This window comes from Antechinus flavipes, chromosome 3 (genome assembly GCF_016432865.1).
Source record: "Antechinus flavipes isolate AdamAnt ecotype Samford, QLD, Australia chromosome 3, AdamAnt_v2, whole genome shotgun sequence".
Classification (NCBI taxonomy): domain Eukaryota; kingdom Metazoa; phylum Chordata; class Mammalia; order Dasyuromorphia; family Dasyuridae; genus Antechinus; species Antechinus flavipes.
The window spans coordinates 5,689,274-5,977,631 of record NC_067400.1 but is presented as its reverse complement, the minus strand read 5'-3'; the positions used below and the strand labels follow the sequence as shown (position 1 = coordinate 5,977,631).

Genomic DNA, 288,358 nt, shown 5'->3' with positions numbered 1-288,358 from the left:
ATGGCAGGGCCATGACCGGTGTCGAGTCCCCCACAATGAGGCGGACTAAGGCGGATGTCAGCCCTGATGCCTTTTAAATCTCTATTCACCCTTGGGCTTGTCCCACTTACTCTAGCTTGCTCTTGTCCAAGCAGGTCTGGGTTCCCAGTGAGAAGCCATGTCACCTGGTGGTAATAGCCAGCTTCAGTCATGGTCCTATAGGTAGGTCTGCTAGGGAGAAAAATGCCCCCCTCCTCTCACAGCTCCAACTCTTGACCCCTCCCCACCACTACCTCTCCAGTTTACACAACTGGCCAATCACGATGTAACACATCACACTGGGCAGGTATAGATATTACCCAGCAAGTGTTCTATTTGCCCAAATATCTTCCCACAATAATATCATTTATAGATTTAAAATTCATAATTTATTTCATGATAATAATTGTCACGGGGTAGTTAGTGACACATTTGGTAGAGAGCTGAGCCTAGAGTAAGGAAGACTCAAAAAATTCGGTGTCTAACACTTAGCTGTGGGACCTTCGGTGAGTCACTTCCCCTGTTTACCTCCGTTTCCTCACCTGTAAATGAGCTGGAGAAAGAAATGGCCAAACCCTCCGGTGTCTCTGCTCAGAGAGCCCAAGGGGATCATGGGGAGTTAGACGGGACAACCACTGAGCGACAATGATGAAAACTGGCATGCATTAACGTGATGCATAAACACCAAATATAGCACAATTCATGCGCAAACCTCGGTCACGCCTTCCACTGGTGCCCTCAGTCACACCTTCCACCAGTGCCCTCTGTCACTCGGTCCCGCCTTCCGCCGGTGCCCTCAGTCACATCTTCCGCCAGTGCCCTCGGTCCCGCCTCCCGCCGGTGCCCTCGGTCACTCGGTCACGACTCCCGCCAGTGCCCTCGGTCACATCTTCCACCAGTGCCCTCGGTCACTCGGTCCTGCCTCCCACTGGTGCCCTCGGTCCCTCGGTCACTCGGTCCCGCCTCCCACTGGTGCCTCGGTCACTTGGTCACATCTTCCACCAGTGCCCTCGGTCCCTCGGTCACTCGGTCCCTCGGTCACTCGGTCCCGCCTCCCGCCAGTGCCCTCGGTCACTCGGTCCCGCCTCCCGCCGGTGCCCTCGGTGTCCGATGGGAAGACAGGGCGCACACACCGGGCAGCTTTCTCAGGCAAAGATCCAAGTTTGGGGAAGTCCCACCTCTGGGGGGCAGCTCTCTCCGCTGCTGCTTGTCTGCTCTTCCCATCGCGCGTCCCCTGGACATCTTCCATTCTCCAGCACGTGTTCACAAGCCTTTCTCAACTTAATTATCACCTGGAAAAGGCACTGGGAAAGTGAGCATTGGCGGCGAATAGCAGTCTCCTGTAAGCCACCGAACACAGCCGTCAGTCCCCCAGTCAGCAAACATTAAGCCCCTACTGCATGCAGACTTCGGCTGGCTCTCTCCGGACTGACTAGGTAATTAAGCACCAGGACATTTCATTATTTCAGAAAGAATATGACACAAAGCAGAAAGCTTTTTCATTGTCACAATGGCAGCGCGCATTTAAGTTTGGCAAAACGCTTTCCCATTTGAGCCTCCCAAGAGCCTGCAGATGAGAAGGGGGCGGGGCTTAGGTGCCTGGGGCAGGGATGCACAACCCTCACCTGGCTAATTCTCAAGCCACAGGTACTGGCAGAGAGGGGCACATTGAGAGTGCTTTGCCTCTCTTCACCACGAGGGGGCATCAAAGAACACTACTTGTCAGACCATCAATCACTCCGTTTGAGACTGTCAGCTGATGGCTCTTTGGGGACCGTTGCTTCAGGATATTCTTTCTATACTTCGCTGTATCTTTAATCTTCATCCCAGATTCTTCTTACCCAGCTTCCTGCCTGTTTCTGGCAGGGGCCAGAGCTAGGGCGCCCTTGGAGATCCATTTTTCTTTTGAAAGCACAGTCCTCAGTTCCCTATATAATTGATAATCTTTTAGAAATCTTACCTCCATCCCAAATGTTTCTCTTTATGTGTCTCTCTCTTTCTATTGGTCTCTCTCACCACCTGTTTCTTTCTCTGTCTGTCTGACGCTCTTAGGTCGGTGACGTAGGAGTCACCATATGGTGACAAAGATGTTTGCTCTCAAACAGGATGGTATGATTTCCAGTCTTGCCTCAGACCCTCGCTGTGTGACACGCTCTGCCTCAGTTTACTCATTTGTCAAATTGTGGGGAAATCATAGCAGTACCTGCTAGAATCAGGAAGATACGATTTCAACTTTTATCTCAGACCCTCGCTGTGTGACACGCTCTGCCTCAGTTTACTCATTTGTCAAATGGTGGGGTAATCATAGCAGTACCTGCTAGAATCAAGAAGATATGATTTCCAGTCTTGCCTCACACACTAGTTGTGTGACCCTTTCTGCCTCGATTTACTCATTTGTCAAATGGTGGGGGGGTAATCACAGCAGTACCTGCTAGAATCAGGAAGATACGATTTCCACTTTTGCCTCAGACACTCTGTGTGACCCTCCCTGCTTTAGTTTACTCATTTGTCAGACGGCGGGGGGTAATAATAGCAGTATCTCCTAGAGTTTTTGAAAAGCTAAAATGAGATATTGGTAAAGTATTTTACAAACCTTAAAACACTATATAAATGCTGGTTCTAATTATTATTGTTTTAGAACAACACCAACTCCAACTCTAAAGTCTTCCCCCTGATCTTCCGACCCATTGTTTGATCCTTGATTTATTTCTCTTCAATCATGTTTTTCAAATAAAAAAAAAAGATTTTCCTCTTATTGTTTCCTTTAAATCATTAAGCTGCCTACATGCTATGAAGCATCATTCTATATCGCTGACAAGATTATTTGAAGACTTATTTGTGATCCACAATTTATGTACTTCCCAAAGCTGCTCAAATCCCCCCCTTTTTTAATCAAGCCATGATTCTCATTTTTGTTCCACTCCTTTCAGTTATTAAAATGTTTATCTAAAACATGAAAGTGGGTTACATCATTTAATAGGGGCTCTACCACTTTTTCTTTAATAAAAAAAAATACACGTCTCTAGAAGAAGTAGCAGTATTTTAAAGGAGTGGTATATTACTTTGCTCTGAGTGTGTTTCCTTTTGGGGGCAGAGTTTTGCCATGTCCAGTCTGGAGTGTAGAGAGGCAGCAGATTTCAGCGTAGAAAATGGTCACGCAAAGAGAAGGAAGCCGTGGAGCGCTGAGATCTTGGACACATGCGGGGCTCGCACTTAGCCTTAATAAGATCAAAGAACATCCTCCCTTGGAGACGGAAGATACGAATAAGTAAAGCTGTGGAAGATGGGCTCAAATTCATACATTTCCTGGCTATGTAACCTACAAAGTCACTTAAACTTTATCCGCCTCAGTTTCTATTTAATGAAGATAATAATAACACCTGCCTCCCAGGGCTGCTGTGAAGATTATTGAGATAATACTTAGAAAGTTCTTAGCATAGAGCCTGATATATAGTCAGCAGCATATAAATGCTAGTTCTTGTAACTTTCGGAGCAAGGACATGTATATTCAGGTTTTAATACATTGTTAGAATTATGAAGAGATCTGGAGAAGGCTGGATGTCTTGGGAACAGAGATGCCAGTTGGGAGTAGGGAGACCAAGCTAGAAAAGTCCATGGGAATAACCTGAGAACGTGATGGTATTTCCATCACTTGAGTATCGTCTTCCAGTCCAATATGGCATCTCCAACGTGGAACGAATGACAATCCCTTGATTGGTTAAAATCAATTTTGCCTTTTATTTTAAAGTCAACTATTCCATTTTTGACGAATGTACCAGAGAAAACAGCAAAAATATGATTTTTGATAATTATAACATTTAAAAACTCACCAAATTTGATTATGGTTAATAATAACTAATATTTTTAAACTATTATTTATATGTTACTTACTATGTGTCAGTCATTGGGCTGAGCACTTTATAAATATTATCTCATATTATATTCACAAGGACTCTGGGAGGTTGGGATTATTGTTATTATACAGATTTTTAAAGTTGAGGAAACTGAGGCAAATGGAGGTAAAGCGACCCAGCTAGAAAGTGTCTGAGACTGACTTTAAATGCAGGTCTGACTCCAGACTCAGTGCTCTGTCCATTGTGCCTCCTTGTGGTCCCAAATTATGCTCCTTACTTGTTCCGGCACGGTAGCCTGAGCGATACATAATTTGAATTAAATATCCAGGACTTACATAAGGTAAGAAGAGTCTTGGGCTTAGAGTGAGGAACCTTTGGATTCAAATCTTGCTTTTGACATTTACTATCTATGAGACTACAAGTAAATTCTTGAGCATCCGATGTCTCCCTAAGACTTATTATGTTTTAAATAACAAAGGAGCATCAGTCGGTACTGTGTACTCCATCCACCGGACCATACTTCCCTCATATACTGATTGGACGCCCTGGAACATGTAACAGCTCTGTTCTCCCTCCTTCAATTTGTCACATTTTCCAATAGAAAATAAAAGTGGCTCGTCTCATTTTCTTCTTTCTCCCTATTTATGTTGCGTTGTTTATTTTCACGTCGTTATTTTTTTTTTACAGATTTGGGCCCAGAGAGGAGCTACGCTTATTCCATAAGGAAGGCCTACTCACATGCCGGGGTCTCGATGGCTAAGTCCTACGTCCCCACTCGAACAGAGACTGCTAAAATGTATGCTGTGGATACAAGAGTGTGACTCTTCCTTCCCTCTGTGAGACTGCGCCCACCCACGACTCAAAACCCAGTCAATTTAATCAGCTCAATAAAGAGCCATCCAGTGAAGTGAAATTATTGTTCCATTTATGTGGTCAACTGAAAGGAATGATAAGGTCATTGGAAAGTTCGACCTAAAAGCCTTAAGTAATCCCTCTTATCTTTTCTTTTTTTTTAAATTCCATCCATTTCCTTTTTTCCCTTACATTTTCACTCCCTTTTTCATTAAAAAAAGAAGGAAAATCCACTTTAGCTTTCAGACCAAGTAGCCCTTAACTCTGACATGTTCTTGGAATTTGTCCATCGGCATGAGAGACGATGGTTTAGTGACATTAAACAGAACATCTTTTGAGGGAAGAAAGCAAAATAACCTCCCCCAAAAGAGCGGAGATTAAGATCTTAGCGACTAATGGGCTGCCTTCTTGCTCTTTTGCTCTTAGTTCCTGTTGGAGTCTCGGTTCTGTGAATCATACAATAACTATGAAAAGAGATAAATCAGGGCAGCAAATGCATGTCCACAGCTGTCCCCTTGCAGAGGAAAAGTGGGCAGCTGCATGAAGCTGCCATTGGTGGAAAAGTGAAGATGAGACACGTTCCCATCCACATGCTAGATGGGTGTTTGTGTTAGAAAAGGGCACGGCTCCCACTGATTTTAGGAATAATAGGCAGAGAAATAGGGTGTATTTATGCCCCTGCAGCTGTCTGAGAGAGTGCTAAGGACTTGAACCGAAGCATCCTGAGTAAGACACAGAGTTCAATCAACCTGGGGTTGTGCTAACCTGGCCCACTTTTCCTCGGGAGGAATGGCTGCTTGGATGGTCCTTCAACTGCAAGTCCCCGGGGGCTAGCAGAAATGAAATTGGCTGTTTCTGCTCTCTCAAAATGCACAACTATTCAGAGAAAAGTTCTATGTCTATGCAAAATATGCTGTTTTGGTAAAGTGCATGAAAGCTTAAAGTAATCAGATATTGTGGACTTGGTTGTATGCATATTGATGATAAAATCATGATGGATTTCCTCAGGAGGAATTGTGGCCGAATAGCAGCCAGAGGAACGGACGCTATGTCTAAAATAAACAAACCACACACGACATCTCTGTTTTCCCTTATGCTTTGCCATTCATGCAGTTTTGGGGATGTAAGGGGAGCACGCAGGTGGTACCTTGTGGGAGAGCCGTAAGTATAGGAGCTAGGAGGGACCTGAATGATCCGTGTCTACTCTCCCCCGCAGACTGGGTAGATGGGACCTATGGTCTCAGAAGAGGTTTGGGGATGTAAGGGGAGCACACAGGTGATACCTTGAGGGAGAGTTGTAAGTATAGGAACTAGGAGAGACCTGAATGATCCGTGTCTACTCTCCCACCCAGACTGAGTAGATGGGATCCTACGGTCTCAGAAGAGGTTTGAGGATGTAAGGGGAGCACGCAGGTGGTACCTTGAGGGAGAGTTGTAAGTATAGGAACTAGGAGAGACCTGAATGATCCATGTCTACTCTCCCCCCCAGACTGGGTAGATGGGACCTACGGTCTCAGAAGAGGTTTGGGGATATAAGGGGAGCTCGTAGGTGGTACCTTGAGGGACAACCATAAGTATGGGAGCTAGGAGGGACCTGAATGATCCATGTCTACTCTCCCCCCCAGACTGGGTAGATGGGACCCTATGGTCTCAGAAGAGGTTTGGGGATGTAAGGGGAGCTCGTAGGTGGTACTTTGAGGGAGAACCATAAGTATAGGAATTGGAGGGACCTGAATGATCCGTGTCTACTCTCCCCCCCAGACTGGGTAGATGGGACCTATGGTCTCAGAAGAGGTTTGGGGATGTAAGGGGAGCACGCAGGTGGTACCTTGAAGGAGAGTTGTAAGTATAGGAACTAGGAGAGACCTGAATGATCCATGTCTACTCTCCCCCCCAGACTGGGTAGATGGGATCCTGCAGTCTCAGAAGAGGTTTGGGGATGTAAGGGGAGCTCGTAGGTGGTACTTTGAGGGAGAACCATAAGTATAGGAATTGGAGGGACCTGGATGATCCGTGTCTACTCTCCCACCCAGACTGGGTAGATGGGACTCTATGGTCTCAAAAGCTGAAGTGAGAAGACCTAAGTCACGTAGTGGATGTGTAATAGAGCTAGAACAGGGTTAGCCTCCTCTGCCATCTACCTCCAAATAACTAACCTCAACAGAGGCTCTGGAAAACTAGAAATAAAAAGTCAAAATTGAATGTCAAGCAAATTAGAGTCCCAAGAAGTGCTTGAAGTGCAAGATGCAAGAGAACCTTTTGTAGGAAAGATCAAAGTGACCCTTTTGTATTACATATGAAAGGAGGACAGACTTCCAGGGGAACATGAGCAGCTTTTTTCTTGTCCTTTCTTAAAAGCCTCTTTTGTGTGTGTGTGTGGATGAGTGTGCCGGAGAGTGATGATGACTGCTGAAGAGGACAAATGATCTAGGGCATTTTCTCACTAAAAATGATTTTTAATAAACAACGTATTTTCTGATAGTTTTGCTTGCTGATTTTCTAGGTGAAATTGTTTTTCTCAAGCATCACATCTTAGTGGAGCCCAATGTGGGTGTGGGGCTGTGTCCATGCTACATGTAAGATGTACAAAACTGGGGAGGGGAAGGGGAACGTTTCCCTTTTATTCATCTACTCCACAGCCAATAAGAAGGCACGTTGCATTCTTACAATGCAAACCTCTGAGTGATGAATGGTATAGGAGCAATCATGGGTCTCCTAAGTGTTTTGTGAGGTTTGAGAACTCTGCATTGACTCCCCCAGTTCTTTGGCTTTGGTAGAATGGATCTTCTTAGGGGCTGAGTCACTCTCACCTTTCCTTAAGCATGGCTCAAGCTCTCAGGTCAGAGACTCTATTTCCTCCACCTAGGATGGTAAAGGAAGAGACCAAAAGGGAGCAGAGAGAGTCATCCTTTAAGACACACCCCACCCCCCCAATGACTCATGCTTTTTTCCTGAAAAGAGAGTTCTTCATCCTCAGATAAGAATTCAGGAAAAATTAAGAGGTTCAGGTGTTTGTTTTTTTTTTTTTTTAAAGCAGCCAGTTCTGTTTTGGCAGCCGTTTGTATAAAAGACTGCTCTTGATTGGTGGTAAGCCAATCCAGAATGTCCACACATGTTCTAGTTCTCCTGTCTTCCAGAAGAAGTTCCCCTCAGTGTATCCCATTTTAGCGACCCCATTTTAGGTGATTCAGACATGCATCAAATCCCCATTACCCTTGGATTATGATGATCACTTTGGAATTATCTGGTACACTTCCCAGAGTTCTTTTATGGTCTTATACAGTTCAGTGATTGGAAACAAAAAATAGGAAAACAGCCGATTCCAAGAGAACAGATCATTGTGTTTACTGATGTCTTTGTATCCAATTGAGTTATTCCAGATTCAGATTCTCTCTAATAGATAAAATAGAGATTTTTGCAACCCAAGGATTCCTCCTTTGGTATGTCAGTGGTTATCTCCTTTAGCCTTTCCTCATCTTCTGACTTTCCTGGAGTCTCTTTGGAACATAGTTTTCCCTTGGTGCCAGAAATGGATCCTCTAATCCAAGCTCTCCTCAGACTCAGAAAATCACAAGACTTTCCATAAAAAGAACTTTATCTGGTAGGGGGCATCTCACACACCTTGATAATGCAGTGGGAGTTTGGGTTACCTTACTGAGCATCTGGTCTCACTGATGTGGGTGCTCGCTCTAAAAAGACAGATCTAACCCACTCACATGTTCTTGTCCTCTGAGATTCTTCCTCATTTTCTTCTGACTAGTATTGATCAGTCATTCCGGTGTTTTCTGACTCTTCACGAACCCATTTGGGGTTTTCTTTGCAAACATATTGGAGTAGTTTGCCATTTGCTTCTCCAGCTCGTTTTATAAATGAGGACCAGAGGAAAACAAGATTAAGTGACTCGCCCGGTCATATAGCTAGTAAGTGTCTGAAGCTAAATTTGAACTTAGCAAGATGAGTCTTCCTGATTCCGAGTCACTCTTCTAGCCACCGCACCACCTCATTTAGTGCTTTAAAGTTCATATAGCATTTAGTGTATGTAGCCCACAGATCAGAAGCTCCAAAGACTGAGAGTGACTGGGTTTGACCTAAAATTAATCTTCTTTAGCCTTAGTTTCTATCAGGATTAGCCTAGTCCCTCACACAGATCTTGAGTATAGCTGATGTCTAGGACATCTTATACATCTCAGTGGTTTTGTTCCTTTGAACATCTCAGTGGTTTTGTTCCTTTGAGCACAAGGCCGAGTAGACACTCTGGTCATGGTCGTTTCTGTCTTCAGGATGTATCAGAATTTCTGTTGTCTCTAGAAGGTCCTTTCTAAGACATTGATTGCAAAAAGGGAAAGATATATGATGATGACTTGAGGAGATGGTAGGAGCAAGTGAAAGGGTTGTGATCTGTTGGTTTGCTTGTTTTTAGGATGGGGAAGAAAGGTTTATTTATGAGCAGAAGAGTAAGTTTATAATGGCAATACTTTGTCTCAACAATCGACCGCATAAAAAGAATTAGAGGAATAATTGTTTTCTTTAGTAACCTTCCAAAGCAAGTTTCCCTTTGAAAAATCTACTCTGCTACTCTAGTGAAACCCTCCTTCAGTTCAAGACCACATAGCTGTCTGTTTTTGTCTTCTTCTCTTTGACTTCAAAGACTGGGAATATAGAGTGGGAGCATCATCTTCAATCATCACCCTGCAGATCTCAGCTTTTCCACTGGAGCAGCTGCACACTCTGCTACAAGAAATCACGTAAGATCCCAGACAATTCCTAAAGAAAGATTTGGGATAGAAAATGTCATCCTCATCCAAAGAGAGAAATATGGAGAATGAATGTCGATTGAAACATACTGTTTTCACTTTTGTTGTTGTTTGTTTGCTTTTTCTTTTTCATGATTTCCCCCTTTTGTTTTATTTTTCTTTCACAACATAACATGGAAATATGCTTAAAACGATTGTACATGTCTAACCTATCTCAAATTGCTTGCTGTCTTGGGGAGAGATGAAATAAGAGAAGGAAGAAGAAAAACATTGGAACTCAAAATCTTGCAAAAATGAGTTGAAAAGTGTTTTACATGTCATTGGAAAAATAATGCTATTCAGAAATTTTTAAAAAGCCACATAAGATCACAGTTAATAATCTACTAGTTGATTTTGTGTGAGTCACTAAATTTTTTGGTGCTTAATTTTTTCATTTGGAAAAAAAGTTCATATTACAACAAAGAAACCATTCTTTCCTATTCTACATTAATATGTAATATGGCAAATAATGGAACATGGAAAAGAAGCACAAACCTTTTTTTAAAGATTGAAAATGCTATTTTTGCTATTAAACTTCTCTATATATGTGTGTATGTGTACACACACACACACACATATACACTCATCTAGTTTTTGGGTCAGTTACGATAAAATCACAGAAGGTCTGATTGTAGTTGGTTTTCAATTAAGTCTTTAGGTTTTAGTAAAGTCATAGAAGATGAGACTGTTCCTTTATAAGTAAAAATGTTACTATTCTAATTATTTTTAGGAGAAGAATTCCTATTTCTAAGCTCTCCCCCAAAGGGAAAAGACACATTTTCTTTCTCTTAAAATATCAAGGGAAATGAAGTACCCCTCTCCAAAGAGAGACCCCTCTGATTTGGTTCTGTCTTTTCAAGAATCCAGTACCCTGTCTCTCTAGCTCGAATTAGTTCTAGGTTTTAGGGAAATTGGTTTGACTCCAACATAGTGGCTTCTGGGAAGCCAGCCCTGTAAAACCACAGGCTGCTGCGGATTGTCAGCAACCATTTCCAGAGTTTATTTCCCTTCTCCTAGTCCTCGAGCTCTTTCCAAAATCTGCTAAAAAGGATGTCTGTGGTCTGCTTTCAGGGCTGCAGCCAGTAAATTTTCCCTCTGACTAAATTTGTCAAAAGACTAGCTCAATTGATCCTCCAAGGGAATTAAAGGGAAAGCAGGGAAGTCTTGGCCCTTATTGTCATATTTTCATCGTGAGATAATCCATCGCTGCTCTTGTCAGGCGTCATTGTCACCAAAGGCAACAGGCAAGGACAATCCTGGTGGATATTCGTCCACGCTATTTGAGTCAGATGATACACAGTCAGACCATCTAATATTTAGGGCTGAGGGTTGTGGGACAGAGGGCTGACCGCAAAGTGGCTTGTAGGCTGGAAATTAAGATGCATTCGTCGATGGCATAGATATGTCGTACCACGCACTTTGAACATTTTCAATATTTTTGTTTACATTCAACTTTTTAATCCAGCTGAAATTTGAGTTTGTATATGCACTGGGGGTGATTTAAGAAATAGGAGACAGGAGGCAGTGAAGAAAATTAAAACCAAACTAAATCATGGGCCTAGGGTCGGAGGGTTCTGCTTTAATTCTTACACCTGCTTCATTTCTCTAAACCTCAGTTTCTCCCTCTGGAAAATGGTGTGGCTTAGGCTGAGCTCCTTTATTGCTGATATCTGCCTTTATTATGATATTTCTCATCCCCTGCTCCATTCCTGATACAATCTAGAGTCTTCCTATTCTTCACTCAATAATGAATGATCCTTATTCTCTCACATGTCCCAAAGATTGCTTAATGGTCCAAATAATATCCATGTTGTTTGAGATCCTTAACTGAAGGATGCATCAGGCGGTGACAAGTCTGGAGAACAATGCATTCGCTTTTCTAATCAATAGCTATTAGCTGAATAACCAGAGAGGGAAAGGCACTGGGTGGCCCCTTTTCAATCCTTCATTGTGTTTCATTATCTTGTGTTATGAAAGATCATTAATTTGGATACATCAATTAAAAAAAATAGAACTATGATTACATAGAGGAATAAACTACTTTTTCATTCAAAATCTGCTCTGTCATTTATAGTCATCGAGTTTCCCAGGAGTTGAATAGACCCTTGTGGGACTGGAACCCAGGTCATATATTTGTAAATGAGAGGTGATGTGACAGAGTAGTCAGAGAACAAGTTTTAAGTTAGGAAATATAGCTATGGATGGATGTGTATGTGTCAATGTATATATTTACAGAGTGAAGAGCAATGATCCATATTCCTCTTTTGGTCTGTACTCAAAGGCTATGTGACTCGGTGGGACCAGCAGGCAGGCCTTCAAGTCCTTAAGAAGAGACATTCCCAAGGGCAGGGAGGGGAAATGGATTGGGATCGGAGATGGAGAGAAAGCGAAGTGCAGAGAGAGATGGAGGCAGCTGTCTGGCAGCCAACTTCCCTCCTGCACCCGCTCCCTCAGAAATGCCTCCCCTGGTCCATCCAGCGACCACAGACCTTTGTCTCCTGTGCCCCCCCCAGCAAGATGAAGGCGAATCCCACGTGAACCAGGTGTCTAATGGCTGCCATGGAAACAAAAGGCACAATGACGACCGGGAATTTTCTTGGACTTTCTCTGAGGATTTTGTTTAACTAGAAATTATCATTTTACCAATTGAGGAAGATATCATGGAGTGTCAGCGCCAGAAGACACCATAGTGACAACCGGATCCAACCTTTCGGTGCTTTGAGGAGAAAGCTAAAAGCTGTAAAAGAAAAAATAACGAGTAAACTGTCTTCATTAGTTATGCAAAGTACAATGATTACCTGTTGTGCTCACCAGCTGCGTGACTGTGGGCAAGTCCCATAATCTCCCTGAACCTCACCTCCCTCATCCCCCAAAATGGATATAATTAGACTTGCCGTAGCTACTTCAAAGATGCTCCTCTGAGACTAAAATGAGATGATGCATGTAAAGGAAACTTTGGGGTGTCTCATAAACACTGGCTATTAATCCGATGTCTTCTTTTATATCCTCACACTGAAGAGCACTGGCGAACTCCCCCCTCCCTGGGTGACTGTTATTTTAGGCTCTGACCATATGCAGTTACATTTCAGGGGTGTCATTTAACGGATGTTATTTTCGAATCCCCAGCAAAGTCAGCCGTGTAAAACGCAGGCTTATGGGATGTGTTATCCAAGATTTATCCTCCAAGGTTCCTTTAACTCCGGCATCCAGGGATCTTCTTAAAGTACTTTCAGATCGCAGCAGCCCCCAACATGATGACACTCCCCTTCTTTCTATACATACAAAAATGGAGGTCAATCTTCGTTTCCCCCCCAAAAAAATCATCATTTATGGGTGAACCTTTTGGTGATGACCCTCACTCAGTCAAAACAATACTCTGAAGTCCATACAATGACCCTGTGGGTCCCTGACTGTCCCAATCCCTGAGTCAAATCCTTTTGGGAGCTCTCTATTGTCTTAAGAATAAAATACAAAATCTTCAGTCTGGTAGTTAAGCCTTCCGCCATATTCCTCACCCACATTTATGATCTTATTCTATCCATCTTATTCATGCCCTGGCCAGAGTCATCCAGTTGCCCATATAGCGTCCAGCTCCCTCTGTCGGAGGTACTTCATTTCTCGGAATCCCTCTCTTCCTTCTGGCACCGCTCAGGCCTTCGCTCGGTGGGAAGCTCTCTACATGTACTTTTTATTTATCTCTAAAATACTTTTATGTTATGAGTTTAGGAGCTTTCAGTTTTGTCCTTGAATCCAGAGTCCTGCCATAATGTTGGACACATAATAGGGGATTCATGGAGAGTTGATGAATCCCCAAACCATTTGCCATGGCTCCAGAAAGGCTCAGAGTCAACGATGAATCTAGGAGGCGGTGAGCCCTCGCTCTGTCCCATAGGCAATGTCTAAGGGGAGAGAGAGCTATCAGGATCAAATGTGAATCAGTGAATAATTTGGGAAATCTTGATTCAGAAGAGAAAGCTTATCTTCAATTTTCAGTCAAATCTATTCTCTTATTTTTTCTGTGATAGCTTTTCTTGGTCTACACATATTGCTCCTGATAGTCTCTGCTGTTGCCTTTAAGCCAATAAATAATCATCATGGGGCAGTTTTTTCTCTTCCTCTGAAAATAACTTTCTGATTCAGTTTAGAGTTAACACTAAAAGGTCATCTACAAGATGATGGAATTAGCTCGAGAGGAGTGGGGCCCAGAGAGATGGGTTAATTTTCTCAGAGTCACAGGGTGGTAAGTTGCAGAACTGAGACTGCAGAAAGTCTGGATCTTCTGATTCTTTTTTTTTTCCTGAGGCAATTGGAGTTAAGTGACTTGCTCAGGGTCACACAGCTAGGAAGTTTTAAGTGTCTCAGGCCAGATTTGAATTCAGGTCCTCCTGACTTCAGGACTGGTGCTCTATCCACTGCACCACTTAGCTGCCCCTTCTGATTCTTTTGAAAAAAAAATTCCTAACAATCTTTTGTGAATCACAACGCAAACCCCAAACAATTCATATTTCTGACGAAAGTCTTCATTGAGATCTCTTGAATCTAGCATTAAAAAAAGTAAGTGAACTGGATTCTAGCTAGAAAATGCTTGACCGATTTTGCCCATTGCCCAGGTCAACCACAGAATCCATGAGAAGAAAAAAAAAACAAATAAAGAAATGAGTAAAAGAATATATGTATACATATCTACATGCATATAAAATACAGAAATTAAAAGAAGAGATATTGTTGTTGATTTGAAACAGATCAGTCTCAATCATGGCAAAAGTCATCAAAATACCCATTTCCCCTAGGCACAGACTCAGCTGGTATCAGGGTTTCAACAGTAAGAAAATGTGATTTCCGTGCTATTGAGGCAGCTGCCTTTCACAGAGTTTGCCGGCCAAACCCCTGCTGTGTTCCACCACACACTTTCCAAGTCACTTAGCCCATAGGGCACCCAGCAAAGAATCTATTACTTTCAGCGTCACCCAGCCCTTGCCTTTGTCTCCCTTTCTACATCTATGCTATGGGCAAGTGCACGACCTCCAGATGCAGACCTTGAATATTAAGCAGTAACCGCCTCCGAGCATCCCGACATAAACCCACGGGGCAGTGATGCAGCGGTGTCTGTTCCATTCAGCGTATGGAAAAAAATGAAGCTGGCCAGCTCCAGGAAATGAAAGCCAGAGGGTATTTTTCCAATGGTCAGAAATGAAGGTAGAGACATTTTTAGGAAACAAACAGGATGATTGACGGGTGCTGATGAAGCAGGGGGGCGTGGAGAATGTCACTCCTTTGGGGTCTCCCTTCTTCAGCTGCTTTCTAGTGATAATAAACTGGGGATTTTTGGAAATGCTGCTCCTGTGTGTGTGTTTCAGGCTGACCAGGAGAAACTCATTTCCTAAACACCCACCCACTGCACTGGGCAAGAACGGCTCCTTTGCATTGCCACTCTGGACTGTTTGGACTTCCTTCGTTGCCCAAAGACCCCACTGAGGATTGAAGCTTGGGGATAAATTGAGCTTAACTTTGGAATGGAAAAAGAAGGCCATTGCCTAGGATTTTCCCCATAAAGTCATTGATTTACAAAGCCAAAGGGAGCAATGTGTGAAAGGCTGCTGCTGAAAAGCTCCGCTTTTGTGTGTTTCTCCCTTTATAGCCGACTCTTCCCCCCAGAGGCTCTTGCCTTAGCTTGTACCCATCCAGAGAGCGGCTCTCCGGGCAAACCATTGTCCTTGTCTCCTTTTTCCCGTGGCCTCCTGCGAGGGCCCACATTTCAAGTAAAATGTCATGTGCGGGGTGAATTTTATTTCGGGGAATTCCACTTACTGAGCCGTGCTCAGGGCGATTTCCATTTCATGGAAGGAGCTGAATATTAAAATTGTCCTTTCTCAGATGTTCTGATCCTGACAGAAAACATTAGGCTGGAGGACAGAAGACCTGAAAAGAATTCGGTACGTGAGGAAAACTAATGCAGAAATAGCAAGAAAAGCTTCATTTGGTGGGCCTGGAAGAGAATGGCCGTGAGGGCAATGGGATTAGTGACAATCATCCCTGACACAGATACAGCACTATCCACTTTCCCAGGGTTGCCATGCATTATGGATGAGTAAATCAAGCTCACTGAGTTTAACTGACTTGCCTATGGTCCCACAGCTAGTAAGTTTGGGGGAAGGGTGATAATTGGAGCCCAAGTTGCTTCTGACTCCAAGCTCAGCACAGAAAGGCAGCTCTAACACTGACTCCTCACACCAGTGAGTAGGAGGCTGATTCAAATCTTCCAAATCTAAGAGAGTCGATTCCCTTGGTGACTCAGGCTGCTGCTGATAAGGAGGAGGAGGATATTGATAATAATAACTCCCATCTCTAGCACTTCCCTCACAACACCCTTGTGGACCGGAGAATAGAAGAAGCATCTTCCCCATCCCTTTCCTGATCAGGGCTCTGGGTCTAAGAGAATAGAAGTATCTTCCCCATCCCTTTCCTGAGCAGGACTCTGGGTCTAAGGGAGAGAATAGAAGCATCTTCCCCATCCCTTTCCTGATCAGGGCTGTGGGTCTAAGAGAATAGAAGTATCTTCCCCATCCCTTTCCTGATCAGGACTCTGGGTCTGACAGAGAATAGAAGTATCTTCCCCATCCCTTTCCTGATCAGGACTCTGGGTCTAAGATGTGAACTGATGAATCGACATTCCACCTTGGACTTCCATGATTTTATTCAGACCATCCCCCATGTCGGACATACTCTATCTCTTCCCTCCCCCTTGTCAAAGGCCCCAGCTCTCTTCGGGGCTGAGATCCAGTGCTGGCTCCTGGATTTTAGAGTTGGAAAGGACTGAAGAGCTTAGAGAATCCTTAATTTTGTAGATAGGGAAACCGAAGCTCAGAGAGTTAACTTGCTGCCTCTGGTTGCACAGCTGGCATCTGGGATGGGTTTTGGACCCAAGCCTTCCCATCAAGCCCAGAACTTGGTCCACTACAGCATGCTGCTTTTTGTGATTCCCCAAAGTTCTTAGTTTTTATCCCACCCCAACTTGGACCAAGTCATTCTGCATTAGCACTTCACAATATCCTGAATCTTCTGGGGTGTGAACACATATCAGCCTAGGAGAAAGTGGGCTCCTTGAGGTTTCACTTTTGCAATTGTATCCCTAGGATCTAGCCGCATAGGAGGCACTTTCCATCAATGGCTGTTGATTAATTGATTCTGGATTCCTCCCTTGTTGGAATCAATCACCTTTGAGGATTCTAGGGGCTCTCAATCAATGAGCTGCTGATTTTATCCTAATATAAACTGGCCCAGAGCTAGAGAACTGTTAGAAATCTGGTCCTCCTTGGATCCATGGATGCATGTATTTCAATCTGGCCAATTTCTGAGTCCCGAATCTGCTCTATGATCCTCCTCGCCCTCTGCTGGGTATTTATAGCAATAGCTACCTTTTACATGGAGATGACAGAAAGAGAAAGTCAGGGGTCCGGAGGGTTAGCTGGAGGGGGTCCGGATGGCACATCCTTTAACAAATCCTCCCATTTTCAATTGGGGAGGACTGAGACTTAGTGATTTGCCCAAGATGGCCCAACAAGCGCAATGCAAACCAACAAGACAAATTCAGATCTTAGGACTCCTAATTAAAAGGATTCTCTCTAATGTTTTCAGCTCCCTTACAAAGTTGGGGAACTTCCCAGGACTTGGAACATCAGAGACCTATTGATGAAATTAAGGCTGAAAGAGAGAAGGGAAAAAAGTCAGTTCGAGAAATGAAAATTAACCAAAAGGCAAATACAGTCAAACATGATCTGAGCTTCCCAAAGATTTAATTAAGCGATCCAGGGGGATAATTTTGGGACTTGGTTATAGCCTATCTTCCAAGGGCTTAAGACATCCGCAATGCTAAACCCCTAATGTTTCATCTTTCTGTCTGAGGAGAAGAACATTTCTTTTCTCACAGAGACAGAATGGAGCAAAATTTTTAGTCAAGGAGAGCTGACCCCCCACGCTCACCCCAGGTTGTTTTCCAAGGAAGGATCTCTAGAGAAACCTTAGCAGGGAGAAAAAAGGGAGGGAGAGAAACCCTCTTTCTGAGCCTGCTTTCATGGAAGTCTCCAAACAGGACACAAACAAATCGTGTCCTCTCGGTTCCCGTCGCCACTGACAGCCAATGTTCACTGGTCAATAATTCCTCTGGTCCCAGATGTGCCTGTAGGAAGGAACTCTTCTCAGGCTGTTCTGGCTCTCAGATAAATTGTCTCTTGCTTAATAAATGGACTCCATTTGCTCAAAGCCCAAAGAAGAGAAACCAACACTCTTTTCTGAGTTTCTTATATGAAGAAACTTTATTATTGATAGGCTCCAATTTATAAAAATAACAATGCTTCATGTTTGTTTGGGTTTGCTTTTCAGACAACTATACTGTCATGGGACAAGTCTGTCCATTCTCTGAACTAAGAGTCACCCCTTCTGCCCTGCTTCCCATTCTTGATTCCAGCTTGCTTTGCCAAACTTATTATACAATTACTCTCTTGGATCCAGCTAAATTAGCATTTTCCCCATTTTTCCCCATAAATAACACGTCCATCTCTCTTGAACAGGCAGTTTCTCCTACCTCTTTACCTGAACTTCTTGAAATCTGAGATTTCCTTCAAAGCTCAGTTCAAAGGGTACTAGATGCCCTTTCATTTTGTCTCTACTAATCTATGCATATGATCTTTCCCCTGATAGAACTAAGGGCAACACTAGTCTTGCTTTGGGATTAGCACATTGCTGGGAACTGATTCTTTTTTTCTTTATCATCCTTTGGGTCATGTAGAATCACTTTGAAAATAAAATAGTTGTCCATGATCTCATCCCTTCTTGAAGTCTGTTCTAAAAAGTCAGAAAAATGGAAGATGGGTCTTTCAATGGGCAGGTGATGGGGGGGGGGGAGATAATGACTTTTGGTCTTTATAGAAGAAACTATAGATTACAATCTGCTTGTCTTCTGGGAATCTTCATACGAAGGTGGGGGGCCCAAAGGGACAGGATGTGATACAGGGTACAGCTCAGGGTGTGGAGAATGGAGGTCAACGCTTGCTGTTGGACCTGTGACCGCTTCTCTTCCTGGAAGAGCAAGGATAGAGAGGAATGACCTTTCTAATCATCATAGACTATAATTGCATTATCTACCCATTGAAATCTACATTTTTGGACTAATGGAGGAATAAGAGTTGAGCACAAAAATATTAAACACACACACACACACAAACTCTACCCTTAGCTGGATAACTTAGTTCCCGGAATTTCACTTTCTCAATTTGAATGAATGAAATTGTGGGTGATTGGAATTCAGGAAACAATTACAATTGAGCATCCCAAACTAGAGATCGCACCACCTTTGACATCTACAACATCCCGGCTTGATGAGAAGCCAAGGTACTTCTGCAAATGACTCCATTATGGGAGACAGAGGTTCAATCTAAGATAGGTGACCTTGGGTTCTTTTCCTTGGTCTTTTCTTAATTTGTTATTCAATCGTTAATTATAATGGAAAGGATTGATGAGTTTCAAGCCCTTTCTGATTTTAAAAATGTAACCCAAAGGCTAAGTTGAATTCTATTTTGAATCTATTGAGTTTCAGAATCAAGTTCAACTATATTGGGAGGTAAGAGGCAAAATGAGATCAAGATCTCATTATCATTGTTTTCAATTAGTATTCTTTTCTCCCAATTAGATGGTAAGAAAGAAATTATTTTTGGAAAAATGCACTGGAAATGATGCAACCAAAGAAGTTTCGCCTACTTCAAAGTAGTTCCTTCGGGAGGCTCGACTCTTATTTCCATGATGGTAATATTTTATAAACTTTTGCTTTGTTCTGAAACCAGCAGTTATATAACGTTTTAATGTTTACAAAGTACTTTGGCTTTGTTATTCTGAAGTTGAAAAATCACCAAAAATAAGCCTCTCCATAAATAACTAATAGATAGATAGATAAATGACAGGAAAATCAACAAGCATCTATTAAGCACATACTATGCCCCAGATACTATGCTAAGAAAAATGAAGTTGTCTATTAATGGGACTTGCTCTCAAGAACCCCCTTTCTTCTTTTTTTGAAAGATACCTTTTGCAGATCAAAGAATGGGGAAATGATGTGACTTACTCTCTTACCCTGTCAGAAAGAACCCCAAATCCCGTTCGTATACAATAATCCGAAGTCAGAGTCTATTGTTAATTCATCATCCTCTGCCCAATCTAGTTAACATCTTTAAAGATATTCACAATAACTTTTGAGACAACCTTGATGGGAACTTAGCTTTCTTAGTCTTATTACCCTAGGTTAAAATAGCTCTGTCATAATTGCATGAAAAAAGGAAGTTTGCTTTCCCAGACTATCTCCATTGACACATCTTTAGACAGGGTTGGAATCGGGGTTGCCAAGTGCATTTCAGCCAGCTCCCTCCTGGTTTCTTGCCTTTGTGCTGGAGAAACTTCCAAGGCTACATTTCCCCTCTAAAAAGTCTGGTTATGATGAAGACCTTTGCTAAGTTCTCTTCAGGACTAAGCCCACTATGAGGTATTCTCTTTCTCTCCCTCATGGTGCCTTCCCTTTAACAGTACTTGATCCTTATTCTAGGTACCTCTGGTTAGTCTAACCTGTGAGTCAATGGTTTTCTCCCACCTCATGGAGTTCTTCCTTTCTCCTGATTAACTGTGAACTCCCAGGGAGACTTGTGTTTTTCCTTCCTACTGCTAAGTTCTCCCAGCTTTATTTCATGTTTACCATTTTACCTCTTATTTTTGCCTGTAAACTCTTCTCCTAAATAAACCTTCCTTTTGGCAAAACATTGTGAATTTATGACATATTTATTTTGAACTAGGTATTGATTGCTACCTCAACCTCAAAACCTGTGACACTAGTTTTATCTATTGGGTCCAATGACTGACATATAGTGAGCATTTTAAGAATATTTTCCAACTATTATGGACAACTTGCCTTAATTCCACATTTAATAAATTCAACATGTTAGTTTCAAAGCTGTCCTGCATGTCCACTTCCCTCTGAGTTTCTTTTTCTTCTTGCCATATGCCTTTTTTGGGGACATCGTTGTCATTCACATTCTTTTCCTTTAAGGGCATAAAATGTGTTCAGGGAAGACTAGTTCCTCTGGTGTGAGACCTGCTGAGCCCTTTTCCAGGATCCTTTCCCACCTTTCATTTTTCAGAGGAAACAGAGAAGGAAACTGACTTGCCTAAGACCCCATAGGTCAAAAGTTACAGAGTTGGGATTTGAACCTGTGTCCTCAGAGTCTGGATCTGGGAATGTTGCCACGACTGTCTCATTTCTGGCTAATACCGAGAGCCAAGATGGACATCATTCTTTGGCCCTGCACTTCTGTTAATAATTTACTTTGAACTTCTGCTGAAGTTCCTTTGTTGTCCTTCCAAATGGCCCCGGGTATGTTCAATAGAGAGTCAATGCTGACCAAATTAGTCATCTGGGTAGGAGCAGTTGGTTCAAACTGCCTGGAGCTTTTTGTCTTCATCCATTACTATTGATGATATTCCCCGGAAAATCAGACTAGGATAATTGTTCTCTGTTGTGGACATACTTTATTGTTCTCTTCTTCACATGACTTTAGTGTCTATACTTAAATTTACAAGGAAAGCAAAGTAACAAAAAAAAAAAAACCCAGAAATAAGAATTGCAGCTTGCATATTAATTCTGTTCTCACTGAAGCCACTGGTACCTTTGTCCACCTGTTTCAAAAGTCTTCCAATGAAGCACTTGATTTTTCTTGCAAAGTGCAATGTGGGAGAGGGTCTGTGAAGAAGGATCTTCTTCTGGGGATCCCATCCCCAGAATCCAACTTAGGTTTTCCCATTTCTTACTTTTGGCTTATATGGATTTTGTTTAGAGCGGTTCCCTCCTCCTCCTCCTCCTCCTCCTCCTCCTCCTCCTCCTCCTCCTCCTCCTCCTCCTCCTCTTCCTTCTTCTTCTTCTTCTTTTTTTGTATTACTCAAATCTTCAGATAAGGAATAAATGAGGGTACTTCCCTACTTCATCTTAATTAGATTACAACACCTTCTCTTAAAGTTTCTCTTAAAAACTTTGACTGACCAAGTGTTGAATATTGATATTCCCACTGGCACGTTTGAAAAAAAAATAGAGCAAGTCTTCATGACTGGGGATGGCTCAAAAAGAATCAGTTGGTTAGGAGGCACACTATGGTAGGTAGTAGGGAGTGAGTCCTTGAGGAGTGGAGCTGATCCAAAGAACTCTAGACCAGTCTTTAGTAAGTGGTTATTTAGGCTTTGCTTGAAGACCTCTTAGGAGGGAAATGGGTCTCTTCCTTCCCAGGCAGCAGTTCTACTGTTGGTTTATTCTGACTTCCTGATCTCAAGCCCAACTCTAACTTTTTGCAGCAGATCTCCGACCTCCTCCCATCCTTCCTCCAGATGACTCCTCTTCACCCCCAGTTTTTTCCTCTCCAGGTCTAGCATCTATTTCTTTCAGTTATGAACTTGAGACTATCCCAATTCTTATTTTTCTCTTTGGAAAGTTTTGTAATTCAGCTTTCATCCTTAGTTCAATTAATTCTACCTCAGATATTTCTCGTATACCTTGATTTCCATTCCCATTGAAATTAATTTGTTTCTAAAGGAAATTCTAAAGGAATTTGTAAATTGTAATTTAGCATGGCTCCTAGAACATCCCAAGAGCCCTCAGCTAGTTTTTGTCTTTGAAATCAGGGTATTGGATGACATAATTAGCAAGTTCTAAATTTATGGCCCATCGGCCGATGATCTATAACCCTTATCACCTTTAGAATCTGCCCTTTCAAATTGGTTCTTTGAAAAACCTCCTGAACAGTCTTCCTGATGTGTGGACCTGCTCCCATGACTACCTAACTCCAACATTCTCTGACCCCTGAATGACTATGGAAGAAATTATATTCTACTGATCCTGAGATCTGGGGACCTATCCCATCGGACTCTGGTTTTCCTACGTAATTCCCCATTTTCATCCTGACCCAGTGGAATACTGGCTGCTCCATCATCCCGGCCTTTCCCACCTTTTGATCTTTAACCCCTACCTTCTCCCCTCTGCCTGGAAGGAACCTTTCCCTTCTCCATTTTCACCTGCTGAACCCCTTTCCTCCATTCAAAGTCCAGCTCAGCCCCGATCGTCCACCTTAGCCCCACGTCCTGTCATCTCACATTCTCACAAGGCTTGATCTAGATTTTCCTGATGTCGTTACCCTGTTCTTCCCCGTGTTAGCTATTCCCTTGCAGGATCCTCAGCACCTTGAGAGGACAAAAGCAGCCCCTATTCATCTTTGTCCCTCTGGTGCTTTACACCGTGTTTTTATCAGAGCAGGCAGTTAATTATCTTTAGTGAAATGAATTGGAATGCCATGCCAGACCTCTCATTACTGGTTGGTTTCCAGAACATTAAGCATTTTAAAATGGTGCCTAAATTGATTTTTGTGTGGTCTTTGGTAAATAGATCTGGTGGGAAAGACTGAAAGGGTGTTGGACTGGGAATCCAGGAGACCCTGACTGAGAATCCTCTCAGTCATTACTTTAGTACCAGGATACTAAGGGGAGAGTCATAAATAAATTGTTTTACTTTGCAGAGTCTTAGTTTCCTCGTCTTGTGAAGGATGAAACTCAATCATCTTTCAAGGGCAAGATGCAATGAAAAGTAGTCAATGATGGGGGAATTTTAGACTTTCTTATCTCCGAGTATCTCTCCTTCTGATAATTCTTTAGGCTCAATGTCTTGTTCTATATGCTCATGGGAAATGACCTTACTTCTCCCAATGCCCCACCGGTAAGCAAATAAAAAAGAAAAAACCTGAAATGAAGTCGACGTCATTGACTGAAAACACAGCCACAGTGCGTCCAGGGGAACAAAGATGGGACCTTTTCAGCCAATACCGGAGGCAGATCAGGACGGAGCAGCAGATGATGATGATCAGAAGGAGCAGCATGAGGCACCTGAAGCCAAAGAAAGCACAGGAGGGTATGAGGGAGAGAGCAGCTGAGACTCTACGAAAAATCTGTTAAAAATGACATTCCTCCAGTTCCCCTCATCATCAAAGGCTTCTAAAACTGACCAGAGAGTGTCCTTACCAGATGTACCAGTCACTGAGGAGTTGGTCATCATGGCTCTCACACCTGTTAAAGCAAGGACAGAGGTCAGACTCTGAGACTGGCAGCAGCATCTAGGACCAAACACCCAGCGGTGCCATCCCTGGGCTTTAGAGCTGCAAGGTGCTTAGGAGCCAAATACCTTAACTCCATATTTTACAAATAAGCAACTGAGGCACAGAGTGGTGAAAAACCTTGCCAGGTCACCTGGACAATAAGTGGCAGAGCCAGAGTTTCCAGAGATCCTGGATGGAAGAAGAGTTGGGAAGTCCTCCAATGCCATCTAGTTGACCTTCCTCATTCTACAAATGAAGAGCCGGGGTACTCCATCAGGGAGGTGACCACTTTTTGTCCAAGGAGACATAGGGCAAGTGGGAAAAGCAGGATTGGAGCCAGCTGCTCTAACTTCCCACTCACTCCTCTTTCTGTCACTGGCTTTCTTCACAAGATATTTATTAAATGTGCCCATGTCCACCAGCCTTAGACCTTCTGCTCCCCTAACAGTAACTGCTTCCAATTACATACTCAGAAATGGAAAATTCTTGTGCTCAAGGAGCTTATATTCAAAATAAGGAGACAGTAGAAATATCTAGTTATATATAGAAGAAATCCAAGACACCTGAAAGGTTGCTGGGGCGGAGGTGGGGAGGAAGAGGAAAAGGGGAGAGAGAAATCAGAACCGGTTTCCTTTAGAAAATGATGTTTGAAATAAGTCTTGAAGAAACCCAAGGATTCAAAGAAGTAGAGATGAGGAAGGATAGTTATTCAAGTGGAAGGAATAACCAGGGCAAATCCTTGGAAAAGAGAGATTAAGTGCTATTCAGAGCAGAAGAATAAATAAGCCAGTTTGGCTGAATCAAAGAGTCTAGGAAGGGCAGTAATGGGCAAGAAAACTGAAAAAAAGCAAGAAGAAAGCCGATTGTGAAATGTTATAAATGCCAGATGGAGGAGATGATATTTGATTGTGCAGGTGAGTGGGACTTGCTGAAACAACAATAATTTTTTAAAGTGCTTTTATGTGATATAACTTGAAAATTGGGGTGGGGAATCACTTCAGCTATTGGATAAAAGATGAATTGAGTGGGCAGATCCAAAGTGAGGTAGATGACCAGATGACATGCAATAAAACAGTCATGATGCGATGAGAGTTTCATGATGGTGGTGGTTGAATCTAGAGAAGAAGAATTAAGAGACACGTCGCAGAGATAGAAGTGACAGGATTTGGCAATTGGTTCAGGTACTGAATACTTAGGCCTGCTTTGGAAATGATCAGTGATCTCTCTTGTGGTTTATACTTGAAGGAACCGCTATGTAGGTCTGCTCAAAAACTTAGTTGGCCTGTTAATCTATAATTAAAGTTACAATCCTTTGAGTCTTAAAGGATTTCTTTATTTTTTTTATACTTTAATTATTTAGTATTTTATTTTTCCCCAGTTAAATACAAAAACAATTAAAACTTCGAGTTTCAGATTTCCTTCTGTCCCCCCTACCCTACCACCCCGAGAAGGCAAGAAATATAATAGAGATTAAACATGTGTAGTAATGAAAACTGTTTCCATAATAATCAACTTGTGAAAGAAACCAGACAAAAGAATAAGAAAAAAGCAGGAAAAAAGCATGCTTCAATTTTTATTCAAACACTTTCTCTGAGTATGGTTAGCATTTCTCATCTTAAGTCCTTCAGAGATGTCCTAGAATGTTATATTGCTGAGATGAGTTGTCATTCATATCTTATCATCTTTTAATATTGCTATGACTTTCTATCCAGTACTTTCCATTTCATATCAACTTATAGAAATCTTTTCAGGTTTCTCTGAAAACATCCTGCTCATCATTTCTTATAGCACACTTAGCATTTCATCATAACCATATATCACAATTTCTTCAGCCATTCCTCAATTGATGGAAATCCCCTTCATTTCCAATTATTTGCCCATAGAAAAGATGTTATGAATATTTTATGCATATAAATCCTTTTCTTTTTTGTTTTTATTCTCTTGTGGAATACAGACCTAATAGCGCTAATACTAAATCAAAGGATATGTATGATTTTATCATCTTCGGGGCATAGTTCCAAATTGCTTTACAGAATGGTTGAATCAGTTCCCAACCCCGCCAAGAATGCATTAATGCCTCATTTTTTCCCTTCACACCCCCTCTAATATTTTTCATTATCTTTTTTGTCCTATCACCTAATCTAAGTATAAAGTAGTACCTCTAAATTGTTTTAATTTGCATTTCTCCAATCAATAGTGAATTAGAACATTTTTCATATGAACATGCTAGCTTTGATTACTTCATATTTTCTGATCATGTATCAATTGGGGAATAGCTTTTATTTTTCATAAATTTGATTTGGTTCTCTACATGTTTAAAAAATGAGACCTTTATCAAAGAAACTTTCTTCATAATCATCATTGCTAGCTCTATTACCCACCCCTCCATTTATTTTCTCTCCTTTTACCCTTTCTCCTCAAAAGTATTTTCCTTCTGTTTATCCCTTTCCCAATCTACCCTCCTTTCTATCAGCCCCAACTCCATTTTTCTTAACCTTTTCCTCTCCTATTTTCATGTAAGGTAAGATAGATTTCTACACCCAATTAAGTGTGTATGTTATTTCCCCCTTTCAACCATTACTCACACCAACTTACCTGCCAACTCTTCCTCTCCCCTGTAAAAACATCTTCTTGCCTTTTTTATGTGAAATAATTTATCCCGTTCTATCTTTCCCTTTCTCTTTTTCCCAGTGCATTCCTTGTTTACCCCTAGTTTTTATTTGTTTATCTGTTTTAGATACTATCCCTTCACATTCAACTCATTCCTCTGCACTCTATTTACATATACTCCTTTTAGCTGACCTAATAATAAGAAAGTTCTTATGAATTACAAGTATCATCTTCCCATGTAAAGTTTAACCTTATTTAGTCTCTTATAATTTCCCTTTCCTGTTTACTATTTTAGGCTTCTCTTGAGTCTTGTATTTGAAAGTCAAATTTTTTTATTCAGATCTGTTCTATTCATTAAAAATACTTGACATTTTTCTATTTTATTAAATATCCATTTTCCCCTGAAGCATTATACTCAGTTTTGATGAGTAGGTGATTTTTGTTTATAATTCTAGCTCCTTTGCCCTCTAGAATATCATATTCCAAGCCCTCAAATCCTTTAATGTAGAAGCTGCTAAATCTTGTGTTATCCTGGCTGTGGCTCCAAAATACTTGAATTTTTTTTTTGTTTGTTTTGTTTTGTTTTGTTTTTTTCAGTATTTTCTCCTTGATCTGAGATTTATCTTCCTGGGAGTTTTCATTTTGGAATCTCTTTAGGAGGATATCAGTGGATTCTTTCAATTTCTATTTTATTCTCTGGATCTATAATATCAGGGCAATTTTTTTTGACAATTTCTTGAAATATGATGTTAGCTTCTTTATTTTTTAAATTTAATCATGACTTTTAGATCATCCAATAATTTTAAAATTATCTCTCCTGGATCTTTTTTCCAGGTCAGTAGTTTTCCAATGAGATATTTAATATTGTCTTTTTTTTCCCATTCTTTGGTTTTCTTTCACAAAATCCTTGGCTTCAATTTGCTCAATTCTAATTTTTAAATTATTATTTTCTTCTGTGAGCTTTTGTACATCCCTTTTCTTTTAACCAATTCTACTTTTTTAAGAAGAATTAAATTAAATTTAAAAAGTACCTTTAAAGCATTTTTTTCTTTTTCAATAAATTTTTTGTGCTTCTCTTTTCATTTGGGCAATTGTGCTTTTTAAAGCATTCTTCTCTTCATTGATTAGGATCATACTCAATACTCAATCATACTCAATGACAGAAATAAGATTTAAATTCAGGTTTTCTTAAGTCTGCTTCCAGTTTTCTATTCATTATTCATGCTTTGAAAGATGCTTACATGAGAGATAGTAAAGAAATGGGAAAAAGCAAGTTTTGCCAGAGAGAGACAGAGAAATTCTTATACATATATATGTATGTATGTATGTATGTATACACTTACAGAGACAGAGAGAGAGAGAGAGAGAGAGAGACAGAGAGAGAGAGAGAGAGAGACAGAGAGAGAGAGAGAGATTTTGCAAATTATAGCCCCAGTGAGCTTGACTGATTCCTGGAATTTTTTCCAGATGCATTATTAAAGGCATTGATGGTTAATGAGCATCTAGATACAGATCTAGTGCCAAGAAGAATATTTGCCTTTAATGTGGAATTTTTTGCACATTGCTTCATTTGAATCTCCCTATGACCCTGGGGAGGCAAGCGATACTATAATTCTTACAATTTACAGTGAGAAAACTGAGATTGGGAGGCATCAAATGGTTTCCCCAAGGCAACATAGTGAGTTTCTAAAGTAGGATTTAAATCCAGGTCTTCCCTACCTTCTAAGTTCCCAAGCATGCTGTCCACTAAAACACAAGTGCCTTGTCATAAACCTCACAAACAACGTGCTCCCAGAAGGACTTCCTTTTCTGTTTTGACAGAGCAAATTAAAATGTAGACATTTATTCAGCTTTTTGTCTTACATTCTATTTTTCCTGGTTACTTTTGTGGCCAAAAAGTCACAAAGACTGAGAATTATAAGGCTAGATAGTGGAACATTTAGATAGATTTGAGTGAATGATTGAATTCACAGAGTCATCTCTAATTGTTAAAATGGAATGAAGTCTATAGCAGAATGCAATACAGACCTATACTTTTATTAGCAATGACATAGATGGGATTTGCTAAATTCACAGATGATATAAATTGGGGTGGGAAGGGCAGCTCTCACACCGGATGACACGTTCAATAGTTATCAAAATTTTGTCAAATTGGAAATGGACTGAACCTAACAACAACAATGTCCTTTTATAAGATTCAATGAAAAATCTGACATTTAGGTTCCAAAAAATCAAGATCCCTGGTACAAGACAAAAAGCAAGGAAATCTGTCCAGGCTAGAGTTTGGAAAATTGATGGGAATTTTAGTGGACTGAAAACTGAACACGAATCAGGGAAATTAATATTCTTAGAGGTTTAAGGGGAACCTTGTGTCCCGGTGATAGCCATATTCTGCTGTGCCACGGTAAGGATAAGTTGAGAGTATTGCTTTCAGTTCTGTTTGTGGCACCTTAATAAGCTGAGAATATCCAGAGGAGGTTGCTTTTGGGTGGGAAAAGGTCTTAAGGGGATGCCATATTAGCAATGATCGAAAGAACTGAAGATGTTTGGTCTAGAGAAGAAAATAATCGAAATAATCTATACTGTGCTGAGTCTGGGAGATAAAGTCTTATAACAACAAATTCCTTCCTCCGTGGACATCTTCAAGCATCTGAGGGACTGAGATTTGGAGGTGGTTCAGAGGGAAGAGAAGAAGCTTTTATTTAGCCTCTACCATGTGAATGACTATGCTAAGTGCCTTACAAATGTCATCTCATTTAATTGAGAGCTTAAGCTACATCTGTCCTTTCACCCCACCCACCCCCAAAAGCGAATCTGGGAGCAACAGGCAGGAATTGCAAGGATCTTGATTCAGGCTGGATTTCAGAAAGCGGCTTTAATGAACAGAGCTGCCCATGAGGCTTTCTGATTGTGGCAAGGACTTTTCTCTCTAAGGGCTCCCTATTCAGGTCATCGGCCACCTGTTGGGGCTAGGGCAGTTAATGGAACGCGGATCAGGTTCCGGTTGGACAAGGCTTTCTCTGAGCCTGCCGACTCTAAGATTTTTGGCTACTATGATTTTTTTTAGCTTCTACTACTAAATACAAATGATGCTAGAAGACCTGGTGTCTTAAACCCTCATCAGCTCATTCCAGTTATCCATTAACCCCAGGAGAATATTGGAAGTGACAGATACTAAGGGTGGGGGTGGGAAGAAAATAGAAAAAGGGAGGAGGGCATTAAGGCTACAGGAGAAAAAAAAATCCTGTTTCACTAGTTTCCTCAAGGCAGGTTTTTGGTTTTCCCTTGGTTTTCCTGTCCACCTTGTTGACCAAATATGACTATGAATATAAATATGACTCACTCACACTTTACGTGGATAAAACAGACCAGTGAGCCGATCAAATCAGGCAAAATATTCAGAACTTTATTTTTCTTTGTCTATCACTAATCTGTCCTAGGAGATATAAGCTTTGGTGAGGTTCCATGCCAGGAGGAAGGGATTTGTTATCATATGGCTTTGTCTCCCAGACTCCTAGCACAGTGATCTGTAGAAAGTAGGTAAACACTAATGTGTGGATGTGATTACCCACAATTTCATCCCACATCCAGGGATATGGGCCTGGCTGCTTTGTGACACTCTGGGCTTAGACGAGCTACAGCGTCTTTATTTCATTTCCCAACTCATATAGGGCTAGAATAATGTGCTCCAGCCCTTCTTTCTCTTTCTAAACTGTGATTAAAATAACACTCAGTAGATTTCATCTTCAGGGGATTCAGAAATGTCAAATGATTCACTGGTCTCCCTAAAGAGGAGGTAAGTCATTTTTTTATTACAGTACTCATGTAAAATGACTTCTAGCATTTGGAGAATCTCTTCCACTTTCAGCTTTTATCCCAACTGTACCTCAAGAGTCAGTCAATCTAGTGCTTACGGAGCATCTCCAAAGTTGATGACTCTATTGCCCATTGGAAAGAGAACCAGTTTTGGAAAGTTTTGGTCTGAGTTCAAATCTCACCTCTGCTTCTAACTAGTTATGTGCTATGGCAACGCTCACCTGGTCCCACTGAGCCTCAGTTTTCTCATCTGTAAGAGAAAGGCACTGGGCTTGGTGACCTCGACTGTCAAAAAGAGTCTAAGTGATAAAATTGAATCCGAAAACCGTCCCCTCCTATTGCCCGCGGGGTCCTCGGCTGGACAAGGTGGGCAAAGCTGCCTTATTAACTCCCCATGCTGACAACTTTCATTTACTTCCTCCTTAATGGAGACTTCCCTGTCTTGGCCCCATTCCCCTCTGAGCTGATTTGTCTTAATCTATTAAAGTCTCAAATGTTTTAAAGGACTATTTTTCAGGAGTTCATGAATATATTTTAAAAGTTGAATAATTATATCACAATAAAATTGGTTTCCTTTGTAATCCCATGCATTTTTATTCACTTTAAACAAAATCCCAGCATTCAGAGAGGGGCTCCATAGGTTTCACCGGATTGCAAGAGGGGTCCAGGATACAAAACCTGGACCAGACCACGTGGAGAGCTGCCCTTGGAAACCCCTCCTAATCTAAACTGGACATGGCTACCGATCAGTGGTTTTCCATCCCTCGGCTCGTGTTTACTGTGGGGCCTTCTCTTTCGTCCTCCAGGTTCCCTCTTTATTTTGGCTTCTAATCGCCCTGGTTTCAGCTTTCTCGGAGAGGCGGCCTGGCCCAGTGCCTCCCTGTTATGGGGCGGCGCAGGGCTGGACAAGCTGCGGCAAGTTTCCATGAAACTAGGAGAGCCGCACTTGATAAACTGCTCAGTTGTTCATTGCCCAGCCCAGCTTAGGCACCCAACTCCCCAATTGGGACCAGGTTTTAAGGCTGAATGCACTGCTGGTTTAAAAAAAAGAAGGAAGCAATCAGGTCACTATTAAACTAGAGAAGACTCCCCACCACCACCATGTCCACGAAGTAAGCAGGTAATCAAAGCCAGAAATCGGCTCGTTTGAAGAGAGTTGCTCCTGTGCTTTGATTTCGACTTCCCTCTATGGGTGTCAGGGATTTCTGCCTTTTACACAATGTCCTTGGGACTTGACTCAAACTCCTGTCATCATGAATAGACACGCAAAATCTATTTGCTCCTCTTTTACTCACATTAGTTTGCCCTCCCCCCAAAAAAGATCCTATTTGTAGTCTTAAATCATTAATTAGGCTTTTCCCCCACGGTTCTATTATTAGATTTTGAGTTATCCAGGATTTCTCCGAATCTCCAACAATGCCTTTGATCCTTTGACATTTTGAATACCAAACGAAAGCCCCCTTGCTATTTACTTACGTTTCATTTTCTTTACAGGTCGGGTCTGGACTCATGGCCTGAAACAGAGATTTATAACAATAAACACTGAGCATCTTATCAGCCTAATCCTCTTCATCCAAATGGTACCTGGAGACAAATATGGGCTTATTGAGCTTCCTTTGTTTTTTAATTAAAAGCTCTGGAGGAGAAGAGCACTTTTGAAAGAAAAGGGAAAATCTAGTGAAGAAAGAACATTTTCTGCTTATTTTTTTTCTTATACTGAATAAGGAAGGGATATCTATTTCCCACTCAATCCCAATTTCCCCCTTTTCCCCAAGTACAGTCTGGGGACTGGTCTGAAAGTCTTTCTTGTTCTGGGTCAATTTTGCCTTTAGACATGAGTTGGAAATCCAGGGACTGGGCTGTCTATGGGGATGAGGTTGAGGGGGGGCATGTAACTATTCTCCATCTGTTTTACAGGGTGATATTCCAGAGGAATTATTTGTTATTTAGTTCTATCTGCCTCAGTTTCCTCAAAAGTTAAATGCAGGGGCAGCTGGCCCCAAAGTCAGGAGGAATTGAGTTTAAATCTGACCTCAGACACTTAATCCTTCTTAGCCGTGTGACTCTGGGCAAGTCACTAAAATATATGCAGATAATAATATCCACTTAACAGCATTGTTGTGAGGATCAAATAATAGAATGATTATAAAGCTCTTGGCACGGTGGGGGCCACATAGTTGACCTAGATTTAGAATTGGAACAGGCTTTAGGAAGCCTTCAGTCTAAGGCCATCCTCTTATGGAGGAGTCTCCTGAGACTTTGGGAGGAGGCTCATACAGGTATCCGGCAACTGACTAACCCAGGACGAGTCCTGACTGCGAGTTTTAGGGAGCTCTTCCCACTTTTCTCTGCATCGTGTCCAGAAGCTTGGCCAAACGGCATCTTCCCCAACAAGCAGGAAGCATTGGGTTCAAGCTCCCCCAGACTATGAAAACCCGGCCTCCGGGGAATTCCCATGGCCACATTAAGTCTGTGCAGCCTGCCTTCCTTCCGCTAGGTCCTCTCCACCCTTTTCATCAGAAGTCCTGGAGAGGTGAAGGAAATGAAATAAAATGGAATAAAATCACACCCGAGTTTCCGAGTCTAATTTAGGTGGGATGGCATCCAGTTTTGTAGGAGTCCCCTAGGGCAGGCAGAATCCCAAAGTCACAGGGAGCCTCGGTGACCCAGTGCTTTGCCTAATATTGCAAAAAGCTTGTTTGGGGTCCGGAGAGAGGGAGGCACTTTTTCTCCAATCCCATCCCAGTCATCATTCCACGTGTGACTGCCTTGGATAATGGGACTGTTCTCTGAGTCACGGCCATTATTATACCTCCACCACCTGGATTTGACATTTCTGTGGCAATTGTCAGTAGCCCTTCTGGCTCTACCAGTTTCCTTCTCTGTTGCCCAACTTGCTGAGCCATCATTCTTTTGGGGGAGTCTTTTCTTGACCTGAGGTTCTACTAGAGAAAGGTCCCCAGGGACAGCTAAGTCATGGAATCCACGAGTGTCATAACTAAAGCGGAGACCTCGGGGAGCCGTCTTCAGTTTCCTGGGTCAGTGGAAGTTGCCCCGCACACAGCCCCCAAGGGGGTCCCTCTCTGGCCCGATGGGCCCCCTCTGCATCTCGGATTTACTCTGTCTACAACGTAACACAACACAGAGCCGTGGAAGTACAGATGGAGAACGGAACGAGCCATCGGAGGCCACGGTAATGAACCATTTATAAGCAGGGAAAATGAGTTACCTTCTATTTTGTTCACCCATTGCAAGGCAGTTTGCATACTAATCGAGGTGAAAATGAACCTGCAAATGGTGTCTATGGGGGCTTATTTATGGGCCGAACTAATCACTGGGGAGCAGGCGGAACCGGAGGAACCCCAAGTCTCGTGGCTCTGCTCCCCCTGGTACGTGTTGCAGAGAGGGGCAGGGCATGTCGCTATATTATCGATGGGCCTCTGGCCGTCCGTCCAGAAAACAGCAAACCTCGGGGTCCTTCTCAGGCTCAGGGAGGGTGAGCCTGGTGGGCAACTGGCCCTGAGCCCATTGATCTGGGGTTTGGTTCAGATACTTAGGTCCGGAGGCTCAGACATTTAGCAAGATGATTCCTTCCCTTCTCTCCTCTTCCTTTCATTCTCTCTCCCTCTTTCCTTCCTTATTCTCTCCCCCTCTTTTTCCCTCTCTCCCTCTCTGTCTCTATCTCTCTCTTTGTCTCTGTTTCTCTCTCTGCTTCTCTCTGACTCTGTCTCTCTTTCTATCTCTCACTCTCTCTATCTCTCTCTTTGTCTCTGTTTCTGCTTCTCTCTGACTCTGTCTCTCTTTCTATCTCTCACTCTCTCTGTCTCTGTCTCTCTCTTTGTCTCTGTCTCGCTTTGATTCTGTCTCTCTTTCTATCTCTCACCCTCTCTGTCTCTCTGCCTGTCTCTGTCTCTCTCTGTTTCTCACTGTCTCTCTTTGTGTCTCTCTCTGTCTTTGTCTCTCTTTGTTTCTGTCTGTTTCTCTCTGTTTCTCTGTCTGACTGTATTGCTGTGTGTGTCTTTGTGTTTCTCTCTGCCTGTCTCTCTCTTGCTGTTTCTCACTGTGTCTCTCTTTCTGTCTCTCTGTGTGTCTCTGTTTCTCTCTGTTTCTTTCTGTCTTTTTGTGTGTCTCTTTCTCTTTGAATGTCTCTGTCTCTCTCTGTTTCTCACTGTGTCTCTCTGTCTCTGTCTCTTTTTGTGTGTCTCTGTCTGTTTCTCTCTGTTTCAGTCTGTCTGTCTGTCCCTTTGTGTGTGTCTCTCTTTGTGTTGCTCTCTGTCTGTCTCTTTTTGTGTGTCTCTTTGTGTTTCTCTCTGTCTCTCTCTCTGTTTCTCACTGTGTCTGTCTCTGTCTCTCTGTTTCTCACTGTGTCTCTCTGTCTCTGTCTCTCTGTGTTTCTCTATCTCAGTCTCTGTCTCTCTTTCCTTTTATATCCCTGGAGCCTGACACACAGGGGCTTGGTGAGCTCGCTGACTGCTTGAGGGGTAGGTGACGGGCCCCAGAGCAAGAAGAAAGCCCTCTCTACTCCACGTGTGGCCGGGATGGCATCCGTGTTTCCGAGCTCCACTTTTAGAGCTACAAGGCTCCTGGGAGGGCCGCAATCCAATTCTCTCGTTTTCCAAATGAGGAAACTGAGGCACACGTGACAAAGGTTATTTTTCCCCCTCAGCCTCTGCTGCCATCCACCCAGGCTTGGACTCCTAGGTCTCTTCTAGCTCTGAGTCTGTGAATTTCCAGACCATGACTCTTTTAAGTGCAAATCAAGAGAAGAGCCACATCAAGCCAGCGCTGGGAGGGAATCCAGAAGCCATTTCATATCCCTCCCTCCTGATTTACAGAACAGGAAACCGAGGTCCAGAGAACCTAAGGGAATTTCTTGGAATCCCACAGACAGGAGAAGTGGGATTTGAACCCAGGCCCCTTCTCTTTCTCCTTCCCCATCCTATTTGCGTTACACTCTAGATTTAAGAGTCTTATCCTGTAAATACATTGAATTTTTAAAAAAGTGTCCCAGCATTTAATCAGAGAATGTAATCTTGCTTCTAAAGGAGCAGACTTAATGAAAAGAAGAGGAGGGACGGAGCCGTAATGTGCATCTAATAGAAACATATTTCACGTTTCGTTCCCATCCCGGCGAAAGGAAAAATGCCCAACTAATTTGCCACTTTCTTTCCCCCAATTGTTGCCAATGAAGTTACTGAGGGGATAAACAAGTTCCGCGGGGCCTGAGCCTGTTCCCAGAGACTTTACCTGGCAGAGCATCGTGCCCGCGACTCCAGTCCTTGAGAGCAGCGAGGTGAAACTCGGCCCCGTGGGCGGCCACGTCTTGGTCCAGGAAGGTCCCGGGCGGGCGGGCTGCATGGTGGTCGGCCGTGTCTTTCCGGGCTTCAGAACTCAGCCGGTGCCCTCGGGATCGCGCTCCGTGCAGGGCATGTGTTAATGATCTCCGCTTGTGACTGGCAAGTCGGAAGGTTGGGGAAGGAATGCCGGCCGCCCGCACACACTCCAGTGGGCACCGGAGCCCAAGGAATGTTCGGAGAAAGGTCAGGCCCTTGGCCAAGTGGACGCGGGCCTGTGCCGCAGGGGACTGTGGGTGGTGGCCTGAAAGGTGGCCCGGGATCTGGACCCTAGCCCTTTTGGCGGTGGAGCTGCCCGCTCTTCAGTGCCATTTGTGCTTGATGTCCCTCTGTCTGAAGCCTTCCCAGCCCCCCCAGTCTGCCTTGGCTGGGCAGGAGCCTTGCAGTCAGGAGGGTTCCCCTAGCCACCCTGGACACAGCCCTCTCCCAGCCCCACGCTCTCCCCACAAAATAAGGCTCGCGGTCCGCATCCGGTACTTCTGCCAGAGGAGATGATGCTCCAGGTCCTCGCCATCCTTCCCTCCTTGCATCGCCTTCCCCAGGGCCCAGCAACCTCTGGCCTAACCTCTGGTTCCTGCGCCAAAGGGGGAGCAAAGATGGGGAGCAGGAACGACCATTCCCTCAGCCGGACAAGCGCGTTGTATTTGGGCGAGGAACCACCTTCCTCCAAAGCAGGGTCACGTGAGGGGGTTTCTGCTCCCACTCTCCCTCCTAACAAGCCACGGAGGCCCACGAAGCTCAAGTTTAACGCGAGCCACTGGGTGAGCTCTGAGGTCTCTCCCTGAGCTGAGCTTCTAGGATCTAGGTGACGAGTCACAAGCAACTCTTTGGAATAGAGAGAACTGTTTTTTATTAAAGCTTTTTATTTTCAAAACATCTGCATGTACTTTTTCAGCACCGACCCCTGCAAAACCTCGGGTTCCAATGACGTTACTGCCCGTGTGGCCATGCTTTAAGGAAGGGGGTTCCTCTCCCAGATACAGCCGAGGAAGGCCGGGTTGGGCGCACGTCACGGACGGCTGACGTGGATCCTCATCGATCCCGGCTGCAGGCCTTCTCTTCCTGGCAGGGCCTCGTGTGATTGCCAGTCCAGGTGTTCAAGGTCACAGAACCCTCGTCTAGCCTTCAGATGATGTCACAGATGACCTCCTCGGGGGAATCTGGGATTTTGATTTCTCCTGCAATCATGACCACTGTCGATGGCTAGGGCCGCCAATCTGTGCGCTGCAGACAGACAGCTGGAAATAGATGGGTAAGCTAAACAAACTGATGAATTCAACCTTGGTCAACCTCACTGGCACACAGAGACAGAGCTGCAGCTGGAGCCAGTCAGGCAGTGGAACATGATGGGAAGGCAAGTCTTCAAGGGAGTCTTCCATTTCCCTTCCCTTTCTTCCCTCTCTCTTTCATACCTCCCTGGGAGGGACTTCCTAGAATCCACCTGGACATCCTGAAGACTCATATTGCTCGTATGAGATGGAAGTCACCAACCCTTTCCTTCTGGAGAGATGGAGGATCATTGAGCCTCACTGTCTGTCTTTCATTTACAGCCTTAGGAAGTCTGGGTCTCTCCATGCGCGCTCCCACCAGACATTCTATTGTGTGTTATCTCCCTCACTGATATGTGGGAGGAACGGTCTCATTTTTTTTCTATTAAGTGTCTACTCCACTGAGACTGTGGTAAGCATTTAATAAAAGACTTCTCATTCATCCATTCATTTAAGGAGGATATAGTGAGCAGATCAACAGAGTACGGAGATTTCACTGACTCTAAGACCCTTCAGAGAGATCCACATCTGGGAATGGAACAAAAATGAAGATTAAAAGCCCAAAGTTTCCTAGGGAACTCACTTACCATGTCAGCTAAAGGATGAAAATTGAAAAATCTACATTAGAAATCAAAAGAGGCCTTTCCAGGGAAGGATACTGATGATAAGAATAATAATATTTTAATACTAATGAGTATATAGTGCCTTAAGATCAACACAATACTTCACAAATATTATTTCATTTTATTTTCATAATAGAGATTAAATAGGGACTATTATTATTTCAATACTACGAATCAGGTGATCGAGGCAGACGATGGTTATGTTACTTGGCCCAAGATCACACAGCTGGTAAATGTCTAAAACTGGATTCAAACCTAGTTCTTGATTCCCTATCCCTGCATCCCCTGTCTAGTGAAGAGGACAGAGGAAATGTAAGAAAATAAGTGTCTTCCATAGAGCACAGCTATTAAAACAGAAAATAATTGGGAGATTCAGGAAAATTAGATTCATTGGATCAGTTTGAGTTCTGGTTTTCTGCCCTTTTTCTAAACCTGTGGTGTCAATCTTTTCCTTTCAACTCCTTGGAACAGCCTTGCACTATCACCTTAGAGAGCTTGGGTTAGGAACTAATGAGAATCATGTGATTGTAAAATGGCAGATTCCTTTCATCTTTGATTTGGAGCTCTGAAATCCTTGGAAATTGAATGCTAGAGAGAAAGCATGTGACATTGAGATTTGAATTTTAAAACTGGATGGATATTCATAAAATCTCAGAATCAGAAGGAAACTCTCCCCTGATCTGTCTACCAAGGGATCCTCCAGTTTGGATTTGAAGACATCCAGTGAAGAAACCTGTCCAGACACAGCCTTTTCCACATCCAGATTGTAGCTGGATGAGACTGGGTAAGTCCTTCAGCATCCCCAAACCTTACTTTTCCCATCTAGAAAATGAGACATTTAAGGGATCAAATGAGATATTGTTTGTAAACTTGGCACACACCAATGCATTTCCTGAATGTCAGGTGATACTATTGTTGTTAGGTACAAGAAATGAACCACTATGCCATATGTCATCTGACCAGGGCAGAAAACAAGATTCTTATCTGCTCTCCTTCTCCCACCTTAACTTGAATTCAAACTTCTCTTAATCCAGCCATAAATGATGTTGTTCTTTTTTGTTTGTCTGGGTTGATTTTGACCATCCCATCATATAGTTTAATTGTGTTAAATTTTCAGCTCACTAAAATACGTAGACGTCCCTCCCCTCCACCCCGACTATACTTTGTTTTGCTCCATTTGATTTTTGTGATTATGATTTTGATACCAAAATCCACAGGGTAGAAGGCTCTTTCAGGAGGAGGCTATTTAGATAGGGAAAATTTTCCAAAAAATTAAGAATTTTATACAAAATGTCTGACATTACAGGCAGGTAGCTCATTTCTGACAAGTTGTTGAAAAGGAAGTTTTCTCATATCTCTTCTTCAGGATGAATCGAGGTCATTCTAGTTTAGAAGCATTCAGTTTTGTTAGTTTCTTTATTATAATTCTTTTCACTTATACTATTTTAAGCACTGTTTTTATAATTGTATGGCTCTGCTTCACCTTGCATCAATCTTTCAGGGCTTTTCTATATTTATCATGATCATTGTTTCTTACAGTAATATTTCACTATGTTCATGTATTACATTTTGTTTAATTATTCTCCACTTTGGGGACATGATTTTGCTGCCAGGTTTTTTTTTTTTTTTGTAACACCTCCACCCCCTCAAAAAAAAAGTGTTGTGATAAATAATATCTTGCTGTTTTTGTAGTCTTTTTAAATCTTTCACTGAATTTTCCAGTGTATAAGCTTAACACCTGCATTTTGGGTTCAAAAGTTTGGGACATTTTAGTCAATTTGTTTCATAAGCCCAATTTTCTTTCCAGAATGTTTGAACCAATGAATAGTTCCTTCTCAAATAAGGAAGTGGTTTTGTGGGGATTATCTGTTCTCTTTGAACTCACACTGTTGTTTTCTGATCACCAGATTAGACACTGGGTTCTCATGGTACCCATCCTAATAGCATAATTCTCCCTGTTCAATTTGTACCTTGCTACTTGACCTTCTCCTTGTCTGTCACTCTCTGTTTTCCTGGGCTTTGCCCATATTCATCTTGCCCTCTTTTTCTGGTATGCCTACTTTCTATGGCTTTGTTTATCATTTGGCTTCTGAATTATAACCATATTTTGGTGTTCTTGGGTATATCCAATTTTTCTGGTCCCAGATCCAACAGCAAAATGGAAACTTGGTCACTAAGGCAATTAGTGGACTCGGGATCTTCTGTTTTTCTTTCTATTTCTCTCATACTGATGAAAATCACCCCAGAAAGAACATGGCTTGGAGAATTCCTGGCCATAAAGATAATTGTAAAGTTCATTATGGACTGGGAGCTCCCTAGTATTGCCGTTTTGGTGATAGCACCAGAAGCAAGAAAGACATCTCCTTTTCATCTATACTGCTTCACATTGTCCCCAAGGATCCCCCTCATGTTAGGTTAGAGATTTTGTGGGTACGATAGTTTTATGTGCCTCAAGCTAGCAGATATTTGCATTTTGTCTTTTGATCAAAAAAAAAAAAAACACAACCAAACTTAACCAACAAAACTTGACATTGCTTTGTTCGACATTCATTACTAGATTGTACCAGCAACCCTGGAACCATGTCTGCAATGGCCCATTAAGTCTGACTCTTTGCGGATTTAACACAAATTTAACACGCTGAGAAGTGCTTGGACATAACTTAAGGTTAAATATTGACCATGAATGCCATCATTTCTGTAATGATTGACGAACTAGGTTACACTGAGATGGGCTGAGGGGATTTCTACCAGAGTGCCCCCAAACTGAATTCAAATGTTTGGCGTTGGTGGTTTTGTTTTAAACAAAAGTGGTAACTTGGGCTGCCTTTTATTTAATGAGCAAAAATTGTGTGATTAATCTGTCTGTGAAAGACTTAGTTAAACTCATCAAGCAGTTATGTGAAAATTACTATCATCACCAGGGAAACGATAATCACTGAAAAATGTACCCAGTGCTCAAATTTTGAGAGACATCTAAAGAAGAATGAACAATACAAAAAATTGGGATACAAAAGGGGAAAAGGGGGAGGGCCAGACAAAGGGCTATGGAAAAATGGAGGGTTTTACCTGGTGATCAGCTTCAAGGGGAGGTAGTGATTCAAAGTTGGGCCTTAAAGGAAGCGAGACAACTTTACCAAATGGAGAATGAAAGAAAGCCTTTTTTTTTTTTAACCTTCTAGCCCATGAGAGTAATGAGGACTGAGGAATGAGAGATGGCAGGGTAAGAATTTGTTTATTTATTTTTAGGTGGGATTTTTTTTAAAGCTTTTTATTTTCAAATCATATGTATAGATAATTTTTCAACATTAATCTTTGTAAAACCTTGTGTTCCATTTTCCTTCCCTTTCCCCTAAATGGCAAGTCATCCGATATATGTTAAAATGGTAAAAATATATGTTAAATTCAATATATGCATACATATTTATACAATTATATTGCTGCACAAGAACAATCAAATCAAAAAGGGAAAAAAAAAATGAAAAAGAAAACAAAATACAAGAAAACCACAAGAAAAAGAGTGAAAATGCTATGGTGTGATTCACACTCAGATCCCACGGTCCTCTCTCTAGTTGTAGATGGCTCTCTTTATTTGAACAACTGGAACTGGCCTGAATCATCTCGTTGTTGAAAAGAGCCACATCCATCAGAATTAATCATCGTCTAATCTTATTGTTGCCATGTACCATGATCTCCTGGTTCTGCTCATTTCACTCAGCCTCAGTTCATGAGGCTCTCCAGGACTTCTCTGAAATCATCTTGCTGATCATTTCTTACAGAACAATAATCAGGATAAGAATTTGACGTAAAATATTTCCTTCATTTGGCTGAAATATTGACTATATGAAGGGGTTAATAAAAGATAAGGCTGCAGGTCACTTTGAGCAGATCATGCAAGTCTTTATATGTTGGGGTCAGACATTTATGCTATATTTAGTAAGCAGTCAAGAGCTAATGAAAGTTTTGAATTAGGTGGCAGAAGATGATAACAGTACATTAGGGAATTGATTTGATAAGTGATGTGGAGATGAATTGGGAAGAGGAGAGAATGCAAGCACAAAGATATTACATTACTTTAGATAAAAAGAAGTAAGTTTTGTATTTGAAGTTTTAAAAACACAATTCAGTGGAAGGTTTGAAAATTGGCCCAGAGATCCAAGAACTCCACTTTCATATAAATAAACTAGGTCAAACCTTAGGATATCTCACAGTCAACCAATCAATAAATAAGCATTTATTAAATACTTATTATGTGCCAGGCTCTGTGCTAAGCTTTGGGGATATAAAGAAAGACAGAAACAGATCATTTCTCCTAGGCTTATTATGTTCCCACCCAGAGTTTATTTTGGGAAGAGAACCAAAATGCTTGTATTTGGATTTTCAGAAATATGAATAACAAGAACTCCAGCTATAGCAAAAACACTCAAGTTAATAAATAAATACAAAATTGAAATGGGACAGCCTCTATTTTACTTCACAGACAAAGCGATAGTGTGAAAGATTCATAGACTCTGCAAAAAGAGATATAGAATGCATATAAAGCACCCACAGTAGCCCAAGATTGATGGAGCACACCTTAAAAGAGAGTTCATTTAGGAACTGCTATCAGAGAAACATTCCAGCATGCTGGTGAAAGCAAACATTCTTTGGAACTGCTGGATATTTGACCTTCATATCATTGGATTTGTACTTACTCATTCATGATTTAAAAAGCAGATATATGGGCAAAGAAGGTAGAAAAGTATGTTTTCCATTTTATTCCTTTAATCTTGGTTGCATTAGTTTTGTTTGTACAAAAGCATTTTCATTTAATATAATCAGAATGATTTTTTTTTGCATTTTTGTAATATTCTCTATCTCTTGTTTAATCATGATTTTCCCCCTTCCTGTAGGTCTGAAAGGTAGACTATTGCTTGCTCTTCTAATTTGCTTATAGTGTCACTTTTTATATCTAACTCATGTACCTTTTTGAATTTATCTTGCGATATAGTGTGAAATATTGGTTTACACTTACTTTGTGACCTATTGTTTTTCAGTTTTTCAAGCAGGTTTGTCACATAGTGAATTCTTATTCTCAAAACTGGGATTTTTATCAAACACTAAGTATTTTTTCATTGACATCTGTGTCTTGTAAAACAAGTCTATTCCATTGATTCACCAATCTATTTCTTAGCACAGATCATTTTGATTATTACTGCTGCTTTTATAATATAGTTTGAGATCAGGTATTGCTAGACCACCTTCCTTTGCATTTTTTTCATTAATTCTCTTGAAATCCTTTATCTATTGTTCTTCCAAATGAACTTTGTTGTTATTTTTTTTCTAGATCTGAGAGATAGTTTTTTTGGTAGTGTGATTGTGAATTTTGTAATTTTCTAAGTCTTCTGCTATAGGACCATGTGTGTGATCCCCTTAGTTCTCTAATAGATAAATTACTCAGTCATTATCCTTTTTTAGGATTGTATCACTAGACTCTCGGATTTAGTGGGGTTTTTTTTTTTTTTTGAAGCAATCTTCATAGTTTGTGCTATGCAAAAAAATTTCCCTTCTTCATTATTCTGTTTATTATTTCTGGTAAAAACCATCCTTACCTTCATCTACATGTGAGAGTACAGTTGATTGATATTTACTCATTCAAGTCATTCTACTCCTTTTAAAGTAAGTCACAAAATGTTCAATCATTCTCATTCGTGTAATCTAAACTGAGTGAAAAGTATCTATCTGAAAGCTGTTTGATGAAGTGAAATTAAACAAGAGAAATAGGTTCCATCCGTTTGAGGGGCATCATCGTGGATTTTGGGAAAAAGACATAAGAGGTATAGCATCAGGGAATTTCTGGAAGAGGTCATCTAGGACGTAGAACCTCCTAGCAAATGCCTGAAGAAGACTCTAAAAAGGCAGAGGAAGATCTCATCTTTGATCTTGAATTAGGTCTTCTTTATCCCTTTGGTTGAAGGAGGACGTTGAGAGCTTCAAAGACTTTGGAACATCAGTTGGAGTTTCTATCTTCCAATCGGTCACCTAGAAGCATTTTTGGATCAACTGTTGGCAATGTCTACATTTTGAGTGGAAGGTAAGTCCACAAAGGGGCCATGTAAATAAGCTCCACTCCACCATGTCCAAGGTGAATTTCTTGAGCAGTCCATGAATGGAATAAAAAGTGCTAGCAAATAGGAGCTGTGACTTTTGTCACATTTACTCTCTAAGCTTAATTTACCTTTTCCTTAGAGACTCTATATGTACTTGATAGAGGGTGTGTCATATACTATTTACTCACACATACATGTATTCATATATGCACACATATGTACATACATACATATCTGTGCATTCATATACCAAATGTTTTTATTGCTTTACTTGGTAAATATCCCATTCTAAAAATTGCTTAAGTAGGATCAACTAAAATGGAGAGGAAGCACACCAGCGGGGGCTCGAACTGATGACATCAGAGAATCACCAGTTGCTTAGGGATATAGCTAGAAACACGAAGGAGGGGAGGCTGTATATTTCATCTATCACCCAGGACTTGTTTGTCCTGGAGCGGGAGGTGGGACAAAGAACTTTCGGGCTAATGTTGACATTTTTTGAACATAGTAATAATTGACTAACTCCAAAATCAATGGGGGCCTATCAAAACCCAGAGAAGAATATAGCCATGAGTGGGTCTAAATTAACTTTTAATTTTGTATTCTCTGTTCTTAACATTATATCCTGTACACAGTGAGTACAGTTATTGTTTATTGGATTAAATTGAATCAAATTCCCAGCTGAATCTAACCCCAAACCTTCATTGTCTGGCAATTTAATTCAAGAGGTATTTGTTAAGGATCTACTATACTTAAGACATCTTGGAAAGCAGTGAAGACATGGAAATCAAAACAAGACCAATTTTGAGCTTGAAGAGCTTGTTTTTTTGTTTTTCAGCTAAATGTCAGGAACGTGCAAATGAATATATAAATATGATTTGTATCAGAATTGATCCAATAGAGTGGATCTTCCCCTTCCTTTTGGATTGGAGAGCTCTAATATTGTGGCAAAGCAAGAAAGGCTTCTTGTAGGAGGCAGCTTTGGATCTCAGTTGTAGTAAGAGCAAGAGATTCCCTGTAGGAGAAGGGAGAATGGAAAGTGTTCAAGGTGTGGGATCAGCGTGTGATGAGCCATGAACTATCTATCACTCATAGGGGAATGATATGGATGCTGATTGTGCTGCAGCATGGTACCTAAGAAGTCCACTAAGGTCACTATGGGCACTGTGGTGAGCCGAGAACTATCTATCACTCATAGGGGAATGATATGGCTGCTGATTGTGGATGGCACCTAAGAAGTCCACTAAGGTCACTATGGGCACTGTGGTGAGCCGAGAACTATCTATCACTCAAAGGGGAATGATAGGGATGCTGATTGTGCTGCAGCATGGTACCTAAGAAGTCCACTAAGGTCACTATGGGCACTGTGGTGAGCCGAGAACTATCTATCACTCATAGGGGAATGATATGGCTGCTGATTGTGGATGGCACCTAAGAAGTCCACTAAGGTCACTGTGGGTACTGTGGTGAGCCGAGAACTATCTATCACTCATAGGGGAATGATATGGCTGCTGATTGTGGATGGCACCTAAGAAGTCCACTAAGGTCACTATGGGCACTGTGGTGAGCCGAGAACTATCTATCACTCAAAGGGGAATGATAGGGATGCTGATTGTGCTGCAGCATGGTACCTAAGAAGTCCACTAAGGTCACTATGGGCACTGTGGTGAGCGAGAACTATCTATCACTCATAGGGGAATGATATGGCTGCTGATTGTGGATGGCACCTAAGAAGTCCACTAAGGTCACTGTGGGTACTGTGGTGAGCCAAGAACTATCTATCACTCAAAGGGGAATGATAGGGATGCTGATTGTGGATGGCACCTAAGAAGTCAACTAAGGTCAACTGGACTCATATTTTGAAGGACTTTAAATGCCAAAGTGATTCCCATTTTTGACAACAGTTTATAGTTGGCCACGAAATCTCATTGAATATGACATGTTAAGTCTATGGTTTTCCTTTTCACTTTGCTTCCAGAGTCTCATGTTGGAAAAAGTCTCTCCCCTCAATCCGGGAACAGTTGATAGAGATTGACAGCAGAAGCATGTGACAGAATATTCCCCATTCAATTGGAGTGTAGAATTCATGGACCATGTTCTTGATCCAGTGCCTTGTATAGAAGGGAGAGGATTTTTTGGCACAATAATCAGATAATGCAGTTTTATAGTCAGATAAAGGATATTGCCTGGGCAGTCTTAGCCTTAGGAATTGATTTATTGGTAACACTGAGTCTGACAGTTACAAAATTCACGAGTTCCCAATGTGAAGAATTCTGGGATCAGGTCTTTCTGAGTAGCACTGTTTTTTAGAAAAAGAAAGGAACCTCTCACATGATCTCCAAAGTTAAGGGGAACCAGTGACTTAGAGAAGCAAAGCATCTGGAGGCTGACACTCTCTGCTTTGTAACACTGTATTCTGGGGTCTTTGCAAGTCCACTGGGAAGAAATTGTCTGGTCGTTCCATGTTTTCCCTCTTGGGGAAGCTGTAAACCCCATGGGGGTCCCGTAGATTTTGTCAAGGAAGACCGAGTAAAACTTGTGGGATTGTATTGAGTTACCGGGATGTCGAAGGGATGTCCCAGTGGCAATCCCCAAGCCGAGTTCCTTATGAAGAAAAGTAATTTATCTCTTGTCATTGCTTTTCTATGGGGTTTGGTGAGTCCTACACATCTACCAAATTTTCTATAGGCTGCAATAAAGACAGCACTAATTGGAGATGACCATTCTCTTTAATTTTTGTATGAAGCTGAGATAAAAGCTGCTTTCATTAATTCCTGAAATAGTTAATTACCTACTATGTATTGGGCAATGGGAAGGCTTGGGAGATCAAAAAAGAAAGTTCAAAAAGGTCTTGATTGCAGGGGGCTTCTCATTGATATAGCTTACCTATAAATGGAGATAATTCAGTAACACAATAAAAAAATGAGGACATAACCCCTTACTCACCCCCTTTTCTCTTTATCTCCTCTGTGACTGCTGATGGTTCCAGGGTAAGGTCTCTTGAACCATAATAGCTATAGAATCATTGTTCACTATGTCTTTCTGGTATACAAATTGAGGACGGGGAAGAAGAGTCCTGCATGATTTGCTCCCATTCTCCCTCTAGTGTAGCCTTGGCTGGAGAAAATGTCATATGACAAGCTGCTTTGTGTTTCAAATTGCTCTTGCACGTTCCTAATCGCAAGTTTGTCCCAAGACTATGCAAGCAGACCCATATTTTAAGAGGATCCTGAAGGGCTGCCAGCCTTTGACGATCCACAAGTGCCAAATAGACAAATTATTCATTATCCTCGGCAGCCTTTGCCAGCTGCTCCACTGCTAAGAGGTGTTTGGGAACTGGATCTGAGGGGAGATGGACCATGGTACACCTGAGGGACAAGGTGCCCTCTGCAGAGGCTCCAGCCCACAGGGCTCTGGGCAGGAGCCTTTTCTCTCCATAATGTGGAGCGGAGCGTGGGCTGTGATAGGGTGACACTAAGTGGTGGAACAGAGAAAGGCTTATTCATTGGAAATCAAGGGAAGAAGAAGAGAGTTTGCAAACAGCAGCAGCCTGGGTAACTCCAGGCCATAATGGGGGCAGAGGAAGAGCTCCCCACGTACTCTAATTGGGACTTTTGGAGGGGGGTCATTCTTTGGGAGGCCCCATTCTCCCATTGGGGTGACAAGCTTCCCAAGGTGTGGAGCCCATACAGCTTCGTCTCGTTGCCTCAGTAGGCTCATGAAAGAATAATGTTAGCAGATGGCAATTGGATCCCAACTGCTCCATGTAAAAATTAGGGGGGGACATACTCCAAGTTTTGGGGTCTATATCGGGAAGAGTGGCCCCATGCCAATACCATGCACTATTTTCAGAGTCTCTAGGGCTTGTGAACCTGTGGAGTTTGGAAGCCTACAGCTCCTCTGAGCCCACTGGGCCCAAAGCTGTGGCAAACCTCTCTAACTGTGGCCTCCATGGAGACTGCTCCTCTGATAGATATTATCTCCAGCTCAGCAGAGCTCTAGCTTGAGAGGCTGTTTGGAGCTATTCACATGTAACAGGGGCTAGAACTTTCTTCCCTCTTCCTCTCCCTCCCTCCTTCCTTCTTTTCTTCCTTCCTTCCTCTCCTCCCTCCTCCCCTCCCTCCCTCCTTCTTCCCTCTTTCCCTCCCTCCCTGCCTCCCTCTCTCTTTCCTTCTTTCCTTCCCTCCCTCCCTCTTTCCTTCCCTCCCTCCCTCTTTCCTTCCCTCCTTTCCTCCCTCCCTTCCTCCTTCCCTCCTTCCCTCCTTCCCTCCTTCCTTCCTTCCTTCTTTCCTTCCTTCCTTCCTTCCTTCCTTCCTTCCTTCCTTCCTTCCTTCCTTCCTTCCTTCCTTCCTTCCTTCCTTCCTTCCTTCCTTCCTTCCCTCCCTCTCTCTTATTTGTTTGAGATTGAGTCTTTTTATTTTACCCACTCTTGAAATGCAGCATTGTTCACACATCTCATCTCACTGATGATCAGCATGGAAGCTTTGACTTACAACTAGGTGGTGCCATAATGAATAGAGTACTGAAATTATAATTCCTGAATTCAAATCAGGACTCAGACACTAAATGAGTGACCCTGGATAGGTCAGTTAAATCTGTTTGTTTTGTTTCCTTATCTGTAAAATGAACTGGAGGGGGAAATGACCAGTCATTTTGGTATCTTTGCAAAACAAAAATAAAAACAGAACAACAACAAAAAAAACCAAATTGGGTAAGTCAGACCCTGCTGAAATGACTGAATGATAAATGTGTGTGTATGTGTATATACATACATGTAAATTCATGTATATATTATATATATTTACATGTATATATATATACATGTAAATATATATATAATATATACATGAATTTAAAGATTTGAGAGAGAGAGGTATATATAAAACCTTTAACTTCATTACATCTCCGAGCTCCTGAGCTCAAATGATTCACCAGCCTCAGCCTTCCCAATCCAAAAATTATAAGCTTGTACCAGCATTTTTTTTTCTCTTCAGGCCTTTAGGAAAAAAAAATCTCCTTTTTCATATACTGCCCTATTCCAACAAGGATGGCAAGTCCACTCCAATGCTTATACGTACTACTTTTGGGACTCTTTCCTTGAAGATCAATGAAAACTAATGTGTTTTTTTTTTTCTGATTGTATTTAGTATTACAACAGAAGTTGAAAAACTTCCCTCCTGGAATTTTTCATCTGACTTTAAGAATCATCTTGAATTCCATATGAGAGGATGAACATGGAATTAGCTCTGGAGATGAGACAATCTCTCGTCTCTCTATTTAAAATAAATATTCAAATACAATTATTTTAAAATATGAAATGTTTGAGAGGAAGAAATATCTTTGTACCATGTATCTTTAATAAAAGTCTGAAATCCAAGGTGTACATGGAACAGAAATAAATAGAGAAGACTAGAAGCCATTTCCTCATGGTCTAAGTATGATGCGACAGTTCTCAAAAGAAGAATTGCAAATCATCTGCAAGCACAAGAAATATTTTCCCCAATCATTCATTACAAAAAAAGCATAAACCAAATAAACCCAAGGTTTCACCTTCCACTGGCTAACCAGCAAAGATGTTAAAAGAAGGGCATAGTCAATGTTGCAGAAAATCCAGGAAAACAAGCCCAAGGATGCTCAGCTGCCCAAGCTGTGAACCAATTCTGTAGGTCTGAAAAATAACTGAGAGCTCTGTGAACAGAATTCCCACACTAAGGTTTCCATCCTCGAGATATCAAAAGAAGGGAAGGAGATCCCACATTTCACATCATCATTTTGTTTGAAATTGGAGATTATGAAAACATCAGTAACTGCCAGTCTACATGCTGACTTTTGCTCCTTTGTAAACAGTGGATAATAATAATTGACACTCCCATTGAAAATGTCATTGAGCTCTCAGTGTGATATTCTATTGGAGATCATGTGTTTAGCCTTACACAATTGAAGGGAAAAGGAAGATGAACTTGGGCAGTCTCTAACCAGACAAACAGAAGGGAGAAAGAGAACAGAAATTGCCTTTCCTTTAATGTTCCATTGAAGAGACAGTTCTCCTTGATCGATCTAGCTTCTTTGAGGAATCTTCTCTTCCTTGTGGGAGCAGGATCTGGTACAATTGCAACATGGGGATAACACAGTGATCTCTGGCTACAGTGCATTATATTGAGAGGTCTGTAAGAAAGAGCCAAGGAAATGTGTCCATTACCAGAAGATCCCCAGGTCTTGGGACAGCATATGTGACAACAGAAGGGCTCAATTCTAGACATATGCTTACCAAGAGATTGTTATCCTGAACATATGTTTAGTTAAATTACATTTTTGTCCTATCACTATTTTTATGACTCCAGACCCCATCTAAATTTTCATATTCCCCATCTTACTTTTCTTTTTTGGGGGGAAGGGTGGGAATATGCTTTTAAAAGTTATCTTCTGGAATAGGTTTATATATAGTCGCACTGGTCAGATCTCCTATGTGTGCTCCTTTTGATGATTATTGTAACATTTTTAGGTTTGCATTCAAAATCGCTTATTCCTCTTGAGCCAACTTTTTTTTGCCGCGTATCAGGTCACAGGGTTGTGCCCATATACATTTAGCTAAAAGGAAGTGTTCAACAAGAGCACATGAAAGCTATTTGAACAAATGTGCCATCCTGCTGCATCCGCTGGCTCTGCCATCCTCCTCTCCTGACTCACCACCAGTTCTACTCTCCTAGGTTCCATCTGAGGGACATTGATCCAGGAAAGAGACATGTGGACTTCGTGGCTTTACAAGCCTCTGTAGCTACATGTAAAATGCAGGGAATTGGGGGATACACCCAGACAAGACAATGTCAGTTAGCCATCCCCCGGTGGCGTCAGTACAAAATGTCCTGAGCTTGTTACCAGGAGCTAGCCCATCAGCATTGTTATGAAGACCCCATTGGGTTTACATTAAAAAAAAAAAATCATGATTTTATTTCCCACAGCCAACCCTGTATTCATTGCCCAATCTCAAATTATTACCATTAAGGTATTTAAAGCTAATTAAATACCTCTCCCTGACTCTCTGAGTCGCAACACTAAAACATTTCCCATAAACACAAGTCTCCTTGATAGAAGAAAGATGTTTGGGGAACAAGTGCAGTGGAAAGAATATTGAACATTGCAGGAAAATGTTAAGTTACTTCACACAAGGACATCTCCAAATGAGCTTCACTGGAAGGAGAATCTCCTTCTTGAAGCTAAATCTCAACAATCCACACAGATGGAAGATGTGAGAACCTCGGAATCAGGAGGAATCCAAGCAGCCATTTGGTTTGGCCCTCCCTGGATGGAACCATCCCCTAGATCAGCCTTGAGAAGTTATTGATCAGGCAGCCTTTGCTCCAAGTGTAGCCAGGACACAATGGAGACTACCTGAGGTCAGAGAAACCCAAATTTGGCTCCAGCTTCAGATGTATTGGCAAGATTTAAACTCTGTCTGATCCAGTTACTTTCTACTTAAAATGAGGATAATGAGAGAACTCACCATCTGGGTTGCAATGAGGATAAAATCAAGTAATATTTATAAAGTGTTTTAGCAACAGTAAAATGGTATCTATTATTCTAAAAAGGCAATTCTCTTCCTTCCAAGGCATCCCAGGCAACATTTTGGACATCTGTTATGTTTTGGAGATGGTGGCTTCCCATCAGACCTAAATTTGCCTTTTAGAGCCTTCCACCCAACATCCCTCTTGATTATCCAAGGCTAGAAAACATTTTTGAATGTGGAAAACTTTCAGATGTTTAGAGAATGATCAGGTTCCCCTTGATTTTTTTTCTTCTCCAAGCCAAACGTCTCTATTTCTTTCAAAAAAAATCTTAATATAGTTGGATTTTAAAAACTGATTCCGACTCTCTTAATTTACCAACATCCTTTTTAAAGGGCGCCATTTACAATTGATCATAGCATTCCCAATGGAGTCCAAGAAAGAGGCAGCACAGTGGGATTATCACTTCTTCAGTACTGAACACTACAACTTTCTTAATATAATCTCACTAGACTTGATTTACTATTATATCACAATTTCCAATTAATCAGTTAACAAATATTTATCATGCCTTTATTATGTGGCAAGCGGTGAGCTAAATGCTAAGGATACAAAAAGAGGGGAGAGATCAACTCTGTTCTCTTTAACATTTACTCATTTTGAGTTTTTGTGGTCCATTAAACTCCAAATTTCAGAAAAAAATGTCATTTAGTTACACTTTGGGTACTCTGTATGTGTGAAATGATTTGTTGGATTCAAATGTAAGACTTTATATTGGTCCCTATTAAATTTCATCTTATTAGATTTGACCCAATGTTCTTTCATGAAATCTATATTGCAGGGAGAATCTGTCCTCTATCATACCAATGATTCCTAGAATTTGGGAATTCTGTATTCTATATCTTTATATAATCACATATACAGCTCAAGACGAGCATATACTTCTGGAGCACTAGCCCTGTACCAATTGGCCTCCAACTATCAGTGATAACCCTTTCAGCTTTATCATTCCTGTTGTTTCAAATTCATTTGATGGAGTGATCATCTCATCCATATTCTCCCATTTCATCCATAAAAATAATATTCCTTGGAGTTCCCCATCTAGTAATCTCATCAGAAAAAGAATGTAGACATTGCTCTGACATGACCTGATCTTATAGAAGCTAATCAAGTTTTTTTAGTGATCACTGATTCCTGTTCTAAGTAGTAATTAACCAGCCTTTTTGGTATATATTTAGCATTTTTTTTTTTCTGGAATCATAGCTTGTATACACCGCTCTTCATTCTTTTGAAAACAGGAACATTTATATTTCCTTAATCCTTTGATATCTCCCTTCCATGAGATTTTAAAATATTACTCAATGATTCTTTAGTCACACCTACCAGTCCTTCCATATTCTCTTTTTCTTCTTGTTCTTGTTGTTGTTGATGTTGTTGTTTTTCATTTCGATGGTCCAGATGACTCAAACTCCCCAAAACCACCTACTTTGTGCTGCTGTCTTACCTATACTGATTTTCAATTTCTTATTAACATTTATTTTGTTCTATCTTTATAGTATTTAAAAATAGGATCAAAATAAAAGTCGAATATTTCTTCATTGTCTTTGTCAATCATTATCATAACTCCAATGATACTCTCAGGTATCCCCTCTTTAACCATCTTCCTCATGTTAATAATATCTTCCTTCCTTCCTTCCTTCCTTCCTTCCTTCCTTCCTTCCTTCCTTCCTTCCTTCCTTCCTTTTTTCCTTCCTTCCTTCCTTCCTTCCTGCTTTCCTTCCTGCTTTCCTTCCTGCTTCCTTCCTGCCTTCCTTCCTTTCTCCAGCTTTCTCTCCATTTATTTATTAATTCATTGATTGATTGCTTTAAGGTCCTACTTATGCTTTCTCACCAAACTCAGGTTATTTTGAGTGTTAATGTTGCTGACATGATTGCCATGTTAGAATACAGGATCATGTGGAATTATTTAAATGGGGATTTATATTTATGTTCCATTTCTTACCATTTTTTCAGGATTATTAAACTGTAGGATTATATATTTAGAGCTAAAAAGGGTCTTAGGAGATAATATATTCAATCTCTTCATTTTGCATATTAGGAAACAGAACAGAGAAGAAGATGCCCAGGACTTTTTTTTTTTTTCCCTGCACTTTAGTATCCTATCCACTAACAATGTAAGTTGGTTGGTGAATTCTTTGTGTACTAAGGTTAACCTCACCAGACACTTTCCATTTTACTCTATCGAGGATTTTTTTTTTCTATTTTTGTCTTTGGACTTTCTTGGAAACTACTCATCTTTCCTGCTTTGGCTTCTTCTCTAGATTTAGTTTTTAGCAAGCTACTAATTCTTTCTCTGAAGATTTTGAAATCTACTCCCTTGATATCTAGAGTTCAACTCCAAAGTCACTGGATTTCCTCTTTTGGGGAAGATCACTTCCCTTCAAAATCCCCATCATTTCAGGGAGTTAGGGGTACAGTGTTCAGAGTTGGGTTTGAAGTCAGAATTGAAATCCTGCCTTTTACCCTTCTTTGTTGTGTCAAATTTAACTTGTCAAATCCGCCTGTGTCTCAATTTCGTCATCCATAAAATAGAGATATTAGCACTTCACTTGAAGGGTTGTTTTGAGAATCAAATAATGTAAAGCAAGTAAAATGCTTTGCAAATCTCAAAGTAATATCTAAATGTGAAGTTATTATTATTACCATTATAAATCATTTCTACAAAAGTAATATTTTTTTCTTGTTCATTAGATATAGAGTTCTCTAAGCAGCTTTCTCTACTGGGGATGATGAAATGAACATTTAAGGTGGATGTAAACTTGTAAGTAGCTCAGTTCAGAATAAAGGATAAGAACTGCAGCATATCTGGATGCCCAACATTGACCCTGTCTGTATACCAAGGCAGGCCTCTGTTCTCTGGATGCCCTGGACAGCTTTCCAATACTTCTCACGAAGCTGATCTGAAACAGTATTTCCTTAGATCGATGAAAAGTGTAATAGTATCAGCAATGATGTATTCTTATTTATAGAAAATTGTTTATATTAGAAAACACTCTTAGGATTTTCCTATGGGAAAGGTGATGCAATTTTTATTCCTTCCACTCTACAAATGAGTAAACTGAGTCTCATCCTTACAAGATAACTTGAACAGAATCTTTCATCTAGATAGTTAGAGACAGGCTTTGGGAATACAAGCTCAGTGCTTTATATGCTGCTGCTCTCTTTGCCAAAGAGAAAGGAAAAAAGGGAGGAGGAAAGCCAAGAAAAAAAGATGTCGTATCTTGCTTTAAATTAGGATTATACTCATCAGCTTTCTGCTCTATAGTTTGTTTTCTGGTCCTCTCTTTCCCTCCAAAGCCTCAATTGAACCCATTAAATTGCATAAATGATTGCATTACCATTTCTTAGATTGATTCCTGTTAGTATCTTTTGGAACTTTGCTACAATTAATTTCTATAATAATAAATAGTCTGTGACCATACAGGTGGTTAGGAGCAGTGACAACACACAGCATATAAGGAATTTCAAAGAGGAAATCAAGTAAAGTATATTATCAAAAAAGGAGATGGGATGATCATATAATAAAAATGAAGGATGACAGGTGAACAGTCCTATGGCTCACTGTCATCCTCAAAATGTCAAGAATAAACGAAGGGGAGTGGAGCAACAAGGTGGTGCAGTGGATAGGGCACCAGCCCCCAAAGTCAGGAGGACTTGAGTTCAAATCTGATCTCAGAACACTTAACACTTCCTAGCTGTGTGACCCTGGGCAGGCCACAACCCCAAATGCCTCAGGAAAAAAAAAATGAAAAAGGCCCCCGATATGTTCAGTGGATACCCTAAAGCAATTTATAGGAGGACAAAAATCACATAGGGAAGAGGAGTGGCCTAATGGCCTGTCCCTGTGAAGGGAATAACCCAATTCCGGAGAAAGAAAAGATTCTTTTGAGTATTTGGATAACAGGATGCTCAGGGTGCTCCTCTCATCACGTGTAACTTCCATCCAGTCTAAAAGGTGAGCCGATGAAGGTGAGGATGCGCTTGCCTCGGGAGGGGCTGCCTGAGATCTCACCAGAGTCTTCATCTCATACATCAGAACCATCTGATGAGTTATATTCAAACTCTGGGGATTGAGGGCTTTAACTACAAGCTTGCAATTTTTGCTTTTTAAAGTGCCTCTCCATTAAAGTACCTGAAGAGTAATTTTAAAGTGACACTTTAGTCTTTCCAGCAATTATCCCGTGCCACAATGGACTATTTGGAACTGTGCCCAAATGTCTTAACCACCAAATAGCTAGGAAAGAAGAGCAAAAATCATCATTTCTGCATTCTAGTCTTTCTGTCTCACTTCCTGCAGGACGTTGAAGGACAAAGGGGGAGCGACTTGGGGGGAAAAAAAAAAGGAGAAAGAAAAGGAAGGAGCTGTGTTTTCTTGTCAGCCTTTGAGTTACTGATATGGTCCTGCACGTCATATGGAAGGACCGGACTACCAAATGAGATGATTATATCCGGCACTTTGTGAGAAACATTATCAAGTGGATTTTCTCAGTAAAATAATTTAGCAATGAATGTGGAAATATATGAAGCCTTAAGGCCCATTATCAGCTAATTCATGCACACTATCAGAAATTTCACATTGGTGTGGGATAAAGGAAGGACTAGAGCATGATAAATTCCAAAAAGGCTTGTTAAAAACCTCAGGAATCTCATGACTGGGAGGAATTTAGCCGGCTCTCTTTGTCGTAGTTTTTCAATGATTTTTGTTACTGAGTTTCTCATCAATTTATTTGGAATTGCGGCTTCCCGTCTCCCTGCCACTTTGTTCTCCCTGGCCCATGGATCACTTTAGTTGTTTCTGTGAAAACTCTGAGCTACAGTAACATTACCTCATATTTATTTAATCGGATTTTAAGATCCTTTAATGGTTTTCTAATGCATCTCCTGTATTTTACAGATTAGTCAACTGAGCCCCGAGGTTTGGGGTTTAGGAGCCATGGTTTGAAATGGAATAGCAATATCTCGGACTTGTCATGGAGTACATTTCACAAAACTGATAAGAAAGTATTTTCTTGGATTCTTGCAAATTGAATTAAAAAGACTTTGGAACTAAAACCGGGGTGGGAGTTGGGGGGGGGGCGGGGACCTACCTCTCTCTGAATGTACACTCACATTTACCAAGCTAGAGACATCCTAGCAAGAAACTACAATCTAAGATAATTTCAGAGAGAGGCAAGACACAAAAGTTAGGAAAGAATCCAGTCGAAAAATCTTCTTGACGATCATACACAAAATCGCAAAGAATGAAGATCGAAGAAGATATCCTACAGATTCCAATGTGAGTGGCCAGATCGGACCAGCCGCTTTTTATCAATGAGACTTGTTGGGATAAGATTCATGGTTGGATTTTGATTAGGGCTAGAAGAAAACAAGATGAGTAAAAGACAATAGGGATGGGGTAGCATTATATGTTAGGAAGGTTTATTCACCTAAAGAAATCAAGGAAACAGATGGCAGAAGTATGGCAGAGTATATTTGAGTGAAAATCCATGGAGGAGAAAAACAGAAGCAATTTTGTATTCAGACCATCCTATGTGTTAGAAAGACTATAGATGTCAAGTTTGAAAAATAAATCACAAGCTAGCACAGAGGCATGATTGCTTAAAAATAGATTTTTATCATTATTTTTTATTTCTATACTAGCAACTTTTCCTATTATATTCCTACCTTCCCCTAACATGAACCATTCCTTATTAAGATAGGCTTTTGTTTGTTTTTTTTAAGAGGATGAAGAAAAAGCTACCAAAAAACTTGGAAATACATCGAAAATGTCCAAACATATACCATTTTCCATACCTGTGCACCCTGTTTCTACAAAAGGGCAGGGGAAGGCAACTTTCCTCATGTTTTCTTGGAGGTCAAGCTTGGTCTTTATAATTTCGTAATGTCCCATTTTAATTATTGTTTAATTATGGCTTCTTTTTATACTGCCATAGTTTTTGGGCTTCATTTTTTCTGGTACAGCTTGCTTCACTTTGCATTAGTCACATAAGCATCTCTGTAATATTTAGCTTTCTGATAGCACAATAACATTCTATGACATATATATTACATATTATGTATTATATGTATATATTACAAATTATATGTTACATGGGTACATAATATATGTGTATTACATATACACACACACACACATCATGGGTGTGTGTGTGTGTGTGTGTGTGTGTGCAACTCCTGTCCCAAAGTCCATTGGAGGAGATTCTCTCCTCATCAATGGAGATCAGTGACCTGGCCTAAATTAGGAGTGGATCAAGCTGGAAAAAAGCCAGAGAGCTCCCAGCTTCCCCATTCCCTTTGGGGACTCATCCAGCTTCAAGTCTTCTTTGAGTATGGAATTATTTCTGGCTCTTCTGGCTTCTAGCTTCCAGCTTCGAGAGAGAACATAGAAGAGGAGAACTTTGATTGTGGTTGCTGAAGAAAAGACTCTGGTTTTCCCAGAGTCTTCCTTGTGTCCTCATCCAGCTAGCTCCCTTAGAAATCTCCGAGATTTCCCCTTGGGTGAGATCAAAGACATTATCTCTTGGTGGGACTGAATCATGTCATTCCCCTTATGGGAGAGCTCCTTAGTCTGTCTTGGCTGTTAGATATTCTCCTGCACGCTCCCTCTCTGATCCTGTTTTGTTATGAATTGGATACGTGGGTTTCTTTGCTATTCACTAGGTGTGTTCGTTGGGGAACTGGCATTAGATGAGAAAGGAGTCAAACCTTGGCTATAGAACTCGGGCTCCTCCCTTGGATGGAACCTGATCCTATCCCCTAGACTAATAATAATGCCCAAGGGAAATGATGGATATAATTCTACCCTTGTATCCCCTCTCTCTGAAGAGAGCAGAGTGTGTCTGACTCCAATTTCCTGTTTCCCTTCTTAGTAGGAAAGAAAATTTCCCTGGAAAAGGATGAAACGGCAAAAAAAAAAAAAAAAAAAAAAGATTTACATCTATATTCTACTCTTCTTTGAGCCAGATAAAAGGACAGCCTTCACCATATGGGGGCCCCTCCCTATATGTGCAGCTCACTTTCACTCCATATGTTATATACATTCCATTGCATAGAATCTACAGATAAAATTAGATCTATGGTATTATGTAGCATATATGTTAGCATATGTAAATATATACATGCATATAAACTATAGATAATATAGATGGTAATATAGAAAATGTTATTTATTTCATATATTCTTATAGTTAGAAGATATATGTGATTATTAATATAATATATATAATGTCCATTTATCTGTTTAACCATCATTTATTCAGCCATCCTCCAAACCACGGGCATGTACTTTTGTTTCTAGTTCTTGGAATGATTCAATAGTGATGAGGGATGTCAGGTACTCAGACATTTCCTGCAGTTCTCTTATCATCCAAAAGGGAAGCAACTACTAACGACTTGTCTTGCCTTAAAAATGATTTCATCCTTCAAACGGAAGAGGAGTGAACAAGGCAAAATTTCATCCGAGGTCTCATTCTCACAACCTGGGAAGAATTTGCTGCAAGGGATGAAATGGCAGGAAGCTTGGTGATCAAGGGATCAATCTGTCTCAGAGTTTGTGATGGAGAGGGAAATTGCTATCTTTCCTAAATGAGGGGAAGACTCCATGGGGGGAAAAGTAGTCTAGCAGGGGTATAAAGCTCTCAAGGTTGAAATACTGAAGAAGTAAAGGAAAAGAATTGAATTAAAATGGCAAGGTGTTCGATGAGTTTGATGTGTATAAAGATGGAACTCATCAAGCAGTTCAAATTTTAAAAATAATGGGCAAAATATGGAAGAAAGAGCTTGTTATGAGGATGAAAATTAGGAAGAGCTCTGGCAGGGAGGCTGTATCTCCTGAGGAGCTGAGCTGGCAAAAGATACGCCATTTGCCCTTGAGTTTTCTTCCTGAAACTTGAACGGACAGATAGAGACCAAAGCAGAGGAACAGAAAGAAGGCAGAATGACTGACTCTATTTCAGATATCTCATTCTAGACAATGATCTTTGATCTGGAAAGAATGAGATATAAATGGGAGCATGGATTTAAAACTGCAAGAGATTATTAATAATAATAATATTGATAATCCAGGTCAACTTTCCCATTTTAGAGTTGAGGAAATCTATTCCCAGAAAGTCATCGACTTTTCCAGTCAATGAACAACAGGAATGGAGTGTGATCTCTGATTTCTCTTGATGTCATCTTCTGCTCCAGTATTCAGTCTGGTCCATCTCTTTGGTCCTCAGCAAAGTATATCTGGGTTACTGCCCTCCTAGAAATCTGCATTTTAGGAGGAATCTCAATTTATGGACAAAATTAGGAAAAGAAGAAAGGGACTAAGGAGTCTCAGACTATTTTAGTCTCAACTGGGTCTTAATGTAGGATTCTCAGCTTCACACAAGGCTCCATTGAAGTGAATTTGCTATGTTTGGAAAAAAAAAAAAAAAGGTTGAGTGAGGACAGCATACATTTATGCAGCACCTTGAACCTTTCAAAGTGCTTTCTTTCCATTATCTCACTAGATCCTTGAGAGAAAGTGCTACTTTTATCTTTAGTTTTTACTAATTCTCAATATAGCAGAATTTAAGAATTAGAAGGTTCAGCAAGTGTCTTGACCAGCCCGTACCTGAAAGGAATCACTGCTGTAATCCATCTAATAATTTTACAGATGGGGAAACTGAGATTCAGAAAGGCTCAATGACATAACAACTACCTTCAAAGATTTTGCAGTTGCCACGCACAGGGGGAGGTTATTTTTTTTTATTCTTCTTGACCCCAAAACATAGAACTTTCAGTGCTGGGTAAATGTTATAGGAAGGTAGATTTTGATTCAGAATAAGCAATGTCTTCCTAACTTCTAGCACTTAGTACAGTATCTGGAACATAGTAGCCATTTAATAAATGTTTATTAATTATTATTAATCTTATTCTATCCCTAAATGAAATGTACTCCTTCTTGTGCTGAATTCCCCACTATCAGAGGTATTTAAATAGTAAACTTGGGACCATTTGGGTAATTCTTTATAAAAGGGATTTCTGCTTTAAGTAAGAGTGGATCGAAATAACTACCAATCTCTTTTGATGTCTTAAAATATTATGATGAACCCCCACATTTTAGTGTAGAAATATGTAAAAAAAATGAAGGGGTCCAGGCACCCAAGGATGTAGGATAAAATTCTAATTCTCCTTCTTACAACCACTGTGATATTGGCCAATCCAATGTCTCTGTCTGAGTTTCACATTAGTCCCCTGTAAAATAAAATCATTGCAGCAAGGTGGTGGAGTGATTAGAGTGCCAGGGCTGGAGTCAAGAAGAGTTAAATCCATTCTCATATATCTCCTACCTGTGTTACAGTGGGCAAGCTACTTAACTTCCATCTTTATCAGTTTCCTCAACTGCAAAATTGTGCTAATTATATCTCCCTCCTAAGTAGGCAAATTAGAATGTTTGTAATGTACTTGACACAGTATCTGGTACATAGTAGGTTCTTTAATAAGTCCTTTTCTCCTTCTGCTTTACCGGATCTGCTTAGATAAGTCACTTCACTAAATAATCCTTCAGTTTTCTTTTTCACAAATGGAGGAAGCTGTGATTGAACTCAGATCTTCCTGCTTTTTAGGTTTACTTTTCTATCCACAGCACCCTTAGCTAGCTGCCTATGGAAAACTCCCTCCATCCAAAAGCCCTCCCACTAGCACTGGTCACAGGCCCAGGAGGCCCCAAAGTAGATGGAAAGTCATTTTTCAAGGTGAAATATAATTAGAAATTAGGGATAACACTGAACTCTGTTTATACCCAGGCTTGCACAGAAGAACCCATTTTTTTTTCTGGCAGAAAAGTGAAAATCTCAGTGCAATGAGAAGCTCACCTCAATAAGCCTCTGCTATTTTAGTTAATTTTGTTTAAAGTCCCAGTTCAATTTTTGTACAAGAAAGTTCAGTGAGAGTGCATCACCGATACTGTCTACATCGTGCTCAGAAATCCTTGAATAGATAGGTCAGTGGTCTTCAGAAAGCATGTTTGAATTATTCATTGATTACCAAAGCTACGGGCCTTCAGTAGGGGGCATTTTGTCTCCTTTGGACTTCTGGAGTGAAAGACCAGGACCGAGGGTGGACTTGGGATCTGCAAGAAGGAAAGTGAAAATGCACAGCCTGGTCACGGCTCGCATCCTTCCTTTTCATGTAGCACATGTCTTGTCTGTCTGTCTTTCTATGTATCTCTATCACACACAAATACACAAACACACACATATATACCTTCGGGACATTTGGCCTGAATTCGGGGAGTTGTGTTTGACAAGGAAACAACTGCTTGTCCTGGACTCCATGGTGTTAAGTGATGGTTTTCGAGATTCTCTGAATTTCAAAGTTGCGAGAGACCTCGGTAACTTGGTCTCTCACAGAGTTGGGTTCAAATCTAACTCTATTACCTCAGTGACCTTCAGAAAGCTGCTCCATCTCTTAGCCTCTGGTTCTTCAGATATAAAGAGGAGACAAAAATCAGTGAAGGGGCTACGTCACTAAGCTGCGAGTCTCCCGTGGAATATTGTATATCACGGGCTTTTCAGACTTGAAAGCCCAATATGGAGCTGTGGGTATGAGGAAGGAGAAGAAAATAGAGGAACAATTTTAGCATCTCCTGGAGGATGAGATTTTGCCCTTTTTAGACAGACTTCCTTGCTGCCTAGTAGAGCCATAATGAGAGACCATTCAAAATATAGGACATGAGCGATAATTATAAAAATAGCTCACATTTATGTAGCATTTTAAGGATTACAAAATTTCCACTACATAAGCTCCTAAATTTAATATATTCTCTCAACAGGAAGAAATCCGGACAAGAAAGGATGTTGCTCATCTTTCTATGGGCAGTGGAAACTGTGAGGAGGCTCGAGAGAGAGAGAGAGAGAGAGAGAGAGAGAGAAGCCTTGTCAACCAGAAGAAAGAGATTTCTTTAAAGAAAGCACAAACCAAAACAAACACAGCCATTTAAGAAGGTCACATAAGAAGCGCTGCAAATATGATGCTAACGGTTAGTATTCTGGGAAAACGATCTTGCAGATTCAGAATGTTAATACACTTATCGGGCTCTGGTTTCCAAGTCGGCATTTTCTTTAGAAAGAATAAGTTTGTGGCTTCCACTTGAGGTGTTTGTTCCCAGCTCCTGCCAAGTGCTGTTTCCCCACCCCCCTTTCCCCAGGAGGACCTCTGTGGTCAACCCTTGGGGTACTAACAAGAGAAATAGCTCAGGATTCACCTTGAATCCCTGGTTGACAATGGCACTATTTACATAAAATATTTCAGTGCCTTAATTAAGTTAAATTGAAGGGAATTAAACTGGAAAGATCTGTTGTATAGAGCACTTATTCAAATGTAGTTTGGAATGGAAGGTAATAAGGTCAGCACAAAACTCTCATTATAAGCACCAGTTAGGTGGAGAGTAACTGGAGTCTGACTAATGGGCTGTTTTGGCATGTGAAGTATCTCTTTTTGGGTGAGAAAGAAAAATGGTAAAAGAAGGGGAAAACTGAGGGGGAACAACAGAAGGAAAACCAGGACACGGGCTCTTCTTCCATTGGATAGTGAATTGGAAAATGGACATAAAAAACAATGAGAGACAGAAAGAAACCAGAATTTTTTTTTTCCTGGTGATAAAATCATGTTAAACCCAAGTCACTTTATTTAATAATCCAAAGACTTAAGTTTGAATCTTAGTTTTTCTACTTTGCAATATTTAGCCATCTAATAGGACCACAGATGTGTAAGGGATGTTAACAAAACCGAGGTACCAAGAAATTAATTGAATTGTCCATTTAGAAATCTTCTGAGGCAAGACTTGAACCCTACCTCCAATTCCTTGTTGTGTCTAAGAAACTAGTTTGAAGTCAGATTCAAAAAGAAATATTTCAACAGATTCAAATATGGAATCATATTTCCTTAGATGAAATCTAATAATTCCACTTGGGGCTTATTTCCAAAGGGGTTTTCATATCTAGAATGTGAGAGGGCTGGACTAGATGGCTCTAAGGTCCCTCTCCACTCTAAAGCTCCTAGTTCTAAACCAGCCTGGGGGCTGTTCACATGGTAGCATTCCTGATGATTTCTCAACAGGACCGCCTTAAAATGTGATACATAATTAGGCTGACTCAATGGCTCTCCAAACACCACAGGGCTATAAATCGAGCCAAGGAAGGGACCTTAGATGTCTTGTTATCTCTCTTTCCCCTTTTTACAGACATAAAAACTGAGGTACAGGGAAGTGAGTGATGTGGCTGCTGTTATAACATCAGTCATAACAGAGATGGGATTTAAAACCTAGTTTTTAAGATTCCAAATCTATTTTTTTTCTTTCTATAGTCCTATGCTACCTAGACATTCTGTCCAATATAAAGAAAATTAACTCCATGGAATGTGTACAATCAGGAGAGCATGTAGTTATTTTTTTGGGTGGGGATTATATTTAATAATTTATCATCTCATATCTGGCCGTGCTAGCAATCCCACATATAAATGTTGTAATTTAGAAAGAAGTCTTGCTCTTCTCATCATCCCCAACCCCCTGTTTTATTTACCACCACTCCTTCTCAGTGAATTTAAGCAGAAAATGGCTTGATGAATTAAAATCATGGGCTCTGTAGTTCTCTACACTTGAAGGGTAGAAAGGACATTGACTCTGGATACAGAAGGACTGAGTTTGAGTCCCTATTTTTCTCCTCACTTTCTGTACAGCGTGGATTAATTACTTCCCTTCTCAGGGTTTCAGTTTCCTCATTTAAAAAACCACTAAGATTATCCTAGAATCACCAGGGTTCTTCACTTGGGGTCTGGGAAACTGCTGTTTTAATATTACAAACACTATATTTCATTCAAATTATTTCCTTTGTAATTCTGTATGCTTTATTTTGTACATCCAAAAGCATTCTTCGGAGAAGAGCCTTCTCCAGATTGACTGATCAAGGAGTCTAGGACCCAAGAAGGGAAGAAAGTCATGATACCTTATGAGCTTCTAAATCTATGTTTCTATTCCACAATTGCTTTCATTTTAGGTTAGTTCATGATAAAAGTCTACATATACTACACACATAATAAAGTCCTCAATCCCGGGCTGCATGGTTTGTGTTACATGTGATATATGACATGGCCATTATCCCCAATGACTTTTCCAACCCAAATGGGATGGATAGATACCTTCATAATTGCCACAACTGAACCTGAAAACCCCGGGAAGGTGACCAGCCCTAGCTAAGCTAGTACATCATGGACTTTTAAGCTTCAGAGAGCCCCTTCACCTGGCTCCAAACCATCCTCATGGAGATAAAACCAAGGAAGAAGGGGGTCTGCCCAATATCCTAACACAAGCAGCACTAAGATCCCCTTACCCCCACATCAGTCTGGAAGAGGGGCTCGTTGCTGGGGATACAAACACAGGAAGCAAACCAGCCTCTGCCTCAAGAAGCATGACATTTTAATAGGGAAAGAAGAATTGGGGGGAGGGAGAGAGAGCCAGAAAATGGCCTGGTGGTCTGAGTCCCAAGAACGATAAGGTAAGGGCCTGCTTGCCATAGCCCAAGGGGTCAAGGGCAGACCCCAAGTACACTAGGAAGAAGATGGTGAGAGTGTGCCAGAATGGCTTGGCAGTGGCTGCAAAGGGAAGAAGTTCCAAGAGCAAACTGACAGTTATATCTGTTTCTCTCCTTCGTTCATTGTTAGTTGACGACCTTTTCTTTTTCTTTTTCCATCTCATTCACTCTCTCTTGACTTCCATGGCTTTGAACTTTGTGGTTAACTCCTGACTTTCTCCTTGCTCTTGGAACTGTGGGCAGATGATCCTGATTCAGACTCCGTAGAGCTTTCTCTTTTCCCTTGTTTTGCCTTTTCTTGTTCTAGAATGAAAATCCTTGCCCTCTTCTATAGAATGTGACACTCTCATGGACCCTGTTAATTATTTTTTTCCTCCAGAATATCCTCGATCCATCTCAAGTGCAGGGAGGCAGAACATGTTGAGTATCAATTGACCCAAGATGGTTCTTTTTATCGGCTGGTAGAATGATGGGAGTCTATCCACACATTCTCTCTACTGTGCTACCATGTTGACTGAAAATTCCAGCATGATAATTATTCCTTATTATTCCTTTCATTATATAATTCTTACATATATAGTAATTGTTTCTAGAGGCTCAGAACCATCCCGGGTTGGACTTGGGCAAAGAACATTGTCTCAGTACTATCTTGAATCCTGTTTTTTCTTTCCCCACCAGAGCTGTGATTTCAGTACTATGGGAAAGCCCAGTAAGGTTTTCTGCCCCCAGTGCACCCAGTTCCCTTCCAAATTGGAGCATTTCTTAGTGCCGTGGGCCATATCAAGTTCACAAAATCATTCGCTAAGACCACCGCAGCCAATGATGATGAGCTGAAAGCTAGGTACGACTATCTCCTATTGCTTGAGTTCTATGAGTTGATAATTTTGTGTAGACCATGAATGATGTTATAAAGAAAAAAAAAAAGTGATTCCCAAACCTCTCTCACGGACACTGGGAAGTCAGTAATTGGCCATGGGTCACATGGCACTTAAAGCTCATGAGGGTACCATAGGAAAGGTACCACATGAAGGTACCACATGATCCCAACTATAGAAAGAGTCTGGCAAATGCTCGGGAATTATGCAATGCTCTCCATTACATCCATTATCAAGGCCCCATCCACCATTATCACTTGGGTTGAACTATATACCAGTTCCTGTCAACAAAGCATGTTCTTGTTGGTTGGTGAGGTAACTCTGGGCACCTGGGAGAGGGGGAAAAGAGAGACAGAAGTTTTCAGTCTGCTTGATGTGGGGGCCAGGTAACGCTGTACACCTGGTAGTGGGAATGGAGTGAAAGGCGGTAGACAGGAAAAAAAAATCGAATTATAGGTAAGGGGAGCAAGTGTGAGTCTCTAGAACAATAGCTCAATTTTGCCCATGCCTGGAAATGAATTTTTGGGAAATTCCAGATTTCTCTATTTCCTTTATGCAACTTAACAGAACGATTGCTCCAAAAATGATTCCCTTTGTTCATCCACACTTGCAAAACTAAGCTTCCTTGCAGCCAGAAGAAGCTGTTAGACAAAGTGACCACAGTCTGACTTACCTCCCTATGCCTTTTGGGGGAAAGGCAGAGGGTTACAGTTCTCAGAAGTCCATGATTAAAAATGCATTCCTTGGGCTAAAGACCATTGCTGTGAAGTTATGGGAACTTGGCCAGGGTCATAGGATACCTCAAACCAAAAGTCAATAGTTAAATTGTTTATTTAGATTGAAATCTGCCACTTACTACACTGATGACTCAGGACGCTGTAGTTCAGGAGCACAAAATGTGCAGGCAGAGAACTGTGGTTGTTTTCTATATGGCAGTGAACAAATCATTTGGCTCTCCTGGTCTCATTTTCCACAGCTGTAACATGAAGGGTCAGAAGCAGGATCTGAACTCAGAGCTTCCTAAGTCAGAAAGCTATTTCTTTTCCCCAACTGATAATGGCCAACGGATATGACCAGGCAGTTTTATTATGAAAAAAAAAATCAAAACTATGGATAGTCATATTAAAACTGCTCTAAATCATTATTAATTAAGGAAATCCAAATGAAAACGACTTCGAGACATCCTCTTATACCTATCAGATTTGATATAATGATAGCTGCCCTTCAATTGGGGAATGACCAAGCAAGTTGTGTTATATTATTATGATGGAATATTACCGTTATAAGAAATGATGAGCTGCTTGATTTTAGGAAAAGAAATAAAAACCATGGAAAGACTTGCATGAAAAAATGAAAAGTGCAATGAGCCAAGAGAATAATGTACCTAGTAATCGAAATATTGTCCTAAGAACAACTTTAATGACTAATTCATCCTGAGAACCATAAATGCTCAAATAAACTACAAAAGACCTCTAAAGGAAGCTGCTGTCCATCTCCAGAGAAAGAACTGACAAACAGAAACATGTATAGTATGGGTGTGTGTGTGTGTGATTGTAGCCTCACTTGGGTTAGCATAGGGAGAGAGAGAAAAAAATAAAATGCACAACAGACAATAACAACAACAAAATAAACTTAGAGGGATGCACAGAAAAGCTGATATCTTTTTTTTTTAATGTGTAGCATTTATTGCATTGTTGTCTGGAATGGAAATTTATGGTTTTGTACTGAATTGTGTGTTTTGCTATGAACGTGGAAATGTTCTTTTCCCCTGTTTTATATTTAAGTTTAAAATTAACAAAGAAAATAAAAAAGAAAACTATCTTTTATTCATTGTTCTATACTCTACTTCATGATGCTTCAATATAGATTAATATGTCAGATAATTTCAATTAACCAACCAATCAATGAAAAAAAAAAATTAAGTGCCTACTGTTTGCCAGATCTTGTGCTAAATACTGGGGTTATAAAGCAAGGCAATAAACAGTCCCTGCCCTCAGAGAGCCCACATCCTAAAGAGAAACTCTGCAAATGATTAGGAACATTTCAGAGGGATAAAAAGGCAGAAGGACATCATGGAGGATGAGGCAGTGATTCTGGGGAACTGGGAGGCAGGAAGGTGTTCCTGCAGAAAGTGGGTTTTGAGCTGGTAGACAAAAATTATAGACCAATAACTGAATGAAGAAAAAGAACATTAAAAGCTAGGGGAGTGCAAAGGATCTGGAAAAAGGAGCCGGCACCTGAACTAAGGCTTGGGAGAACTCAGTGCTTCTAAGAACCAGTTATTGGGGCAAATGTGAGGCAGAGCCTTGGTAAGGAGATGGGAGACACCCAAGGCTGCTGGATTGTGAAAAGAAACAGTGTAAAATAAATCAGAAAAAGGAGCCTGTTGGTAGATGGTTGATCTTGTTATCTGGGAAGTGGCTGGGGAAACTGAAGACTTTTGAGAAGGGAAGTTGGGACCTGTATTATTAATATTCATTTGGCAGTTCCGTGGAGGATGGATTGCAGAGGGAAAGTTCATTTAGGAAGTTGTTGCAATAGTCTGAGTAGGGGATGATGGGTACCTGAACTGGTCCTTAGGAGGGCTCCTGTGGAGGAGCTCTTCACAATTATTTTAACTCACCCTTCCTAAGAAAAGATCCAAAGTCAATGTCTTTCCTCCTCCCCATCAACACACTCGTTGGTCAACATACATTAAAAGGACAGAGGAGAGGCCCAAGAAAGAATAATTGCCCTAAATGTAGAGTCTCTGTTACTGGGTATGTTCTGGCCCAGGTGTGGCTGATTTTTCTGGAGCTGAAACAAGAGACAGACCTGTAAGGACGCAGCCATGAGCAGGAAGGCTCTTAGGGCCCTGCTTGGGAGCTGGCCCCTCCAGCTGAGAGCAGTGGGATTGGCTGGGCCAGGAAGGAACCTCTGGTCCTGTTGTAGTATCACCATCCCCTGGAGGTTGGCTGTGGAAGGTGGAGAGAAGACTTTGGGTGAGGAGACATCTTCCTTCCAGGAGAGAATCTCAAGCCCTGGGCCAGTGACCATAATCAGGGAGGATTCAGGACAGAATGTAGGTTAGAAGCAAGCCCACCTGAGACCCTCTGAGAGTCACCTGGGGAGCCTCCCTTGGAGTGTGTGTGTGTGTGTGTGTGTGTGTGTGTGTGTGTGTGTGTGTGTGTGTGATAGAGACAGAGACAGAGAGACAGAGAGAGGAAAGAGAGAGAGAAAAGAAACACAGAGAGGAGAGGGTGTGGGGAGGGTGGAGAGAAGGTATTAAACTGTTAGCATTACTGTTTTGACTAATTAGTTCTCTAGTATTAGCCAGGTGATAAATGCATCTTGTCAGAAAGTTCTGAGTTTCCATCTTAGTCATTTGTTAATGTTGCAATCATTTTGCAAGTCATTTTTCCTTTCAAACTTATTTTCCTTGTCTGCAAAAGAATTATTACTGGTTTGTTGGAAGTAGCAGGGGAAAGTCAGGAGTCACCCGAGCCTGCCTGCCCACCTTAGGGCTGATGCATATCGAATGATCCAGCTAGATAAATCGGGATATTCTCATCAGCAAGTTGGCTTTCAGAGAGTCAGTTGCTCAGCCCCAGCACCAGTCATTTAGGTATATTAGAACGTGGAGCTCTGGCTATACTCATGGCTGAAGGATATACCCCCCTGATGAAAGGTTGCTGGTTTTCATAAACTTAACTAGGATCCCACCAGCCCTTTATAACATTCTTTCTTTGGGAAAATGTTTTCTGAATTGTGGGAAAAATGAACTTTTGTTCTTGGTAATTGGATACTTTAATGATTCACGGTGGTGTTGGTGTGGATATTCCCTTCCCTGATTTAGACCAACATTCTTCCTTAACAGTCATGCTGGCCTCCTGCATGGATGTTCCCAGAACTACCCACTCCTGGCTTCCAGGCATTTTCTCTGGCTAGGCCCCAAGCCTAGGACACCCTTTCTCCTTACTTCCCAGAATTCCTTTAAATCCCAATTAAAATCTCCCTTTTACAGGAGCCCTTCTCTGTCCCCGCTTGATTTCAGTGCTTTCCTCTGATTGTTTTCTATTTCTCCTGGATATAGCTTACATTGTATGTATTAGTTTGATGTTGTCTCCCCCACTAGATTATAAGCTCCTGGAGTGCAGGAACTTTTTTGTTCTTTGTATCCCTAGTGCTTAGCACAGTATCTGGCCCAGAGTGCTTAATAAATATTTATTAAGTCATTAATTCATTAACATGGAGGATAGTTATTTAAGGGTCACCACAAAAGCAAAACATGTCCTCCCAAGCCAGCCAGGTGATGAGCTCTGTTTATTTGGCAAGATTTGTCCCGAGAAAACAATTCTGTGTAATCCTTTTCTGGACCCATAGCGGAAGAAGCCCTCCCATCTTGAAAGGACCTACTAGAACTAAGTCTCGTAATGTCCAAGACCATACCCATGCCCCAGTGAGCCACTGAAGGGGAACTATTCCGGTTGGAATTGAGCGCCGCCTTTGGAGACTCAAGTCCAAGAGAATGTAAGCTCCTTGGGGTATGTATAGACAGGATCAGTTTTGTCTCTATATCTCATAAATTGTCAGGCAGACTTTCCAAATGCTATTGAGCGAATGGATGCTCGCTGTAAGTTCTGGTATCTTTATTTAAAACCAGTCACAAAAACGAGCTCTCCAGCCTTCTCCTGTCACTCTCTGCTGAGTTCCACCAGGACAGTGAAGAACAAAGCCTTCCGGAGCCTTGTATCCCCAGGAATCACAGATATTCACTTCAGACCATCTGCCTGTGGCTATGAATGATCATCATCATATTATCTGTGGAACTGCTGTCAGAACAGAGAGCTACCACACTGCTATTCTAAATTAGAGAAAAGACTAGGATTTTTTCTCTCCCAGGGCAGGTGTCTCTGTGTGAGATGGGAAACTGGAGGGAGACTGGTTCTTACTCCACTGGGATTGATGGGGAAGATGGGCCTGGGAAAGTTACCCCCTCAGTGAAATCCTTTGGGTGGCTGGGATGAGGATCGATGGAGGAAGCATCTCCTCCTCCCCCAGGATGTCCTGGGACAAAATACCATCACCCATGTTAGTTCTGGGGCAATATGAAAATGAAGAGAATTAAAAATGGAAGGAGAGGAGAAGTATAAAAGGAACTAGTATCAATTCACCTACTTTGTTCCAATCACCCAATAAACCTAATATGTCTCAGATATTATCTGCTAAGCCCAGGGGATAGGAAAAAAAAATCAGGGAAGAGAGAGTCCCTGATCTCCAGGAGTCTAATATCGAATATAGGAGATGACATGTAAACAAATACATACAAAGCAAGCTATGTACGGGAAACATAGTATATGACTAACAGAAGAAAAGGATCAGACTGAGAAGAGGTTGGAAAAGGCTTCCTGCAGAAGAGAGAGTATTCATTGGTACTTAAAGGAAATCAGAAAAGTTGTAAACTGGAATTGAGGAAGGAGAGCATTGTAAGCTGGGAGATAGACAAAAAAATATTTCCAGAGATTAAAAAAAAAATAAGCATTTTTTTCTGAAATAGGCGAGAGATCAATATTCCTAAATCAAAGAGGACATGTTGGGGAGCAAGGAATAAGAAAAATGTAAAGAAGGGAGAGAGACAGGTCTCTGCCAGACAAATAATTCTGTATTTGTTCTGGAGGGAAAAGGAGCTCACTGGCGTTTACTGAGTAAAGAGTGGGGGTGAAATGATGAAACCAGTTTACGTCCTTAAGAAAAATTGGTAGTGGCTGATTTTAGTGAAAATTTAATGGCTGAATCCAGGGTGGACTGGAGTGGGCATGAGATATCAGGCAGGGGGAGGCTGGTGCAATAGTTCAGGTTTGAGGTGATGAGAATCTGCACTAGAGTGGGAGCTGTGTTAGAGGAGAGAAGGAGAAGTATTTGAGAGATGTTACAAATTGGTCTTTTTCTTTTTTTTTTTTAATTTTTTAAAATAGCCTTTTATTTACAAGTTATATGTATGGATAATTTTACAACATTGACAGTTGCCAAACCTCTTGTTCCAATTTTTCCCCTCCTTCCCCCTCCCTCCCACCCCTGGGATGGCAGGATGACCAGTAGATGTTAAATATATTAAAATATAAATTAGATACACAATAAGTATACACGACCAAACCATTATTTTGCTGCACAAAAAGAATCGGACTCTGAAATATCGTACAATTAGCCTGTGAAGGAAATCCAAAATGCAGGTGGGCAAAAATAGAGGGATTGGGAATTCAATAGAGTTCTTTCGCTGGGTGTAGCTGGTTCAGTTCATTCCTGCTCCACTGGAACTGTTGGTTCATGTCATTGCTGAAGATGGCCAGGTCCGTCAGAATTGATCATTATATAGTATCGTTGTTGAAGTATATAATGATCTCCTGTCCCGGCTCGTTTCACTCAGCATCAGTTCGTGTCGGTCTCTCCAGGCCTTTCTGAAATCCTCCTGCTGGTCCTTTCTTACCAAACAATAATATTCCATAATATTCATATACCACAATTTATTCAACCATTCTCCCAAATTGGTCTTTTCTAAGCAGTGTGTGTGAGTGTGTGTGTGTGTGTGAGTGTGTGTGTGAGTGTGTGTGTGAGTGTGTGTGTGTGAGAGTGTGTGTGAGTGTGTGTGTGAGTGTGTGTGTGAGTATATGTGTATGGATTTGTGTGAGTGTGTGTGTGTGTGTGTGTATAAGAGTGTGTGTGTGTGTGAGTGTGTGTGTGTGTGTGTGTGTGTGTGTGTGTGTGTGCGTGCACGCAAAGGAAGAGACAAGTGCATTATGAGATTAAAGTTCTGGTGAAAACCAAAGCAATCCACTCAAGAACTCTTGGAGAAGGAGCTAAAGATAGGAGGCCCAAGAAGGAAGATATTACAGTTTTCTCCCAAAGAACCCCAGGATGGGGGCTGAGGGAGGATCCTGGCAGAATGAAGCAGGGAGAGAAGGAGGAGTGAGAAAGCCATCTTGGGCAATAAGCTGATGGCCAAAGGAGGGGAAAATGCTGCAAGCCCCCCGTGGTGCAGCTGGGAATGTGTTCAAGCTCTTATTTAATTAGCTCTGGAGTCCCTGAAAGTAGCTTACTGCTAAAAATCGAATACTCTGGTGTACAAGACAGAGCCCTCCTGCTTCCCAAACCCCTGAGACTTAAGGCATGGCAATGCTGCCCGTGTTGAATCACCGGCAATTAGAATTATCCCTGTTTACCTCATTTAGAGTGAAAAATCAGAGCAGCTCCAAAGGCGGAGGAGGAAGAAAGGGAGAGGACTAGATCGGCAAGAGGACTGCAGAGGCTGGAGAGAATGGTAATGAGCGTCTGGAGTCACTGAATCACTTGGACTCCATGGACTTCCAACCGGATTGTACCAAAGGAGGTTAACTTAATGAGAAGATCTGTCCCCGGTGCCCATGGCCTCGGAGCAGATTGGAGCTTGTTTGAATAGAGCCCATCAGGATGCAAGGGTGCAAAGCTGCTCTCCTGCCAAGCGGCCCCAGAAGCCTCTGATCTAATGCATTCAGAGCACATCACCTAAATCCTGCTTAAAGCAGGGCCCCCCCCTCCCACCGGGTTAATCCCTGTGGGACCTCGCCTCCTTATAGAGCCACTTAGCGAGTTAATGTAATGTAAGTGCAGGGGCCAACCGCCTCAGGAGGAGCCCTGCACCGGGCGTCTGGGCGTTAGGGGCCCGGGCAAGCAAGAAATCCAGAAATATCAGTTTCGGCTTCTCTGCCCCCTCAAGGGAGACTCGGGACACAAAAGATATAAATAACGTGTCCAAAATGTCACGCTGACAAGGGCAGACGTCGGTGCACATTGTCAGCTTCAGCGTCACCTTCGTCATCATCATCATCATCATCATCAGGGTCTCAGCCTTCCATCAGGACAAGAAACAGTAAAGTTAGTGAGGTTTTTCCCTGTACATTATTAGAGCAAATGGGGGAGGTGGAAAAAGGAAGCCCCGGAGCTGCGTCCCAGAAGTAGGACAAGACTGGCTGTGGAACACCCAGGCTCTGGGCAGCCTCAGATCACTCATTTGTAAAATGGGGATAATGTTAGAATTCAAGCAAGTTTGTTAAAGGGAGAAAAGAAAAGAAAAGAAAACAAAGCCCGTGAAAGGTTGTGCAGACTAAAGCATCAGCTAAAGGCTAGCTATTTTTGTTCTCTTCTTTGAGTCTCTCTCTGAGTCTCTTTCTGTGTGTTTGCCTTTGTCTCTGTTACTCTCTGTCTCTTCCTCTCTGTCTGTCTGTTCTATCTTTGTCTCTCTCTCTCTGTCTCATTCTGTCTCTGTCTGTCTTTGTCTGTCTCTGCCTCTCTGTTTATCTGTTCTATTTTTTGTTTTTCTGTCTCTGTTTTTGTCTGTCTGCCTCTCTCCATTTCTCTCTCTCTCTCTCTGTCTCTCTGTCTTTCTCTGTCTCTCTCCATCTCTCTCTCTCTCTCTCTGTCTCTCTGTCTTTCTCTGTCTCTCTCTCTCTCTCTCTGTCTCTGTCTCTCTCTCTCTCATATGCACACAAACACACACCCTGTGAGGAAAGAGCTATTGTTATCTCCAACTACCAGTTGGAGAAATTGAGGCAGCATTCCATAGTGGTTAGAACAGTTGCCTGAGAGAGTCCTGTCTCATATAAATCATGTGTTCCCAAAGAAGTCCCGCAGCCTTCCTCTGCTCAATTTCCTTTTTCATAAAATATAGAAAATTCAGCTATGGCCTTTAAGGGCCCCTCCAGCTCTCATTCTATTGATTGAGCATGAATACGGTGAGCTTCTTAGAAAAGGAGGGGAAGTACCAGGGAGACAGAGAGATAGAGAGCGAGAGAAGAAGTGAAAGACAGAGACAGAGACAAAGAAGAGAAAAACAGAGAGACACAGAGACAGAGACTGAGACAGAGAAGAGAAAGACAGAGAGCCAGAGAGAGAGAGAGAGAGAAAAGAAAGACAGAGAGACACAGAGACAGAGACTGAGACAGAGAAGAGAAAGACAGAGAGCCAGAGAGAGAAACTGAGACAGAGAAGAGAAAGACAGAGAGCCAGAGAGAGAAACTGAGACAGAGAAGAGAAGACAGAGAGCCAGAGAGAGAGACTGAGACAGAGAAGAGAAAGACAGAGAGACACAGAGACAGACTGAGACAGAGAAGAGAAAGACAGAGAGCCAGAGAGAGAGATTGAGACAGAGAAGAGAAAGACAGAGAGACACAGAGACAGAGACTGAGACAGAGAAGAGAAAGACAGAGAGACACAGAGACAGAGACTGAGACAGAGAAGAGAAAGACAGAGAGACACAGAGACAGAGACTGAGACAGAGAAGAGAAAGACAGAGAGCCAGAGAGAGAGAGAGAGAAAAGAAAGACAGAGAGACACAGAGACAGAGACTGAGACAGAGAAGAGAAAGACAGAGAGACACAGAGACAGAGACAAAGAGAGACAGAGAAGAGAAAGACAGAGAGACACAGAGACAGAGACTGAGGCAGAGAAGAGAAAGACAGAGAGACACAGAGACAGAGACTGAGGCAGAGAAGAGAAAGACAGAGAGACACAGAGACAGACTGAGACAGAGAAGAGAAAGACAGAGAGCCAGAGAGAGAGAGATTGAGACAGAGAAGAGAAAGACAGAGAGACACAGAGACAGAGACTGAGACAGAGAAGAGAAAGACAGAGAGACACAGAGACAGAGACTGAGACAGAGAAGAGAAAGACAGAGAGACACAGAGACAGAGACTGAGACAGAGAAGAGAAAGACAGAGAGCCAGAGAGAGAGAGAGAGAAAAGAAAGACAGAGAGACACAGAGACAGAGACTGAGACAGAGAAGAGAAAGACAGAGAGACACAGAGACAGAGACAAAGAGAGACAGAGAAGAGAAAGACAGAGAGACACAGAGACAGAGACTGAGGCAGAGAAGAGAAAGACAGAGAGACACAGAGACAGAGACTGAGGCAGAGAAGAGAAAGACAGAGAGACACAGAGACAGACTGAGACAGAGAAGAGAAAGACAGAGAGCCAGAGAGAGAGAGAGAGAAAAGAAAGACAGAGAGACACAGAGACAGAGACTGAGACAGAGAAGAGAAAGACAGAGAGCCAGAGAGAGAGACTGAGACAGAGAAGAGAAAGACAGAGAGCCAGAGAGAGAGACTGAGACAGAGAAGAGAAAGACAGAGAGACACAGAGACAGAGACTGAGACAAAGAAGCAATGGACTCTGTGGCAGAACATATCACATCCTGAGACATACCATTGAATAATCTTAAATATTGGACTTTGATTAGCCCTTCAAGAGTCTAGCTTTCAAGGAGTCAAAGTCAGCTTCATTCTATGAGACCAGAATGGCACAAGAATGGCGAGGGACCTTGGGCTTGTGACATATGTGGATTGGAATTGAGCATATTTAATCATGGAAAATAGTTTATGGAAAGAAGGATAGATTCAATATGATAGAAGAGTCAGGCTTGTTCTGATCGGCCCTGGGAGACAGAATCACAGGCAATGGGGGAAATTACAAAGGGACAAATTGATCCTCGATGTCAGGAAGGGAAAAGTAGAATCGTTTGTCTTAGATTAGAAGCAGAAAACTGGGGGGAGAATTTTACATCCAAGGATTCTGATAAAGACCTCATTTCTAAAATATATAAAGAATTGACTCAAATTTATAAGAAGATAAAAATCAAAGGACATGAAAAGGCAATTTTCAGATGAAGAAATTGAAACCATTTCTAGTCATATGAAAAAATGCACTAAATCACTATTGATCAGGAAAATGCAAATTAAGACAACTCTGAGATACCCTGTGTGATGAATGTTGGAGGGGATGTGGGAAAACTGGGACACCAATGCATTGTTGATGGAATTGTGAACTGATCCAGCCATTCTGGAACTATTCCCAAAGGGCTATGAAACTGTTCATAGCCTTTGATCCAGCAGTGTTTCTACTGGGCTTATATCCCAAAGAGCTCTGAAAGGAGGGAAAGGGACCCACATGTGCAAAAATGTTTGTGGCGGCCTGTTTGTAGTGGCAAGAAACTGGAAACTGAGTGGAAAAATCCATCAGTTGGAGAATGGCCAAATAAGTTCTAATATATGAATGTTATGGGATATTATTGTTCTGTAAGAGACGATCAGTAGCAGGATTTCAGAAAGGCCTGGAGAGATTTACATGAAGTGATGCTGAGGGAAGGGAATAGAACCAAGAGAACACTGTACATGGTAACAACGGGATTAAACAATGATCAGTTCTGATGGACGTGGCCCTTTCCAACAATGAGATGGTTCAGGCCACTTCTAATGATCTTGTGATGGAGAGAACCATCTGCTCCCAGAGAGAGATGGGGACTAAGTATGGATCACAACACAATGTTTTCACCTTTTTTTGTTGTTTGTTTGCATTTTTTTCTTTTTTTTTTCCCTTTTAGTCTGAGTTTTCTTGTGCGGCATGATCAATGTGGAAATACATATAGAAGAATTGCACCTGTTGAACATATATTGAATTACTTGCTGTCTAGGAGAAGGGGAAGGGGGGAAGGGAGGGAAAAATATGGAACACAAAGTTTTGCAAGGGTTAATATTGAAAACTATGCATGTGTTTCGAAAATAAAAAGCTATAATTTTTTATAAGAATTGTTTGTCTTAAGAAACTGTGGATTCTCTTGCTCTTTTGGAAGTCTTCAAGTAGAGGTCGGACAACTATTTGTAGCTATTCAGTAATGGAGATTCCCTCAGTATATTGGTTCAACTACATGACCCTTTCCAGGTCTCAGATTCTGGAAGAGTAGATTATCTAGTGCAAGACTGAGAAATCTGGAGTCAAAATATTGGGTTCAGCTGCTATCTCTTCCCTTTAAAAGTTATCTGAGCTTGAGCAAGTGACTCCAGTTTGGCAGACCCCACTTTTCTTTTTTGTCCAATGAAGGACCGGAGTAACTGGATCCTTGCAATTTTAGGCTTTCATGAAGGTTTTACAAGTTGATCTATTTGTATTCATTAACTCTATCCAAGGTGTTTTCCCTAATATCAGTTTTTTTTTTTCAAGTAGTCATTTTTTAAGCAGACCTCCACTGAAGTGACTGTTAGTTCAGACAAGTTCTGCTAGACTCTGCCAAGCTGGAAAGACTTTTCTGCTGCCAAAATGGGAACATTGGTCTTTAAACTCCAAGGTCTGCAGGCTTTCTGTTGCCTGGGAGTCTTGGGTCTTCAGAAAACCATAGAGTTAGAGGCTGGAAGGAGCCAGTGGCCATTTAATCCAATTCATAAACCAATCAGAAACACTCCCCGCTATATTATACCTGATAATTGATAGCCCAGACTCTGAAGAGCTCCAAGAAGGAAAAAACTCAGGCAAGCCAGAAGGGCTCCATGGAGGTCTATCCTGGTTTGACCCCAGTGGTTCTCGCCAATGGCTTGATGGCATACTACACTTGGAGAGGTTGGGATTTTTGCTGGAGGGTGCCGCCCTACCAGTGAGACCTTGGATCCCCAAGGTAGTAAAGCTCTGAGGGAGAAGTTACTTAAAACAACTCAGGTGAGATTTCAGTATTACTGGTGGGAGAACGGTGGAATCCTGCCAGCCCTTAACATACCGGATAAAGAGTTACACCTACTCTGAAGGCCGACGAGCCCAAAGTCTGGGACATTGGTCCTTCTGGGTATTTTTCTAACAGTCTCGCCACAGAGGAAGATAAAACCCCCAAAACTGTCTCACTGAGCAGTTATTATGGTTTTCCCATCTGCCCCACCATTCCCAAAATGTCAGGATGAACCTCTCCCACCTCGATTGCCCATCTGGCTTTTGTTTTTTTTCTCCAGCACAACAGATGAAATCCCCCACTAAAAATTCCTATTTTAGAGCCCTGGGCCACAGTACAGAAGCTGGTCTGCCTTCCTGAAACCCTTGTCTCTGATAGAATAAGCAGAGATCTAGGCCTGCCTGGTTCTTCAACTTAACAGTTCTGATTAGAACTCTGGGAAAAAAAGAAAGAGCAATATTCGGGAGTCTTGGGTTTGAATCCAGCCCAGAAACTCACTACATGAATAATTTGCTTCTCAAATCCTCTGTTTCTTTATCTAGCAAATGGAAAGGCTTAAGCTTATACCGCCTTCCCCACAGGGTTATTATAAAGCAACCTTTGCCAGTCTTGATCACCACACATTTGTGAAGTTTTCATATCACACACACACACACACTCACACATACACACACACACACACACAGATACACACACAAACACTCACACAGACACATTCACACTTACACATACACACCACTCACACTTACACACACACACACTCACACATACACACACACTCACACATACACACACAAACACACTCACACAGACACACTCACACTTACACACACACACAATCTTATACACACACACACACACACACACACACACACTCACACATACACACACAAACACACTCACACAGACACACTCACACTTACACACTCATACTTACACACACACAATCACACACACACACACACACTCACACTTACACACACACAATCTTATACACACACACAATCACACACACACACTCACACTTACACACACACACACTCACACATACACACACAAACACACTCACACAGACACACTCACACTTACACACACACACAATCTTATACACACACACATTCCACTGGCTCATTTTGCAAGAGAAATAGTGTGAAAATAACGAGCTTTCCCAACCATCATTATCTTCTTCATTACAACCATCATTAAATACCTACAAGCTGCCACGTTCTGAACTCATGATTCCACCAGGATTTGGTAACTTGGAAGATAAAATTCTGCCGACCTCTCAGTTGCCAAATTCGGTGGCCTTTTCTCAGTCTCTTTGAGCTCTCTCCCAGCTCTGACAATCCTGACCATTCTCTTTCTTTATCCTCTTTTGGTCAAGTCTTCAGGATACTCCTCTCTTCTGGTTCTCCTCCTCCTATTAGAACACTCCATTTGCCTCCTTTTCTGGATTATCATCCCGTTCTAACTATAGATGATCCATAAGGGTCTGTCCTCCTTCTGTACTACTTCACTTGGTGATCTCATCAACTTCCATTGGTTGAATTACCCTCTTTATGCTGATAATTTTCAAATTGGCTCCTCCTGACCTAAGTTCTTCGCAGGCCTCCAGCCTAGGATGCCCAACTTCCTTTCAGATGTCTCAAAACAGATGTTCAGCAAACTTACACTCAATGTGTCCAAAATGGAACTAATTATGTCTTCCCCTAACTCCTCCCTTGCCCCACTTTCCTGTTACTATTGAGGGTGCTTTACTTGCTCTAAGAAATATATTTTGATGTAACAATGCTAATATTTAGCACAATGCTATTTAGCACAAAATTAGCACAATAGCACAATTACTATTACCTCCCAACCCTGATCATTAATGCTTATTATTTGTAACGACCCTTTACTTAATGACAAGTAAGAATTTGATACTAAAAGAATCCACGATTTTTTAATGCAATTATTCCTCCTCTGATATAGATCTCAATCAATCTTTACTTTAACTCAATGGTTTTTTATGAGATCTCTGGATCTACCCTTCAATAAAACTCAACCACCTCTTAGGATGACTATCCAGGTCTGCTTGTAGTTTTTATGAGATCTCTGTATCTTCCCTTCAGTAAAACTCAGCCTCCTCTTAGGAAGACTGTCCAGGTCTGCTCCAGTTTATAGATATTATTTGATTTTACTTTGATGCATTTCTAGTTTCTCCCTTGGGTGAATGAATGCAAGCTACTTAAGACTAAGGAACTACTATGTTTCTATCTTTTTACTTCCAATACTAAACTCAGTCTCTGGCAATAATAGGTATGCATTATACATTTTCTACCTGATCCATTGTGTGAGATTTAAAAACTGATTTTTAATTCAATTTAATCAACTGAGAGTTAATATTGTCCCTCACTGTTCCTTCCTCTTGCAAAGTCACTCAAGTAACTTCAGAGAATTTGTAATTCAATTCTTCTTATGACTTGGACCTCCACTTTTGTCTTTTGACATGGACCTCCACATTTATAAAATCCTCCCTCGCCCAAATTCTGGAGAAATTAGTTTAACCTAAAGATTGATGAGAAGTTATGGTACATCTCTCCAATCTCTCTTCCTTTCCATAGGTTACACTCCTGTATTCCGTGCCATCTAGCTGCCAAAGTGAAACCGCTTCCAAACTAAAAATTCTGGGATTCACTTAAAGTAATATTTCTAGAAAATCAAATAATAGATCACTTGCTTTATCTTTAGATGTCAAATCTCTTTTTATTTGGAATGATATTTGATACTGTAAAATGTAAGCTGCTCATGAACAAGGCGATTTTTTCCTTTGCCTGTTTCTCCAGTGTTTGCTACAGGACTTGTCATACTATAGGACCTCAAAAATGTTGCTTGAATTTATTTCAATTCATCCAAGTTGGGAAATTATTTTGTTTTTGGATGAATCATCTATATTCCCTCAGCTAACCTAGAAAGAGACACAGAGAAAGAGACAGAGACAGAAAGAGACACACATAGACATATAGAGAGAATGAACACACAGAGAGACAGACAGAGATAGAGACATATAGAGAGAAAATAAGAGAGGGAGAAAAAGAAAGAAAGAAGAAAGAAAGAAAGAAAAAAAGAAAGAAAGAAAGAAAGAAAGAAAGAAAGAAAGAAAGAAAGAAAGAAAGAAAGAAAAAGAAAGAAAGAAAGAAAAAGAAGGAAGGAAGGAAGGAAGGAAGGAAGGAAAGAAGGAAGGAAGGAAGGAAAGAAGGAAGGAAGGAAGGAAGGAGGAGGAGGACGAGGAGGAGGAGGAGGAAGAGGAGAAGGAGGAGGAGAAGGAAGTTAAGGTCATCTCTTTGTTCTCTGGATTTTCATAAGTAAGGCTAGGTTTTAGTGACTGATGAATAGAGCTTCTGAGGAAAGAAAAAATGCAATTTATTAGTGTGAGGGATGAGAAGGGGAACAGAGGGAGAGAGAAGGAAATTGGAAGAGTGGGAAAAAAAGAGAAAATGGTAGAACCAGAAAGGAATAGAGAGAAGGCTGAAAAATGAGGCAGAAAAAAGGATGGTCCAGAGTATAGAAGGAAAGAAAGAAATGGACAGAATTGAATGATGGGAGAGAGAAATTAAGTAAAAACCTTAATGTCTTTGTGAGTGATTTGAGGGTTTGGAGCTTCAGTTTGACTGCAGCATCACCAGTAGCCAAATTTTGGACCAGAGGCAACTTTCCGAAGATGGACGGTCACATTGATGTCCACTCTAAGGTCGCCCTATGTCTTTCTTTCTCCAGGCGCCAACGGAGGCTCATATACTGAAATGTTCTTGAAAGTGCTGGCTTTCCTGACCTCTCTCCTTTCATGGAATTAAAAGGCAATTAATTACCCAGAAGAAAGGGAAGATGACTTTGAGGGTAATCATCAACTGAAAGCTGGAAGGATCCTAAGAACTTATCTAACTCAACCCTTGTATTTCACCACTGAGGAAACTGAGGCTCCGCAAGTTAATAATAGACTTAGACCCATAACTCACTGAAGACACCATGTAGCACAACCTCATGTCACACTTGAGGAAACTGAGGCAAGCAGAGGTTCCATGAATTCTTCATGGTCACCATCTGGGAAGTGACCAAGGCCATGTTTAAAGTCAGTCTCCCTGACTTTTGCATTCTGGCCACTGGTTCATCCCATTAGCTGCTGCTGACCCTAATTCTCTCTCTGCTTAGCCAAGGTCATGCAAGGAGAAGTCGGTAGAAACAGCTTTTCAACGTTCCATGAAGCTGGACTCAGTGGATTCACTTCCTCCGACTAGTCCTTCAGAGAAACTAAGAGCCAGTTGTCTTATTACAAGAGCTGAGGGGAAAAGGGAGGGCTGGTGGTTAGAAATATCTTGGGTCCAGCAGCTGCTCTGAAAGTCAATTAGCCGGTTAAAAATACTTTTCCTCCTAAGCTTTTTTGGGCTTGTTTCCACTTTTATGTGGAGCAAAGGCTTCTGAAGGATTGTCAGGGGGTCAAGGTCACCTCCTGTTGGAGCTCTGCTGCATCTCGGGAGGCCACAGATGCCTAAGCCAGCCTCATCTGGCTCACGAAGCAGGAAGCTGGGGCATGTGGGGGGATTCCTCAAGCCGGACACCTTAGGATGCTCTCAGAATAATTGCTCTAAACTTGGTCCTTTTTACTGGAGGTCAATAAATGAAGAATTGAGGTGAAAAAAAAGTATGCAATTAGCATCAACTGATTGGCAGTTGCCACATGGATACCCAGATGCTGAACAAAAGGAGCTACCCACCCATCATGAACTCCTTGAGATCAGATTGTCACGTACCTCTCTTGGCAACCTTCCTACTTAGCACAGTGCCTGACATACGGTAGATGTTCGAGAGGCGTTTATGGATTGATTTCCACAGTCCAACTGGGATATACCGGTGGCAAAAGGAGCGTTGGATGAGGTCATCCAGCCACTTTTTTTGCTTGGGAGATTAAATACAAGTTGAGTACAGTTGAGGGTCAAGAAGTCAAATGATTCTGAGGAGAATAAGTAAACCTTGGATTTATTATGTGTTCCTTTTGAGGTCTCAGGAGCTACCAAAATCGGGTGTGCTGCAGAGAAAATACATGTCTCTGAGATTAGTCTGATCAGAACATCCTGGCATGGTGACACATCTCTAAGCTACTGGAGGCTTTCTTCAAGAGAGAAATCAGGAATAGCAATAACAGGAGCCTCAGAATACAGATCTCAGCCTCTAGACCTGGTTCTGCCTCTAACTGTATGGTCCGGGCCAAGCCATTCACCGAGCTGAACCTACTTCCACATTTTTAAAAATTCCCCAGTTCCATATAAATGGTAAATGGCTATAATTAATAAATCAGCAAACATTTCCTATCTTCTGGGGCAGAAAAAAAGAAAGAAGAAGAGAAAAGAAGGAGAGTGGGTAATGGAGTTTTGGACATGGAGTCAGAACATCCGACTTCTGTGTAAGTCATTTTCTAGACACATGACCCAGCCAAGTGACTGAATCTCAACATCCTCAGCCATAAAATCAAATATAGGATGAACTGAGGCATACACTCCTATTCAAAGCTGAGCAAAGCTGGAGATATCTATAGGTCTTGTGATTCTTTCATGGTCTCAGTGGAGAGGTTGAGACCGAGGCCCATGGACAAGTCGAGGCTCTTTCTCAGGGAGACAGTGGTATGGCTAGGAAACTTTCAGACTGGTTGGTACATTGAATGTGATGATACAAAGCAAAATAACACCATGTCCAAAAACTGCTGTTAGCTACTCGCTAATGTATTTAATTATCACAGAGGAAAGATTTTAAAAGGGAAAAAAAAAACACTTTTTGAAATTCTTGAAGACAATTATCATCTTTCTTTTTAAAAGATGAGAATAAAAAGCCTGGAGTGAAAGAAATAGGGAATTATAAAGGAGAAAGGAAAAAGAAGAATTGAGCTTTGGGATAATCTTCAAATCATTTGAAGGACAATTATTGTTAGCGTCCAAGACAATCAACATTAGAAGAAAAGAAAAGATGAACATGATCCATGATATGGGAATTATCTCAGGATGAGATGGTGTTCAGGGACCCAAAGGGATGAGGGCTCTTGCAGACTTGAAAAACTAGTAACAAAGGAAAGGATCAGACAACATGCGATGGTGTGACTTTACTTCCTGACTGTGAATTCTGCATTGTCCCCTGCCCCTCTGAACTCACTGGTCTCCTATCCAGGGGTAGATCTGACTATTTCCTTAGACTTGGTCAACTGGAAGAGTAGGCTAGATGGACTGGAATAGAAGTAATTGCTTCTAGATATGGCCACAGAAAACTGAAATGGTTCACTTTTTAGAAAGTTATTGAGGCAGACATCAGGACTTGGAAGGGTCTTTAGAAAACATCAAGCCAAACTCATTAATTCTGTAGATGAGACAGAAACAACTTTTCCAAATTCCCCCAAGAAGTAAATGGAGGAACTGAGCTTTGATTCTAAGAATAAGACTGATTTCAGTGTTCTTTTTGCCATATCCCACCACCTCTCAGTGGTTTGAGGTGCTTGAGATACTTGGCAAACACTCCAACACCCTAATGCTTTAGGTAAGTCCAAAACCCTAGGGATGGGAGTTATGGGTCTGGATATCGTGGGCTCCAAACACCTTCATTTAGATACATCATTTAAGTGACGTAAGTAGTTTTGTTTTACTAGCTATCCATGCAGTTCCACCTACAGATGTGTGCTATAGGCATTAAAGTAATGGAACTATATTTGACCATTTGGGTTTGTCCTGTCGGATCTCTTCTGCCCATATTTCTAAATAAACGACTTATTCTGGTCACAAAATCAGGAAAAGTTTTTCCAGAGTGAAGGAAAAAGGGAGTTATAAAGGAGAAAAGAAAAATAAGATTTGAGCTTTGAGATAATCTTCAAATCCCTTGAAGGACAATCATTGTTAGTGTCCAAGACAATCAGGTTACAAAGAGACAAGATTTGAATCCAGGTCTTTGAGTCTAGCTCTCTATCTACATCATCCTGCCTTTCTATTTGCATATGTATATTTATACCCAACATACATATACATATTCGCATAGAGAAATGTATTTATATAGGCATGTATACGTTATACACACAAATATATATCCATCTGTATGGAGTTAGTGAAAGCTGCTGGACAGGCAAGGAGACTTGATTTTAAATCTTACGTCTTATTCATCTTATCGCAACATGCAAATTAAATGGAACAGAGTAAAATAATGAATTTATCGACATATAATACACTTTACAAATTTCTATAACTTCCAAATGCTTGTGATTTAATATAGCTTCTTTTTATTGCAATTTGTTTTTACAAAAAATTAGCACTGAATCCTAAAGATCTGATTCACATTTTAAAGTATTTTTTTTTTTATCATGAAACTATATTTGAATCACTTGGGACCTAAATATACTTTTAGCAGTCCATTTTTCCAAGTCAAGCCTTGAGTGTAGTCCATAGATTTTGAGGGGACTTTACATCGGGAAAGCTTCAGAAAATTGAAGTCTTTTCACTTTTAGCTACTAGATAAATTTTTGAACTTTTCATACAACATGAACAGTCCAAGGTCATATTCTATCCTTGTCTGGGTATTTCCAAAAATCCAGAATACTTTTACTTTTCAGAGTATCGAGATATTTCCCATAAAGTTTATCATTGCTTTAATGGAACGCAACATTCTAGCTACACAAAGTAAACATAAAATTAAATGTCCAGCAACATATTTGGATGGAGGGTTTACAACTGATAAAAAAAATAGTGATATCTGAATAGGCTCACCTGACCTTCATCTGACAACAGCCGTGGTATAAACTTGAATTTTTGAAAGGAAATTTCATCAATAGAAATGACTTTCTATTCTAGTTTTGGGAGTTCCTGTTTTTATAATATGTATGTGTGTGTGTGTGTGTGTGTGTGTATGTGTGTGTATGTAACATATATATATGTGTGTGTGTAAAACATACATACTTGTATATATGTGTGTGTGTGTGTGTGTGTTTTCCTTTCATAATAAAGATTAGCAACCTGAAGCAGGGACATGGCGGACGGCGTTCAAGGTGGAGTCAAGGTACAATCTGGAGAATAAGGAAGACATGATTCCTAGGCCTCCTCCTTAAAATGGAGGTTCTGGGATGTTCCATGGATCCGTGGAAGAGGCTGCAGAGGTCTGAGTACTTTCAATGTGAGTCTTGGAAGGAGTGAATTGTCAGGGTCAATAAAATCAGGAGCGCAGTCCCATGGATTCTTGGGTTAGGTGATATAGACAGACTGGGAGCTGAATCCAGAATTAGCAAGGTGGAATTCAGAATTACTGGATTTTTAAAAAATCGATTAGTGGAATAAAACAAACATTTCCATAACAACATAATAAAAAAAATCACACATAAAACTACAAATCTATTGTTTACAACGAGCTATTCTTTTAAATATATTTAAAAAGTTGTTATGTAAATTTCTTTTACCTCTTTTTTCTTCCTTCTGCCCACCTTAGAGATGGCTCTCATTAAGACACAAATAGGTATATACTGTCCTTGGTTCCAAGAGCTCTTCCGCTAATCCTTTGCCTCTGATGGATGGATAGATAGATATATAGAGAAAGATTCGGTTAGATGGACAGATAGATTAGATAGATATAAAATACAATTAAATAGATGGATAGATAAATAGATTGATAGATAGATAGAAAAAGATACAATTAGATGGGTAGAGAGAGATGATTTATATATATATATATAAAATCCATCTAGTCTTTCTCTCTCTCTCTCTCTCTCTCTCTCTATATATATATATATATATACATATATATATATATACATATATACACAATTAGATAGATATGTGCATGCGAGTTATGGAGAGGTAAGGATAGATTAGATACCTCTATCTACGTGTGTGTTTGCGCGCGTATGTGATCACGCGGGTACAGGCATTGTACCTATTGACTTGCCGTCCTTGGTTTTAATTTATAGTTCGTTATCTAGAAACTCGGGTCAGTGGCTCTTGAATTTAAATTGTTTCTAAACAAGCTTGAGTTTGACATAAGTGTAGTTAATAGCATAATCTTAGAGTCGAATGGGACCTCAGAGACCAACAAGTCCATCCCAGATCTGAACAGTGAATGAGCGAGTCAATCAACAAGCACATTTATGGTTTTCTTGAGGAATGATCACCTGACTCTGTGTAACGATCTCCTGTGATGTGTGACCTATTGCCTGTTTGCGATAGCATATTCCAACTTTATGGCTCTCATTTTTAGAATGTTTTCCCTTTTACTCTATTTGTGTCAATGATAGCCATTTCTAGTGTGGGGAGAGGGGGGAAAAAGAGGTGAAAGAAATTTACATGACAACCTTTTAATATATTTAAAAGAATAACTAGTTGTAAGCAATAGATTTGTCGTTTTATGAGCAATCATTTTTTTATTATGCTGTTATGGAAATGTTTGTTTTAGTCCATTAATTGATTTTTATTAGAGAATCTGCGCTCACCATCCCTGATTTTGTCAATGGGCTTGAAGCAGGTTGAGTTTAGTCCTTGTTCAGTACAACAGCCTCCAAAGAGAGAGAGCTCTGATAGCCTCGGTGCCTCTTCTGCAGACTAGTTGATGCCCGCCAGCTTGGGGGAGTCTCCTCTCCATTCCAGTCCCCTTCCCACGCAACGGCTCCAGTTGGGGATGGCTTTCCTGAGACGCGGCATCTAGGCCTGGATGGAGTATTCCAGACGTCCCCCGATGAGGGCGGCATCCCAAACCCTAGAAAACGAGAACCCCCTGTCTCTGGCCACTATGGTTCTCGCAATATAACCCATGACAACTCTAGCTTACTAGACAGTCCCCTATGATGCTGGGAGAACACCAGTGTGGTGTGTGATTCCACCACCTAGTGGGCAAAATGTGACATTCTGACTGCTCCCCACTAGTTTTATTCTGCATTTAACTAATGGTTTGCATTAATAAGGAATTCTGTTGAAATATGATTAAACTCTCTTTGGACATCCAACAAGAGGCAAATTTCCACGTGAGGAAAAAACTGAAAATATGGTTATTCTGAGGGAATGGGCTTTGGTGGTCTAGGGACTTCCTAAGAGTCTCTTCAAACAGAGATTGGAGTATAACTATTTGTCCTTGTTGAGATCTCTTCTGGACCTCCGAGGTCCTGACAGTTGGAAAGCCTGGCATTCTGTGGCAATCCCGGATAATGCGGACTTCTGGAACCTCAAGAGCTCTCTCATAGTTAATTGTTGTTTGGTTAGACTTCTCTCCCCTGTAGACTTGACTTTTTGCCTCCAAATGTTCAGTTTTATATTTATTTAAATTTATATTTCACCTTATAATCTGTTAAGATCTTTTTGGATGCTGACTTTGTGGGGGATGGACAGTGTGATATGGTCTAAAGTCCCAAGATCTGGATTTAAATCTCAGGTCTGGCAGTAACTGTGGAGGTGATCTACAGCCAGTCACTTTTCCTTTGTCTTAAGCTCTATAGTCCACATAAAACTTATATGGCCATAAGTAGTGTCCAGATGTGGGTAATTATTATCTGAGGTCTGACCCTTTTCCGAGGAAAGGGGAAGAGTCCAGGTAAGTGACTATACTACAACCAGCAAGTTGGCTTAGGAGCACAGCGGGAAAGCCCAAGGAGAGCCCTGAGTGTGAGAGATACTGACCTAGCATTATGTCTATGCCGCTAAAGCAGTAAATATTTCTATTCTACTAGGAAGTACAGCTCAAAATAAAAGCCACATTCTCAGTCACTAACTCTTACCTTACCCTCACCGGCTCAATTCCTACCAGAAATTTGCTAACCACTGAATACCAGATATACAAAGATAATACAAAAAGACTTCTACAAATAGTGAATAACTATTAAGACCCATTCATCCAAGCAAAAGAGCAAAGGGAAATTGGACATGTTCTCCAGAAGGGAATACCCTAGAAAATATACAAGAGTCCATGAACACTTTTCTGAGAGATCTTGACTTAAATCAAAACAGAGATCTGGATCTGAGCCCAAGAGAAATTCTCCTCAAGAGACAGGCAGAAATCCAGGATATGCTGGCCTTTTGGCTACTTCTATGTGTCTGTTGCTCCCAAATTAATTTTTTTTCTCTCCTTTCTGGACTCCATTTCCAACCTTCCACATGTTTCTTCCCCAAAACTCTCTCACCAAGTCAGTTCCTTACACTAATACCCAATGTCACACTTTACTCATCATTCTCTCCAGCAGTCCACAAAATAACATGCAGAAACAGACAAAAAGTCCAATGTTCAGGTGGAACACCTCATTACACGGGTAAAATGAAGAGTTTGGACTACATGAACTTTGAGTTCCCTATCAGTACTTGATCTTTGATCCTTTGATCTAGAGGTTCTGTCGATAACAACAAAATAAGCATTTGGTGCATTCATCTAATTTATTATGGGAAAAAATGTCAAACTGAAAGGGGCCAAGGGTAATTGTACATTTAAAACATTTCTGAGACCATGGTTGAATAAATATGATATAGTTGAGGAATCTGTTGATAAGGAGGATGATGAAGTGATCATGGGTCAATATTTTAGGGGGAAACAAAAGAAAGAGAAGGAAAGTCAGAGACAGAGAAACAGGGAAAGACACAGACAGAGAGAGAGAGAGAGAAAGAGATAAAAAGAGAGAGAGCAGAGAGAGGTGGGGGGACAGAGACAGAAAGACAGAGAAAGAGAGAGAGAGACAGATTCAGAGACAGAGACAGAGACAGAGAGAGAGAGAGAGAGACAGAGAGAGAGACAGACAGACAGACAGACAGTCAGAGAAATCTTCATAATTCCTCGAGGAAATTGTTTCTTCCAAGGACTCACTCACTGTTTACTATGATATCCATTTCTTCAGCTAGATACAGTAGATAAACATCCTTGATTATATTCCAAATTCCAACTTTCCAGTCCTGTCCTCTAAACCCAAATTAATTCCTCTGTCATAGCTCAAAAGAAATTCAGAGGGAAAAATGCACATCCTGTACTCCATTTGTTCTGACATCCATAAATGGTGAGTTTATAATATTCATTTTTATCCCGCTAATCTCTTCAGAACATTCAGGCTGGAGTTGTCATGAATTAGAACAGGTCACCTGCAGCTTGACCTTTAAAGCACTTGGTAATGGATTGCATGCTCAGCTGTCAGATGCTGGCTCTTCACTATTGTCTTCACTAAAACATGGTCCTGAGGCAGGAGTCGGGGCTCTCTCTCCCAGTTCCCCATTTTTCCATATGCCTGGGTATTATCTAGGAGCAATATGGGATGATGTTGCAACTGAATTTGATGGAGCAGCAATACCTTTCTGTAGAGAAGAAAAATTGGGGGAGAGGGGCAGAAATGGAGGTAGTGGGGGGGGAGTAGACTGCATTTGAATGAATTCAGGAGAACCGGCAAAAGATGCAATTGGGAGACTTTGTGATTTGTTTGCCAGGTTTGCAAAAGGAGTTAATAGCAGCAAGCTAAGAGTTCATCTAATTTCATGCTTACCCGTGCCAACAAATTTCTGCATAATAACCCAACTGGGCTCATCTCCGCTCCCCCCCCCAAAAAAAACCCCACCCAAACAAACCAAAACAAAATTAAAAAAAAACATAAACAACAACAGTGGGCACTTGTAGGTTTCTCCCCATTTCTCCCTATGTAACAAGCACAGTCTCCCATAAATACAGACATGAGGAAAAGAATAAAGTGCAATGGTTGCACACATGTAAGGAATATGCTTGGTCAAAAGCTCTCAGAACTCCAGAACTGTTCCTGTGTTGTTTTATTCTCTGGATGGTTCTCTTGAAGTTCACGTCATGCTGTACTGTTGGTGATAGAAAATCCATACCCTTCTTCAATCACGTTGGCTTCCCACATTACATGGTTTATTTGGGAGTCTTGGAAAATGAATGATTTGAGACAAAGATAAGAATATGGCCCATGCTCTAGAGGCACATTTCTAATTTTTGTTTGCTAGTCCACGGAAATGGAACTATTTAATCCTTAGAGTTTCCAAGTGTGTGGAATGATGATTTTGAATCTGAAAGTGATCTCTATGACATGAATTTCAATGTCTATATTTTCACCCCTTCACAATTTTATGCGTTTGCTCGTGTTTCACTAGGTTACCCTATTATACTTCCCCAAGAGATAAAAAGTGCTCCCTGAAAAATTGCTTGGTATAAGCCAGTATTTCTGAAAGAGTAACAAGCATCATTTTACCCAGGTTATGTAGTCAGCCCAGCTTTAATATCAAGTTCAATATTCCAAAAGAATAATACTCATTTTTATCCCGCTAATGTCTTCAGAACATTCAGGCTGAAGGTGTCATGAATTAGAACATCATAAGACAAATGCATCACACATAATAATTGGATATTTCGATTGATTAATTTATACCAATACTATATATGTCTTACCAAGATCTCATTAGATTGTAACCTTCTTGAGAAGCTTTTGCCTTTCTTTGTGACTCTAAAACTTGACATATAGTAGGTGTTTAATGAATGCTTATTGATTGCTAATTGACTGACTTTATAACACTTGTAATCAAGTATTTAGTTTGTCAGCAACAACTAGACGATGAAAGGAACCGTGTAGGTGGCTTTGTGGATGGAACCCTGGATGTGGAGTCAGAAATACTTGGGTTATCATACTGCTTCAGATATTAAACTAGGGTGTGCTGTTGGGCAAATTGTTTCAGCTCTCACCATACTGGTTTCTTCATCTATCAAGTATGTCTGATAATTGCACCTACCACATACAGATATGAGGAAAACCAAATAGATTGTATATGGAGAGCACTTTGCAAAAGATTAAGTATGATATACTTTAACATATTTAACATGTATTGGTCTATCTGCCATCTAGGGGAGGGGTTGGGGGTAAAAGGGGAGAAGTTGGAATAGAAGCTTTCACAAAGGTCAATGATGAAAAATTACCCATGCAAATGTTCTGTAAATAAAAAGCTATAAAATAAAATAAAAAAAATTAAGTATAAAGGATCATGGTATAATGATGATGAAGGAAAAAATGTATCTGGATGATGACTTCTTGAATTAACTCTGTAGATTGGGACCTGTCCTTTGTTATTCATGCAGTAGTAGAGGGAGGGAAGATTTCTGTTTTATTTTGCTTCTGTAGGTTATGTGAGCCCATATAAGTCTATGTCTGGCTCCCGGAGAGGGAGACAAGACACTGTAGATTCTCCTCACTTTGTCCTTCTTGGGTATATTTATAGACACATACATACATGTGTACATACATACACATACACACGCATACATACATATATATTCACATCCATGTCCTCACCCATACATATATCTATATACATGCATACACATACCTATAGTACAGTACCAAAATTACACAAACACATACAGATTTACATATTGTAGACATGCATCTAAACCAATATTAATTTGACTTACATACAATGCAGATTTCTCTCTTGATTGAATCTTTAAGTTTGACTTTGTCTGAAATCAGTAATTAATATCCCTGTTTTTTCTAACAAATTCTACTCCTGATCCTTGACATAGTTTGTGTATTTCTTATTTCCATTCCTGCTAATTCTCCTACTTTAATTCTATTCCTTAACTTCCCTTCACCTTTGGATCTCTCTCATCTTCTCCCCCAACCTTCTCTCCCTGTTTTTCTCATTCCCATTAATCTATACACCTTATCCTACTCCCTTTAAACACTTAATATACTAGACCTTATTCTAAGCCACTTTTCCCCTCCATTTTTCTACCTATTCCATTAAACCACACACCATAAATCAGCACATCCTTCTATACCCCATCTTATTCTATTCCCTCCCCCCTCAGTTTTAATAGATTTTGTAGAGCGTTATACCCTTCCTGATATGTGTGTGTGTGTTATTCCATATTTAATCTATTCTGTATGTGAGTGGGTTTTCAGAACTACCAGCTATCCCCTCTGATACCTTTGTGTTGGTTTTTCCTCTGCACCACATTTATATAGCATAGTTACCATTTTTATCTTTTCCTAGACAAATTTGCTTTATAAAGTCAGATCATAGACAGCTCTGCCCCAGTCTTTCTTTTGCATTCTCCAATTACTGATGTCAATCTTAAACATATGGTTTACATTTTGAGGTAAAAAACATAAACAATTTGTTCCTCTTGAGTCCCTTAAAATTAATTTTTTATTTTATTTATATTTTAGTTTTTTTTTAATGATTTCAGGTTTGTTTTTAGAGGAAGTCCTGAAAATCTGTGAGATTTATTAATATTCATTTTTTTCCATTCAATATTATGGCTAGTTTTGCTGGATATGATATTTTTGGCCACAGGCCTAGTTCTTTTTATTGTCAATAGAAATGATTCCCGACCTGCAGGCTTTTATTGTAGCTGCAGATAAATCCTGTACAATTCTAATAGGAGCTATAGCATATTGGAATTATTTTGTTGTTTGTTCCTTGTAGAATTTTTTCTTTGATTTGGGGTTTTTGAAATTTAGCATTTTTGAATTGTTTTGTTTTTTTGGTTTCTTGCAGAATTTTCCCTTTGATCTGGAAGTTTCAAAATTTAGCAATGAAATTTCTATATGTTTTGCTTGTAGGATTTCTTTAAGGTGGTGATTGGTGGATCAATTTTTTTTTTTCTGTTTCACCTTTCTCCTCATGTTCTATCATTCCAGGACAAATTTATTTGATTACCTTTTGTATTATTGTGTCAAGGTTTTTTCCTTTTTATTCTTTTTTTGGTCACGTCTTTAAAATAGTCCAATTATTCTTATATTTTCTCTTCTTGATCTGTCCTCCAGATGTGTTGTTTTTTTCTTACAAGATGTTTCACATTCTCTTCTTTTTTTTCATTCTTTGTTTTGTCTATTATTTTTCAGTTTCTTATAGATTTACTGGTTTCTTCTTGACAAATTCTAATTATATATCTATATCTATTTATACATATATATATATATATATTTTTTTTTTTCTTGATGGTTCTGGTCTCCTTTTCTAGTTGGTTAACTCCCCCCCGCCCCAATAATCCAATAATCTTTTTTTTTTTTCTTTTTGGAGAGTACTTTTTGTTGTTTTGTTGTGTTTTTGGTTTTTCCTTAATCTCATTTGATTTTTTTGAAGTCTTTTCTGAGTTATATAACTTATTTCTGGACAGATAGAAATTTAGCATTACTCTTTGGGAGGAAAAAAAAAGAGGCTTTTTCTTTTCTTTTCTTTTCTTTTCTTTTCTTTTTTTTTTTTACTTTGTACTTCTCTTGTGAAGAGAGGAAGCAGGAGGATAGGGCCAAATTTAGGTCACTCTACTCTCCTTAGAGAGAGTGTGGAACCAGGTTAGAATTATATCTATTGTCTCTCTTTAATATGGTCTTTATAGTAGGAATGCACTCCTAGTCACTATTTCTTAATGAGGAAGGAAGATCCCACGTCACATATCTATGTCTTGATTTTTGTCCCACCAAAAATGAACACACATAGTAAATAGTGAATATACCCATTTATTAAAACACAGAACAAACAGAAATCAGAGAACATATATATGAGGTTATATACCAGATGATACACAAAACTCTCCCTTTGGAAGCAAGATAATTTAGCCAACTTAAGAAAGAATCTCAGATCTCACCCAAGGGGAAATTCCCCAAAGCCTCTGTTGTAGTGAGCAAGGGCTACACGCCAAGAGATTGCAACTCCTCTCATCTCAGCTTCTTCCCAGATTCTCTCTCCCTTCTGGGACAAGAGACTAGAATAGCAAGACTTCTTTATTGAGGCTGGAAACAAGAAGATGAGAATTTCTCTTTCCTTAAGCTTTCACTAACCTAGCCTCTCACACAGAACTGGAATACTGAGTAATCAATTCCCATCAAAGGGGAGAGATTCATAACAATGGGTTTTGAGGAGCAGATTAATCAATCGAGTGATTGGTTATTTTTTAATGAAGGTTCATAGATCTCAATTTATTTGCATCAAGCCAAAATAAATAATAATAAATCTAAATTGAGAAGCTGGGCATCTGTGGACATTTCTCATATTGTCCTTTGGGGCAGAGAAATATTCATGAAGGCAGAATTTCCACTCAGAGTAAAAATAAATAAATAAATAAAGCTTCTTATCAAAGCTGCTCTAATGCCCAGATAAGATCATCACCATCCATTGACTCAGTAGCCTCATGAAGATTCCCTTGACTCCAAATATCAGAGAGAGTAATCCATGAAATCTCTTTGGGTCTTTTAGTACTCAATTAGAAGGGAGATTTAGAACACAAATATCTTTGACAGAGGCAATGCGTAGAAGTAAATTCTCATTAAAGTGTAAATGCCAAATAGATAATTTTTTTTCCCCTCTTGGGATGATTTCATCAGATCTCCTAGGTCAATTCCATCATTTAGTAGGCCAGGGAAGTGAGGTTAAGAGTCAGGATCATTTTTCATTGCTCATTTATTTCAGTAAATCAATGCTTCCATGACCTGTATTTTCTTGATTCTGTTTTCAGAAATCAAAATAAAATCCCCCTATAATTAAGTAACTAGGTGGCACAGTGGGTAGAGCCCAGGACTTAGAATCAGAAAGATCATTATTTGAATCTTGCCTCAGGCATTTTCCTAGATGGGTCATGATGGGGAAGTCACTTAACCTCTCTGTCCCATAGTTTCTTCATCTGTAGAATGAGAATAATAATAATGTCTACCTTCTGAGATTGTTGTCAGTGAGGTAACATGGGTAAAATTAACACTGAAATTTTTTTAATTTGAGTTTTGTTACGTTTTGAACTGTCTCCCTCCCCACTTTGTTCTAGAAAAGGCCACAGTAATTCTTCAAAGAATATTTCTGTTACTGCATATATATTGTGTGTGTTTCATGCAAGTCATTCCATATTTTTTCCCTAAAAACATGCCCATCATTTTTTACAGCACAATAAATTTCCCTCATAATCATATACAAAAACTTCTTTAGCTATTCTGCAATTGATGGGCATTCCTTCAAATTCCAATTTCACAAAAGTATCTGCTACTACACACACACACACACACACACACACACACACACACACACACACACAGCTTCTTTTCTTCTTTTTCCCTGATCATCTTGCAAAATAGACTTAATAGTTATATTGCTTAATCAGAGGGTATATACAGTTTCATAACTTAGTGTATAATTCCATATTGTTCTCCAAATTAGTCGGATCAGTTTACAATTCCTTCGACACTGTTTTAGTGTCCCAAGTTTTCCAGATCCCCTCTAATATTTATTATTTTCCAGCATTTTAGACAATCTGATAGGGTGAGATGATATCACAAAGTTGTTTTAATTTTCATTTTCCCAATCAACATAGATTATTTTATATGACTGTATATAACTTTGATTTATCCATTCAAAAATTGTCTGTTCATATTTATCATTTGGGGAATGGCTAATATTTTTATAAATTTGATGAAATTATCTATATATTTGAGATAGGAGACTTTTATTTGAGAAACTATCTCTAAAAATTCACATCCCAGCCCTGTTTTCTGCTTTCCCTCTAAGTTTGGATACATTGGTTTTATTTGTATAAAAAAGTTTTTAACCTAATGTAATCAGAAAGTTATGAATATTACATTTTACAGTGTTCTCTCTTGTTTTTTCATAAATTCTTCTGGTATTCTTAAGTCTGGTAGTAATATGTTAAATGTTCTTCTAATTTTTTAATGATATTTCCTTTATATCTAGGTCATGTATTCATTTTGATTTTGTTTTTAAAAATGGTGTAAGATATTGGTCTATGCCCAATTTCTGCCAGAATGTTTTCCAATTTTCTCAAATGCCACCAAAAAATGTATTCTTATCCCCAAAGCTTAAATCTTTATATTTGTCAAGCACAAGTTCACTATTATAATTCATTACTATGGATTGCAAGTCTACTCTGTGCTATGGATCCACCTTTCTATTTCTTAACCAGCAACATATATATATATTTTTTCATAGTGTCCTATAATACAGATTAAGATCTGGTACTACTGAACCTCCTTTTTAAAAAAAAATTAATCCCTTTTATTTTCTTAACATTTTGTTTTTCTAAATCAATTTTGTTATTATTTTTTCTAATTTGATAAAATAATTTTAGAGCAATTAAATTGGGATGACATTAAATAAGTAGATTAGACTAGAAGCTTGTTTTTTATGATAATGGCTCTGCCCACCTACAAACAATTAGTATTTTAAAAATTATTTAAGTATGACTTCATCTGCATAAAAATTGCTGCATAATTACATTGATGTAGTTCCTGGGTTTGTATTGGCAGGTATACTCCCAAGAATTTTTGCTGAATGTGATTATTTTAAAATGGCTTATTCTTCCTACCTCTTCTTGCAGGGTTTTATTGTTGATATGCAGAAATGCTGATGATTTATATGGCTTTATATTATACCCTGTTACTTTACTAAAATTGTTAATTACTTCAACTAATTTTTAGTTGAATCTCTATGACTTTCCAAGTAAAGAATCATGTCATTGGCAAAAAAATATATAATAATAATAATAATAATAATTTTATTACATTATGGCTTATTCTGATTCTTTTAATTCTTTTCCTTCTTTTATTGCTATTGGTATTATTTTCTAATACAATATTTAAGAATATTTGTGGCAACGGGAATCCTTATTTCACTCCTGATCTTATTGTGAAGGCATTTAGCTTACCTTCACACAGATAATGCTTTTTGATGATTCTAGGTAGATGCTTCTTATTACCTTAAAGGAAAATCCCTTTATACTATTCTTTCTTTTCCCTTGTATTCCCAGTAATTCATTTTTCTAGTCACCAAAATAATGATAATTTATAGAGTATAGATCTAATAGATAAATGGAGAGAAATGCATGGGAATAGAAAGGAATATGTCTTTTTCTCACTAGCACAAACATTTCACTAAAATTGATCAGATATTACAGCATAAAAACTTTATAGTCGAGTGGAGAAAAACAGACATATTAAATGCATACTTTTTGGCTCACAATGTAATGAAAATTATATTTAATAAGGAAGCATGAAAATACAGGTTGAAGTGAATAGAAGACTAATCTAATTTTAAAGAATGAGTAGGTAAAGAACAAGTCATTGAAGCAACAAATAACTTTAGTAAAGCAAATAATAAAAAATGAGACAACATTAAAACCTTTGGGATACAGCAAAAGCAGTAGTCAGAGGAAAATTTATATCTCTAAATGCTTACATTAATAAGATAGAGAAATAGCAGGTAAATAAGTTGGGTATACAATAAAAAAATTTAAAAAAAAACTAGAAAAAAATTAAAACTACCCAATTAAAAACTAGGTTGGAAATCCTACAAATTAAAGGTATCATTAATAAAATTAAATCTAAGAAAATTCTTGAATTAATAAATAAAACTAGGAGTTGGTTTTGTGAAAAAGAAAAAAAAAAAGAAAAAATCTGGCCAAATATGGGCTATATTTCTTTTTCTTTGATGACATCATAGGTGATTTAAGTGATTTAAGTGAAACAGAACTATATAAAGTTGCCAACGCAACTCTCTTCCATAGTCATTGAAATCCAGCAGCAAGATAAATGTCAAGATGATTATTGATGACCTGGGATCGTCAGTAACTTAGTATCTAGGAGGCCTGATCAAACTTACCACTCCAGAATGCCTGCTTCGACCACCTTTGTGGTTATCTGACCAAATTGTTCTCATCCATTTATTCTTCTGGGAGAACTCCACATGCTTTGGGGAGACATCCCTCTAACTCTGACAGGTTTCAGGTCTGTTGGTTACCTTCAACCTGGTTCAGTTTATCGGCCGAGACAGTTTTATCAGGTCGCAGCTGCTACTTGGGCTACAGCTTCTGGGAGCCAATGGTAAGACTTGCATGCCAGTAAAGGTGGTTGAGTGGCCCTGAAAAGGGCTCATCAGGTCTCCATAGCAGAGATGCTAGACCGTTCTGAACACCCATACAGGCCTGGGTCTACATGTAGTTCTGCTTTCAAAGCCTTCCACCTCCTGGCTCCATCCTATCTGAGCGACCTTCTTTCCCAGCACTCACTGGTGTCTCTATTCAGTCTGCTCTATTGCTGGATTATCAGACATTTTCCCATTTCCTATATCACTGCTTTTGCCTAAGGCATATTCCCTTTCCCATGAATCTACTCCCTCCATATGTCCACCAATTTGAGTCCTGCACTGATCTCCCCTATGTTTTCAATCCTTGCATATTCAAGGATTTACACACAAATGAATCCAGGTCTTTGGGAAATTATCCCAAGATGTCTAAGCAAAATATAAAGTCACAGACCATTTGAAATAGGAGAGACCTTAGAAATTATCTAGAGACCAAAAATGGATAGAGAAATTCACGCAGATCCTGGAGTTTGAGACTGAGAGCCTCTCTGGCTTTGTGCTTCTTTCATTTTATTTAACAAGTTGGTATTGTTCTTGTCATGAGGCTATTTCTACTTGCTAAAATTCATATAGTTGGTTGTTTAAGTCCATTGCCTGAGAAGCTGACTACTTAATCAATACTATTAATAAATAATAACACGAAGCCCAATGTGGAATCAACACAAAAAGGGAAAGCACTATTTTTTCATACATATATGCATAAGCTTTTATTTTTCATATGCCCAGAGGGAAGCTGGAATTATATTAAAGCCACTCCAATTTTAGGTAGACTGAGAATAAAGAATGTATCCTGGTACATCCACCTGACAAAACGAGCCTGCCCATTTCTCCTCATTCAAGGTCATTTGAAAACATGACACTTGGACTGTTCACGTGGGTGCCTTTGGACTTCACGATAAGACCCTTATATTTACATGTACATGTAGACATGGATATATTTCCATTAATAGTGAACTAAATACAGTCATGAGAGCAAGAACTGCTGTTAAGACTTTTTTTTTTTTTTTTAAGAAGTCACCTTTTCTGTACCTATTTTTCAATCTCTCTATGTGGCCATCACAGCTTTCTCTGCACTGGATGAAGTTAGAGAATTCAAAGACAATTTAAGGATGACAAGACCTGAAACCTTCTCTGAAGAGATTCATCGCTATTCACACTTCCCTGAAAGACCTGTCAGTGAGATCTGAAATGTCAGCATGAGGTCTAAATTTACCCAATATTTAGAGCCCTTTTGACTGAAATATGCCATTTCGTTGTGTCAGCAGGTTAGTCTGGGGCATTTCAGTCATGAGTTGTTAGTGCTCAAACCAGGAAGCGGCAAGAAAGGACGTCCAAGACGGGCACTAGTAGCTGCCCGCTGGAGGTGACAACTCCAATTAGTTTGTAGTAAATATAATCTCATTAACATGTGTGCTAAAGGAATTGGGAATTAATCTTCCAGAAACTGTTCAAAATTTAATCATTTGAACGTCGTATCCTTATTCCATAGTACAGGTACAGCATCTGAGGTGTTTAATAAATATTTGTCAATTAATGAGTCAATTGCTACGAAGTGAAGAAAAATATATCATTGGTATGAAATTGTATGAACTCCAAGAGTCTCAAAAATGTATTATCTCCCCCCATTAATGCAAATCATGACCCATCCACTACTGACCATCTTGTGCTATTTTTTGTCCAAAATCTCCAGCAAATTACCACAAGAAACCATACAGAGGGTCTTATTTATTTGTTTGTTTGGTTAGTTCGTTGTTTATTTATTTATTTATTTGTATTTAGTAGCCATTCACTCGATAATAGTCATAATGTGGATGCTAAAAAAAATGCACATTATCCAATGGGAAACCCTTACTCTTTCCTATTTTATTTTCTAATGACATCTTTCTCTTAAGATATCCTTTACCATGCTTCTCCTGGGTAATTCCTTCTCCATGATTTTCTGCTGCTCATTCACACCACCAACTTTTCCTTCTCCCTTTGGGTATTCTTCAATTTCAATTCTTGTTAAATGTCATGGTACAAAGTGATAGAACATCCCACAAAGAACCCTGGGGTTTTAAAGATGGGCTTTTATTTTGGGAAGGAATTGAGCAGCATTACAACACTGCACTTTCACACGGTGATCCATATTATTCCCCATCTATTTAATTCTGAGCCCAATTTATTTTTTTTCTCATATGTGTTGTGTATTCTCCTGTGTGAATTTAAGGTTCCTGAGGGAAAAGACCATAGTGCTTACTTGTAATTACTCAAATGAGATAACCTATAGAAAATCAATTAGGAGGTGTCTGAACAACTTGTGGTGTATGATTAAGAAGGAATCGTATTGTGCTCTGAGAAATGATAAGTTCAATGATCTTAGAGAAACAGGGAAAGACTTGCATGAACTAATGAAGAGGAAAAGGAACAGAACCAAGAGAACATTTTATACAATAACAGCAAGGTTATTTTAAGAACAACTCTGAGTTGTTCTTAAAACATTTTGACTATTATAAATACCCAAATTAAAAACACAAGGCATATCAAGGAAGAAGCTATCTGCATATAGAGAAGGAATCGATCAATAGAAATATGTAAAGAATTACATCACACACATTGCATACATACATATAAATATATACAAGCATACATATTTATACATATTTATGAATATATATATAGTGATACATATGAGTATATATGAATATATTGGTAGCAATCTCTGAGGTGAGGAGAGGAAAAAAGAAAATAAAAGAAATTTACATGATAATTTTAAAAGGAATAGTAAGTTTACATAATAGATTTGTATTTTCATGTGTAATTTTTAAAATTATACTATGCTATAAAAATGCTTGTTTTAAACCATAAATTTAAAAAAAAGTTTTAAAAAGAAAAAACTTTCAATATACTTATATATCACCTTAACAATTATTATCATATGATCATTGTCATGATCAATTTTATCTGTATCCACAAGGATGGATACAGTCTCAGGCACTTCTTAGCTGTGTGATCCTGAACAAGTCATTTAACTCTGTTTACCTCCATTCCTTATCTGTAAAATGAACTGGAGGAGGAAATGACAAACTCCTTCAGCATCTTTGCCAAGAAGATGGGTTCCCACAATGCGTTCTACCCATTTACTTTTCCCCCCATCCGTCTTCCTGATGTCTAGACATTCACATAGCTTCTTCTGTGCAATTTTTCCTTGATAATATCTTGCGACCAACTCATGTCCACCATGGACCTCTTTATTGACCTTTGGGGTGATCCTCAACTTAATTCCTGTGAAAATTCTTTTCTATGATTCATAGCCATAAAACTTCCCTGAAAGCATATTGAAGTTGAAAAGATGGGCATTATTACTATTGCATTTTACATACTTATCATTTGCCTAGGGAACTTTACTTAATTACATTTCAACTAAAAAAAGAAGGATGTGGTGACTTTGAGAGATTTATTGAAATGGGCTGATAAAAAGTTTCCCTTTAGTTACGTGGGACCTTGGTAGTAATAAACTCAGGGACATAATTATTCTTCAAATAGGGTTGGATGGATCCTAGAAAGGACTAGAACATGAGCTAGTGGGGACAGAAAACAAAAACAAAAACAGAAAACAAATCTGACCCTTGGGCTTCTAGCTGAAGAATCAACTACAGGTCTTAGCTCTGGGACTTCCTATCTCTGTGACCTAGCACAGATCACATTCATTTAACCTAAATCTTCCCTTTTGTAAAACAAAAGAATTAACCTGGCTTATATCTCAGACATTTTTGAGCTCCAGATCTCTCGTGATCTAAGTCTATGATTCCAGGTCATGATACGGAATTCTACTCATACCATCTTAGGCAAAGAGATTCCTTCAATCTGGCTACAAAAAGAACTCTATAGCTGTCTTTGGAATGAGAACTGGGGGGGAGAGAGAGAGAAAGACAACGAGAGAGAGAGAGAGAGAGAGAGAGAGAGAGAGAGAGACAGAGAGACAGAGACAGAAAGAGAGACAGAGAGAGAGAGAGAGACAGAGACAGAGAGAGAGAGAGAGAGAGAGAGAGAGAGAGAGAGAGAGAGAGAGAGAGAGAGAAAGAGAGAGAGAGAGAGAGAGAGAGAGAGAGAGAGAGAGAGAGAGAGAGAAACTCAAAGAGAGAGCTGTGGAGAAAATTATGTTAAGGATGAAAACATGCTTCTGCTACATGCTGCCAGATCATTTCCTTACATCTCTTGCCATCTTGTTCATGGAAGGCTTTTTTTTTTTTTTTATGTTGTTTTTTGTTTTTTTTTAATCCTAGCGGTGCCTACTGCTTCACAAATCACTGCATTTTATATATATCTTATGTGTGCTTGTCTGTCAGCATGCTGTATTCCCCTACTACAATGTCAAGTTCTTGAAGACAAAGGCTGTTTTGTTAATGTCTTTGTTCCACTAGGGGAAAGTAGATAGCATAGACTTCTGGATTTGGGGTGAAGAAGACATGTATTCAAATCCTGTTTGACGTATTTCTTAACCATATGAACTGTAACCTCTCTGAGATTTAATTTGCTTGTCTTTAAAATAGGGATAATGATTCCCACAGGGATATTGTGAGAATTAAATGAAATAAAACATGGAAATTATTTTGCAAGCCACAAAAACAAGTGATAGCCAGTGCCCATCACTGAGTAAATCCTTATCGATGATTTGTCAGTTGCTTGTTAAGCAACACCATGTCATAGAGGAGGAAAGTGTATACTACTTACATGACTTGCATATGGTCAGACCAATAATGTAAGTCTGGAGTAAAATTTAAACCTGTTTCATCCATAGTCCAGGACAAGTACTTTATCCAATATTCTGTAGCTATTTTGTATGAGATCGATAAGACAGAAACACATAAAGATGTACCTAAAAAATCAGTGATTTAAGCAGTGCAAGGAATCAATAGAATGATATCAACATACAGCATAGTGTGAAATACCAAATGAATGATAGTGCTAATAAATCCTAATATCTGACATTAATGTAATACTAATTAGAGTTTGCAAAGCACCTTATGTACAATAGCTCATTGAAATCTTACAGCTACTTGTCAAGCAAGGTGATAAAAGCATATTCTCTTAAATTTCCAGATAAGGAAGGTGAGACTCGCTGAGGATGATTGAGTGTGTGCCATGTTAACATTGGGAGTGACAGAGGGGAGATCTGAACTCATGGTTCTGCATCCCAATCCACCCTATAAATCATGTCTCAACTCTCATGCTTACATCAGTGGGCCGAGAAGGGAGACAAACCTACTATGTGTTAAGAACTATACTAAGCATTTTGTAAATATGAACCCAGATTCAATTCTATGTTCTCTATTTTCATTCTTCAGGGATTTCTTGACTTGTCATATTGTCATCTGCAAAGATATCCTTCCTTTAAATGATTCTTTGAATCTATCTACCTTCTCTTCCCTTTTGTCTACTCAAGTTATATTGTATTCACTTCATATATCATGTTTCCCCCTCCCCCAATGTTACTTATACTGTGTACAAAATAATAGCAATTTTCTGGGATGACCAGCTGTGGATGACTTTGCTATTCTCAGTAATACAATCATCCATGACTACACTGAAGGACTTATGATGAAAAATCCTATCCATACTCAGAGAAGGAACTGATTGTGTCTGAATACAGATGGAAGCGCTCTCTCTCTCTCTCTCTCTCTCTCTCTCTCTCTCCTTTGTCTTTAAACTTAATTTTTCTTGAGGGTTTTTAGTTTCAGTAGGAACTTGACTTTAATGGAAATGCTTTGCATAACTTCACAAGTAATTTCTTAATTGTGGATAGGGAAAAGAGAGTGAAACTAGAACGCAAAAAAAAAAAAAAAAGAAAAGAAAAGAAATATATAAAAAAAAAATTAAATGTAACCGGGGGAAATATTTACTAATTAAAAAAAAAAAAAGCATTGATGAAGTTGACATCAGCATCCCAATGTTTGGTGAAGAAAAATCTGAGGCTTAGGGAGAGCAGATGATCATCAATTTAAAAGTAGAAAGGCCCCTAGAGGCCATTCTTCACTTTCTAGATGGAAAAAATGAACATTGTTCATTCATAAATGATTCATGTGTCAGATAAACTCTATAAGGATTATTAGGGATTTAGCATTAGGAAAAGAAAAAGGAAGGGATTAGAATAGGCAATGACAAGAAAAAAAAAAACTTTCACTCTTGGAAGATGATATGATGATATACTTTAAAAATACTAGAAAATCATCCAAAAATCTACTGGAAACAATTAACAGCTTTTGCAAAGTTGCAGGATATAAAATCAACCCACATACATCATCAGCATTACTGACAAAGCCCATCAGTAGTACACAATAACAATAGCAGCTAAAATGTAAAATGATCAACTATGAAAGACTTGGTTCTTCTCAGTGGTTCAATGGTCCAAGGCAATCTCAATAGACTTTGCACAGAAAATGGCATCTGCAGTCAGAAAAAAGAACTAGGGAGATTCAATGTAAATCAACACATGTCATGGTCAATACTTCCTGATTTTTTTTCTCTCTCTCTTCATGGTTTTTCCCTTTTGCTCTTATTTTTCTCTTTCAATATGACTCATAAAGGAATGTGCATTAAAAATAAATGCATTTAAAAAATAAAGCTATTGATCCCTAGGCATCAAATCAAACCATCTAATTTTGTCAAAAAGTTAAGTGACTTGCCTAAGATCATGAAGCTAAGAAGTGACTGAGGGGGAATTTGAAACAAAGTATTTCTTATTAAAAACACTTCTAACCCCTAAGAATCTTATAGGGTTTATTTGATACATGAATCATTTATGAATGAACAGTTTGATAACTTTTTGAGCATAGTTCCAAATTGCTCTCCAAAATGGCTGGATCACTTCATTACTTCACCTGTTATTGTTATGCATCAGTATCCAATTTTCCAGCATCCCCTCCAATATTCGTCACTCTCTTTTCCTGTCATCTTAGCCAATCTGACAGGTGTGTAGTGGTTATCTCAGAGTTGTCTTAATTTGCATTTCTCTGATCAGTACTGATTTGGAGCACTTTTTCATATAACTAGAAATAATTTCAATTTCTTCATCTGAAAATTGTCTATTCGTATCCTTTGACCATTTATCAGTTGGAGAATGGCTTGAATTCCTATAAATTTGAGTTTGAGTAATTCTCTATGTATTTTGGAAATGAGGCCTTTATCAGAATCTTCCCTTTTGCTCTTATTTTTCTCTTTCAATATGACTCATAAAGGAATGTGTATTAAAAATAAATGCATTTTAAAAATAAAGCTATTGATCTCTAGGCATCAAATCAAACCATCTAATTTTATCAAAAAGTTAAGTGACTTGCTAAGATCATGCAGCTAAGAAGTGACTGAGGGGGAATTTGAAACAATTCTTATCTACATTCTTATCTTCTTCTTATCTTATCTACATTAGTTTTGTTTATACAAAAACTTTTTAACTTAATATAATCAAAATTATCTATTTTGTGATCAATAATGATCTCTAGTTCTTCTTTGGTCACAAATTCCTTCCTCCTCCACAGATCTGAGAAGTAAAGTATCCTATGTTCTTCTAATTTGTTTATAATATCAGTCTTTATGTCTAAATCATGAACCCATTTCGATCTTATCTTGGTACATGATGTTAGGTGTAGGTCAGTTTCTGCCATACCAGTTTCCAATTTTCCCAGCAGTTTTTGTCAAATAGTGAGTTCTTATCCCAAAAGCTGTCCCATTTACATTTAAAACTTTTTTTTAACATTTGCTTTCAAAATTTTGAAATTATGGATTGTTTCTGTGATTTGTCATTTAACTCACTCATTTTTAAAAATTATTTAATTTCTATTTGGTTTTTAGTCTTTCCCTGGCCCTTTATTGAATGTGAGTTTTATTGCACTGCGGTCTGAAAAGGAATCATTTTACTATTTCTGCCTTTCTAAGTTTGATTGTGAGGTTTTTATGACCTAATGCTTGATCAATTTTTATGTACATGCCATGTACTATTGAGAAAAAAAAATATTCCTTTCTGTCCCTGTTTAATTTTCTCCAGAGATCTATAATATCTAGGTTTTCTATGATTCTATTAACTTCCCTAGTTTCTTTCTTGCTTTTTTTGTGGTTAGATTTGTCTAATTCTGAGAGGTTAATGTTGAGGTCCCCCATTATTATAGTTTTATGATCGATTTCTTCCTGTAACTGGCTTAAAATCTCTAGGAAATTAGCTGCTCTACCACTTGGTGTCTATACATCTAACATTGTTACTACTTCATTGTTTATGGTACCCTTTATCAAGATATACTTTCCTTCTTTTTCTCCTTTAATTACATCTATTTTTTTTTTTCTTTTGCTTTATCTGAAATCAGAATTGCTAAACCTGCTTTTTTTTTACTTCAACTAAAACATACTAAATTCTATTCTAGCCCTAACCCTTTAGTCTGTATATGTCTCTCTGTGACAAATGTATTTTTTGCAAACAACATATTATAGGATTCAGTTTTTTTAATCCACTCTGTTATTTGTTTCTGCTTTATGGGAGAGTTCATCCCATTCATATTCACAGTTATGATTACCAGTTCTGTATTTCTCTCCATTTTGTTTTCTCCCCTGAAAATATTTTTTTTTTCTCTTTCCACCCTCCTTAGTAATGTTTTGTTTAGCCACTCCACCCACTAGCTTATCTCCTATCACCCCTCCCTCTTTCTCTTAGTATTGTTTTTTTAGATCACTCCACCCAATACATATCTTCTATCATCCACCTCCCCTCTTTTCTTACCTTTTTTTCCCCTATGGTTTCTGTCCTGTCTTCTATCCTGCCTATCATTTTTCTTTCATTTTTTCTTCTCCGGTTTCTTTATAAGGTTAGATAAATTCCTATACCCAACTGAATGATTAAGTTATTACTTCTTACGGCCAAAACTGATTAGATAAAGCTTCAGACAATGTTCATCCCTGTCCTTTCTTTCCCTAGATCATAATAGGTCTTTTGTGATTCTTCCTGTGATCTAATTTGTCTGATTATATCTTCCTTTTTGTCTTTTTTCCACTGTGGACTTTTGACCAATAACTTTAAATGTGTGATCATGGTATCCTAATTTTGCTGAATCATAAATGAGATGTAAAATAACTCCTATGAATTTCCAGAGATTGATATTTGAGCTGTTTTGTAGGGCCTCCAGGTCCTGTTATATAAAATTATAGGGAAAGGATAGAAAATTGCCAGAGTGCCACCAATTTGAGAAGATGATAATGGAAAACAGATAGAACTTCTTAGATTGCCGTTTTCTTCACCAAAGAAAATGACCCTTGTTCAGGAAATAACCGGTCAAACACAAATATCTAAAATTGTATACTTATTCCCAAGATAAGTAAGGAGATAATAAGAGAGCCCCTAGCTGCTTTCAATGAATCCATGTCACTTGGCCAAGAGGAAAATATCCTTGAATATTGACAGTAGATGGGATTGCTGAGCCATTAGCTATGGTATTAGGAAGAGCACAAGAAACAGGAGACATATTGAAAAATGGAAAAAGGGCCAATATTATTCTGATTAAAAAATAGGAAAGGCAGAGTTCAAAAACTAAAAACGAATGTGAAAGAGAAAACATCTAAAACCAAAGCAATAGGTTATGACAATCTGAACTCATTTATTCTTTTGATAAAATTACTAAAGTAGTTAATGAAGAAGTTGATTTAGGTCTAAATCCTTCTATGTATATTCTGGCTCAAGTTACATTAGATTTTAGCCAAGTTTTGGATAAAGTATCTCATATTCTTCTAGAGAAGATGATGAGATGAGAATTAAAATAAAATATAATTAGAAGGATTCAAACCTGGTGGAATAACTGAATTCCAAGAATAGCTGTTCATAATTTAATGCCAACATGTTGTTAAGGCTCTAGAAGCATTGTTGACCAGAGGCTGTCTAACGTTTTTATAATTGACTTGGTTAAAGGCAGAAATGGCAGCTCATCAAATTGTTGTATGACATCAAGAGAGGTGGAGTTGGGTGGTTAACACAGGATGATACTCATTAATTCTAAATGATTTTGACAGGCTACATGGGAATGACTTAAATAAGATAAAATTCCAGAATAATGAAAATTTTTATGCTTGAATATTTTTTAAATATCAGCTACTTATGTATGTGGAGCTCCAGTTAAATGACTTTTTTTCACAATGATGCCTTTGAAATTGTCTCAGATCATAGTTAAGCCATTTACCATTGATCATTATAAAATATTGCTATTACTATGTACAATGTTATCCCGGTTCTGCTCATTTTGCTTTGCATCAGTTCATGAAACTTTGCAATGAGTTTCCAGGTTTTTCTGAAAGCTTTCTGCTTCTCATTTCTTATAGCACACTAATATTTCATAGCAATCATATAACACAACTTGTTCAATAATTCCCCAATTGGAGGGCATACTCTCAACTTTCCATTCTTGGCCACTCCCAAAAAAGCTATCATAAATATTTTCTGTACATAAAGGTCTTTCTCTTTCTGTGTGTATATGCTTTTCTCTCTCTATCTCTTCATCTCTATAGCTCTCTGTATTTCTCTGTATGTTTCTCTGTGTGTCTCTGTTGTCTCTTTTTCTTTTTATCGCTCCCTCTGTCTCTTTCTTCTCTTTGGAATTAAGACCTATCCTTTTTCTGGATCAAAGGATTTACACAGTTTTATACCCATTTGGAGATAGGTTCAAATTGCTCTTCAGAATGGTTGGATCAGTTCACAAGTCTGACAACAGGGAATGTGTCCCAATTTTCCCAATCCTTTCCAACATTTATTATCTTACTTACTCTGTTATATTAGACAATCTGAAAGGTAGAAAGAGGTTCCTCAGAGTGGTTTTAATTTGCATTTCTCTAATCAATACTGATCTAGAATATTTGTTCGAATGACTATAAATAGTTTTGATTTTATCTGAAAAATGCTTATTCATATTCTTTGGCCATTTATCAGTTGGGGAATGAATTGTATACTTTTAAATGTTTTGATGATTGTTTCTTTGTAATACAGTTTGTAATGCAGCTAAGCCACTTTCCTCTACATTGTTTTCTTATTAATTCCTTTGATATTCTTGACCTTTTGTTCTTCCAGACGAATTCAGGTATTATTTTTTAAAAGCTATCTATTTTTACTTACTTTTGTTTTCTTAGCATTTAGCACAATTTCTAGCACCCAGCAAGCATTTAACAAATGCTTATTGATTTAATTTTCATCCGAAAGCATGGTTAACAGTACAGGACACACAGGGCAGCCGATAAGGGCTCTCCAACGCAGGAAACTATAGGATTCTCCTTCTCTTTCTTTGGAACATTATACTGCTCTCCATTCAGATCAAGCTCACCTTCCCTATCTGATCCCACATCACGTTCTGGCCCTTCTCAGCTATCAGTCTACTGTGAATTCTGACCTTCTCCCTTTTCCTATGAATTCTTATCCAGCTATATCTGCCTTCTCCCACACTTGTGCTGATGATTTTTTTTTCAAAAATTCTAATTAAAAATAATTGAATTAATAATTGCATCACTAATACAGGGGATCTGAACTGTATGTGTGTGTGTGTGTACATATGTATGTATGGGTAAGTGTACACACACACACACACATATATACACATCTAATCTCTGTATCTATTGGTATTTATATCTATAATCTATCTCTATCTAGATTCTGTAACTGTGGCCTTCTCAGATATTCTTGTCTCCCTGGCTGAGACCCAGGATGGCCATCAGACTTGAGTAGCCTTCTTCCTCGAAGTGGCTTTCCTTTAAGGCACGGTCACTTGCACACTATGGCAAGATGCCTTCTCCTGTTAACAGACCCTGCTGCTTCTGAGTGGTTATCAAAATAGGGACTGGTTAGCATCCAAAATCCTTGAGAACAGCCTTGTCTTTGTATTCCCAATGCCTAGGACAGTACCTGGCATGCAGTAAGGGATTACTCAATGGTTCTTGATCGATGGATTATAGGAGTTACAGCCCCCAGAAATGGGCCAGTCTAAAGGGAAGAAAAATGGCATCCGGAGCCTTGGATATGCCTTGGGCTCAGTGGTAACCACCGGAGCCATGTTGGAGACAGAGGTGGAAAAAAAGAAGAAAAGAAAAATCAAGAAATGTTGTCTCATTAATGTTACAGGAACAATAAGATTAAGGTCTGTGCCCATGAAGGGGCCTTCCCAGGACCTAGGCCTGACTCAAGCTGGGAGATATTAAAGCTTGGAACACTGGCCCAAGGCCAGCTCAGGTAATTTCATTCTTCCAATTTCAGATTCTCTCTGCAGTTTCCAACACGACGTCCTTCAGTGTTTGCTGGCTGCACTGCTGAGCATCTTGGCTTTGAGCTGTTATTCCAAGGTCTGTGTATGAGAACCCTGGGGAAATTTTAATGAAAGTAACTTGTCACCTCCAGTCCCAGAGGATCCTACTCCCTGCACAGTGTGGGCTAAAGAGGACTTCCCGACCCTCAGCTCTCCATTGGCTCCATCCAAGCCTGCTAGAGCCAGTGCCCAGTGGAAAGGAAAAAGTCTGAGACTCTGAGTCAAAGCTGCAGATGAGAATTTGACTTCCGGCTCCCTGGCTTCCTCATCTGTAAAAGGAGGGACGATGATGGGGCCAGAACCGAATCATCTAAAGGCTACTTGTCGTTTGCTCTTCCTTCCCTTTATCTTGCATTTGTCCATCCCCCATGTGCCTTGTCTCACCCTTTCCATCTATCCCCATTTGCAAGATCTGGATACACTGGAGTTTGAGCACCAAGATGGGTCATCCCAACTCTAATGTCTTCCTTCCCTATTCTCTCCCTCACACCGCTCAAACTGCCCTTCACTCCAACATGGAAGTCAGAATTGATCTTGCTTCTTCATAGATATAGTCACGTCATCACTCTGCCTCAGACACTTTGATGGTGCCCAACCACCTACAGACACTCTGGGGGGCATTCATGGGATGGTACGGGGGGGCACTCTGCTTCCTTTCTAATCTTGCTCCTTCTGCATGCTCTAGGTTCTGCTCAGCCTGGATGCCTCAGTATCCCCTCTTATGTGCCTTTACTCTGTGCTCTACATCCAGAACCCGTGCAAGCGAACTCTGCCTGAGAAGCAATATTGCGGAGTGGCTAGTGAGCTGGCCTTGGAGGCAGCAGGCTCTGGGTTCAGGTCCTATCACTGAGAATAGTGGCTGGATGATGTTGATCAAGTCACCTCACCATGTGTCTATCTCATGGGTACCATTAAAAAAGCACTTAGTGTCAAGCCAGGAAGCCTCAGTTCTTCCTTCTGGGATTTATTGTAGTGTGCCTTTGGCCCAACCACTTGCACTCACTGGGGTTTAGTTGTTTTTGACTGTAAAAATGTGTGTGTGTGTGTGTGTGTGTGTGTGTGTGTGTGTGTGTGTGTGAGAGAGAGAGAGAGAGAGAGAGAGACAGACAGACAGACAGACACAAAGACAGAAACAGAGACAGGGAGAAGGGGAAAAAGACACACACACACACACACACAGACACAGAGACAGACAGACAGACACACAAAGAGAGCAAGAAACAGAGACAGAGGGAAAAGGGGAGAGAGACAGAGATAGACACAGACAGAGACAAACAGGCACAGGCACACGCACACACACACACACAGACAGAGAGACAGAGACACAGACAGATACAAACAGGCAAACACACACACACAGAGAAAGAGAGACAGAGAGACAGAGAGAGAGACAGAGAAAGAGAGAGAGAGAGAGAGGGAGGGAAAGAGAGAGCGAGAGAGAGAGAGGGAGGGAGAGAGAGAGCGAGAGAGAGAGAGTCCAAGCCTTCGGTATGTGTCCAGACCACTTGAGATGGAGAATCCTCATCATCATATCACAAGTATCTCATTTGCAAAGCTCTTTAAAGTTGCCAGTGTATTTTACACATTATCTCTGGTGAGCTTCCCAAGCGCCCAAGAGACAGATGATGTTCTCATCTTGTCCAGGGTCACACAGAGAAGAAGTGCCCCCCCCACCCCCCGGTCCTGCACTCTATCCATTATGTCGCATTCCATCACATGCTAGAGAAAATTTAATTAGAGTCAATTAAAGCCACATGTATTGAGCACCTAATATATGTGAGGCTCCTTGCCAGGTGCTGGGGATTCAAGAAGAAAAACTGAAAGAATAAAGAGCAGAGCCAGTCTTCCAACCTGGTTTTCTGACTCCCAAATCTAAGGCTTGTTCTTCTGCCCCCTGGGACCAGTCTTGGAAAACTGGCCCCAGGGCTGGGTGTACATTTGCTCGCCAGACTAAGTGAGATGTGTACAGGGAGCACGTCCCTCGCCTTGGAGTTTCTCTTCGGATTTCCTGCTGTGCTCAAGTGTCAGCAGCACATATTATCCTTCCTCCAAGCCTTTATAAAAACACTGACCTTTTCTCCAAGCTTTTATTTAGGAGATGGTGGGTGGGCAAGTAGGAGAGGAGAAGCTGTGACTGCTAGGGAGCTCCCAGTGAGTGTCGGGCCAGGCTAACCTTGGCCTTCTTTGACAGTCCTATTCCTCCACTGCCTCCGTTACTGAGCCGGGTGTGTGGCCCTCATGGCAGGGTCTCAGTCACCAATCCTGACGTTACTTATGGGAATATTCAGCAGGAAAGGGGCTATCAGATTAATGGCATTTGACAAATTACTTGGTGGAGGTGGAGGCTGGGGAGAAAGCTTGAACCTCAAGACACAAAACCCCAGGGGAGAAAATGAGCAACGTTCTTCTGTGTACCATTGAGTGATTGCTCAGAAAGAAGCATGGCAGGGAACAGTCAGGTAAAAGCTCAACATGGATATAGATGTCAGGGGAAAGTATATTTTATATATGCTATATATTTATGTATGTGTATGTATAGACATTATTATCTTTATATGTATATATGTATGTATATGTGTCTGTCTTTTTATGTATGTATGTATGTATAGCTATGTGTTTATGTATGTATCTGTCCATCCATCCTTTTGTCTGTCTATATGGATCTAAGTATGTATGTATGAGTCTGTCCATCCTTTTGTTGTCTATATATCTGTCTATGCATCTTTCTATATATGTATGTATTTGTCTGTATGTCTTTACGTATCTATCATGTTTATGTATGTATGTATCAGTCTAGCTTTCTATGTAGCTATATATTATGTATCTACATATCTACTTGTCTATGTATCTTCATCCATCCATCTATCTATCTATCTATCTATCTATCTACCTATCTATCCATCTATCTATCTGTGTACTAGAAGGACTGGGTAATGAAGTGTCAGTCCTTAGAGCTCACTCAGATTTGCCCTTTCTGGTAGTTTATACAAAGCATGTCCATGTATTTCCTGGTTGAATCAAGCAGATGGAACGTGGGAAACTTTTTTTTCCATTCATGAGTGTCTAAGGGGCTGGGATTGTGAGATGACAAAAAAAAAAAATCTTCTAACTGGCTGTGGATCTTGAAGAACTAATGCCTCAAGGGGTATTGAACTGGAACTTAGGATATATACAAAGAGAATGAACTGTCTCTTTCCTTGCTGGAAGTTACTAAGGCTAGGACCTCTGGGAGAGGCTGGGTGGTGAAAGGGCAGGGCTTCTCTATTTCCCACTTAGCCAACATGTGTCCATATAAGTCCATATCATCTTTTGGGCTTTTTTGCATTTATTCTGCAGGCCATCCCTGTGGCCATGTGATATTCAGAAGTCCAGCTGATAATCAGGGGGAATAGTAGTTGCTCTGTCTCATCTTGCTGACTTCCTTTAAGTAAACTAAAATCTAATTTGTATTAGAGCCTTTTCTTTCTTTCTTTCTTTCTTTCTTTCTTTCTTTCTTTCTTTCTTTCTTTCTTTCTTTCTTTCTTTCTTTCTTTCTTTCTTTCTTTCCTTCCTTCTTTCTTTCTTTCTTCTTCTTTCCTTCCTTCCTTCCTTCCTTCCTTCCTTCCTTCCTTCCTTCCTTCCTTCCTTCCTTCCTTCCTTCCTTCCTTCCTTCCTTCCTTCCTTCCTTCCTTCCTTCTTCCTCCCTCCCTCCCTCTCTTCCTCCCTCCCTTCCTCTTCCTCCCTCCCCCCATCCTTCCTTCCTTCCTTCCTTCCTTCCTTCCTTCCTTCCTTCTTTCTTTCTTAGGCTTTAAATGCCAAGTTAAAAAATTATTTTATCTTAAAAATAGTAGGGAACCAACAAAACTTTTTGAGGGAGAGATTTCACCAGAACTGGACTTTAATCTGTGTCTAGGATGGATGGGAGACGGAAAGCACTGGCAGTATCATCGCCAGGTAGGAAGCATTTTTTTAAATTAAATCTTTTTATTTTCAAAACATATTCATAGATAATTTTTTCACACTGACCCTTGCAAAACCTTTTGTTCCAATTTTTCCTCCCTTCCCTCTCCCCCTCCCTCAGATGACAAGTAATTCAATATATGTTAAACATGGTAAAATATATGTTGAATACAATATATGCACAGATATTTATATAATTATCTTGCACAAGAAAAAATAGATCAAAAAGAAGAAAAAATAAAATGCAAGCAAACCACAACAAAAAGAGTGAGAATGCTATGTTGTGATCCACACTCAATTCCCACAGTCTTCTCTCTGGGTGTCGATGTCTCTTTCCATCACAAGACCATTGGAACTGGCCTCAATCACCTCACTTTGAAAAAAAACCATGTCCATCAGAATTGATCATCGTATAATATTGATGTTGCCATATACAATGATCTCCTGGTTCTGCTCATTTCACTCAGCATCAGTTCATGGATGTCTCTCCAGGACTCTCTGAAATCATCCTGCTTACAGAACAATAATATTCCATAACATTCATATGCCATAATTTATTCATCCATTCTTCAATTGTTGGGCACCCATTCATTTTCCAGTTTCTTGCCACTACAAAGAGGGCTGCCACAAACATTTTTGCACATGTGGGTCCCTTTCTCTCCCATAAGATCTCTTTAGGATATAAGCCCAATAGAGACATTGCTGGATCAAAGGGTATACACAGTTTGACAGCCCTTTGGGCATAGGTCCAAACTGCCCTCCAGAATGGTTGAATCAGTTCACAAACTCCATCAACAATGTATGTGTCCCATATATTGTATCTAGGATATACTGTAACCTATTCAACATGTAAAGAACTGCTTGTCATCTGGGGGAGGGGGTGGAGGGAGGGAAGGGAAAAATCGGAACAGAAGTGAGTGCAAGGGATAATGCTGTAAAAAATTACCCTGGCATGGGTTCTATCAATAAAAAGTTATTTAAAAAAAACAATGTATGTGTCCCAGTTTTCCCACATCCCCTCCAATATTCGTCATTATCTTTTCCCCATTTTAGCCAATTTGAGAGGTATGTAGTGGTACCTCAGAGGTATCTTAATTTGCATTTTGGAAGCCTTTTCTAAGCCCTCTTGATTCTTATGCCTTCTTACTTATGTATTTTCCCTGCATGTATTTTGCTTCAATATACTGAAGCTTGTATATTGTATCCCTCATCATATGGGAAGATCTTTAGGGGTAGGGTGTTTTTGTTTTTTTTTTTTTTTTTTTTTTTTTTTGCTTCTTTTTATATCCCAGGTATATTAAGTAGTACTTAATAAATATTGATTGATAGTGCTACCCAAAAAGTAGTTGTGCCCAACAACAGAGGAAGTATCTACATCTAGAGGTAGATAGTCTCTGACTCTTATGACAAAAATAACTGCTCTCTTTATATTCTAAAAAAACCAAAATGTACCATTTCATTTCTTAGAGCTCTTCAATGTCTTAGGGAAATCTTATTGGGGTTTAATACTAATAACACTAATAATGCTGCTGCTGATGTTCCAGAGACCAGGAATCATGAGATGTTCCTTTGTTTTCTGTTCTTTTTCCTTTTTTTTGAGCCCAGTCTCCCCAAGGTTCTTATGATCCAAAGGGAAAAGTGTGGCCTTGGCTGAGGAAGCCGATGGGATGTTTGTGGTTGTAACAACCATTATTGTTATAACTTCTCCATAGACTTTTCTCACATTTAATAGACTTCAATTGATTGATAAAAGGGAGAAAACTGGTCAGGTCACAGGCCCTGTAATGTTAGGAACTTCATAACCCTTCTGATTTAGGGTTAGAATGCTTAGAATGCTGAAGGAAGTTCCTAATTGTCATCCTTTGGCGCCCACAACTGGTGAGTATGTATGCCTATTTGGGTAAGTGGTCCCAGAGATGGTAAGCTAGCTACCCTCCTTTTCCCCTTTCTAATTTCTCCTTCCCCTATCTTCTTTCTCTTTCCTCTTCCCTTTTTATGTCTCTTTCTCCTTCCCATTCTTCTTTCCCTTTTCTTGTTCCCTCCCTATTTCCCCCTCTCCCTTTTCCCTTTTTCCTTCCCCCTTTTACCTTCCCTTTACCTCCTCTCCTTTTAGAGAATTAGGGAGACAATATTCCACAGAAGTTGCCATCTTTGCCTCTTTATAATGTCAATTGACCAGGAATTCAGAGAGTCAGGGTCAAAGCTAGACCCAGCGTTCATATCCAAATGAAATACAAGTCTTCAGGCTTTTGCTCATTTTTCTAAGCAGGAAGACCAAAATCCAAGAAGGGTACTAGGTAACTCTTCAAACTCAAAAGGACAGAATATGTCCTTAGTCCACAGCGTGTTTTTTAGTTCTTATGAACTAGAGAAGAAAAAGAGCCAGTCTACCCATAATTCTCAGTGACTGACCATCCTTCTCTCTCTCTCTCTCTCTCTCTCTCTCTCTCTCTCTCTCTCTCTCTCTCCATCCATTTATCCATCCCTTCATCCCTTCGCTGTCACTTCAGTCATGCATTATCTCAAACACATGCTTTACTATCTCATTAATTCCTTGCACATTTATCCAGGTATCCAGGTACCTAATTACTTTATCCATCTCCTTCACTCACACACTCAGTTAAACAAGCCTCACACCCTTCTTACTTCCTTATGGCTCTGCTGTTCCTGGCCTTTATTTTTATTTGATCATTTATTTTTGATAGTTTGATCATTCTAGTTCTTTAATTCACTCACCAAGTCACTGGCTCACACTTATCTCACCTGAATGCCCTGTGACATATTTAGTTAATTCAATTAGGTCCTCACAGTTTTGGAGTCATCCTCAACTCATCAGCAGAACTCATCTCACATATTTCATCTGCAGCCCTGCCCTGTCATTTTCACCTTCCCGACTTACCTTGCAACCAACCCTTTCTCCCCATTCCCACGGCTACCACCCTGAGCAGAACATCATCCAGTAACATCTAGAACATTGAGCAAGTCTTCTTGGTTTGCTTGACTCAAGTCTTACCCTTCTTCATTCCATCTTCATTCAGCTGCCTGAATGCTCTTTCTAAAGTACAGATAGAACCTAACAGTGTCACAACTCTGTAGAAACTGATCCTTTTTGACTTTTCCAGTCTTATTATGATTTCTTCCTTTGTTATATTTTATGATATAACACCATGAACCTTCTTCTGGTTCCTTGAACTTCCTTACTCTCCCAACTCCCTGTTTTGTTTTTCCCATGCTGCTGTTCTGGATGCCAGGAACCCTCTTCCTCCTCACCCATCTCTACCTAGGGGCTCCCTTCAAATTCAAATCCCAATTTTTGCAATGCTCACTCCTATCCCTGGCAAATTTGCTTTAAGCTAATCTTCCATCTGCATGGTATAGATTTTGTGTATACATTTTTATATATTTATTTATGTATATATTTTTATGTATCCTTTATCACACTGTGACCTCTTTATGGAAAGGGGATGTGTTTCTTTGTATCCTCGGTACTTAGTTCAGGGTCTAACACTCGATTCATAAAAATTTGTTAAACTACCATTATGTGCCAATCACTATGCTAAGTACAGAGGATTTAAAAAAAGGCAAAGGAAGGAAGGAAGGAAGGACAGAAAGAAACAAAGAAAGAAGGAAAGAAAGGAAGAGAAAGAGAGAAAGAAAGAAAGAGAAAAGAGAAAGCGAGGAGAAAAAGACAGAAACGAAAAAAGAAAAAAGAGAAAGAAAGAAAGAAGGAAGAAAAAAGAAATTAAAGAGGGAAGGAGGAGGGAGGAAGAAAAGAAAGAAGGAAAGAAGGAAGGAAGGAAGGAAGAAGGAAGGAAGGAAGGAAGGGAGGAAGAAAGGAAAGAAGGAAAGAAGAAAGGAAAGAAGAAAGAAAATACTATTCCCTGGATGAATTCATCATCTAATGGAGGAGACAGCAAGTAAACCAGAATTTACAAATGAGTTGTATACAGGAAAGACAGACAATAATTCAAAGAGAGGAGGCGGTGGAGAGAGGGATTGGGAAAGACTTCTTGTGGGATTTTTGCTTGGATCTGAAAGGAGGCAGGGAAGTTAGGAGTGCAGGTAAAGAGAAAACGATTCCAAATATGGGGGCATAAGGCTGGAGCTTAATATTAAATGCTTGTTGACTGACTGACTGACTCTCCATCTAGTCACCACTGGAATATGGACCTAATTGAGGTCCATCCCACCTTGCCCTCCTCTTCATTAATATAAAAGCCCCTGATGTCTCTGCCTTCTATCATCTCTCTCTCCAGTCCTTGGCAGACAAATTCCCAAATAACCTTTCCAGGACACACACCTGACCACGTCGCTGCTCCCCGGCTCTAACTTTCAGTGGCTCCTCCTGCTTCTAGATACTAAACCCCAGTAGACGTGGGTCTGGCCCAGTGCCTAGGACACTGTGCTTTAGAAACGTTTGTCAGATTTAATCCAATAGAATGCGAGCTCCTCTGCTGAGTATTTAAGGACCTCGGAAATCCAGTTTTCCCCGACCTCCCTTTGCAGCCTCCTTTCCCACGGGTCTTCTTCACCTCCAGACCGGATTATTGTCTGTTCCCTCCAAGAGACCTGCTGCTTCTAGAGGCTCAGGCCATTCCCCTTCCCTGCCTGCTCTCTCCCCACTGGGATCCCGAGAAGCCTTTTCTGCCTGCGGGGTCCCTGCCCACCTGGGGGCTCCTCTCCCAGCCCAAGGTTTCTCCTGCTGGGGCGGGCCGGACCTCTCCCCCGTCCTCTCCCAGGCAGGCTGGATTCCCGGGCTCCCGGCTCCGGCCGAGAGCTAGAACCCCTGCTCCCCTCCCCCTTTTCCCCCAGCCCCCATGTCATCCCCTTTATTTGGCATTTCCGGATTTGTCTCCGCGGTGCCCAGGCCAGGGCTTTGCCCATGGTCACTGTTTATTCATTTAAGCACTGACAGCCGTGGCTGGCCCTGCGCAGGGAGGGAGACCACCCGGAGGCTGCTGGCGCTGCGCGGGGGGGGCGGAGTGGGAGCGACGGGGAGGCGGGCAGGGAGAGCAGCGGCCGCCCTTTGGTTTCGGCCCGGACCCCGCCTAGCCCCGGGAGGGGGACGCGGTGACCGCCCCCGTCCGAGGCCGGGGAGAGGAGGAGCAGTCCGGCAGCGCGAGGCCCGACGCCGCTCCAGATGTTCCCCCGGGGAGGCCGGGCGAAGGCAGGGAGGGGCGGGGCCAGGGGCGGGGACTGGAGAGCCAGGCGGGGCTGGGGGAGGGGAGGGGAGGGCCCCGACTGGCAGCCTGCGCTCCGACTCTCCCGGCGGGCATTCGCTGCCAGGCTCCGCTTCCTCGGGCAGGATCCCGGTCTCGGGCAGCCCCAGGCTGCTGCCAAGCGAGGTCCGCCCTGTCCCGTGGCCCGCTTTCGGTCCCGCTCCGGGCGGCGCTCGCCGGGAACTGGCCCACGCTTTCGGGGAGGGCCCTGCCCCGGGAAATCCTCTCCCGGCTGCGCTCGCTCGCCCGGCCGCCCCGGCTCAGGGTGGAGCAGCTGGGGCCAATCGGGCAACACCGGGGGAGGAGCCCGCTCCCTGGGGAGAGCGAGAAAGAAAGTAGGGGGGAAAGTCATTGGAAGCTCGGCGGACTGGCCGCAGCCCGGCCCCGGCACAGGGCGGCGCAGGGGGCAGCGCCCGAGGCAGCACCCGAGGCAGCGCGCGCAGGGGGCAGCGCCGGACGCAGCGCAGGGCAGAGCCGCCCTCAGCCCGCTCCAAGCCCGACTCCGCCTCCCCGGCTTTAAGGTGAGTGTCCGAGCGCAGATGCGGACTGCAAGCTCTCCGCAACTCTTCCTTCTTCCCTGCCCGCCCCAAGCCCGGTCCGCACCTGACAGCGGCCGGGGCAAGAGGAGGCTCGGTGCCCGTTTCTTCCTCAGGAGCTGTCCCGGGGCCGGGCGGGAGGTGACAGCCTGGGGATGGGGGCCCCGCGCTAGCGCCGAGGGGGCAGGCAGGGCGGGGAGGCTCCGGGAAGGCCGCTGCTCTGGGGCTCCTGCCTTGGACACGGTTCCGCAGGGGCACCTCTCTGGGCACGGCGCCCTCTGGGCCCCACGCTCTGCCAGGGCTCCAGACCAGGCTGAACAGAACGGGCAGAGCGGGGCGCTGTCGGCAGCCCCGGGCGCCTCTGCGCTCCAGCCTCGGACTGCCTCTCCGTCCCTTTTCTCCAGCGCTTTGCCTTCCTGGGTAGGCTAGCAGGGCTCGTTTGCGGGAAGCAGCCCCCGCGTTCCAGCTGTGCCCTCTTTCCACCCGGACTTGGGAGAATCGGACACCGAAGCGAGGAATTAGGAGCGCAAACAAACACGAAACCAAACTTTGGATGCCTCCCGGGCCCCAGCTTCATGCGATCCGACTTTTATTTTGAAAGGGAGATCCAGAGCGGGGTCTTTCACCCGTGCTTGCGGCTCCGGGCAGGACAGCAGGACCTTCCCAGACCAACAGCCCAACTGTATTTGGACCGAAATCTGCTGGTCTTGGCGCAGGCTGCGAGATGAGGGGGTTGGCCTCCTGCCTTTGGAGAGAACGTTAGGAAGCAGGCGCCAGATTCCCAGGGCTTGGGTTGCCTCGGACACCAGGAGCCTAGCTGCTTCATCTCCCCGTCTCAGCTTCCTCACGTGTAGAATAAAGGGGGGAGGTCTAGAGCGGCTCTGGGCTCCTTTCTGCTTGAGCTCTGTGATCCCAGGGACACGGTGCAGCCCGGGGAAGGGCAGGAGCTCCCAGCCCCCTGCTTTGAGGCTGTGGGACAGGAGGCAGGGAAGGGTGTCTCTGAACCTCGGAGGTTCAGCCATGACATAGGGGCATTATGGCCACTCGCTGCCTCCCAGGGTCCATGAATCTAGAACGAGAAGTGGCTTCAGAGGACCTGCGACCCAAGCCCCTCATCATCCAGAGGAGGGAACTGAGGCTCCGGGAGAATAAATGAACTGACTAAATCCGTTCAGTGTCAGAGGGGGAGCTGCAACTTGGGAGGTTCTATGCTGTTCTCCCCCCTCCCCCGCCCATCCCCCAAATCGTGTGCTTAGGTGGATAGTCATGCAGGGGGAACTGCTTTTTCCTACTCAAATGAAGAGATTGGGCTACCCCTCTGTGCCCTCCAGGGGTGGTGATGCTGGACCCATTGTCCCTCACCTTCTGTATGTTTCATGGCCACCTGTGTGCCTCGACTTGGGGGTGGGGGGGAGTAATCTGGCCCAGGTCTGTTAGCTGGTTAGAACAACTAGGCTAGGGAGGGACAGAGGGAAGGAGGGAGGGAGGAGGGAGAGAGAGAGAGAGAGAGAGAGAGAGAGAGAGAGAGGAGAGAGAGAGAGGAGAGAGAGAGAGGAGAGAGAGAGAGAGAGAGAGAGAGAGAGAGAGAAGGAGGGAGAGAGAAGGAGGGAGAGAGAGAGAGAGAGGAGAGAGAGAGAGGAGAGAGAGAGAGAGAGAGAGAGAGAGAGAGAAGGAGGGAGAGAGAAAGAGAGAAGGAGGGAGGGAGAGAGGGAAGGAGGGAGAGAGAGAGAGAGAGAGAGAGGAGAGAGAGAGAGAGAGAGAGAGAGAGAGAGAGAAAGAGAGAGAGAGAGAGAAAGAGAGAGAGAGAAGGAGGGAGGGAGGGAGGGAGGGAGGGAGGGAGAGAGAGAGAGAGAGAGAGAGAGAGAGGGAGAGGAGAGAGAGAGAGAGAGAGGAGAGAGAGAGAGAGAGAGAGACAAGAGAGACAGAGAGGGAGGGAAAGGAAAGAGGGAAGGGAGAGAGAGAGGAAGGGAGAAAGGAAGGGAGGTAAGGAAGGGAAAAAACCACATTTGCTTCCCGATTGTGGGCATCCAATCCTTTAATTAAATGTTGTTGTTTGTTGAGCTCTGACAATTGATTTTATTCCCAATGACTTGGTTGCAATTATTTACTGCTGCCCCTATAGTCAGCAGACTCCCTTAATTGAGTGAGCACCGTTTGGAGCAGCTCTGCCACATCTTTACCGCTTAGAGCATTGGAGGATTGCCTTGATGGGAACTGTGTGTGTGTGTGTTTGGGGGCGAGGCGGGCAGGGGAGTGAGGGAGTGAGCCAGGAGATCTGGGGAGGTGGGCTGTATGATAGGACTGAGCCACCGGCCAGGACGCGCTGGCTTTTGTGTTCAGTGGCAAAGAGCCATCTTCCAACCTAAGATCAGGCCAAGGGCAAGGAGAGGGGTTTGAAATGAGGCTGTTGTTTTTCCTTTCCATTCCTGGAGGAATGAGCTCAAAATGTGCAGGAGAATTATGGCCAAGTACTTCTTGTGAAACTCCCAAGTGACCTCGGGTCCTGTTCATGAGGCAACGCATTTTAGAGTATGTCCTGGACCTCCCAAGGGACAGGGGGAATGAGCTATCGGCCATCCTTCGCCCTGCTCAGACCACACTGGTACGCTGGCTTCAGGCTGTTAGACTACATTTTGTCAAGTCCATTGAGCAGCTGGAGAGCACTGAGAGGAGGTCTGCCAAGATGGTGAAGGGACTAGAGATGTGGCGTCCAGAGATTGCATGGCAGGTCTTTGCCGCTGAAAGAAGGGCAGATGTTTAGCCTGAAGAAGGAAAGACTGGAGTTTGGAGAAGAGGCTGTGGCATCTGGCTTAAAGGATTTGAAGTACTATCCTAGGAGAGGGGGCTGAACTCCATTTGTTTGATTCCAGAGGGCAGCCGTGTGGCAGTGGAGACTGACTCCATCTCAGTTTCCCCCTCTGAAAAATAAGACCATTAGTGTGAATATCCTTTAAGGTCCCTTCCAGGTACATGACTATTTCCCTGTGATACCTACATCCCCACCATCTGCCATAGTGACTAGTGCATGGTGGGTCATGAACAAAGGTTTCTCAAACAACTGAGTCACAGCTGGGTAACTGAGATAATGTCTGGTTACCAGATTCCATACAATGACATGCAATTTAGAATAATTCTCAGGAGAAGGTTGAATATTTTATTTTTTGGAGCAAATGGGGCAGGGCAGCCCAGTGAAAAAGCTCCCTGGACTTGGAGCCAGGACCCTCCATTTGAACCCAACTTCTGGCACCATTTAGTCTTTGATCCATGGGTAAATCACTTGACTTTCCTTATCCTTACCTGCCTCTTCTATAAAACTGGCTTACTAACACATCAAGAGGAATCTTTCTTTTGTTTTAAGGGAATAAGAGCACCGAGTATCACTAAATTCTGATACCTTTAGTCCCTGTGAAGGATATTGCCCCAAATGCCCAGTGTATTGTGTCCGAATCTGGCTGGGGGCTAACAAAAGTGAAGTTCTATCCAAACCCATGAGAAAATCAAAGTTCAAGTCCATGCTTCTTAGTTGAATCTGTCAATTTTGTTCTCCTTGAGCTTCCTTGCCTTTTCTCAGATGATGCAAAGCTACTGTAAGAGTATAGGATTATGCATTTGGAACTTGAAAGACTTATGGAGATCATTTAGTCCAAGTCGCTTATTTTACAGAGAAACTGAGGCTCAGATATGCTCAGTGACTCGCCCTGATTCTATGAAGATGGCTATTTTGAGCTAGCTATGGAAGAGCTCCCACTTTTTTTTCCAGAAATGGGAATCGAATTTCATTATCTGTCTATCCACTTGTTTGCCCATCCATCCACCCATCCATGAGTCTGTCAGTCTATTTATCTACCTATGTGTCTACATCTATCTATGTATCTATCTATCTAATCCTATCTTATCTACACACACCATCCCCTCTGGCCTGACCCTCTTAGTGACTTACCAAAAGTCCACATTTGCTGGATTTGAAGCTCAATGCCATGACTCTGAAACAGAGCCAAGCCCTCTGACTTCCTGGGGATCAGATTCACATAGGTCTGTTCCTTTTATGTGACACTGATCTCCTCTCTTGACTCCTAGCACTTTGTCTGGCTGTTTCCCACGGCTGGAGCCTTCCCCCTCTCCATCTCTGTCTCCTGGCTTCCTGGCTTTCTTCAAGGTCTGGCTAAAACGCCACTTTCTCTAGAAAGCTCTTCCCTAATCCTCTTTTCAGGGCTTTCCCTTCCTCTCTTTCCCTCCACACACACACACACACACACACACACACACACACTGGCCTCATGAGCTGCTCTTCTTTCCTAAGCTCTCTCTGTCTGCACAGATGTAGGAGCTGGTGAGTCATGTCTGCAGTGACCGAGCTGGGTTAAATTGCTATTAAAGAAGGCCTCCTCCTGTGCTCTCTTCTTGCTGGGAAATGATAGAAGAAGAATGGCAAACTCAGAACATTTTCTTTCTGCTCTCTTGAGATAAATCCAAGTTATAGTTTGGGGATTGTTCAAGTGCCTTTTGAGTTTCTCCCTCTCCTCCAAGCACGCCAGCCCGATTGCCCCGCTTTGCCAAAGCATAGGATTTGGGGTGGGAGGAGGAGGAAGAAGCAGGGTTTGAAGAGAGTAGACCTATAGTGTTGGGTCAGGAGAATGGGTTCTTCATTTAAGAAAATTGAAAAAGATTAGAGGGCTTGGGGATTTGAATCTGCCCTTGCCAAGGTGGGGCCATTTAATTCACTTCAGTTTCACAGACACTGACCAAATGCCTTCTATGGGCCAGGCACTGTACTGGGAGTTAGAAATGGGAAAGCATCAATGACCTTGTATTGTACTGAGTCTCTGCCCTCAAGGAACTGACATTTTATTGGCAACTCTCTTGTGATATATAATTTCCAGGATGCTGGAAGGTTTTGTGGAAAGGGGTGCAGATAACTACTGGAAGTCTTTCCCATGTTAAAAAAAATACTAAAAATTCATTTTTTGGGAGCAATGGAATAGGGATGGGAATGACAGTTAAAGAACATATACTTGGAGAAGATTGGCTCAGTGAAAAAAACATTGGAGTTCTTTTTTCTGACATCTGCTAGCTGTGTAACACTGCCTTTATCTTTTGGGAGATTGTCTGCTCATGTGTAAAACAGAGATAATAATAGTATCTTTCTTACATGGTCACTGTAAAGATTAAAATGATAAAAGGGGGAGGAGCTTTTCAAAAACTGAAGATCAGTATATCTAGGATGATGTGGAAGGAAGGACCATGTAAATGTGTCCCCCTTGGCTTCCTGCACATCACACTTCAGAAGGAGATGGGAGGAATCATTGAATCCTTTATCTTTGACATAGGTAGGATATTCCCTTACAGATCTAGAATATCTTTGGAAGGGCACTGGAGATTGGGTGCAAGGGCCTAGCAAACTCCCATCTTAACTGGATGTGGGGTAAAGGAAGGGAAGACAAAGAAATGTCTTGTGTAAGGGACTCTTAGTCACCCTTCTCAGAGCACTGGACCTCTATGCTCTTGACTAACAACCCTTACCCAACAAGTCAGCAATTATTACCTCTAGGAGGTTATAAAAGTGCATATTTTCCCCAAGCAGAATTAATTTTGATCCTGTTTAATTTAAAATAATAAAAATGCCAGAGAGCTTTTTAAAGAGGGAGTCATAAAATGAGGCCAATGGAAAATTGGATGTCAAAAGTCCTCGAGGTTGGGGAATCAGTCACAGAATGATGGGAAAACACATTTCCATCCCCATGATAAACTAGAGATGACTAGAAAAGCTTCCTGTCTCTGACTGTGGCCAATGCAAAGTGGCATTAATATTTATTGGTTGTTAAGAAGGTCTAAAGGAAAATGGAAAATGGGCAAGTGAATTACACTGGTATCTTTGGTGGCTCTGATTCTCAACAACTAAACTAATGTCTGATTCTATAATTATTCCTCCTCTCTCTCCATAAACAGTGATTAAGAGTAACTGAGAAAAATCCTTAGGAATAAGAGGAGCTAACTCTTGGACGTTTATGGTGTAGCCATGAAAAAATCGGGTCATCTGGCTGAAAGCTGTATGGTTTATTGTACTGAGCCCTGCCACGACAGTCTAGCTTCTGATATTTACTCCTTGAGTAACCTCAGTGAAGTTACAACCTCTCTAGGCCTCCATTTCCTTACCAATAAGTAATTTTGAAAAAGTGGGCTTGATGATCTTAGAGGGCTAATCTAGTTCTAAATTTTTGTGATTCTAAGATTGATAACCTTTTGGATAAGCAGTAAAGCTTCCAGGAAATTGATGCCTTCATCTTATAACCCACTTTTCTTATAAAGACATTTTCATCTGAGAGGAGAATGATCTGTTTAGATCAGAGAAAAGTGGAGGGGGAAGGAGCTATCTGCAAGTACTGAAATGATTGTCATGTGGAGGGGGACTCAATTTGTTCTGTTTGGTCCCAGGGGATAGAACAAGAAGAAAACAGAGGAGAAAATTTCAAGGAAATAGGCAAAAGCTACATACTATGAGTTTGAGGAAAACATCTCAAGAAAAAATAACCTTAGACTCCAAAGGAATAAATCTATAAGGTTGGGGAAATAAAGCTACTCAGTCTGCCAAGAACTAGATGAGCCTGATAAATTTCTGTGTTGAAGGTGGCCTCTACTATCTGATGCCTTATAAGGATATTCTTTTTTTTTTCCTATAAGGATATTCTGATAAGATGAACTAGAGAGAAAACATGACAAGCAAAACGGATCTTCTTTGGCAACTCCTGAGACCCTGAAGCTAACTCATTTTCTTGAAATCATCTAACATTCTGAACTTCTTACTCAGTCTCCCTAATGAGGAAAGTGGCTGCTCCAGTTTTGCCAGTTGAGTTCTTGTTTCTAGTAGTGTCCCCTTTGGGTAGTTCAAAACCTACCTAAATTCAGTCTCCTTTTGCTTAGGACCTTGCTATCCACCTGTCACCTGTCTATTATCTGATACTAATTAAAGTTTTGTTCTTCTAACCTTGCCTCTTGATTTATTGATGTCCAGTGAAAGGAACTAAGGTGGGAGCAATTACTCTACAAAAGGATCTATCTTAGGACTTCTGGTTGAAAAATTTCCTCAATAAATATTTAGACTTGATGTCAGGGGGAAAAAAATCCTAATAGAGCTGTCCAAAAAGGAGAATGTGATGTCTAGAGAGGTGAAAGCCTTTTCCAAGGTCTTCAGGTAAAGAATAGATGACTTCTTATGGTTTAAAGAGGATTCTTATTCAGTTTAGGGTCAGTCTGCTTTGGTCATTCCATGTGATTCCACGTGGGACTATCTGAACCCACTTTCCCTCTTTAGTCAAATTTACTCACTTGATTGGTTCCTCTAAGTGATACTCCACCTTCCTTTTCCAGCTTTTGAATGGACTACCCCATTTCTACAACCCTTTCCTTCCCCTCTTTGAACCTTGAGCCCCCTTCAGTGTTCCATTTTTATCTACAGCTACATGAAATCTTTTCTGATTCCCTCCCTTCTTAGATCTCTTCATGATATTGCATATAGGTATTTGAATGTGTACATGCTGTGTCTCTAATGGGAAAAGAAGCTTGTCGGGGACAGAGGTTTTTCAACTTTGTCTTTATTCACCTAACACCTAGCACAATGGTTAGTAAATGCTTGTTGAAGTTAAATCCAAATCAACCTAAAGTCTAGCTGAAGCTTCCTGGTTTAATTTGAGCAGAGGAGCTTCCGTAGGGATCCCTCCTTTCGAAGTCTGGGAGAGTAAAAGCCATGAGTGTTTTTGCAATGTGATTGAAGTGCCTTACCCCCACCCCCATATCACTGAGAATTACACAAAGTACACAGAAATCTGGGCTTGTATGTTGATTTGGTGCATGTTGAAGGCAGGTGTCCAACTCTTTTTTGGGGGAGCTCATTGTGTGCTCATGAAAGATACCAGTTTGCCAGCCCTCAATATGGGAGCATACTCTCGAAACAGCTGATAAAACCTCCAAACCAATTTCTGGAGATGACTTCTCTTTTATTTTATCAGTTCAGGGTTTTTTTTAAGTGCCCTGGCTATAGCTGGGTGCAAAGCATGGTGAAGAGCTCTGAACTGGAAATCCAATAAAACAGACTGAGGGTCTGGCTTATTTTCTTAGTATTTACCAATGTGACCTTGGCCAAGTGGCTCAACTGCTTTGATTCTGAACGGCACCAACTATAGGACCCATGGAAGCCTATTTAAAGATTTTTTATGGCGGTCTGCTCCAGAAATCATCAATACTTTGTCCAGAGGTAGGAGGATGCAGGAATGGGCAAGAACAAAGTGGCAACCTCACAGTCTGCCCAAAAAGATGCTCCCTGGAAAGTGGGCTAATACTGATGTTTCCCTGCTTGAGAATACCCTAAAGGTCCCAGAATGAGTGGTACTCAAGGCCAGAGTCAATCAATCAACAGGCACCTAGTCAGTCTTATATGTGCCGGAAGTCTGTTCTTAAATCCTAGGACAATAAAAAGACAATAATGGACTAGACGCAGGCCACAAAGACCTGACATTCTTTTGACTACATCTGCATATGGATTTAGAGTCCAAGGGTGGGAGATGAGCATAAAGGTTCTTTCCAGGTCTAATTTATGTTTCCCAGAAGCCATTTGGTCTAGCCTCCTTAATATACAGAGGTCTAGTAAGGTGATTTGTCTGAACTCATACGAGTAATTAATAGAAGAGCTAGGATTTGAAATCTGCTTCTGTGGCTCAGAACTCAGCATACTTTGCAGCTTTACCCAGTGAGAAACTCCCATGGACTCCCCATGCTGTGGGAGATGTTGGAAGTACCCTAATTTTAGCTCAAACTGTCCTTGATTAGTGGGCATATTTCAGACCACCACCACTATTGGAAAGAGACCAATATTGACTGATCCATGAAACAAAGGATCTTTATTGAGATAAACCTTTTTTTTTCTCCAAGATTAAGAGGGGATTATATAAAACCAGACATCTTCCCTTTCTTCCTCCAAAACCATTTTATTGTAGTTGCGACTGAATTCTAGAGTGGATGGAAATGCATTTGTCTTTTCTCAACATAAAGCGAGTAACCTTGTGTTTCTCGTATGAATGTTTAGGACCACATTGCACTAGGCAAAGTCCAGTTTGTTTTTTTTTTCAGAATTGAACAGGACATTCAGGCAGTGAGAATTCAACTCTTTCTAATCACCAGACTTCTTAATTGAAAGTGAACCCCGTCAGGGGATCTTACCATGAATCTACCCACATCATTTTTCTCTGAAAAGTCTGGGAATGGGCTGGATTTTGCTCTTCAGTGAAAACTCAGAACCTTTTCCACACACACACACACACACACACACACACACACACACACACACACTTTATATTATTTATGTATATGAAATTTTTCTTACCATGTTTTGGATTTAAGAAGAGTCTAGTTCAAATTCTGACTGATATTTGCTCACTGTGTGACAAGGGGTATCAATTAAACCCTCTTGAGGTTCATTTTCTCATCTTTAAAATGGGAGGTTTGTACTACCCACCTCAGAAAAGTATTGCTTGGTTGGAATGGGAGTAAACTTTTTGCCAAGCACTGAGGAACCCTTTTGTTCTTGATCAGGGGTTTCAGTCATATCCGGTTCTTTGGGGTTTTCTTGGCAGAGATATTGAAGTGGTTTGCCATTTCCATCTCCAGCTCATTTTACAGATGGGGAAACTGAGACTAACAGGAGAGTGACTTCCTTAGGGTCAGATAGGGAGGAGGCTGGATTTGAACTCGGGAAGAGGAGTCCTACTAAGATCTAGTGCTCTGTACACCACAGCTCCACCTAGCAGTTCTTGCAACCTTGCCTTGTTCTTTTAATCCTGTTAATGTGACTGCAGCATGTTGGAGCATGTTTATTTTCATTTGTATATATTTCTTGTCCAGCTCCCTGCCTCCTCCATAGCTTTGCTTACCAAAAGCTCATTGATCTATTAATGGAAGCCCATTTATGTGAGGATGCTCGTCCCTCCCTGCTACAGATCAGATTTCATCCACCTTCTTCCATCCTCCAGGATTCCTTTTGTGGACCTCCCACAGATCATAGAGTATTCAGACAGTATAGACCCACCCTGGTGGAGAATAGCTCTGGGTCTTTTAATGTATTATGGATTTCAGATGCATTTCCAGCCTGTTTCCAGCCTATCTGCTCTCCCCCCTGTTTCCTTATGTTTTCCTTCCAGTTCTATTTACCTTCTTATACGGCTTCTCACATTGAAACAACAACAACAACAACAATAATTGTTAACGATTGTTATATAATGCTGTACGGTATGCCAGGGACTTCAAAAATAATAAACAGCTTGCGTATGTTATTTTAAACTTTTCAAAGCACTTCTTCAATGTTTTCTCTTCATAATGTTACAAAAGCTTGATTTTTTTTTTTTAAGTTAGAGAAGATGCAGTGACTGATTTAATGTAGTAGATGAAAAAAATTACTTTGGGGAATATAATGATCAAAGTGACCCCAGATGGCGTCTGTTGCATTTGAACACAGGTCTTCACTTCTGAGGTTTCTTACACCAACCCTTAAGAAATAGACACTATTATTATTCCCATTCCACAAATGAGGAAACTGAGGCAAACAGAAATTAACTGATGTTTCAGAGTGACACAGATTCAGGTCTGATTCAGATTCAGAGTGAGAGCAACAGGAGTCAGAAAGATCCCATCTTAGAAATGTGAGCCTGGATGAGTTTTTCTTTTAGCTATGTTCAGCCTTAATCTCCCTCCTTAGGCACCCCAAAATGAAGATAATCCCCTCAGTATTCACCTGCTGAAAAGACATAATGAATGTAAAGTTCTATGCAAATCTTCAACTTTACAAATCCTCAAAGAACGCTGATGATTCTTGACTCCCATCTATTGTACTAGAAACTATAGCATGTGATCTCCTCAGATTTTTTCACAAGGTAATAATCCCAGAAAACAGGAACAGCTTGGAGACAAGGTAAAATTGATGAAGGGAAGCGGGTCCGAGACAAAGGATTTTCTTCAAAGACTATAAAATTCAAAGACAAAATGGGACGGTTCCAGAACAACCTTCATAGTCAGAGTCATTGATAAAAAATTGGAGGAGTAACCGTTGCCAGCTGTTGATTTTTAAATTGCAGACAAATTTGTGGAGAACGAGAAACCGAGCCTTTCTCAGTTACTAGGTGGGTGTGGAAACCCATTTTTTATTTCCTAAGAACTAGAGAAGTGTATACAGGTTTGAAATTCAGATTATTTTTCCAAACTCATCTTTTTGAGGAGGATGGGTAACCAGGTTCACAGAAATATCTGAATGTTAACGAAATCTATTTTAAATGTCTATATACATGCTCTCATAATGAATATATACATATATAAAACATTTTAAAACTCTATGATGACTAAATTTATCAAATATATTTGTATATATTTTTCATTTTACAAAATGTCATGTATTGTTCATTTTTATCAAAATAATTTTATCAAATGAAAACTATATTCGTATATATTTTTCATTTTACAAAATGTCATATATTGTTCATTGGACAAAATCAGTCATCCTATGACTTTAAAATTTAAATATATATTCATTTATGTGTGTATACACAAACATGTGTGTATATAATACATGTGTATATATAAACATATATGTGTATGTATAAACACACGTGTTTTTAATTTTCATATATGTATATATATATTTATACATATAAACATACACACAAATATAAATACACATCCATAGAAAAACTATGAAGACTTAAATAGGTTGGAACACAATGTCATGGTGATAAAATAAGTTTCAAAGCATCATATTACATTGTAAGGTCAATGACTTTTCTAATAACCTTGTTAAAATAGGAATAACCCATGACTGTTTATTGGTTTATGGTTTTGGAAGTATCTCCTTTCCATTTTCTCCATTGAGCCTCCCAATAGCTCTGATAGAAAGGGAGCCCAAGTTTGAAATGAGGTGTCTGCCCTTGATCATCACTGAGATTCCTTTAGCTATAATTTCTCCCTTCGTATGGGTCCTTCTTATGCATCTTCCTAATATGTTAGACAAAGTCCATCTTATGTTGGCCACCTCAACATTGTTATACCCTGGGGAGTAGGAGGCCAGGTCCAATGATGACCTCTACTTTCTCTATAAATTGTATAGTCCTCCTCTGCTCTGCCCCATCTGTTCTGTATCTATCTCCACTTATTTCTTTCCACATCTACTAATGAAGCTACTTCACATCTCCCAAAGTCATCATCCATCTGGCAGCTACCAGAGCAGAAAACAGCCCTGCTTGCCTCCATCTTCTTTGGGAGCCGAGAGGATGAGAAGCAGTCTCTGAAAAGCCTTGCCACCTTGGTAATTGTGGATTCACTTGTTACTTGCAATCAAGCCAAGCCTGGATATGGCACTCACGGAATGTTTTGAAAAAGCTTAGACAGAACTGTTGAAGAAGATTTGCTAATGTTGGCAGAGGAGCGCAAATTTGTGGATTTTAAATATGAAAAGGAGAATTAACTTGGTGAGATGTGGGAGGGTTCCATAAAGAAAGACAGGAACGACCAGATCTCAAGACAGTGATGTCTCGAAATGAGTGCCCTGGTCAAGTACGGTGCAAGATTTCCTCAATATCATGGTTGTAATCATTTATTCATTCATTCATTTACCAGCCTTTATTTAGTTTCTATTTTATATATATAGAAAGCCTTATGCTAGGCTAAGCTGGAGGAGAAGCAAACTCACAAAAAAACAAAACAAAAGAAAACATAAAAGCTTTGTTTGGCCAGTGGGATAGGAAGTCCTTGGCTTTAAGATCTATGGAAGCATTTGTGCTGTACACATTGGGGGAAACAGCCATCATTAAAAGAAAAAAAAAGTCAGTCTAGTTTTATTGTCTATATTTTCCATAACTCTCAATAATTTTTATGAATATTATTGACAATAAATTTATGTAGTGGAGGTGAGGTGCCGGTGAATCTCAGACACGAGGTATCCCTTGGAGAGAGGCTTGGAGGCTGGAAATTAGATTTCTTGAATAAGGAACAGCTAGGGGTGAGTTTGATTAGAATAGTAATTGAGAGAAAGCAAATGTCAAATAATGGGGAAGGTAGATGGGAGCACAGTCTGTGAAGGACTTGAAAGGTGAGCTGATGATTTTTGTGCTTTATCCTAAAAGTATGTCACTATTTTTATGGTAACTAAAGAAGGATATCACTTAGTAGTTATTAACATACATTGCCCCTTCACTAATGGGTCAGTATGATTTCTCTTTGTCACTGAAAGGTCTCCCCCAAATTGTCTTTCTGGTTTGGATGGAATTGTCCAGATCATCTAATAATGCGGTGTTTAGCTTTAAAATGGGCTAATTAAATGGGGGAGTTCTGAAATTCTTATGATTATCATTCATAAACTAAAAAAAGAAATATTATATTATAATAGCTTAGACACCGATCAGGAAGGGGCCATTTATTTCTTTGGTAAAGTTTATATATTTTTTCCTAGTTCTTTGATAAGTATGCATTATAAGAGAACATAGGAAAACAAATGGGCAAAAATCCAGAGTTTTGGAGCCTTTAGGTAACTTTCTACATTTGAGAAATTAGAAACCGGAGTATAAGAAGAAAAATAACATTGTCCCAATGGGAAATGATGGATAGAGACCTGGACCTGGAGTCATTTAGCCAGGATTCTAATCCTTCTTCTAAGACCAACAAGCTGCTAATTAAGGAAGTCATTTTACCCTTCCAGGTGTGCTATCAAAGGAAGGGGCTAAGACCCCATGATTCTTTGCTCTCTTCCTGTTCTCCAGTTCTATCATGCTCTGACAGACAACTTTCTCATTTTCCTCGGGGACCTCAGATGGGAGGTAGCATTTTATATCTCTTGGCACTTTTGAAATGGAGAATTGGGTCCAAGATGATGCAGGAACAGTCTTAGAAACAGATTAGAGAACCAGTATTTCTCTCCCTCCTCCCCGCTCCTCCCCAGTGGTGCTTTGTTCTCAGATTGCTGTGGGAAAGTACTTGGGATACTTTAAAGGTCCCCTTATTTATTTCTTGTGAATGGTGGGTTTTGGTGGGGCGGGGGAGAACACGTAATTATTATTTAAATAACAAAGAATAAGAGCTGAAGATTTAGAATAAAAATGATAATAGCTGTAGCCTGGGCTCCTAGGAAATAAAGTGCATTAAGCTCTGTAAATTTCCTTGGGCTTTAGAAACATCAATTATGATTGTTAACTCATCTTCCCATAGTTTTTTGATGGTAGTAGTCTCAAAACTAGCCCTTAGTATACTATTATTCGATGTTTTACAGGCAGAAGGGAAAAAAGCCTTTTATTGCTATTATTGTTACTTTTTTTTAGAAGTATTGGGGGAGCTCTGCCTTCCCCTTGATGCACAGGACAGAGGTGTAGACTTCAGGTGACTTTGGTAGGCCGAGGGCTTTCCCCTGGTGCTGCTGTCTTAATTAAGAGTTCTTTGGGCCAGATGAGGAAAAGCTACAGGGGTTTAAAATCAGAGCTGAAGGTGGGTGAGCTCTGGGCTTGTCTGTTAGGAACATTCTCAGTAAGGAACAGGGACCCGAGCAGCAGTGAACGGGATGGCATCTTCTGAGCAAGATGGCAGCAGAGGCGGAGAAGTCCGTCTAGAGGGGATTTAGGGGGAGAAGAAGGGCAAGGCCATGGAAGGGGCTGTGGGGACCAATCCCAAATCCATGTGGACTAATGCACCAAAAGTTGGTCTTGGTTTTTCAATGACATCACTCCTTTCCCCGGTGGCCCGGGATTCTCTCTCTGTGTGTGAATGTGTGTGTGTTGGGGGTTGTGGGAGGAAGGGTGTATTTTTACATCTGAGGGCCCTGAGAATGATTCCATTTCTTGGTTTTTCCCTTGAAATTTCTTTTGCTTTTTTCCCCCTCGTTCACATGCTTTAATATAGCACTGATATATTTAATATAAAATGACAGTTGTTGCCCCATAATGCAAGAAATGGAGTCATAAACTGGATGTGCCCGTCACCTTTGGCCGAAAGGAGCAGTTCATGGGGCCGGAGCCGAGGGTCGCGTCCGTCATGTCCGCCATCTCCGGCCTGCTCCCTCTCCCCAGGCAAATGAGCTTGCGGGGGGCTCCCTGTTGAACTGCAGACTAGTCCTCTGCAGGTCCAGCTTGGAATGGTGGACTGTCCAGATAGGCATCTGACATCATGAAATGATGGGGCCGGAACGGACACCGGGTACCCTCTGGGACCGAAAGCTAATGCCCTCATCTCACAGAGGAGGCCGCGCGGCGGGGGAGAAGCGCCTTGTTTCCACCCAGCCATCCCCCCCCCTCCCCAAGGATGACTTCCTCTTTCTCTCACTGTATCTCTTTGTCGAATGTCCTTCCGTGCCCTTGTGGTTGCCTTCCGTGTGGCCAGCACTTCCCGTTTGCTCGGCGTACCTCCCTTTCTCGAGGGCAGAGGCAGGGAAGGGGTGCTGGAGCCCGAGCTCCATTCTGCTGTCTGGATCTCCACGTTCACTTAGGAACTCTGTCTGTGGAATAAAGTTTCCCCTTGTGCCGCCGGCACCAGCCAGGCTCGCCTCCCACTCCCACTCTCTGGAGACAAACAACTGTGGGATTTAAGGCTTGGGCTTGGGGTGAGGAAGGATGTCCCCCCTCCTCTGCTGGCAGGACTCTGTGTCCAAATGAAAGGCCTGTGTCCGTGCTTGGCGTCTTGCCTTCAGGCCCTGCTCCCAGCTCCATTGTGTCTGTGCCCGGTGCCCGAGGAGGGCATTTACACATCCGCATCGTGTCCGGATCATTAGGTTGAGCTCCTTAGCTTTGTCAATGACGGTAATGTTACTGGCTCTGAACAGATCTCTGAGAAAAATGGCCCACCCAGGCCCCAGCCGGGAGCCGGAGCCCAGAGCCCCCCTGCCAGGGAGCCCTCCGCCATCGCCGCCCATGGGCGCCACGGCCACGCTGTCGGCCACGACCTCGTCCCCGTCTCAAAGAAGAGCTGCTTGTGATTCCGGAGATCAAGATGACAAAGCTTTTCTCTTGTCTTTTCTTTTAAAATTGGCTTCCTACTAATCGGAAAGCTCTGATGTTCCCGAGCAAGAACCATTTCATTTCATGTCAGGATTAAGATGGCTCCTCCGTTTGTGAAGTCGGGGCGCTCAGAAACGGTCGGAGAGGGGCCGGGGACTGACTCCCACCGCGACGCTCCAGTCTCAGAAAATAAATTAAAATCTGATAAGAGAGACAACAATGCCGCTGCCCATTATGGGAAAATACTCTTCTTGGGAGGGAATACGATCGTCTTCTTCCCTGGGCCCAGGAGAGACTTTATCTTTCATCCCGTAAGCAGTCAAGCACGTTTTCATATTGATGAGATATTGTTGCCTGGTACACAGTGGGACCTGAGCTCAGAGGTGAGAAGAGCCAGATTCAAGTCCTGCCTTTGCTATACACTGACCAGCATGGTCTCGGGCAAGTCTCAAGTCCTTTAAAGTCTCCGGGCCCCAGAGATTCTCTGTAAGGCCGTAAGCTGCCAAACACTTGCCATTCTGCAGAAGGAGGGGGTTTCCACACTGGGAGATTCCTACACTATTGAAACCACAAGTCTGGAGTCCCCCCAAAAGAAAAACCTTTTATAGGAGGCTCCATGGAATAGGGGGAAGTGAGGTGAATTTTGAGTGAAAGAACCTGAGTTCAAATTCAGAGTCTTATTATCTCTGTAACCTCTGAGAAATCCTTCATGTCTGGGCTTTCCTCCTCTGTAGGATGAGGTGGGTAGAATCCATCTCTAAGATTTCTTCCAGGCCCAGAGCCCATGATCTTCTTGGTACCCAACGACAAGTTTGCCTGTTTTGGCTGCTGGTCACTCTGACTAATCTTTAACAAGCAAGGTACAAATTCCAGGAAAAGAGGAAATGTTCTTCCTCGATGTTCTCTCTCAGCCAAATTGATTTCATTTCCCCAGTGGTTACGAAACAGTAAGATCTGTGCGTCAAGCTGTTCATGCACCAGACAACTCTTCCTTAGGGTTCTGAAGCACAACTTTACCTCCATCTTCAGCTACTGCCTTAGCCACTCTGAGCATCCATCTATCTATCCATTCATCTATCTGTCTGTCTGTCCATCTGTCCGTCTATCTATCCATCCATCCATCCATATAACTATCTAATTATCTATCTGTCCATCTATCCATTCTTCCATCTATCCATCCATCCAGTTATCTATTTATCTATCTATCATCTATACATACCTATCCAGTTATCTATCTATCTGTCTATCTATCCATCCATCCATATAACTATCTAGTTATCTATCTATCTATCTATCCATTCTTCCATCTATCTATCTATCCATCCATCCATCCAGTTATCTATTTATCCATCTATTATCTATATATACCTATCCAGTTATCTATCTATCTGTCTATTTATCCATCCATCCATATAACTATCTAGTTATCTATCTATCCATCTATCCATTCTTCCACCTATCTATCTATCCATCCATCCATCCAGTTATCTATTTATCCATCTATTGTCTATACATACCTATCCAGTTATCTATCTGTTTATCTATCCATCCATCCATCCATATAACTATCTAGTTATCTATCTATCCATTCTTCCATCTATCTATCTATCTATCTATCCATCCATTCATCCAGTTATCTATTTATCCATCTATCATCTATCTATCTATCCATCCATCCATCCATCTATCGATTTGTTGGAGAACAGAGTAGTTTGCTTGCAATGTGTTTTCCTCACATATGCTCCAGCATCATTCATTCCCTCCGAGCAGTGTTTAGGGAGTTATAATTTTGAATCTTCTGCTTCCTGGCTTTGTGATTCTAGGCAAGGCATTCCAGAACTTCCTGGACCTTGGTTTCATAAAAGGAGAGCACTGGATTAGATAAGCTTTAATTTATTTTCCAGTTCCTGACCTCTGAGCTGGAAGATCTATAGATATTTCTCCGCATTTTATTCTCCCTAGATCCTTGAGGAGCCAGGAAGGGTGAGAGGATGATGTCCAAAAAGGTAAAGGCAAGGACTAACCCTTTGGGAAAGCCCAGAGTAAGTCAGTAACTGTGTGCTTCTCATTGCCCATGAGGAAGAGCAGAAAGGGTCATTTTCCTGGATGTGACATTCAGATTAAAGTAGCAAGAATGCAAATACCCACCGTGCAGTGAGGCAACTGGACGTGGGATGTGGGCAGAGCCAAGTTCAAAGGCAGAGTGCCCAGGTGGGCAGCTAAAGGTCATTTGTGATCACTTGATTTCCTCATCGTTGAATCACGGACCGTGCAAAGTCCTCTGAGGGCAGCTAGTCTAGTTTATAACAGAACAAAAAAGCCCTTTCCAGTATCTCCAGCTAAGAGTGATTCAAACTCTGCTTGAAGACCTCCAGTGAAAGAGATACTCACTGCTTTCTTGGGAAGGTGCTTCTTGCTTTGAGGTCACTCTAAAATAGTCAGAAGTCTTTCTTTCCTTCAAAACTGAAGTGACTTTTTTTGTATTTTCCACCCTTGGCTGAAAAGTGCTTAATTCATTTCCCAGAGAGTGCTATGGACACCAGATCAGAGGACCTCAGTTCAAATCCTGCCCTTGGTCTTGAAATCTTTTATGTCTTTGAAAAAAGTCCCTTAAAGTTCCCCAGGACTCAGTTTCCACCAAAGTTAAACAAAGGGTTGCTTTTGATGGCTAGGTATAGAGCTTTCATACCATAACCCTAACAAAGATAGCCATGAGTCATTGCCCCACCTCCAGCCTTCTCTTCTTCCACTTCCTTTCATGGAATCTTTTTAGACTTGATCTCCAGACTTCACCACTGGGCTTGTGCTCCTCTGGAAACTCTTTCAGAACTAAACGCAAGCCTCTGGTTCTGGTCAGAGCATCACAGAACCCAGAACACCCAGACCCTCCCCTGCTCCTCATTTGTAGAGGCTCTCTCCATTCAGAGCAATGCTGGACAAAGCTGTTTTTGTGCAATGGGCCAGCGCAGTGATGGTGATGGACTCCTAGGAGAGTAGCCCTGGGAAGAACCAGAACCCCAGGCCTGTATTTGATGAAAGGGGCTGGGGCTCAGGCCGGCTGGGCCAGGCTGAAGGTCACAGGTCAGCTTGGAGCTGAGCATGGAGTCAACTCAGAGCCCTCTGCCTGCAGATCCCATGGATTTCTGCTCTCCATCAGTTGCTGTAAGTTGGCTGGGGTTCTTGGGTACTAAGGTATCCAGACCTTCCTTTGAAAAGCACCTCTGTTTTTGTTGGACCCATTTGAGACCATTTCCTTCCTGGCCAACACCCCCCTACCTCCTCCTCCTGTGCATCCTTTCCTAATTCCCCTCAATGAAGGTTTGTTCTGTGAAGCTCCAAGTTCCCTCTGAGGATCCATTCATTTCTAGGCTCCAAGTTTGCTTATGGGAAGGAAACAAACCGAAAGGGCGGAGGGGGGAGGGGGTGAAATCATGGCAGAAGTCCCCACTCAGGGGCCTGGGGTGACGAGATCCATCCATGAGAAGGCCTAGTGAGGACAGGGCATTTGGCTTCAAGTGGAAGCCAATCCAGAACATTGAATTTAGAATTTAAAAAGCTTCTGATCCTGCTAATTCTTGGGGGCTTCCAGATTCTGGCTTTACTTTACACCATCTTGGGCTTCAGTTTCTTCATCTCTAAAATGGGCAGCATTTGGTCAAATGGATCTGAATCTAGGAATTTGAAGAAGGGAAATTAAGATGATTCCTCTTGATTTTAAAAGACAGACATGGAAGCAATGGGAATGGAGTGGGAGATGGGGAGGGATGTGTGGGAGAAAGGCAGGGGGAAGGGGGTACAGAGAGGCAAGTCTGGCTGATCCAAAGCACAGTTGGCTTCCTTAGGAGCTGATGATTCCCAAAGCTTCAGGACAGGACTAATGGAGGATCTTGTAGGTAAAGTCTGAATAACAAGGCTTCCAAAGCTCCTCCTAACACTAAAAATCTGCCGGTCTGGCACCCAGCATTTGAAAAACTTTAATTGAAATCCAAATATACATCCATCCATCTAGATGTGTATACATTCATGTGTGTATGTGTATATAAAACATGTATGTATAATATACATAGAGATATAAATATCACACACATATATTTAAGTGTGTGTGTGTGTGTGTGTGTGTGTGTGTGTGTGTGTGTGTGTGTGAATCTCTGTCTCCTTGGAGAAGAGTGCTTCAGCAATTCCAGGGACTGAATCCTGCCAGGCTGGTGGCCATTGCCTAGGTTGCTGTCTCCATGTTGGTCCCGACCTTAGCCCTTTTAGGGGAGCTGGATAGTGAATATGGACTCCTAGAGCTGGACATCTGGATTATGGTCTGACAAAGCATCTCTTCACTGTTCCGACACCATAGAGGACGACCACAGCCAACTCCTCCCCACCTCCGGAGCAAACCGATGGATGATTAATCATGTCATGATTGATCACTTTGCTTGATCAGTCTGAGATGATCCTTTCCTTTTCTAGATAGGGTGATTTCAAGAAATCTTCCTTTTCTGGGCAATTTGTTTCACTCATTCTCTCTCCTCATGTTACTTCCCGCCATCAAAAGGGATTCTAGGCTCAGAGATGAAGAGCTGGAAAGGACCTTCAAGGTTATCTTGTCTGATTCCCTAATATTCGAGGTGAGGAACACAAAGTGCAGCGGAGGTTACCAGTAAGTCTCAGGGTGGGATCAGATGCCAGCACCCAGTAGAGAAAAACACAAAAATCATACTGGAAGTCTTTCTAGTTTGTGGAAGGATCAAGCAGCCCTTGAGCTATCCCCCCTTTAAGAATCTTGGGTCTCCCCATTCTTGGATCAGCCTTTAAAGGAGAGTGGAGATCTCTCTGCACTCAATGCACTTCTCAGTCCAATTGTTGAAGGGACTGCTGCTTTACGTAGTAGTCTGGACCCTGAGCCTCAAGTCTGTGACTGCTCCATCCTTCCTGAGTGACCTTAGGCAGGAATTCATCTCCTTGGGCTTCAATTTCATAATCTGCAAAATGGACAGCTTATACTTGGTGATTTCTAATTCTTAGCTCTAAATCTAATATCCGGTGATTATGGATTTTCCTTCCATGATATAATGGTGCACTTAGTGGTTACTGAAGTGAGGAAGGCCAATGGGTCGTGTTCTAAACGTCTATTTTATCAGGGTTTTTTTTGAGTTCTCTTTTGCTTTGTTCTGTTGCCTCTCTTGCTTTCACCTACAACTTCTTGGTTTTGCTAGTGTTGTTGACACCAAAAACCCTCCCCTTCCCTTCCCCCCTTATGAAATAAATATCCATCTTCTAATCTGCTTTGAGTTGAGGAACTAGCTGGGTTAGTACAGTGCGTCCCCCACCAGTAAGTAATCTCTCAATGAAATGAGAGATCATGGTTTTGGAGGAGGGATCTCAAGAGTTTTCCAGCCGGAAAAGCAGAGGAGCTTCAGTCCAGGGCTTCTCAGCAGCCACCTGTTTAATTTTCTGGCCCTGAGCTGGTTTCCCGTTCACTAATTTTCCAGGACGGGGGAATGTTATGGTTATTTTTCAGACCCAGAGTGTCACTGTCTTATTTCCCATGACCACACGGGAGTGTCCTCCTGTTGCTGTAGAGCCTCGAGCACCTCAGTGGCTCTCTCTAGTTCAGGAGGCAGCTCTGGAGGAGTTTCTAGAATACAATGAAATCATGGAATTGTTCTCCTCACCTGAAACACAGGTATCTGTAACACACCGGTGGTTAAATGGGGAGTAAAAAAGATAAAAGACATCACTGGCTCATGCTAGAACTTCTTGACATTTTACACACGCACACACACACACACACACACACACACACACACACACACTTGTCTAAAAATGGATATGAGTTACTCTTTATATGAATCGTCCCTTACGAATGGGAGCTCGTCCATTTCTCCGACTTCTCGTGATAGCGTGAGGAAGGAGCAACACGGATACCCTAGATCTGATCTGGACTCTGCCCTTTAGGAGCTGTGTGACATCAGGTGACTCACCGAGCCTCAGTTTTCTCATCTGCGGGCACTGCTTCCTTATTCAGAATTTTGTGAGCAAAGGGTTTGGGGAGACGGGGTGATCTCTGGTTATCCGATTCGTTGTGACATCATGACAGAGGTTATTGACCCATTAGGGAAAACACTGATCTTACATTAGGGGAAGAGAAGAAACTTTTGGATTTGGGAGATTGCAGAATGACTGATGTCATCCAGGGCACACTGACGTTGGGCTCTCCATGCAAACTTTCCTTTGGGAAAGCCTTGCTGAGAGACAGAGGCCTGGGAACATGGAACTTCGCCTTCGCACAGACTGTGGATGTGTCTGTTAATTTGGCTGAGATGCTGTTCCTTCCTCCATCTCTTTTACTACTCTTCTTTATTACAAGCAATGACTCTCTGGAGATTGGAGAAAGGATGTATTTGAAAATAAAGGCATTGTACTATACACACACACACACACACACACACACACACACACACACTCACACACGTACTTGTTTTGATTTTGAAGAGAAGGAGTTCCTCAGTGAAAAGTGCATCATGATTTTCACATCCCAGAACAAATGACTTTGGGTTATTCAGTATTTAATACAGAACCATATGTCTTTGGGGAAAAAAAAATAACTGTTTGGGTCTTTTATCAACACTGTTAGTGAGCAGAAGCCTAGAGTGTCAGGTCTAATCCAAGTGACTATAGGTTCTCTTGTTTGGGGATGTGCACAACTGACCCCTGACCATGACCTTTCAAGTAATAGTTGCCAATCCATCTCACAAGCCCAGAAGACCTGCTCTTGAGCCCTCGCTTTCCTGATTGGTGAATGCGTCGCAGGATTGACCCACTCTATTCATGGATGAAGGCAACTTCACGTTCCACCCTCATCTTCTTCTTGTTGACCACTTTTTGGACCTTCCTCCTTCCCCCAGAAATGCAATCAAATTAACCGCTACTCCTGGGTGTGTCCAATTTACTTCCTTGTGACTCTCCTTGACTCTTTTCCCCAAAGTCACTGTCTGGCTCCCACTTCCCCATTTGAATTGCTTCCCCTTATTAGAACATAAGTCCTGAAGGGCAGGCTGGCGTTGGGATGCTTGGTACCACTTGCCACCACGTTGAATTCTTCCAACTGTGTGTCAGGGAGAGAGATTTTCTGCCTTCACACTCATGGAACCTTCTTTCTTTGAGACTTTTTATCCTTGTGTTTGAGGAAATAAATAGAGTCCATGAATAGTCTAGGGGAGGAGGTGAGCAGAAGGACTAAGATCAGGAGGCACTGAAGGAAACTAGGGAGGTGGGGAGACAGAGCATCCCCAGCTCAATGAAATGCATAGGTGAGAAGTTGTGATAATCATTGGGGCTTCAAATGAGGAAAAACAAAACAAAATAAAAAAACTAGTGTTGGTCCCTGCCTTCGAGGGACAAGACATAAATGAAGTTAACATGGCGCCAGGGAAATGAAGGTAACCACGCAGAGAAATGATGGCAAAGAGTTAGAAGCCGAACTGGGAGAGGAAGGAAAGCTGGCTAGCCTGGGAGTTTGCCACCTTCACAGAGGCACTCAACAAGAGAAGCCCAGGGGCTGCAGGATGCTCCAGGGTGAGAAAGCTGCTGGGCCATGACAGCCAGACCAAAAGAGTCCAGGGATAGAATGTTTTGTATGAGGGCTAGAAGGAAACACAACATGTGAGCAGAAGTAATGGACGGGAAACACAGAGGATCTGGAGCCAATTTGTCAAATAGTAAGCACAAGGATTTGTATTTTCTTTTAGAGGCGATAGGGAATCACTGAAGCTTCCTCATCAGAGGCATAATGGGATCTCAGTGCAGCGCTATCTTTCTGCTGTTACCCACCCAAGTCAGTTTTCCCCATCCTTTGGGATTCTTGCTTGGAGAGCTTTCACCCGGAGCAGTGGAGACATTTGTTTTGGTCTTTTTGTATTCAAGGGAACGAATCCATATGTCATCCTGAAGGTTTACTACATGGCCTCCAATCTCCTTTTCTGTTACATCTGTCCTTGAGGAGATTCCTTTTAGTCTTTATTCTCTTCCTACCACTTTCTACAGAACTTTCTTCTGGAGTCCACAACTGATCTCAAACTGGCTCACAGGATATTTCTTTAAAACAAAGTAATTTTGAATTAGATTTGGAGATCAGAAGATACTTCCCAAAAGAGATTTCAGCTAATATTAATTAGGCCCTGCCCAGAAACCTGAGGGTCTTTGGTTCTATGCAACATTAATACCTCCCCTGTTCCCTGCTACCCATTTACTTCATTTCTTTCGAAACCTTGGATAGATGTGGGGGGTATTTTCCTCATTTCTAGTGGGCTTTCACAACTTGTCTTATGGTTCTCTTTCAGGATCCCTCTTTCTGCGATGTTTCCTTTGGAGTAATTTGTTGGTAACACTGTCTCTCTCCTTCCTTTCCCTTCATTACCTCCCATTCCTTTCTATTCTTTGGATTCGCTCTCTCCATTTGACTTTGAGCCTTTATGAATAGCAGACCCTGCAGACTTGCTTCCGAGACCCTCGCTTTCCCAGTGGGATTCAGGCAGGTTGAATGATTGAAGCCTTTGGCTCCATATGAAGCAGAAATCCTAAATAAGACTCAACAGTCTCTTCAACTTTGCTCACAGGCATGTTGCGTGAGCTCTCCGGGATTCCTGATTGGGAATGGGGGAGAGGAAACAATTGCTGACCTCGAAGGACAATTTTGATTAACTTTTCTCTTCCTTGATACAGATGCTTGCCATTCTCTGTGCTTTTGCTAACCATTTTTCATAAAACACTCATTTGACTGTTTGCTCCCTCTTGTTTCCAGACTGCTTATGAACGAACATCTTTCTCTGATCTTTTATTTATTTATTTTAGTATTTTTGTATTGTGCTTCCCCCAAGGTTATTCTTGTAGGGCTGGGTTTCATAAGGAGGTTGGCTGTTTTTATAATACCAGTTTTCATTTTATTTGATCTTATTTTTTTTTGCTAGCACACATTTGTAATTATAGCAGTAGCTCATCGATTTCCACATTTATGATCATTCAGATGAAGCTGAGCTGAGACTTAGATCTCTATTCTTGGGTCACAAAGACCTGGCACAGTGAAAGAGAGGAGAGAATTGTTCCAGTAGAGCGGGTGAGGATGGCAAGTAGAGGAGGAGAACAAATGCCAGCATCACCAGCCTAGATGTGTGACCCTATTGTCCCTATCTCCTCCTGCAGGCTGAGGGCTCCATCTTACAAATATCCAAGCTCAAACTTATGCAGAATTGTTAGACAAAGAGCTGATGTGACACTACTAGGGGACCGTCCCATCAACCGTGAGACAAGATGTGGGGTAGTCTGGACCAGTGGTTCTCAGTTTCTTTATCCCATTAATTTTTTTTTAAGGATCTGTCCATAGAGTTTTTGTTTCTCTGGATTATAGTTATAGATATTTATAATATTAGACAGAAAAATCAGGGTTTTAGAGGGTTTTAAAGACACCCCTCCCAGGCCTGGGTTACACTTGGAGATCCCACTGGTCTGGATCACTGAGATGAGGGCGCACTTTAAAGTGCCCAATAAAAATGGAGGAAAAAATGGATAGAGAGTCAGGAAACATGATTCTAACTGAAACAGCATATGAGCAGCGGGGATGGGGTGAACTCAGCATGTGCATCCCAGGGGGGAGGACCGAAGCGGTCAGCCCAGGCTTACTTCCTTGGCTAGGGAACGGAGCTTCATGTCAGTCCCACAGGGCTCTTTCTGCTGCTTTATCAGAACTTGTCCTGAGTTCTAGGAGCACATCAAAGACATTGAATGACAGCCCCTTTGGAATCAATGCAGGTTGGGATTTATCAGGACAGGCAAGCTGAGATCAATGGATGTAAAGATCACGGTGGAAGAGGACTGGATCGGGAACTGAAGGACCCAGCTTTCGATCTTTTCTTGGCTACTTGACCCACTGGGTGAAATGGGGAGGTCTCTCCCAATCTGGGCCTCAGGAACTCATGTGTGGAGTTCTGGGATGATCCTGAAGGGCATCCAAGGTTTGAAGGTTCCTCTCTAGTTCTAAATCTATGATCCTCTATGATCTTATAACTCAGAAATATGGATTTGCATCACCCAGTTAATTTACTAATAAGAACCCAGCTGGAGAAAAGGAAGGGGCCCTTGTTTGCCAACATTTATTAGCATTCCTCAAGCTATCTGAGTATTTTAAAAGTCACAAATGGGGTTTCTTTTAAGATATTCTTTGTTATATGTTGACTTAATGCTCCCTGACATTGTCAGTGAAGTGGGGGCAGAGAGAAGTCTCTCAGGACTGGAGGCAGGTGATGAAAGATGGTTCCTTGTCCAAGCTGGTAGGATTTTATAGATTTTGTGTGTGTGAATGTGTGAGTGTGAGTGTGAGTGTGTGTGTGTGTGTGTGTGTGTGTTAGTGGGGTGACTGCTGTGGATTTGTGGACAGGAGACTTGGCTCTGGAGTTCATTCTCTGTGAAGCTACAGACAAGTTACTCCAGTTTTCTGGGCCCCATTTGTATAGAAAAGGAAAGCGGGGGGTGGTGTCTAGCCATGTTCCTTTCTCCAGCAGTTGGGATACTGCAGGCACACAGGAGGTACATAATAAATGCTCAGTGACTTGTGGACTTGCTCTCTCCTCCGGTGTAGAGACCTGGGACATGTTCTGTGTATAACTGTGCTCCTTTGAGAAATAGCCGGACTAAAAGAGCTGCTCCCTTTAATATTATTTTCCTGACGGGAGGGTGACTGAAGGCAACTAAAGGCCCAGCAGGGAGTGAATTCCTGCCTCCCAACGCCGATGTCTCTTGCCGGGTCAGGGTATTGTGGAGCTGGATTCATTATGCAGATTTGCCAGCCGGGGCTGGGGAGGCTCTGGGCCTGCTGTAAATCATAGCGGGATAATTCCTGGGGCCAGCATCTTTCTATGATTATTAATCTACCAAGCTTCTATCTGCCCCCAAACAATCATATGGACGAGTGTTTCATTGACTTATTTGAAATTCACCAGGACACATGGTGACAAGATTGGGAGAGGCCTTGGCCCCCATTGTCTACAGCGGCCCCCTCCCCTCAAAGGTATCTCCCAATCTTGTCACCATGTGTCCTGGTGAATTTCATCTGGGTGCTCTTTATCATCCTTTATCACTCACCCAGACTCCCCTCTCCCACAGTGAGGGCCAAAGCCCCTGGGTGCTCTTTATCATCCTTTATCACTCACCCAGGCTCCCTTCTCCCCCAATGGGGGCCAAAGCCCCTGGGTGCTCTTTATCATCCTTTTTCATTCACCCAGGCTCCCTTCTCCCCCAATGGGGGCCAAAGCCACTAGATGCCCTTTATCATTCACCCAGGCTCCCCTCTCCTACAAGTGGGGGCCAAAGCCCCTGGGTGCTCTTATCATTCTGGGGATTCACCCAGGCTCCCCTCTCCTACAAGTGGGGGCCAAAGCCCCTGGGTGCTCTTTATCATCCTTTATCACTCACCCAGGCTCCCCTCTCCCACAGTGAGGGCCAAAGCCCCTGGGTGCTCTTATCATTCTGGGGATTCACCCAGGCTCCCCTCTCCCCCAATAGGGACCAAAGCCCCTGGGTGCTCTTATCATTCTGGGGATTCACCCAGGCTCCCCTCTCCTACAAGTGGGGGCCAAAGCCCCTGGGTGCTCTTATCATTCTGGGGATTCACCCAGGCTCCCCTCTCCTACAAGTGGGGGCCAAAGCCCTTGGGTGCTCTTTATCATCCTTTATCATTCACCCAGGCTCCCTTCTCCCCCAATGGGGGCCAAAGCCACTGGATGCTCTTTATCATTCACCCAGGCTCCCTCTCCCACAGCACTGAGGCTCTCTTGAACAGCAGAATGTAGACTTGCAAGGTACTCCCCACTTGATTGTAGCTTTGCATGTAGCTCAATGGACAGCACGACTTCCTGTCCGTCCCTGCTCCTCTGTGGCTGCCTGTTTTACCATGGGAGGCTGCCCCTAAAAGATCCGCTCCCCAACAAATGAATCCTTTACTTGTTTCTGAGACACCATCTCACCTTCCTCTGTTCTACCCTCTGGACTAACCTACCTTATAGTACATTTAGTGGCCCCTCCCTCCTTCCCCTCCATGTCGCCATTTGTGTTGGGGATGGGGAAAGAAAGGAAGTGGTAGGAAGGCAAGATAAATTGTAGTTGGCTGCACGCTGAAGATAAGGAATAATTGGAGAAATTAAGGTCACGGGAGTCCTTAGAAGTTTATGAATAAGTTGATAATGGCAGTGTGGGATTGCTGCTCATTCTTATCTCCTGTAAGGGAGATTAAGTAGTCTTGTGTCTTTGCATTTCTGTGCGGGCAGAGAAAGTCTCTGGATGGCAGATATCCCTGGGAGGCCCCTCTGTGCCATCCCAGAATTTCATCACAGGGCGGTGCTCCACCTGAGGCACTGCCCAGAGCTTGTGGCCGCCTGGTCCGTCTGACCCCGGCAGCCCAGCGATCTGGAGTGGACAACTCCCTCGGGGTGGGACGGGGCTGCTTACAGAAAGCTTTAGTCAGCAGCAGCAACGCAAAAGAAAGCTCTGTGGCAATAACTCATGGGGAAATTGCCCTTTTAAATACTGTGGGTGGACACAAGTTTGCTTTTAACTCACATTTAACACGTGAGGCCGGCGGCCTCCTTTCTGGTAAGATGTGTCGAGTCCAGGATGGTTTGTAGGAAGGCCAGCCCCTCTGGCAGTGGCGCTGCTCCTTTTGCAATCCAAAGGCATAAAATACGAAGGTTACGATAGAGACTAATTATATCAAAAGCAGATCAAAGCAGATGATTTTTACTCCCCCCCCCCTTCTTGTGGTTTTCCCCTTTTGTTCTCGAGTCTTCTTTCATGACATGACTAATGTGGAAATAGGTTAAACATGATTGTACGTATATAATCTCTCTGAGATTGCTTGCTCTCTGGGGAGGGGGAGAGGGAAGGACGGGAAGGGAGGAGAACAACATGGAACTCAAAATTTTACAGAGATGAATTTTGAAAATTGTCTTTACATGTAACTGGAAAAAATGCTATTAAATTAAAAAAAATAGTTACAAATATATTTTAAAACTGAACAGAAGTCTCTAAATCTCCTGAAATCTATCCTGGATCCCTGAAATTCAGGCTAAGAAATTCTGCTTTAGAAATCTGACAAAGTCTGGGATTTTCCTTTGGGGTGTATATGGATAAAACACATCTATGTTTTCTTCCTGTCTCCAAACCAGCAAGGCCACTGTCCTCTGCTTTTACCTATAAGATGAAATGAAGTTTCATGGTGAAAGCACATCTGGAAGAAGAAGCATCAACCTTTTGAGTTGGAAGACTTGAATTTAAATTCAGCTCTGACCCAGAATATAGTCTGCCAGAAATGGGACTTCCATGGTCACCTGAGCCAACCCAGACTTATATATAATTTACATCATCTCCAAGAAAAAGTCAACTGTGTTTTGCTTGAAAACTTTCAATGAGGACTATTTTTAATGTATATGAAGTTCATATACATACACACAAATATATATACATATACATATATATATAGAGAGAGAGAGAGAGAGAGAGAGAGAAAGAGAGAGAGAGAGAAAGAGAGAGAGAGAGAGAGAGAGAGAGAAATATTTATAGCAATATCTCAAGCCTAATTTGACCTCTGTGCATCTCCCACTTTGTCTCTTGCTCTGACTTCTTAGACAAAACAAGGCTTGGTTAATAAGGCCCCCTCTACAGGATATGGTCCCCAGCTGTCATGTACCTTCCCTCTTCTCTAGAAGAAGCATCCATACTTCCTTCAGCTTTATTCTCTTATGGCATGAATTGAAATCCTTCACACTAATGATCTCCTTCCCCTTGACACTGTGATCATTGTCCTTTCTGAACATGTCACCCCTGATGTGGGCTGCATGGGGTGAAGGGATGACCATCTTCAGAGCTGGGGACGTTCTCTCTCTCTCGGTCTCTTCGTTGGCTTTCTTGGCTGCCATAGCGTATGGGTGGCTCTTTTTGAAGTTGTTGGCCCAAAGCCCATGGATCATGTTTCAAGAATGATCTATTATCTAACCATAGCCTCTCCCCCTTTATTCTTAGAAAGGTGATTTTTTTTTTAAATCCAAGTATTCAAGTGTAATAGGGATGAATATAATCTTATATTTGGCCCAATGCTTTTGGGCTATGATAACTTTTTTTGGAAGCTGAATTTGTCATCTACCATGTTCATTATGTCTCTCAGATTTGAGTTTTTTGCAAATTTGTTAAGAGTGTGTGTGTGTGTGTGTGTGTGTGTGTGCGTTCATGTGTACCTCTGAGTCTTTCCAATAGAATACAACTCTTCTTGAGGGCAAAGACTGTTAATGCTGTTTTACCAGTACCTGGAGCATCTTAGGCAATGAGAATCACAACAAATTAGATAAGACTCTCTCTTTGTAAAGTTCTTTTTATACACAAGCTTCTTTATTTAAACATTTGGTATTTATTTAAAAAAAAAACACTTCAAGATAGGAACTGTAACTATTGTCCACTAAGGGGACTTAAATCCTTTCCCCTATTGCCCTTCCCCCACCTGCTCTTGTTCCTTCCTATTAGAATATAAATTTCTTGAGGACTTGCAGCTTTTGTTTTTGTGTGCACACAAATTCTTGGCACACAGTAGGTCCTTCATAAATTATTTCTATTCATAGAACCTACATTCTTTGGGGGATTAAAATAGGCACATGTATAAGTTTGTTCTTTAGAAATTGAGTAGGAAGAGAGCATTAATAAACAGGGAGAACAATACTGAATCAACAAGATATTAGATGCTTACTATGTGCCAGCCAGGGAAGATACCAAGAAAAGAAATGAAACTTTTCTTATTCTCAGGAGGGAGAAGAGGATGTAAGAGGTTTACTTTCTGTTGGGCAAATCATCATCTAAGTGAAAATGCACTAGATGGTAAATATGAGGCCAATTGGAGGGAAAGGGGTTACCAGGGAAAGGAAATGGGAACCAGAAAAGGCTTCCTATAGGTGTCCCTCTCACCTGAGTTAAAGCTTGAATGAAGCTTAAGATACTGAGAAGCAGAGCTGAGCTAAGAGTATATTCCACCCACAGAGAAGAGCTAACTTTGCAAAGATACAGCCTGTGTTGGGGAGAGGGATGAAAGAAAAACTGGGCTTGGGAAACATCATGTAAACAAGTTTACCTGGAATGGTGACCCTGGAAAAGAGAGAAACACACTAGAGGCAGAATTTTATGTCCAACAGAAGAGTTTATCGTTTATCCAAGAAAGAAGACTGACTCATTGGAGCTATTGAAAGGGTAGCGACATGGTCAGGCAGGGATTTCAGGCAGAGGATGTTGACATCTTAATGGAGGGGGAAATGGGAAGTAGGGGCTAGTAAAAAGGCTGCTATTTTACTGCCTGTGTGAGATGAGGAGGGCCTGAGCTTTGGCCTCCATGTGTTGGGAGGCAGCAGATTTGCCAGGGAGGAAGGGGAGATGACAGCTAGTTTGAGAATGGCTCTTGAATCGGGCAAGTTCTATGTGGCCAATTCTTACGTCTGATTACTTTTTACTTAGCCCCTGATTATTGGCTTCCTTCTACTGTCTCCAAATAGATATCAGCTTCTAGAGGGCAGATTGGGTCTTACCTCATCATCCCTAAAGTTCCTGACAGCGAGGATCTTCAAGTGGGGAGGTATTAGTGCCAGAGAAGGCGTAGGGCTGGGGTTCGGCAGACCTGGAGTCCCCGGGTGGCTGATGTGATTCCTGTACAACCTCCCTGGAAGTCCAATTCTTGGAGGACAGAATGAAGAAATGGGATACACGGTCCTAAAGTGCCCAGTCAGTTCCTTGATTCTGAGTCTAATAGACTTGCCAGCTACTTTCCCTCGTGTAATTCCATCTGCAGTGATTTGTAGAGAAATCAATTAAGCCATCTTCTAGTCTGAGCACCCTGGAGAGCGTCTTTCCAGGCTGGCCCAATCCCTACCCTAGTTTTAACAAGCTCAAACTGTGAAGCGGTAGCAGCTTATTCTTATAGGTGTGAAAACTGAGGCACAGAGACAGAGAGTGACTTAAGGTAGAGAAGGAGGAGAGTTCCACTAAGGAGAAAAATCTCCTCTCTTCTCTTCCTCTCCCCGACTGCTTTCAGGCCCCTGGAGGTTCTCTTAATTGGACATGATTTCACTTCATTCTTGACTTGAAAGCTTGAAAGTGATAGCCTATCTGTTCTGTATTAAATTCATGAATTCATTAAGCTTCAAGGGTTCTCTCCTACATAGGATATTTTTTTCTATCTCCCTTTATTCCCCTGGACAAACAAACCCTGTCACTGTGCTCAAGCCGATCTCTTTTCTTTTCCCCTTTGTCCTATCTTCCTCCTCTTCCTGAGCCTCAAAAATTCCTATTGATATTAAACAACTTGTATTTATTAAGCTTGGATTAGATAATGATCATTTCCCCCTTATTTTATAACTCAAACAACTTCTTCCATCCTTTTAAGTTATTTATCTTAGCATTCACAAACTTAGAGACAATGATTTTCTTAAGAAAAATGGATGGGGAAAGAGATTCTGTTGAATTGGAATCAACAAATATTGACAGCTCATTGGATGCGGGCAGTTAGGGAGGGGATGGGCTGAAGATAAGTCATGATTACATGATTGTGGTCTAAATGGTACCATGATTTTCCCTGTCACCCTCATGATTTTATATGTGAGGAGATTGGGGCTCAGGAAGTTAAAGATATTTATCCAAGATTATAAGCTAGGGAAGACAAATACATATTTTTTCAAATATATAATCTTCAAACAAGATTTGGTATATGAAAGGGGGGAATCTTCCCCAGAGATCAGCACTTTCTTAAAGCACAATGGGGTGCACCTGAGGAGGCAATAGCTTCCCCTTCTTTGAGGTCTTTGATCAAAGCCTGAAAATTACTTCTTGGGATGTAGAGGAGAGACCCTTGAACTCTAAGTGGTAAAAGCCGTGTCTCTGGAGTCAGAGGATGGGGGTTTCAATTTCAATTTTACCTGCCTGCCACTTATCCTTGATAAGAATGGAGTTTTCTTAACTGTTAAATAAGGAGATTATACGCGATGCCCCAAAGATTCCTTCTAGCCCCAGCAGTTGGCTCCCATGCTAATTCTGCTGCAGGCCAGACTGGATGATCTTGGATTTCCCTTTTAAACTCTGAGAATCCACAAGGTACATGAGATGGAACCCTCCAGCCTCATTTCCAATTCTGAATTCGATGGTCTTTGCTCTGCAAAAATCTGGGCCCTCCCCCCATTCCTCCCTCCATTTGCACATCAGCATATTTAACCAGAATGTTCAACTGTCATCACTGTTATTGTTATTATTATTACCACAAATATGATAACTGAGGCATTCAAAGTACTTAAGGTTTCAGAATAAAATGAAGCAATGTTCTTGCTCTGGTGAGTTACTTCCTTCTGGCTTGAGGGACTAGTTCATAATGCATGTGTTCTCACTCTAGCCGCTGGCAGCTTGTGGCTGTTTAAATAAATATGAAATAACTAATGGAATATGTCTCTCAGGAAGGACAGGAGGAGGTTGTATAAAAGGAGGGTCTCAGCCTGGACTATTTGTCCAGGGACTCCACTCCAAGTGGATACCTTTAAGCACAGGCAAAGTGCTTGGCTGAGAATCTGGTGAGCTGTGTACTAATTTAACTGTTCGAGTTTATAGAATCACAGAATCAGCAATTTGGAAGGCACTTTAGAGATGGGGGGGTTCAGCTACCCCATTTTTCAGGTGAGAAAACAGAGAATAATTGAGATGAAGAAGCACCATGGCAAAGTGGACAGAACTTGGACAAAGACAAGAGAACTAGGTTCAAATTCAGACTATAACAATTACCTATAGAATCATCTCATCATTGCATGATTTTGCTCAAGTCATTTTCTTTCTCTCTGAGACTTAGTTTCTTTATCTGAAAAATAGAAGTAACTACTTCAAAGGATAATGGAGTTTAAGAACTGGAAGGAACTTCAGTGCCCACCTTATCCTGAACAAGGATATCCTTTACATCATGATCATGAGCATGATCATAAGGCTTGTGGATCCTTTTAGGAACATTAATTCCTATTTACTCCTATTTTGAACTCACAGCAATCCTGGGAGATGGGTGCTCTGATAACCCCCATTTTATAATTGAGGAAAATAAGACAGGTAAAGATTAAGGGGCTTGTCCAGGGTCCCTGGGAGTCCTTTGTCCAGGGTAGAGTAGGAGACTGGACTTGAACTCAGGTCATCTTGAATGCAGACTCAGTACTCTGTCTGCTGTACCTCCCAGGTCTCATCTACACTTGGTTTCAAAACTGACCTCCTGGGGTAGCCCCATTCCACTCTGACTGGAATACTTCCCTTCCTCACCTACACCTTTTAGAATCTCAGCTTCCTACCAGCTGAGTCTGTGCTTGGTTTCTAAATTGTAAGTCTTTTATGCAGTTGTAAAATACAATAAATTTTGTATTTATTTTTGAACTGTCATTTTTGTACCCCATTAGAATGGAAGCTCAGTAAATGGCAGGGATGCTTTTATTTTTTCGCCCCTGTGGGCAGTGTGATTTGTTGAATGAGTAACAACAAAGCATTTCAATCTCTGCCAAGCTGTCTATATGACACTCCTAATTCATTCTATCAGCTAGTCAGTTAATGAGCATTTATTAAACATTTAACATGTGCCCTTGTACAAAGATGTGCTTAGAGAAAATAAGTATGGCTTATTATTGTTTGAAAGAACATTGTCTGAACTTCTGGCAACATTTAGTTCCCCCACAGTAACTTGACCTCATTTGGCCTGTCCATGAAAGCCAAGATCCATCTGTTTTATTATAATTGATCCCCATAGGGGAAGTAACTGTATGTGTATGAGAGTATGTGTTTGTACATACATTACTGATCTAAAGCTTCTCCCTAGGTCCACTTTTGCTTTTTTCTCCCCTCCCCCCCACATCAGTCAGTAACTCAGGAATAACAATTAAGGCTATCAATCACAGTAATGGAAATGTCTTCAGACTGTGTCCTTCAGAATTCAAAAGCACACAGTAGGTAAACTGGGGAAACGCGGAGGTGGGAGGAGCTGGCACATGCATGAGTATGGTCCTGTTTTCTGAGCCAAAAGCAGTTTGAGGGACCAGTATAGTCCATCATGCCTCAGGCTTGGGGTTGAAATTCAGCTGCCTGGAGTCCACAATGAAGCACAGTTATTCTGACATAAGCAGGAGATAGTGCGGCGTTTTGTGAATGTGGGCAGGAGATTTCTGGGTTGCTGTGCCTCCTGAAGAGGGTTTGTCAATCTCAAAGCACCCCAGGGATGCAAATTATTGCAATTATTTTTGTTTTTATCCATGACTTGGAAAGCTTTCTTTTGGACATTGAGTTATTGGGGGAAAATCCAATTGAGGGCAAAGACAAAGAAAGCCAGGACTGAATTCTGAATCTCTGTCTATGGTGCTGAAACGTCCCTGGGGAGGACACCATGGGAGACAAGGAGGATGAAGATGATAACAACTTATACTCCTATTGTGGTTCAAAGTTTGCAAAGCTCCTCACTTTTACAACTTCGTTTTTTCCTCACAATACCACGTGAAGCAGATATAATAGACATAATTACTCCCATTTAACTGACGAGGTGGGTAACTGTGGCTCAGCATGGTTAAATGGCCTCTAGAAAGGTGATACTTGAAATTCAAATGTATAATGATTGTAGAGCAGATGGAGCTTTCTCTAGTTAGTAAAAGAAGAAACACTTGGATCCTTCCAAGAACTTAACATGGTGCTGACCCTGTTTCATTATTGCATCAAATTAAAAAAAAATGAATTTTCTCTTCATTAAGACAGGTATGTTCCTAATTCACGTTTGAAAATTAATCACCATAGAATTGCTCATTGGCTTATACATAGAGGGATGATGAGGAAATTTTAATTGTCATCAGTTTTATTCTTGCTGTTTTGTTTTGTTCTATTTCTTTGTGATATTAGTCAACAATTTAATATGAAGGAAACAAAAAAAGAAAGTCTTTGGAGAAAACTGGAATTAAGAGTTGTGAGCATTTAAATATATAAAGAAAAGTAGGATCATAGCACTCCTCTGATTACTAAGAGTCATTAAGTTAGCCAGGTTTCCATCTTGAACCTCAATTGGTCATGTTGGCTCAGTACAGCTGGGTTGTGATCTTGAAAACAGCACAGTTGCTATAGCTGAATGACCTTAGAATAGATAAGGGAGGAAGACGTGTCATTTTCACATATGAGGTGTTTGAAATTTAGGCATTTGTAACTTGAGGAAGACCAAACTCACCCCCCCAATCCCCAAGGCAATTGGGATTAAGTGACTTGCCCAGGGTCACACAGTTAGGAAGTGTTAAGTGTCTGAGGCCAAATTTGAACTCCGATCCTTCTGACTTCAGGACTGGTGCTCTGTCCACTGCTCCACCTAGCTGCCCCAAAACTCATTCTTCATAAATAATCCACACTATACCTAGAAATATATTGATGAGAAAGGGAGTACAAAACAAAAAGGGTCGCAATTTTTTATTTCATTTGGTTGTTTTAGATTTTAAGTAATGCCATTGTTCTGTATGTAATTTGAACTGAAGCATATCTAAGAATGCATCCTATTATTGAGGTTATTGAAGAGCCTTAGTAAATATACTTAAAAAGTCATCTTCCATATAGAAGAGGTGACATCTTTTTGCTTCTAATTGAATGAATTTATATTTGTCAAGAGCTTTGCTTTATGCAAAACACTATTCTAAGGACCGGTCTAGAAATACAAAATTATTTTAGTCATTGCCTTCATTGAGTTATATGTTTTATTCTTTTTTACTTAATATTTTCTTTTCCTAATTACATGTAAAAATAGTTTTCAACATTCATTTTTATAAGATTCTGAGAAACTTTTTTCCTCCCTCTTTCACTTTCCTCCCCCTTCCCAAGATAGCAAGCAATCTAATTTGTTATACACATACATTCATTTCAAATATATTTCCAGATTAGTCACATTGTAAAAGAAAAATCAGAAAAACGGGGAAAACATGTCAAAGAAAACAAGCTAGAAAGGTAGTAATAATATGCTTCAGTTTGCATTTGGTCTCCATAGTTCTCTCTCTACATGAAGGAGCATTTTCCATCCCAAGTCCACTGGAATTGTCTTGGGTAACTTGATTGCTGAGAAGGCTAAGTCTGTCATAGTTGATCATCACACAATCTTGCTGTTACTGTGTCCAATGTTTTTCTGATTCTGTTCACTTCACATTGACTTCTTTTCTAATGGGGAAGCCCACCCATATGTGGAAGGGGTAGCCAGAAAAAGGAGTTAAGGTTTGGGAAGTTGCACAGAATCTCTGGGAACTGCAGATTCTTTCTAGAGGCAAAGATAATAGTGATTTGATTACAGTTCTCCATGAAAGAGCTGAAAAGGGTTTGAAACTGCTTTGATTTTAAGATGTTCAGTTATTGACAGTTCCCTCATGATAATCAATGTGAAGGCCATATTCCTCTGAACTGTCAGTGAGTCAGGTCTGCTGTCCAGTGGTCCATGTCCCAGATGGCCTTGGGACAGATGATATCCTGACAGGCCCCTCTGGTGACCGAGAAGCTAAAGATCATAGAAATTAGATTCCTGTCTCACTGACATTCGTTTCTAGTGAGGAAAGAAAAAAACAAGCCGTATTGAGCTAAAGGTTTATCCCTTCCTCCTTAATGTAAATGCTGAGTGCAGTTGGCTTCCAAAAATGTGAATTCAGGGTTTTTAGGCACTCCATTCATCACTGAAGAAAAGTATCTGCCTCTGGGCTGTGGTCGCATGTGGAAAAAAGCCAGAACAAATGGAAAGAAGGGAAAAGTTCCGGTTTGGTGATCTGAAATTGGAAGACGGAGGGGAGGACTGACACGGTTTAAGTATTGGAGCTTAATGAGGATCATCCTTCTGTGCTTATATTGACAGGATGGAACTGCTCTGGCTTCCTGCATTGTTCCTGCTCGTTGGTCCCCCCAAAAGCAGTGCCTCGGGTAAGTGACTCACCTCTCTGCTTATTTCCTAATGTGGGGAAGGGTAGCTGACCAGCATGGAGTCACACAGTGGTGGGTGGGCAGACCATTTTCCTCCGTGACTGCAGCTTCACTTCTTTTAGAGCGTCTTGTTTTGTTGCCAATTCAGCATTGATCAGTCATTTATTAAGCCCTACTGTGTGCCAGGACCCGTGTTGAACACTAATGGAACAAACGGTGTTCTGGACCAGGGCTGAAGAAAAGACACAGTAAGCAGGTGTTTCTCGGTCCACCTTTTGTTAGGGCTCACCTGGAGCCCAGTAGGAGAACAGAGACCACGGCAATGCCAGATACTGAGGGACACTAATTAATCCACGTGGTTCCCAACTGCCTTTACCACGTGTGAGTAGAATGCACAGAGCAGAGACCTCTTCAGTTCTTGATAATTCCGAAACTTCTCAGCTCCTGGGCAGGGCCTAAAACGGATCACAGCAGCCATTACTCTTTCTGCCATTGACAACTTTCCTGATGGCTACAAAGAGATCGAGACTGGTCACAAAATAAGCATGGCCCGAATATTAGGGGTTCTCTCCTTTCCTCAGCCCTCTCCCCCAAATTCTGTAGGAGAACTTGCCAACAGGCCAAAAGGCATTTGACTTCTGGGTGAGCCTATGAGCCTGCTGCTACAACCTCCTTCCAATGGGAACAACTGCCCTTGCGGCACAGCTAACGATTGTCTGGAACGCTATTAAGCTCATTTGAAATATGGAGTGTAGACTGCAATCCATGCCTAGTTTCCCATGGTGAATGCATGACCCCTAATTAAGGTCCATAGCTTGGTCTCCTTACCCTGTATATATACACATGCCTTCTTAACCCATCCCAACCATCCTTTTTGGGATAGACCTTCTGTTAGTGAAAGCATATTTACTCATCTCCCCCTTGCTCTTGTCTTTTATTTTTATTATCTAATTCATGATAGTCTGCTTCAGGACTCTTTGCTGATGACTCATTGATATTCAGGCTGGCTCGTACATATAAGACTATAAATTTGGCTAATTATACTTGGCTTGCCAAAGACTATTAGAGTCCTTTGACCTTGCCCTCTGGGAATCTGTGAAATGATGTCGCTATTTCATTCACTCCCTCGTGGTGGCCAAAATATAGATCTGAGTTGAACATCCTTGAAGTGGATCCATCTGAACCCATTTGCATTTGTTCTTTCTTCTACCTAGAGTCTTAATGCATTCCTTTTACCCCATTTGAAGCAATTTCCCATAGGAGATTTCTTCCTTCCATCCTACCTCATTCTACCCATGCTCTCCAGATACATATTCTATTGATGAAGAGCTAGTCTTTTGGCTATGGTGGATGCCCACAGTAGCTGTACCATAAGGGTGATTCCAGATTAAAAACTCCTTGGGATCCTGGATTTTGAAAGCTTCATTATGTTGTTAGGCTAAACACTCTCTTCCCTGAATCAGGGCACAATACTTCCAGTCCTCATTCTCTGCAGCCCTCGGCAATATTTTCTCATAAATCCTGTCTGGATTGTGGCGCGTGCCGAAGGCCTCCCTTCTCCTCTTGAGATCTCAGGGGTGTCATCGTAGCATTCAGGAGATGAGTTGCCTTCTGTTTTGTCTCATTTTCACTCTAGGAGAGACTCATAAAAACAACAACCACCAAAAAAACCTCTTAATTTTATGCAGATGGAGTTTCTAGCTTTGAATGGAAGGCGAATTCATTTGATTTCCTGTCCTCCCCCCTAATTCTCCACTCCCTTTGTGAAGGCTCTTCTGTAGTGGAGTTCACTGAGCTTATATGTCTCATATTGGCCGTTTGGGGACCATTTATATTATTAGACACAAAAGCCATCTTGGGAATGTTTGACCCAAATGTTGAGGGATTCCAAGGAGTCTACAACTGAGAATTTCACAAAGGATGGATGTCAGTTCTTACATTTGGGAATTGGATAAATGAAGCATGAATCTAAGTTGGGGAAAGAAACATGACTCAATAGGAAAAGCTCATGTTAATCAAAGTGAATCCAAAAGCTTTTAGGATATAACGGGCATTATATCAATTGCTAAAGATACAAAGAAGGGCACAAACTGTATCTATTCTCAGATGCTGACAGGGAAGTCAACACATAAATAATTCCCCACATACAAAATACAACTGAGTTAAATGGGAGGCATAAAGGACTAGAAGTTGAGGGGAACACAGATGGGTTTCCTCAATGTGGGATTTAGAATGATTCTTGAAAAACACTAAGAAAACCAATTTAATGCAATTCAACAAACTTTGAGTGTCTACAATGTGCCATGAACTGATTTGAGCTCTGGGGATGCAAAGAAGAAGAAATATAGTTCCTCCCCTCAAGGGGCTGATGATCTAATGGGTGAAGATGACAAACAAAGGGAGGAATACTGAAAAGGAAGTGACAGAACAGTGGGACAGCCTCTTCCATGGCTAAAATCAGGAAGACTTGCTTGGGGTGAGCTGAAAGTATGATTTTTTTTCCTTCTATAAAGAAGGCTTTGGGAATTGTTTGGTTCTCCACTCTGTAGTGCTCCAATGAGGGGGTGAGGCTATCCAAGGTGGTATCCAGTCTTGAATTCGAAGCACAGTGATGAGAATAGAAGTGAGAAGCTTATCCTGGGAGAGGCGTCTTTTTCTATGAAAATGTAACTAGGGAGAATTCTCTCTACAAAGTGGTGAAGAGGAAGGGACACACGGGCCAGTCAATGGAAGGCACAGGAAAGGAGATGCTTTTCTGTAGGAGGAACAGTCTGGCTGGATTGTAGAGGTAATAATGTGTAAGAATATATACGGCATGGAAAGGAAGAGAAGGACCAATAGTTTGCTAAGTCAGAAAAAGAAAATTATAAATGAGTTTGGAGGTTACAGGGAGCAACTGGAGTGTGTTGAGTTTGTGTGTGTTGGGGGAGGTGAGGAGGAATGATGAGGTCAGACCTTTACTTTAGGCAGTTGTCTAGAGAACAGATTGGAGAAGGGAGACATTTAATTCAGGGGATCATTAAGGACAATATTGCAATAGTCTAGATTAGGGGTTCTTAATCTGGTGGTCACTGACCCTCAAAGTGTTTGTGGATATATTTCATGGGGGTCTGCACATTTAGATGGGAAAAAGCACTATGGATACAGAGAAATGGTGCTTCTCTTTTACTTTGACATTTTCAAACCATCTATATGTTTGTTCACTTGGTTGGGGCTGGGGGAGTGGGTAATGTATTGTGTGTTACTGGAGGGACCTGGAGAGTTCAGAAGAACCTGAGCAGTGCATCAAGGACGTTCCCTCTGAACACCAGAATGAGTTAATCTGGAAGAGATGCCATAAAGAAGATACGGTAGATGTCTTTGGTTATTTGCAACACTGTCATGTAGGGAAGGGATTTGTTTTGTTCTGCTTGGCCCTAAAGGGCAGAACTAACAACAGAGTGGAAATTGAAATGTGACCAGTTTCAGGTGGATGGCTAAAACACATTCTCTAATATGTCCATCAGGCTCCTGGTTTCCCTCCAACAGATGCTTTCCTACGGAAGCTGGACAACTCCTTGCTGAATATATTATCAAAAAGATTCCTGTTCTGGTATAGATTGAACTAGCCTGTCTCTGATAGCTCTTCAAATTCTGAGATTCTGTTAGTCTCTTCTTGACATCTCATGTAATTAAACTTTAACCAAGGAAATCCAATCAGAGGGAGAGAAGGCTATTCAAAGTGGTATCCAGTCTTGAATTTGAAGCATAGTGAGGAAAATGTGAGGATGTGAGGATCAGACCATTTTTAGGCTGCCTGGCGGAAAGGGCATCCCTTTTTGGTTATTTTAATCACGAATTACACCATGAAATAAACAGGCTTCCTCCCTAGCCACTGCAAGGATTACCAGCTCTGTCACCCTCACTTGGCCCAAGCCCTTTTCATGTTTCACCTCCCTCGTATCCCCGAGTCCCTGCAGTTAAGGAGCAGGTGAACACGACAGTTGGCCGGTGGGTGGTTATCTCCTTAGACAACTATATTGCTGACTTACCCTGCCCATGACATGTTTCTCCTCAGACTCTTGGCAAAGCTTAGTGAGTTTGTCATGGAAACACTACTTGCTCACATCAGGAACCCACCTGCTCACTTTCTCAGCTCTCTCTTCCGATCCCCCCGTCTTCTCCATCTCCCCCAAAAGAAGCTCAGTGCCCTTATTCGGAGGTCAATGAGGCTGCCAAGAAGTTGAGACGCCGGAGTCTCACCGATGAATGAGATTACAGGGCAGTGCTGGAAAGTCGGTTTCTTAATGAACTTGCTTGTCGTTTGACTGAGGAGCCCCTCTTCCTGTTTAGCTCTGGAAAGGGCGCTTTCCACCCAAGAGCTGTGACTCATCTCTCCATCGTGGATCCTGAGCAGGGAACTTCTTGAATAAGATGAGCTCTCATGCCATCCTCATTGAGTCACCCCACAGCAGGAAATATGTGGTAATCCCCACAGCCCATCTGGCAAGGATTCAGTTGCGATCGTTATGAAGAGGTGAATTGTGTCTGTGTCTGCACTTGGCTTCCCAATCGGGAGGAGGGGAAAAAGGGAAGCATTGTTGCTGAAAATAAAATGGAAAGGGGAATGGGGTGAATGGGGGGGGGTGGATTGTGGGAGACCATAACTGCCTGTCCCAGAGCATCACTAAATCTCTGTACACAAAGGTACTTGATATTGCTCATTACGTCGCCTTAGACAATCTTTGTGCTGCTGATTCACCTCCTGAGGAAGAGACCGGCTTTCAGAAGGCGAATTTCTCATAAAAGCAAAGGACCAACATAATTAGAGTTGAAAGAGATTTTACTTTGAGATCATCTAGTCAAAATCTTAGAAAAATTGGAAAATCTAAGTTTTCTCTTACAGATGAGAAAACTGAGGCCCAGAGATGCAAAGCACTTAACCCCAAAATTTAGAGACGGTGAGCAGCAGCAACAGAAGTGGGAGGAGAAGGCAGGTGTTCTGACACCAGACAAAATGCTCTGTCCTGTAACAAATGACCAATAGTGATGACTGAACCTATATGGAGGGAGTTTGTAACCCAATACTTTATTTATTGTCAGTATCCAGCATTTTATCCACTCTCACAAAATTCAAAATGTTCAGTATAAAAGAATAATAGGAGAATGACTAGTCTCGGGCTTTTTTAGTTATCTGAACACTATTAACTTAGATGAGAAAAAGGAAGTAATAATGATCAGAATAATAATAATAATAATAATAATAATAATAATAATAATGATAATGATAATCACAATATTCTCATGGAACTTTAAGGTCTACAAAGTGCTTTCTCTACCTTTCCCTGTCAGGAATCTAACCTGACACTTTCAGAGTTCTAGAGAATCATATTTCACCATCGTCTGAGTTGTCTTGTTAAAGGAATATATCATCCAATTGATGGGGTCTAGATCTAAAGCTGGAAGGGAGCTTAGAAGCCCTTTAGTGTAACCTCTCACTTTTTTTTTTAATGAAATAAACTGAGGGATTGAGAGATTAAGTGAATTGTCCACGCTCAGCTATCGAGCATCAGAGGCAAGATTTGAACTCAAAACGAATGCCCTCTGACTTCAGCCTTCTGTCCACTACTGCTTAATGGTTCCGCCCCCTTTAATTTATTCAGTTTGAAAAGGGTCCCATTCTAATGTTAGAGTCCAGAGGGGGATTTACCTTTTTTTTTTTTAAAGCACAGATGGTAGACTAGTTGATTCTGTCTCCATTTTGCCTTCATGCCATGAGCTGGAGGTGGGATCTAACAGAGAAAAGTGGGCTGCCAGGCTTGACACAAATGGCTCCATTAAAGACAACATTCCCAGACTCGAACACAAGGAGGGTTTCATCTCCTACAAAGACTTAACCCCTTCTCTTTTCTTCCCTGACCTTTTCTTATTCCAGGAAGATAGAATTATTTGCTACAACCAAAAATGACTCTTGGCAATACCTTGCTGGATGGCAAGGGCTCTCTCTGTCTCTGTCTCTGTCTCTCTGTCTCTGTCTCTGTCTCTCTCTCTCTCTCTCTCTCTCTCTCTCTCTCTCTCTCTCTCTCTTTCTCTCTCTCTGTCTCCCTCACTATCTCTCTTTCTGTCTTCTCACTCTCTCTATCTCTCTGTCTCTTTGTCTCTGTGTCTCTCTGTCTCTCTGATACAACACAATCGATGGCACGAACCAGTTTTCTTCTCCTGCATTAGACATTTCTGACTTCATATCTATTTGCCTTCGAGTCTGTTTCCCCGGCAGCGTGTCAGGAAGTTGAAGGGTTGCTTATCAAAGTTGGTTTCCCAGCAGTGACAAATATCTGAGCCGTGCCTCTGTTTGAGGAGGAAAGCACGTCCCCCCCTCCTTCCCCCCCGCCCCCGACACGGCTCTCCTCCAGTTCTGAGCTTCTCATATATCGACCGCCCGACCAGAAACACTTCTTAGAGAGCCCAGTCACCTCAGGGCGGGGGCACCCAGAGCTGTACCGAGGAATTCTTGGGCCTGGGCAAAGGCCATCCACAAATCGAGCCCGGCCCAGCCTCAGGAAACCTCTGTCTCATCCCAGCTCCAGCCCCTGCCTCCCGCATTCCCTATTTCTTTCCTTTTTGATATTTGAGAAAAACACACAAAAAAAATGTTTTTGAATTTTGTCTCGCGGTTTCTTGCATAGGCCATTCCCAGTGTCCGGAGTGTGCTCCTTCTCCCTCCCTCTCTGGCTCCCCCATTTCCCTCAAGGCTCAGCTCATTCCCTCCTCGCCTCATACTCACCTCCCCATATCTCATAATTAGGTCATACATATTCTATATAGTCATACTATAGTATATAGATGTATAATTATATGCCCACTTATACATGTAAATATACATATATGGACTGAATCATTTATATTTTGAAAGCACATACATACATACATATATATGAATAGATATGAATATTCTTATAGGGCACGTGGTTGTGTATAGACAGACTTATTACATATTTATGTCCACGTATTCGTGTCCGTGCATGGTTATTTATTGTGTGCCCACAATTAACTCCTATATATCTATAGATAGATATGTCTATCTACAGACACGCAAGAATGGATATACATTTACATACACATGTGCTCATGTATACATAACATACCATACAAACAATAGGTTTACATATATAAATATACAAGCATATATCTATATATGTAGGTATATATAAGCCTATGGTTTCTATAGTATACATATGTGTGTGTGTATATATATGTGTGTGTGTGTGTGCGCACACACACACACACACACACACATATATATAGCAAGCAAATGGTATGTGTGTACATATATGTAGATATAACTATATATGGACATAAAGACCCAGGGATATGTAGACAAACCTAGAGAGATGTGATTTCTGTATATAGTATACATACATATATATATGTACATGTGGTACATGAAGGATTTCAGCAGTGGGGGATGAGCTGAACCTGGAAGAAAGCAAGGGAATCTCAGAGGAAGGAAGGAGGAGAGCATCCTGAGCACCCAGGGTGGCCCGGACAAGACAGAGGAAGACACGCTCCAAAATATTTCTCTTCTTGCATTTCTTAAAGATCAGAAAGGAAAGAGATCGCAAGTGTCAGAGATGGGGGCGGGAGAGAGATTTCCCGAGATTTATCTTCTGCTCAAATTGTTCGGAGCCCTTATCCCAAATGCAATAATTCTTTGTTATAGCTCTGGGCACCACCAGTGTTATGTGCCTAAATTCATTTAGCAAATCAAGGTAGATAAAACAGAGACAGAAAGAGCTGGAGATAGATGTTATCTAACTTATCCATCTCTCTATCATGAAATCATCTATCTCCATCCATCTCTGTATTTGTCTGTATTTCTTGTGTCTTTCTATTTCTTCCATTCTCTATCTCTGTCTCTCTTTCTGTATTTGGCTGTCTGTCTGTCTTTCTCTCATACAAACACACACTCTCTCGTCTCCGTGTGTCTGTCTGTCTGTCTGTCTGTCTCTCTCTCTCTCTTTCTCTTTCTCTTTCTCTCTCCCTTCCTCCCTCCCCCCTCCTCAATTCCCCAACTAGATTTAGATTTTCAGCTCCTTGAGAGTAGGGATAATTTTACTTTTGTCTCTAACTTTGCAATCATCCTGTCTAAGGCAAGGGCTGGTATATAATAGGCATTTAATAAATACAAGCTGATTATTTATGAAGGAATCATGCAGTGAAAGAGAGGTGGGAGGAGGGAACATAACTAGTGAACTTGGAGAGCCTGTGCAGAGTGCAAAGGCCTGTGATAATTGACCTATGACAAGATGAAACAGTGGCTTGTTTTCTGCTATAGCCGTACATTTGGAGTTAGAAGATCTGGATTCAAATCTAGGTTCTACTAGGCATTTAATCTTTGCCTCAGTTTCCTCATCTATAAGTAAATGGATTGGACTTAGTGATCTCTAAGGTATCTTCCTTCTCAGTCTTTGACTCTAGGCATTAGACCATGTGGTAAAAGGAGGGATAAATCTGGGTTGAGGACAGACCTGGTTTTAAACCCTGTCTCCCACATAAATTGGCTCTGTGACTATGAAAAAGTCATTGCTTCTTTCTGGGCCCACCGTTTGCTCAATCTGAAAATGTGAATGAACATATCTCATTGGAGATGATGTTGACAAAACTCTTCACAGATGTATTCCCGTTATTCTCCAGGGGCGAGCCTGGTGCCTTTGTCTTGTTCAGTCATTTCAGTCATGTCCCACTCTTTCCGATCCCTTCTGAGCTTTTCTTGGCGGAGACACTGGACTGGTTGGCCATTGCCTTCTCCAGCTCGTTTTATAGATGAGGAAACCGAGACTAACGGGTGACTTGCCCAGATAGGAAGTGTGTGAGCTGAGACTTGAACTGAGAAAGGGTTTTCCCTACTCCAGGGCCAGTGCTCTCTCTATTGCACCACCTGGAAGTCCACGTGCAAGGGCATACGTGTGTATTTAGCCAATTCTTGCTGTTTGATCGACCCTTTACAAGGAGCCTTTCTAGCTTTACTTCAGTTCCCAATCTTTAGTTCACGCGTTTCCCCCAGAGGTGGCCAGTATGCTTGTTTGTAATGTGTCACATCTTCAATCTGGAAGGGGCCCGGAGGGACATTAACTGCCACACCTAGAGGTGTCGGCGGACCCTATCCTACTATTTGGGTCTAATCGTTAACAACCATCATTCTAACACTGATTGTGACCCTGCAACCATCCCCATCAGTCACTCAGTTCACACACAGAGATATATGAGGGGCTCAGTGCTATCAGTGATGTCTCACCCTGGAAGTATCGATGGGCTGGTTCCCACAATTCAGTAAGCATTTATGAATTGCCATTATGCACCAGACACTATGCTAGTCTCTTGGGGCAGGGAGAAAATAAGTAGTCTCTGCCAATGTGGGATTTATTTCTCCTGGGGAGGAAACAATTTCAGAAAGGGGGGAGAACCTGCTGGGAGGATGCTGGGAGGTCTGGTGTAGGATCTGTGACCTGAGCTTTACTTGGAAGGAGAAGAGATAAGGAGGGAGAGCATCCCTTACATGGTTGAATACCCACATCAAAGAATAAGCTCACAACCATAATAACCCACGCCGGGAATCCTGAGCAGGACAGTTGGAGTGGAACGGACAGGATATGAAAGGACCTACACTGAAGTTAGACTCTACTGGGAATTTGGAAATTTATTTTATTTTATTTTTTTAATTTTTATTTAATAATTACTTTATATTGACAGAGCCCATGCCAGGGTAATTTTTTTTTTACAACATTATCCTTTGCACTCATTTCTGTTCCAATTTTTTTTCCCCTCCCTCCCTCCACCCCCTCCCCTAGATGGCAAGCAGTCCTATATATGTTGGATATGTTGCAGTATATCCTAGATACAATATATGTTTGCAGAACCGAACAGTTCTCTTGTTGCATAGGGAGAATTGGATTCAGAAGGTAGAAATAACCCGGGAAGAAAAACAAAAATGCAGATAGTTCACATTCGTTTCCCAGTGTTCTTTCTTTGGGTGTAGCTGCTTTTGTCCGTCATTTATCAATTGAAACTGAGTTAGATCTCTTTGTCAAAGAAATCCACTTCCGTCAAAATATGTCCTCATACAATATCGTTGTCGAAGTGTATAATGATCTCCTGGTTCTGCTCATTTCACTTAACATCAGTTCATGTAAGTCTCTCCAGTCCTCTCTGTATTCATCCTGCTGGTCATTTCTTACAGAACAATAATATTCCATAACATTCATATACCACAATTTACCCAGCTATTCTCCAATTGATGGGCATCCATTCATTTTCCAGCTTCCAGCCACTACAAACAGGGCTGCTACAAACATTTTGGCACATACAGGTCCCTTTCCCTTCTTTAGTATTTCTTTGGGATATAAGCCCAATAGAAACACTGCTGGATCAAAGGGTATGCACAATTTGATAACTTTTTGGGCATAATTCCAGATTGCTCTCCAGAATGGTTGGATTCGTTCACAACTCCACCAACAATGCATTAGTGTCCCAGTTTTCCCGCATCCCCTCCAACATTCATCATTATTTTTTCCTGTCATCTTAGCCAATCTGACAGATGTGTAGTGGTATCTCAGAGTTGTCTTAATTTGCATGGAAATTTATTTTAAAGACAATTGGAGTCAAATGGAGATTTTTTCAGTCAGGATGTGACAGGCTCAGAGCTGTCCTTTCAGAATATCCAATTGGCAGCTTTTGGAGGAAACATTGGACAGGAGACAAAGTGAGACGGTCCAGGTGGACTGTTCATTGCCCAAGCTAGGAAAGCAATGGTGAGATGGGAAAAGAACGTGGCATAGCATCCGATTGAATGAATCTTACTTCTGAAGTTAGAGAACCTGGGTTCAAATCCCATCTCAAGCTTTTGACCTGGGTGAACCCAGGCAGTCATTCAGTTTCTTTACCTGTAAAATGAGAAGCTCAACTCCTTGGTTTCTGAGGTTTTGTCCATCCCTTGGGCCATGTTCCTTTGCTTTCTTGTTAAAAAATTCTCCTTCTGGTTGGTTGGTTCCCTTTTTTAAGAATTCCTTCTTTGTTCAGCTTCTAAATGGAAATGTAATGCATTTTATGCTTCATTTGGTTACCGTGTCTTCAGTTTTGGGGGAGCAGGCCCATCTGGAAGCTTCCTTATCTGCCTCAATGGATTTTAATGCTTCCTTGGGACAGCCAGTCTCATCCCCTTTGCCCATTTCTGGTCACCCTGAGCACATCTACATGTTAATGTAGTTTAGTCAAATGAGACTATACTGGGCACTTTGGGAAACATGGGAGAGCACTGATTCTTTTTTAGTCAAGGATATAAAGGGCACTTGAAATGACAGCGTGCCCCATTGTCCTTTAAGTTCTGTTCTTGGTGGGGAGGAGGGAAATGACAATAACCATCTAAGCTTTTTTTGTCGGTTTTGCCCTTTTCTGGGGACACACACTTGAGTGCCTCATGATGGTGTAGATATGATCCTGTGTTTGGGAAGCTTATTCCACAATTCCTGTGAGCTGGGATACCTCCACAGCAAGAGAAGGATGAACATTCTGGTGACTAGCTCTTGTCTGTCAAGCGGCATAGCTGGACGAGGAGAAAGAGGTCCCTCAGCCAGAAAGCTGAGGCTCACAATTTACCAGGGCATAGAAAAGTAGAGGTCTCTCTGTCTCACTGTTTCTGTCTCTGTCTCACTATTTTTGTCTCTGTCTCTTTTTTCTCTCTCTGTCCCTGTCTCTGTCTCTTTCTGTCTCTCTGTCTCTCTTTCTTTGTGTGTGACTGTGTGTCTTTCTCTCTGTCTCTCTGAGTAAGAAGAGATGGGAGGGAAGTGTCACTCACTCCAGCAGCAAGAACTCAGACACAGACTGTTTCCTTCTTTTCTCTCTCAAATCAGTGACATTTCTTCCACTGCCAGATCCTGTTGAGGTTTCTGTGGCCCAGGCCATTGAGAGGGATTTCAACTGGGTAGAATCAAATCCTTTCATTCTCTTGGCTTTGAAAGTGTTGTTTTCTTTAATAATTTGTGCATATATTTGAAAAGTGTCATTAGCTCCTGGTGCCTGACTAATAACTCTATTATAGGGGGAAAGAACTATATCTTGGGGAATATTGCTGTGTCTAATCAAACAAAACTGATGTCTTCCTGGGGAAAAAATTGGTGCATATGGTTGTGGGTGGAGAAATCTCAACTTGAGAATTTATTTTACCCTTAGTTTCACCTTTATTTCCACTTTCCCATGAAGTATTTGTTTCTTATATTAAGAAGAACATTCCTAATCCCTATCTTTTGATTGGCTAGCAATCAGTGAGTCTCAGGTTCCCAGGCAGATTTTCAATCAATCTAAAGTTAATGCTTTAAAAAACCATCCTTTCCCATGAGCTAAATAACTTAATAAATGAACGTGCTCCACTTCTATCCTAATGATCACAGTGCAATTCTTGTGTGATCATAAAACATAGTACTAGGTATTGCATTACAGGGGAAGAATAGGGAGAAAGGAAGCTTTTGAAAATGATTTAAAGATCCCCTTCAATACATAAATGATCTTGCCAACTGAACCTTTACAAGTACTTTCTTAAGTATTAGATTGGTCAGCATTTCCTTCCAATCAACTTGTATTTGTTTTGTCACTGCTAAGATTCTAGTGAGAAGAAGGGAAGGGAGTTGTAGAGAACCAACCTGGGAGTCAGGAAAATGTGAATTCAGGTCCTGTCTCTAAACTTCAGGCTTTATGACTCTGAATAAGTCACTTAATCTTTGAACGCCCCAAGAAAATATCTAAGATAATTGGTTACAGAGAATATTCCAACCTTTGATAATAGAAGAATTGTCCTCACCATGAGTTCTCTGTACAATGCCATTACAAGATCTATTTCCCTCCACCCTACAAAAGAAAACAAACAGAAAAGAAAAAAAAGAAGAAAGAAGAAAAATAGATTTAAAATCATGCTAGACACAAAAGATAAAAGATCAAGATGGTGGTCCTTATTTTCATGGAGCTTAATATGTGCCATGCTTGCAAAAAAGGTCATTCCAGTGTTAGAGAGGATGTGACAAAATTGGGACATAAATACATTGTTGGTGGACATAATACATTGTGAAATGATGACGGCCATTTTGGAAAGCAATTTGAAACTATGCCCAAAGACCTATAAAACTATGCATACTTTTTGATCCAACAGTGTTTCAACTGTTTTGTATCCCAAAGAAATCATAAAAGAAGGAAAAGAACCCATGTTTGAAAACATGTTTATAGTATCCTTCTTTGTAGTCACAAGGAACTGGAAATTAAGGAGATACTCATCAATTGGGGAATGGCTGAATAAGTTATGGTATATGAGGTAATAGAATATTATTGTTCTATAAGAAATAAGGAGCAGGTTGATTTCAGAAAAGCCTGAAAAGACTAAATGAAGTGAGCAGAACCAAGAGGACGTGGTTCATAGTAACAATAAGATTATATGATGATCAACTGTGTTGTACTTGGCTCTTTTCAACGATGGGATGATTCAGGCCAGTTCCAATAGACTAGTGATGGAAAATTCCATCCACATCCAAAGGTAGAATTGTGGAGACTGAACAAGGCCTAGTATTTCACTTTTATTGTTGGCTTTTGTTGTTTGTTTGCTTGTTTTCTCCCCTTTTGATCTGATTTTTCTTGTGCAGCATGATAGATATGGAAATATGTTTAGAAGAATTGCATATGTTTAACCTATATCAGGTTGCTTGCTATCTTGGGGAAGGGGGAGTGAAAAGGAGAGGAAGAAAAACTTGAACACAATGTTTTGTAAAGGTGAATATTGAATCCTTTTTCTAAATGTATTTGGAAAAATAAAATACAATTAAGTAATAATGAAAATAAAATACCTAATAATAATAATAATAAGGTCTTCAAGCCTCAGGCAAAAACAAAAAAAGAAACCAGATAACCTTTAGAGGGAGAGATACTAGCAGAAAATTACAGGGAACTGAGCCCCCAAACAAGATAATCCACATTAAAATTCTGCAATTGCACTCATCCCACTGAGACTTTCTTGGTTGGTATTATGAATTTGTTTGTATGCGGATGGGGCCAAGGGATTGACCTCTTTGGAAAAGGATGAGAAGAATGTAAATGTCTCTAATAGCTTTCAATTAATCTTGGATGTGTTTTCTAAAATATGTCCTATATTCAAAAGGTTTGTTGGTGGTCTGCCTTACTTGTGGATAAACCTAAAAATGGGCCCACATCACATATTCGGAGAAAAGAAGAGGGAAGAGGGAGATAGAGACTGATTTTCTAAGCAATGATATCTAACATCCCAATGTTATTAGCTTGAAGCTTTCCAAGATTGACTCTGTAACACGATAAGAAAAATGGATTCTAGGAAGTTACTAGACAGGGGTTACTGGAGAAATGCCAGCCATGAGGCTGAACCGTATCAGTCAATGTCCATCAACTGGCCTGTTCCCCAGAGGGGAGTTCCTATAATAGTGTGCCGTTCAGTAGGCTCTACTGCAGGTCTACTGCAGATGATCTCTAATGATTTAACAATTGGAACAAAACATTTAAGTTCTGGTTAGGTCTTGGACAACTGTTAGAAATAAAGATGGAGGAAATCCAAGGAGAATGAGTCTGACATGATCTCCCTCTCTATGTCCTGCTCTCACTCCCAAGAGCCCCTTTTGCTGAAGCTCTCAGGGAAATCTTAAGTGGATTTATGACCTACTGCTAGTACATGAGTGACCTTGAAGAAGTCTGGGGTGTTTGTTGACCCAAGTGGATCTGCAACCGGAGAAGGTTAAGAGGAATGCTTCTGAGCAAGCAAAGAGGCTCTAAGGAGGAGGGAGCATAGAGGGGCTGCCTTGGCATGGGTCGTTCAAGAGAGAGCCCCCTGCATGGAATCAGCTTTCTTTAGTAGATGGTCATGTCACACCAAGCAGTGGGCATTCCTCGCCCTTTGATATTCTTTGTTCCAGAGGAAATGGAGCCATAACCAGGTGTGATGTAGCAATTGACAAAGGAGACTAATTGATAGATGTGCAAAGGGTTCAAATTCAAAAAAGGTGGGTGTCAGTCAGCATTCTTTACTGTTTAATAAAGAAAATAAGAACAGTCAGAGGGGCCCAGACTCTTTGAGCCTCAATTTCCTAATCTTCATAATAAGGGAGTTCAACGAATGTTCTTGAAGGTCCCTTTTGGTTCTCCTTCCATTCCCTTCTGATTCTATGATATTTGGTAGATGAAGCTCCTGCCTCAGATACTTGGCAGATTTGGAACTAAGGAACCAAGAAACACTTCTGAACCTCAGTTTCGTCATCAGTGAAATGGAGAGGTAGCTTTTCAAAATGCTTTATGGATTAAATTGTCCAACATATGCAAATCAGCTATAATCATTATTAGTTTATCTCAGAGGATCTTTCTAGCTCACAATTTCTGTCACTGATGAGACAAACTCTTTGTTATCCACATTCAGTAATAAAATTGCTCTATGAAATGATACTCCTTCACATCTATGACACAGTAATGATTATTCTTTTAATGAGGACCTCCAGGCATTATAAAAACTGGGATTGTCTTTTGAATTATCCAAAGGAGATTAGTATATCTCTAGCATGATTTTGGTTTTAAATTCATTATATAGTGTTCTGCTTGTTTGGAACTTGATAATCCAAGTGAGGTCCGGTCTTCATAACTCTCAAGATATGGTATTCCCTAAATATGATATATTATAAGAAGTTTGCTAGACATAATTAGTGATATAGACTATTAAACAATGGAAAATGCCAAATAGTGTGTTTTGTGTCATTCCCTTCTTCCACATTGACTGTGCAAATGCATTTGAAAAGAGGGCTATGGATCCCACTGTTTTCTCCGGCTCTCTGTGAAGATCTACTGTTGTCACTTTAAATGAAAGATTCTTGTCTGGTGACTAATGAGAGCCTGGGAATAAATCTTAAGTCAGTGATTTTAGTGGGGAAATGAACATAGGGAAGGATGATGAAAGATATGTTGGGAAGAATTTGGGACTAAGAATATATAGAAGACTTGGAGAAACTTAGAGCCTGCTTATTATCATTTTTTTAAAATCAATTGTCTGCTATTGGACATGGTATGAGCCAAGTTATCAATTATATTTTAACAAATGGGAAATTATTAACCACCAATGTGAGAATCATTTCCAAATCAGCTCTCTAGGGATACTCAGATCACTTTTTTGAGTCAGAAACAAACTTGTCAGAGACAAAGTTCAGTATCGATACCAAGTTAGATATTATATTTATTACAAAACAATTTTTTGTACAATAAAGTCCAATAAGACTTATTGAAACAAGCACTTGATAGCTATAAATTGGAGAATGGATAAAAGAATAGACAGTGATTCAAATTTTTTTTCTCTTTTTATTTTTTTTTTTAATTTTCAATAAGGTTTTATTTTTCAAATACATTTCAAGACAGTTTTCAACATTTTTGCAAAACACTGTTTTTCAGAGTTTTCTACCTCCTTCCTTTACCTCCCCTCTCTCCAAGACAGCAAACAATCTGCTAGAGGTTAAATATGTGCAATTCTTTAAACATATTTTGATATTTGTCATGTGGAGCACTTTTAAAAGGGAAATTTAATTAGTATAAATCAATCATCACAACAGGGAAGCCACCAGAGCCTAAGACCATTTGAGTTTGTGGCCATTGATTTACTTGTTGAAATCAAGAGAGATGCAACCAAAGGCAACATTTGTTTAGAATATAAGCTCACTATTAAAATGTGAGATTTGCATGAGTGAATGTGAATAGAATTGCTCATTAACAGTACGAAATAACTAAGAGAGAAATCAGATTATAGTAAGTATGGCAAGAGACTGAATTAAGACAACTGGAGGAAAGAAAAGAAACAGATGAAAATGGAAAAGACATGTAAAGTTTTATATAATCTACTATTTTTCTCCATCAGTGACAGGAGAGCCACTACATTTGGACTCAAACATCACAGTCCCTGATGTACTGCATAAGGAAATGGGAATGATACTAAATAAAACAGATGGGTAGAACAGCTGGTTTATACCAAATATGCACAGAGGACTTCTATTCTGGAAGTGACAAGATACTGAGATATTGGCGAACCAATGTTCAAGTTGTCTTGTTAGAAAGGAAAATACCAACATTTTTTGGGGGAAAGTTGAACTTATTATTAAATAAGACAACTAATAAAAATTGAACATTTATAAACCCATATGCCCACATTTCACCTCTGTTTATCCTGCACAAGCATCCAGGGCATTATGGTCAAAGGGAGTGGACTGTAAGATTTTCAAAAACTGAAGTCAAGAGAGGACAATTTTTTGTGGTCATTTAAACTTAACAAAAGGTCATTAAATCTCTACCACACGCTAAACCCTGAGGATACGAAGACAGATTCAAAATTGTCCTTGTTCTCAAAGAGATTTTCTTCCAATTGAGGATAAATAATTCTAAAATTAATTAAATGCATTGCCATATGGGGAAAGAGAGAAGATTAAGAACAAGAGGTGTCAGGGATTGCATATAGAATGAAGGAAAGTTGCCAGGAACTCTTTACAAAATGGTGTCATGGGAACAGCTCACCAACGAGAGAAGGGGAGCAAATGAGAGGGGTGGTGATCTGATCCAGCAAGGGTTGGAGACACCAGGTGTTGAGGAAAGTCCCAGGTTGAGACAGCAGAAGAGGCAGGATTTTAAGGTTCAGAAGAGCAAAACAAGGAAGGCAATGGAAGAGAAAACATGTGGGGGAGGAGGATAAGGAAGAGAATAAGTTTGAAAAGGCTTCTTGTAGGAGGTCCCAACTGAGCTATATTTTGAAGGAAGCGAAGAGTTTGTTGAGGCATTTGTGCATATATTCTTTGCTTTAAATTACATAAAAATGTACCCTCAGTCACTCATTCATATGGAGAAACAAACACTACAGAAATTCAAGGAAATAAAATTTTAAAATAGGAACAAATGAGAAATAGCATTTCTGGACATCGAATTTTGCTCTGGAGTGCTAGTCATCAGTGACTTTGGATACTTATTTAAAAAAAATACTGATCACAGACCAATTAGATAAGCAAGAATCACTTACCAAGTGTTGGAGAAACCTCTGTATGTATGTGTGTATGTATATTGTGTACACATATGTGTGTGCATGTGTGTGTGGTGTGTGCATATGCATGTGAGATGGTGAGTGTATGTGAGAGACAGAGACAGAAAAAGACAGAGAGAAAGACAGAGAAAAAAGAGAGACAGACACAGAAAGAGACAGACAGACACACATACAGAGAGACAGACAGAGACACACAGAAAGAAACATACAGACATACAGAAAGAGAGAGAGAGAGAGAGAGAGAGAGAGAGAGAGAGAGAGAGAGAGAGAGAGAGAGAGAGAGAGAGAGAGAGATCACTCTGAGAAGGCCTCATTATTCCATGAGATCTTCTGGGAATACTGGAAAGCAATTTGATAGGGAAAAAAGTTCATGCTGATGTTTTGTGTACTCAATAGACTCAGCATTGTTATAAGCTGTGCATATAAAAGATCATCTCACTAAAAATGGAAGAGAATATCAACTCCTATCTAAAGAAATAGTAGAGATTATAAGCAATAAAACAAATTACATTGATTATATGGAATAAAAAAAAAGAATTATATAAAAATAAATGAGGCTAATGTTAGAAACAGTCAATTGAGGGAGATAGCTTTGCATCAAATATCTCTAAAAAGGGGAATATCCAAAATTTATGCCAAAATAATGGATATATTTAAAATGATGACCCATTCCCCAATGGACAGTCAGGCAAAAACTAAGAATGAACTGTTCTGCCAGGAAAAAAAAAAGGCAAACTCCTAAGAACCACATGAAACATTATTCTGAATTGCTAATAATAAGAAAAATGTAGGTCAATATAATGTCAAGGTTTTATACAAGATAACAAAAAATGTATTTTTATACTGACCACATTTGACCTGAATAACATATTAAAGGGATTTGCAAACTTTAAAGTGCTATAAAATGCTTACTGTTATTGTTATTTTTGCTGTTATTATTTATATTATAAGCCTCAAAGAAGAATTCAGAAAATTCATTTCTTTCTCTTCCTTAGAGAAGTGGCCCAAAATGAACACTTAGATTGTAATAGTGTTAATTATAAATTTACTAGAATCATCAAAGGATATAGTAATATAAATAATCATGGATACATAATGAATAGCTCATAAAGTAGAAGTCGGGCTTTTCTCCCCATGTCCCATTGATTTCCCACTCTCTTCCCTCCCCGTCAGGTTCATCCTTGGTCTTGAAAATGGGGTGGGGGAGAAGATGTTGAGAAATTAGAAGAGCAAGAATCCCCTTCCTTCTTCTGGCTTCCATTCTTTAAATGCCAGATGCCGCCATCAGGCCAGAGGTTCAGAGGGTGATTTCCTTAGACAAAATCTCCATTGCATGGGGCCACACAACTTTGACCTTACTCATCTATTTTATAGCTTTTCTTCAACTACAAAATAAAATGTTTTGTTGTTCACATAGTTAATCTCCCCTAACTGGATGATTTCCTTGCTCTTGCTGGAGATGGGAGTGGGGGTGGGTAATCCAAAGAACAGCCAGGATATTTCATGGCTCCTTGTGTAATACCCTCATTTCTCCCCTTCTTTCGCCGCGTTCCTTATTCATTTGTTTTTTGGATCATTTGTGGCCTGAATGATGCTTTTCACCTTAACTTTTGCAGGTGATTGATTATCGGTAGCGCAATGTAGCTTGGTTTAATCCATCATTCTCCTTTCATTGTCCTTTGGGACCTGAAACTTTGATTCTTCTGATATAGTTGTTGGATTCTCTATTGCCAGAGAATCACCGGAACACTTTTGCTATTGCCAAGATATACTTGAATTTCAGGGTATTGATTAGAAACTTAAAAAAAATTCAATATGCAAATATATTTAGAAATCAGAATTATTCTTTACTTTTTAAATGTTTTGTTGACTTTTTTCAAATGAAACGCTATTCACATATTTGAAGAAAAAATCAGTTTATATATATTTTCCCTTTAAAGGCTTTCAGAATGTACCCCATTTTGTAAAATCTAAAAACCTCATCTTTGCTTCTCATTTGGACCTCACTTTCTCTCATCTTTCTCTCTTCCCAACCCTTCTCATATTCTTCAAGAACCCTTTTCTCTCTGTGTTATCCCTCTCCCATTTGATTTCTGGAAAATGATCTTGCCAACTTCCAGTTGCTTTATAATTGGCTCTCTCTTTTTCTCCTCTGTTTCCCATCTACCTTTTCTCAAAGATATTGCTATATGGACACTTTCTCCTTCAGATTATAAACTTCCTGAAGGAGGTTCTGGGATGTGCTTTTGCATCAGTAGCAGCAAATGCTCAATAAATATGCTCTCCCCAATCCCCACTTTCCAGTCCTGATTTTGTTGATAAAGGAGAGTTCATCTGCTGAAGGATACTAGAACTTTTGCTGGAATTTTTACATTAGTAAAGAATAAGAGTTTTTGCTTAATTATACGGGGATGCTGAGAGGTTAAGGGACTTGCCCAGATGGATGTCATAGGAGACAAGATAATTTGCAACTTCCTGACCCAAATTCTGGTTCCCAATCCATGATCAGGTTGTATTAGAGGACCTCAGATCTCATTTCTAGTTCTGGATCTACAATCTTGTGATCCACCATCTATATCACACAGATTCTTGTTCCGATCTATTTAACAATCATATACTAAGCACCTACTATGTGCCAGCTATTGTGCGAAGAATTGGGACACAAGACTAAAGACATCCTCCCTGCTCTAAGGTTTTATGTTCTATTGGGAGGTTATAGTACCTACACCCATGATTAAATGTACAGGTTATTGAGGGGGTGTAGGGGATGGAGCATTGAGTCCTAAGTCAAGGAGACCCTTCATTTCCTCGCCTGTAAAATGCAAATAATGATAGTGCTTACCTCCCAGAATTGTTCTGTAGATCAAATGACAAAACAACTGTTTAGTGCTTAGCCTGGTGTCTGGCACATATCAAGTTTTATACAAATGTTAGCTATTATCATTAATGTCAAGAGGAAAGAAGTTCAGAAAATAGGAAAGGTCCAAGAAGGCTTCATGAAGAAAGTGCAGTTAGAAGCCAAGGTGAGCCGGGAGGGAGTCCATCCCAGGTGTGGGAAAATGAGAAAATGAATTTTATATGTAAATAAAGGAGGAAGACAGCCATGGTGGAAGATTCAGGTCAGGTGCGTGTCCCTTCGCTGCCTCTGCCCTAATTGCTAGTCTCTCAGGGATTCTGCCATTTTTCTTTCCATTTGGCTAAGAAGCTGAAGTATGATCTCCGGAAAGAATCAGAAATTGTGGGCCGTTTGCTGGATGCAGACAATGAGTGTGTAGCCCTTTCCCATCCTCATCTAAATGTTGGAAGTTTCCTTCACTCCCAAGTCACTCAGAGATCCGAGGTGCCCGGCGTTACAGGGCTGAAAAATATTATTAGCAGTCTCTACCCGTCTGAAAACGCAGTTATTTTTGCCCGTCTTTGGCAGTGATTGGGTGTGAAAGATTTCTGAAATTTGAATGTGGTTTTACTCCAAGTTCCATTTTATTTTGGATGCTGCCAGAATGACTTCTCTCTTCCAAGGACTTGGCCACAGCTGGGGCTGCGGTGAGGGGGCTGCCTCCACTCCCGCCGCCACCGCCAGAAGCCACCTGCTGGCCCGGGAGCCAGAACAGACTGAGCTGGACAAGGGTTCTTTTCCCAGGGCTGCGTGCTGAAATCTGAGCAGGGAGATGGGACTTTATTGATTTTCACATGTGATCTCATTACCTCAGGCAATTAACCAAGTGGAGAAAGCCCTGTAATCTGTGACTCTAGAGACCGTGGGCCAGACTCCATCTCTGCCACTTTTATTCCTGTGTGACCTGGGGTGACAATGTAACCTCAGTTTTTTTCATCTGTAAAATGAGAATATTAGACTGGGGGTCACTAAGGTCCCTCTGAGCTCTGACAGTTTATGATTTGGGGATTCAATTTCACAAAAAGCATTCCTCTCCTTGCTCTGGGAAGCAGTGAATCAGCCGACAAGCCACAGAGAGTGGTTAGTTTGGAATGATGGGTCTCCTGGGTGAACCTGTCTGGGAACTCCTGCTCATGCTGGGGAAAGGCCCGACGCCAGTGATCGTTTTAAGGTTCATGAAATCAGGAGCTCACACCAGCTCCGGGTGCCTTGGGAGGATGGGAGGGGGAGAATGATAGAAAGTCTGTGTGATAGGCTGCCTTCCAAACCTTATTCCTTTCCATCTGGGGGACTTGATTAGACTTAAAAAGGCTTTAAGAATGCCGACAAAAATCCTGGCAAAGCCTACCGAGGGAAAAGAACTTCAAGCCAGTGGCTGACCCGGCGGCTCAAGAAGTGGGAGGCAGAAGGCATTGGTGGGAAGCAGGCCGGACTGGCATTTGATAGCTCAGCTTGGCCTTTTCCCATTTGTTACTTAAGAAGGTCACGTCTGGTCCTTTAGCCATAATGTCCCCAGGTCTAAGATGAGAGGATTGGACCAGGAGCCATCTGAGGACGAGGGCAACCCCCAAACGGCCGCCCTGCCCACTCTCTTCTGGCGGCATTTAGGGAAAGAAGGTCACCAGCCAAATGCCCCATTTGTCACCTTTCATATTTAGGGGACTAACAGTGGAGCAGCTTGTGACATCCTGGGGAGATGGTACATTTCCTAGGAACACTTGGTGAGAAGAAGCCTTGGTCAGCCTATTAAGGAGACAGACCTGTCCTTATCCCTTTGGGAGGCCATATTCTTGCCTCATACTCAGAGTTAATATTTTACAGTGCGATGCATGTATATATTGAAAAAGACACTGGGGAGGCGAGAAATTTGGAGTTTGTTTAAAATGAATGAGTTTCCAGATGTAATCTATGAGTCTTAGGGACAGGAACTGTCGTTCTTCTATATTCTGAGTGCCTGGAACATAAGTATATATTACAATGGTATATAGTAGGTTGATAGATAGGCCGATTGAAAGGAAGTGAGAACAACTCAACAGATATTTCTGTTCCCTTAGCTGATAGACTCGAAGCTAGAAGAATTCTTAAGTCATCTCTTCAGTTTGTTGATAAAGGATGGCCGATATCTGTGTTGTGCTTTAAGGTTTGCAAAGAACTTTATTCATTTGATTGATTTTTAGCTTTATAACAAGTATAAGAAGGAAGTACTATTTTTCTTCATATTTTATTGTTCAATCAATTGAAGCTGGGAGATGTTAAGTGACTTGCCCAATATCTCACCTCTTAAGGGACTGAGGTTAAATTGGAACTCATGCTTTCCTCATTCCAGATCCAGTGTGATTTAGCTGCCTTTAGAAACCAAGAGAGATGAGCTTGAGCAGAGGAACTAATCAGCATTTGAACCAGGGATCACTCTAGATGGAATACTTTGTGCAGAGGTAACAAGGAGGCTTTGCTCATTCATGTTGCTTCCAATTAACTTGTTTTTCCCATTTCCCTAGCAATAGGAAGGAGACAGGTAACAGAATTTCCTCCTACGTGGTTGCTGCTAGCAAATGGATCTGTGTTTACCAGAATTGTTACCTTCAAATACGTCTGGGTTTATGAGTTTTCTCCAGGAAAATCTCCAGAGAAAGTCTCCTAATTTGCATGGATTTCAGTCCCTCTCAGTAGGCAGACCCCTGTCAGGCCTTGCTTCCCAGATGTATTATATATTCAAGATGAAAAAGCAAAGAGAGAAATAGATTGTGTTCTGCTTTGATTTAAAGAAAACTCCCTTCCTTCTCTACCAGGAGATTTTTGTATTCATACGGGACCCTCTCCTCCATGTCTATCGGTGGTCATTTCTGAGTATGTGTTCAGGTTGCAGATTAGGAGCAAGGGCCAGAGTTAGGTGGGAGTATGGTAGAGCTGTGTCATGTGGGAGGCGTGGTAGACCCAGGCCCTGCCAGTCAGGGGGGCTTTTTTTCATTGGATCAGCTGTTCTTTGAAGCTTATAGTTGGGATGGGTAAAATGGCTTTCCTAAAATGCAGATCTGACCCTCCTCTCCCCGCCTCTAACTACAATAAATCTCAGTGACTTCCTATCATTTTTAGGAGAAAATATCAACCCCCTGCTTAGTATTTATAGTTCTTCAGACCAGCCTCTGCCCTACCCTTCCAGGTGGCTTGCCATCACCTAGCAAACATGGGGAAGCTTTTTCCTGCCAGGGGCCATTTGGATATTTATAACAGCATTTATGGGTCGTACAAAATTATCACCCTAAAGAACTCAAGCAGCGGGAGCTTGGAGTCTCCCGAAGCTGCCTCGGCAAGGCCGGACCAAATGATTTCATGGGCCTTATATGGCTCATGGCCCGTCGCTCCCCACCCCTGCCATAAACTGTGTCCTCCCCTCTTAATATCTCTCATCCTCCATCTGTTTTGTACATAGGTTGAATATAGGAAAAATAATCTTCCCTGCTTAGGGAAGGATGCTGACTCTAAGTTGCCCAGGACCTCATAGCTTGGTGTTGGACCATTGTAGTCGCTCATCCTTTCTTCTTGAAGATGACTGGGTTGCCGTGACATGCAAGTGAATTGGATTTCAATAATGGAGGGCTGTACAAAGTCACCCACCTTCCCTTCTCCTCTGGAACCATCTGGGTCCAGTGACAAGATAGTGAGCAGTATGGTTGGAGATGCCCTGGGTGCAGTGGGAGACGTGGCCTTTTTTTTTTTTTTTTCTAAATTAATAGTCTTTTTGTTACTATAGCTTTTCATTTATAAAACATATGCACGGGTAATTTTTCAACATTGACCCTTGCAAAAACTTCTGTTCCAACTTTTTTCTTCCTTCCCTCCGTCCCCTCCCCTAGATGGCAGGTAGTGCAATACATGTTAAACATGTTAAATCCAATATGTTAAATATCTATCTATCTATCTATATATATATATATATATATATACATATATATATGTTATATGTTAAATCCAATAGATGTATACATATTTATACAATTATCTTGCTGCACAAGAAAAAATGGATCAAGGAGGGAAAAAACTGAGAAAGAAAACAAAATACAAGCAAACAATAATAGAAAGAGTGAAAATGCTCTGTTGTGCTCCACACTCAATTCCCATAGTCTTCTCTCTGGGTGCAGATGGCTCCCTTCATCACTGAACAATTGGGACTGGTTTGAATCATCTCATTGTTGAAGAGAACCAGGAGACATGGCCTTTTTAAGCTAAGGACCTTAAGAGTCCCAGTTTGAGATAATCACCCATCCAATGATTTGGACTAGATAAGAAAGAAATGAGAAAACAAATGGCCTTTTTTACCTAAGTCAAAAATATTAGTACATTATGATCAAAACTCACTAGAAAGTGTTACCTTATTTGTGCTTCAATATCATCATTAACACCCCTCCTATATTTAAAAATTGTGCCCTCCCCCCTCTTCCCAATAAAACAAAACATTGTCCTGATGGCCAAGTTCAGGTAACATTAGGCAGCCCAGTTGTGGGCACAGAGGTTGTGGAAGTGATGTCAGCTTGAAGAAGGAAGCTGGAGTCACAATGGATGGCCATGAAATGGCAAGTCAAACAACTGTCATTTAGTTCTAGAGGCAATAGGGAACTACTGGAATTTCTTAAGCAGGGGAGTGGATGGTTCAGACTTCTTTTAAGGAGATTTAGGGGGGCACCTTTGTTTGCAAAATGGATCTAAGGCATGGAAGTTATAAGATATGGAATTTGTTTTCTATTTCTACTAAACTCATCCTTCCTCTCAGAGAGGGCTTCTGGCTCTCCCAGAGTACTCTGTGTCTGGCCCAGAGTGCTCCTCTCCAATCTAATTCAGCTGAACTCTCCCAGAGAGTCTCTGTCTGTTTTTTATATATGAGAGAGAGGAACTGTGGGATTTCTCCCAGCGTGCTCTCTAGCCCTAAGAGCTTCAAGGGAGGTGTGAATTTGGATATCTCATACTAAACCCTGAAATCTCCCAAACGTGTGAACTCCAAAGAGTAAAGGTGTGAACACAAGCATTGTATTAATTAGTTCTACTTAGTACCTTGTTTCAGGTTCTGGCCCAAAACATCTCCTTGTAAGATCAGATCAATAATCTATCAACTCTAATGCGTTAGCAGTTTGTAAAGATTCCAACACTTCCTTGCTTTTTTTCTTCTGCATTAAAAAATATGATTTCTAGGCATTTCCTCATTTTGTGCTTTTGTGTAATTAAAAAGGTTGGAGACTAAAAGAGAGAGAATCTATTGTGATGGTCCAGGTGAGAAGTGCTAAGGATCTGAGCCAAGGGTGTGGCCACAGTGTGAAGTGAGAGAAAGAAATTTATAGATGGTCAAGAGCTGGGATTCTTAACCTGGTATTTACCAACATTTTTTTTTTAACATTAATAACTGTCTTTCAATATAGCCAATTCATTTTGTAATACTTTTTTTATAGTATTTTAATGTATTGTGAAAAAGACAAAACAGTTCCCCCTGACTGTTAAAAGGGTCCATAACACACACACTCACACATACACACACACACTTACACACTTACACGCATTCACAGTTAAGAAGTCTTTCACTAGAGGTACACATTCTTACAACTTGATGACTTTTAGTCTTCTGAAATGGACACTGAGATAATCAAGAAAACACAAGTCCCTTCTTATGCCACATGAAGGTTGTATTTTTCAGTTCTCTGACTATGTGGCTCCGTGGGGGATTTTATTGGCAAAGATGCTGGGGTAGTTTGCCATTCTTCTGAATGGAAATTGAAGCTGCATGGAGAGGTGGAGTGGAGTTAAAAGCTAGGGAGAAGGAAAAATCAAGGATGATTCCACGATTGATGACTTTGTGATTGGCAGGAACATAGAAAGTCAAGATTAGGAGGGACCTCAGAGACTGCCTTGACCATCCCAGGATTGTCAATCCTCAGCAGAAATAAGAAAGTTTAGATGGAAGAATCAGGTTTTTCTTTCTTTCTTTTTTTTTTTTTTTGGGGGGGGGGAGAATAGGTGATAATAGTTTAATGTTAGCTTGGTCTTAAGAACATCTGGTATTATAATGGAGGTTAGGATAATTTTTGATTATAGAGATTTAGGTATTGTCTAAATGGAAAGGATGATTGATGGTGTGAAATATGCTGAGATAATCAAGAAAAAAACAGAGGAGAGAAAAGCTCCCAAAACAGAGCCTTGGGGACATACTTCATGGTTGAAAGGATGAAGATAGTCCAAAAAAAGGAAAAGACTGAGAATTGTTCAAATGAGTGGAAAGACAATGAGGAGAAAGCTGAGTTGGATCATGAGACTTGATTTTTTTTTTTTTTTTTTGGTATTAATAGAAGAAAGAACTTCTTCCAAACAACTAGAACTATCTGAAAAGGGAATGTGACCTCAGGAGAAAATGGATTCCCCTGTCTAGGAAGTCCTCAAGCAAAGGCTGCTGGACCCTTCATCTGAAATGTCATAGAGGAGATTTGTGTTCAGTTATGGCTTGGTCTGCTTGGCTCCTGGCCTTCTTTCTAAATCCGAGGCTGAGATTCTGGGATTTCTATGTTGCTAATAGATGCACTTGGCTTGGCTCCATAATGCAAATTCAGAAAGACAAGATTGATCTTAGAAATAAAATTATTATTGCTCGTATTAATTTGATGGACAGGGATATGTAAAATTAATTTCAGAGTTGGAATCTTCATTGTGAACCAAGGAACAAATCCCGTGCATGTCCCAAATGGTGTCAAGGAATCAGGTCCTGTAATACATGCAGACAATGGGAGTGGCGATAAGAGAATTTCCATTAGAAAAGTTCAGTGCACTTTTAAAAAATGTGTTCTGAAAGCCAGAGTGAAGCTATGGTAGAAGAGTACTAACCTTAGAATCACAAAACTAGGATTTGAGCAAACAGTGGCTCCTATAGCCACTCAAAAAGCTAATGGAATCCTACGCTGCAATGAGAGATAAGGGGTATCCAGGAGCAAGGAGATGAAAGCCCCATTGGCTGCCATTAGAGAGTCTAAATCTGAGAGAAGGGGAGAGGCCCATTGGCTGCCATTAGAGAGTCTAAATCTGAGAAAAGGGGAAAGGCCCATTGGCTGCCATTAGAGAGTCTAACTCTGAGGAAAGGGGAGAGGCCCATTGGCTGCCATTAGAAAGAGCCTAAATCTGAGAGGAGGAGAGAGGCCCGTTGGCTGCCATTAGAAAGAGTCTAAATCTGAGAGAAGGGGAGAGGTCCATTGGCTGCCATTAGAAAGAGTCTAAATCTGAGAGAAGGGGAGAGGTCCATTGGCTGCCATTAGAGAGTCTAAATCTGAGGGGAGGGGAGAGGCCCATTGGCTGCCATTACAAAGTCTAAATCTGAGGGGAGGGGAGAGGCCCATTGGCTGCCATTAGAGAGTCTAACTCTGAGGGGAGGGGAGACGCCCATTGGCTGCCATTAGAGAGTCTAAATCTGAGAGAAGGGGAGAGGTCCATTGGCTGCCATTAGAAAGAGCCTAAATCTGAGGAGAGGGGAGAGGCCCATTGGCTGCCATTAGAAAGAGCCTAAATCTGAGAGGAGGGAAGAGGCCCGTTGGCTGCCATTAGAGAGTCTAAATCTGAGAGGAGGGGAAAGTCCCATTGCCTGCAGTGTGGGAGAAGAGGTGTCCAAGGCAAATGAGTAAAAGTCCCATTGTAGGAAGTCTGCCTTATTCAGGCCCCCAAAGCGGGTTTTGTGCTCTATCCTGGATGCCACATTTCAGGAAAGGAGAAACCCAACCTATGATTTCACTAGGGTCACCAATTCCTTGAGAGAAGACACTCTCTCTATTAATGTAGACGGATACCTTCTCAGCCAGCCTTGTCTGTCTAGACTTGCCTGGGATCACACGATTGCTGTATGTGAGAACATAGAGAAACAGAGTTCTCTCTGGCTCCAAGGTCAGCTCTCTATGTGTCATGCTGCTTCTCTACCATGTTCTAGGAAGGATTTTAATAATTGGAGAGTATCAAGAGCATAAGATGGTGAAAATCAAGCGCATTTCATTAAAAACAAAAGGCTAGAAGGAAGTTGGGGTATTTAGTTTGTCAGAAGAGAAGAATTGAACTGATTCTGAGCCATCCACTATCCAAGGTGACATTTCCCCATGCAGAATATACTAGGGGATAACAGTGGGTCAGAGTCCCAAAGGACAGAAGGAATAATCATTTATGAAGCACCTACTATGTGCTAAGCTCTGTACTGTATTGTTTTTAAGTACTCCATTTGATAATCACAACACCCTTGAGAGGTGGATGCTATTATATCATCACCATTTTGAAGATGAAGAAAATTTCATTGCTGCCCATGTTCATGTAGCCAGTAAAGATCTGAGGCAGGATTTGAATTCAGTTCTTTCTTCCTTACTTCAAGTTCATAATTCTATCAATTATTTATTTAGCTGCCTACCTCAAATAATTTGGGTAAGACCAAGTCATGGGAGCAACACGTGTCTCTGCTCCTTCCAAGAATCCTTTGTTGACTTCTGGGCTAGTTACACATATTCAGTAATTTCTGTTCTGAATAACACTTGTCTCCCCCCTCCATTTTCTTTCTCATTTCACTGTCCCCTAGATAGAAAGAGCTTGTACCTCTTGTAGAGAGCGCTTTGCCAGGTGAGAAGTTTCCTGAGTGTTAATGGCGCATGGATGCTGGGAAAGGCCTTGGAAAAGGACTCCAGGCTTGATTTGTTAGCGATTTTTCTCCCTCTCTCTTTTTAAAAACTATTCTTCTCCTTTGCCACTTAAAGAGTCCATTTCCTCCCTTGCTTTTCAGATCTAGGCTTTTCGGTTTGGAGAGGCAATTCAAGAGCCTCTCCTTGTTCTCCTTGGACAAATAAATACAAGATGGTGCTTCTCAGTGGCCAGATTGCAGAGAGTGAAGGGGCTGGATGAAAGTAAGCTTTGCAATCAAAGGCCCACTCTTGACTAAACCAGAAAAACGAGATGAGGTGAGCATGGCGTGAACTCCCCCCAGAATGGACTTTTATGTGAAGAAGCCAAGTAATAATAGCTAACATTTATTTAGTCTTTACACTTGGCAGCCCTTTACACCTGCTTTCTCATTTGATCCTCGGCACAACCCTGCTGGGCAGCTGAGGCTTTTATGCCCCATTTAAAGATGAGGAGGGTGAGAAGGAGCCAAGTGCAGGGACAGGGCCAGAGTGTCGCAGAAAATATCTTTGTGTCCAGGAGGGGGTGGGGAGGATTCAAACCCGGTGCTCCCGGCTCCTTCTCTCTTGCCCACCATGGCACGGACATCTCTAATAGAATGAGGGAGGCTGACGGGAGCATCCTTAAAAAGTAGGACAGAAACTTGATCGTGGCATTTTCCTTGTTGGCTCTGTCCCCAGGTTGTTTTATTTTCTGTTTTTTCTCCCCTGTTCTCATCTTCCTCTGTATCATCTCATCATCTCAGTTGGAGTGACTGCTCCCAGAAGCAATGGTCCAGAGTCCTGTCAATCCCACTGATTCTCGCCACCCTCTCCCTCACCCCCAGGCTCTTCTTCTTCTTTGCCAAAAGCATCAGTATCATCTGTCAGGACCTTCTCACACACACACACACACACACACACACACACACTTTCCAGCTTCTCCATGAGCATCCCCACTGTAGCCCCAACCCCTTCCTTCTGAATCTCTCATTTTCTGTCTGTCACCACCAGCCTTCAAGAGCCGTCTGCAGTCCTGACAGATTATTAAAGTTAAATGAGCCTGCCTTAGCAATTCACAGGAGAAGCCTCTGTTAAACCCCCTGGAAGGAAGGGCTGCGGCGGGCTTCTGGCGAGGATGGCCCCCGTCTGTCTTTTCCCAGTCTGCCCCTGCTGCCCTCTTCTCGTTCTTCCCCTCCCTCCCTCCTTTCCTCCAGGTCTGCTTCCCTTCCTCCCTCCCTTTTCATCTCTGTCCTTCCTTCCCTCTCCCTCTTCCTTCCTCCAAGTGGGAACTAGCCATTGCCTCCAGCTTCTCAAAATGTCCTGCCTTTGATTTTGAACTAGAACATAAAATTCAGGCCAGAAATCCCACAGTCACAAAGAGGAACTTTTGTTCAGCACCCGGAACAGTGCCAGTCATTAAACATTTATTAAGCCGGACTTGTGGTCCTAGCTCTGTGCTAGGCTTTGGGGGTGAAGGAAGGGTGAAAACCGAGCTGACCCCTACATTCTACTGTGGTGGGGAGGCAGGGAGAGCATGCGACTCTCCCTCTCCAAAAGGTTCATTCCAAGGTGGGTGGAAAGAACACAAAGCCATTTCATGGGAGAGAAAGCTCTCACCTCCTCCCCCGTGCACTTTCTTTTCATTGAGTTCTGTTCTGAAGGAAGCTAGTGACTCAAGGGGACCAAGATGGATCAGGGAAGCATCCTAGACATGGAGAAAGCCTCTGCAACATGGAGAAGCTCCAGATAAAAATACCCTGAGTGAGCCATTTGGAGACTCTAACAAGCCAGATGACTAGAAGGGCAGGTGGGAGCCAGGTAGTGGAGGACACTAATAGTAAGCTGAGTATCCTAGAGACAATAGTGAGCCATGGGAACTCAGGGGGTGGCGCTGGGCTGGGCTTCTTAACCTTCAGGGATACCAATTTGGAAAGAAATCAGAGGTGAGAGGCCCCACGGGAGAATGGGAACCGCCTTCCTTGGAGCTGACTGACTGGTATATAAATGAGAGATGGGCTTGGAGGGAATACTGGAACTCCATTGGGATGAGTTGAGTGTGAGGTGCTTGGAGGACCTCCAGGGAGGGCTGAAGGAAGCCCAGTAATTGGAACTAGAGGGCAGGAGTGAGATTCACACGGGAGAAAAAGAGTGAGAACATTGAAGTGGAGCCATGGAAGCTGAAGGGCCATGGAGAAGGAACAGAAGTGGACCTGGGACAAAGCCTCAAGGGAGGGAATAGGGTACTGGAGGCAGAGAAGGAATAGTCAGAGAGGTAGCAGGAGAAGGAGGGAACAGTGCATGGAAGCCATGGGAAGGAAGCATGGTACCATGTTTCAGAAGACATGAACTTGGATTAATGCCCTTCAAAATGCAGACCCCCCCCCCAGGGATAGTTAGATGGTACCGTGGATAGAGCACCAGCCCTGAAGGAAGGAGCACCTGAGTTCAAATCTGGCCTCAGACACTTAATACTTCCTGGCTGTGTGAGCAAGTTACTTTTACCCTAATTGCCTCAGCAAAAAAATTGCAGACTCCCCCAAAACCATTCCATTCTGCCCTTATTAACAGCAGCCACAAATTGTGAGAATTACATCTCGCTCCAGATTTGTAGAGGGGCTGATACTTGGGGACCTGGAAGAAAGAATGAGATATAAGGGGGAAGGCTGGACTTGAGGGTAAGAATTGACTTTGCCCAGAATAGATCCATTGTTTAGAATATAGAATTGATCTCCTAGGACTTTGAGGGATTTGTTCTTGTTTTTCGTGTCAGAAAAATGAGTATGGCCTGAATTTACTTTCCCTGGCAAGAAATACTTTCTCTTGTCTGCTGCTGGGAGCATTCTGGGTTTCAGAAGTAAGCCTAATTTTGGATTTTCTTGGGGAAAGGCAGCCAACAGCAGCAGCAAACCCAAACCCACAACAACTCAGAAAACCCCGATATCCTCGGCTCGCATTTCACTTGGGGTGAATTCTGGTGTGTGGAGGGAGTGGGGGAGTGAATGCTAGGAGCAGCTGGTGGAGGGAGGAGGGAGGTGAAGGTGTGGGGAGCACTCGCTTGGGAGTGAGAAGGACTGCTCCGTCAGCATGACCCCTGGCTCTTTCTGAGCGTATGATAAGGAATAAAGCAGCTTTTTCCTCCTGATAAACATGGAGATTTTTAGCTCCCTGTGATCGAGCATCAACTACAGTCAATCACCAAGGCTGTTATTAAGGAGATAAACATACACTCATTGCTTCCCCTGTCTTTAGCCCACTGAGCAAACCCTGACTGGAAAACCTCTGGCAGCCTTGGGCCCGTCACTGCCCTCCGCGTGCACGGACACATCTGGGCTTTAGATGCTCCTGTCCGGCCTGCTCTCCCGTAATGGGCTCTTGCTCCAGTTTCAGTGGCAACAAAACAAAATCAGAATGCTGCCAGCCATCTATTACTGTCAGAATCAATGACATCAGCCAGAGCTCCTCATACAGGGCTGGGGAAACTGGGGACAGAGAAATTGGAGAAGGGGGTTATGGAGGGGGAAAGGAGCTGCCAGGAGAGGGGAAGGAAATGCAGAGCCTCTGGCGTCTGAGTGACCAGCTCTGCCTTCTCTTGCCCCATTCCCCAAAGGTCTTGGCCACTGAAAGATGGCACTACTGTGATCAAGCTATTGCTAGTGTCCCCTGTGTGTGTCATCTGTGGGGGAGGGCATAATATTTGTATGGCACCTGCTATGTATCAGGCACTGTGCTAAGTGCCTTAACAAATGTCATCTCTTTGATCCTCACAACAACCTTCAGAGGCACTGTTATTATACCCATATTATAGCTGAGGAGATTGAGGCAAAGTGAGATTTGACCTCAGGACTTTCTGAATCCCAGTCTGAAATTTCATCCACTGTTGGGAAACTTGACCAAACCCAGTTTTGATTCAGGCTTCCTTTGTTATTATAATCTACTGCTTGCAGAGCTGACTAAATCCTAGTATTGGGGATGTGGAGAAGGGGGTACCTTAGTATTTACTGAAGCCGATTTCCATCTCTCTCAGCCCTATTTCACTTGTAGAATGGATCTAAATCTCTTTTTTACAGTCAGCCGAGTCTAAAACTCCTTCCTTCCCCTCCTTTTCTACTTCCCTTTCCTTCTCTTGTATTAGGGAGATATTTTAGGGAAATGATTTTGGCAGCTGTGTGAAAAGTGGATTCTGGTGGTAAAATTTGCTACAGACTTCCCAAAATGAGATATTTGCAAAAATCTAGGTAATGGATCATTCAGACTTGGACTGGGTTGCCACTTTGGTGAGTGGATAGATGGGGACATATTAAAAAGTGTTGGAAAGATTTGGCAAAAAAAAAAAATGGATATGTCAGGGGAGTAAAACTGAGGAATCAAGGAAATATCTCCATTACAAACTGAAGTGATAATGGTACTCATGAACTTAAAATGGAGAAGTTTGGAAGTGATGTGGGTTTTGAGGGAAAGATAATGAGTTCTGTTTCGGGACATGTAGAGTTTAAGACACTTTGAAATATCCAGTGGGGATCTGATGGTACAGAATAGAGAAATAGGATATTAGGAATGCATGCAGGGAGTCTCCTGTTTAGAGATGATCATTAAACCAGAGTGAGCTGATGGAGTAACCTGGGAAGTGGTTAAAGAAAGAAGAGCCCATTAGGTTTGATGGTTAGAAAATTGGTGGTGACTTTAGAATTGAGTGATTTCCATTGGGTGATAAGGTCAGAAAGCAGACTGAAGGGGTTTAAAAAGATAGTGACAAGGCAATAAGAAGAGACGCTGAGAGAAGAGTATTTTTTTCAATGAGTTTGGCTGGGAAAGGGAAGAGAGATAGAAAATGATAATTCAAGGGGATTGTGGGACCTAGTGAGGGCCTTTTGATGAGGGGGAATGTCTGTAGGAGATATGGAAGTATCTAGTAAATAGAGAGTGAAGATCGAAGAAAACGAGTAGGGATGGTCGTGGAGGCAATCTGCTGCAGAAGATGGAATAGGAGAGGATCAAAGATATATGTAGGATGAGGCACTTTGCTGTAAAGAAAGGAGTAAAGGAGAAGATAATGGGTGATGGATTCATGAAATGATTTCATAAGATAAAATTGAGGAGATAAAAAGGAGTTACTGACAAAGTGCCTTGATAATTTGATAAAGTATAAAGTGAAAGTTTTAGCTTAGAAAACTATGTTGAAGATGAAAGTTAGGAGCTTCAGGAGAGAAGCAAAGGGCCCTTGTAGAGAATGATTCTTTGAACCAATTAAGGAGGAATTGATTGAATGGTTGCCTGGCTGCAGTGAAGGCCCAGATGAGATAGGACTTTTCTCAGTTCCATTTGAAATCACTCGGGTAGAATTAGAGGAAGTAACATCCATTTGTAGTGGACCCAATTAGTTCAATTGCAGGATTTTTCCCAGTTCCAATCAAAATCACTGGGGTAGGATTAGAGGAAGTAACATCCATTTGTAAGTGGACCCAATTAATTCAATTGCAGGACTTTTCCCAAATCCATTCAAAATCATTGCAGTAGGATTGGAGGAAGGGGAATTACAATGCTAGTCAGAACATGAACTGAGAGGTGATTGAGGGATCAGGGATGATGGGTTGGCATTAAATGCCATTAAATGAAAAGATTTCCAGTTAGACTGAAGACAAAGAGAAGTTTGTTTTAGAGATTGTGTAAAGAGCAATCCCAGTTCATCATTCAAGGGATTGGCTCAATCAAGCGTGTGATCATCCCTGTATTTGTTGAAGGAAAGATCAGAGATGGGTCACAAACTTTTTAATTAGTTAAGGAAACTAAGCAAACTGAGTACTAGGGAGATTAGAATGTGTGAGGGAATATCAGTCTGCTTGTAGAAGTCTCTCAGCAGGAGAACAAGAATTAGTTGGCCAGAGATAGTGTGAGCCTGGGAATGAACCCTTTAGGAAAGGCAGGAAAGTGCCGAGTCTTTGTTGGAACCATCTCTAAGGATTCCTGCTCCTTCTCTCAATCCCCTTGATCATGCAGCCAGGAAGAGACAGTGGTACATCCCTTGTTTCCTCATGGCCATTGTCAGAACCTCCCTCAACTACCATTAGTTAACAATCACCTCTCTTTCCTTGAACTTCACTCTGTTTTAGCCACGTCCTTGTTGCTGTCCTCAGTGAGTGTCCAGTTCCCTCTTAATCACTATAGTTATTTCACAACCGGCTCGGTCTCCTTCTCCCTCCCACCCTCTGACCGCTTCAAATACCCTGACTGCCTTCTTCGTCCAACTGCCCAAGTTCTCAGCACTGGCCATGCCTTATGTCCTCTTCTCTCTCTTTCCCAACAACTGGATCCCTCCCTGGTGTCAGGATGCCTAGATATGGTTCATGTCTCCCTGCTTATTGAGTATGTCACCTGAAATGTGATTTCCTCTGCCTTCCTGCCCGGTTTGGACGCCACATGTAGCGGCTTCGGAAAGCGCCCTTCTAGTGCTAAGATTTTTCAGTTCCACGTGTTGGCTCAAAAGTCCTCTTCTTCATGAGCTTCTGTGTAATTTCCTTGGAAGCCCAGCTGTTTTCACTCACCCAGTTATCCCTCCAGTCTTGCCTCCGCCCAGTCCTGAACCAGCATCTCCACTGCACCGAAATCAGTACCACGGTCAGAGGGAGGCTGGAGGTCTTGCTCAGCAGCATCTGATCTCTGAAGGGAAGCACCCAGGGCCTGGAGAAGGGTTTTTCTGTGCCTCTCTTCGGTTTCTCGAATGTCTGCCGAGAGATTTCTCTGATTTCTCTGAACGTTGGATTCAACCCCTCACACGCTTTGGGCTCTGAGTAAATATTATGTAATAATGGACATAATGAGGGTGGAGGCTAGCTCATGATTGCGCAAGGCTAGCAATTAGATCTTTACATCTTAATCACCAGATAGACTTGAGTGAATTCTTTAAACCAAAATAATCACCGCTTTCAGTTTTCCCAGCAGCCCCTCCTGCCCTTCCCAGAACCCAGTTTATTTACTGTCCCATTGACCCCATGAAGAAAATCATTACCCTCCGCAGCATGAGAACACTCATTACACGGCTTGGGGAGAAAATGATGGGGCATGGCATGGAGGAGCTCTCCCCCGATCCATTTCTGAGCCCGCTCTCTCCTGCTGCCTCCTTGATTACAGACCCCAGACATCCTCTCAGTGACTAGTACTTTCTCTGTTAGGCAGGTCGGACGGCAGTCGACAACTGGGCCATCCTCGGCCATATGCTCGGGATGCTTCCTGTCCTCCAGCTCCTCTGTGTCACGGGGGCACCCCCAGAGCAAAAGCACTGATAGCAGCAACTCCGGAAATGTGATCAGTGGGTTATAATTTTGTGGAGGGACCTGAGACTCTTGTTTTCACTGAAAATAAGCCTAAGGTCCAGAGAGTGGAGCTGGGTTTGTCCAAAGTCCCATAACAAGCGGACGGGGGTGCCCCCGACACACACAGATACCTGGAAATGGGAACATTCGATCGCTTTTGCTCTCCTGGGATAGGTCAGTCATTATCCCTGAGGAGTTGGTCCATTCCAGAACAAGCATTCTTTCCCCCGATGTGACTCTGGAAGGTTTTTAAAAATAGAAGTAGGGAATCAGAGCCGGAGAACTGGAGGAAACCTCCATGTTCATCAAGACCAGTGCTCTCATTTTGCCAGGGAGAAAGTAGAGCTTGGTTGGGGCTCATAGGGATGGTGTCTGCAATCTAAGGCCTCTCCCCTGAGCTCCTGGAAACCATCACAAGCTTGAGCATGTGACACAAAGTGATGCTATTGTAGAAGGGGAACTCAGAGAGGCAGGGCAGGGAAGGGCAGGGTTAGGGAGGCTTAGGCAGGGCAGGGCTGGGTAAGGTTGGGCAGGGCAAGGCTGGGCAGGGCTGGGCAGAACTGGGCTAGGTGGGCCTGGACAGGGCTGGGCTGGGCTGGGTTGGACAGGGCTGGGCTGGGCTGGGCTAGGCAGGGCAAGGCAGGGCTGGGCAGGGCAGGGCTGGGCAGATCACTTGTCTACTTAAAGACAATGAAGGACACTCTGGAAGGAGGAAGGGCTGAAGAGGTCATCTCCTGGAGGAAGGAAAAAGAATCTGGAGAAGTTCCAGCAGAAAATTTTTACCACTTGCAGAGCTCTAGATGCTGCTGTCCCAGTTGGGAAAGGTTTTTTCTTGAAATTCTTCTATTTTATCCGGTCCTATTCTACAATCTTCATTCAGCTCCCCATTCTTTGCTGTTTGGACTATTTCCAAAAGCCCACGGTAGTTTCTCACTTTCTCCCCTTTCCCTTCTCCAGTTCCTCTTTCACATAGCTGTCAAAATGTCTTACAAGTCACAGCTCTGGTCATGGTGCCCGTCCTCCCCCAAATTAACAAAAACGCTTGCCATAGCTCCCTATTCTCCCTAGACTAACTTACAAATTCCTTATTCTAGTACTTACATTTCTTTATAATGTGGTTCCCAACAATCTTTTGAGTCTCATTTCAGTTACTCCCCTTCTTATGCTCTATATTCCAGCTAAATTATACTGCTGATTGTTCCCTAAATAGGACATCCCACTTTCCTCTGCTAGACATTCATACAAGTTGTCCCCAGTGCCTAGAATGTTCACCTTTCTCATCTCAGCTGCTCAGAATGTTCCTTCTGGGCTCACTTCAGGGGCATATTCTCCTTCAAGCCTTTCATTCTCATCATCTCTTCCATTAAGATCTCTCTCTCTCTCTCTCTCTCTCTCTCTCTCTCTCTCTCTCTCTCTCTCTCTCTTTCTGTCTCTCTCTCTCTTTCTGACTGTCTCTCTCTGTGTCTCTTTTTCTTTGTGTGTCTTATTCTCTGTCTTCATCTCATTCTGTCTCAGTCTCTCTCCCTCTCTTTTCTTTGTCTCTATCTCATTTTCTGTTTCTCTCACACACACATTTTCTGTCTCTCTGTCTCATTCCGTCTCTTCTTTTCTCTTTCTCTGTGTCTCTGTCTCTCTGTGTGTTTCATTCTCTGTCTCTCAGTCTCTTTTCCTCTGTCTCCTTAGTCTTTGTGTGGCTCTGTTTCTGATTTATATGTCTATCTATCTAAAATCTATTTCCATGTACATCATCCAAATGTGTTTGAGCTACACACACACACACACACACACACTTTTCCATCCCCTTAGCCCTTCTCTCTCCCTCCCTCCTATGTGTTCCCTTGCCTCTGGCTTCCTGGCTATTCCTCACTTGTAACATTCCCTTTCCCAACAAGGACCTTTCGTTATTTGACCCCATGCCTGCAGCTCCCTTCCTCTTCTGCTTCACTCTCAGACTTCCCTTGATTACTTTAAGTTCTAGATGAACTCCCCTCTTCTTTAAGAAAACTTCTGATCCCCAGAAATGCCAGGGTCTCTCTTCCCTCAATTGTCTTCAGTTCATCCTATTTATGTCTTTAGTTGTTTATCTGTTGTTTTCCCCTTTAGCCAATGAGCTCATTGAGAATAGAACTCTAGCCTTTCTTGCTATCCCCAGCCCTCAGTACAGTTGCTGACCCTGAGCAGGAGCTTAATTAATGTTGACTGCCTCTACAGGCTACCTTAAGGTGCTTTCTTGTATTCTTTCCTCTTCTCTCTCTCCCCACTTGGTGAGTAGGAGCAGCCTATTCCTAAATCTATATAACTACAAACCCCAATTCTGCAATCTAGTCCTGAATTATCAGCTGCTTACATTGTCACCTGGGTTTCTCCCCATAGGAAAACTCAAATTCAACAAATCCAAAATCAGAACTTGGTAAATTTTCCCCAAACCGTTCCCTTCTCCAGCTTTATCCCCATCTCTTGAGGGCAACACCATCTTTTCCAGATGATAAACCTCCAAGTTTACAATTTTGGAATCACCCTGGACTCTCCACTTTCTCTCCCCTACTTTTTGACATGTAATCGGTTACCAAGACTTCCTGATTCTGCCTCCACAACTCCACAACATTTCTGGCATTTGTCCCCTGCTGTCTCCTCACGTGGCCATCACCCGAATTCAGAACCTTATCGTGTCTCTTAGTGACTTGCAATAGCTCTCAAATTGAGCTTTCCGTATTCAGTCTCTTTCATTCTGTCCTCCACACAGCTGCCAGAGAAATATCCCTCGAGAACGCAACTGACCACATCTTTCCCCATTTCAAAAGCTCCCCTTGTTCCTTATTTCTTCTGGAATAGCATTCAATCTTCTGTATTTGACTTTAAAATCCTTTCATGACTTGCTTCCAATCTATTTCTCAGACATTTTGCCCTTCTCCATTCTGAATTCCAACCCCAGTGACCACCATGTTCTCTATACGAGACATCATGTCTCTGGGATCTGACCATGACTTCTTCTCTCCTACCCCGCTCCTGGATTCCCTCCTTCTCATTTGCATCTTTAAATTTCCCACTATATTAATAGGATCGATGGATGGAAGGTATAAAGAAGCAAATTTCCTTTGAATATTAGAAGGAACACAAACCCCAAAAACTTCCTAAAATTTTTGTCTTGTAAAAGTAGCACAAACTGCTTTGGGAGGTGGGCCTTTTCACCTCAGTGGGGCCTCCAAGCAGCACCTGGATAACCTTTGGTCAGATCTTTGACAGTAATGGAGGAACAAATTGCCATGGAGGTTCCCTTCTATCGTTCAGAGTCTAAGTCTCTGGGGCATTGCCTTTTTCATCACCCTATGAATGATCTCTTTTTAATTATTTTATATTTTCTTTTTATTTGATGGGGAGTATGGCTTGGTGAATAGAAGGGAATAGGAGGGAATAAACATTTATATGGCACCTACTATGTACCAGATGCAATTATAACCTAATTAAATCCTAATAATAATCCTGCAATGTAGATACAAGGTTATTATCCTCTTTTTATGGTTGAGGAAACTGAAGCAAACAGATTAAATCCCTTGCTCGAGGTCAGCCAGCTAATAAGTGTCTGAACATGAATTTGAACTTAGTTCTTCTTGACATCAGGCACAGCACTCAATATGTTATACCGCCGATTGTTCTTGGAGGGTTGCCCTTGGAATAAGGAAGTCATGGATTCAACTGCTAGGTGGCCAGATGAGATTTCTCTACACAGATGCAAACAAGTTGGATCAAAAGCACCCTTTCCCTCTCTTCCTCTTTCTTTTTCTCATTCTTCTTCTCGCTCTCTCCCTGTATGTTTCTGTCTCTCTTTGTCTCTGCCTCTGTGAGTGTCTCTCTGTGTGTTTCTCTGTCTCCCTCTGTCTCTCTTAGTCTTTCTTTCTGTCTTCCCTAAACTTACGGTACTACTTCCTATCAACCACCTCACTCCCTTATATATGAGTATTTAATCTTCTATTATAATGGTTCTTATTATGGTTTCCAGAGTCCTTGAGTGATCTACAAATAGGTTTTAGGGGATTTTTGAATCTGGATGACACAAAAAAACAATCACAAGTTGATTTGCACTAACCTCCAACTGAATTTGGATATTTTTCTCAATTATGAATGTATACAACACTGTGCTAGGCTGAAAAGAGAGCCATGTATTTAACCAGACTGCCAAAAAGGTGTAGAGCACAAAGGTTAAATAAAGCTCCACTCTACCCCAAGCCTTGTAGAATGGGAGCAGGAACGGGTTTGGTTTTGCCTTTATGGCCCCAGAGTCTGGCACATAGTAAGTACTTAAATACATGACCCATCTCTGTCCTCTGGGATCTCTTCTGGCTTCATCATGTTCTAAGACACTATCAGGGAATGCCCTAAGATAGAGACAGAATTCAATAATAAATATCTGCTAAGTCATGGGGCAGCTTCTCCACAGATTTTCTGCCACCATCAACAATTTTATATGAGCAGTGATATTTGGCCTGAAACTTTGGCTAAAACTAAGAGCCAACTCCTCCATAACAGGTTCAATCACACTAGAAAAAGAGTCTTGGGATAGCCAGAGCTCTACCCTTTGACCACGTCTCTGGTTAGAAAGATTAGAAACCAAGATTCCCCTTGAGTCTTGAAGATACAGCTTGAAGAAGTTAAAGCTTACAAGCCACAGAATTAGAAGGTCGGAAAAGACCTGAGAGTCCTTCCAGCCCAATTTCATGTGTTTCCTCTTTAGGACACTCTCATCATTCCCTCATGTGAAGACCAATATATTTCATTGTTGGACAGTGTTATACTTAGACCTGTATGAGTTGGCAGATAGACAGCTTGGGCTCAAAATCAGCTAGGAATACTTGGGTTTAATTCTGAAATCTGCTATATGCTGGCTTTGCGGCCCCAGACAACTTAATCTCTTTTTTTCCCCCAGTTTCAGTTCCTTTATCTGTAAAATGACAAAGTTGGCTAAATATTCTCTGAGCTCCTTTTTAGTTCACATTCTTTAATCCATTAACTTTCCAAAACTCCCCCAAAATCATTCATATAAATGAAGCAAGGAATGGTAGAATCATTCCCTGAACCCTCAAAATTGTAAACAATTTTATTTTTTTCCTGAATACTTTTCCTCCCCGGAGAATGTTTCTACTATTCAAGTATGTCCCACTGGGCAATATTTTAAAAACAAAGAAAACTCTCCATTTTGGTGAATGCAAGGTAAACCTCATTGTGTCATCCAGGGAAGCCATCCAGGGACGTTGTGTTATTAGCCAATCACTATAGGCCAGAAGAAGAAATGTGATCTTATTGGTCATGAAAGTGAAATAGCTAATCGTTAACTCTCGCCTCCTTTCCCTCTATGTTTTCTTCGGCAAGTTGACAAATTGCATTTGAAATATCCCTATTTAAAACCGTTGCCATTTACTTATACTCATCTTGGAGTAAAATTAAAAATAAATTCAAATTCACATTTTAGACTAGGAATTGGAATCCAACTGTTTAAAGATGAATAAAGAGATGCAAGATTTTGAGGGAGGAAAAGAGACTCCAATATTAAAAAATATATATATTGCAAGGCAAACCTAACTTTCAGTATTTTTCTACATGTTTTGCAATCATCTGAATGTTGAAGTAATTCCATTTCAGTGTAATTGATACCTTTTACAAGAGCCTGTCATGTACAGTGCCCTTTGCTGGGGAGGGGACAGGGACTGGATCCATGATTTAACTGGCATAGGGAATGCTAAGAAATCTCATCTCTCATTTCAGGTGGTCACCTTCTTTGAAACAGATCCTATTCCCAAGTTGCCTAGATCAGCTAATGTTAACTTTTTAGTCTCAGGAAGCCTACAGACTGTGAAGGACCATCACCGTCCAAGTAAATTTTGTTTATGTGAATTGTATCTATTGGTATTTAGGATATGAAAAATCAAAACATTTAGACCTTATGTGCCACTTGAAAAGATCTCAGGAACTCACAAGGGTCTCTAGACCATAATTTGGGAACCATTGACAAAGAGTTTCAAAAGTTTGAATCCCGAGTATATCTGTGTTAGTCAGGGCATGTAACAAGGTCCTCTGGCCTTGGAGACCATTTCTGTAACTGCCACCCATGCGCTGGGGTGTGGGGGGGAGAGACAAAATATGCAACAGCCTCTGTCTTCAGGGGTGAGTGTGGTATAGACATATCAGTGAATATATACAAGCGGATTGGGTGAGGGAGGCGATAGCATCCTGGGTAACAGAACAGATCTCAAAGCTAACTGAGACAAGTGATTTTTGAGGTTTTGTCTTTGTGTGTATCCCTAGCTGCTTAGCATTGATCCAGTCCCTTAGTAAGCCCTTGATAAATGATTGGTGATTGATTGAGCTGAACTTTGTGCAGAGATGAAGAGGGTTATGGGAACCAGCCTGTGGGAAAGCTCCCAGAGAGGTGCCCAGAATTCCATGAGTGAGCAAAAGGATGTTTATTTGAATATTCATGATGTATCACATGAAATTCAGCTTGTTTATTGAGGCTATAGCTAAGATTGTTTTTTTTTCCTTTCTTTCTTTCTCTTTTTTTCTTTCTTTCCTTCCTTCCTTGCTTCCTTCCTTCTTTATTCCCTCCTTCCTTCCTTTCTTTTTTTCCTTTCCTTTTCTTTGCCTTTGTATCTTAAATGAATTGTACACAATAGGAATTTGATAAATGGAGAGGAAGAGAGCCTCTGTGACCAAGGAACTTGCATTCTGGGGGTGATGGTGGTTAACTTTTTGTACAGGTACTTAAACATAAAGACAAAGTAAGACAATTCTAGTTGAGTCAGAGCTCTATGAGAGAGGGGGATGCAGAAAGATTGAGACACCAGAAAGAGGCACCTGAGCTGGATCCCTCCACTGGAGAACCATCCTCTCTTTTTCTGTCTCCAAGCACTCAGCTGTCCCTCAGTTTCTCCAATATGCCTGCTGAACCCAAATCATGGTGTGCCCTGGGGAGGTAGACTCAGTGGCTGCTCCAGCCTCAGGGGTCCATGACATTGTCACCTGCATTAATTCCCCATCTTTTATCTCCTTCCTCTTTATTATCCTCCAGTGTAGTTATAGGATTTAGGACCCAAAGGCACTTTGTTTAGACAGATGTAGATAAGTGCTCTCTGGATTTTCGGTCCCAGAGCCAAAATTTGTATTCAGGGACTCCCTCTCACACTCCCTTCATTCCCCTCCCTGTTTCTTTGTAATTTTCCTAAGTCACAGACTCCACAACATCACACACACTTCTCAGAATGTTGTGGAGGGCTGTTTTGCCCTCAGTGGGAAGAGCTGACAAGTTCATTGTTGAAAAGGCCTGGCCTTGAAGATCGGAGCAGCACGATTGGAGAGAAAAGTCTTCCCTCTGGATTCTGCTCGCCTCTGTTGGCTTCGGGATCCGTTGCTGGGAGGGAGTGATTTTGTTCACTTCCCTGGCTCGGCTTCCATGAATGTAAAATGGCCACGGGACCCCAACAGGCTGCTGAGAGGTTCATTAGCTAAGATGTATACCATGTTATGTAAATGCTAATTGCCTTTGCCAGTGTGGGCTGGATTTATCAGGGACTTGGAATTGAAAAGCTCTGAATGCCTCAATTAGTCTTTGTGCCAGTGAGCTTGAACTCGTGGAGCCCATTTGGCTGATGGAAACGATGGCTTCGGGTTCTTTTATGTGTGGGGGCCATTTCAAGGCTGAAGCTGCCAGGCTGGTTGGGACGGGATCGGAGGAGCACGTTACGGAAAACCGTATTTCTCGGTGCCCACGAGCGAATCCGCATGCTGTTATTATAGACAGGTCTATTTGCACAACAGCCGTCTCCCCTCCTGGCCTTCTGCTGGGCTCGGTGGTGAGTCCCATCATTAATTCTGTGTTACATGACACTCCTGCCTCTTGTCATGGGTCTTATTTTTATTTATTCATTGAATAATTTTAAAAGCTCTGACAGAAGAACTTCAGGTGGCTGCCGGAGAAGAAGTGCGACTCACAACACTGATTTCAAATAGACACAGGCACCCGATGGGGACGTCCACACGATGCTCCGGCCCCTTCTTAGACGTTTATGAATGTTAATGGGGACTGATTTAGTCTCCTTCTCCGAGAAATCTGATAGCGGTAAAGAGATGGTCCCTTGTATAGGAAAAGTGGAATTATTTCACGAAGAAGCAAGAGCACTGAAGTTCTAATCAGCATCGGGCGAGCCGTGGACAAAAGCCATATGTAGCCTGGGGTGCGCATAACAAACTCCATGGAGACATAGATGAAGTTCGGGGCTGTTTCCTTCATGGAGAATTTGCTCTTCCCTCTGGCCACTAAGTCCCATCTGTCCATCTGAAGGCCTGTAGGTGAAGCCTTCCTTGACAACTGTCACCTTTCTCCTCTGACCTCTCCCAGTCTTCAGAAGTTACGCCATTCAGTGCACTTTTATAGGTGGTCTTGAATCCAGATCCCCGGTCCTACAATGCTCCTTTGGCTTCCTATTCTTCTGGCCTCCTGGGCATTGCCACCCACCTTGCTGCTGTGTGCTCTGAACACCTGTGTCTTGCCACCAATCTTGTAGCTGAATCACTATTCTTTTTGTTGTTCTTCCTATTAGGATGTGGCGTCCTTAATGGGAAGGGCTGCTTGAGATTAGCACAGAGCCATATTTTATACACACACACACACACACACACACATATATCATATAAATATAACAAATTATAATATATTATATATAATATAATAACATTATATATAATATAATAATATATATTATATATGAAATATATAATATAATACATATTTAGAATATATTTCCATGTTTCATTTTCTGTCCATCTTTCCAAATCAATTATAAGCATCTTGAGGCAGGAATCAACCCCCACCTAAATCTAATAAAAGATACACATGAAAAAAGTACCATGTTTGTATACTGAAGATTCTTCCCAATGTACTACTGTCCCTAAGCACAAAGAAAGGAGAAGTTATGATTTCTACCCCTGAGGAACTTAGGTTCTCTTGAAGACTTTTGAGTCCTGTAGGATAATACAAGATTGTTCTGAGGTCAAGGGAGTTACTTGGATAAAGCAGTTAGAAAATATAGGAAGAAAATGGCATTCTGAGCTGGAAAGGGGAAGGGAGAGAAGGGAATGAACATTTATTAAGCACCTGCTGTGTCCTAAGCACTGTGCTAAGCTCTTGGCAAATATTTCCCCATTTGATTCTCACAAAATCTCTGGAAGGTAGAAAATATTATTCTTATAGTAAGAAAACTGAGCCAGACAGAGGTGCCGTCCCTTGCTCAGGGGTAGATGGGTGGGAAGTATCTAAGGCTATATTTGAATTTAGGGCTTTCTGGCTGGAGAGCCAGCATGGTCCCTCCTAGTTGCCAGATGAGTGAAGGTTTCAAGCAAGAGGATCCCTAGCAATGTTCCTCCACTATATCGCCCACAGGGTACAGCACCGTGCTGCACACACATCAGGCCTTCGGTAAATACTAATGGACAGATTGACTAACTCTTCTTCCTGACAGTCCAGTAGATCATTGTAAATCTGGGATTAGAAAAAACTCTGCTTCAAATTCTTTCTCTGACACTAACTGTGTAACCCTCAAATGCTTTAATGTGAGCCTCAGCTTCCTCATTTGTAAAATGGATTTTTATTTAATTACACAATTATACTATAAATTATTGTATTATATTATGATATATTTTATGCTATTAATATATGTTATCATATAATTTTGACTTCTATTTCATGAGGTCGTGGTGAGGATCAAATGAGATAAAATTTCTTAATTGCTTTGGAAACTTTAACATCCAGACAGTAAGTGCTTAATGAGGGCATGCTTACTTGTTGACTGTATGAAGGGTGCTTGTTTCCTAGTCCTAGTCATTAATTTATATTCCAATTTCAATAAGGATTTGCTAAACAGTGTGGTCTGGTTTTTCTCAGATCTTTTTCTGACTTTGGGGTTAATAGGGGCAACATGAAAAGATGTCAGGCTTTATACAGTGGATACAACTTTGTACATTCAGGTAGGAAAAGCTAAGTTGGAATCCTGCCTCTGACAATCCTGGCAGGTCACTGACCTCTCGGCCTCAGTTCCTTCATTTGTAAAATCAGAGACTCATGAAGGTCACCTAGACTTTCAATTTTAGGAGCTTGGGGGTGGGGAAGCCAAAAAATTAGCTCACATTCTTAACGACATGGGTCCTGGTTGCTCTGGCCGGACCCTGGAGAAGCCCTAGGCTTGTGGTCTCTTTCTGGAAACATGGCCTGTCTCCACAGTGGTCAAGCCCTCAGGCCATCAGAGAGGAGCTCTCTGCAACTGCCCAGCATGAAGAATCAGCCGATGTATAAGTAGACATTTTCATTAGAAAACAAATAGGAAGTTTCCTCTTGCTCTTCCATGACAGGGAATGGCCTGCTCTCACCAAATGCTACCCTCTCAATGCATTTTGAAGGCTCCTAGTTTATGTATCAGGAATACATTTCAGACTTTTAATCTTCTGCAGACCTTATTTATTTTTTCATGAAAAATTAGAGGATTCTTTTAGATTGGTAGAAACGGTCTGCATCCCAGGGGTGTCCTAAAGGGGGCTCCTTTCTCTTTTTCAGAACGCTGTGATGACTGGGGGCTGGACACCATGCGGCAGACTCAGGTGTACGAGGGGGAGCCGGCCTACATCCAGTGCCCACTCTTTGAGCACTTCTTGAAGTTCAACTACAGCACTGCCCACTCAGCGGGTCTGACCCTCATCTGGTATTGGATCGGGCAAGACCAGGACCTGGAGGAACCCATCAACTTCCGTCTCCCCGACAACCGCATCAGCAAGGAGAAGGACCTGGTTTGGTTCCGGCCGGCGCTGCTCAATGACACGGGCAACTACACCTGCATGCTAAGGTGCGCGATACAGTGGGATGGTGCCCTCTATGCATGAGACCCATGGGGATTGGAGCCTCTGGGAGCCCAGGCTGTGGGGTTGGGAGGGCTTCTGCTGATGGCCTGTGGCCAAGGGGGAAGGGGAAGAGTATCACGGCCTGTGCCCTTCCTTGTCCCCAGAGGTAGCGCGCACACACACACACACACACACACACACACACACACTGCAGATACATAATGAATAACCAAAACAAAAGTACACAAAAGCCAAACTGGCCTCCCAGCCTGAGAGGTCATGGTCGAATTGCCTAGATGCCCATCTAAAATATCTGACTCATTGCTCAGACAAATGGTGGTTGATGCTATTAAATGCAGGAAGCCAATTTTCATTTCCTTACCTTCTCTTCCACCCCTCCTTTCTTCCCTTCCTTTCTTCCTTTTCTTCCTTCTTCCCTTACTTCCTTCCCTTTCCTTCATTCCTTCCTTCCTTCCTTTTTCCTTCCTCCCTTCCTCCTTCCCTTCCCTCCTTCCTTTCTTTCTTGCTCCTTCCTTCCTTTCTACCTTCCTTCTTTCCTTCCTTCTTTCCTTCCTTTCTTTCTTCCTTCCTTCCTTCCTTCTTTCCTTCCTTTCTTTCTTGCTCCTTCCTTCCTTCCTTCGTTCCTTGCTTCCTCGCTTCCTTCCTTCCTATTTGCCTCTTTACCAGTATTCCACCAAACATCAAGAGCAAATCAGGGAGCCACATTGTAGAGAGAATACTGAAACCTAAAGGACACCCAGAAAAGCATTACCAAGTTGGTAAAAGACTTGGCGGTCCAGCCTCAGGAGAGTCACTTGTGACAATAGCACATTTCATCTGGGGCACAGCCTCCAAAAGATGGTTTCTGTCTTTAATGACCTGAAGGACTGTCCAGTGAAATAGAGAATCGATGTGTTTGGTCCCTGAAGGTCAAACTAAGAGAAATGGGGGAGAGAGTTGTAAAGTGGTGGATTTATGGTTGATATGGAAAACAACTTTCTAATAGTCTGAGCTGTCCAAATGTGCGGTGGTTTGGCTAAGGTTGGAAGGCTTCAACAAGGACTGGAGGCCCATTTTTCTTTGGGAATTGCTGTTTTGTCTACAGATTGGAGCTCTTCTGAGGGCCTTTATATTTCAGACATTGAGTAAAGTATCTTGGTTCGTGATTCTCCTGCGGAATTGCTGCTCACGATTACCTCCTTTCTCTCTCTCCTCCCTCTCTCTCTCTCCTTCCCCCCCTTTCTCTTTTTCTTCTTCAGAAATACCACCTACTGCAGCAAAGTCGCCTTCCCCTTGGAAGTCATTCAGAAGAACGACTGTTTCCAATCAGCAATGAAAATGCCCATGGAGTATTTGTACCTGGAGCATACCCTGCAGGTTGTAAAGTGCCCGAACATAGAGGGATTTTTCCCTTCCAGTGTTAAGCCAAAGGTCACCTGGTACATGGTAAGCAAACCGATGCTCTGCTTCTACCTTTCCAAATAGCTCCAGAAGTTAGCAATCTCTGGGCTGGCCTGGGAGGGTCAGATTCTGGATGCTGCCTTAGGGTCAGACCCAAGGGTGAAGTGTTTCTGGACACGTTGAATGATGGATATAATACACTTTGCAAATTTAACATGATCTCTATGTATGTATACATATCACAGAGGTAGTATGGAGTGGCCAAAGTGGGAAGACCAGATTCAGTTACCGAACAGTTGTAGGACTCATCTTTTCTCGGTCTCATTTTACTCCTAGTAAAGCACCCATCTACTTCATGGAATTGTGAGACTCAAATGAAATGATAAAAGCAAAATGCTTTAGAAATTTGCTAACGCTGATATGGTAACATTACCAGTGGTTTGTTGTTTTTGTTTCCTATTGAGTGGGAACAAAGTCAATGTAGAATCATCATGGACAGATGGACTCTTGTCTTCTACTCAGGGAGCCCTGGATTTATTTCATGCATTTGTGGCCACAGGAAAGTCCTTCAGCTTCTTAAGAGTCTCAGGCAGTTCTCTTGATACTATCACCTGAGCTGAGACAGATTAGCCACCCTGATGTAGGATGTTCCCAAATTGACAATGTTCTCGGTTCTTGAGCAGTTGACATATGAAATGAACCAGGATAACGCTTTCATTTTAATTAAAAATTAAATATTGATACCTTTGTTTTTATATCACTTTCACTTATTGTAGAAAGGATTTTTTAACATATAAAACTAACCATATCAAAGGAATAAATAAAAATTAAATATCGATGCTTTTGTTTTTATATCACTTTCACTTATTACAGAATATATTTTTAATGGCTAAAAGTCATTTTATCAAGGGAACAAACATTTATTAAGCACTTACTCCGTGCCAAGTATTGTGCTAAGAATCCTAACCATCATGTGTGACAGTGTATGCACTGTGCCATGTCATGATCATCCCACTTTCTAATAAAGAAGAAATTGATATTGCTTTTTCTCTACTCTTCTCCAGGCAACTTGGACCATTATTTTAGTCAGGCTTCATTTTCATGATTTAATTCTTCCTGTTTATGTTGTCATTGTATATGTCTGTTTTCCTGGTTCTGCTTACTTTAGGTTCCATCCTATCCATATGCCTTCCCAAGATTCTCTAAATTGTTCCCATTGTTTTGTGTGTGACACATTATTTTTTTGTGTGTGTCATACTTGCTAACTCTTCCATTTTATATCTGAACAAACTGAAGGAAAGAAAAAGGAAAGGAAGCAAGGAAGGAAGAGAAAGAAAATACACAATTATTAAATGTCTATTATGTGCCAGGAACAGTTCTAAGTGCTTTTACAAATAGTTCGTGTGGTCCTCACAACAATCCAGGGACAAAGGTTCTACTATTGTCACTTTTTTACAATTGTCCAAACTGAGGCAGGTTGCTTAAGACATTTGTTCAGTCAGCTGCTAATAATTATTGATGAGGCCATATTTAAACTCAAGTCCTCTTGACTTCAGGCCCAGCTCTCTTGCCAAGGTAGACATGGCCTTCTGAACAAGCTCAGTTTACTGGAGCAGAGTGCTAGAATCATCCTCCCACAGAAGCAGGCAGATATTTTATGTTCTTTCATTATGGCCTTCAATGTCTTCTATTTTCAGTGTCTTCTCTGAGGTGACCCTTATATCCAACATAGTTCTAAATAACGCCCCCAAAATTCCCCCCCAAAAAAACAAAAAACAAGCAGATACTCAATAAAGACTCTTTGCATCCTCAGTTCAAACTATTTCTAGAACACAGAGTGGGAGCCCTAAAATCCCAATAGCTAAAAGCTGTGTATTTAGTCTGAGAGTCTTTAATAGGTTTCCAGTTAATTGACCAAACTGACCAAAACTCAGTAAAACTGAGCTCACAATATGTTGTCACTATTTCAGAGAGTAAGAGGGAATCTGTCATGTCTCCTGCAAGGGAAAAAGAAAAAAGAAAAAGAACAGAAACCCAAGTAGTTAAGGAGGATCACTTAACTACACAAGGAAAATTTCCACATTTGAAAAGTGATCCTTTTCAAATAGGGAGATTTTCCTTGTGCAGTTGACATGGGACAATAGAGTGCCTGTTTGTAGGCTCACGATGACCTGCTATCATTCTTAGAACTCAGTTTCTCATTCACCAGTCCCCAAATCGGCCAATGGGATTATGTAATTTTGCTATTTAACAAAATCACTGGTAAAGGATCAAAAGGACTCAAGGGAAAATGTCTTTCTATAGAGAAAAGTGCACGTATCTGGAATCAGGAGAAAAGCAGCATTAAGTCAGGGCTTTGATACCTAATAACTGTAGCACTTGAGACAAGTTCCTTTTCCCCCGCTTTAGTTTTGTCCACTGATAAAGATGGCGATGACCTAGCTGATTTGCAAACTCCCTTCTACTGTAAAGTGTTCTGCTTTTATGAATTAGCCCATATGAGATCCCCCTGAATTCTAATCTTCTTAAGGAAATAGAAGCAAAGGAGACACACTATGGAGAATCGTGATGGTTTTCTTCTCTGACAGGGTATCTCACACGTCTCATGTCCCAAAAAACTGCCTACTTAAGGTCAGAGGCCTACCTGGCCACAGGCTGAAGTAACTTTTTGACACTTTTGAGGGTATGCTGTGTGGAGAGTGCTGGCTTTGATTTAGGAAGATCTGAGTTTGAATTCTTAAAGACTTTAAACTCTTAACTGCCTCAATTCCTCATCTGTAAAATGAGAATAATATCACCCACTTCTCAGGGCTATTATACAGATGATATAAAGGACTTTGGGAAAAAAATTAAGCACTCTATAAATAATAAAGATTATGTTAGGTATTATATTTATTATGTTGTAGAAGGATTTGTGGTCCATATCTATGGAGGGATTGTCCACACCAATAATATCATGGATCCTTGAAGGCTCTACACTTAAAAGTCTTGTATTGTAAGAAATGTCTATTTTGAGGGGCAGCTAGGTGGTACAGCGAAGAGAGCACCAGCCCTGAAATCAGGAGGATCTGAGTTCAAATCTAGCCTCAGATACTTAACACTGCCTGACTGTGTGACCCTGGGCAAGTCGCTTAAACCCAATTGCCCTTCAGGGGGAAAAAATATCTTGGTTTTGCTTGTTGTATCCGAGCATTTGAAATATATAACTGTAATCATAATTTTTGCCCCTTCCCCCTCTGGTCAAAGCCCTTCCATTGCCATTCAAAGAGTGACTTCTTTGGGTGACTTAAATGGTATTGGAAGACCATGGCCGCCGCTGCAATGCTCTCCACAATCAATTAGAATGAAACAAAAAGCCCAATGGAAATCAATTTGCAGAAGGCAGGTCATCCCGTTGCCTGGTCTGACCATTAAAAATGGTATATTACCTCAGCCCGTAACTTGTACCGTGGAATTAATCTGCCTGAAGAGTGCAGTGTTCAGAATCTCCTCCTGGAAAATGGGGACAGCTTTGCCTTTTATGACAATCAGCAAGCCATCGGGATGGCACTTTGCTGAGAAGGCGCTCGACTTTGACCCCTTTTATGGGCAGTGCATATGTTCTTGGGAAATTGGGACAATTTATTACAAGGTCTGTGGGATAGATTTTCTTTCTTTTTAAAAAAAAACTCATTTCAATTTTATTCTCTCAGCCTTGTCATTGAGATTCATGCTCTTTCTCTCTATATTCTTTCAATCTAGACAATTTATCCTATTCTCTGAAAGCCGTGATAATAGACTTGTGGCAAACCTGAGAATTCTTTTGGGGGTCTAGTCGAGAATGAGGAAATCAGTAATCAGATCAGTCAAAAAGAAGCCTTATGGGAACTTGGTCTCCTCCCTCCCTAGCTCCAGCGGTGCCCTCAGGAGGGTCAGTGTACAAGAACCTTCCTAGGGGCACAGCAGCACTTAGTGCCCGGCAATGCTGCTGAAGGGGAGACCCTAACTTGTACTTCATCTAAACCTGAGCATCCTCATCTTGCTTCTTGTCAGTGATGAGAAGATCACAATCATGAGTGTTTTCTTTTATTCTGGTGACATTTAAAGAAGAAAAAACACAGAAATACATACATGGAAATAACTGCATGGAAAGAATGTGACCATGATGAGCAGCAATTGTGCAGAATTCAGAACAAAACTGTGGACGACAAAGTGGTACCAAGGAGAGCGAAGAGAGGGAGAGAGAGAAATATATATATATATATACACCCACCCACCCACATATACATACATCAATTATATATATGTGTATATTTATGTACACACACACATATATATTTATGTACACACACACATATATATTTATATTCACACACACACACATATATATTTATGTACACACACATACACACACACACACATATATATGTGTTGACTGTAGAGTCATTTATAAAGACCATAGGAAATGTGATGATGATGGTGGTGTGACAGTAGCGGGGATGATGATGAATTCAATAATTAGGACAGCCATAGTTAGAGATCCCTAAAGTTGGAAGGGACGCAATCACATGGTACAGGGGATGGAGCAGCAGTCCCAGAGTCAGGAAGGCTCATCTTCCTGAGTTCAAATCTGGCCTCAGACCCTTGTGGGGAAGTCACCTAACACTGTGTGCCCCACTTTTCTACCTTTAAAAGTGAGCTAGAGAAGGAAATGACTAACCACTTCAGAATCTTTGCCCAAAAAACCTCAAATGGGGTCACGGAGTCAGAAATGATTAAGAGAATTGAATAGTAGTAATACAAAGATTTGGAAGGACCTGAGCAAGAATTCCTTTCACAGTATTCCAACAGGTATTCCCCATCCAGCCCCATCTCCTGAAGTTCTTCCACTTCTGGTCAGCTCTGATTATCAGAAAATCTTTCTTTACATTAATCCTAAACACGCCCCGATCTCTTAAACGTCACCCTTTGTTCTGCCTCTTGAAGCAAACCAGAGCAAGATTCCTCTTCCTTATGGCAGCTTTTACATGCTCCCACACTGTCAGTCTTATTTTCTTCAGGCTGAATATCCCCATTTTCTGGAATACAGCCTTTAAGGGAATGATCTTCAGCCTTCCCTCATCCTGGCTATCATCCTTTGGAGACTTTACCTTCTTACATTTTCCTATGAGGTGCTTCCCAAAGCCAGCCCCAAATCCCCATGATACCATGGTCCTCTTCCTAGCTCAGTACTCAGTACCCGTCATGCAGACTGTTTGCTTGCATTAGCCCTTCTGACCAACATATGATGCCCTGAATTCACACTGAGCTTATTGTCCACTAAAACCCTCAGGTGTATTTTTTTTCTGCCAAGTTGATGTATAGTCCCATTTCTGCCATCTGGTATGTGTCAAGTTGTTTTGTTGAATCCCCGTATTTTTAAGCGTTTTCCTTTATCCTTATTAAATTTCATCTTATCACCTTCAGCCCCACAGACCAGTCTTATAAGATTATCCTTCCTGTTGGTTAACAAAGGATAAATTACAAAACTGGAGAGCGATGCAGCCTGTCAGTAGCTTTGTTCTCTTAGATGGTTTGCCTGATGTTTTCAGGAAAGGCACTTTGTAGAATATTTGTTGGGAGGTCTGTGGTGTCAAAAGAAAATGTATCAAAAATTAAAAGAAAAGCTAGGTAGATCAGCAGGAAGGAAAACAGGCTTGACGTCTCCAGGGGCCCGTGGCCATTCTCAGCAACATTTGGGGGATGGTTATCATGAATCACCTTTTCCTTCCTCTTTCTTAGGGGCCGGCCCTTACTGAAAAGCCATGGCCCGTTTCTTACCATCTCTCCTCAGCCCCTCTTCAGAGTCTGCTGTGTCCCATTCATTTTTTTGCCTCCTTCCACATTTCTTCTTTTCCTGAATTACAAAATGAAGTTCTGCAATGTTTTTTTTCCCCTTTTCTTCTACTAGACACTGTGGTATGTTGCCATGGAAACTATTGTGCCCTAGAAAAACGAGCCGAACAACTTAAATTCCACGTAGAATCTGACTTGTGGGATGAGGGGTTGTCACCCCTGCCTAGATCACCAGCAAACAGGTCATCTGGGTCCTGGGTGCTATATCCCTGGACAAGTTGAAGGGCTAATCTTTGAATTATCTCTCTTGAAGCACCTTTTCATGCTTTGGCTCCCTAATGATAGTGATTTGGCTCTGTGTGGGGCTTCAAAGTCAATAAAATATCATTTGCGAATGCGGATGAACTCTGATCACCTTGGAAGTTCTAATCAATGAATTAAAAAATGAATAAATAAAAAAATCATTTAATAAGCACTTAGAATAGTCCCAGCAGTCCCAGCAAAACCAAAGTTAGTCCTTGTCCATATATTCTAATAAAGACACAGTGTTAAACATTTGGGATCCAGAGTGCGAGGAGAAACAGTCCTTCCTATCAAGGTGCCTACATTCTAACAGGGAGACTAGTACCTATATGAGTAAAGCTAGCTAGGTTCACATCAGGGTGAATAATGGAGCTCATGAAGGGGTTGGATGTAGTGAAGGGTGCACTGTTAGCACATTTGCTCCAGCCCAGTGGAAAGATGCAGTGGGGATTCAGAGAAAGCCGCTGTTTTATGGGAATCCTCATTCACACTAAACAGGATATGGCTATCCAGAGCCTCAACAGAGCGTGGAGTTTCGGGTGGACTCTTGAGGGACGTGGCCGCGGGCGACCCTAAGGTTTCACACTCTGAGCTCGAAGGGACCTGGAAGGCCATCCATCCGAATGCCCCCCTTCCACAGATAAAGAAAGCGATCTGAGATGGGCTAATGGCTTTGCCCCAAAACCCACAGGAGGTGCTTCTGGAGACAGATGGGAGTGGACAAGCCCTGCCCACTGCCAGCGTGGCTGGTGGGGGGGAAGTTTTCGGCCCCAGCAATGCATGAAGACGTAAATCATGGAGGAGTTCCATCTGGCACTAACGGAGGCAGCTCCCGCCGCGATGAAATCACCAGTGCTTGAAGAATGGCCGCACTGGAGCTTGAAATCCGCCTAATTTATTCGAAGGGATAAACAGTTGAGTTGTCAGGGAGACCTTTCTTAAAAGAGAACATGGGAGCAGTGGTCACTTGCCTTCTGTGAGGTCGCGGCGCTGATGGCCGGCGCCTGGAGCCGAGAGCAGAGAGCGAACACTGGCGGCGGCAGGGCCAAGGCCTCAGAGCCGCGTTGCCCAGACCCCCATTATTAACTCCAACTCACCCTCCCAGCTGCAGACACACAAAGGGCTCAGTTACCGCCTGACTTCCTCCAGCTCCAAGCACTGAGACAGGGGCCTGGGGATACAGATGATACTGGCCCTGCCCTCAGAGGGCTCACGCTCTATCGGGGTCGATAACTAAATTATATGGGAAGCAAGCTCAGAGTCTTTGGGCACAGAGAAAGTGCGGGAACACCTGGGGCGAGCGGCTGTCCAAAGGACAGGAGTTCTCGGAGGGGGTGTGAGAGGGAGAAACGGCCTGTGGTCATAGGGGTGCGATCTGGGCAAAGAGTGCACTCTCGGGGACATGGAGCAGTCAGGAAGCCCCCGTGGTTGGTACAGAGAGGGGCCGGGGAGTGGGACTGGGAAACAGGCTCCATCACAAGCCTCACCCCCAAAGCAGCATCCTGGACACGTGGGCTGGAGTCAGAGGACTTGGGTTCAAGGTCACGCTCGGGACCTTGCTGGCTTTGTGCTCCCAGACTCAGCTCTCCCCTTTCTGAAGCGGGGATGATAAAAGTGCTGACCTGCCAGATGCTGTGAGATCCAGTGCGATCCTGTTTGTAAAGCTCCCTGCACCCTGAACGTTCTTGTGTTACCAGTATCCAGCCCTTCTCCCCGGTGTCTCAGCCTCCACCTTGAGACCACCCTCTGATAGCCCTTGAGCTAGGACTCCAGCATTGATGGAGACCAAGCTCCTCGTTTAACAGCTGAGGAAACAGGTCTACAGTGATCAAGTAACTTGGTCTTAAAGGTGTACATGAGAAGGGCAGGATTTGACCTTTGACTCCAGAGCCACGTGTCTTTAATCATGCTCTCCTGGCTGCTTAGTTCGGACCCTCATCAGCTCTAACCCGGACTGGTTGTCTCCTAAACTGGACTTCCTCCTCCCATTTCTCCCCCAGGGAAACCAGAGGGAAGGTCCTCAGGCACCCAGTGGACCTCGGCCTTCTCCTTCCCTACAGATTCATTAGCCCCCAAGCGCTGCTGGGACTCAGAAAGAACTTCAGGGCCCTGGTAGCCCGGCCCCACCTTGTCTTTCCACTGTCACCAGATGTTATCTCCTTCCTGTACTCAACAATCAAACCACATTGACCTTCCCTCTGCTCCTCACACACAGTCACTCCAGCTTCTGTTTTTGTGCCTTTAACTGGTCATCATGACTGAGGGGTGCCCTCTTCCCCCACTTCCTCCTCAGAGATTCCTTCACTTCCTTTAACACTCAGTTTCTGCACCGACTTACTCCACACAGAGGCTTTTGTGGGTCCTGCCCAACCACTAGCCCAGTCCCTTAACTGCTCCCAAGCAATTCTTTTTTGGGTATATGTGTAAACATATATGGGCGTACATATGCACACGTATGTATATCTGCATATACATACACATACACACACAAAGGGGAGAGACCGATACACACACATACGGAGACAGGCAGACACAGAAACACACACAGAAAATTATTTTTTTAATAGTTGTAGGTTCTTTGAGAGTAGTTTTTTTTTTTTTTTTTTTCGTTCCTTGTATTCTATCCCTAGCATTTAGTGGCTGGTTCTTATCAGTAACTAAAGCATCTTTGTTCATTAATTAAAGCATTCATTAATATACCTGAAAAGGTAGCTTGCAGCTAAATTGTAAAGGGCTTTAAATGTCAAACAGAGAAGTTCGTATGTGAACGAGGTAATCGGGATCCACTGGAATCTGTTGGCTGGGAAGATAGAGGGACTGAGCTGCTAGTGGCCATGTGAGTAGAGAAAGGAGAATGAATACAAGGGGGATTTCAGTGGTTATTAATATCATCAAAGACCCCAATTTAGAGATAGCCTTATCCAAAGCTGGTTCTTCATCATCACCTGCTACTAAGAGCTAAAAATTCAGACAGGACAAGAAGCACAATGGACAAAATTCCAGGTCTAGAATCGGGAAGATCTGAGTTCAAATCACTTCCTAGTTGCGTGACTCTGGACAGATCACTTCATCGCAGTTTGCCTCAGTTTCCTCATCTGTAAAATGAGCTAAAGAAGAAAATGACAAAGCACTCTAGTTTCGTGGCCAAGAAAATCCCAGTTGCAGAGAGCTGGACAGAACAGAAATGACTGAAAAGGAGACAGAAAATACATTGAATCAGAATACAAATCTGGATTCCAGCTCTGGAATATGACTGGAAGAATACACGTTTTTTTAAGGGACAGGGACTGTCTCCCTTTGGTTCTGCATTTTGTTTAAAAAGTGGGAATCACTGGCACCTTTTCTCCCTTTAGGACAGAGCTATGAGAAGAAATTATGAATGTCTGAGAGGGAACCTGGAGCTCTACATGAGAAAGAGTCTTTTTAAATTTACTGTCCCATAGAATGTCCCAGTGAGAAGGCACCTGATAGATCCTTGAGCCTCATCCCTCTCCCTTCCTAGACAGGAAACTGAGGCTGTAAAGGAGCTTCCTGGAGGTCACACGGCTAGTAGATGACAGCAGGAGATGGCCCATGGGTGGGAGTGTATATAGTGAGGGTGTGTGTACGTGGGGATGGGTATGCTATGGCTAGGATGCTAAACATTTTTTTGTTTGTTTTTTTCCTCACTTCTAGCGCTGTACAAGAGTGAACAACTTTGATAAAGTGGAAGTGAATGGCACCGAGCTCATTTTTACCTATGTCCTGACAGCCAATGCCGCAAACTACACGTGCGTTGTGACCTATCCGGAGAACGGGCGCACCTTTAACCTCACCCGAACTGTGGAGGTGAGGGTGGTAGGTAAGAGAGGCCATAATCACTAGGACCATGAGTTCCTCTTCTCTTGTATCTTTCAGGCTTGAGTTAAGACCAAGGTGAGTGAAAAGCCGCACGGGAAAGCTCTGGCTGGCAAGCCAGGAGACAGGCCGTCTGATCTTGCTCCAGATACTTAGAAGCGGAGACGTTCCACTGGGAAAAGCTCCGACATCACCTTGATTTTCAGAGAAAGAAACTGAAGCTCACGAGGGGTTTCCCAGGAGCATTCGGGCAGTCTGGGGTTTCAATCTTGGGGCATCTGACTCCAAATGCAGAGCTCTTCCTCTGAGGGCCCTGAATGTCTCAGGGCTTCTGCTTCCTTAGCCACAGATGGAGATGCTGCTGTCCATAGTACCCGATTCACAGGTGGTAGAGAGGATGCTGCTGGGAAACCCCAAAGCCTGGGGATGGCCACATATGTAGGGAAAAAAGGGCAGTGAGTCAGTTCTGTCGGTGGGATGACAAAATGCTGAGTTGGCTGATTTGATTGAACCTCAAACAGACCAAGAATAAAACCTCACTTGATTCTTTGTTTACTTTGGTCTAGTCCTTAGAGTTCATTGTCATAAGGAGGAAACTCTATCAGTAAAGGTTATAGCCTTCTCTCTGATATATGTATGAACACACATAAATTTTTGTATATGTGTGAGTGTGTGTGTGTGTGTGTGTGTAGGTATATATGGATATAAATAGTGTCTTAATGAGTTTTTAATGTCTTAATGACAGATTGCCTTTACCACTTAGTGTGTCACAGGTAAGATTTGAACCTGCAGCTTCTTGGCTCAGAGGTTAGCTCTTCCTGTATTCCCAATTATTCATGCTCCGGAGCCAAAATTTAAATTCTGAGTGAACCCTGCCTTTTCTTTTTACCTGAGTCTGTGGCTTCAATAAATTTCAAAAGTTCATCCTTCAGATGTGGGTACTACAAATAGTGATTTTGATGTTATAGAGGTAGACATAGACAGTAAAAAATAATTACAAATAGAATTTTAATGTTTGCCAAAACATTAAAAATTTTGCATATATAATTTTACTTAGTCATTATAACAACTTTGGGAAGTACAGATTAAGAGGAAGTAGGTAAGGAAGTTGAGGCAGACAGAGATTAAGTGGCTTGCTCAATGGCACACAATTAGTAAATGTCAGAACTTGGGTATGAACTCAGGATTTCCAGACTCCAAGACCAGAGCTCTAAGTCTCAGATCTGTGTCTCCCCATCCCAAAGTTGCAGGGGAAGGAAGAGAGACAGAGATACAGAGAAATACAAAAACAGAAAGAGATAATATGAAGAAGAAGGAAGGAAGGAAGGAAGGAAGGAAGGAAGGAAGGAAGGAAGGAAGGAAGGAAGGAAGGAAGGAAAGAAGGAAAGGAAAAAGGGAGGAAAGGAGAGAGAAAGGAAGGAAAGAAAAGTATAAAATATTTCTTAAATGTCCACTCTGTGTTTAACCCTGTGCTAGTGTTATGGATGCAAATTAAAAAACAAAAAACAAAAAAACAAGACAAAAAACGACAAGACCTGCCCTCCACAAGCTTATATTCTACAATGGAATTCAGAATTGGACAGAACTTTACTAAACACTTTCCTGCCCTTTCATTTGTCTGACACCCCAGGAAAGGAAATAACTAAATAAAGATTAATCCAGCAGAACATCAATCTGTATTTTATAGAATCACTGAAAAACAAAAAAACTGACCCTCCCCTTCATCTTTCTCCTCCATAATTTTCATTTCCTCCACTGAGTCTCTTTATTTTGGAAGCCCTCCTTCCACATACTGTGAAGATGGTGAAGAAGCAGGAAGAGGACCTCATTATAATTTTTTCTTAAATTGTTTTGACAATGTTACGCTCAGAGAATTTGAGGCAAAATGATGATGGCCATGGTGTTAATAAAGCTTATTTGCTAAATACTCAAGAGCATTTAAGATTCCTTTTTGCAATAAAATAATTTGTCTTCCATTAGATAGTATCCTATATATTATTCTAGCTCCCAGTTGTATTTAATATTTGGTAGTTGCTTTTATTTACTTTATGTTTTTTTTGTGACCTCCAAGTATCTGTTGCCTAATATTAATGATCAGCATCACCCGCCATCAGGGTCAGCAGCAATATTGATTATATATTTGTATTATTTCTAGCAATAACAAATAGTGAGGAAGGCTGAATTATCCTTACATTGTACTTGGGTAATTTACTTCCATAATCTAATCGAGTATCTCGGTTTCTCTTCTCTCTTGCAGCCTCTCCACTTCACGCCACACGCCCTGAGATTTTTTCTCCCAACGACAACATAATTTATGACAAGGAACCAGGTAATGATGCCATTCTCACCTTTCTTCAGGTGAAGGGGGGGTCCCTTCTGAAGCTTAGTGAATGTAACCAATAGAATATTTTGTATGACCGTCTGTAACATGTTCTATTTGTTCTGAGATATTTCGTTCTCATGATCCCTAGAGTGGACCAAGATGTTTTGATGTTTCTTTTATTTATTTTTTGTGCTTTAAAATGTTCCATTTTTAGCACTTAAATTTGAAGACACAGGATAGATTATGCCTTATTTTTTTCAAATAACTGAGTCTAATGATTTGTATCCTTCATGATTAAAAAAGCACCCCTGCAGGCAAAAAATGACCTTAATTACAGTGTACTAAGCAAAGCAACAGCTGTGATTGGCATCATGAAAACCTTGAAAACATGATTTTGAAAACTCGTGGCTCATTCTGAGGCATAGAGGTGATAAGTCCAGGGCTTTGACATTTCAGAAAAGATCCAGGTTTCCTTAAAGAGTGACTTTATCAGGAAGTTTGAAATACCAAGGTTTGGGCATATCTTTCTGCCGTTCTCCTTGTTCATGGTTAAAATGCCTCTTGGCAGTGGGAGGAGGGCTTCGTCATGCTGATCTGACTCTCCCCTTCATCTTAGTGGAATTCATGAAGGAGACAGCTAAACACAAGGGATATCAGGCTGATTAAATCCAATGACAAATCAGGGATTCTTATCCTGATGTCCAGAGGAGATCCACTCAATAATTAGGATTGAAAAAATAGATCTTTATTTTCATTAGCTTCTCATTGAATTTTAGCATTATCTTCATATATATTTTTAATAATGTATATATTTGCATTTATATATTTATCACATCTATGTATTTATATATCTCCATGTATATTTCTATCTATATATAATGTACATGTATATGTGTACACATGTGTAGATACACATCCATGTAGGTGGGACAGTGGATAGAATGTTGTGTCTGGAATCAGGAAGCCTTACCTTCCTGAGTTCCTTATACACTTATTAGCTGTGTGACTCTGAGGAAATCACGTAACCCTATTTCCCTTAGTTTCCTCATCTATAAAATGAACCAGTATCTCTGCCAAGAAAACTCCAAATGGGGTCACAAAGGCTCAGACGTGACTGAACAAAAACAATAGATGTATATTCGCCGACATATATCTGCATATGTATATATTCACACAGATACCTGTGTGTGTGTGTGTTCAGAGAAGGGATCCATAATTTTCCCAAGATTATGAAAGTTTGATGCTGGTGAATGAAGAAAAGGAGAGAAGGAAGGGAGGAGGAGAGAGAGAAAGGAAAGAGAGAGAGACAGAAACAGAGAGATAGAGACAGAGAGACAGAGAAACAGAAAAAGAGAGACACAGGGAGAAAAAGAGTAAAGGATCTCTCAGACCAGCCTATATTCTGCTTGTGACTAAAGACTGGGAAAGCCTAGTGCTCTAAAGAGGGCGATTGTATACCTGTCATACATATCAACCCACTTCAATAATACATGTGGAACATTTTATTTATCTTAATGTCCATCAGAGAAAGGAGGGAATAAGCCTTTATTAAGAACCACTCTATTCCAGGCACTATACAAAGTGCTTTTTGAATCTCATTTAACTCTTATAATCACCCTGGAAGGCGGATAATATTAGCCTCTCCATTTTACAATTGATGAAATTGAAATAGGCACATGTTAAATAACTGGCCTATGGTCATGAAATTATTACGTGTCTGAAGTAAAACTTGAATTTAAGTCTGCCTGATTCCAACATCAGTGTTTTGTGTGGCTTGGTATTGTCCAACTGCCATGAGTAGGAGTTCTTCTTTTCTTTTCCTGTCTTCCTCTCCCTCTTTCTCTTTAAACTTTCCTTCCTTTTTTCCTTTCTTTTCCTCCCTCAAACCTTAGACAGAGAGCGGGAACAGGAGCTCAGTCATTGCCTACCATAACATGTTGGGATGGAAGTGGGGGTAAGGGCAACTAACCAGCATTAGAACAAAGCAGCTATGAGACAGAAGGAAGGGAAAGAAGTTAGTGGAGTTTGCAGAGACTCCAAGATTTTGAGTTGGGAAATTATTGTTTAATCTCTGGAAGCAGATCTGATCTCCCCAAGTTAAGGTCCCCCTCATGCTCATTTATGATGAAACTATATTGGAAGACTCCAAAGTCTCCTTCTATTTCTAAGTCTTGAGACATATTCCATTATTATAATAAAATTTTATTGTAACCATGATTATTATTGCACTTTCATCTTGTTCAGTGGAAGTCAAATAGAAATAGTCCTTGGATAAATTACAATCATGCTTTTATTATCATTATTATTAATGTATAGAATATGAATAAATATGAAGTATGTACTATTGATCTCATGAATACAATAACTCATTTTTGCAGATGAATAAAAGTGGTTAGCATGTAAGCTTATCTTCTGCCCTCTCACTAACGGAACTCCAGTAGCAAAGAAAGTGTCGAAGATGACATTTGTACACTTTGCCCTCTTTCTACCCTGATTTGTTATTTCTTTGGCTAGCTGTCTGTGTTTTGGAAGATTTTTGTTTCATGGATCTTGGAGTTGTCATATTAATTATCATATGAATTATTATCAACATTAGCATTTTCATTCGTTGTTTTTAATTTGGAGTGTTACCTTTTGAAAAGGATATTGATAAACTGGATTATTCAATGGCATTGAGAAGCTACAAGAGAGAAATTATATATATGTACATATACATGATATATAATCTAGATACTATCCATATATATATGTGTGTCTATATATACATACACACGCATACACATACACACATACCATGAATAGTAGTTGGAGACATTTATTCTGGGCAAAAATAGATATTGGGTCAGGGGGAAGGGAGAAAGTATAAAAGTGGGTCCAAGAATCACAAGGGCTGTCTCATGGAGGAAAGATCAGGTTTTGCTAAGAGACATATTGGGACAATTTCAGAGAGAACAAACCAAACTGACTTCCCAACAAATCAAACTGTTCAAAGGTTAAATGAGTCATGTCCAGAGGTCAAATGGGCTATATATGAGGTTGGGGGCAAAAGCTGAGTGGGTCCCTCTGGAGATGGCAGCTTCCTTCCTCACTGGAGATCCTCAAGCAACATAGCATGGTCACTTGCTAGGGATGTTGTGCTGAGGATTCATTCTTAAATATGATTTTGACCCTAAAACATCTGAGCTCTCTTCCAGTTGCAAGATTCCATGTATCTAGGGTCATTTTCCAATGTAGCTGTTTCTTAAAAAGTTAAGAACCTCATCCATCATCATTCTTTTCAAGAATATAAGCAAGACTGCTAAATTAAGCTGGGAATCATGCTCATTCTAGTTGTCTCCGTATCTAATTACCCAAAGTAAAAAAAAACAAAACACAACAACAAACATGATACGGGTTTAAAGTGTGCAAAAAGACTCTTCAGCTTTATTCTATCAATTTCTTCTAGGTGAAGACCTTGACCTTCCCTGTAAAGTCAGTTTTTCCTTCTTGAAAGACTCAAAGAATGAGATTTGGTGGACCATTGATGGAAGGAAGCCTGATGATTCCATGAATATAACAATTAACCAAAGGTAACATAAGCTACACCAGAACACTTCTATGCATCAATGTCTAGCGGTCATAAAGAAGTTCTAGTCCACCTGCCATCTAGGGGTGGAGGCGGGGGAAGAATGGAAAATTTGGAACTTAAGGTTTTGTGAGAGGCAATGTTGAAAAAATTACTCATGCATATGTTTTGTAAATAAAAAGCTATAATAAATAAAAAAGAAGTTCAAGTCCTCATTATATTTGTATAGAATTTGGACAAATTCATAGTACTAATTTTATTATGTGTGTCAATGGCTATGGATTCACATGATTCCTAGAGTCTTTAGTCGCAGCGCATTTAAAGAGTATAAAAGCCACTTCAGATCCCTAGAAAAATGAGCTGAGTCTAGATCCTAGATAATGAAATCGAAAGGTTTTTAGCTCAGTATGTTAATTCTTGAAAATGAATCTCTCTCTCTTTCTGAGTATGATTCTGTATGTTTATAACCTTGGCTCAGTCCCTTGAATTTTTTCATCTATCCATAGCCTCTCTCTAAATTTGTATTATTGTCAGTTAATCTGTTTCACCTATCCTTAAATCTTTATAATTTAATTTTCATCCTTGTTATCCTTCTTTTAGTCAATAAAAATGTCTTAAAGAATTAATATTCTTATTAAGCAAAGTTTGGGGGTTGAAAAGAACTTTTGCATCCTCTCCTTAATCTTAAAAGTTGAGTAGGAACAGAATAAATGATTAAACAAATAATAATAACAATAATTAATTATAATAATAAAATGAGGGTGACTTTTCCTACTCCTCTTTCATTATAATGTTACCCACCATGAGTCACCAGCTCTGAAGAGGAAAGGGGAAAAAATTCCTAATCCAGCTCTAAATGATAGGCAATGGAGTTTAACTGTATATATATTGAAACCAATAGCAAACTAGAATTGATTATTTGAGAAAGCTGAGCCCTTCCTCAGCCCCATGTGCCCACATTAATGATGTTAGGTAGTTCTTCAAATGTTTGCTGTAGTTGTTCAATCATTCCGGCCGTGTCTTACCTCCTCATGATCCTATTTGGGTTTTTTTTTTGGCAAACATACTGAAGTGGTTTGCTATTTCTTTCTCAAACTCATCTTACAGATGGGAAAACTGAAATAAACAGGGTTGAGTGATTTCCCAGGATCACGCAGCAAAGTCATATTTGAAGTCAGGAAGATGAATCCCCCCGACTTCAGGCTTGGCACTCTATGTGTGGACTGTGCCTTTCTTCAAAGGGAATGGATTGTTTTCTGGTCGTCATGAAAAATATTGGGCAAAGTGTAGGCATGGAATACAGTAACTGTATTAACTGAGATATGCTAATTTTGATTCATATATTTTTATGTCTATATGCAAAATCCTTGCTCTAATTTAGAGAATGAAAATTCTGTTTCTCATCTTTGTCTCCAGTGAAAGAGACAAACTATTCTCTGTTTAGGACAACTTCTTGTTCACATTTTTTTTTAAATTCAGAACAATTTCTTACTAATCATGCCTTCTCCATCCAATAACGTGGGTCATTTGTACCCAACTGAAAAAATGGTACATTTATCCTATTGAACTTCTGTTAGATAGAGTCAAATCTTCAAGCGATCAAGATCTTGGGATCATAATTCAGCCATTCACTGTTTAAGCTCTCCCTCTCAGCCTTGTGTCATCTAAAAATGTGAGAACATGGCCTCTCTGCTTTTATTCAAACCATTGACAAAACATTTCAGCAGCATCTAACCTGAACATTGCAATCCATTGACCTGGAACCATTATCAATAATTTCTCTTTAAGTCTGGCTACCCAACCCGCTATGAATGCATCTCATCATCTCTTTATCTTCCCCAAAAGGATGCTTTGAGATTCTTTATCAAAAACCTTTCTCCAGCCAAAGTAACTCTTTTTACAAAGGACATCTTCTCTTCTATAGGAACATTCCCTACATCTCGCCATTTGGATGCTGGTATGAAGCTTGCCTATTATTGGTTCCCTTTCTTTGATGAAATGATCACTGCTAGAAGCTTGTACTTGTGCTTATCTCTCTTTCCTTGGGATCTTAATTATTTATGGAGGTGACTTCCCCCAATGCCCACCCACAAAAGAGAATATAAATTTCTTTTGGAATTCATCTTTGTTGGATGTTTTATGAATAATAAACAATGTTGCTTCTAATCTCATGATTCACTCGAAACTGCTCTCTCCATAATTACCAAGAATTTCTTATTTGCCAGTTGCAGTAGTTTTTCTTAATTTTCCTCATTTTTAATGTCTCTGCAGTCTGCCAGCCATCTTATCCTTGGAGGGCTCATTCACTTATTTGGCTTTCATATGGCTGTCTCTTCATTTTCCTCTCAGTCTTTTTGCTGCATCATCACAATATTCCCAATTAATTATTGCTGTCCTCCATTGGTTCGCTTTTGGGTCTGTATCCTCTCACATGGTGAACTTTTCTATTTCAGTGGGTTCAATTGCAATTTTTAAGCAGTTGTTCTCTATTCAGTCTCTTTCCTGGACACTTATTCTACATCACACCAACTGCTTGTACAGTATTTTGAACAGGATTATACCATGTCCATGTAAAATAGATATGTCTAAAATAGGGGTATACAAGCAAAAATAAATCTCCCTCTTTTCAACTTTTCTATTACTTTTAAAAATATCATTATCTGTTCAAGCACTCAGGCCCACAACCTTGGTATTATTCTTAACTCTAGTCTCTTATTCATCCAAAATTTCCAGTTTCCAAATATTGGCATTTCTTTTTTTCTCCAGTACATCTCATAAATACATTAATATCTCTTCTTCCTCAGCCATTACTTTTATTTTCTTATAATTAGTAGTATTTTTTCCACATACATGTGAAATAATTTTCAACATTCATTTTTGTAAGCTTTTGAGGTATTTCTTCCTCCTTCCTTTCTATCTCTCCTCCCCAAAATACAAAGCAATCTGATATTTATTATGCATGTACAATCATGTATAATGGTATTCCCACATTAATCATGCTGTGAAAGAAGAATTAGAATAAAAGGTAAAAGCCACAAGAAAGGGAAAAATTTGAAAAAAAAATGCTTTCATCTACATTCAGGCAACATAGTTCTTTCTCTGAATATGGGTAGCATTTTCCATCATAATTCTTTTCAAATTGTTTCTGATCATTATATTGCTGAGAGAAGCTAAGCCTATAATAGTTGATGATCACACAATATTTATGTTACTGTGTACAATGTTCTCTGTATGCTACTCACTTCATTCAGCAAAAGTTTATGTCAGTCTTTCCAGGTTTCTCATAAATCCTCTTGCTCATAATTTCTTATAGTATAATAATATCTTGCTACATTCACATACCACAACTTTTTCAACCATTCTCCAATTGTTGAGCATCCCTTCAATTCTAATTATTTGCCATGCCACAAGGAGGGGCTACAAATAATTTTGTGCATTTTTGTACATTTTTATACTCTCTTTCAGATGTAAACATGTAGTAGAATTGATGGTTTTGTCTTTGGGCATAATTCCAAATTGTTCTTCAATATAGTTGGATCAATTCATAATTTTACCAACAATACCTTTGTGTCAATTTTCCCACGTCTCTAAATACATAATTTTCATTTTCCATCATGTCAGCCCAATCTGCTACATATAAGGTAGTACTTCAGAGTTGATTTAATTTACATTTCTCTAATCAATAGTAATTTGGATCAATTTTTAATATAACTGTAAATAGCTTTGATTTCTTTATCTTTTTATATCTTTTTAACATTTATAAATTTGAGAACGATCTGTATTCTTTTAAATTTGTCTCAGTTCTCTATATATTTGAGAAATAAAGACTTTATCAAACACTGACTATAAAAATTGTTTTCCAGCTTTCTGTTTTTCTTCTAATTTTAATTGGATTTATTTTGGTTTGTTCAAAACCTTTTAAATTTAATGTAATCAAAAGTATTCATTTCATAATGTTCTCTATGTCTAGTTTGGTCCTAAATTCTTCTCTTCTCCATAATTCTGACAGACAAACTATTCCTTTTTCTGCTAATTTGTTTATGGTATCACCCTTCCTATTTAAAAAAAAGTACTCATTTTGACTATATTTTTGTATATGGTATGAGATGTTGATTTCTGTCATACTATTTTCCAGTTTTTCCGCAGTTTTTATCAAATATTGACTCCTTAACCCAAAAGCTAAAGTCTATAGGTTGCTCAAACAATAGATTACTCTAGTCATTGATGACTCTGTCTTGTGTACATCATTTATTCCAATGATCTACCATTCTACTTTTTAGCCAGTATTAAATAGTTTTTATGATTTTTGCTTTATAATATAATTTTAGAGAGGTATTATCAGGCCATCTTCCTTTGCCTTTTTTCCCTAGTAATTCCTTTGGTATTCTTGACTTTTTGTTCTTCCAGATGAAACATTATTTTTTTTTCCTAGCTCTAAATAATAATTTTTGTGATGGTTTGACTGGTGTGGTTCTGTATAGGAAAATTAATTTAGGTAGGCTTATCATTTTTATTATCTTTGGTAGGCCTATCCCTGAGCAATTGAGATGTTTACGATTGTTTAGATCTGATTTTATTTGTGTGAAAAACATTCTGTAATTATGTTTATATAGTTCTTGGGTTTGTTCTTGGGCAGATGGATTCCCAAATATTTTATTTTGTCTACAATTATCTCACATGGAATTTCTCTTTCTATCTCTTGCTGCTGGGGTTTATTAGAAACACTGATGATTTATTTGAGTTTATTTTATATCCCTCCAGCTCTGCTATGGCTGCTAATTATTTCAAGTTTCTTTGTGTACTTTTTTTTTTTTTTTGGTGATTCATTATATAGAATTCTCTAACTATACATCACATCATCTGCAAAGAATAATTGCTTTATTCCTTCATTTCTTAGCCTAATTCCTTTGATTTTACTTCTTTTATTGTAAAGTTAATTTTTAGTGTAATACTGAATAATAGTGGTGATAATGGCCATCTTTCTCTCATCCTAATCTTATCGCGGAAGTTTCTAGCTTATCTTCATTACATATATTGCTTGCTCATGATTTTAGATAGATAGTACTTATCATTTTAAGGGAAAATCATTTATATCTATGAACCCCACGCTTTTTAATAGGAATGGCTACTGCATTTTGACAAAAGCTGTTTCTCATCTGTTGAGATAATTACATAATTTCTCTTAGTTTTCTTGTTTATATGGTCAGTTATGCTGATGTTTTTTCTAATATTGAACCAACCCTCAATTACAAATCCCATCTGGCCATAGTGTATTATCCTTAGGATAAATCAGTGTAATCTCTTTGCTAATATTTTATTATTATTGTTATTTTGCATCAAGATTCATTAGGGAAATCGATCTGTAATTTTCTTTCTATGTTTTGGCTCTTCTTGGTTTGGATATTAGCATCATATTTGTTTATGTCCTAATACATAATCAATTTTTGCATAGATACCATGTACCATTGACACAAACAAATATTCATTTCAATTCCCATTCAATTTCTCCATAAGTATATCATGTCTAACTTTTCTCAAATTCTTTTCACATCCTGAATTTCTTTGTTGTTTATTTTGTCATTAGATTTATCTGAGAGAAAACTCAGATAAAGAGATCTGAGAGAAAAAGCACTGAGAGATCCCTCTTCAGAATAGTTTTGCTGTCTATGTCTTCCTGTAACTCACTTAATTTCTCTAAGAAGCTATATTCCAGCTTCTTAAACTGTGATTCAAGACAGTATGTGGGGTCTCATAACTGAATGTGAGTGGGTCACAAAATTATTACTTATAATTAGTAAATGTTTACTTTGTCTATCTATTTTATACACCTATATGCCTGAAGTCATATAAACATATCTTGGATGAAAAGGGTCATGAATGGAAAAGGTTTATGAAGTCTTATACTACAAAATGACTAATATGTGCTATGCCATTTGATGCATATGTGTTTAATATTGATATTATTTCATTATATAAGTTACCTTTTAGCAAGACATAGTTTTTTCCCCCTTATTTCTCTTAATTAGATGTATTTTTTTTTTTTTTTTTTGCTTTTGCTTTAGCTGAGATCAGAATTTTACTCCTGGTTTGTTTTGTTTGTCTTCTGGTTTGTTGTTATTGTTTATTTGTTTATTTTATTTCATCTGCATCATGATATTTTCTGTTCCAGATTTTTACCTTTATTCCCCATGTATCTCTCTGATTCAGATGTGTTTCTTGTAAATGACAATTCTCTTTTTAAATACACTCAGCCATCAGCTGCTTTTTGGGAGAGTTCATCCCATTCACATTCACAGTTATGATTATTAACTCTGTATTTCCCTCTATACTATTCGCCCTCATTTATACATTTCTCTTTCTTTTCACTCTGTACTGCCTTACTAGTATTTTGCTTCTCACTACCACTTCCCTCAATCTGCCATTCCTTTTATGAGTACCTGCTCTATTTTCTTTCCTTTTCCCCCCTTTACTTTTGTACTCTCTTCTGTCCTCCCTTCTATCAGCACCCCCCCCCCCTCCTTTTTCTTTCTTCTTTCTCCTTTCCCCTCTTACTTCACTACAGGGTAAAATGAATATCCATATCTAACTGAGTATGTATGTTATTCCCTCTTGGAGCTAAATCCAATAAGAGCAAAGTTCAAACAATGTTCATTTCCTTCCTTCTTTCCCTCTATTGTAATAGGTCTTTTGTGCCCTTGTAATATAATTTATGCTATTCTGCCTCCCCCTTTCCCTTCTCCCATTATAATGTCTTTTTTTTTTGCACCCTTTCTTTCTTATCACATCAAAATTAACTTATACTCATATTCTTTGTCTATTTGTATCTCTTCTGAATGTCCTAACAGAGAAACAGATATCAAGAGTTAATAATACTCTCTTTTTATGTAGGAGTATTTTTTAAAAAAGCTTAATCTTAATGAATCATATGTGTTTTTTTTTCCCTTTCCTTTTTTTGTACTTTCCTTGAATCTTGTATTTGAAGGACAAATTTTCCATTCTGTTACGGTCTTTTCATCAAGAAAGTTTAAAAGTCCTCTATTTTATTGAATGTGTATCTTTTTCTCTGAAAGATTGTTTTCAATTTTGCTGGATAGTTAATTCTTGATTGTAATGCAAGCCCCTTTGCCTTACAAAATATCATAATCAAAGTCCTCCAATTCTTGAATGTAGCAGCTGATAAATCCTGTGTGATCCTAAATGTGACTCCATCATATTTGAATTTGTTCCTTTCTTGGTGCTTACAGTACTTCCTAATTGACCTAATAAATCTGGAATCTGTTTGGAGTTTTAATTTGGGCATTTTTTGGGGAATTCCTTCAGGTACTATTTTATTGTCTGGTTCTAGGATATCAGGTCAGTTTTCCTTGAAAATTATTTGAAGGAGGATGTCCAGGATCTTTTGTAGGCATGATTTTCAGGTGGTCCAATAATAATGATCATTTTCCCCAAAGGTCATTTTTTTATCCAATGAATTGTTTTATTTTTTTTTCTATTTTTTTTACCTGTTTGATTTTCTTTGATTTATTCTTTATGTCTCATAGAATCATCAGCTTCTACTTGCCTAGTTTTTATTTTTAAGGAATTATTTTCCTTGGTTCCATTTTGTACCTCCTTTTCAATTAGTCAATTCTACTTTCTAAAAAGTTGTTTTCTTAAGTGAATTCCTTTTCACATGGCCAATTGTATTTTAAAGTAGTTGTTTTCTTCATTTATTATTTTCTCCTTTCTTTTTCAAGCTGCTGATTCTCTCCTTCATAACTCTCATGTTTTTCCCCAATGTTTCTTTTCCCTCTCTTATTTGGTTTTTAAAATAGTTTTAAAGCTTTTTCAGGAAGGCTTTTGGGGCTTGAGATTAATTCATATTTCCCTTTGAGAATTCACATGTGGTCATTTTGACATTGTTGTCCCCTTTTGAGTTTATCGGTTCTTCTTCTGGAAAGAGATATCATCTTTCTTCATATGTCTTTTATAGTTAATTTGTCTATTTATCATGGTCAAAATAACATATCTCTGCTATGTCAATCTTAAAACTTTTTTTCTCTTACTGTAGACAATATTTTCTTGGTTCTACTTATGTTGCTCTTCATTATTTCATACAAGTCTTTCCATTTCCCCTTTACAAATCATTGAGTTACTTATTTCTTATAGCACAGTAGTGGTGATGCCATTCTCCAGTTCATAGACATCCCTGAAATTTCTAGTTCTTTATCACCATAAGGAGAGCCACTATAAACATTGTAAAACTTATAATTCTTTTGCTTTTTTCCCTTAATTATCTTCAGAAATAGACCAAGCAGTGGTATTGTTGGATCAAAAGGTATTGGTAGTTTATTAACTCCATGTGCATAACTCCATATTGCTCCCCAAAATATTTAGATCAGTTCACAATTCTCCCGATAATAAATTAAAGTCCCAAATCTCCACATCCCATGATATTTCATCTTTCATCTTTTGGCATTTCCATTGGCTATCCTTGATGCTTGGAATTATCTCTCCCCCCAACTGTTAAATCTTAAAATTTGTGGCATCTTTTAAATTTTCATCTCAAATTGCATCTTTTGTAAAGGATCATTCTCATTCTCCTTCCCTTCTAAAAAAACAAGATTATTTTTTTTTCTCTATAAGAATATCTTCTATTTATTCTATATATTCTAAGTTATACAATTGCCATTAGAATGGAAGCTTTTGAAGGGCAGGGGCTATTTTGACTTTTTCTTTGTATTGCCATTAATTAGTAAAAAATCATTGTCACATAAGAGTTCAGTAGGTATTAGTTGATTTAATAAGTATTTATTGAATAAATGAATGACTGTAGGAAAGTAATGACATTTGTTTCCCAGATACATTCTGGACCAGTTGAGGAAATGAAGCTCCATCAGTCGTTTCTCTGCCTTTCTTCCATCTTGACTTTCAATTTGCATGTGGGCCTTTTCCCTTAGGATCACAATATCAGTCATCTATTTTGCCTTCTCGTTTCTAGCGAGACTGTCTCAGTTATTGGAAACAAAATGATAACCAGGATATTGAGCATCAAAAAAGTGACCTCTGATGACCTGAAGCGCAACTACACTTGTCATGCAAGAAATGCCAAAGGCGAATCAGTGAAGCAAGCCATCGTCAAACAGATAGGTAAGCTCCCCTGTGGGGCCACAGAATGTGAGCTCTCCCGCAGTAATAACCTTCTTATGGTGGCTCAGAATTTATTTGGTTTTCCCATGTTTTTATAATTATATTTGTACCTTTAAAAACATTATTGGGAGATGTCCCTAGGCTTCCCAAGACATGGCCAAAGGGGTCCAGGACACACACACACACACACACACACACACATACACACACTCAGAATTCTCAAACCAGAATGACCAATGACCCTAACCTATCATGCTGCAGTCATTTGTAGCTTTGAAGAAATGGCTTAGGGGTGATGGGTTACGCTGTTCTCTTCACTTACAGAGAACGGGAAAGGGTAAAAGTTAAGAAGGGATGGATGTAGTTTCAGTGTCTGGAAAACCTTTCCAACACTTAGAATTGTCCCTAAATAGAATGAGACGAATCTCTCTTTCATCGCACCATTTAATAAAGCAAAGTATCAACAGTCCCTTCTCATACATGTCATAGTGGGCTTCCTTTTCGGGGAAGGTTTGGAGTAGATGGTCTTCAACATCCCTTTCCAACCCTAAAATTCTGTGGTTCTTTAAACCTTCTGAGGGAAGGCAATTTACTATATTTGTCTTTTATTTTTTCCCAGTGGATATTGTAGTTAGTTATATTGCAAAGTAATGAATAATACATAGGAGGTACCTAAAATGACTGTTAAATAGCTTATTTTAGTTCCCCGCCTATTTCTCCCTGTCCTCTATCCAATGTCATTACCTTTCAGCGAGCGTCCCATGACTGTACAGCTTTATTTCAAAACATCTTCGAGGATTCTGTGACATGTCACAGAGCGATTTCAAGCTGGAGTCAATTTGCCTCAAGGACCACATTAGCTAGTTTGGTTGGTGCCATGCATAGGGCCACGTTTGATCTGAACAATGGAGAAGCCTTTTCAGAAATAAGTCTCTCTGTGTTCAAAAGAAAGTCCCCAGGATATATGGAAGCATCACAGAGGAACACTGACTTCTGATCATTAGGAAGTATCAGTGCTAATGTCAGAACAACTAAGCTTTGGTCGGGGACAGCCAATGGCTTTCTTTTTTTCTTATTTTTTTTTTTTAATAATATGACCACGGAGTGGGAGCTTAAATAGGAAAACCACTGAGCAAGTTGATGGAGAATTGCCCCCAGGATTCCAGGGAATGTCCACTGGTTTCTTTAACACCCTATATTGCCTTCTCCAGCAAAACTTTCATATTATAACATAACAGATTTAAAAAGTCATGACTCATCACCAGAGAACCAAAGAGAGGAGCTGTAGGAGGTCCTGTGTTGCCGTAACAGCCCCTCCGCTCACTGGAAATGGGAAAGCTTGGTTTCTGAACCCCATGGCCTCCCAGTCTCAGAATGGCAACAGGATGCACTAAATTTAGTAATTAAAGCAAATGGCCTCTTGTCTCTGCTTCCCTTAAAACTACATGATTCGGTTCATGTGATTCATAGACACAGAGGTTTGGTTCTTCTCTGTTTCAAGGATAGACAGTAGTGGGTAAGGAAGGGCATATCTGAGAACGAGGGCATCTGGTTTGCCCAGTGGATAGCGTGCCGAATCTGGAGTCGGCCAGGCTCCTCTCATGCAGTTCCAAGCTGGCCTCAGGACCTTACTAGCTGTGTGACCTTGGGCAAGTCACTTAATCCTATTTGCCTCAGTTTCCTCATATGTAGAATGATCTGAAGAAGGAACTGGCCAACCACTTTTTGTATCTTTGCCAAGAAAATATCAAATAAAGTGATAATAGAGGGAGACATGACTGGAAAATGAATGGACAAGCAAAAAAGATCTAAGAATGACTGATGTAAAAACTGAAGGAATCACTAAAAAATAAAAGGAAAATAGAAGAGAATGAGATTGGCTGCTGCTTCTGTTAATGCTCTGTGTGGAGTGTGTGTCTGGTGTATATATGTATACTTGTGTATGGGTTGTATATGTGTTTAAGGGGGATTTTTTTTCCTCAATAGTACTTTATTTTTCCAAATACATGCAAAAATAGTTTTTAACGTTCATTTCTTTCAGAATTTATGTTCCATTTTTTCTTCCTCTCTCCCTCACTTTCTCCCCTCCAAGACAGCAAGTAACTTAATATAAGTTAAATGTACAGTCCTAAAGATATTTCCATATTTGTCATGTTGTTCTAGAAAAAAATTAGGGGAAAAAAGATGAGAAAGAAAAAGCAACAAACAAAAAAGTGAAACTAGTATGCTTCAACCCACATTTAAAGTCTCTACAATTCTCTCTCTGGATACAGATGGCATTTTCCATCCCACATCTATTGAAATTGTTCTAGATCACTGCATTGCTGAGAGCTGTCTACCATGATTTATCATCAATGATCTTGCAATTATTGTGTACAATGTTTTCCTGGTGCAGCTCACTTCACTCAACATCACTTCGTGCAAGTCTTTCCAGGCTTTTCTGAAATCAGTCTGCTCATCATTTCTTATAGAACAATAAAAATCTGTCTCATTCATATACCTTATTATATACATATTACTATAATATATATACATAATACCTATGTATTCATAACTTATTCAGCCATTTCCCAACTGATGGGCGTCCATTCGGTTTCCAGTTCATTGCCACTACAAAAAGGGCTGCTACACGCATTTTTTGCATTTTTTGTGGGGCCTTTTCCCTTGGGATACAAACACAGTAGAGACACTGCTGGATCAAAGGGCCGACACAATTTTATAGTTTTTTGGGCATAGCTTCCAATTGCTCTCCAAAATGGTTGGATCAGTTTACAACTCCAGCAAGTGCTTTAGGGTCCCAGTTTTCCCATATCTCCTACAACATTTATCATTATTTTTTTCCCTATTATCTTGACCAATCTGAGATATAAAGTGATATGAGGGGGATTTTTATAAATGAAAGTTGGCAAAAGTGGAATGGGTAGCCTCTGGATTTTGTGGGCTCCTCATTTCTAGAGATCTTCAAGTAGAAGTTGATTGATCAATTGCCAAGGTTTTTATATGGGGATTCTTTTGGGATATGATAGGGCCTGAGGTTCCTGCCAGTGCCGTGCTTTTCAGATTCTGTGTTACAGCTTATGACTCATGCTTTGCTGCTTTAACCTCTGCCTACTTGGACTTTCTCTGCTGATAATTGCACCTGATGGGAATTTTTTTGTTTTCATTTCATTTTTTACTATTGGTCGCTACCTCCCAGATTTGATCCGTGACTCTATTTACTGATAAAGACAGATGGTCATAGATTTGGTATTGGCAGGAACCCCAGAAAATATCTGATCCAACATCTCCATTGTACAAGTGAGAACAAACAAAATGTTTATATCCCAGGTTAAGAGTTTTTTTTATCAACATTGTTTAAATAATATGAAGACAGTACAAATATAGGAGCCATCCCTGCTCCACTTTCATGCTGGTACCTTCCCTTTGTTACTCTTCTCCAATTAATCCTGTTTATTATTTATTTGTTAGTTATTTTCATGTTTTTTTTCCCATCAGATTGTGAAGTCTTTGAGAGAAGGAACATTTTTTGTGGGTGTTTTAGTTGTTGTTTTGTTTTTTTGCTTACCTTTCTTTGTATCTCTAACTCCTAGGATAGTGCCTGGCACATATTATACTCAATAAATACATAATAATTGAATGACTGTAGTGTCACCTGGGACTCCAAGAAGCTGTAACATGCCCAGCGTGTCCACGCCTTGGTAAATTTTACTGACAGAAGCTAAACCAGTTTGAGGGGGACCGACAGGTTTTGAATCCATTAGTGAACTGGGGAGATGCCTACCCCAAGTATATAAGAGCTTCCTCTCATGGAGCTGGTAGATGAGAATGATTGATGGAGATAGCCACAGAGGAGACTGAAGTAGGCACTAGGGAGTGTTTAGAGCCTGGTCAGACACTGAAAACATCAAGTGCATTCACTGTATCCCAAACCATCCTCAGTCATCTTGACTTTTATTTTGTCACTAAAATTCAATGACTTAGGAAAAGAGGCTGACCACTTGGTGTAAGTCTACCTTATTTAAATCCAATTCAGATGCAAATCCGGACATCTCCCATCATGCGATTGTTCCTCTTTGAAAATGAAGGACAAGCAACAATAATAACAATCACAGAGCATCCCATCTCCCAACTGTGCGAATTTTCACCGTCTGTCTCCCTTGCTGAGAATGTTCTCCCATTTAATCTCTTCCTTTTGGTTTTCAAACTTGAGCTAAAATGTATGAGAATCTTTCCCAATATTCCTGATCCTACTTGTAGTTGTTCAGTTGTTTCTAACTTTTTTGTGACTATGGTTGGGGCTTTCTTGGCAAGGAAACTGGAGAGATTTGCCATTTTCTTCTCCAGCTCATTTTATAGATGAGGAAACTGAAGTAAATAGGGTTAAGTGATTTGTCCAGGGTTCCACAGCTAGTAAGTGTCTGAGGCCAGATTTGAATGGAAGTTTCCTGAGTAGACCTAGCACTTTACCCATTAAACCGCCTAACTGCTAATAATCTTAGGGTTCTCCCTTCTTTGAGTATCTCCAGTTTATACTATAGAACATTTGTTTGTTCATGGCTGTTTTCAAACTTTCCCTCCTTAGGTTATGAGCTCCTTGAGAAGAGAACCATTTTTTGAGCCTTTCTTTGTCTAACAACAAGATGGCTCCAATCAATCTTTCCAGAATTAATCTGATCTGACAGTCAACTATGGGCCTGGGCTCCCTTCCAATTTTTCCTCTTGACGGTCTTGATCTACAGAGCATTCCATCTCTCCCCTGCATGTAATTGTAAAGGCTGTCCATCCCCATTCTTGGGAAATGAACTTTCCTTATATGATTTTTATTTTTTTTCTAAATTTATATGTAGGAATGATTTATCCAGTGATTGTTGAATTAAATGTAATGTGGTCTTCTAAGTAACATTGCTTTCAAAAACCTGTTTCCTTCTATTGTCTTCATCAAGGATAATTTTAATGCATTTGTAGATTATCTTCATCACATTTATATAGAAATGAGAGAGTAGCCTATGAGTCACTAATTATCGAAGCTGTCTTAGATATTTTTTGATGAGTAAGATCCAAGATTTTCCTCAATATTTTGGTATCCCTTTGTTCTAAAACCTTAAGAATCCACTCATTCTACCATTTAAAAAAAGGATTTATTAAGGACTTACTCTTTTGCAGGCACTTTGCTAAGTGCTGAAGACACAGAGATTGGTAAACTTCCCAAGCTCCATCAAAATAAAAAAAAAAAAAATCTGTCCTTAACAATCTCCTATCCTAATGCTAATAAACATGTGCATGATATTACATACATATACAAATACACATATGTATGTCTATAGATTCACATATGCATGCGTATAAATGTGTCTGTATACCGCATGAGCATATTATATACATAAACAGAGACTTATCCACATACAACATATATGTGTGTATGTATCCACAGATAGAGTTGATGAAAGATAATCTCAGAGAGATTGTTTTAGCAGGAGGAGGAAATACCAGGAAAAAGCTTCTTGCAGAAGAAAGGATTTAGCCGAGTCATACAGGAGGCCAGTATACTGGATAATAAAGCACTTTGAGGGTGGTGAGGTATAAGAATTCGGGTAAAGCTAGAAGGGGCCTGGTTGTGAAAGCCTTTAAGAGCCAAATAAGGGAATTTATATTTGATCTTGGAAGGCATTGGGAGTCACTGATTTATTGACTAGCGAGGAAATGCGGACAGATCTGTGCTTTAGAAAAATTGCTTTGGTAGCTGAATGGATTGAAGTGGAGAGTAACTTGAGGCGAGCAGAATAATCAGAAAACTATTGCAAGAATCTCTCCCTTAACATCTTCAAAACCATCTTACCTAGACCTTGCATACTATGGATTATATTACTGGGTCATTTTTCAGTCATGGTTGATTCTTTGAGACCCTATTTGGGGTTTTCTTGGCAAAGATGGTGGAATGACTGCAATTTCCTTCTTTAACTCATTTTACAGATGAGGAAACTGAGGGAAATAGGACTAAGGGACTTTTTCAGAATTGCACAAATAAAGTGTCTGAGACCAGATTTGAACTCCCTGAAATGACCCTTCCTTACCTCAGGCTGAGTGCTCTATCCACTGAGGCACTCAGATCTGCCCCTTACAGCAGAAGTTCATTATTTCTAATCTTATCATCAGGATGTTACCTCAAGCCTCCATATCACTTCCCACCCAGTCTCTTCTACCCTCTGATTGGAATATTAGGGAGTAGGGTACCAAAGTCCTGCCAGCCTTCTTGTGTAGAAAACTGGACTCTCAGCTCAATCTCCTGTGTCTGGTGTCAACTTAAAAAAAATGTCCCCCCACTGTGTATCTTCTGGGGTCCCATCCCCACCTCCCTTTCGTGACTTCTTTACTGGGTGGTCACCACCCATCAGATTGTAATCTCTTTGAGAGCAGAGGCTTTCTTTTTTTCTTATTTGTATTTCCAGCACTGAGCACAGAGCCTGGTATATAACATTATAGAATGTTTGTTGAATTGAATTGCTCTGGTCCAGCTTTCCCCCATCTTTCTTGCTTTCAACATCATTTTTACTTCCTCAAGAATCACAACTGGCATTTTGATGGCCATATTCAAACTCAGTAGCTTTGTTGTTGTCCTCGACAGTGAAGCATGTGCTGTATCAAGCTTATCATATTTAATACCAATTTTGATCTACTTTTAGCCTTTTTCAGCATTATCTTTAAGTACCTACAAGGAAAATTTCCATAGTTGGCTTTCTTCCTTCCATTTTCCTTCCATTTTTTTGCTGTTGTATGAAGAAATACATTATTATTATGATGATGCTGCTGCTGCTGCCGCTGATGATGATGATGATGATTTTTGGAGACTGAGTTTTCCAATGTTGCTCCAACTGAAATTGCATTGGTCACTGATAGGCCTGATTTCATATTGATCAACATAGGAACACAGACATGCTCTATTTCTGCATTGGTTCACCCTTTTAGCTACCTTGTACCTCCACACTCTTGGGAACTTACACCAATGGGGCCAGACTCAGTCAGATTAGCCCATGTTAGCTCAGAATTCCCAAGGTGAAGTGACTCACTATTCTCAGCCTTCCCCAGCAGCAGATTTTACAGGAACAGGCCACCACACACACCTAAACAACCTTCTCCCACTCTTCCATTATCTCTTCCCTAAGATTTTGCAATCAATTTTTTTTTTTTAAATTTCTAACCAATAAAAAGGCAATTAATTTCTACATAGTTTACCAAGAATTCAATCAAAGTTTGGATGAATTCAGTACTTTTATCTTGTGACTTAGATTCAGGTTTTTAGTCCTTATCTGGCACTTTACTAAAGTATTCAACTGTGGGAAAACCAGTCAATGACTTAGCTTCAGTTTTCTCATTTATAAAATGAAGATATCAATTCCCACTCTGCTTTTCTTCCACTTTTATTGGGTGATTCAGACAATGTCTTAAAAGGACTTTGAGAACTGCTGAGGTGGAACAAAAAGCCAAAAGTCATGACTCCAGCTTTTCTACCATTCTGTACTTGACTTTTAGTTGTACCTCCAAGATACACCGTGGAACTGGCCTGTGGATTTGCAGTGACAATTGTGCTCATCATCATTCTGATTGTGGTCTACCACGTCTACTGGCTTGAGATGGTCTTGTTCTACCGGGCTCACTTTGGGACAGATGAAACCATTTTAGGTAAGCAATTCTGTAAATAGCTTTTCTCACTGTATTTCAACCATTTCAAACATGTACATAAAATTGTAGAATCTTGGATTCAAACCTAGGGGTGGTCATAGAGACCATCTCTTCCATTGAGTCTTTTAGGTTTTTCTCTTTTGATAATTGAATAACTTACGGATACCTTAAGATAATCATTATTCTCATGAGGCCCCATTGTATTGGATCACACCAAAAACAAAACCCCAAACTCATTATGAGAGTAAGTATTGCTCTCTGACCACCATTTGTGGAAGGAATCCTTGATAAAATAAAAATTCTTCTTTGATTTTTTTTTTTTTTTTGGCAATTTGCTCATTTTTTTCTCTAATTCAGTGTGAGTAAAGCAAATGTGTTCCTGTTAATAGAACTTCACTCAGTTCTCTTTTATATGTATATTCATTTGGTTCTCTAGTATGATTAGTTTCCCTTAATTCTAGATAGAAGAAAAATATTGCAACAGCTTCTTGATGAAATGATAATAATGCTATCAGATACATAGGTGATTCAAATTTTTCAGAGTACAGCTTTCTTGTAAATTGGAAAAATCCTATGAGAAGTCTAGAAAAATCAGTTTCTATAGACCTCTTTCCAACTGAATTCTGAAATCCCCAAGTTTTAATGGCTTTCATCACATAACCCCATACTAGACACAATGGGAGTTTTAATTCATTCTGAGGAATGGAAGTAGAGAAGAAAATGGGTCCAGTTGATCCATCCTTTAATCCTTAAGAATTTCTGGATTGTGGTGGAATGTTAATATAACTGCCCGTTTTCAGTGATGTCTTATATTGAAAATATATGTTGGTGTAAAGCAATAAATCCAAATATATGTTGGTGTGAAATGGTAAATCTGGGGAACTCTCCTCAACTTCGCTTTTTGTACATCACCCATGAATAGATAATGATGGCAAAGTTAGTTAGTTTCATTGATTCCTAATCACCATATGGCAGGTCTATGATGTGTGTATATATTGTGTATTTCCTCCTACAGTATTACCTCCTACAACAGTCAGAAATAAGAAGTCATATGTGTGTAAGTTCCTTAAGATAAGGACTATTCTATTCTTATATTTGTAGCTGTACTTCTCAGTATATTCAATAAATTCTTCTTTATTCAAATTGAATAATGTATATGCTATTTTCCCCTAAGGAAAATATAAGTTCCTTGAGGGTAGTTGCTATTTTATTTCAGTCTGGTATATAGCATTATAGAATCTATTTCTCAGACTCGCTACTTATCCTGAAGAATTGTTGCTAATTGCTAACCAGACTATGATCTGCCAAATCACCCCTAGCTCATACAATCAAAGGCAATTCCTTTCAGATCTGGAAGAGATTTTAGAGACCACTGATACCAGTCCTTCATTTGACTAGTGAGAAAACTGAGGCACACAAAAGTTAGTCACAGGTGGGTAACTTGCACAGGGACACAGAACTAAATAACAAAGAAGGAAGGGTTTCATGTAAGGACACAAAAAGGTCCCCAAAGAGAGTTTTTCTAATAGGTCTTGTGTCTGTGTTTTTATTATTAATATTATTATTTTCATTATTATTTTTGGCTAGATGGGAAGGAGTATGATATTTATGTTTCATATGCACGGAATGCTGAAGAAGAGGAATTTGTCCTTCTGACCCTTCGTGGAGTCTTGGAAAATGAATTTGGATACAAGCTTTGCATCTTTGACAGAGATAGCCTGCCTGGAGGAAGTAGGTATTCCCATGAGCAGTGGCGATAAGAGCCAGGTTTATCCTCCCCAGCTTTACAATTCAGATTAGCCTCTCTCCCTGCATCCATACAGCCCATCCTAATCATCCCACTTTATCCAACAATCACTCACCAAGTGCCTACCTCCTATAGTATCCCAGTCATTCTCTTGAATGTCAGGAATCAAGACAAAAATTGGATAGGACTGGCCTCCAAAAGTGACATTTCATCTAGGTGAAACAACAGAGTCGCAACTTATTTTAGTGCAACCAGAATTTATTAAATGTCTTTTAAATGAGATATGATGGTAAAGCACATACCTTAGATTTCTTTACAAATGCTAGCTATGATGATGATGATAAAAATAATAATTATTATTAGTTATTATGATTACTCCTTGATATTCAACAAGTGTATGTTCACATACATTTTGTCGTAAGCATTGTAATTAGCAATAGAGATACAAAAAAAGTTGCAGGAAAAAATATAACAAAACGTTTTTTTTTTTCTATTAAACTCTCATCCAGTATAGTAAAATAGCATTTAAATAAAAACAAAAACAAACAAACAAACAACAACAACCAAAACAACTGTATAGATTTTATGCTAAACACTGGGGATCTAAAGACTGAAATAAAACAGCAACTACCCTCAAGGAACTTATATTTTCCTTAGGGGAAAATAGCATATACATTATTCAATTTGAATAAAGAAGAATTTATTGAATATACTGAGAAGTACAGCTACAAATATAAGAATAGAATAGTCCTTATCTTAAGGAACTTACACACATATGACTTCTTATTTCTGACTGTTGTAGGAGGTAATACTGTAGAAAATGTGATCCAATTTAACAGAGCACCCACCAGTTCCCTGTTTAAATATGGGTTAAGAAGTGATTCATAGAAATTAGCTCATTGAGGCCAAATGGACACAAAATTGTAGGCAGTCCTGAGGCTATCATGGCTCATTTTTTTTTTTTTTTTTTAGAAATGTTCAGTTCCATTACTCAAAAAAATATTTATCAATCACCTACCACATGCCAGGCACTGTGCTAAGGACTGAGGATACAAAATGAGGCAAAAGATAGCCCCTGACCTTGAAGAGCTCAAAATCTAATGGGAAAACAATAAGCAAATAAATATGTACAGGATAAAGAGGAAATAATCAATGGGGAGAAAGTACTGGAATTAAGAAGGTTTGGGAAAGGCTTCTAGTGGAAGGGGAGAATTTAAGCTAAGACTTGAAGGAAAACCTGGGCATCCTTGTAAATGCTAAGATGACTCCCATTGTATCTGACTTGCATCAATCAATTTATTTCATCAAGCAATTATTTCAATAATTTCTATGGGCAGGTATTGGGGAAAATGGAAACTAAATGCAATCTGCTTGCAAGAAGCGTTACTCTGCATCTTGGAATTCCTCAGCCAAAGACTCTTCTTGAGAAAAGCTTAGCAGATATCCAGGAGAGAGTGGAGAACAGGTGACATTATATTGTTTTGAGTCACGGACACCTGTGAACTGTCCAGGAAAACCCATGACCCTCTTCTTAGAATTATGTTTTTAAATAGCTGAGGAGAATGCTAAATTTCAGTGAAAATAAAAATCACCCCATCCAAGTTCAACTTGTCCCTGAAATCTTTCTGTAGACTCCTAGGGACATTTACAGATCCAAGATTAAGAACCCTTATCTTAGAGATGTCCTTTTTAGATCAATTTCTGATGCCTTTTTGCTTGGATTAGAATTTATTTACCTCTTTAATTGCATGTTAATTTAATCTGCATGTTCCCATGCATTAAAGGGGACTATGCCTTTCATACTTTCTGATATCCTTCCTCTAACTTTTCTAATAGGATTCTCAGAAGATGATAGATTCATAGATGGAGAGATTATTTCATCCAGGGATCTATAATCTGTACTCTGTACATTTAGTTAATTAGTTAAATATTATTTTTAGTTTGATGTTATTTAATCTAAAATGTTTATTTTTAAATTATAATTTATATTTTACCTAACATTTAAATTTTTAATTATTTTTTATTTTGCTTTTTCAATTTTTTATTTTGCTTTTTTCTATGATTCCTTTCTCTTTCTCATTACTATCACATTCTCAGAAAATATAGAAGACATTTATCCAGACTGACAGGAGGAAAGATACCACACTTTAATAAGTCTGTAATTCAGAATGCTTGTAAGGCAATGCAATTTTGCTCCTGAAGAGCCCATGGAGTAACGCCAAATTATGGCAAAGGAGCTGCCAATTGAAGGTCCTTGTGGACCTGCTTTCATAGGCTGTTAAGAATCCATTTTCATTAGCATATCTCTCTTGAGTAGGGGCTGCTCAAGAGCCTGAACTCAGCAATCTGATGTCTCTAGCAGCTGACTTCTCTTCCCTGCCTTCACTCTTATTAATGGCAGCCGTAGCACATTGCCTGGCACACAGTAGGTGTTTAATGAATGACTCAGGTCCCATGAATCACCCCACCCTCAGCCCTTCTACTCCAGGGATGTTAGAAGCAGGCTCACTTGTCATTACCTTCATTTTGAATTAGGGAGGGTACACTCCTGCTGGGTTCATTGTATTTTTTTAAAGTATCAGAAACCATGAATTCGGTCTGGGCCTGATCTTAGTTTCATTTATAAAACCAAAGTAACTTTTCTGGAGGCCTCCTCTCAAAGGGAACCGTGAAGGATGATGGCCATCCCAATGTTTCCATCATCACCTAAAAGCACTGCTGAGCGTCCTCCGTCTGTCGGACACCTGTTGTGGTTGGGTGAGGGAAGCCCTTCCCCGCCCTCACAAACTTGGTAGTTTAGACTTTGAACTAGAATATCCAATCATAAGATTCCAGATTGAGGTAGAATCTTAGCGGCTGTCCCCCCTCTCCCTTTGAAGCTCTGATGTTTACAGAAATGACTTACCTTGCTTCTCTCAGCTTCCAAGTGTCTTGGGTATGATTGGAACCTGGACTTGACGGGCGTCCGTCAAGAAAGCGTTCCAGCTTTCTACATCACCGATCGCCATAGGGACTGGGGATGATTGGAGTGAGGTGTCTGATTTTACATTGATCAAGGACTATAGTTTCACTGCTCCTTTGGAAAGCCATTTGACTCCTCTGCAACTACCAAAAGTTCACAGCCATCGCTGTCCAGAGAGCCTTGTAGTAGGACTCTTTAGCATCTGTCCCTGCATGACTCTTTCCAAAAGCTTTTTTTTTCCTTCTGACCTGGTTCTTGTCACTTTTACTTTCCTCTGGACCCTTTCCAGCTTCCTTTCATCTCTAAGTAGCTCTTGGCCATGCTATGTGGGGTGAATGGTCCATTTGGCCCTGGCCCCTGTTCAAGGCTATCATTTCAGGAATCTCACTATTACCTCTTTACTTTGAGAGCTGATGAGGATGCTGCTGGGGCTCGTGAGAGCACAGGGAACTGTCCATTAGGCTTTCTCAGGCAGAGGGAAGAGTCTTTAGTGCACGATCCCCTATTTTGGGAATAGGGTTACAGAGCTCTCAAGAAGCAGCCCCCAAGAGATGGATTATTTACAAGAGTTTGGTGACAGAAAATTATCAGAGGCTTGAAAAGAGAAATCATCCTGTTCAACATTTTCTTCCCCTGCTCCTTCTCCTCTATTGTCTTTGTATTTTCCCCCAGTCAAAAGGAAATAGAGGCTTGTCACTGAAACAAACATATAAAATAGTCACTGCAGAAACTCTTGCCTCTGCATTAATGATTTAAGTTTAGGGAGGGAAAATATAGGGGTTAATTTACACCATTAATCCCAGACCTCAGAGCAAGAGCGGAGGTTCTTTTCTCATGCCAAAAATCACTCAGTTGTAAGACTAATGTGCTTTTCTTGTCTTCAGAAGATGCTGTCTGAGAATGAAGCCATTGTGCTAAAATCAAAAGGGCAGGAAGAACCCAGTTGGGACTTTGGGGCTTTGGGAGAAAAAATGAAAGGGTCAAGCTGGGCTTCTGCCCAGTGTTACCAAAATTAACATTAATAATAACTGTCCTTTGTTTAGTACTTCAAAGTCAAGTCCTTACAGGAAGTACCTTATATGAGCATCTTGAAGGTGAAATCTTAGAAGACCTCTAGTCCAGATCCCTAGTTTGGGAAGCAGACTTTATAAATGCTTTTTCATTTAACCATTCATTCATCTATTCTATCCTCCTCCTCTTATAGTCAACAGATCTTTAATAAGTGCTTTCTTAGTATCAGATACAGACACAGTCTGTAAGCATGAGAGAGTGAAATTCTGGATATTCACAGAGGCAAAAACCTGTCTCTGTTCTCGAGGAGCAAATACTCCAACAGAGGGGAATATTTATAAGAGAGGTAAAATTGGGCTGAGATCTCGGCAATATCGGGTGAGCTCAGAGTCATGGTGATGGAGCAACGTATTCCAAGTAGGGAAGGCAAAGCCGTTTGCTAGAGAATCACAAAGGATCCTCTGAAGTGACAGAAACAAGGTGAAACATATGGGCCACTGGGGATTGTTCCAATGGTCTACTTCTAGAACCATGAAATCACAGATTTGCAGGGGAAAAGTTCCTCATGATCACCTCATCCAACCAAGTTGTAGAGGAGGAAAGCGAAACACAGGCAAGATGAGTGGCTCACCCAGAGTGATGTAGGTAGAAAGTGGGAAAGCTGGTTCCAAGTCCAGCGCTCCCTCTGCTGGGTTCTCCTTGCCTCTTTTCTTCTTCAGAGAGGGTTTGCTTAGGAAATGTCGATGGAGGTGTCCTTCTTAACTCCAAATCACACAATCCCCCATGATCCAAGCCCTAGATCTTTTTCTAGTCTTTGTGAGAATCTAGATTAGGACATGCTACTAATTGGTTTAACAGGACAATCTTCTTGCCTCTCTCTGGCGCCCAGAATGGGCTGCTTTTTCATTATTTTAAATTTCATTTTTATTTTCAGTTCCAAATTTTCTTCTTCCTTCTATCAGTCCACCTTCTGCATATTGAGAAGACATCCATTAGACATATAAAGTCATGCAAAACATATTTCCACTTTCGTCATGTTTTGATTTAAAAAAAAGGAGGAAAATATATGGAAATCTGCGCTTTGAACCCATCATTTCTCTAACTGGAAATGAAGATCAGTTTTCATCATGGATCCTTTGCAGCTGCGATGGGTCATTGTATAGATCAAAGTTACTGAGTTTTTTGGAAGTGATTATCCTTCCGACATTTCTGTCATTGTAAAGATCGTTCCCATGGTTCTCTTCGTTTTATCCGGCATGTGTATTTTATGTGCACACACACATGTACACACCCTCTTCCTCAGAACTGGGTCTGAAGACGAGTCCCAGCGACTCTCTTTGGGGGAAATGCTTGTTCTACTTCTCAGTATTTCTCCTTGGGGTGGACACTCTTGCTCTTCAGGAGCGGAGCTCAGTGTCAGGTCTCATCACAGCCTCGTGGGCCGGTCCCTGTCCCTAACTTCGGACACTCCCTCCTCTCCTAGGGTTGCTCCCAGTGAGTGTGACCTAGTTTCCACCCACACTAACCAGCGCGGTCTTTTCTTTCTCAGTTGTCACAGATGAGACTCTGAGCTTCATTCAGAAAAGCAGACGCCTGCTGGTTGTCCTGAGTCCCAACTACATCCTCCAGGGGACCCAGAGCCTCCTGGAGCTCAAAGCTGGCCTAGAAAGCATGGCCTCTCGGGGCAGCATCCACGTCATTTTAGTGCAGTACAAAGCGGTCAAGGAGAGCAAGGTGAAGGAGCTGAAGCGGGCCCAGACGGCACTCACAGTCATTAAGTGGAAAGGAGACCAGTCCAGGTATCCCCAGGGCAGGTTCTGGAAGCAGCTGCAGATGGCCATGCCTGTGAAGAAGAGGCCGGCTCGCTCCAGCAGCCAGGAGCACGGCCTCTCCTATTCTTCCTTAAGGAACGTCTGAGCACAGAGAGCTGGGACAGTGGGATGGAGACCAGGTCCTTCTGGGTGTTAGGTCAGACGGGGCTCCCTTTGTGGGGAGAACTTCAGGGAGGGCGGTCCCCCTTCCCCCTCCAGCAAATAGAAGAGATAGGAACTGGGCTGCCTTAGGATGATTGGAGCAGATGCTTTGACCTCTGGAGAGAGCGCCCGGCTTAGGATGACTGTTTGCAGAAGGCGGACCGTATCACCCACAGGCAGTGTCCAGGAAAGGTCCTGCCTGGGGGGACTTTTCAGCCTGGTTGAAAAAACAACCAAACCTACAAAAACTCACTTCTTTGGATTCCATCTCTGATCCCTCCCCCCCAAAAAAAATCAAACTCTTCCCAGCTCCCCAAGCTCCTTTCTTTGAAACGGACAGTCCAAGAGATAGACATGGGGATGAGTTTGGTTACTTGGTTCCTCATTTTTTGCTACTCATTCTTTGAGAACAGACTCCAAGGGCTTTAAAAGAGCACCAGAAGTCTGGCTTTTGGCTTCTGGCTTCTGCTACTGCACCCATCCCAAACCTCACTAACTTAGCACCCTTAACAAGTCTTACCTCAGAAGCCAGGGCAGCCGGGAACCTCCCCCCTTACCACCCTTCATGGGGCTGGCCCATGAGTCTCTGACTCCTCAGCACCCATAGGTGAGGGCTGTTCTTTCAGAAGAGCTGAAATCATCACTCGTGACTCCCATGTCTAATGGTGCTTTCTGATTTACAAAAAGCTTTCCTTGCATTTTCTCCTTGGAGCCTTGTAGCTACTGTTAGCTGGCATTACGGACACTATCATACCCATATTGCAGATGGGGGAGACAGAGGTTAAGGCTAAGGGGTCAAATCAGGACGAGAAGTCGAGTCTAATCTGATGCTCCCCTTCACTTACTGACTTCCTTGGGATGCACTAATAATTTTATTTTTATTATTTTTTGTTATTAAATTTAAGGCCAGTGACTTCTGGGTACATACCACTGATCCTATTTGTAGGATCTCCTAGATCCTATTAGAAATCTACTATGGATTCTGGGAATCCAGGATAAGAAGTTTTTAGATAAGAGTACTTTTGTCTAGGAAAAAAAACACACACACGCAAAAGGCCATCTTTTCAAGGGGTTGTCTAGTTCCTCAAGTACAGCCCCCGATTCTGTACTTTTTGTCCACTTAGAGGGAGGAGCCCTACTTTCCCTTGGCCAGTGCCTTCTAGCTCGTCACCTCTGGACTATCTCCACATGTGCCCAGAGCACCTCCATCATGGGAATAATGACTTTAAATATACATATGTATATAAAGCTACTATACAACGTGTATGTGTATAAGGTCTTTGCTCCCATGTGGTAAGTATTTCGTACCACAAGTAGAGTGATCTCTGGTAAAATAACATATCTGGCTAAGGAGCTTGGCCAAAGTCACACGGTAGGAAGGAGCGGATCTGGGATTCTGGTCCGCGTGCTCTGTGGCCAAATTCCCTCTGCCTGCTCCTTCCTCCAGAAGTGGCAGGGGAAGGAGCCTTCTAGCTAATTTTGGCTGCAACTTATATTTCCGTATTCCTTTTTCTCCTCGTTGATGCTTTGGTGAGCGCTGCCCACCCCATCATACCCTCGTAAGCCTAGATCACCAGTTCTGAATCCCTGGCTCTCCATCATTGCATTGTAGAGGTAACAATGTCGACATCATCTTTGTTTCCAAGTCTTGTGCCATAGATAGGGCTCCTCCAACCATTAGAAAGATCACATCAGCCAACCAGCCCTCGATGTGGACCAGTGCTGAATCCGTACTGGCCCCGGTGAAAGAAATAGAAACATCCCCTGTATCCTAGACCCGACTGCCCATCAGTCATCGGGACAGGAGTCTACTGGAGATCCTTTTCTTGATCTGTTGACATAGATGAGACACTAGACTTCTGTGTATAAATTAGCGAGACTCATTGTCCATGAAGCAGCCCGCCCCTGTATTCCAGGTGTCCTGACCTCCTTGGTTTTAGATTATTGGCTGTTGTCCTGGAATTAAACTAGTCCAAATGCAACCTCTTAAATATCGCTGCTGGTTGTGCTGCTGCTTATAAAGTAACATTGAGAGTTTGGTCTCTAATTTTTGCCCCAAAAAGGAACAGGCAGAGAGTGGGTTTGTGTGGGCTTTGGCGGGGACGGGGATGGGAAGAGGGCCATTATGAACAGGAAAAGGGCTATTTTTGCAAGTACAAGGTCTTTTTGAATCCAAATGGACCCAGAGCCCTAGAAAAGATAAGTTATGATAACCAGTACCTTAGAAATGAACCATATTCCCTTTTGTAACTTAGCAGTTGACAGAAAGCTAAATCTAATCAGATAGATTAGCCGTTTGACGCAGTTTTACTTGTTCATTGAATATTTTCTTTCTGTATGTTTTCATATTTTGAGATTTTTACAATCTCTGTATTTTTGTATTTTTGTTTGTTTTATAAATTTGTTTATTTTTAAAATAAACCATTTATTTTCCATTTTGAATTTTAGTTTGTGCATATTTCTTTTCTTTTTGTATGTTTTATTTGGGGTTTCAGGTACCAGATTAAAATCAACCATTCATGAAAAGCAATCAAACAAAATCCCAAAAAGCATTTCACTTAAGAAAGACATTTGTACTTGGGGAGTATCTGAGAACAAGGTAGGGGTTGGTCCTGTTTGAGAACAGATGTTACTTAATACAAAAAAGCATGGTTACAGATAGCAAAGCCCAAATGCAAGGGCAACCTATAGATTCTTGGTCATTTCATGGACTTTGCAAAATGCCACCTTAAGATGTGTCAAATGTGATCAATCTCATGTACAGCTTTCTCTCCCTCCTATATAAATTAGCCAATTAGAGTAGTAAAGAGACAACTAGATCAAGGAATCCATCCATGATGGAAGCATCCTTCAAGACATGACTCTCAGAAGCAAGTTGTTGATGGTCACGGTGGCAGGACAGAATCTCTGGGCTTTTGATGCTAAGGTGAATGCTCTCTCCAGGACATTACTCATTCCTGCCCTTTTAGAATTATCTTTCCACCTAGGGCATGATCTGGCTCTAGAACAGATCTTGGAAGACAGCTCTTCCAAGTCACTTATTTTCCAGATGAAAGAACTGATACTAAATCAAAAATGTGGTTTACATAAAGTCAATCAGGAAGCAAGTAGCGCAACTACTTGGGAATTTGAACCCAGGGCTTAAGAGAACTCAAAAAAAAGTGGTCACTCATAAAGTTAATGGGGTGCCTTATCCCTTTGATGCAGATCCTTTACCTCCAACTATTACTTTCCTTTTTGCACATCACTACAAATTTTCTCCTCCACTGATGGCTGCTCAGTATTCTTTGGTTTCCTAGCACTCAATCTCTATGCTTGATGCTTTGTGTCCAACCCTAGAGCCCCAAAGTATTCCCAGGGATGAGACAAAAGATACAAGTGATTCAGAGGCATTTTCATCCCCACCAGATGCACATGTCCAAATAAGAAGATTTAAAGAGAAGAGCTGTCATTCTGTAACAAATCCTCACGATAAAATAGGATTTTTAAACTCTCCAGCTAAATTGTACCTTCTTCCCAGGTAAACATCCTGCCAGATAATCCCCCCTTCCACCCCATCAGCATTCTGTTCACTCAACATTAAAATGTTAGACAGAGATTTAGAGTTGCTATCTTTTATACAGCCTGCTTGGATGGCAACACAGAGGATAGAACTAGAATAATCTCCATGGTAACCTCCAGCTAGACTAGGGATGCTAGAAAGGGACAGTACAGGCTGGTGATAAACAGTCCCCTCAACTAGGAATCTACTTCCAAGCCAGATTAGGAGCTTGCAAACAATTCCAAAGTCTTGCTTTTCCGCTACCCCTCTCCCACACACACACATGTACATACGAACACAGGGACTTATCTTTTAAAACAGAATATTAGCCTGATGTAATTACGCATCTCATGCAATAGCTTTGGCTCCAGCTAACTTTCCAATTTTCTTTGAAAGTCAGAGATTCATCACTGGTGAGATTTTTGAAAGGGTCTGAGGAGCACTGCAGGCAATAGATAAAGAGGAAATTCAAAATTTAAATTAAATTAAATTAAAATTAATTTTACATTAAGATAGCATCTTGGAACAAATGCTTAGAGACTACTTAGAAGACAGCAACCCCTTTGGATATCTGCATCCAGGTATGTTTGTTTAGAAAATCCAGATTATATTTCATACAAAATGAAGTGTGTGGAAAGTATTTTTCCATTATGGAAACCATCATCAGACACTTTCACCAACTGTGCTATTAGTCAATAAAGTACGTGCCTATTATGTGGAGAAACTGTGCAAAGCCCAAAGAATACAAAGAAATGTAACAGAGAGTTCCTGGTCTCAAGGAACTCATAGTGTGATGGGACCATGGGGATAACAGTGGACAAAGAAGATAGATAAAATAGAAATAATCACCAGAGGAGGGGATGTCAGGAAGGCAAGCTAGGAGGGAGGGTTAAAGAGGGATAATGCTCCAGGCATGGGGGAAACCAGGGAAAGTGGCTCGTAATTCAGAGATGGAGGATTCTGGGAGAACAGCAAGGAGACCAGTGGCACAGAGAGCACGGGATGGAGGGGAGGAGAAGCAACGACTAGGAAGATTAGTGGAGGAGGGCAGTGGCTTTGAAAGCCAATCAGAGACTTGGGTTTTTAGCTTTGAGGAGATCAGGACTGGCTGGAGGTGACAGGAGGCAGGTGCTGTGAGCACACCTGGGCTCTTTCAGCAAGATCACTTTGTGTGGAGGATGGCCCGGCCGACTAGGTGGGAAACTGATTTCTGGCTGGCAGACCAACCAGTAGATTAGGATGATGGTCCAGGTGTGAGGAGATGAGGATCTGCAGCAAGATGGTGGCAATGGAGGAGGAAAGAAGAGTTGGAGATGTTACAGAGAGAAAACGGGGAGCTTTAGCAGCAAATTGGATGGGATGGAGGATGAGAGGGAGGCGGATGTGAGCCTTTGTTGCTAGTCCAGCTAAACCGGAGGAAATGAGGGAAGTCAGCAGAAAAATTTGGATTTTAGAAGCAAGAAGAGTTTTAGGCTGCTCTGTAGGATGTTTAAAAAAATGCTTACTGAGCTATTATTCTCCCCGTCCCCACCACACACCCTTTTTGGTTAAAGCCAGCCAACAGGTCTTTTGCTGAGCTTGCATCTCTTTAGCTGTCATTAAAGATTCATGATCATTCCATTAATTGGAGAGAATTAATTTGATGAGCCACCTAGCTCTATTAAATCCCCGTCAGCTTCCTTGTGGTCCAATTACCTGCAACTTGTCGGCTTTCATTTATGGCAATATGAAGTATGGGACTCAGTCATTCCTTTCGCTGATAACTCTCAGACGGTGTCTTTGGGTTCAAAGGTACATTTGGCAGCAGGGCTTTTTAGGGTCCCATGTTTTCCTTTAAAATCTTAGGAGGGGAGGCCGGTGCATCGTCCGTGTGCCAGCAGGGCCCGCTCCGGGGTAGGGAGCTGTATTTCACGTTGGGCCTTCACTACTCACAAGATGCTCTGGGAGCGTTACCTCAGTGGAGGACAGCAGCAGCCCCGGTAATCAGAGGAGGAGGCGGCCTCATTGCAGGCGAGGCCCCTGAAGCCCAGGGAGACTAAGTGATGGCCGCCCCCAGGAGTCAGAGGCGAGATTAGTCCCGAGCCCGCTCGGACTCCAGACCCAGCACCCATCCGCCACAGAATAGGACTGAAATGCTGTCTGGTGTTCTCTCTCCTCCAGAGGAAGCCAGCTTTCCTGCCCCAGATTCCACAGAGAAAATGTCTGAACTGGGACCCGGTCCGGAGAGGTTTGGCTTCCGTTCTCCAAAGCCTTAGTTATTGCGGAAAAGATCATTTTAGAGAGACAAGAGGGAGGAACTGACCCTTGTGGCCTGTCCTTAGCGAGCATGGTGGATTGGGCCTTGTCTATCTCTATGTGAAGTAATACGTATCTATTGTTATACAGACAGAGATCTATAAAGATAGAAATACACATGGACATACATGTACGTATAGACATGTATGCATATGCAAAAACAAAGGCACATATTCCCCCACACCTAATTACATATATATCATCCTATAAGAACAATAGATATAGAATAAAGGGGGAGATATATGTGTGTATATTTATATAAATATATATACAAATATTATGTTATATCATATCATATCACATTATATTTATATTATATATAATATTCTATTGTGTTAATATTAAATTGTATTTATATATATATATTATAATAAATATATATACATGGATAAATACACACACATAATACTCTGTTGCTTGTCACATTAACTCCATCTCCCTCAGCATCCTTCCTTGTATCACCCCCTTGTAACACAGAATAATAAAAAAGGAAGAAGAAAAAACAGGGGAAAATGAGCAGCTGTGTGGCGGTATATACCCGACTCCCTAGCTTAGTCCTCTTCCTCCGGAAAGAAGGCCACGTTTTCTTGACCCTTTCCCCCGCCGAATTCCGGCCTTGGAGCGCTTGTTCCTCCCCTTGCTAGCTCGCTCTCTCTGTCTCTCTTTTCTGCCTTTCCCATGTAGACACCGTGGAGGCGGTTTTCGACTTCATCCAGAGAAGCCGGAGGATGATCGTGGTCCTCAGCCCCGATTACCTGACGGAGAAGAGCATCAGCCTGCTGGAGTTTAAGCTGGGCGTGCTCTGCCAGAACTCCATTGCCACCCAGCTGGTGGTGGTGGAGTACCGGCCCCTGGAGCACCCGCACCCCAGCATCCTGCAGCTGAAGGACTCGGTCTCCTTCGTGAGCTGGGAGGGCGAGAGGTCCAAAAGGCCCGGCTCCAGGTTCTGGAAGGCCTTGCGTTTGGCTCTGCCCCTGAGGAGCCTGAGCGCCGGCTCCGGCTGGAACGAGAGCTGCTCCTCCCAGTCAGATATCAGCCTCGACCACATCCAGAGGAGGAGGGGCCGTTTGAAAGTGCCCCCGGAGCTCCTGGGTTCGAGGAGGGCCGCGGGGGCAGCTCCAGCCCCGCCAGGGGCCGCGGGCAAGCATCAAGGCAAGCCGTCGGGGGCTTGTCGCTGCTGCGTCACCTACTGCAAAGGGGAGAAGCCCCTGAGGAACAAGAACCGAGCAGAAGCCCCCAGCCGGCCCCAGTGGGAGACCCACCTTTGCAAACCTGTGCCCCAGCAGGTGGGAACGCACTGGGTCCCAAACGGGAACAGACTGAGCACCCCCGCCCCCCAGATCTCGGCCCTGGCCCTTCACCATTTCACAGACCTCTCCAACAACAACGACTTCTACGTCCTCTGATGCCCAAGTGCCCTGGGGGCCGCTCGCCCTGTTCTCCCCATCTCTGAATCCTCGGGAAAAGCCAGCAAGCGACCGCTCAATGGTGTCCTTTTTATCGATACGACTTCTCACTCTTTCCTGATGGACAAAAGGCCCGGACTCATTCCCAATGGAAGATTCCCAGTTGCCATAAGAGCTTATTTGGAGTCTGGCCCTTTAGCGTCCACCCTGCCACCGAAACCTAAAGCCTGAGAAAAGACTTTTGGGGGAGCATTTGTGACATGAGTGGTCGGGTGCAGTGGGGTTGGGAACATTCAGGGTGGGTCTGCCTGGGACGGGAGACACTGTGATTGGGAGAAGCGATTTCATCCCATATTGATGTTAAAACAGGGAGAGGGGGAGCACCCCAAAAAACTGGGAGCCCCACATCCATCCGCTCCTCTCTCCCTCCAAACCCCAGAAGCTCAACTTAGACTGTCGTACACTGAGCGCTTTCTTCCTTTGCACACTCATGTTCCCCAGACTACCCGATGATTGTGTTAATAAAGTTATATTTTTATGGCCTTTCACTTGTCCTAAACTTCTGACCTCACTCCTTCCTTCCCATTTGCAGCTGCTTAAAATTCAGACCAGAGCTAATTTCCTTCTCTTTGGAGATTGGTGAGATTGGAGTAAGTCCTGACCCAGTTCAGGACCCAGGAGAGTGGAACAATCTGATTTAAGCCACCGTATGTTGTACATTGAGAGCGTTAGGGACCGAACACCACTGGACAAACCAGAAAATGAAAAAAAGAAAAAGGATGGGGATTGACCTAAAATTTCCTCGTGTCAGAACCTGGACATCAGAGGGGGCAGATCCAGTCCAATTCAGAAAGAACTGGTGACTTTTCCTAATGGCCCACCCTAAGCCAAACGGCTATGGTGCGAGAGTTCCACATATTCCAAAATGCCTTTTTCCATAAACCATTTGGTTTGGAATGGCTGGATTCTTAGGCATGGTGCAACGTTTCTCTTGGTTCAGAGATTTGCACCCGGAAAATCGATGCCAGGTTTTTCTGGAGATTTGCTCATGAGGAATTATGGATGTAGGACTTAAGGCTGCACTTGGCTGGGAGGAATGGTTTCTTGTTGATGCAATGTTGAAAAATGTAAAATACGTGTTGGAAAATTACCGAAAATGAGTTTTGTCATATCTACCTATATGCATATTTATATGGACACACATACACACAAACACGCACTTATCTATGGGAGACCACAGGTGACAGACCTGTAGGAGTCAGGTGTGAGTTCTCCACCTGTGCATGACTCACAGGGACTGGAACAGCTCCCTGTGAAGCTGGGATTGCTGATAATTTGCATACGTGACTGGGAGGCTCACCCACGAAGGTAATTTATTTGCAAAAGTCATAGACATAAACATACAACAACTTCAAGCATCTATTAAGCACCTACTATATGTGTTAAGAGATTAAATGTATGAAAAATAAAATCAAAAAACTAAAACTAAAAGCTTCTGCCCTCAGGCAGCATGTACACATTAAGAAAATACAAAATTATTGAAAGGAGGAAAATTATCAGCAGGAAAAATCAGGAAAGAGCTCTATAGAAGCAAGCTACCCTCTCCCCAGACAAAAGGGAGGAATAAGATAATTTCAGCCATAAGGGCACAGAGCTGGAAATGTAATGTTACATGCCCACATCACAGGAAAAGGATTGTGGGTGAGAAGTTGGTTTTGGTAGGACACTCTTTGCGTGGGATGGTCAACCCTCCTCCAAACTCTGAAGAACAGATGGCAAGAAGAAAGATAATTCCCACCTCACTCTGTATTGCTCCAGCATCCCATTGGATAAGTAGAAATATGAAACTGGTTATTCCAGGTCCGGACAGAATGGTTTTCCCCAATGAAAATGTAGTCATTTTTATGATTGAGTAAGCATGCAAATATTGGAAGTTACGCAACTTACTGTCTTACTAATGCAAACAGCTGCAAATGAGAGACAGAGAGAGACCGGCAAAAACAGAGAGACGTTCTGGAAAGACAGAGACCAAAGAGAGAGATGCAAATGTACACAGAGACAAAAAGAGAAAGGAGGAAATGGGAACCGAGTTACTGTTGGCTTATGGAGATAGGAAGGGAAATCCCAGGACCCTTCCCAAGGAACTGAAGGGAAAACCTTCAGAAGACCAGGATAGTCTCCGAGAAACTGCTCTTTAAACAAGATTGTTTGGCTATACAAAGGCATCCCAAGGACCTGGCTGTCATGTCAGGCCCAAAGTTGCAGTACTTCCCTCCCAAATGGTTGATCTTCTGAGGCTAATTCCCTGAACTTTGCATTTTCCCCTCCCTGTGTTCAGATGCTCATCATCAGAACTGAGCTTGATTCCTAACTCCCCATACCAGTGACTTATAGAGCAAGCACCCAATAAATTCTCCTTGATTGCCCCATGGACTAGCCAGACCTGTGACCCTCCATCTGAGACAGCCAACAACAAACATGCAAGTAGGCGATTGCAGCTCTTTTTGCCTCTCTCCTTTTAATTACAAATTGTCCTTTTTCAAGAAACAGTGTCTTCTATTAGTAAAACACTTTTAAGGTCCTAATTATATTGTTGCATGTCATTTTCCTAACTACCATGTGGAGCTGACATCCCAGGGATCAGTATCCCAATTGTACAGATTCAAAAATCAAGTTTGAAGCTTAAAGGGTGCTAGACTCTTAGCTACCCAGTGTCATGGGTGGATTCTGAGCTCAGAGCTTTGTCTCTGCTAGCTCTAAATCTAGACCTCTGTCTTGACTCTATTTCCTTGCTTCCCCTTTTTGAGACTCTCCAACTGTGGCAAACAAAGCAGAGAAGAGAACGAAAGGAAGGAAACAACCATTTATTACATGTCACTATGCTCTAGGCACTGAGCTAAGCAACAAATAATTCTCTTATTTGATCTTGACAAAAGATATGGGAAGTAGGTGCTGTTATTATTTCCATTTTACAATGGATCACCTCTGAGGTAGGTAGAGGTAAAGTGACTTGTCCAGGCTGACACAGCTAGTAAGTGTGTAAGTCTGGATTTGAACTTGGGTCTTCCTGATTCCAGACCATCTATTCTACCTTCTGAACTTCCCAGAGGCATCTGAGCAGAACACAGCATTGCCACTGTTACTGACTTTCCAGACTTAGGTTTGAACCCTGTCTCTGTCATTACCTGTCAGCTTATTCAAGACTTTTAATTTACTTCAGATTCTTCAACTGTAAAAGGGAAGGAGGGTTAGATGTCACCTGAGGTCTTTTCCAGTGCTCAGTCCATGATCTCAACATCTTTTATGTATTATTGGCTTCCAATCCAAACTAGCCCTTTCCCTTGCTTTCAGCAAGGGGTCTGTCCCTTGTTCTGAGTGCCTCAGGAAGCAGCAGAGAGGTGTATGTAGCCCTGGACCTGCATTAAGGAGCACGAGGCAGCTTAATCTCTATGACAACTCAGATTTGGGCATTAAAAACATCACGGACCTTTACTATAAAACATTAACCACTACCAACCTAGATGTCAACTTACCCATCTACAATTTCTACAAGAAAAAAATACAGCCAGATGGCAAATTATATAAAGCACCAGATCTGGGGTCAGAAAGAACACAGTTGAAATTTTGCTCCAGACACATATTAGCTGTATGATCCTAGACAGGTCAATTAAAATCTGTCTCAGTTTCCTCATCTATACAATGGACACAGTAATAACGCCCACATCCCTGAGTCATTGTGAGAATGAATTGAGATCGTATTTGCATATTATTATATAATTATATTATTTATATGTTTGGTGATTTTTGACTTCATAATCCCATTTGGGCTTTCCTTGGCAAAGAGTTTGAGTGATTCATTTCCTTCTCCAGCTCTTTTTACAGATGAGGAAACGTAGACAAATAAGGTTAAGTGATGCATCCAGGAACGTACAATTAAGCGGATCTGAACTCATGAAGATGAGCCTTTCTGATTGCTGGCTCAGCACTATCCACTGTGCCACCTAGCCACCCATCTGTAATGTAAAATGAGATCAATGCAAAACTTTTGCAATCTTTAGAATCCTATATAAATGCTATTAGTATTTTCTTAGATAAGGATACTCAATGGGAATAGGGAGGCTTTCACTAGTATTATCCAACAGCAGATTATTCTTTTAATTTCCTGTGTTTTATTTTATTTTTAAAAAATTTCTGTGCTTTTTTTTTTAGTTAAGGAAGAGTATTTTTTTCAAATGCTTTGTCTGTGTTTATTGAGATAATTATAATATTTCTGTTTTGTTTTTTATTATTGAGATAGTCAATTATGCTGCTGGTCTTCCTGATATTGCACATTGCTGATCTAATTCCCATTTGTCAGAGTGTACTATCCTGGCTATAAGTTGCTGCAATCTCTTTGCTAATATTTTTGCATCAGTATTCATTAAGGAAATTGGTTTATAATTTTCTTTATCTTTTAGCCCTTCCTGGGTTTGGTAACAGTACCATATCTATGTCATAAAAGAAATCTGGTAGAACTTTTTCTTCATTTATTTTTTCCAAATCGTTTATATAGTATTGGAATGAGTTATTCTTGAAATGGTTGGTAGAATTCACTTGTAAAGCCATCTGGCCCTAGAGATTTTTTTTTTAATTTGGGAGTTCATTGATGGCTTAACATCCCATATATTAAATGAAAGATGTAGAGAATGCACCGAACTCATTGTTTGTCAATTCTTAAAACACACATTGGATTAAGAGAAAATGATTGTCCTTTAAAACTTTCCTCTAACATAATATCTTCCCTTATATACAGCAAAATTATCCAATATTATTTTTAATTTAACAAATGAGATAATGTTGAGGATCAGTCATATCTAGAGGAGTTTAAACAAAAACAGGTCCATTCATCAAAGAAGACTTCAGCAAGAGCGTCATCTCTGGAGACAAAAGACCCAGGTTCAGGTCCTATTCCCGTGAGAGTTTGGACAAATCATTCAATATCCCAGGGCTTCCATTTCCTCTTGAACTGAATGAAAAAAATCAAAACAAAAATGAAAAATTATGAGAAAGACAAAAAGTAAAAATACTGTGCTTCAATCCACATCCAATTTCCATAATTCTCTCTCTGGGTGCAGATTTTCCATCCCAAGTCTACTGAAATTGTCTCGGTCACCACATTGTTGAGAGGAGCTTAGTCTGTCGCAGTTGATGACATCGCATGATTTTATTTCTGTGTACAAAATTCTTTTTGTTCTGCTCAATTCACTCAGCATCAGATCATGTGAGTCTATAGGCTTTTCTACAATCTGCCTGCTCATCATTTCTTATAGAACAATGATACTCTATTACATTCAAATGTTATAACTTATCGAACCATTCTCCAATTGATGAACATCAATTCATCTTCCAATTTGTTGCCACCTCAAAAAGGCTGCTAAAAACCTTTTTGCACATGTGGGCCCTTTTCCTTCTTTTATGATCTCTTTGGGGTAAAGACCTGGTAGAGACACTGCTAGATCAAAGGTTATGCACGATTCACAATTTCAACTCTGTTTATGATCTTATGAAAGATCCAGTAGATGTCCAAGAAGGATTCCCTGTGCATTGTGAAGTTCTGCAGATGTCACTGGGCACAGATTCCATGGTTCTGGCCCCATCAAGCCCCAAATCATCACAAACCTCAGAAAGTATTCACAACAAATCAAAAGATTTAAATGTAATCATCTACATATGAAAGATTAGACGGAAGACAAATGCCTTTTGACTATGACATACATAGATTGAGATATAGTTAGATAGATATAATTCATGTCATAGATATATATTATATATAATGACATATATACATGTATACAAATATATACATATATATGTATATATATATATATATATAAACATATCTACATACACACACCAAACATGTACATATACCAATGCTTTCTGTGGGTGGACCATCAGTTGCCCTTGAATTAAATAAGAGAAAACTACAGGCCCTCTTGATAACTTGAAATTCTCCCTTAGAGTTCCATCTTTTCAATACTGATATTTTATTATCCTACAGATATCATATAAATGGTAACCATGGACCAATACAATTTTCAGAGATATTAAAAAAAATCACTCAGGACAACGTAGAGCTACATTGTGGGCATAAGTAGTTTGTGACACATAAATAAAGATGTACAAAAATAAATCATATCATCAGAGAAAGATATTATGGAAAATAAAAACAGACTGACTAGATAGCAAAAATAGGCAGTCACTGATGGATGGTCTGTGTGTTTCATTTGTATGTTGTTTATGTTGAGACAAAATAAGAAATGCTCTGCCAAATTTATGCCATGTTACGGGAGCCACCTACTAGTGGCTGCTGGGGATCTAATTCTGACCAGCAGAATGGGTCCCTTTATGTGAGAGGATGAAAATGATCCAAGGAGACTGAGAGACCATTGCATCACCTTTTCCTTCTTGCCTCTAATTTATTTCATTCCCAATTCACAAGAAACACCTGCCAGTAAAGGCTGATTTGCAGATGCTTCAGGGGTGTTATGACTCACAGCTGGGAGAACTGACCTTCCCCTTCACAGTTAGGCTTGGTCCTTAATAATGGCAGAATGTGGACCAGAGTTGTCCAGATTGGGCAGGTTTCACTGGACTAAAATTTGTATAATTAAAGGGATTTCCAGATGAATGACATGTTCTTGATGGATAGTGAGTGTTTTTATACTATTTTCAGTCTTCAAAGCAACTTCTTCACAACAACCATGAAGAATATACAATACAGGTATTGTTTAATTTATAATTTATATGTTTATAATTGAATTTTATATAATATATATTATATATAACTAATTTTTTTAAAAAATGAGTCTGAGGGAAGATATATGGTTTGCCCAAGATTACATTGCTTCACAGGGACAAACAACACTTTACCCAAGCTCCCCAGATGATCAAGAAGCATTCAGGGTCTGGAATTCTCATCAGACAGTATCTTTAAGCAGAGAAGTCTGGGCAAGCTGACTGAGGCAAAAACCTTTCAGACGTAGGGTGAGAATGAATGTTTTATACCATCTAGACGAAGGATGTCCTGGGAAGATGTGCCTTAGGAAACTCCAAGAGAACATCATCTCTACTAGTTGGGAGGAAGAGATATTTTGAAATTAGTTATCAATGAATAGTTCCAAAATAAATATCTCCCTAAAATAAGATGCTGTAAATGTGTATGATGATAATAACTCTCTTTCTAAAAGGAAGCAGATGTAAAAATCAGAGCATTACTGCACATCAGGATCTCCTAGAATTACAGAAACTCAGAATAGCAAACTCATTGGCCAGCTGGCCTAACTCACTCGGAACAAAAATGCTTGCCCTCGATAATATACTCGACAAGTGGATATCCACATTCTCGAAGACTTATAGCAAAGCAGAATTGGCTGTTTCCACTTTGGGAAAACTCAAATGTTTCAGAATTTGTTTTTCTTGATGCTTAGCCTAAATCTGCCTGTCTGCAACCAAATCAGTGCAAATTATCACTCTTAAGAAAGAGATGCTCATATTACCTGCCAATGAGCCTTTCATTGCCTCCGCCAGTCAGCCTTGGAAGAATCGAGGGCATTTAGAACCTAACCATGAGTGCAACATTATCATCAAGAGGTATCGCTTGAGCCGTTTTCCCCCAAAGCTAAATAACAAATTCACACAGAACATCATTAGTGGTCCAATGATAGTGGAATCTGACACTATATATAGTTTTCGAAAGCCTCATCCCATTGATGCTCTGAGAGCTGGGAGCCTCTTATTTTATTAAGCAGTTGATTACTTGCTTATGATGCTAATTCAATGCTGGGAAGTCTCACTGACTTTGCTAAGAGAAAACTATACCTGGGTCAAGGAAGAGCTCTATTTGCTTATCTTCTTGTATGCTTATGAGACTCACTAGACACAGAATACTGAACACTGTAGCACACAAGACTGTGTGATTCAGGTGGGGATGGGAAGTTAAAACACCAAAAATCCTTGCCTGCACACATTTTATATTCTACTAAGGAACTGAGAAAAAGGCATTGGAGGTATAACACAAACAAGGCTAGTTAAAGGTAGGAAATAGCCTACAGTAAAGGGCTGTAGAGAATGTAAGGAGATTTTTAGCTTGAGAACTCAGGAAGAGCTTTCAAGATGAACAACCATCTGAGTCTTAAAGGAAGAGAATTATAAAAGATCTCAGCTTTTCTATCATTGGTAAAAAAAAAAGGATTTCATTTATAAGTACCCCCAATTCTCAAACTGTACATTTTTGGGGGATCTGTAAATATGGATAGAAAAAATACATTCCATAATTATTTTCATTAATATTTTGTTTCTTTTGTGTAATCCAATATATTTTTGTCTCATGCATGTAAATACATTATTCTGAGAAAGGATCCATGGGCTTTACTAGATTGCCATAGGAGTCAATGAAACAAAAACAAAGGAAAAAAGTTAAGAACTCTTGTCTAGAGGCTAGTGATACATACAAGCTCCATTTTAGTCTCTCTATGTACAATATATCTTTGCATTGTTGTATTCTGTTTTGTTGTTTATAATTTTGTCTATATAATCTATTTCTCTAGCTATATCTACCCAGTTATCTATGTGTTCATCTTCCCATCTATCCATCTACCCATCCATCCATCAGTCCATCTCTATCCAAGTTTTTCTGTCTTTTAGTCTTAGGTTCTCTCTGTCTCTCTGTCTCTGTCTCTCTGTCTCTCTGTCTCTCTGTCTCTCTGTCTCTCTGTCTCTGTCTCTGTCTCTCTCTCACACATACACACACACACACACACACACACACACACACACACACATATGTTTATCTGGAAATGATAGGGTATTTCTGCAGAATAGAGTTCTCAGTGAGGTATGCTATTTACCAAGGTAGAACTGCATCTTTTCTATCCCTTATAGATTTAGAGAACTATCTGGGGAACTGAGGATTAATCACTAGCCCAAGGTAAAAACAAAACAAACAAAATTCCTTTAAATATCTACAATGGGACTTGAGTCCAGAACTTGTGACTCTCAGGCCAGATTTCTATGCATTCTGCCTTTTTGCATATACATTTATATACGTGTGTGTGTATACATATACACACATATTATATATATCATAGAATTGTAATTATTTTTTGTTATTCAGTAGTTCAATCGTGTCCAACTCTTCCTGTCCCCATAGACCATAGTATGTCAAGCCCTTCTGTCCTCTGTTATTTTCCGAAGTCGGTCTAAGCTCACGTTCATTGTTTCCGTGACGCTATCTATCCATCTCATCTCCTGCCGTCCACTTTCTTTGGCTTTCAATTGTTCCCAGTGTCAGGGTTTTTTCCAGTGAATCTTGATGTCTCATTATATGGTCAAAGTATTTAAGCTTCCATTTCATTATTTGACCTTGCAGTGAATAGTCTGATTTAATTTCTTTAAGTGATGACTGACTTGATCTTCTTGCCGTGCAAGGGACTCTCGAAAGTCTTCCCTAGCAGCACAATTTGAAAATGTCAGGTCCGTGGCGCTCAGCTTTCCTTATATTCCAACTCTAACAGTCACCCGCTACTATCGGGAAAATGATAGTTTTTATTACATGGAGCTTTATTTGCAAGGTGATGTGTCTGTTTTTAATACTCTGTCCAGATTTGCCATAACTTTGCTTCCAAAGAACAAGTGTCTTTTAATTTCATGGCTGTAGCTTTTAACCACAGTGATCTTTGAGTCCAAGAATATAAAATCTGCGATTGCTTCCATTTTTTCTTCTATTTGCCAGGAATTGATGGGACCAGTTGCCAAGATATTAGTATTCCTTTTGTTCCTTTTTAATGTTAAGCTTCAAAGTAGATTTTATACTCTTCTCTTTCACCTACATCAAGAGGCTTCTTAATTCTTCTTCATTTCCTGTGGTATTTGTCTGTATAGATAATATTGCTGATACTTCTCCCTTTGACCTAAATTCTGATTTTTGATCATGCAGTCCGGCATTTGACATATACTATACACATAATTAAATAAACGAGGTGACACTGTACGGCCTTGTCATATTCTTTCCCAATCTTAACCCAATCAATCGTTCCATGTTCTATCTTAACCGATGCTTCTTGGACTGCATACAACTCCCTCTGGAGGCAAGTAAGACCATCAGGTAGGTCCTTTTTTGCCGAGGACTTGCCAAACATTGTTGTGATCCACACAAAGGCTTTAGTGTAGTCGATAAAACAGAAATAGAGGATTTTGTTTGTTTGTTTTTTCCTGGAACTTCCTTGCTTTCTCCATAATCAAGTGAATATTGGCCATTGGGATTCTCTGCTTCTTTGGAAACCATTCTGTTCCAGTAATTCTCAGTTCACATATTGTTGAAGCCTCGCTTGTAAAATTTTCATCATGACCTTGATGTTGTGGGAAATAAGTGTAATTGCTTAGTAATTTAAACTTTTTTTTTTTTTAAGGATCAAGCCATGAACTAATCACTTCCAATGCAATGGTCACTGTTCCGATTTCTAAATTTTCTGGCAAATTAAATGCAACGCTCTGCCAGCATCATCTTTTAGGATTTTAAATAGTGCAGTTGGAATTCTATCACCTCCCCTAATATTATTGCTAGCAATGCATTCTAAGGTTCATCACTTAACTTCATCTTTCAGAATGTGTAGCTCTAGATCACTAACCACATCATGATGCTTATCAGTGATAAGATCTTTCTTGTATAGATCTTGTGTATGTTCTTGCCACTTCATCTTAATCTCTTCTACTTCCGTCAAGACTTTGTCCTTTTTGACTTTTATTATACCTCTTTCAGCATGCAACATTTTCTTAATCTTTCTAATTTTCTTGCTAAGATCTCTTGTCTTTCCCATTATGTTGGTTTTTTCCCTCCTATTTCTTTGCATTGCTCATGTAGGATAACCTTATGTCTATTTGTTAGGATGCAGGATTCTGCATTCAGTTGGCTATGTTTTTCCCTTTATGTTTTCCCTTTCACTTTCTTTTTTCTTCACTATTATATTAACATACATAATATTACATCAGTAATATAGCATGTTAAATGAAATGCTTTAGTCACTGAAAATACAAATAGAAAGAATAAAATCATCCTTATCAAGAAGGATTTTATATTTTAATGGAAGAGAAAACAAATGCATGAAAACACATGTGACAGACATATAAAATGAATAAAAACAAATACATGCAAAATAATTAAATGCAAGATGGCTTTAGAGGTAGAATACAAACAGTGGGAGAAGATCATGAAAAGTTTCATGTAGAAGATGGTAGTTGGCAGGGAAAGAATGAGAGAAAAGAGAGAGAGAGAAAGAGAGAGAGAGAGAGAGACAGAAAAAGAGAGAGAGATGGAGAAACACACACAGAGAGACAGAGACAGAAAAAAGATGAGGGTGGAGTCTTGGTGAGGGAGAGGCAGGGAGGAAATGCATTGCAGCCATGGGAAATAGCCAGTGCAAAGGCAAGAACATGCGCACCCACATTATTGCATCGTGGTACCTGCCCGTGGGATTTCTGGATGGTTGGGCTCAGGCTAGAGATTGGCTGATTTGCTTTTGGCCCCATCTTGATATAGCAGCTCGTTATACACCATGGCCTGAGAAGCCTTCGTTGGCTCTGAACTCTCGGGGATCGAGCCTTTTGGAGGCTTTCAAGGAGGTCAGAACTGAAAGACATTCTTACACCAATGAGCCCCTCATGTGTCAGTGACAATGACAGTGTTGATGGTGAAGCAAGAAGAGCCAGAAAGGAAGCTCAGGCCCTCAGGAAGCTGCTTGTCTGCTGGGCTTTACTCCCTCAGAGAACTCCCCAGCAGGCTTACAGAAAGACATTCTCTGAATTCTTAAATCTGTTGTTAGGATCTCTCAGTCAACCAAAACATTTAGTAAGTGCTTACTGTGTACTAAAGTATTAAATGTTGAGAATGGAAAGAAAGAAAAGAAATAATGGAAAAAAGGAAGGAAGGAAGGAAGGAAGGAAGGAAGGAAGGAAGGAAGGAAGGAAAGAAAGAAGAGAGGGAGGGAGGAAGGAAGGAAGGAAGGAAGGAAGGAAAGGAGGGAGGGAGGGAAGAGAAGGAAGGAAGGAAGGAAGGAAAGGAGGGAGGGAGGGAAGGGAAGGAAGGAAGGAGGGAAGGAAGGGAAAGGAAGGAAGGAAGGGAGGGAAGGGAAGGGAAGGAAGGAAGGGAGGGAAGGAAGGAAGGAAGGAAGGAAAGGAGGGAGGGAGGGAGGGAAGGAAAGGAGGGAGGAAGGGAAGGAAAGGAGGGAAGGGAAGGAAGGAAGGAAGGGAGGGAGGGAGGGAAGGAAGGAGGGAAGGAAGGAAGGAAGGAAGGGAAGGAAGGAAGGAAGGAAGGAAGGAAGGAAGGGAGGGAGGAAAGGGAAGGGAGGGAGGAAAGGGAGGGAAGGAAAGAAGGAAGGGAAGGAAGGAGGGAAGGAAAAGAAGGAAGGGAAGGAAGGAGGGAAGGAAAGGAAGGAAGGGAAGGAAGGAGGGAAGGAAGGAAGGAAGGAAAGAAGGAAGGAAGAAAGAAAGGAGGGAAAGAAAGAAGGGAACGAGGGAAGGAAGGAACACAAATAACACTCAATAAATGCTTACTGATTAACTAACCAGAGGAATAACCAAAGGAATGGACAGTAAAGGAGGATGTTGATACTTTCTGAGCATCTGATCTGATAATTAATTCCATGAAGTAGAGATCCATTAGGAAAATGGGACATGTTTCCCTGGGCACAGCCTCGCTCTCTATTAATGTAGTCTTCTAAGATGTGGGTTTTACCAAAATGAAAAGTTAAATCATCTTTCCCCTGGGACCTTTTTTTCCAGGACTTACAGAGCTCCTCACAGGCGGCTCTCACCTACAGAACGGGATGCAGGATGGCTCTTGCTATTCATTTCCCTGCCCTTATCTAGCTTCTGTCATTTGCCCTGGGCCAGTGATTCTAGGAAGATGCATTAAGTCCATTCTGAGCCTGGTGCTCTTCTCAGTTCAACTCCAGCGCCTCCAATTTCTCTAAGCTCATTTTAATCTCCAGGTCCAAGGTCACTATTTGATAAAAACTACTTTGGGAAGGTGCTGTCTGTCTTCTCGGCAGCTTGATGCATTCTCTATTGCCCTTATAAACCCCAAACAGCCTTAAGGGGATGATGTATGTTTGCATTGTAGATAAAAAGGATAAGATGTAATCGCAAGTAAAGGATGTGATGTATTCTGGGAAGAATCTCAAATCTTAACTTATTGCAAGTGACTTAAGGGTAGAACTCAGAAACATTGTTTTAAGAGCCTACAACAGCCCCATATCAATTCCGGGTCCATTCCAAACCATGCTGAGAGACTCTGGTTAGCTTCTCTCCTGCTTCTCACACCTAAACTCACTTCTGCTCCTAGTGCCTTGGGTTCAGAAAGGTTTCTTTCTCACATACTTTGAACCAGACCATCTTGCCCCTTCCCAACCATTCCTATACCATAATCTTCCCTCAATTCCATTATTTCCAGTTCCAGCTGCTTTTATGCATGGTTGTCCCCTATTCCAACAGTTTTAAAATTATGGATTTGGAATCCCAAGACGTCCCCATGGCCTTCTCATGGAGTCCCTGAGGTGGTTTTCCCCCCAATAGTACTCTTTTCATATAGGTGTTTATACATACATATGTGTGTATGTGTGTACTTATGTATAGACACATAAAATAATAAACATACCTACATTCATACACACATATTTGCACATGTGTATACATACATATTTGTTTATAGTGATATCTGTTCAACATAAACCAAAGGCCTTTGTGATTTCATCACTTTAAGGATATAAAGGAAGTTCCAAAAGTTCGATAACAATTATCTTATTAGGATGAATACATCTTTAAGGTATTCACAGTCCAGTCTTGCTTTCTTGTATTTCTATTCTCAGTACTTAAACAATTCCTGGTACATAGTGAGTACATAATAAATGGATTTTTAATTTAGTCACAAAATTGCAGTACAAATGAGAACAAGAAAAGCAATAATAACAATTTATTATGCTGATGCTGAGGGGTATTCCCATAGTGCTTTATTGTTTCCCAAGGATTTTCTCTCCTTTGAGCCTCACAATAACCTTTGTGGGTAGGTACCCTGTTTTGCACATGAGAAATACGAGCAACTCTTGGCACTGTAATTCAAAGAAGAGGTGCTGCTCCATAATGGCAGAAGGAGCTTCTGCCAATAAAATCACAGGTTTAGATTTTTTCAGATGGTAAAATTATCATACAGTTGTTTGGTTCTTGTCCTTTCGTTCTTGAAGAGGACCAAAATGGCGTCACTATGTTGAGACAAATGAGTGTGTCCAACTGTGTCTGATCAGATCAGTATGAGCTTGGAGTTCTCTGCCACAGGGTACACACAAATAACCCATAGGGACATATATGAGTCCTTTCTTGGGAAATGAACTGTCCAAGGTGACTCACATAGTAAATGACTGACACAGGTTTCAGACCCAGATTCTGGCATATCAGAGCTGATGCTGTTATCCCAATTCTGAAATAACCACATTTGAAACTCCTAGATTTCCCCATGATATGCGCCCAATATCCCCCTCTACTCTGAGTTTCCATTGACAACAGTGGAGTAGTCTTATCCCTCCTCTGAATTTCCCCATATGTTATGGAGATTATCTATAAACATCTACATATTGATTTATTCATTCAGATCCTTTTGTCATGTGACACTTTGGGGTTCCAAGTTATTCTATTAGCCTCTTGATCATTGAGGGTTAGAAACTAGCATAACTAGTTAGTCAAATAGATGACAGACAAGAATAATTAAAATTAGAGAACTGCAAAGGACATAGATCTTTATCTACTAATTTTTTTTCTGGGAATGAAACCCACTTCTGCCCATATCCTCAGTGAATGGTAAAAAGGATGTTATCTGTACAAGGCTCTCAGCAAGTGTTTATTGACTTTGTATGAAATTTTCTTTCCCAAGCTTTGACCTTCCAAGGAATCGCATGTTCTCTAGCTAAGTCCTCTGTCACTGGTCTGATCCTCTGCTTCCACAAAAGTTCTGAGGTATCATCTGCATTGGTTCCCCAGGTAGATCATCCGCATGCTCTCCACTGGGTGGAACCTCTACGTGAGTATATATTAATTTCTTCCCTTAAAGGGATGTAAACAGGGTAGATGGATGGCTGCCATCCCGTTGGAGTGACTCACAGGACTGAAGGCAGAGCTATCCCCCAGGTGCTGGAAATAGGCAGATTGCCTGGGGCTGTGCTTTGAGGGGCTTTGGGATGCTTCAGGGAATAGGAAGTGGTTGCTGTGCAGTGACTCACGGAGGAAGCAGAGGGAAGAACCGATGAGGACGGAGTAAGTGGAGTTGCTAGATGATGCTAAGGGGCTTTACTGCACATCTGCAGTCATGGTCAAGATTGGGACTGGTTCCAGGGCATTGATGTCTCTCTTTGCCCATTCATTCATTTCTTCATTTAGTCCCAAAGGATATTTAAAGTACTTATTATGGATCCAGCCCAAAGAGAAAAATAAAAAAAGTTTCCCTTTTCAAGAAGGTGACATTTCTGCATTTCTCCATCTCAGCTGCCCTCTGGTGACCTCTTCTCTCCTGTTCTTGCCTCCCTTTGGGGATAACCTTTATATTTGTTCTTAAAACCTTTTTACTTGAATAGAAATATTTTGAGGAGGTCACTTATCCTAGTGCCCCTGTGCCCTGTGCATCTCCATGGCTAGAGTCTCTGATAATAATGAGCATCATTCGGCGCTTTACAACAGCTCTCTGCAATGGGTGGTCCAATTGCCATGGGAGTCATTTTCAAAACAGAAGTTTCTGGCTGGCGTTCACGTAGCTAGCAGGGTCAGAGCTTGAAGATTAATGCTTATTCCACGAGCCACTCTGGTCCATACATATAAGAAAACTGTTAAACCAATCCCCTTCTTCCAATGCTCAGAGAACCTGGGTATCAATACAGTGTATTGGAAATGACTTGTTGACTGGGAGTATCTCCCAAGAAGTTAGCCTCCTGAGGGTCTCCCTTTAGCCAGAGCTGTTTTAGCCAGTTCCCTTCCCCCTAAGGGGTAGCTACCATCAAAGGCTGCTGGCCAGAGGTGCTGAATTTTCTCATCAGAGAATTGCCTGTGGCTGCTATCCAAAGGTAGCCTCCAGTTCTAGCTCCCCTGCTCAGTCCCTTATGGTGTTGGGGAAGAAGTCAAGACTCACTGGAAAATGAAAGACAGACCCTTCAGCTTTGCCCAAGGAAGCGAATCTCCCTGGGAAGACACAGCATCCCCCTCCCAGGACTATCTGAATGCTGGATGTCTTCTGTTTCTTGTTTTGTGTTGCGACAAATAGTATGTTTACAAGCATGTATCTGCTCAAATCCCCTTTTGCCTTTTTTCCCTTCCCCTTTTTCCCTCTCCCTCCCCTTTCTTCTTCTCTTCTCCACGCCTTTCTAACACTAGCTAACATTTATGTAGCACTTAAGTGCCAGGAACTGTGCTAAGTACTTCAAAGTCATTATTTCATTTTGTTCACTCATCTATGTCTTCATTAATTCCTATATTCTCTCAACAAACATGAACTGGGGATATTTTGTCCATGACATTGGGAGAGACGCCGTTGGGAATACAAAGATGAATAAAGCGGTTAACTTTGTCCCCACAGATCTCACAGGCTTGTCGTTGTTTAGTTGTTCAGTTGTGTCTCTCTCTTGATGATCTCACGGACCATTCTATCCATGGGATTTTCTCGGCAAAGAGACCGGCGTGGTTCTCATGACCTCCTTCAGTGGATTAACGCAGACAGAGCTTAAGTGACTTGGCAGGTCACACAGCCGGGGAGTAGAAAAGAAGTGGGGAAAAAAGAACAGCAGACCTGAAAGCGCAGGTTCTTTCCAACTCGGCCTTTGGACTCAGCACAACATGGTGCACGATGGGAGCCGCAGTCTGCCCCACGCTGGGAACTCTGGTGGCTCGGAGGGGCAGGGCTGAGTGGGGCAGGGGGCAGGGGCACACCGGGGAGTCCAGCCACATGACCAGCTGAATGCATCGGAACAGGTAGCTGAGTCAGGGCTGTCCTTCCAAACGTCAGGAGTATTAATTATTTGTGTAGCTGCTTCCTTCCCCCTTACAGAGCAAACCTTTATCTCTCGCTTTAATTAATCCCTTTGAGGAAAAGCAGAAGCATCCTTGGCACTAGAACCATTTCTCTGGTGTCTAGCTCAGTTGAACTGAGGCTCTATGAACACTGAGATGATGCAGTCCTAAGTCTCCTCCTACCCCCTGAATTGCCCACCATTCGCCCCCTCTCCTTCCCCCCCCCCCAACCTCACCCTTACCCAAAAGCCTGGACAATCCACTGGAAGCGGTCCTTTGCTCCTGAGCCCTGGAGAAAGGGGGTCACCATCTCCCTTGGTACAGGTTACCCGTTTTCTCATTCAGCAGGGAGGTCAATGGTCGGTCACCAGAGAGAAACCTATTGATGATGTTAAGGAAGAAAACACAAGTCTATCGGGTGCTCATTGGGTTTTATATATTTAGTACCAAACCAAGTTTGGGCAATTTGACCTCTCCAGCCTTCCTCACCTGCATCCCATTTTCTCTGTTCCCTTGGTAGTAACGCCTTATTTCAAGCTGTCATTACCTCTTGCCCCAACCAGAAAAGAGCCTCTTAATTGGTCTCTTTGCCTCCAGGCTGCACTCTCCAGTCCATCCTCAACAAAGCTGGAAAATGCTTTTTTTAGACCCCATATCTTTGTTATTGTTGTTCTATCATTTCATCCTGTGCCGTTCACCATGACCTCATTTGAGGTTTTCTTAGCAAAGATACTGAAGTAGTTTGCTGTTGCCTTCTCCAGTTCATTTTATAGTTGAGGAAACAGAGGCAAACAGGACTAAGTGGTTTGCCCAGCATCACAAAGCTAGCGAGCCTTAGGCCAGATTTGAATTCAGGTCTTCTTGAAACAGTCTCAGGGCTCTAGCTACCGGGCAACCCGGCTGTCCTATATCTGATTTTATCACACAGTAAATTAAATATATAAACACCTTTCTTTAGCATTCAAAAGCCTTCCCAGTCTGCTGACAAATTGCATTTGCCATTATCCCCCTATGGTCTTGCCAAACTGGCATTTTTCTTCTTCCTCATACATCACCCTCGATGTCCCGTCTCTGACCCTCCTGCCAATGATGCCTTCCAACTCATCCCTTCTGCCTCGGTGAATACCTAGTTCCTTAAAAACTGAACTCTTATTTCCCACACGGACACTTCCCTTTTCCCCTCCTAGTTATCAGTAAGGGAGGTTTCCTGGGCGAAAACCTCAGAGTTTTCTGAGGTAGTTATGGGAAGAAGAATGGAGGTCTTGGGACTCCCATTGCCCTTTCACTTAGCTTCCTCAAACTCACTGGGCAACAGTCTTTAGTTACAAATACGATATATTCAGAATATACAATGAGAAAAATAAAAGCACCTTGAGGTTAATAAAGCCCTTCATCTACACACACATATGCACATACATGCAACCTATATATTAATGGGCATTTACACACATGTGTGCTTGCTACCCACACACAAAAAAAAACATGTTATAGGTTCTACTAATTTTATGTAGCCTGATCCCTCAGCATCATTTACCAGTCCTAGGTCCTGCAAGGGAGCTGGGGTGAAATCTCTCCTTTGAAGATCTCACTTTCTGTGTATGTGATGCCGAACAAGTGTTTTAACTTAAAGGATGGAGGAATCATCCAACAATTCTTTCATCTGCAAAATGGGAAACATAATATTGTGCAACATCAGAGAGTAATTGTGGAGATTGAATAGGGGAATTATATTTTTAAACACGTTTTTAAGTATACAGTACTTTCTCAATGGAATGTTTTTATTTCTATGTTTAAAATGCATGCAATCATAATGGACTCTGGAGCTAAAACATTCAGCATTACCATTTTGTGTGTGTGTGTGTGTGTGTGTGTGTGTGTGTGTGTGAAAGAGAAGAGAGAGGAGAAAGAGAAACATAGATAGAAAGAAAGAAAGAGAGAGAGATAAACAGAGAGATATGGACAGAGACAGAGACAAAAACAAAGAGAGGAGGTGGGGGAGAGAAGAGCAGGTAAGGATGAGTAGGAGGAGTGAGGTTCCTGGCCCACCATCTTTCTTCCCTACAGATCTCAACACTTGAGAAGTTCTTTCCTGGATGTCAGAGGAGTTGCCAGCAGATGAGCCTTTGATCTCAGGTTCCCAGCTTACTTTTCTGAGTCACCAAGTGTTTTTCTCTAAAATCCCAAGTGTTCTTTAGGAATTCTTCCACAATCAAATTTATTCTCTCAAATGATGTTTTGCTATAATATTTCACTTCTTGTGGATAATCAGCATGAAAATAACCAAGTAGCGTATCCACAATCTGCTGTATTTGAAGAACTATTTATTTATGCTTTTCAATGGCATATAATTAAATGATCATTTTGATTTATTTCAAAATTATATGAAGTAAATGACATCATAAAGCAAGTTTCTGCCAATTTCAGTAAAAGAATGGAACAATCATTGGCTGGCCAGAGGTCATCACTTCAGTCATGGAGAAGGCCCACTACCAACACCGAATGTCAAAATTCTATCATATAGATGCAGAAATTCCCAGCTGCTCATGTATGCTTTGGAGTCTGGGATGACAAATCAAATCTAAGAGCACTGGAGAACTTTCTAAATGGGTCTACCAGACCTCTAAAGACAAGATAAGGATCTACAGCATGTGCAAACTTTAAAGGGCGTATAAATGTCAGCTGCCGTTACGGATGGCGATGTTATCTTGGTTATTTCCAACAATTCACACAAAGAAGTCAAGTAGAGGAAGCTCCTAACAGATGTGTCCAACGTCCAGCTCAATACCTCGGCAAATGGACGATGAGCTGCGCTCACGAGCGAACGGTCAGAGCTGCACTTTGGAAATTCCCCAGATTTTTCAAGGATTCTGAGCTGCCTCTGATGAAATGCATTGTCTTTTTAGCCCCAATAATTAGCCGCTTGAGTCATAGTGATGGAAATCATGGGACATCACAATTTTTGAAGGTTCAAAAAGCTTGGGGAGCCAAAGGGCAATGGTAAGACACACGGTGGCTTGCAGCATGTCAGTTATGAAGTATTCTACATATACAAGAAGATATTGGTTTTAAAAAATGAACTAGGAAATACATGATTGGAAACAGAGGTGGTCGTATGGTACAGTGAGATTAAAATATAGTGTATGTTAAGATATTCTAAGGGCTAAATTGCTGCCTGAGCCTGAATTGATTCTTTATGGATGGCTTCCAATTTATGGCATGGAGAATTTATGGGAGGAAAGTGACAAGGAGTACACAAAATTGAAAGGAGTAGATGGATTGCAATCTGCACCTTTTTTGTAACGCTCAAATGGGGAAGATCATGTAACCATCGAAGAATAAAAATAGAGATTAGGATTTTTTTTCTCCTTTTGAAAGTCACTCCAAGTATACAATAGTCATTCTAATTTTTACAGGGGTCAAATTCAGCAGAGGTCACATACTACTGAGATGACATATACCCTTTAAATATCAGAGGAAAGTTAAAATAAAATTATTTCAATTGTTACACATTTAACACGTTACAGTATTATTCTTCTAAAGAGACTTTAATCCACTGAATTTAGGAATTTCAAATGCTGTTAAAAAAAACTTTTTTCAAATCCTTTTCTTTCATGAACATCAAAATTAACATGATATTGGTCACAGGTTGAACCTAAAAGTGGGTCCCACATAAAAGATGGAGATTCCAAAGTAAGTGGAAATCTCACTGAAATGCAAGGCGTCATTATTTTGGGACAACAAAGTGACTTTATGTTATGTTTATTCTATCAATGATGTGAAACTTTCCTTGGGAGAATAATTGAGAGAATAATGAGTGATAAAATAAGGTTTGGGGGCTAGCTTATCTTTCATCTGAAATATTCTCCTAAGCTACCTCATATCGGGCCATGTTGTCTTTGCATTTAGAAAATATTCCTTTCAACTTTGTCTTGATTTTGAGCTTTCTTTAAACAAGTCAGAGACCTGCAGACATATATAAGACTGATTCAGAAGTGACTTCCACATTGGGAAACCATTGTTTGCTAATAAAGTTCTTCAATGTGATGACCCTGGAAGGTCCCCACTAGCTCCAGGACCCAAGCCTATGATCCCAGGCCATCTGGGCCATCCCGTCTTGCTGATGGCTCCCTTTTTAATAACCCCACACTCTAATGTACGTGGATGTGCATTTTGGAAAGCGCCCACACGTACTTTTTACAGAAGCTACTTAAGCACTCAGTGTTTCTTTCATTTTTCCTGGGCTTTTATACCTTGGCTCTGAATTTGATCTATTAGGAATGTAGAACGAAGTCACCATTTATCTTCCACAAATTATGAAACAGATCTCTTCTGGAATACCAGATTTCTGGGTTTAAAATTCTCCTACAAGTCAAGTCCTTTGCTTTTTTCCACATCCCTCACACATCCCCAACGTGTTTGCTTCCCTCTTCCCAAACACACACACACACACACACACACACACACACACACACACAAGCACATGTGTAGCTTCACATCCCTAGGTCTCATTTTCTTCATGTTTAACACAAAAGAGCTGGATTCAGCGGCCTCTGTGGTCCCTCCCAGACCCTAATGCATCGCCTTATGGGCCAATGATCCATACAGTAAGCCAACCACAAAAGGTCCAGAGCTCCCACCAAAGCTCCTCTCAAGATTCTGTTGTTCGCTCCTGGAGCTGGCGGAGTCTGGGGATACCAGTGTTCTGATGCTCTCTCCTGGGAGCCCTGGGGGTTTTGCTGCCCTGTCTGGGAAGGGAGATAAGTTAAGGATGGATACCATTTGGGGGCCTTCTGCTCCTCCCCGTCCCTGCCAGCCTCCACATCTCCCATACTTCCCACACCATCCAGAATGAAATACAACCGCTGAAAGTACGTGCCCTAAAGCTGTATTTGTGATCTGCCTGGAGCTAAGGTTTTCAGAGCCACAGCTTCAGAGTAAGAAATTCAGTGTTTGAAGATGGAGTCTGTCATTAATCAGCTCCTTCTGTTGCCCAGTCACTGAGGGCTTCCCATGTGTCTTTGGGGAGCCTCCAGCGTTTGGTCGGATCACCGTGAGCCGACCTTCAGGCTGGGGACTGCCGCCCCAATCCCCTTTTCTTTAGTGATATTTTCAGGAAGCTGTGATTTCTTCCATGCACTGACAACCTTTACTCCCAGGTCTTGCCTCAGTGGTAGTGGACCCCAGGCCATACCTAGGGTGTAGCCTTTGGGGCTTGGGCCAGTTTTAAAGGGCAGGGACAGAACGTGCTCCTTCCTTAACTCCCCAGGGTAGAAGGTCTTGGGCGTGTTGGTCACCTTGGTTCAGGATGATCAATAAAGCAGCTCAGGTCAGCGGAGGCTCTCTCTGGGCAGTGCATGGGCCCAATTAGGGGCTGGTTTGCCCAAGATAAACTGAATTCAGAATCTTTTGGCTAGAGCTTCCTTACTAGTCATTCTAATGTGTGCCTCTTGTCATATTCCCATGTGTTTTGAGACCCAGGGCATTGACCTCCTTGCTGCTTGTTCTACAACAAGATTCCATCTTCTGGCTCCGGACATTATTTCTGACTATTCTCCCTCTTTAGAAATCTCTCTGCTCTTCTCTTCATTAGGTCTTCCTGGCTTCCTATAAGTCGCAGCTAAAATCCCAACATCTACAGGAGAGTATTCCTGATCTCTCTTATTTCTAGTGCCTGCCTTCTGTTGCCTATCTCCAATTCTACCTCCATTGATACCATCTATACAAAGCCCAACAAAACCTCGAAGGCTATTTGTGTTCTAGCTATATTTTTATTGGTCTCAGGTTCCCATCCATCTCTCTAACCCGGCCCTGTGCTCCCTCAAGGACTCTTCCCTCTGTGGGCAAGAGATGCTTTGTGTGGTTTCCAAAGACCGTTTAGCCGATTGGCTTGGCCCTTCATTGCCCAGTGGTGACCGACTCCAAAGACAAAGAATGAATAATGAACCAAAGGATGCTGTGGCTCTCTGCTGAAAGAAGGGACTGAAAATTAGACTCATTTTCCTTCTGTGCAAATGACTTTGCAGCCCTTCTCTCTACAGGAAACCCAGGGAAAGCTGACTGAGTCGTTCTTCTCAGGACAAGGATAAGTAAGATAGATAGATACTCTCTGTCCGTGCATATGAATAGATCATCAGTGTTTACCCATCAGCCTACCCAGGGAAGGCACGTGCTAGGGAGGGAAATGTCCTTCACCCAATTTTCCCACTCAGCAGAATCTTTAGCTTCATCCTACATCATTTCAATCCTGCTGGCTTAGACTTTCGCCAGCCTCCCCCACCTCCACCCTGTTGAAGCATCTTGGCCCAAGCTCAACCTATCTCTGCTTTCTGAATCACATTCTCCCCCCACCCCCCTTACCCTCACCCCCTGCTCACACATCTGGGTTTTTATTTCTGGATTCTTTGGGATTTTTTTACATGGAAAGGAGGCTTCACAAGACTCATCATTGACCCTGTTTCATCCATTTCCACCAACACTGCCCATGGCTCTTGGACCGGCTGAGCTCCTGGGATGTTTCCTTTCATTGGTAAATGCTCAAGAAGAATTCCTCAGAAAACTCCCACCTTCCTGGAGCCTTTGAACCCAAGGACCTTAGAAGGGTTCCCGACCTCTCCTCCTCTTGGATGCTAATGGTAGCCATAGAGATTGCACTGGTAAAATGAAAGGGGGCCCTTAAAAAGTTCATAAGAGCACACAGTTGGAAGTGACCTTAGAAGGCCCCAAGTTCAAATCTCTCATTTTACAGTTGATGAAATTGAGACAAAGGACATCTGTGGCTTTTTTCAGATACACAAGACGTGTAAGTATCTGAAGACCCATTCAGTCCACTGCAAGGCCCTACCTCTAGCTTATTCAGGTTTCTGATTTAACACAAGGAGTAAGAGTTTGTACTGTCTAGGAAATGAGATAAAATTGGTTGGAAATCTAATTACTCGAGTCCCTCCTTTCCAGGATCTTGCCTAGACTTTGTACATAGACAATAAAGCAGGTCCCGCCTTGGCTGGCAATAGGAAGACAAGTGGGAAGGCTGCTGGGAAATTGTAAAATGCTCTCAGGTACCTCATATTGCACCTTGATACATAACCTACTTTTGTTTTTTATCCCCATTGTTTTCTGAGTGATGAGTGCTCTAAGATATGAATAGTTTATCTCTACCAGAAGACACACAATGGACGGTGTCCTCCAGGGCAATGGAAATGTTGGAGAGATGAGAGGGGGTATGTGTCTCAGGACCACGGAAATGAGATCTCTGATCATACAGAAGAGTAATAACATAATAGGTAGCATTTCTATTGAGCTTTAAAGTTTACAAAGCACTTTGTAAACATTAATTTGCTTTATTTTCACAATAACTTTGGGAGGCTGTTTCTGCCACATTTCACATTTAGGATTTCCAAGGTTCATATAGCTAGGAAGTATCTGGGGCTGGATTTGAATTCAGATTTTCCTAATTCCAAGTCTAGGGATCAGTCTACTATGCCATCAACTGTCATCTTGACCATCCACTGAAAACAGAATAGATAAATAAGGGATTCATGTTGTCTAGGTTATGTTATCAGTTGGACAGCAATCTGATAGATTTGGTCCATAGTATGAATATCAGGGCAGAGGGACCATGATCTAGACCCAGGATTGGAGAGGCAGAAGAGAAAGAGATGAATTATATTTTTAAAATTTCATGGTGACTCAATGAGCCCAGTCTTTCCCCTTGAACAAAAGCCTACTTTTGAGGGCCTTTGTTTTCCTGATGGACATGTGACGACATGGGTGGTCCATCTGTGATCTCATCCGGGAGGATTCTTCCTGGTGCCCAGCTCACAATGATCCCTACTATTCTGTGATATCCTGGCCCTTTGTTCTCCCCTCCAGAATTCTAGTGGTTCTGTTGCATAGCTCCAAGTCTCCAATGTCATCACCTCTGAAACATGAGACTGTAAGCCATCCAAAGGGACAATGGAGAGATGCATGGTGAATAGATGGCACTTAGAGCACATTTTCCTTCAAAACATTCATAGTTGTGAATTAGAAACAAGTATAAAAAATTAAGGAAAAGAAGGGAGACTGAGTATGTAACAAGAGTCAAAGATAGGACTGAGTTATCTGAGTGCTGCAGTTACAATGGTTGTAGCTCTGGGCCTTGAATCATTAAGATTTAGTGCAGATAATATCATAGAGTGTTTTGTAAACTACAGAAAGGCCAGCTACGATTCATTACTCTTTGGTATGATTTGTATCATTACTCATTTTAGTAATGATTTTACCCATTTTAGTGGCCCTCTGTTGTTTCACCATCTGAGACACTGCATGTGCAAGTTGTAGATTCAAATTCTGTCTCAGGCACCCACTAGCTGTGTCTACCTTGGCAAGTCACTTAATTACTCATTGCCTGGTTCTTTCCATTGTAAATGAGAGTAACGATAGTAACTAACTCCCACTGTTTTGTGTGGATTAAATAAGATAATATTGTGAAGCACTTAGCACTACACATATATTGTTGTTGTTGTTCATTCATTTCAGTAGGGACCAATTCCTTGTGATACCATTTGTATTTTTTGTGACAAAAATATGGGAGTGTTTTTTTTTTCTTCAGTTCATTTTACAGATGAGGAAACTGAGGCAAAAAGGATTAAGTGATTTGCTTAGGGACATACAACTAGTACGTGTCTGAAATCAGATTTGGATTAAGATGAATGTCACAGACTTCAGATCCAACATTTATCTACCAGATGACTCAACTACCTACAATGCACACAATAGGTGCACATTAAATGTCTGTTTCCTTTATTTCTAATATTAAGAGACATAGAGGAAGCTTCCTTCTATGTGGTACGCCAGCTCTGGGGGTTTTATGCAGAAACACATGATGAAAAGAGATGAATGGCTTGTGATCCCTGGAACTGGCTGCCTCATGAGAAAGATGCATTCTCCATCATGGGGGTTCTTTAAGCAAAGGTGACATGGATGTTTTTCTTAGATCACTTGCTCATTCTTCATTCTGATTCCTATTAGGCTTCCTACTACTGGTCTCTATTCATTCAAACAATCTCAGAGGATCTCAGAGGTCATCTGGTCCAATCATTTTGTAGACACGAAAGCTGAGATTTACTCTGAGAGGTGAACCGACTTGCCCACAGTCACATGGCTAGTGAGTAGCAAAAGGGGAAACAAAACCTATTTCCTCTGACTTTGGATCCAGAATTCTTTTGCGTCTGCCATTGGGCCTTGATGAGAAATTCTGCTAGCAGTAGGGTATCCCACTGGAGCCAGAATTTCTGCCTGGAAATGACTTCACAGAAGTGGCTTTTCAACCTTCATCAGAAAACTTACTCCTTTTTTAAAGAGGTAATCGGTTAAGTGACTCGCTCAGCAACACAAAGCTAGTAAGTGTCTGAGGCTGGATTTGAACTCAGGTCCTCCTGACTCTAGGATCATTGCTTTATCCACCGTCCTATAGGTCCATAGATAGTAGCTGGGTGATGCTGGCAAAGTCATTTAACCTCTCGGAGTCTGTTTCCTCATGTTTAAAATAAGGACTTCTCAGCATTATTCTGATGATGTAATTTTTGTAAAGAGTTTTGCAAACCTAAAAGCGCTCCACTATTGTTATCATTAAATTATTGAATAATTTGGGGAGCTTTGGAGGGAGAAATGGAGGGAGGGACAGGTGTGGTACCTTCCAAAGTCCCCAGAATCATCCCTCTGAGTTCATCTCGCTTCTTTCCTTCCAAATGATGGAGTTAGCCACGTTCTCTCACCCTGTTTCGAATGCTAAGCTCTTCTTCCTCCCTGCCACTCTGGGGTTCTAGGTAATCACTAGAAGACTCCATCAGAACACTGAGGACAAAGTAATGGTGGCGAGTGGTCCAATGGTCACCTGTGTCCTTTCTCACCGGAGAGTGCAGAAGAGAGCTTGGGAAACAGGCACCTCTCCCGCCATCTTGTGGCGATTGGTTGAAAAGGGCTGGTGCTCTGGTCACCTCTCACTTTATTACTCAGTCATTGCTGCACTGCTCAGGCCCCAGGCAGCTCTAGGAGTCATCTCCCAGGAGCTTTCGGGGCGAGCCTGCTCTCACAAAGAAACAGACCAAACAGCAAGCTCAATGACCCAGCCCGGGGCTCCTTGTCATTGGCGACTCCTTTCTGGCAGAAAACCGTAGGACATCCATCCCGGGACAATACAAAAGACGTTGGGAAAACACTGGAAAAGAGGGTGTGAAGGCATTAAAATCTCACAGAGAGGGGACATTTCCATGAAAAACAAACAAACAAATATCTGTTCCTTTATCTGACACTCTAGGCTTGAATTGTAAGGTCCTTGAGGGCAGAACCCAAGACCTCTGGATCCCTTACATCATTTCACACATGTGAGGGACTTAAGAAACGCTTCCTATATCATGCAATTTGTAAGCCAGAAAGGACCCCCAGGCTATTCCTTTGATGTCATAAAGGCAAACCAGTATCAATGAGGAAATCTGAGGACCAGAGAGACCGAAAAGGTCCTGAGTATAAACGATGGGAAGAATAATGATACCTACTTCCCAGCTCTCATGCAATCAAATGATATAATCTACATAAAGAGCTTTTAAAAGCTTAAAACACTCTATAAATGTCATCATTATTATTGTTGAATTATTGAATCTTAGAAGACTTTGAAGGGAAAAAAAAGACCCAATTTTTTTGGGTAAACAATTGTCTTCCCTTAACTTCATCATAAGAATTCACATTTTTATAAGGGATGGAAGTCTGAGGACAAAGGAAAATGTTGAAGAATAATTAGCCTGGCGCCTGCCCCCATAAGTCAGATTGTAAGTGTGAGAAAGTCCGTTCCCGCATTTAGGAGCTTCACATGTAGGTCAGATCACTCAACCGACTCCAAATTCCTGCTAACAATCTGATCCTCTCCCCTTCCAGCTCTCTCCACTTGAGCCATAAGCTTGCACAGTGTGGGAGACACTTTTAAATGCTTGAGTGAAATCTAATTATGAAATGAGGACAAGATTCCCCTGGTTTACCAGTCTAGTTACCTTGTCAAACAGGAAATAAGGCTCATCTGGCGTGATTCATCCTTGATGAAGCCATGCTGACTGAGTGAGCCAGGCTTGGTTTCCTAAGTGCCCAAATCCCTTAATAATGTATTCCCAAATATTGCCAGGAAGAAATAATAAGCTCTTTGACTTATCCTTTCAAATTCCATGTTTTCCCCTTTTGGAAACTAGGCCCACATCTGCCCTCTTCCTTCCTGCCAGGCTTCCTTCATTCACCAAGATCCTCTAAAGATACTTAGCACAGCAATCCCATCCATCATTTCTGCTTTGGCAGAGAGAGTCTATTGGAATGCATGGGTAGGTCAGGTAAGTATCTGCCATCTACATCCTAATTTACCTTGGATTTCCACTCCCTGACAAGCATTTTGTGTTTTATTCAGTCAAGTATAAAGATAACTCTTGTTGGAAAAGAAGACAGATGCAAAATCATTGGTCAGCCTTTCTATTCCCAATCAGTATCAGCAGCCCCTCTGCCCCAACAGGTGCTCAGATCATTTTGAAAAAATATTTTTTCCTGACACTGACATTAAAATATAAAACTCCAAAACAAATAACATCAAAATTCTTTAGGGCTTTAGCCTTGATTGCCAACTGAGACTCATTCTGCATTGATATTTTTCTGGCACAATTTTAATGAGTTATGTTTCTCTTTTTGGGCATCCTCACTTATCATGGTTTCTGTTCTGGCTAACACTCATGGAAGTGCCAGTACTGACAAGGAGAGAGTTTACCAGCTATTACACTACTTCCTCTCTCAGGTCACTACATTCTCTTCTCTTCCTCCTTTGCTCCCAATAACTTAGTTACCCAGAACTTTTTTCTCTTTTTCTTCCTTCCTCCCTCCCTCCCTTTTTTCTTTCCTTCCTTCCTTCCTTCCTTCCTTTCTTCTTTCTTTCCTTCCTTCCTTCTTTCTTTCCTTCCTTCTTTTCTTCCTTCCTTCTTTCCTTTCTTTCTTCCTTCCTTCCTTCTTTCCTTTCTTCCTTCTTTCCTTCCTTCCTTCCTTGTCACAGAGATTGTGCCTGGAGTTAGAGACCTTAGTTGAAATCTGCCCTTAGACATTGACCAGTTGGGTGATGCTGGGTAAGTAACTTAAGCTGGTTTACCTCAGTTTCTTATTTATACAATAATCTGCAGAAGAAAATGGCAAACCACTCCAGTATCTTTGCCAAGAAAACCCATAATGAAGTCATGAAGTATTGACCATGACAGAAATAAACTGCAGTCAAGTTATAATAGTAGTTGTAGAATCACAGTGATGTCAAGCCCCAATTAAGGAAATCCCTAACATTCACTCAGAGATCTGCTTCTCTGCCATAATTAGTTTATGTTTATTTCGAACTAAGTCTTTGGTAGGCTTTCGTTTGTTTTTGTATTTGAGGCCTAAATCAGGATATTTGAAGTTTTTAGTTGAGCAGGATATTTTACAATCCCTCTTACTGGAGAGGAGTAAAGGAGGCAATGTTAGGGAAAGGATGGGACTGTTTTGGACACTAACACTAGTATTGGAAGGAAGGGACTTCAAACAGGAAGGTGCAATGAGGAGGGTCCACCTGGTCATTTCAGTCTGAGCCTTATGGCTTGGGAGGCCTGTATGGGGCCCATAGTCCCATCGGTGCTTTCCTTTGTCTGCTATAACTCAGCCTTTCTTTCTTTTGTTTTTTAATCCTTCCTTTCACATCTTGCTCCTGCATTGTTGCTCATTTTTTCCATCTCACCTCATTATATCCTGAGAAGGGCTGGGAACAAAGTGGGGCTGCTGTTTAAGTCTTTTTTTTTTTTTTAATTCTCAGTCTATGTTTCCTAGAACAAAACTTCTTAAACTGTGGATTCACAGCCCCCTATGAGTCACATAACTGAAAGTAGGATCATGAAATTATGATTTACTATCAGTAGATATTTGATTTATAGACCTATTTGACATACCTGGGGGCAAGTAACAAAAAGATGTTGTAAGCAGAAAAAGTTTAAGAAGCCCTATCTTAGACTTTATGAATGTTCCTTTAAGAAATCCTGGAAGAACTCATGTGCCTCAAAACACTCTTTCCTTGCCTTTGACTCAGCCTTACGATAGGGAAGAGCATCTTCTTGACTTTTGTCTTACCAGTAGAGTCCAGTGACTGGGCGAGAGATTGAAGCTGAGAATTCTGCCCTCCTCTGACTTAAATCCATTTCATGCTAAAGAAAAGTCAACACCCTTGTGATGTAATTGGTCCTTTTCAAGAATTAAGGACAAGACTTGGCCCTTTTCAACAATGCCGTGATTCAAAGCAATTCCAATAGACTGGAGATGGAAAATACCAATCACATCCAGACAGAGAACTATGGAGATTGAATGTGGATCAGACCATAGTATTTTTACCTTTTTTTTTTCTCTCATTTTCCCCTCTTTTGGTCTGATTTTCATTGTGCAACATGATAAATATGGACATATGTTTAAAAATGACTGTATATTTGTAATCTATATTAGATTGCTTGTTGTCTTGGAAAGGGGAAGAGGTAAGGGAAGGAAAAAGAAAAATGTAGAATACAAAGTTTTGTAGAATGCAAAGAATACTATCTTTACATGTATTTGGAAAAACATAAAATATTATTTAAAAATAATAATATTATTTAAAAATCAAACAGCAATAACAATAAGAAAAGATTCTTCATGAGAACTTTACCAAGAGAGTAGGAGTTCCAGAGCAAGTCTTGTGAGTTAACCTTTGTAATCAAATTTCTTATATGAGTGTTTCACTACTAGTTTTATCTAAGTTTAAGCTTATTCCTCCCAAGAATGTTGCGATGATGTGTGGGAGGAAGTCAATCAGCTTTTTGAAGAAGTTTTTGTATTAACTGCCTTTACTCTTCCTCCTCCTCATTCTCTTTTTCCTTTCCTAGCCTCATGAAGTCCTTGTTTCCACTTGGGAACCATACCCTTGTGTATCCATGCTCTGTCCACAGGACTATAATTTTTGGTCACTTTTATTTTCTAAGATATTTGGTGATTAAGGGATAGATTTTCTATATACATATACATATACACACACATATATATATATATATATTCATTTAAATGTTTTATTTTACAATTTCTTGAGATCTATCTCTGAAATATACAGGCTTTAAAAAAATTGTGATTGAAATGGATCTAATCAGACCACTCTTTAAGCCCAATTTGTTCTGGCTTCCATTGATTGGTAAATAATTGCTGAGCTCAATGAGTATAAGAAAAAAAAAATTTTTTCCTGCTCTGGCCAGAAACTTTGAAAGTCTTTCCATCCAATAGTAAACTAAGCCATAATGTACCTGAATGCTTATTGATTATGCATTTTCCAGGAAAACTGAAACTTGAGAAAGAACTTAATTTACAAAGCCATGGGCATTCACTACATTTTAAGCTATTCCCAGTCATCTTGATTTGGGTCTTGCCATTGGATACTGATGATTCTAGAGGAAAGGAAGAGGCCAGTGACTTTGCACAATTTTGTCTCACTTACATTTAATGTATGTAGGGGTCAAGACATCACCTTCATGATGTCATTGGTTCTCATAAGAATAAAGGTAAACAACAACCAGTACTAGGTCACAACCCAAAGAGATAAAAGAAAAAAAGAAAAATAACTTTTAGGTAGAACATATTTTTAGTAGCTCTTTTTATGTCGATGAAGAATTGGAAATTAAAGACAAACCTATTCATGGGGGAATGACTGAACAAGTTTTGGTATATGATTATGATGGGATACTACTTTGCCATAAAAAATGATGAGCATGATGCTTTCAGGAAAAACTGAGAAGATCTATATGAACTGATGCAAAGTTAAGTGAGCAGAATCAGGAGAGCAATTATTTATACAACAACAACAATATTGTAAAAATAATCAACTGGATCTCTGATTAACAAAATGATAAACCTCATTTCCAGAGGACTCATAATACTCTCCTCCAAATAGAAAAAATATTGGGCTCAGAGTAGAGACTGAGGTGCTTCTCTTTTCTTCTCTTTCTTCTCTTCTTTTCTTTCTTCTCTTCTTTCCTTTCCTTTTCCTTTTTCCTTTTTCTTTCATTTTCTTTTCTTTCTCTTCCTTCCTTTTTATTCTCTTTATTTCCTCTTTGTTTTTTTGCTTCTCTTTCTTTCCTTTCTTTCATCTTTCTTTGTTCCTCTGTCTCTCTATCTCTTTCTCTACCTTGACATGGCTAAAAACATAAGTAAAGGAATTAGGAAGATTATAGATATTTGTAGTGGATTTTTTTCTTTTTCTTTATCAGTGGATAGAGTAGGGGAAAAGAAAGGCAGAGAATTAAGAAAAAAATAAAAGAAATTGGAATTTTTAAAAATCTCTGAATATGATTCAAGTCTACCTTTAAACTCAAAGATCTCAATATTCTTAAATCAAGTTCAGGAATAAGTCAAAATTTGTATCCTCCTAAACTGCAACTCCCATGATTTCAATCATTTATCAAACCCTTGTTTCATGCCTCTTTAAAAAAAAAAAACAAGTTTATGTATGTATTTCCTATACATCTATTTTAATTTGTCCAGGGAGGACAAATTTTTCCTAGTGGAGGAATGTCTTCATGTGTCTTGAGAACTTTACTTTGGAGAGCTCCTATCTGGTCATCATTTTCTCTGTAAAATACTAAGCTCCAGAATTATCCTTATTTAGG

At 41.0% G+C, this 288,358-nt stretch overlaps 3 protein-coding genes across 6 annotated transcripts in view; 2 read left to right on the top strand and 1 right to left on the bottom strand.

The window, feature by feature from the left end:
• The window catches only part of CLDN16 (claudin 16), a 104,005-nt gene extending 98,205 nt beyond the window's left edge, over positions 1-5,800 (top strand). For all 3 annotated transcript variants that reach the window (XM_051991646.1, XM_051991645.1, XM_051991644.1), the window contains one exon: positions 4,560-5,800. In XM_051991646.1, the coding sequence (XP_051847606.1) occupies positions 4,560-4,693 (134 nt within the window). In that variant the 3' untranslated portion in view covers positions 4,694-5,800. The remainder of the gene's footprint in view (positions 1-4,559) is intronic.
• A 12,001-nt stretch (positions 5,801-17,801) lies between these two features.
• TMEM207 (transmembrane protein 207) lies at positions 17,802-35,625 on the bottom strand. Its single transcript, XM_051991643.1, has 5 exons — positions 35,356-35,625; positions 31,585-31,622; positions 23,609-23,653; positions 23,331-23,473; positions 17,802-18,592 (listed from the first exon to the last, which is right to left on the bottom strand). The coding sequence occupies exons 1-5, from the start codon at positions 35,464-35,466 to the stop codon at positions 18,456-18,458; spliced, it is 474 nt and encodes a 157-aa protein (XP_051847603.1). The 5' UTR covers positions 35,467-35,625; the 3' UTR covers positions 17,802-18,455.
• Positions 35,626-120,676: 85,051 nt separating this feature from the next.
• Positions 120,677-256,133, top strand: IL1RAP (interleukin 1 receptor accessory protein). Of its 2 annotated transcripts, none has more exons than XM_051991641.1 (11): positions 120,677-120,771; positions 158,719-158,783; positions 206,326-206,611; positions 207,866-208,052; positions 217,800-217,965; positions 220,219-220,290; positions 223,730-223,853; positions 232,830-232,978; positions 240,506-240,655; positions 242,243-242,386; positions 254,869-256,133. In XM_051991641.1, the coding sequence occupies exons 2-11, from the start codon at positions 158,720-158,722 to the stop codon at positions 255,588-255,590; spliced, it is 2,064 nt and encodes a 687-aa protein (XP_051847601.1). In that variant the 5' UTR covers positions 120,677-120,771; position 158,719; the 3' UTR covers positions 255,591-256,133. The 2 variants fall into 2 exon arrangements, with proteins under 2 accessions (XP_051847601.1, XP_051847602.1); XM_051991642.1 differs by lacking the exon at positions 254,869-256,133 and adding an exon at positions 247,925-250,790 and having other exon boundaries at positions 120,681-120,771.
• The last annotated feature ends 32,225 nt before the right edge of the window (positions 256,134-288,358 follow it).

Excerpts from the sequence above, each read along its gene's own strand:
- TMEM207 (XM_051991643.1), bottom strand. The coding sequence starts at position 35,466 with ATGCAGCCCGCCCGCCCGGGACCTTCCTGGACCAAGACGTGGCCGCCC. Across the intron at positions 31,623-35,355 it reads CGGGCACGATGCTCTGCCAG|GCCATGAGTCCAGACCCGAC; the intron begins GTAAAGTCTCTG and ends TCTCTGTTTCAG. Across the intron at positions 23,474-23,608 it reads CTCAGTGACTGGTACATCTG|GTGCCTCATGCTGCTCCTTC; the intron begins GTAAGGACACTC and ends CTTTGGCTTCAG.
- IL1RAP (XM_051991641.1), top strand. The coding sequence starts at position 158,720 with ATGGAACTGCTCTGGCTTCCTGCATTGTTCCTGCTCGTTGGTCCCCCC. Across the intron at positions 208,053-217,799 it reads CAAAGGTCACCTGGTACATG|CGCTGTACAAGAGTGAACAA; the intron begins GTAAGCAAACCG and ends CCTCACTTCTAG. Across the intron at positions 232,979-240,505 it reads AGCCATCGTCAAACAGATAG|TTGTACCTCCAAGATACACC; the intron begins GTAAGCTCCCCT and ends CTTGACTTTTAG.